Raw genomic sequence first — 240,347 nt, forward strand, 5'->3', positions numbered from 1 at the left:
CTCGCGTTTGCCTCAAGAAGTCGCAATCTCTGATTTCAACGGCCACGCCCTGGGTCACACCCATTTCCCTCTATTGCCCAAATACCATCATCTACCAGCCTTAGATTTATTTCATTGGATGCAAAGTTGTAAAATAAAAATTCCTGGCTAGATCACTCGAAATACAGCGCGGTGTACACAGAGCGTGTGGCGGGAGGAACTTGCAATTGGTATATTAAATTTGTGTAAAGAATGACTGCGGGAAAACCATAAGGTGATCCATGTCATTGATCTTCGTTAATATAGTGGAAATCATTGTCAAGTAGAATATGGAGTTTCTACTGTCATAGTATTTAGATATATTGAGATAGAAAACCTCAAAAGTTAATTTTTTGTCCGTCCTCGATGTTAAATCTGCTAATGTTACACCGCACCGTAATTGCCACATGTAAAGGTAGACTGTAAGGTAAAAAAAAATAGCTGCACTTTAGATTTAAACCTAAGGAGCTGTGGTTGAATCTGCCCCCGTACACATCTCCGACACCTCCTGTAACGAGTCTTTATGAATTGGTTTAATTTCACGATGAAAAATGAAACATTTTGTAAAATTATTGATTTATTTGCCCATCAAATTTCACAGAAATGTGTCAACATGCGTATGTGAAGGGGGTAGTAGGGGCCGCATATTGAGAAGAGAACTGTTTAGGGTTATTCATTTGGATTCATTTTACGGAATAAAGAAAACGTGGGAAAACTGTGATTTTTTCCATAGAGCTAGTATTGTTTTTTAAATACAGCTGTTTTTCTCAGCTGCAAAGTCCCTTTTCATGTCGATAGAGGGCGCTATTGAAGTTCACCGTAAACTTGCTGCTTTGCCACGCGGTAAATCCACATCATCATCAGTTAAATCGGCCCTAAACGTACGGCTAGCTAGCTAGGCCTATAGGCTGAGCACTCGATCTGATCGGTACCCCAAACGGAAGGTAAACATTTAGCAGGTCTCATCGATTTTGACACGGATTCTGACAGTTTCTGGACTTGTTTTGAGATAAGACTGATGTGGTCTAGTGTGTACTCGAGTAGAATGCCCAGAGGAGGCGACGACATGGCAGATTCGGGATCATTTGACGACGAAGAATTAGGGACTGATTTGGCAGATGGCTGGTACGAGAACGGTACGTGTGTGTATGGTGCTACTGTTTTGTTATTTTATGCACGTTCGGAACGCCTGCTGTGTGGATCTGAAGATGACTCAGTAATGTCATAACTTCCCCGTGATCATTCAGTTAAATTAAAAGACTGTCAACTACTGTATATTTAGGCTCCAGTAACCCAGATTTTGAGAAGAGTGCATTCAGAATATCGTACAGGCTGGGAGGGTTGTTGTGAAGCCGGTCTAAAAGATCAATTGGAATGGGTGTGTCATGGGTGGAAATCTGTCAGGATGATTGGCATGGTCACGGGTGGGGGTGGGGCTGATCATTTTTACTTGGTACTTGTTTTGAGAATTCAGGAGTAAGGTCGTTTAACTTTCAGGGGTTGTACTGGCTGTATATGCATCTCAGTACATTTATGTACATTTATGTTCAACAAGGAAATAATTCTATGTTGTATCATCAGTGAGTTCATGACCATCACAGTTTATAAGAATAAAGTATCAAAACACTAATTTTAATTTACCCTACCATGCCTACTTTGAAACCTGTTCCCTATATACACTTAATCCCCATTCCTCACAAAACCATGCGTAAATTTGACAGACACTTCCATGCCTTTTAAATCTGTTCATGTTTGGGATATGAATATCATGATGATCTGACAGGGAATCTGTCCTACATGTAAAATTATCTTGAGACCTTTGTAAATTTTGTCATTTAATTGTTTGCTTTGTTCTGGCAATTTTGTATTTTGTTTTATTAGTTTTAGGGAAAAACATTAATGTCTTTTCAAGCAAAATGGAAAATTTTGTCTTACGTGAAGAACAAATGTGGAAAATAATCCCCTTTGGGGTGACCTACATGTACAATCAACTTTTGCAGGAAGATGTTTCTAAATAAGGCCTTTAAAAGAGATTGGACTCTTAAAATGAGAAATGGAAGCCAGCAAAACATGTAAAGTATATCACTTTGAAAAGAATGTTGAATCCATCCTCCGTTATTTTATCAAATATCATCCGAATTAAAGTCAGCCATTGCAGAAATGCTGAAAAGACATGAATCTTGGACTGAGAAAATTGTCAAATTTTGTTAGGAAATACACTGTACTTAGAAAATTGTTCTTGAATCCAATGGACTTGGCACAAAGCTGCTGCAGTGGAGTCAGGATACCACATTGTTTCTTTCAGTTTTTATTGTACAATACACAATGTAGCATAACGTTTGTCTTTCTTTTTTTGGCTTCCATCCCTCAAGATCTCCACCTTGCAGCTGAACTGGGCAAGACATTACTCGAAAGGAATAAGGAGCTGGACGAGAATCTCTTGGCAGCGCAGCAAGAGAATGAAGAGCAGGCCATGCAGATTGTGGTAAGTGTGATCAGCTTGTCAAAGGAGGTACATGTACCGTACATGGATGTGTACAATCAAACAGCGCGGTAGTCCAGTCCATCACAGGTCCTGTCACATGTCCAGACCAATCATTCAGTAGCCGGTCGGCAGAGGAATGCTTTTGTTACAGGTCATTTGCATAACGTGGACTTGGTTTAACCCCAACCCCCAGGCCCTTCTGCTAGGGACCCTCCTCAATCCTCCAGAATCCTCCAATGTGGGGGGTGAAAAATTTGGATTCTCCCTCAATCCTCCAAAATCCTCCAAAACCACCAGAAGGATTTTGGAGGATTGAGGACGATTAGGGTCAAGACTGAATACGTGGTGATGGATTTGCAAGGACTTGCAGTGAATTGTGATGGACTCAGCTGTGCCATTGCAGTAAAACAAAGATGTGATGAGAGATACTGCTCTGCTATTTTTGAGGGGATGGTGGAAGCTTAAAAGCATGGTGTTGACTTACATGTGGGTAAATGTACGTGTACTTCTTTCCTATTATGTATTAGTCAATGAAAATGTGAAAAATTTCTCGCATAAAATCACCCAACTCATCCAACATCCAAACTGCACTTTCATTTTGATCCCTGAAAAATTAGGACAGTACTGATTTTCAAATTTTGTTGGTTTGGTTTGGAAACTCACAACCAGGAAACAAGAATCGATTTAAAAAGAAAATGAAAATCACCGTATAGTTGCCTGATGCTAAAAAGGAAGTGGCAAGCGAAAACGATAGAGGGAAATGTGTACGAGATGAAGGAAAGAAAAGTTAACCTTTTGCATGATCTGTGTAACATTTCCTATTTGGATAAACTCTGACTTTGTTAAAAGGTCATGTAATTTATTTCTAAATGTTTGGAGACTTAGTACATGTACCTGTTGATGTAAATTTCCTCGAGGTTCATACGTCTGCTGCCCGTTCAAAGTTTGCCCTACCATGGTACCTCCCACCTCTCTAGTTAGCTCTTGACACCAGGGATTTCTCATTCAACTTGTCTTCTCTTCCATTTATCTCAGAGAAGCCTTTGTTCGTGCTTTTATTTTGTCAGTGAAACTGGTGAAGTCACTCATATGACAATGTAAATTGTCTATGAAGTTGTCCTCACATTAGGGCGTCTATCCAGGGTGTCGTACATGTATGGCATCGACTTCCTCTTTGTCTTGTAACTTTTACCCGGTCATGGGTTTGGGCAGGTACTTTGTCAATCATATCCCATCTCTTGACATTATTTTTCCCATGTCATGATGTTCAGGGGAAGGAATACTAATGATTGCAGCTTTCTGTACTCTAAATTCGTGAAGTAGCCATGTCAATTTTGTGAAACATCCTCAAAAAACTTTCCTCAAAAAATTAATTTTTCCAGCTTTCCTGAGATAATTGGTAGAGGTTTTACGGGTCTGTTGTAATGCCAATCTTTCCACATCATCCTGTAGGGCACTCTCCTCACCGACCCCTTGTGACCTGACATACATCAGCCATTGACATTTGGCAAATTGCTCAGTGCTGTACAGAGTACTTACTCAGTAGGCAAGCCCTCTTTATAGAGTACCGAAGTGAATACGTCACGCACACAATTAGTGTGTGAGAGGCATAAGCCCGAGAATCAGCGCGTGAACCAACACGCGCGCGTACTCCATTCGTTTGCACTGCACTTTCTGGTTCACAGTGACGTCACGCTTCGGTACTCTATACAAGTTATTGGCCAAAAAAATGTTAGGAAACTCACGGTCAGCAAACAGAAATAGATTAGAATGAAAATAACCGTACATATACTGACCATCATGCCATCTGACAAAGAAGTCACATTTATTTTATGTGAAAATGAGCCTCACTCAAATTTATACATACAAGTACATGTATGACCCACGATTGCATACCAAACACTTGCCTACTTTTAATGGAGGCTGCTCTGAGGGAGAGATTCTGTTTTCACTTTACATTGACCTTAATGAAGAATTTGAATAGAATTACATACATGTATAATGTACATGTAGTATCTTTGGTCGTTGCTACTTCACACAGAGCTTTTCTCACCATTTTGTTCACGGAGGTGTTCAGGGCATTTGTGCGTAGGGAGAAGACTGCTGCTATTGACTTCATACTGCGATATCATTTGCTCTGGATGGACTTAGGCAGCCTCATAGTCTTTGCACCAAGGCAACAGTGACATATCCAGGTCATCTGAGAGGGGGAAAATTGGGATTTTTTTTGTTCTAAAGCAACCGTCCATTTTTTTTCTAATCTACAAAAGAATCATCGAACACCCCCCCCCAAACAAAAGATGATACTAGAAGTACCATGTCTAAAGTGCTGGGGCTTTGATTTAGAAGAATAAAAATGGCAACATGCCTCTTTTGGGATAACTTGCCCCCCTGCTGGATATGCCACGGCAAGGCAGTCGGGACTGCTGATGGTGTTTAAATACTGCAAATTATAAATTATTGTTCATTACCATCTTCCCTGTCTGTAGTATTTGGAGAAGCAGCTTCAAATCTTACGAGATGTGACTGAGTCTAAGGCCCACATCTACGAGCAGCTGGACCTCAGCGCCCAGGAGACAGAGAAGACGAACCAGAGATTGCAGCATGACCTACGCACCACTCAGCAGAGAATCCTCAAGTAAGGCCCCCATGTGGTTAGGTTGTCTCCGAACTGGGCATTTTTAGGATGTGGCTGTAAGTGTCTTCCATTGATTTGCTGAAGTGCCTCTCTAAAGCCGTAGCCAGTAAAGTCTGGTTCCAGAAAGACCTTTCTCTTTTCTAACCATTCTGAGCTGTAACAAATGAGGATGTGCAGTGTTAACCGTGATTGTATTCTCTATGTAAGGTGGAGACGTTTAAGTGGAAAATATTGTTGAGTTTTACTGTGTCCAATGCTTCCACTTCTTTCAAAAAAGTTAAACCCACTGATGGATAGATTATTTTGAGGATTGTGTCGGGTCCGCAACTACATGTAAATGACCTCACTGTCGCTGCCCTGTAAAAAAAAAAAATGCAGAAATAAATAGAGAATTTACACGGGCAAGGAACAATTCAAATTTATTGTCTTAATAAACAAAGAATCTTTTTTCATAAATATTGACACCTTGGTGTTTTCCATCTGCTTGGATATTGCCTGTCATCAGGAAACGTGGTAAGGTGCCAATTGGCCAGTCTTCATCCCCAAAAGATATACGTGGTCCCCCGTCCCTCCTAAAAAAAATATAGAAGAAAGAGGTAAGTGGACTTGTGCTTTGCGCTGATATGAAACTGGTAGCTTTCTATGGTAGCCCATTATCTGTTGTATCAAAACAGTTCATGTTATTATAAACCTTTGATATCAATTTTCATCTCTTATCTTTCGAGGTCAGATCATTCAAATAGAGCTGTAGAAGTTTTCCTTCTGCGCTGTTTTTACTTAATTGTCGGTCAAAAGCACAGCATTTTCGGATGTAAATTGTAATACAGTCAGCCTCACAGTGAGCTTTATTTCTGATTGGTTGTCACTTTCCACAATGAATGTAATAAGTAAAACAAAAGATATTTTTATTTCTTAAACCTCTGTTGATTTTGTCATTGGTTTATTTCAGGCTGTTTTGATCAAGTAGTGCCTTGGCCATCGTGCGGTTTTCTCACAGTTTTATCATTCTGTTTGAATTTTCAGTGTTTGAAAATCACTTTTGGGTTGATTGAGTTAGTGTAAATACCAGTGAATTGCAAGGTAACACATCTTTTTTGTTCAACAAATCTGAAATCAACTCATTAGGGGAGCTTTCTAATTTACGTGTAAATTGTGGAAACATTTGCCAGTGTTCTTAAGTGACTTCCTATTGGATGTACCAAAAAAGAGATCCCAGATGTTACTTGATATGCATATGAAACACACCCTAGGTTAAGCTATGTGCTTAGAAGTTTAGCCAGAAGTTTAACTTGTCTTTTTCCTTCATTGAAGTAAGGAGCCTTGGTGTCTTCAGCAGAAAGTGTTTAATTCAGTAAATTAGTGTAGAAATGACACATTTTTGCCCCTTGTGAAACTTCTTGGGGATGTGAAGGTTAACTTGTTCAAGTCTTGTGGAAAGTCCCCCCACTCCCCTGGAAAAAACCGAAACCCAAATCATTGCTAGTACCTGTACCTGGTTTGTTGACAAAAAGACAGTTGTATAGATTGGATTGACCTTTGCTCTTTACAACAAGGATCAGCCTGTAATCATGTTGACATGACATAACCTATTGTAGTGTGTGTTTAATTATACTTGACTTCTTGTTGGATAGATTCAATGCATATTTCACACGTTGGTAAACACACTTGTTGCACTCCAACTTAACCTCACTGATGTTTAATTAAAGAAACACTTCCAGTTGGGATCAGATTCCGTCCTCTTTTTTCATTTTACTTTCTAGGGAATCGAGAAATGCCTTAGACAATCATCGTAATCCCTTTTCCTTGGGTGTATTTTCATGTTGTCCAAATTCAAAATATAAACATAACTTTGAAAAAGTTGGATAAAGTACATTTTAAAATTTTAACATCAAGAGTCAAGAGTGAGTCAAAAGATCTGAATTTTGTTAAGTACAAAATACATGTCTATGATATATGTACACGTATTTAGAAAGAACTTAAAAAAGGCTGACATTATTTTAAGTTTCGTTTAAAAGACAGATCAGTAAAAACATGTTTTAGTAAATTTCCCGTAGGACGTGATGAAGCCACCTGCAAACCTCACATCCAACAGGCTGTTGTTTTCATTTTGATTGAACCTTCTTCATTCTCCCCATTTACAGAATGAATGAAATCATTGACTCCTTGGAAGCCAAGACACAGGACCAGCAGACACAAATCCAACAACTCAAGGCAGCAGAGCGAGAGAGACTCCGAGAAGGTCGAAGACAGAAGAAGATCCTGGATGCCCTGGGTGCCAACACGGGCGTATATCCACTCCGCCGTGCCCGTAGTCACGACTTTGGCACAGCCAGTGCGGAGATGCTCCATGACGAAGAGCTCATGAATATGCATCAGACAGTCAAGAGCCTGCAGGAGAAGCTGACACTTAGGGAGGGGCAGATTAATGACGCTGAAGCTGAGCTGACGGTGCTGGTGAAAGAGAACCGACTGCTGGAGGAGAAGGTTAAGGAGCTGGAGATCAGGGGTCAGATGGAGAACATCAAGAAGGACTACAAGTCGCTGAGTGGTGCTGACGGGGCTGTGTGCAAGTACTGCGACAGCCTGATCAATGCAGACTTTGAAGCACTAGCCACGGGCGACAAGGCTGGGAAAGTAGGGGGTGTGGTTGGGACACCGGAGGAACTGGGGGCCATATCAGAGGAGGAGGGGCTTATGAGTGCTGAGAGGCTGAACCAGCTCATGGGTCACCCTAAGACAGAGGGTGTGTCCCTGCTGGGAGAAATTAATGCCCAGTACAATACCCTGATGGACAAGTACAGTGCCCTGCTCCTCAGGAGCCGCTGTGGCTCCTTAAGGGACGAGAGCATCCGTCCTCGGGCTCTCAGCCTCCGTAAGAGAGCCGAGACGGGGGTCCAGACACTCGACAAGGCTGGTACCCCGACAAAGGGTGCCCAAGCTAGCCCAGTGGACTCCATGTTTGAGAATGGACCACCAGAATATAAGAAACTCTTCAAAGAAATATTTGAGATTTTACACAGACCTCAATTCTCAGAATCCATGAACAGTGGTGGACCAAGCTAAAAAATACAAGAAAATACAAGAAAAAGAGATGAAAAATTGCAATATGTGTATTAACTCAAGATGCATGCTACACAGGGTCCTAAACTAATGCATGTACAGTTACCTACTAGCAAAATTATTTCAAATTTTATTGCTTTGAATTTATTTGTTTTTATAATGTCTACAATATGCTGTACATAACTATTGCTTTAATCAACAAAACAAAGAATGTAAAACTCATAAATTAAGAACTTCTTGGTTTAAGAAGAAGTGCATATGCAGTGATACGTAGAATATAAGGAGAATTTTTTTTAATCGGTAAGTATTTACATAGTGTTTTATTGTTCTCAGCTTCACTCTGATTAACGTTCACTTTGCCAGTATTTTTCAGCATTACTTCCAAGGTTCACCTTCTACCTCTGATCCTTCAGCTTTTCAAATCTTAGTGTCTTTGGAAATGTGGGCTCTTTGCCTCGAAACCTCCTTTTGACCAAAGCGCCAAGTTTGCTGTCAGCTGTGAGTACTTGATTTTCACATTACTGGTTTGCACACTTTCACTTTGGATATTTGTCACAAAAAAAAGGATGCATGCACGGCTTTACATTGACACCAGCAAAGATGAAAAGTAAGCAAACCGGTTAAAATGTGTGCTGAGAGGCAAAGAGCAAGTACCTGTGTGCTGCATGGAAACTTCCAATCATGGTCAAATGTCTCGCTCTGGACATGCGGTCTTATTGCCCGTAAGGAATTATGAATCTGCACGCTGTAGACTTTTCTCGCGATGGAGGACAATCAAGAACTACTCACAGAAATACACATGCTTACATTCCATTTGCAGGAACTTATGGAGTGCTTGTCAGGAACGAACATTCTGAGACCAATTTTGGTTTATGTGCAGAAAATATTGCAAAGGGAATTTATGCATGAATTGGAGAGCAGCAGAGTACCAGTTGGGAGGGATGTACATGTATGGTACAAAACAGTTTGGCTGGTAACCAACACACTGCTTCAAATTCAGCACGTTTCTGTTGTTCGCAGCATAAACACTCAATATGATGTATTTTACACTGATGAACAGGTTTCCTCAAGGTAAAGAACTTTTTTATGAAATATATGTATTTAGTTAAAAAAAGCAAAATTCTGAGGAGTTAGGCTTTTCAAGACGTAAAAATTGTAGTGTTTTCACTGTTATTGCCTTTTTTACATGTGACATCCCACCAGCAAACCAAAACTACCTTCAGGAGTTAGTCTTCCTTTGTAGGATTGCTTAATCCATCTGACTAAAGTTGTGGGAGGTGATGAATTTGTACCCACAAGAAGACGTTGTGGCAAAATATTCCATTCTCACTGTCGGAATGAGTACCTTTAAGCTGTTAGTGATGCTGTCTGACTCGTAAAACAGAAGCTTTCTCTTTGAGAGTTGTCTTCATCTGGGCATTTTTATTCAGTGAATACATAACAAGCCTGACTGAAACTTTGACAGGAAAACGTTCATAACCACATGGCCCCAAGACACTTTGTAATGGTAGATGTTATACTCTGTATTGCCATTATTTTGTATTTTTGTGGAAAGTTTACTAAATATGCACATACTGTACATGAACTCCAGTTTCAAGAAAAAGTTTGGAAATATTGTGAATGTGACAGTCTGTGGTCAGATTGTCATTACCTATGGGCAGATGGGGAAGTGTAGCTTAGTGGTCAGGGTGTGTTACTACCAATCATAGGGTCAGAGTTCAAATCCTTCCATGGGGCATATGTTGTGACCTGGAGCATGCCCATTTATTCTCACGGATTCTACCTCTTTCCTCCCGAGGAGTATAAATGGGTTCCTGTAAGGGCAGAGAAGGTCATTTGTGGTTGATGACAACCTGGTAGTGCCGTGGTTGTATACGTTCCTAGGAGTTGAGCTTGTACATGAAGGGTTTTCTGGGCCCAGTGAACAGGGATTATATGGTGTAAAGTTGTATTTAGAGTCCAGTAATTCCTCGTTTTATTTTAACGCCGTGTCTTCTAAGATTAACCCTAACAGTCCTCAGTCCTCCAACAGGTGAAGGATTGAGGAGTGTTAGGGTTAATGTTCCATCAGGAAGGCTGTCTATTGCAGTCAATGGGTTCCAACCCATTGCGTTTTGATCCATACATGTACACGGATGATCTGTGAAGATGTTGCCGTGGTAACATGAATTTCCACCTGCAGATGATGTTTAGCACTTGTTGACATTTCAATTTCAATGTCAATGAAAGATAAGCATGTTATTGATCATGCTTTTAGCACAAAAAAAGATTTAGAGCAATTACCGGTCATAACAAGAAAAGATGGATTGGATTGTAGGAACAAGACGCTGTGACACATAGTCCTGCTGCCCCAGGGAAACGGAATAACACTCATTACAAATTACTCAGACCAGCTATCTCAAATGACTGCAATGGCAAATTTGCTTTGGAGTAACAAGAGTATTAAAAGAAAATGAAGAGACAAGGTAAATGGAGCAAGGTCAGTGTTCCAGATCAGGATGTTTTTGTATGCATGGAAACTGTTCTTCTTCTGTCACTGTGCAAATGTAATTAACGAAAGTTTCATTTGTGTCTGCATCCTGTCCCATTTAGCATGTTGTTCAATTATTTATCTGTATTGTTTTTGAGGACAGGCAGATGAATGAAGGATCTGTACGTGCTGTCTTTGCATTTGTGTGTAGCAGTACAAATGTAATCCTGAGTGTTGATGTAAAGGTTGGCCTCCGAACCTTTTTACAGGTTATCATCGGGGCAAATTCTCATCATTCAAGGGTACTTGGAGGCATAGGGCATGTCGATAGGGTTGATCTAGCAGAATGACTTGGATTTCCTTGCATTCATTTTTTTTCCTATTCGGAAAAGGGAATTTAATCATAGGGAAAGTAGCCTAGAGACAGAAATCTTTGGAAGCAGAACCTTACAAACGATTTATTCTTGACAGTTCTGTTCTCACGTCTAATTAGAAATGCTGTCAAGGACAATTCAGAAGTATTCACATTTTGGTCATTCCATGTATGGATGCAGAAATAAGCGGTGCCCACAAAAGACTGAAAAGTTGGTATTTCTTAAAAGCCCTGTCGACATAGTTGAGTCTTTGCAAGCCAATTGTGCTACACTGTTTAGTGAGGAAATTCAGGACTACAGAGGTACATGCAGCGATGTGAATGCTTCCAAAGTGTACTGTGGAATGTCCGATAATGGGAAAAAAGCTAATATTCTCATCAGTATGCATGTATCATTCAAACAAGTTGAGGTCTGTCTCATCGTCACTGTGCTAAAGATGACTGGAACATTCTCTCAACAGCATGAAAATTGAGCGATGGTGTTTCAGTTCTACACACACACACACACGCTTAGCGTTTACTCTTATAAGCTGTTTGCCATTTGAGCCCCCAAACCAATGCCAATAACAGTAACGATGTTTACTCTGAGGCACGGTTGGAGAAATCGTCACTTGGTTACCGTTACTTTGAGCTTAACACATCCCCGTGCTCATCTAGGTATGCAATATCTCTGCCGTCTAGCAACAGAGAAATGCATCTGATTGGATTCTTGTTTATCTTTCCAAGCACGCACAGTTCATATCAGTTTCTACCAGTGGAGTCTGTTGTGTTGGCTTTCATTAGCAACTCATCACTCGATGCTCATATTCTTTTTTTCCATTTTAACAAGATATCCTGACATTTTATCTCTGTACTTTAAACAAGTTACAGGGCCAGACGTTTTCATCCCAGCAGAATCTTTTCTCAAAGCCGTTGAAAAATGTCTGTTTGAGAACATTCTGCTAGAATTGAAACAGGCCCTGTAAGTTCTAAGAATTGTATATTTCAGGTCATTGCTTCATTATTTTCTATTTGTGTTGTTTTTATCGTTTGTTAGCGAGAAGTAAATCTTCGCTGCTAATGCTCAAAAAGCAATGTTGCTCACTCTGCTTTGCCATTACTTTGTCAAATGTTTCACACTTTGAAGTAGCTTGTTATAATTCATTTTATTGTATTGCCTGTTAATTATTCTACTTTACAAACCAATCTGTAAACATCTACTTGACGACTGAGTCTTTGGATATGTACAGGTATGTTTATTGTTTGAGTCAGCAACAAGTTAAAATAGAAAACTCAAAAATATATTTTTGGAAAAAAAAACATCAGGGATAAAAATAAGAGTGAGTAGTTATTGGTTTGAGATTTAGCATTTGTTGAATATGAAGAAAAATCTGTGGAAAATCGTGGGAAATTAAGTCACTCTACCCTTGAGTGCAGAAGAATTAAAAAAAAAGTTCTAGTCCTTGTGTGACATACATGAAGTATGTGCATTATACACTGGAAAAACAACATAACACACACAAGGGGAGGCCTTGGGGTAATCTGTAGACATGACATCATATTCTATATTTATATGTTATGGTTTGTGGTAGGGAGGAACAGTAGTCTTGGTGCAAGATGCTGCTGTGTTATGGACTGCAATGCACCGCCGTTCAGACAGCGCCATCATACACTGACTGGCTATCACACATGAACTGCTATCACAGTAGATAGCCATTCATGAGTGATACAGGTTAATGTGTATAACAGGGACATCTTTCATTCCAAACGTAAGCTTCTTGAACCAAGACCAGGAAGGACAGAGAATGGATACAATGAGGGAAAAAACCTGCCCCCACCACTTTTCAGCTTCTGGTGGTTTCCAACCCTGCTTGGAAGTAATTTCGACTATATTTGAATAAATGTGTAATACTTTGTGGTTCTTACCATGAATCTGAATTATGTCTGAAATCATAGTATTATTAACTTTAAATGTGGTGCTCTTTACTGTAATTTGTTAGTGTGTCCAGGACTTGTTTAGTGTGCTGTGACTATCTTTAATAGTGCAAATGTCTGCGAGAAACATTCATGATTAAGAATGTAAAGTTGGCCACTGAGGCTTTGGGCCAATGAAACAAAGGTTCTTGTTTCTTGTCACGCTTCAGCTGTGAAATCTTAGCAGTGATAGCAAACGATGAATTCATTTTAATTTGTTCAGTCTAAGTTGCTTGCCTGAGATGGAGGGTTATTATGTGTAGTGGCCACCTTTGCTCTCAAACTTTTGTGTACTTAAATGTTTTTGCTTGCATTATAATTGTGTGCTTAGTTTGTCACAATGTATTGTATGTGGTCAGCTCATTGTCAGGGTTTAGTTTTCTTGCGTCATTAGAGTCATGTTACTCAAATCAAGTGACAATTGTGTACTCTGCACAGGAAATATGTTGTGCATTAGCCTGTCCAAAGTGGCGCAGCCGTGTATGTACATGAGTCAAGATTCATGACTTGCTTTTTGAAATAAACAAACGAAATTGCCAGAAAGGATAATCGTCAGGTTTCCAACATGCAAATTCTAGTGCTGGAATGTTAGAAAATCCAGGGAGGATTTTAGCATTCTAACAAATGTTTAAACATCATAGGAACCCTTTTCAGCCTTTCAACTTCATCTCACCAAGTTCGGTCGTTGTATTACATGTACATGCAATTTCTATGCGAGTAATTTCCTAAACTGTCAAATGTGTGTACAAATTTCATCATTGCATCGCATGGCCTTAACATTACCAGATGTATGCAAAGTTCTGTGGTATTAATTAATGTACAATACTAAAGCATTCAGCGAAATCCAACATCTGTCATTCAGCATTTGTTTTTCAGACTTTAAAATGATACAGTTGGGAAATTGTAGTGCAACTTAACACCTTGCCATCAGTTCCCTGTCTTCTTTTATCAGTTGTTTTGGTTTCAAAGTAAATGTCATGATTTTTGAGCAGCAAGGTGTGCTTTCCAGAGTGAAAATCTGTTTAAGCGTTTATAATGCAAGTGCATGTACATTCATGTGATCTTCAATGTCTGTATTGTATAAATCAAGACTTCTCCCTGCGCTGTTCGTATATAGACAGCAGTAACTTTCTGTCAAGTAGGGGCGAATCCAGTTTTTCTAGGAGGGGGTCAGGCCAGTGATTTTTTTTAATGTCTTGTTTTGCGGACAAGCAACAACGAAACATTACATGACATATATTGTTTACAATGGTATTGGTGCGCTTACTTTAGTTATAATTTATTGGTTTCTTCACTTTTTCAAATTGTTGTCTCAGAGCAGGGTTTTTTGGACAACCCCTCCCCTGGATCTGTACCTGCTGAGATGTAAGGAAAGTGGAACCAGGTATGTGTCAGCAGTTTACTGGAAGACTGAATCAATTCAAATCAGTGTTGGCTTGTTGTCTGGGGCCTAATTCTTCACTTCCTGCTTTCTCCAATGTGATTTCCTGGAACTGTTCTACGGTTACAGTCACTGGATTTGTGCAGTTCAAGGGAACGTTTCGGTTGGTTTTTAACAAATGAGGTACTTCAGAACAACTTTTATAAAAATGGAGATTTCTTTTTTTTTATACCATGGATCTATGCCCTTACATTGATGTGTAATCACAACACTGTATATTCAGAGTGTTTTCTAAGAGCTTGCCACAAAATTCATAAGCTTACTTGAGAGGGACTTAAATCTGTGACCTACACGCTAGTGCAGACGTCTTCACTGCTCGAATGGTTACTGGCATTAATCCCCAGAAGTAAGTGTACTGTGTTCAACATGACACCCCTGAGGCTGAATTAAATAGTTGGATAATTCATCGTAAGAGATGTGTATTTCTTTGGATTTCAAAAGAATATTTCAATCCAGGGCTATGTAGGTGTATATTAATCATATACTACAGTCAAGCCAACTTTGATGTTCATTAATCATGCATTCCGTCACGAACATGTTTAAAAATGTAAATGAAAAAGACTGCACAACTGAAAATTACAGAGACCTACATGATTTTTCATTGTCGGTGTGTAAGAAACAGCAAGTTTACACAATACTCTTTAATAAAAGGAAGCAGCTGTCAATTTTCAAATGAAAATCGTTTTAAAATCTATATAAATATATACCGTAAAAATTAATTACCCGTGGATAGGTGACAGTTCATAAAATGTTGCAAGAAACTGAAAAATTATGTTACATTTGAAGACACATGCACATGCATTTGCTGAATTAAACCTTGAAAGAGTAAACACCTTGACCATTGGACACGGTTTCACTTTCTCACAGAAAATAGACTTAAGCTGCAACCGTTTGCTTAATAATTAAGACAACAAATAATGGAGGCATCTTTAAGCTGTAATTTTAACAACTCCTTGATTTGTGGTAATGGGAAATCTTAAAATAACTTAGAGAGAACTTAAATTGCTAAAAGTTGTAAATATTAGGGATGTAGTGAAGTAGGTTTTGACAAGTTTGAAAGAAAAATCTATTGCATGTAACATACATGGCCTGTTGTCAATCCCACTTAAAATTTCCTCCAAATTGAAATCTCGAAAGCTTAATAGTTCATACGACACCTGTGATCATTTACAAAATCAGACTACTCCTTGGAAAAACTTCCATAAACTGACACCACTAAGTTTCCCCTGCAGTGGTTTATCAGCCATTAGAAAAGTGATATTATGATACAAAAATTCAAAGTTAGCGGGGAAAACATTGCAGTTTATGAAAATATTATTTACTTTGAAAACAATTTTTCAGACCTATCTCACAGGATTTGTGTGCAGGATGTCAAGCGATGTCTGTGTATGAACCCTTTTGCTAGTTATCAAACCACAATACAACCTGGACTACATCTCAATAAGTGGGATCTATAAAAAGGCCATGAACAAAGTGAACAAAAGATGAAAAATGTGTGGTACTAAAGTGGTTAATAATGTATTATTTGCCAGATAATGCCACAAAACCACCCTTTTGTTCTCTTTAAGCAGGCTGCTTGGCTGTCGTCCATCATAAATAAACATTGTACAATGGCTTAAAAATTTTACAGCTAGCAAAACCTAGATCAAGAATGAATATCAACACCGTCAAATAGAGTCCAACCTGATTTTCGCAACAGTTTCAAGCTTGCTGACTGGCAATGTTGGAGAAAAAAATTCTTCGGCAGAGGAACAAAAAATTGCTATGTGCTTTCACAATATCTGCTGCGTAGTGAATCTAGCTCAAGCTCAAAGAGAAGCACATTACTCGGCTAATGTCACATTTTAAGTTTTCAACTACAGACGGTTAAAACAGTAAAAAACATTACTGCCATCTAGTCAAGGATTACTTAAAACAATCTGGGGTGAAAGGTCATTAAAAGTGATACATGTATATATGCTACATATAAATAAAAAATTGTAAATAGGATCTACATAGGCTCTATTGTACATACTACAGTGTTCAGAAACAAGGAATGTACTGTGTATGGTTTTGGAATTTTGATCCTTAAAAATCCAAGCACTTTCACCTTAAAGCTTGTTTATTAGAACAGTTCACCTGACAAAAAAGTCATCAACTAAAACTCTCCTTTTAAGTACTGCACAGAAGGACTGGCATAAAGAAATCAAAATCTGCACGTTTCTACAAACTAGGTTAGTGTGTAGGGTTGATGATAAACACAAAATTAACCCTAACCCTCCTCAATCCTTCACCTGTTGGAGGATTGAGGAGTGTTAGGGTTAAGGTAGTATCCACTACTGAGAGTACCACAAAGAATCCCCGTCATTAATACCGAAGGAAGGATAAAAAGCCCAAACCTCAAGACGACAAGACAAGGAGCAACCTCACAGAGAGGCTTCTTTGCATGTCTTTAAACGAGCAATTCTGTTCAGGATTCAACTCGAAACAATCGTATTTTCGTGGGCATTTGAAACTTCCCAAGGGTAAAAGGCCCGTGTAATGCCTCCAAAGGGCATGTGCATGTCCTACAAACAGCAACTCAATCTACATCAATACTACAATAATTTATTCAGCGCGTCTGGCAGCATCGCCCAAATTATTCTGTCGAAGGGCTTCGACATTTGAATGTGTCAAAATTGGATGTGAGCTCAAATAAAGTTTCAATTTTTTGAAGGTGATATTTTCTTAAGTAACTGCCTGCTAATTTTCAAATTTAGTCATATTTCCTCCCCCCCCTAAAAAATTTCAGATGTTTTGTCACAAATTCTTACATAATTCTAAAATAAAAAAAAGAAACTGTGGTTAAAACTGTGGTTTCCATGGAAATAAAACTCATTCCTCTACAGGCAGGAACCTGGTCAATGCAGCTGCAAGTCTGTTTGACCTTTGACATGACCTAGACTGCTGGGCCTTTGGTGTCCACTTAAGCATCAGTGCATGTATAGCATAGAGTTGGCAACCAAGGTAAGGTCTAGGGACAGACCCTCCCGGTGCCCGGCTAATTGTAGGATATGTGTAGTTCCTCAATGCCCACCTTACCATTCTTGGTGCAGATTCGGTACCTTGCCAGGTCTTTGCGGGTCACGATGCCAATGACCTATGACCCGGAAAACAGTGAAAATCCAAACAGAGGTGAAATGATTGCCTCTCGGGCCACTGCTTCGGACAAGCCAAGGGAAGAATTGAAATTTCTGTCTTTTTAAACTCCAACTATTTGAGGCAGTGAAACATACTGCTCCAAGAAACCTTGAGAGTAAATGCTTCCATGAATTTTACACAGCAAAAATCTAGAACAAAAAAGCATGACTGACTTTACTAACCTTATTGGAATCATCAATTACCACTAAATGGCGAAGACCCAAAGCTCTGAACAGGCGGAAAATTCTGGGAAGGGAAGCCTCCTGTGAAAACAAAAACCACAAATGAATAAAATAAAAGGGCTTGAGTACAAGAAAGGTTTCCCAACTTACGCCTTTTCAAAAAGAATTAATTTTACGGAACAGGTTAACAGGTGCTTTTGAATTGTACAAAAAAACGTGAAGGGCCTTTATTGATCTGCCCAAGATGGTCACTGGATTGGACCTTAATACTGGGCCACGTACAAAAGACAAACAATGAAAATAAACAGCCACATGCACAGCATTCCATCATGGAAGCACTGTGAACAGTGAACCAGTGCTCATGATAGAGGAAGGCAAATGTCAAGTCTGGGAATGTGAGAATGATTCACAAAGTATTTTCTGCCTGCAAAACAATGTTGAAGTGAATATGCATACCCTGGTTGAGATATGGCTCAAAGCTATCGAGCAACTCCAACGTCCAGGCTGACAAGACACATGAAATGATTCCTGCAACTGTAGCAAACAACCCTAGTAGGCTGGTCCAAAATAATTCAGCAGGCCACTCCACTCCTCAACTAGCTTGCACAACAACAGAGTTTGACAGACTATGGTCAATCACTGCTCTTGATTCACCTTACTCCCTTACACTGAAGGAGTTTAAGTTCCCCCTCTTCCCCCTATGCCAAGACCACTAAGATTACCTTAGATACTGTGTACGGCGAGGGATTCATGAACTGCCTCAGGTCAATCATGCAGTCCTTCTCCAGCTCCGATATCTCCAGATCGTTGACGTCCGGGTAGCGTGGGTAATTGTCCCTGAAGTCCTCAATGCTCACTGGGACATGGGGGTCGTACAGGTTGGGCCAGACGCTGAATGCCTGAATACGAAGCACAGACGGGAGTTGGGTGCATAAAAAAAAAAACCATTTGATATGCAAATGGCCCCTTTAAGTCTGTCCATTTGGAATCTTTGCTGTCGTTTGCAAGGAGTACTGGCGTATCTGGCTGACTGGTCCAACATTATCTGCATGTCTATAGGGCCACAGTTAAAAGAACAAGCAGAGACCAAGTTGCTTTGGAAGTACCAGGTGGGTCTAACAATGTTGAAATGTATGGATACCTGCAGCCGATTTAATGAAACTGCGCAATGGTGTCATGTCACTTACGCCACATTTTATTGCGTACATTGCACAACAAGTTAAGAGTGATTTCACGAAACATCCGCCATGTGTAAGTCCGCTACTTGCGCAACAAATTATGGCGTCATGTCAGGTGGCATAAAATGTGTCGAATAAAGCAAAAATGAATGATTTGACAAGCTCATCATTTTCAAAGTCTAAACACTGCTGAACATAAGGCTTATATGAGAAACGTACAACTTTTTTTAGAAGGTTATGAAAAACTTAAAGGCGAAAACTTTTTCAAATTGGCAGCAGTGGTAATTCAATGACTGTTTGAGGACTGGTTTTATATTGGAAACAGCTGTCGTGAATGCTGTTTTGTCCTCGTTCAAGAAATTTAATATTATCTATTTTGTGCCGGTGGAAGTTATCAATGTTGATGATGCTGGGGCGGAATAATTATCATTTTTATTCTGTTTTCAAAATTCTTAAAAAATTCCTCTTTAAATTCCTTCTTTGAAAAATCTTCATTTACTGGACACTTACACCCACACGAAAGACTGTCTGGTTTTACTCTAATGTGACAGACAACATCTATTGACGCTGAAGTGTTTCAGCCAGGCCTACAGCCTTGTAAAAAGAGCCCAGATCTTGCAGTGTTACGTAATTTTCTTTTGTTTACGAAACTGGCACAGTGTGCTGCTGACCTCTTTTCAATAGGGGCCAGATTAGCGTGTAGTGGTACTGTGTGGCTCATCGCTGTGGTGGTGGAGCGCTTTTGTCTCCGATGGTAATCCGCTCGCGCTAAATCCCCCAAACCGTTGTATACTGTTTCAAAATAAGACTGGATTATCTCAACTATTGAGAGTGAAAAAATGTTGGTAATGCCCAGCAGCCTGGTCTTTTGTTACGAGTACAGTCTTTTGTTACAAGGCCCAGTTCCCTTTGTCCGATTTTGGAGACCCCGGCCACGCGTATAAAGAATACGTGTCCAGTACCGGAAACCCTGGCGGCAAGTGGTTAAAAAGACGTGGAGCAGCTAAGCAATTTTTTGTGAAATCGAACATAAGTATATTGCCCAGCTATGGCACAAATCTGTTACAGCACAGTTCATGAAAGCAGGTGATAGTCACACAAGTTAATTCCAATCCAAAATGGCTGTCATTAGAAAAGAGCTCGCAGTACGATTCATGTAACAATTGAAGTGGGACTACTCTGTTAGCAATGGGACCCCCAAAAAAGGCACAACATGTCACCAAGAAGAAACTTACTTTACATTTGAGCAGGATGATGAGCTGTGACCTCAGTATTGTTCCCCTGAAGATGCCAAAGGTTAGGCCATTCTACAAAGAAGAAAAAAGATGGCGAATACCAACAAATCCTCCGACTTTTCAGTGTAGTTTTACCCACAACCCTGGTCCAAGGTTCAAGGTAAATGTGTTGAGTCTCTCCACTTCCTAGTAAAGCATTTTTCTGCCAGCACAGCATTGTTATGATTCAATGAATGTGGAAATATAGTCTAAAATGTGACCAGTCATTTCAAAGCCAACCTGCAGAATCATAAGCAATCAACTGGAGAATTATACCACAGGTGTACATCAATGCACAATGCATGTTTCACAACTTTCACTGTCCGTCACTACCAAAGCTTCCAGCAGATACACGTTTTACGTGGATGACTTAAGACGTGTGAAAATTAAATGGGGGAGAAAAATTATCAAAATGGCCTACTTCAGCCCAACTTCTGAATGGTGGGTCACATAAACAGATTTAACAGCTGCACTTTTCCTAAACTTAAATCTAATGACAGAGGTATTCAACTGAATTACATTCCGGAGAAAAAAGAGGGGGGTTTCAACTTACTGGAACATATGGGTCGACCACAGGAAAACCATTGTGGTTCATTCTGGGGTCTTTAAGGACATCAATGATACGCCCAACTCGTTCTACGACATTGAAGGTCACTACTGGGTGAGCCATTACCTCCCTGTGGAAAATCAACAGCCTCTGAAAGTTGTAACAACTAGTACATGTAACATTTCTAGTATACTACTTGTAACATTTCTAGTATAAATACTGCCGATCCTAGTTAGGTGAGCTATTCATGAGTAATTGCTACTCATATCTCAGTCATTTTGAGTTAGCAACTCAGCCAAGTCTGAGGACAAACTCACATGGCTCGGATGGTGGTGCTGAGAGGGGGCGGGTCCCAGTTAAGCAGCGGCACGCTCTGCAGCTCGATGTGAATGTCGTAGAGGCCATGGTTGAAGATGTCGCCCACCCACTTGGCCAGGACCATGATGAGCATGAGGGGTAGGCCCAGGGTGATATTGCTGGTTGCCTCCATCAGGATCACTGTCAGGCTGATGGTCATCCGCACGACACCGCCTGTGGGGGGAACAGGGTCAAAAACAGCAGCAGTTCTCAAGAGAAGCTGGGCTGATGAAGTGAGTTTTCCCCTTGTCTTGTGACTGGCCTGAACAGAGTACCAATCCCACACAGGATTGGGGGATTTCATTTTTCAACCCCGGAACAATTTTGTGGAATTACCTTTCTGTTCTTTTCTCAATTCTTTGTCTAGTTTACTTTTCTCCCCACCAGTAGACTTGAAATCAAGTCGTTAGTCAATCATGTTTGTCGTCCATACACAGTGTCATTTTACAATTAGTGAGGAGCCTGTTCACTGTTGCCTGCAATCCATCCAGCATGCCACACCGATTCTGCCCTTGCTCATGGACTGTTCAGTACCAGGTTTTGGCGCACATTGGCCCTTGACCCCTGTGCCCGCCTAACAACTTGATCAACCTGATTCTGGATAGATATTCATGTATGCAACAACTGAACTGCATGATTCATTTATTTCCAAGAAGAGCGCCAATAGAAGCTCATGCTACAGAACAGACTCATCCATTTATTTATAGGGATGTCTGATTAGTGCCAGTTTTTTTCATATCATACATTAATATCCCCTTTAACCCCTTCCGGCCGGGATTCTGTTGACCATGACTGCTGGGCTGCGGTATGCCCAGTATGCAAAGCTCTGTCCAGCAGCAGGCCCCCATTGAAACTGCAGCTGCATGATGAATAGAATGTATGTGTGGTATGCACTAATCCTCACACAAAGCCGTGGCTGTCAACGGTTGTCGAACAGAAGGGGTTAATACACTGCTTAGAGACAAAGTATACATAACTATTCAAGAACAAATCTATTAACTTCAGGTATCTTTTTCTGGTAAGAGAATCAATGCTTTTATGGCAAATCATCTTTTTAGGATAATGCAAACACCCTCTTCAATGAATGAGATTGTGGTTGTTATTAATAAGTGTTCAACTGACCAATCAAACTGTCCCTGAATAAATATTCATGTTATCAGGATTCTTAGCCAATCAGAGCGCTCCGTCTAATTTTGGTAGCAAGCCCAATATGTTGTGCACAACAGGGCTTGCAAATTGTTCAAGTGGGTATTTGGGCACCGTCAGACATGCATACTTGGGAGTGAGGTTGCACTGACTGTTCCCGCCTGTTATTAAATTGCTCGCCGAACCGCACCGCCTACGCATCGCAGGGAAGGTGGATTACACCCAGCCAATTATCCACTTGATTTCAAATCGACCCCACCACCAACAGCATTTCATCATCTTTTTCCAAAAGGTTTAGACAGACTTAAGAATTGTAAACTCTCTTTAAGAAAAAGACTGCTTCATATTCTAAGAAAATGTACTTCCATGTAACGAGGCTCAGGTTGTCGTAGCCTACAAGTACGACACACTGGAAACATAAGTTCAAAATTCATTACTATGCAACAGGCAGCAAATTCAATCAAAATTAATACCCTCATCAGCTGACAAAACTTAGTTGCTTATATTTGCCAAAATGAAAAACCCAAAAGAAGTTCTTCTTTGTTTGGCCTACCAAGTTGAGCTGCTGCTCCGAAAAATGCATATATGCCAGGTGAAGACAGCACCTGAGGGAAAAAAAACCAAATACAATGAAAAAAACGTAACGAACTGAAAGAGACAGCTCAGTTATTGGGGATTTTAACCATCTGCGGACAGTGTTATTTGGGCTGAAAGTTTTGGCTTTCAAAAAGGTGAGATACAGCAGCCAACTGTTAACAAATCACTTTGACAATATCTGTGCAATCTTTCTTATATGAACTTCATATTTTGCAATATTCTGGGCACTGCCACTGAGTGATATTTGCTGAGATAACAGCCGTGTACAGTGGCTAAGTAATACACAAACCTTCACGGACATCTTGGACTTGGTGTGTCTGTGCTAAACAAACTGGGGTTAATCTATGTACACCTCCCTGGCATTGATTCAGGGCATCAGTGGGGGTTAAACCAATCAGATGTTCTTGCGTATGTGGACAGTCAGCACTGGGTTAACAGAATTTCAGAATTGGTTCTCACAGCATGAGGGAAGATGTAGGGCATGGCTGTGCCGACGAGCCTGCCCCAAGCGGCTCCGGTCAGTAGCGAGGGAATGAAGAGACCGCTGGGAACGCTCACGCCGTAGGTCCAACACGCCAAGAGAAAGTAGCAAATGCAGAACACAGAGAGTGTAGCTACGTTGTAAGATCCTGCATGCCGTGAATAGTAGATTGACAACAAATCTGATGGTATAGCTTGCGACTTGAGAACAATAGTATGGCTGATAAAAAGCAGGAAATCCACAATGCAATTAATACCCCATGGGCTATTTTTGCCGGGCATTAGGAGAGCAAGTCTGATCGTCACGTAAATCAATCTGGATAAGCTGCTAGCTATTAGAAGTGACATCGCTGTACTCCTTACATTGCCATGCTCCCACTCCACACAAAAACGTTCATTTTTTTTTTTTTTTATAAAAGTGGTTGAAACTGAACCAGCGCACAGTTCCACTCATTTCCATGGCTTGGAAAGGTCAATGACCTGAGTCATTAAATGGAGACTGCTTGGCAAACGAGACCACTTTTGCCTTCCTCAACAGTTATTACATTTCTTGAATGTTCAGGTTTACATGAGAGTTGTTGTACGTGATAGCAGTGAGTTTATCTAAGGACATTCCAAGTGCATTTTGGTTAGTGTGGTACGTCATCATACATCAACAATAAAGAAGTGGTGATTGTGAGAATCATGAACAATGCAAATCAATAGGAACCCTAAACATTTTTTAGCCACATAATGTCCATTTTCATCAGGACGCCAGACTGAGAGGTAAACGAAAACAAAGAGCTCAGACTGCTCTTCCTTTTTGCAAAATAGAACAGAATTACTGGGCAAAAATGGCCGACGGACTCATTCTGTGGGACCCGGTTGCACACATGCTGAATTATGTACATTATCTTTAGCCCTGCAGCAGTTGGAGCATCACAAACAAGCGAGGGCGCTGCTTACCTTGAATGTCGTGAAAAAGACTCTTGACTGATTCCTCTGGCGTGTTGAAGAACAAGGAGGCAGAGGCGCTGTACTCTCCATCATTGCAAAACATCTACAATCGGAAATGTGTCATAAAACTGTGAATTACTTTTCAAAAGGAAAGATTGGTTCATTTACTACGGAAGTGACACAAATAGTAATCTCTCCCCTACTGTGAAAATCAACTGCGGTCAATTTTCCAAGTCTTGGATTCATCTCTGACTTTTGGTTTCTGACCTCTTGCTATTGCTCTAGAATCTCATTCAAACATTCACTGACAGAATCACACAATAACACTTTAAACGTTGGTCTCAAGACAATTTCAGGTCTCAAGACAATTTCAGGGATCAAGACAATTCCCGGGAGACAAAGTTTAGAAAACTGAACTCAGCAAGCCGAAACGGCAAAACCTGATATGAGATTAAACTTTAGAAAGGTAATCCATACACGTGTGAGAAAGTTAAAACATGAACTACAGTAAACAACTAGCATCAATCTCTACAGATACCCATCTTCAGAAAGGCTCTACAGCACCTGTAACGAGTTCTTCATGTCCCTGGTAATGGGCCGGCAGTCATCACTCAAGTAAATACACAGAAAGGATAACGTGACCGTCACTGCGGCAACAACCATGGCTTCTATCACACATGAGTATCGAGAGTAAACATATCTGTACAAAAACAACGAAAAGCGGTGAGAAAAACAGAGCTCAGACGGGTCAATATCTTGACAACTGATACATTTAATGGACCCTATTTTTAGGACATTTGGCAAATATTTGGGAGTGTCATCATTACACACGACCAAAGGACTGAAATGAGGAAAGATATCTCTACATAGACTGGAATAACACACTAGTCAACACAAGTTGTAAAGTAACCTTCTCTGAACACATGTAGAGAACTTTCGATGACTACATCGTTGAAATATCTGAATAACATACTAATCAAAGTAGCAGTGCACAGGTAATGACAGTTTTAACATTTGGCATGAATGTACGCATCCATTTCAACTGGAAAAAACGTCACTGTATTATTCTGTCACAATAAACTTTCCTTGCCTCAAAATGTTCAAAGTACATGCAATACTTTGTCCTAGGTGGATTGTATTAAAACTGTGCCACTGGGCTATTCTTTCCCAAATTCTACAACATCAAGTTGGTATTCTCAAAGTCTATCGTTAGAATAGTCTGCTAGTATTTCCTATGCATCAAGTGAAACATTACTAAGATGTGATTCTTGACTGCAGTTCTACATGTACATCCCAGCCCTATCGGCATGTGATATCATTGCTGTACTTGCTGTTCAAGGGCAGCCAACAAAGATACTTACTTCAGCCTGAAGACTGACAGTCTGTAGTTGATCGAATTAAATAATGCACCAGTCAACCCGCCGATAACTCCCATCAGTAGAAACACAAGTATTTCATAGCTGTTGTACATGATACCCTAGAGGAATGAAGAACAAATTCAATCAAATTTTAAAGAGGCAAAAGGACTGGCATATTTGTTGGGGGGGTTAAGTTTCATACATTTCAAAGGCCAACAGTGATTTACAGTGGGGATTTTCTGACCTTTTGTTTGGTATTCTATCGGCCTTAAGCAGAAGCACCACCTCATTGGTTAAAAAGAGCCGTGTTGGTCGAGAGGCTTCAGTTTGTTGGTCGGGATGTAACCGGGACGGGTGCATTATCTAGTCGTTTGTGAACCAGCAAAGTTCAGTTTTGACCAAAGGCACTTCCATTGCTAAAAAAATTGTGCCCTCACTTGGTCCAGCTTGAGGCCAATAGCATGTTTGGAATACATACATATATATCTGGCAAAATGGACTAAATAAAACAAATGGAAATAAAATCCTTACCTACTAAAATCACAGTCATCTAAAAGCTCCAATTTCAAACCAAATTACTCGCAAATTAATGTGGACAAAATACAGACACAGGATAAGATTTTCTCTTTTGAGTGCCAGTGACATTAATTCACACACTACATATCTTAAAACTCCTTTTCTCTTTTAACCATACCTCAAATGGGCCAAAATTAATGAGGCCTGGATTGGACAGATTCCAGGGTTCTCGATGCCAAAAACTCAGGAGTACGTTGAGGGTGAATGTCGACATCATGGAGGCAAAGAACTACAGGGCAGAAATCAGTGTAATCGTTCAAGGATCAATTTCACGAGGATATGTGCATCATCGCATTTCACAGTACTAAAATTCTGTATTCAGCTTAAAATTGAGGCAGGGTGACGGATATGTTAAACAAGGAAGCTGAACCTTATTGAGCCTATCAAAATTAATTCTGTCTGATAAACTGGAGGGTGAAAACTAGTCTACGAGGAAGAATCCACTGGGGAGGATCCGAAATGGATAGTGAGGAAACACTCAGCTTGTCAAACCTGACAGGTAATGGGAATTGAACAAGTTTGAGATCCTTGGAGGATAAACAGCTGAAAAAATTCTGGGAGAACGTGAAAGACTAAGCTTGCTTACACTCCATCATGGACAATCCAGAGGTGGGATAATTGGTTAAATGTGTAATACAATCCGAGAGCAAATGAGCTCCTTTAGAGCTGTTGTCAAATGTCATAACAAATTCTCTGTTCCCTGTCAGGTGATGTACAGCTACTGGTAACAAACAATGACACCAAGGTCCAGAGTTTTTCCTGCTGGCTGGCGTCGTTAACTTGACAATGTAAATGTATGATGCACGTTTGACGTGTTTTACGACCACATCTGAATCATTCTTTATTAACATGCTTTTGCTTTTACTATTGAATGACAGTAGTACGGCCAAGTTGCAAGACCTATCGGTACAGCCCAAAATGATTTTTTTTCTGGCTTCCATTATAAAACTCCAACAGTAGCAACTTTAGGAAACTACTACCAAGCTGTAGGTGGAGCCCTAATCACACAAGGCTTTTTCATGTAATTCTAGAGAACAGAGCATTTTTTTCCTCGTCTATTTCTACATATATTGAAATTACCATCTCCTTTTTTTCAAAATAAGAACCCTGATCAGGCTATCCATGCTAACCAGGAAACAGACTCTAGCCACAAACTGTTTCCAACCAGTTGCGGACTCAAGTAGCCAAGTTGGTAGATACACCAACCAATTTTAATCTCATACAATTACATGCTTGTGGATGGTTGTCGGATTCATTTTTATTGGCAGGATTTTGACACCATACTAAAGAGAGCTGGTATCTTACAATTCTCCATGTCAGCGACTGGTTCCAGAAGCTTGCACCCTCTTCCAAGGCAAACAAAACTCCGCCCACAGGAGCACCAAACGCTGCTGCCACGCCCGCCGCGGCCCCACCCGAAACAAAATCTCTCTTTTCATGGTCTGAGCGGAAATACCTAAATACCTGTTGTTAAAAAAATGCAACTTGGTTATTATGAAGGGAAGTTTGCCCAAGCTCTGTTCACCATTCAAATAATCCAATAACGGTTCTTCATTTTGCAAGTGTACTGGAACTTCTACTGTGAAACCCTCACCTTGAAATCCCTCTTGAATGTCGTTGACCTGCCTTGAGACACACCCGCTGCTATGACTGATCCCGAGTGTATCATAGGGCCTTCCTGCATTGAGACAACAACCCAAAACAGCTTGTAACGTCTACAACCCAGAGCCTTCACTCATAGCTCAGCTTCATTTTGGGTCAGCTTCATTTCTGACTTTCAAACCTTCTATGATCCATCATAAGTGAGATGTACAAGTCTCCATGGCGCCTATGAAAGACTCTTACAACGTGTGAATCAATAAGAACCCTCATGGTTTTCAAAAACATTGCGTCCATTTTCATCAGGAAAACAAAGAACTCAGTTTTATCTTTCTCAAATGGCCTCGAGACTCAATTTTCGGGGACCCAAATCCGTTGGCATTTCACAAAGCATGATCATATTAAAAAAAACATTAATGTTGGCTTCATGTGACATAGTTTTTATCCCCACAGACAAACATGTAGTTTTACTTGGTAGTTGGATGTTATTATTCCTAACATTTTGAGAGGAAACTAGTTCCGGATCCATAATCAGAGAGTCATCCAGTGCACAGATTTCTTTGAGCACAGTTTTCTCGGCGGAAGACATGTTACTGTACCTATTATGAGATGCTTGATATCCTTCAACTAATTTGCACCCAGCAGACAAATCTGTTCAGCTCTCCAGGAGACCAACATCTCCAAAGCTCAACGTGCAAAAGGATGTATTACCTTTCCAACAGACAGTCCCCCAGATACGGCGAATATCACGCCAAACATTTTACAGACCAGCGTTCGTATGCGGACAACGTGCGGAACCTTGACGCCGTTCAGATAGCACTTGATCTGTGGTATGCCGCTCCCAGCAGCAACAGGCTGTGGAAAACCAATAACGCCATTTTCTAACAAACGAGTCAGTGAATTTTAATTCGTATTTATACATTTCATTAACCTTGAGCCAACTGATAGACTTAAATTCATTTTGGGATCCACCCGAATACTTTCAAGGTGTACAGTGCTGGTTACAGAAGATTACAAATGCAAAATAATTTGAACTTTCATCAATTTTTTTTAAGGAATAGCCAAATAGCCACTCCCATGTGTATCTCCATGGGGAGATGCAGTTGCGATAAACACCCTTACTCAGGGACATAAGTATGGCTACCTTGTGGCACTGCAACAGCATTGTAAAAAACACAATAGCAGTTAAGACTTTTTTTTAAATGCCCCCTCCCCCAACTCTCCTTGGCCCCACCTCTCCAAAGGCAACTAAGACAGCTGCGATAGACACGAAGAAGACATCAATGGCCAGCCATATGATGAATGGCACCAAGATATCTGTGCCGTGGATGTGTGTCACCAGATCTGTAATCAAGTCACTAAGAGTCAAGGAAATTGACAATCATTCACAAAATGAAACAGGAAATGAAAGATTGAAATTGTTCAAAACTGAAAAACAAGATTGTTTTGTTCTACTTTGTTCCAAATATTTGATATCATTATATGAAATGATCAATAAACACTTTGCAAGGATGATCATGTTTAGGTAATTAATCCTAACCTTCTAGATGCTGTTTACATCACACTGAATCTTGCCACATTTGAAAAAGTTGGGGTTAATCTCGCTTTGTGAGTTAATGTCAAACAAATCTGACAATTAACATCAAAAAAGTTCTCATGCTGAATCATCTATAATATAAATTTTGTGACAAATGGTCACAAAGTTTCAGAGAATAATAAACTGAGTACAGCTTCAGAGAACAATAAACAGAAAATTCTTCAAAACTCATTCTTGAGCCTGGATGTACAAACTGCATTGGCTCAGTTCCAAGGATACAACTAGAGAGAACACCATACTTCCAACCAGCCAGGAGACTGATGAGGATGTCAATAGTGGCAGCTACCATTGCAGTCAGGGTACCAATCAAGAACATGACAAACCAACGAGCCAGTCCTTTCCTAGCAATACTAAATCTCTATACACAGAGAAATAAAATGAAAGTACAAGACACATGTAATCTGTTCCACACACAAGTAGTTTAGGGTGCAGGAATTACCAATGCAACTTCTCTTACAATAAACTTTTTGTCCAGCGGACACGTACATATACATATACAAGGGCACGTATACATGACAGCCATTTTGTGTCCAAATCTGTGGACCCCACTATGGCTGTGCCGAATAAGCGAATATTTGATCGATTAATGAATATTCGAATATTATTTTTCGAATTTGAGTAGTTGAATGCAAAACCCATGAAAAGGAAGGGAGAATTTTCTTTTGTTTAAAATGAGAAAAATTGCACTATGGATGCTTGTTCCAGGCAGAATCAAATGAAAAGTAACAGAAACCTTAAAGCGATTCAAAATGTACATTATTCATTAAAAAGATTGAAAGGAATATACACTTTCAACAGGATAAGAAGTATTATACGTCTTAAATCTTGCTAAATTGTGGCTGGAAATACTCATTGACTTGAGAAGCTATTACAATGATTATAATGTACAACTGTGTGTGTTATTGCAACTGATTTTGTATATGGTTTGTTCCTCAACAATCTGCCAGTCGGTAAAGAATGAATATTCGGATATTCCATCGAATCGAAAGTCGACTATTCGAATAGTGAATTGTTCGAACTGACTCAGCCCTAGACCCCACTCTTAAAACTAAAACTAAATGTTGAAGTGTTGGTGATGTGGACACTGGAGATGAACCAAACATGGCATGCCACTGCACAAGCATCACGTTCATAAATAACGAATTTTGCCAGGAGTGTATTGGTTAGTCTCCTAAACCAGTCTGTATGGAGATAGTATATGCATTTTTTGTTTCTTTTTTCACACATGCTGATTCCTTCCACATTAAATCAAACCAGGACCATCCAAGTCTGCTAAGAACCCTTTCCTGTTTGGGTTAAAGATTCAAGGTTGGTGAACTGAACTCCTATTCATACACAGGTAGGTGCTTAATGTCCCTGTGATGTTAGATGAACACAGAGCATGCAATAAAGTACAAGCTGGTCAGATTTTAGCAGATCTGAGAAGGTTCCAAGCAAAAAAACCTTGCCTTGTAGGCACTGAAGGTTAAAGGACGTTCACGCAAAATCTGAATAAAGCACAGCCGTCCTTTATGAACAAATCGAAAGGAATTTATATACCCGAACAACTTTCAATAGAAAGTCGGTTTTGAAGTTCAGGAAGCACTTGTGTCTCACAGCATTCAAATGATTACACAACATGTTATGTGACAATTTCCGTACCTATATAAGGATTTGTTTCTGATCCGTATCACTTTCACTTTAGTAGTTTGGTCCGTGTCGGCAGCATGAACAAATAAATGCTCTAACGACTACGGTATTTCACAATCTTTTACAATATCTTGGTGAGAGCATGGTACCAGGATTCTCCAGACGCCAGTCTGAAAGATCAATACACAATGCCAATGCACTCTTAGTGCTGTTTTATCAATGGATGCAAACACATCAGTGGCATACCAACAATGACGAAGATTTGATTTTTATTTTAGTCCCTGAATGAGGTGCTATCAACTTTCAAAATCTGTTTTCCGGGGAGGCTGCTTGATTTGAATTTCAGTGGGCAAAGCCTGACAGGAAGGACTGAAGTCCAAATCATGCCTGGTGATCCAAAAGAAGACGGTTTTACATTTCCTTGGAGAGACGTGACCACCGGGAACCAGAGCACAAAAGGAATGCACTTATTAGAGACTTGACTAGAAGTACCACCTACTGACACAAAACACATTAAAGGGTGCCAGTCCCGTTAACAGTGTTTCCCATATTGTTATAAATTTCTACACCCAAAGCCATTTATACTTGTTAAGCTAAGCTTAAACGAAACAGTAGCGCACTTTATGTTCTTACAAAGTTGTCATTTTCTTTTGCAGTCAACAATGGATGGAACACGTTGGGTAGAGCAAAATTTACTCACCAGTTTTTACATTAAAATGGATCACTCTCTGGTCGCAATCGAGTTACAACCTCCATAACGATATACACAAAGTACGATGTGGAGTGCTCAAGGCATTGCAAAAATGTAAAACCATCTGAGAAACTGTGCCAATTACATGTAGATGGTAACTTACTGGCCCATTTTACAAGTAGGTTTTTTTGTACTAATTTGATCACAGTGAATGGACCCCGACTCAAATCACTGCTTGAATGCAAAATATTTCATGTTTTTAAATTTTTTTTTTCTGTTTTCGGGCACCAGTTGAAACAGCTTGCTTCATTCTGGTTTGCTTTAATGTTCATCTGCAATTGCTAAACTAAAAGGCATACATGTACGTGCACTTCCCTCATGCCAGAATTTGTAAACATCCAAGTTCCTACTGTTTTCAATTGGATATTGCATATCCAGGTATTGATCACACTATTACAATCAGCACAAATGCACAGGGAAAAAGTCAGCTTTCTTTTGTGCCAAGGAGCCAGTGATGGATTCTTGCTTTGAGAGTAACAGACCTCCATCTTTCTTGTCTACCATTCAAAGCAATATAACCAAACTGAGGCTGGAAGGGACAATAGTCTGTTCCCTTTTATCAGTATGTGAAGTTTACTGTTGCTGATTGGTCTACTGGAACAAGACAAGCATGGCTCAATCAGGATCCAGGTCAATAATACAAGATTTGTGAGGGATCACAGGTACCTTGGTTCCACGCAGTTTCTCCTCCTTCAGGTGCAGCCAGTTTTCAGCCTCGTCATAATCAAGGCTCTGTGCAATACAAGAGAGAAAGAACTATTAGAGATTTCCTCAAAAAGGAACTTGCAAGTCCTAATGCCCAAGTTCTTAAAGAGGCCAATGCCTGCAGCTCTGTCATGTCAAGCTTTTTCAGTTATTTCTGTATAACCACTGGCCGATGAAATCAAGGTTAATATGATAAATGTTAAGTGCAGCCAGGGGGAGGGAGGGTTTTCTGCATCAGCTCAGACTAAGTGGGTAACTAAATGTGTCTAGCTTGCTTAGTTTACAAGGACGTTCCGGCTGACTTATCTATAAAAACTTATTCCAGTTTCATCAATTGTACTGAAATAGTCATAAAATTCTTGAAATGAACAAGAATTCCAAAAGGAATTCCGTATCAGATCGCTACAATTTCCTGTGTCCCGAATATCAAGAAGTAAACCCTGCTTTTAAAACCTACTCCCAAAGGTGCCGAACCCCTTTCCTCATTGAAATGGATGCCCTAATTTTGACATGGTGATTATGATACATGAAAATTTTAATGGTCTGACTCAGAAAGCTTCCCAAGGTCCAAGTGGGTCCCCCCAAGTCATTTCTTGGGCTATCCAAACTTTTTGTGATCTGAAAATCCCCCGTTTAATCAGTTTCTTTTTCAGTGTTTCCTTTGATGAAAACTTAAACGTACAACAGAAAATATTTTGAAAGCAATATTTGCAATTCCAACTACCTCTATTCCTTATGTTTGGTGTATAATTGTTATCACCCACACTAAGTTAACTTAAAAAAAACCCAAGTTTGAATAGCCAACATTTTCGGTTGGGGTGTAGTTTTCTTACTTATTCAACTCTTTCGATCCACAACACAAAGCAAAGTCAAGGGTAAACCCCCGAGAGACCTACTTGCAACAAATCCCTCACGTTCTCTCAACTACCGACAAAAGATTATACAGGACGTAACAGTCCATTAAAACTGCACACAGCATCCGCCCACTTGACCAAACCCAAAGCCACTTCAAACTGGATTGCCATCTCCCAAGTTCACTTATCAATAACGTCTAAATCTACATAAACTGACTTCAATTTCAACTGTCCACATCTGACTGCAGAAAAGCAAACATACCTCGTACTTGGCGGATAACAGCTTTGTTGTTCCTATTTCTTCTGGGGCACTTGCATCCTGTTAAATATGGAAAAGGCCCAAGGGGTTTAAGGAACAGATCTAACTTACGCTCAACAAACAAGATACATGTACTTGGATTGGTCATTTGGTACATGGTACGTGCCAATACAGGTGTCATCATATGCGCATTGGCCACGTTTAATGCAGAGCACTATAATCCATCTAGTCCTACTCTCCCTGACGGATTGTACTTGGTGTTTTCAGTGTTTAGTTTGCCAGGAATGCTCAGGAAGGCCAGAGCTCTAAAAGAGGTACATGTACATGTAACAGGAATACACAATACACGTATGGTACTTAGCCTTCCACTTCTACTTTGCTTGGCCAAATTAAAAACACTGGCCAAACTACTGTAGGGTATCAGCAGAAATGTAAATGCAAGATACATAAATATTCATCTCCAAGCTACCGGTGCGTTGAATGTTTGATCCTGATTGGTCGATCCACGGAAACAGACCACGCAATATATACCCATATACCCCATTACTCTTTGTTTTACACTGTTTATTTACATGTAATTTACAAGTAGCTTCCAGGGCATACATGTGCATACATATACAGTACATGTACTTGTAATAGCATCCCTGTACATCTGTATGTGAAGCAATTCCGAGTGAAACAGTACAGGCTGACTTAAAAATGGCGAATATGCATGTCAAGTTTGAAGATGAATTCGTTGTCTCACTCAGAGATTTATTTTGTTTTGGAACAAGCAAGACGAGCTCTTTTGTTAGATGCATTGTCACTCAGTTTGGTATCACAATGAAAATGGACACTATGATGGTGAAAAGTGTTGTTCAAGTGTACAATTGTGCATTGATTTAAACTAGGCCTTTAACTATGAAGTGGCCCTTGTGACGTCTGTCGCATTTTCACAAAGTGGGTCTCATTCATTATACATGTCTATGTATGTATATTAAGAATCATGTTTCAGCAACTGTTGAACTTGATGCTGAAGTTCAAATTTCAGAGACAATGACTGTGGCTACAAATCAAATCTTAACAACATGTTTTTAATCAATTTTCAACAAACGCTCTTAAACGTCTTCACAGTTTTGTCATTTGAAATCTCTCTCAATTCAATTTAGTGACTCATACACATGCCGGTACATTTGTTGTAAATTAAGTTAATTCAAGTCTTTGACTTTTTTCTCTGGTTCAGATGGTTAAAATCATCATTCTCTATATCTTACCATTAGTAATTACAAAATAAATCAATGTTACAATACAAGGAAATGACAACAAAATACTGCAAAATGTGGGCCAACGGGAAGGGTAAAATGGATGTACATGTACCCCAGATGGGGTAGACAAGACAAGGATGTATGCACCATTGTTGGGCCTTCACTGACTGATCAACTGGTAAAAATAAGATTCTTGAGGGAAAATGAGAACAAGACTGAAAGTCTAGAAATCTCATTTTGAACTTTGTGTGTCTTGATATTATCTTATATGCGTACGTGGAACATTGCAATTGTGGATGTCAAAACGTGTTCCATACTTGTCTTGGCCCATTAGAGAGTTTGCAGTGTGTGTGCTTGAAGTGTGGTTATGCATTAAACACAAGCAATCATGGTCGGGGTGGGGGTTGAAAATTGATTTTTTTCTTATTGGTTGCTGGAGATAGCTCTCGTTCTAGGGAACTGCAATTTCTATGATGATTGTATCCTTGTGGGAAAATGAAATTGGAATTGTTGTGATCTACACATAATCAATTCATCACCAATTCTTATTTATTTGTCTTTAACATGATGGATTTGCACAGATAAAATGTGACAAATTCAGCAGTTCTGCAAACTCACATGCTTGAAACGGAAATAAAATCCAACATGCATGAAAGGTCTAAAAGATACACAATTGCCAAGTAAACAAACATTGGTTAATGAGGTCAACCCAAGGAGGGCAGAGGCTATTTCCAAAGCCAGTGATGTTTACAGCTTGACAGCAAGCGCATGCCACACGCATAATGTGGGGCCCATTCAGAGTTTCATATCATGCCTCTATATAATTGTGCATTTCGTCTGCTTGCCGTACGTAAACTATCATTTGGTATTAAACGCAAACGCAGTCTGGCACCTCAACTATGTATCGCACCTGCTCGCTCACTCGTGCTTCCACATTTTTTATCCCAAAAATTTAGCTGTAAAAAAATACAGACTAACCACTTACCCAACGTATATTTTTTCAATGTAACAGGAAGAACACTATTATTTTGTTTGACCTAATTTCAAACTTTTGTTTGGCACAAAAACTTGTCACCAGTGAGGTCATGGTGCATGAAATATGGCCGAGAACTAAATGTATATCAACTGGTACCACGTACAATGAATGCATACATGTATGCTATGGTGATCAGGGACCTCATGTAAAATTTTCTAAGCAAAAAACTGCTACGTTGACTTAGTATCAATTTCACAAAAGCCACTCAGCAGAATGTCAATGCATTTATCTGCTTAGCGAAATATTCTGGTTCCGATTATGTGTTCCCAGAGGCTTTCTGAAGTATTCAAACAATAAACTTAAATAGAGGCCTCATACTTGGTACTGGATAGAACAGTTTATGGACATAAATCTGGTTTCTGAACACTGCTAAATATTACCTCTGATCAAAGATTTCTAGAAATGATCACAATAAAAGGCCCAGCGCACAACCAAACCACTTTGACAAACAACACTGAAAATGCACACATTTCTGTTTAGTGAGGGCACTTCGGCATCATATTGGCATGGTGCCAAACTTGCCTAATTTTCCACTGTGGCCCAATGAGCTTGCCGACATACATGTACAAGGAACAAGTATGGTCTGCCAACGACAAAACTCAACTCAACCACCACAGTTGCTCCAGTTTAAAGCAAAAGAAATGATTCACTTTAACCAACTTTCTGCACAAGTCTGAGTGCTGGTGCCAGTATCTCCCCCTACATCCCCTTTAAAGTGTTTGTACCAGCACGTTCATATACATGTACATGTACATGCATAAACTGTCTACAGGATGTATGCAAAGCCGTCAACTAGTGTATTTACGCAGCTGAGAACACCACAAGGCAATCCCACTGGTCGTGAAAATCACGTGAACTCATTCAGAATGGAAACATTATTTTTTTGAAAGGTGTTACTGGTGTGAGGTACGTGTAAAATATTCATTGTGGTTCTGTTTTGCTTTCACATTGGGATCTGAAACAACACTGACTATTTGGCCAAAATTAAAGCGATGCCTGATGCAATTTAGACCGAGATGGGAATATTTGCAGAGAGCCAAGCTGAGCAATGTCAAACACTGTTGCTATGGCAATGCCGTGGTTACAAAACACCTCTTGGAGGGAGACCGGGCTGCCAGATTCCTCGGCAATTTGGCAGTAGTTTATATCCTTTCGCATGAAATCCTTTCAGACAAGGAAACCCAATTCAGACTGTTACCAAGTGATTTTGCTTGCCCTCCCAGTCTCACAACATTCTGATTAAAACTTCTGACGTGAATCACACTCCAGATGCTTCGGATTTTGAGTCACCGCCCACCTTTCTAAGATGCTGCCCGCATTATGTTTTAAGTGAAGGGTTATTTTGCTTTGATGGGAACATGATGGATGGACATATATGTGTAGCAAAGTTCCACATTAGACGTTTTGAGTCACCCGTCACCTTCTTTCTAAGATGCTGCCTGAGTCTTGATTAAACTGAAGTGAAGGTTTATGTACATGTACATAAACCTGTACCTTTGACCTACATGTAAATGTTCAGAATATAAGGGTGCGAACTTCTGTATAATTTGAAAAATAGGGCCAAGTCAATTTGAATAATTTACTATTCAAATATTTGACCTTCAATTCAATTGAATATCCTAATATTCGGTCTTTACCGACTGGCAGTTTGTTGAGGAACAAACCATATACAAAATCAGTTGCAATAACACACACAGTTGTACATTATAATCATTGTAATAGCTTCTCATGTCTACGAGTATCTCCAGCCACGATTTAGCAAAATTTACGAATAGCAAAAATTACGAAAAGACGAATAATACTTCTTTTCCTGTTGAAAGTGTATATTGCTGCTAAATTTTCTAATGAATGATGCACCTTTTGATTCGTTGCAAGGTTTCTGTCACTTCTCATTTGATTCTGCTTGGAACAAGCCTCCATAGTGCAATTTTTCTCATTTAAATCAAAAGAAAATGCTCCCTCCCTTTTAATGAATTTTGCATTGAAATATTCAAATTAATGTACATGTACCCCCTGCCAGTTTGTTTGGCTACCAACTACAACAACTGTAGTCCTTTGCTGCAATTGACCGATGTCATCACGTATCCATAAATCATATCACATGGTCGACATCGACATTGTACGTGTATGATAGAATTTGGACTCTGCAGCTGTGACGCATACATGCATTACAAAGCAGTTTCTTTTATAAACTTTGATAAACATGGGGAGCTGGAAACTGATAAAAAATAGCCACATGTACCGGAACATGTACCTGCATTTTGTTTGCACTCTGGTTTTTACGAAGGGAAAATGAAAGAACTTTCCCATCTATAGGCTTCAAAGAAACTTAGGCATTGTCAGTTACAACCAAAGGTCAAAATCATAACTGCATTCTTGGATGCCTCTGCTTACTCTAAGGTCTGTGCTTTGCAGGTGCCTCCTTTTCAGAAGTAAGAAATATCTGTTCAACTTCTTAATTGGTTACAGACCTGTCAACTTTGTGCTTAGACCATTTCACAAATGGTTTACATCAGCTTCAAGAAATTATTGTCTGTCATATTTTGCACCTATTATCATGTTTATGGAAAAATATTGCTGGTGCTGTTTTTTGTTCTTTTTTGCTTACCATATTTATTTCATTCGCCTTAAACTTTCTGATCTTTTCTAATGTACTGCTATACTTTGCTACCTGTTACAAGTCAACACCATCTAAGCACATGAGGATCCCTAACCCTTGGGTGATACAGATGAATGTCTGCAGCAGGTGGAGATGAAGTGGTCAAAATTGATATTAAGGATGTCGGTGGATGCTTTCATATTGTGTATAAAATATACAACACAATTCTCCATATAATAGCAGTGCAGGCTTTATTTGCCTTGCAAGCAGTATCTTTAACCCTCCGGTTGGCTTTTTCAATTGGGTTATGCAACCACAATGGAAGTGAACCCTTTGCTTTTATCCATCTACATGTACCTGTACATGTACATGCACCACAGGCCATAGCTTGATACTGCCCTGGATTGAAACTCCAGGCATCAGGAAATTCAAGATTAGGGCTTCGAGTGAAATGCATACCTTTTTCTGTACAATCAACAGATTTCTCAGACCTTATTTCTGGGTCTGAGTCTTCTTCTCGGTAGATTTAATAGCCGCCCCGACTATCAAAATGTTGCCTAACAATGAGTGTGAAATGTACCCAGTAAACCAACTCTGTTTTTGAGTTTTACTGGTTTTTTGCCCCCTCTACATGGTGCATGAAGCCTACATGGACATTTTGTGCACATGTAGCCTACATGTATGTGTTCAGTATGACAGGATCCACTGTATCTTACCGTAGTGTATATATCTTTCCATGACATTGTTCGTCGGAGCCGAAGCGTGGATGCTGGAGACTGGCTATGTTCCATGCCTCTTGATTCCTCCTCTGCAGATCCCTGCACTGAATGCTCAATCTGTTTTTTTTTTTAAAGAAAACATGAGAGTAAGAGACAACAATTTCTCCAAGGGAAGAGACTCGGACTGACTTGACTTGCGGTCATGAGTTCGCGCAGGGTTGAGTTCAACCCAGGCTGTAGTGCAAAAACACCTTACCCCGGTACATCCTTCATCTCAGCAAGGGTACACAAATGCCACAGAAACACGGAGCCAAGGGGATATGGGAGACAAATTGCTGGGCTCAGCTCCACTCTCTCATGCACAGGAAACACACACCCATTCCCCAAAGTCTGGCATCATGTGTACTGTGTGTTCTGCACTACTTGTGATGGTACACATACGTGTAAGTAAACTTTCGGACGCGAAAGGTCTTGGAACGCCACAAATCACACATTTCACAATCGGTTAAACTAAAAGGATAACACAGAAGTCTATTGTATGCAGATAAACTGGATAACGGGTTCATATCGAAACTGTGCCTTACAATAATTACAACTCCTCACATCCAACCATTAACGCACGGACCTTCTGTTACCATTAACTTCATGTTTTCAACGAATTGTTTGTTTCGTAATGACTACAGTAACGTCAGCCATGACAGGACTTCCAAATTCCATAGTTACCGGTACACTGCCAATCTACTGGTATACATCACTTAACACTAACCCCTCAACCCTAATTTTATTAATTGTGCTGCCACCCTTCTGAATCTAATGATATCAAACAGCTAGGTACGATAAGTGTGAAGCCTCCTGAATCTAACAGAGTCCAACAGCTTGAACAAAAGGCCTTTTGTCCACTGATCACATCAACAAAATCTAACAAAAAGTGCCCACTGTTGGATATTGTTAGGTTGGGTTCAGCACAGTTTAGGGATAATGTTTTGGGTTCCATAAGGCCATCATGGTGTTGTAGTAGCTTGTTCGAAATGCAAGCCGCCAAGCGAGTTCATTATTCATGAACCCACCATTTTCATCTTTATTTCTGTCCTTTATTTTTCAATCATATCCTACCATATGTTTCTTCATGTTGATGCTTTGCTTTTCTTTCACACATGGCAGATTTCATACCCTTGAAAATTTTTAAAAGGAAAGAAAGTCTGAAATGTATACATACTGTACAGACTGATTAGTCTGGTTCCTATTTCCATTGCTTCAACAGAAGTAGACACCAACGACACGTAAAGTGTCAAGAAGTCTATAGCCATGGCATATATTTTGTTTATTTCATGAAGTGCATGTTAATGGCATCTGGTCACACATTACTTAATGTTAACCCCTTCACGTCGGGAGGCGGCTAGACACAAATAGCTTTTCAGCTATTATTCTCCGCCCACGCCCGAGCGAACACGGTGAAAGAAGGCAGACCCTGGCTCTTGTACATGTTTATATGGTAATTGGTCTTTGTGCGTAGCCAAGAAATGAAAAGACCGAATTGCCATCATAATCACCAGCTTCACAATAGTCTTCACTTTGAAAAGAGGCAACGGGAATGTGGAAGGGTGAGTAGAGCCGCATGCCACCGAACAATCAGCCTTTCAAATTCAAAATACCAATCCCTATAATTCTGACTACTCTCGTTAAGATTATATATAGAGACGTCAGGGAAATCCGTGGTCAGGGAACAACACTAATCACATGACGGTTCGACCATTTTGCAATAAATAAATCCCAAAATTACATGGAAAACAGACACTTTATTCGTCCCACAACTTCACAATCGTATCTTCGCAAAATATTATCACTCCCTGAAGTACATAGGCTATATGTATTTCTCAACATTTTAAACGTGCACACACAGCTAGCTTGACAACGCAGTATGTGTCCCACACTCTGACATCCCCCCCTCCGCTTCCAAACATTAATGGTCGAGCGATATGTGTTTAAGCCTACTTAGAAAACACTCTTCCTACCTTCAGTTATAGGAACGGAGTCACCAAATGCACAATCCCCTAAAACAGGCCTAGTTACGATCCCTGTGATAGTCTTAACATGTTGGATCAGGTGCTACATCATTTAACTGTAACACATTGGGACGTAAACAAGTGCACCATTGTCCGCACCTACCCCGATTTCGTGGTGAGTCCGCGGGAGATATCTTTGGTCACCGAGCAGAGGGACCCGTTCGTCCTTCGGCCGGTTCACACCCGTTCGTCGCGGTCTCTCAGATGCCATTTCTGACCCGTCCAAGTTCTAAGGGAAATTTTTACATATCGGATCTTCAATAACATAGAAAAGGAAGTCTGGTCGCTAAAAAGCCCGGCACAAACTTCCAGCTGTCAAGCACTTGACATGTGATGCTGACATAGCTCACTTTCTAAAAGTAGAACGAAATAAGCGGCGACCGTAGCTAAACTGTGCGTACTAGACGGTGTGTTGTAAGGAAGCCTATACGTTCCAAATATGACACAAAAATTCATCGCTGATCAAAGATGTATGATTTCCCTAGAGGATTAGAAGCAGGGGACAACTTGCCTCATTAATACAAGTCGATTTGTTTATATTGAAAACGCCAATTTGTTACAAGCGATACTTGCACCTTCCATTAAAAAAAATCCTGACTCAAGATTGACTCCTGATTTTTGTAAGATAATCATAACTAATTATTCAAAAGAAAAGCAGATTAAAAAAAATCAGAAGCGACCCAAAAAATTAACTTAACATAACCAAAAGTTGTCTTTGGATTGACTCTGACTAGCCTACTTACGAAATTCCTCAGCTGAAGTCGCATGTCCATTTTCCCACGCAAGACAGCATTGACCGGGCCCAACGACGTGGCGAGCTGAGTGACTTTGATGCACTAAAAACACTGCTGATTTCAGAACCAGAATTTAATGAAATGTAATCTAGAAGCAACTGGATTCCTAGATTATGGGCTGTCCTCTATCTTTACAGATCCCATTCATTTAGGCCAAATAAAGACAGTTCCCTCATTATCTTTTGTACTGTTTGTGGGAATAATGAGGATTGTGCAAGAGTACAGCGTATAAAGCCTATCAAGCACTCCGTATAGATAGGAGGGAAAAGGTCACCGCCTTTCCCCATATAAATGGAGATGACAAATAGGGGAGAAAGGGCAAAGACGTGGAAAAGAAATGAAAAGAGTTGGTGAAAATCGTCAAGTTCCACGAAAATGCTCTGGACTACCAACCCCAATATTTTTATCAGTCGCTCAGTCTCACTGTTGAGCACTTTTGTAATCTCCCAAACTGCATTAGGGATCCATTCCAGCCCCTCCCCTTTCGCTCGTGCTTTTTTTGTTCTTCTGTTTACAACAACAACTGTTTACAACTATTGCTTGCGTTCGGCGATGTTTGAGTTTGTGTTCGACAGGATTTGCGAGCACCCCCCAGTACACTGTAAATCCCAAGCACGTTTGACGCGTTTATAAACTAAACACATTTGAACATTTGAACACGGGGTGCGTTTAGACGTGAACGTGTTTTTTACATTATGGAGTGCTTATCGTAATCTGTTTTATAGCGGCTTAAAACGTAAATTCCATTATTTTCCGCCTTGCCAATTAGTTGTCAGTGGTTAATTTAAGCTGATTTACCGTATAATGTATGGATGCAGAGTGGATTATTACTCAATTACCGGTATCCACCAAAAATAAACAACGTGTTTAGACAACACGTTAAGTATTAATGTTGTATCGCTTAGCGTTCAAGACACGACTTCGTACATTGTAGGTGCATGCACACTTCCATCTCTCTCAGCATCCCCACACGTCTGCTGGCAGTTGTCACTTGCAAATGTAGAGAACTTTTTTCGTTTCTTACACACGTCCGTGCATATAACGCGCATAGATATTTCAGGATCTCGGGTGGGTGATAATTTTCTGAAAAAAAATAAGGTCTGTCAAGAGTACTTCAATCATTTTGGTTTCCGTCGGTGTTCGCTGTAGCAGTTGGCTTGCCACTCTTCACGCCACTGAGTATGACTTTAGTGAACACGTGTATGCCATCGTTACCTAATAATGAGCAGTTAATCAAACACTGCACCCATTATAAACGTGTCATTTAGCAAGTCTTCAACCAGAAAAGTGAACTTTCGAAACTTTCGATATTTGTAGTTTATTTGATGGATCTTCTGGTACGAAATTCTTTAAGTACAGAAGTTTTGTGTGATGCAGTCTTTGTTTGCTTCCATCTTCTCTCTCACCTTTCTAGAGCAGGGACTCTTGGGGTGAGGGATTTATGGACAGTGGTCTATTCACACCGGAAAATTGCGTGTTTTCACAGAGTGAAGCATATCCCACGTGACCATTTTACGCCCGAAAGAATTCACAGATTTTAGAAATATCAAATTGAGACATGAGCGTGTCTTCTTATCAAGAGATATTATAAACCAATAAAGCGACGCCATACAGGATGTGATTAAATTATGGAAGCATTTACTGCTGCAGCCAAAGTGCCTACGGGGTCCATTAAAGATGGCATGCGTCACCAACTCTTCCTATGCTTGATTCGAAAAGACTAAAAGAGTGCGGCAACTGATTGATGGAGTTCTTCTTGTTCAGTATCCTCGCGAATTTTACGGAGTTGCTATCGCCCATCCTACAAGAACGCAAAGAATAAAATCCTTTTTCCTCACGCAAACCGGCTTGAAAGCATGCGCAGGAACACCATGTTAGGCCATGCCTGTGAATTGTTCTCCCGGGGTCATCTGTGATTTTCCGAGCTACATTTGAACATCTAATCACAGATTATTTTTACACGTATATGTTCATTAATAAGCCGTGTCAGAAAACCACTTGGATGGTGCGGCTTGAAATTACGCACAGCTCTGGGAAGTGGCTGCAACCACCGCCACAGACTCACATGTAATTTTAGGCGACAGTGAAGTAATTCGGACACGGCTAACTTGAACAGCTGGTAATCGAAAAAAGTTTCCATGCGCAGACCACGTGTGGGACACCACATAAATTTGCTTAGCAGGATTTTATGACGAGCAGAGCTTGACATTTGGTCCCACTTAAAAACACAACTTGCCCTTGTTTGAAATACGGCCCCGAAAATCAATGAAAAGTAGAACATACACACGGATCCGGTATGGCTTGTTATGTTGCTTTCTGGGGTAGCTCAATGTCGGGATCACATAGTTGTTATGAACTGCACGACGTTCTAGTTTCATTGTTGTATTAAAAGCTGTGTATTAGAGACCTACCTTATTTTGTGAAATTGTTGAAATTGTCACACCACACAATCGCTGCAAAAAGTCACCACTTTCAAACACTAATGTGGGAAAATCTCACCAAATTATAAACAAAATGGACGAGCATTATACGAGTATATATACTTCCTGCTGTGAAAATAAAGTTCACAGTTCATATCACACGCATACATGCACACACAAAAGTACAATTCACTGACTCGTACAGACGAAATAGACCATGTAACGGGTACTGGTTTTCTGTAATAACACAATGCTGACATGTAGCTCCGAGTTGGCAAGAGATTAAACATTAATTCAACGACAAGCACACATGGAAGACAAAGTATAAAGTCCTCCAAGGTGGTATCAGTCGACGTTTAATATACCAAAGCTGGATTTACATTACTTAACAGTGAAACAGAAAAATACAATTTTAAAATTTCTTTCAGACTAGACTGGGGGTATGTTTATACCCGATCGCAAACTAAAGGCTTAACATACTGAAATGTAAATCATCGACACAGTGTCTCACATAACCTAAATACTGAATGCAGCATGCAATTATATTAACGGTAGTCAGTTAAAAAAGACTTTTTTTCCTTTTGGATGTTATTCTAGCAACCATTTGCCTTTGTAATAATTGACTTTATTTGTAAAGCAGAAGAGCCAGACTTTTTTCTTTAATCTGTGACAATCCGGCCTTCTTTACTTTGTTCCAGAAAATCCCAGCATTAACTATCAAGACAATTTGCAAAGAAAACAAAATTGATCCAAAAATATATTTAAAAAATTAGAAACATAAAACATTACGTGGTCATTTAAAAAATGTTTGTGCAATGTAAGTCTATCGTGTAGTGATTGATGGTTCATACATTTCCGAGACAATAGTTTATGATCATGTTCCTCCTGACAATTTATTTAAACACAGAACAGCGTCTCTGCCATATATTTGATCAAAGTGGCCAGTTACCTCGCTTTTGAAAATATTTTGCCGACAGACCTAAGTCATGAAAAGAGTGTACACCCTTAATTTAGATCATCACAGCATGCATGTTTTATAATTATATGCTACATCGTCTAACACTTCACCGTAAACTTACTGTGAAGATACATGTGAAGTAGTTTGGAGCATTGATTTCCCTTTAGTTCTGGAGACAAGGTAATGGACTGTATACCTAGCCATGTTAGGGCTCCAGACCTCAGTTAAGCACACACATAGGCATCGCTCGGTCATTTTAAATGGACGGGGTGCCATCATGAAATTTATCGTCACTTAAAATTGATTGTAACAGTAGTCTGGTTCCCCGACCTGACACGTGACCTCCACCCTTCCTTTCCCCTTCCTCCTACAATCTTGCCCACAACACCATGATTATGCCAACAGAACCGATCAGTGGAGGAGTGACTCCCTACACACGCTCTAGCGACGACCGTGAGCGCACAAAAAACTTGACTTCACCGTACAAAACTTGAGCTCATCGGAGTGCACCCACGTAAATAGGCAAAAAAGCCGTCTGCCGAGCTCATTAATAGAAGTTATACACTCAAAATATTTTAATTAGGAAGTTGTAAGAGCCATGAAATTGGGGAATTGAAGAAATATTGCATGGAACCTCTGGCACGGACTTAGAGCTTCTAATTCTGAGCAATTTGGGTGCAATCACGTGCGAAAGTGGCACTATTTGGCCGTTTTGCAGAGGGATGGGTTTTCAAAATGGCTTCTTTTCTGGGTAGGGACATTTTCTTCATTTTAGGGGTGGTCTGCTTTGGGTGAGAATTTTTCAAAGCTTCATCGTCAACCACCCAAAATGGAAAGGAAAATGAAAGGGGACACGTTGAACAGTTTTTCTGTGCAGCCTGAACACCTGTGAGAGTTGTGAGTATTTTTAAAATAATTTTGAAGTATGGGGATTTATCACTGCTGTCCAAGGGAATTTATTTGTTGTGGTGCAGCCACCGGGCGTCTTTGGATCTCAAACTGCCTTAGGACTGCCGACCAATCAGATGACAGAGATTCATCAGGGGTCGTATACCACGGAATGGCACGTGTCTGCTCAATGTGTCTGTGACTTCACCCAGTAGTACGCAGTTCAGTTTCTGCTCACCTCAGGTGGATCTGTTCCGTCTCCCCCAGAGACGACAGCACAGAATACGGTAGAAGACTCTCCTAAATAGCGGGTTGCAGATGGCATAGCAGAAGGGATTAGCCGCGCTACTCAGATGCGCCAGAAAAGCCAGGAACTGCGGGTTCAAGAAAATATGAAATAGGACAAATTGAATAGCCGTGTATTCATTGTGGCGGACCAAATGAAGATCTAAAAGACCTTTAGGCTGTTAGGGCAAAGAGGTAAACAAATTAGCAGACTCACATTTTTTGTGAAGAGTTATGGAGAAAAATGATTGAGCCGGAAACAAAATGTTTGGATCAGGTTTGTGCTTTGTCAAGTTTAATTTGAATAACTGATTACTTAATTTATACATTGCAAGTGTGATTACTATTCTTCCATTGTAATATCGTTCGCGAAGGTCAATAGCATATGCAGGTTTTGTGCCCAAGAGGGGCTACAGAAATGTACAAGAGATATGTTATTCTTACCCCTACGTCTATTTCTGGTGTGTATGCTGGATCTACAGCCACTATCATAGCGTATATAGACCACGGCACTCCAGACACCAGCATCACTGCCCAGATGTACGTCAGGGTTCGGGTCGCCCTCAAACTCATCAGACTAGCCTTACGGCTAATGTTCTTCACTGGGTGTGGCTTCGAGGTCAAAGAGGATTGAAGTTGGAGAGATGCAACACCATTTGGCTGCACCGGTTCTGTCTGAGATCCACAACTGCCGCCCTCTCCTTCCATGAAAGCCAGATTCACCTTCCCGACGGACACACCAGAGGACCTCTTAAAGTCGGTACTAGGTGGTGTCGATGATGGTTCGGCCCCTGGATTTCCTGGCACAGGGGCAGTCTCAGACGGCGAGTAAACACGAGATGTTTTCCCAACTTTCCTGTTCGGATACCGTCTAAGGCCGGTCGGATGTTTGGTACTCATGGTTTCCTTCGCCGGTTGCGTCTTCTGCCCCCGACTGCGACGGATGATAGCGCAGTAAACGAGAGCGTAGAAGACAGTTGTAGAGATGATGGGCACCCAGGACAGAGAAAGAAGAGTGAGGATTAGCAGTGCTGGGTGGAAGCCGTAGGAAGCATGGCAAGCTGGTGGACGGACCCGCTGGGTCAATCCGACGTACGGTAACACCACCACCAGAGGTGTCCATATCAAGACCGGGATGACGTACCCGACCGACATCATCAGACAGGCGTGTCTCAGGGTCTTCTCTTTCACGTGCTGGACGGGGTAATACAAGGCCCGATACCTGTCGATACTGATGATCAGAGTCATCAAGAAGGTAGTATGGAGGAAGACGTGTTTGATATACGTCACCACTGTACACAGGGCCTCGCTAAACGGCCAGTATTCAACCAGCCAGACGACACTAGTCACTGCAGGGACAACCCCTCCACTGACCAGATCAGCTATTGCCAGACCAACGAGGTAGTAGTTGTTGTAAGTGCGCAGTTTCCTTGTCGTCGCAACAGCATAACACACCAGTAGGTTGCCGAAAAAGGACACGAAGAGGAGAGTGGCGCAGAAGATACATTTCAGAATGAATAGGTAGACAGGAGAAGGGGGAAACTGACGTGGCATCGACTCGTGTGAATCCACAGTGGGGCTCATAAACTCGGTTGAGTTGATCCACCCCTCATTGGAGATCATCCACTCGCTAGCACTGATCAACTCACTAGCAGTAAATCCCTCGCTAGAATTGGTCCACAGTTGAGGTCCTGCCTGTTCCGTGGTGGCAGTGGTCCACCTATTAGAATGGTGGATCCACTCGCTGGAGTTGATCCACTCGCTAATGGTAGTCCATTGATGAGACTCAGAGCTGTCGGCAGTCGAGCTAATAAGCATGTTGGAGTTTGTAGACTGGCTGAAAGTGATCCACCCATCAGCTTGGGATTCCTCCATGGTATAGTATTGACCACTTACTGAAGTGAAGGTGATGCACTCCCTGTGATCGATCCACTGTCTTACGTTGGTTCGTTCTGTCGGTTTGCTTCGCTTTGCGTGCTAAATCAAAAACAAGTTGGATATAATCAAAATTAATTGTAAAGGGATTTAGTGTATGAGAATCAATTCCTTGAGTCAATCCTCTTGTAGTTCATCAATTGCTACCTGCTCAATGTAGGCATCTGTTCTGATTTACTAATGCGCTTAGTAAGCATGTGACGAAGTGACACTTTGGTCGCTGAAAGGAAGTGTTTTCCACTGAAGTGTATTCCCTGAATTCAGAACTTTCCCCATTCAATACCGACCAAACAGCTGCAACTGCGGACAATGATCCCAGAGTGGAAATAGTACACCACGACACCTGACAACCAGTCAACGAGAAAGAATACGACCAATTGCTGAGGGAGAGATTTTCTACCGAGATAGGAGAACTGATCAGGGCGCACGGATACCAGAGAGCTGGTCTGCCTTCCGCCTGAGGATCGCCTGTGATCGACGGAAGGATGAATTCAATCCTACGGACACAAAGAGATAACGACGGCAGTCTCCCCGGACGAAATAAAGTACCTCCGAGGCACGATGAGCAAACAACATGCAAGACTAAACCCTCCAAGCCTGTCTTGTTTCTCTAGTTTCCCCAGAGACACAAAATGCAAACAATGATTTGCCGGTCGTTACAGTCAATAATGTTTGGATTCTAAATTTGCGCGTGTGCGTCAGGTGCCGTAAAGCTTTTTCATATTGGATGAGATGAGATGTGCTTGCACACGCACACCACCCGTTGTGATAAAATTGGTCGAATATCTACTACTTGAACTTGTAAGACGTGATTTTCCCCTCTGATGGAAACATCTACCAGCATAATTAAGCACACTTCTTTGTTTTAGTAGTGCGATCCGTAACAAATACATAGATCAATTAAAAATTCAATAGCGGGATAAAGTCACTGAAAACTGAAGCCAACAGGCTGCGTCAGTAACATTTAATCATAAAAACTTGCGACTTTCGTAACCAGATAAACGCTGTCAGATCAACTTTGATTCAGTCTTCAAACGACGTGCTCACCAGTACCACACTTGACTACTCTACTTGCCCTTGTGTAGGAAATGAAGTCTATTGATTCGCTCTTTGCGCGCTGCAACCATAGGCATGTAAGAGCCTCGATCTGGCAGCTTGTGCAATTGCGTCAGAATCGAGTCAACGCAGCTTTTAAAAATATCCGATTTGTAAGTGTGACGTCACTTCAGTTTAAACCACGCCCACTGCACACGTGCATTGCACATAGAGTTAACAGAAACGTGAAAGGGCTGCATAGCACCGTGATCAGAATATCGACGAGAATATAAGATTAAATCAGTTCTCTGAAATATATGATTACCGAGCTTTCGGTGACTGAGTACGTTCTTCAGGGCAACTGAATCTGCTTGCCCCGAAGAAGGCACCCAGTCACCGAAAGCTCGGCAATTTCAGAGTACTAATTCGATATTACACTCTTGTCGACATTCCGATCACGGCGCTGCGCAGCCTTTCCATATTTCTCCAGTTCGTAAGTGACTTCGTCACAAATTTGGACGCGCCACGATTCGCAGGCTCCCAGTGGATGGACGATCGCAGAAGTTGCGCGTCAGAGAAATATGGAAAGGCTGCGTAGAACCGTGATCAGAATATCGACAAGAATATAAGATTAAATCAGTGCTCTGAAATATCGAGCATAGGGCAAGCAGATTCAGTTGCCCTGAAGACGGTACTCAGTTACCGAAAGCTCGGCAATCATATATTTCAGAGCACTGATTTAATCTTATATTCTTGTCGACATAGAGCTAAGGCCGTGTCCGAAACGGGCTTCCAGAGCTACGGCTAGGTCTATTGTCTGCGCGTCTCCACACATTTCCAATGGAGCGAAGACCTAGACCTAGCAATAGACAAGAGATTCGGATGCATTCCTTACATGCATTGATCGCCGTTTACATGGAACTGGAAGTTAACGCGCAACTTCAGCGATTGCCCAATGAAAGTCTGCAAATCGTGGCGCGTCCGCCTTTGTGACGAAGTCACTTACGAATCGGATAAGAACTAACGAAGCACGCGCAAAATTACTGCGCAACATCACGTGAATCACTTAGCCAGCGATATTTAGTGTGGAATGCTGCCTGGTCGAGGCTCTGCATGTGGCGACAACGTGCACACAGCGTGTAAAGAGCAAATGATTCGGGAACTTGCTACGCGTGTTAGGTGTGGATGCAACTGAAAACAGCTTAGCTTAATTGATTTTAGCCAGTGGGAAAACATGGGTCTTGCAATGGTCTTATCTTCTGTCTCGCCAGCTAAAGTTAAAATAAAATAAAATAAAATATTATTTTTTTTCAACTGAGATTTCTTCATAGGTTCGTAGGAAAGAAACTAATCGGTATATTTAATAGACGGTACTTTTCTCCCCCATTATCATTTTGAACGAGCCCGAAAGTGAATGGAATTTGCCCCCCCCCCCAAAAAAAAGCTGGATATGCCTCTGTACGTACCCGCATCACCGAGCTTAACTATGGATAGAATCACAAGAAAAGAATTATAGGCCTACGTTCTGTGGAGCGGCACATCTTCAAAGTCATCTTGAAACACAAATGCGCACAATCAAATTGAAAACCATTCACAAAAAACAATGTAAGGAAACAGCTAAAAGCATTGAAATGTTGGTACGTTTTGATGGAATGACTTGATCGCCACCGACACTTTGGCAGTATCGATCTTTACGAAGCATGGGCATTTTGGTCTGACCGAATCTTTTTTGCAATCTGTTCTGCCAGCGCAGCGCACCCGTCTTTTTTTGGTTCGTAGATGGGTGAGCCACTTTCCGGAGGCTTTTTTGTGGCAAACGAATTTCGCTTGTCATGATAACGCTCGTTGTACACCCCAGAAAAGCGGCAGGAACCTTATCGACCGAGTCGGTAATAACACGGAACGAGTGGTAATGGCTCGGAGGGGCAGACCGTCTCACATCCACATCTCATGAAACGAGAAGAGGGGAGGCACTTCTCACAAGTTGTTAGCTACGGTCTGCCTTGAAGCACAGACGGGCCACTGGCCGCTGGCTAATATGACTCCAAAATTATCGTTGCACACAGATAAGGTCAATTTATGAGGTCCCCTCATTCTTGAATGAAACGAGTGGGAGCATAATGCTCTATTACAGACCAACATAGCAAAGAATTCACAAGTCCAAGACCTTAATTAAAACCTTAATAACTATGCATTCCAGAGCGCCCTCAACAAGAATCAGTGATATCCCGGATGATGAAAACTCAACTAAAAACTGTCTCCTTAAGCAGTATTGCCAGGTAGCTTGTCAAAACGCTGGTTGTGATTGTCCGAATGTGTGTCAGAAATCTCCTTGGTTAACTCTAGACGATGACCCAATTAATGTTGAGAATACAAAACGACTGAATTATGACTGAAGTTGCAGCCTTTTCAACAACTCTTCATGCCAAGCGAGTGGGAGTTTTTAAAGAAACTTTCATTGTTTATAACACTGAAAATTTGAACTGAATAGTTAGTGTTTGATTTTGTGGTCAGAGCAACATATTTGGAACAGTTTGCAGGGTTGGCAAATATGACGAGAGAAAAAAATACGAGAAACGGTATTAAACTTTTTATTCAAAATTTTGCCAACTGGAAATTTTGAATCGCTGTAGTTAAGCTGCACGAGTGCCGTTGAATTGCTTTCGTTGCAGTTTCACCCCAAAGCAGGATCGACTGAGCTAAGTAATGCCTTCGAAAATAGCAATGATGCAATGGGTGAAGCTAAGTAATGCCTTCGAAAATAGCAATGATGCAATGGGTGAAGCGCCAGCGCTAAACTTGCAAAGCGTTTATCGTTTGAAGGGAGATTTATTTGCTATAGCTTGTCTTATCAACATCAGAGTAGTCCTGAGTTCGTCAGGCCTTTCATTCTAATCCAGTAAATGTGTTGATAAAATGAGCATGTTCCCATTCTGAAAGTTATTTGTTCTCATCGCTGCTTTATACCAAAAGTGCATAAAATCATAAAGATAATGGGTCATTCCCGGGGGACGCAGGTGGTCGTAGCGGTTAAAACAAACAATGTACCAGAACACACCGATATTCCCCTTCAGAGAATGCTATTTATACTTCACAGTGAGAAAAAATTATTCCAGATAATGCTCACTACTTAACGAACGAACTCTGCTTGCTCGCTGCAATAAGCCATTTGTAAGTTAAATTTGAATAAAATCTGGTGCACTGAGTTCTTTAAATTCACGTGAACATGACAACTTGAATTCTCCATACTAAAACCGCTGACGCTATACCTCGTGATTTGAGGCAAGCTTTTGTTTAGTTACATAAGAGTCACCTTGCAACAATACACTTTTCCCAATGGATAAGAACGGCACAAAGGAATCAGTCCATTCCAGAGATGGTGGTCGCAATGCAAAAGCTTGCCCCGAATCAAGAGGTATAGTAACAGTGTCTTTAGTCTGGGGAATTCAAATTGTTACGTTCCTGTGCAATCAGATAACACAGTGTACCGGATTTTATTCAAATTTAACTCGCAAGTGGCTTATTAACTAGAACATAAATCATAAAAGGAAAGAGGGCCTGACGTTTTAATCCTAGTCTAGTTCCCTGATCTGAAGACTCCCGAAGACTCTCTGAGTAAAACTTTGCACTAAATGCCTTTGGTCTGGTGTTTGTAGTCTCCAATACAATAAAGTAATCAAAAATTAACAAACAGTTAAAATATTAGAAAGAAAATATCTACATAAACCACTCGTTACCGGTATATCAAATTCATGTGATTCCCACGAAGGAGGTCGCAGGAGAACATGCACAAATAGACTATAGATTACAAAACTATAAATCACCTCCTGCCAATTTTAGTTGACGGCAGTGTAAGAAACCCACGTTACTATAGGCATACAGATTTGACAGTGAGGGAAATTCCTGACAACAATATTTTAAGGGTTTTATGAAAATAAGTGGTTAGTTTTGCTTGTGGCGCTTTCTGTCGTAGATGCCCGGTGAATCAATCCGATATGTTCTCTGTCTTTAGTACTGACAACAAATGGTGACAATTTCATGGCTTTTCAGTCACTTTGTTATGAGTTACAGCCGAATTTGTAGGCCAAAGGGGGCAAAGCTAACATCTGTCCCCTTCATATTATTCCATTAAACGCTGCTCCACGCTGCTCTACGCTGCTCTACTCAGCTCAATAGCGACATTATTTTAGAACTGCAATGCCTGTCGTGGATTCACGTATTCTAGAGATGCCCAGGACCCACAATGTAGCACGCCATGCTATTTGCTGTATGCTTAATTGTCGATGAAAATGGCTTTCCTTGTTTTCTAAACCAGCACAATTTGATGCAACCGCGCGATGTTAATATTGGCCGAGACAGCGTGGGCAGTCACTACACTCGTCCTTGTTTCATAAAGACAGATCAAGACAATACGACTGCTTGAGGGTGTCCGTCGTTGTTGAAGAACCAAAAAATAAAGCCTTGTAAACTTGCGAAAACAGGTATGGACAATATCCTCAAGCACTAGAGCTCAATTTAAATTCAGACTTGCAATTTTATTGGCAACGTTAAAGAAAACTAATCAGTTGGGTACATGCATGGTTTGTTCAGGAACCAAAGACACGTATGGTCAGTGCCTTGAATTGAAGTAGGCCTATATTGCTTTCATGCAGCCGTATTCGTATGGACATAAGGCTGCCCCTAAAGAGAGGAGCAAACATTTTGTTTGTTGGATTCGTGACCATCCATCACTTTCAAAGACGTTTCAGTGGATTGGTTGTCCTGAGCATGATCAGTCCCAAACGGACACGCGCGAGGAACTTCCCTCATCCAAAAAAGTATAACGCGCACTTGAAATGCGATCCCTAACGCCTAACGTATCAAAGTATTTGGGAGGATAACCCTTACTGTTAAAATCAAGAGAAGTCTTATGGTTAGTCGATACGTATATTTCCTCTTTTATGACTATCCACTCCATGTTAATCCCTTCCCTTCAAAAATTAACAAGCAAATAAACCAAATCCATGTCTGAAAAGTGTAGGCTCCGCAACTAAAGCTATTGATCTCCTTTATGCTCGTGAGTTTTTCTGGTTTATGCATTCACGAACTCCTTCATGGACATATACATGTATTAATATTTTTGTTTCACTGTAATAAGCTTGAAATCCCATCTTTCTTTATACAATTAATAAGATCATTTATAATCTGAATTTATAATCTGACTGCATGGATAAAGGATGATTTATATGCGGAACGTAGTGGTTTAACTTAACGGAGTGTAACCGCAAGTTTCATTTAGGTCCCTACATTTGGGAACTGGCACATATTGCTCTGTCGTTATATATAGAAACATCAAACTGTTTTATTTGATATTGACACAAAACAGAGTAGCTTGATGTTCGAGCATTAAAGGTCTTGGTACCAGGCAAGACTACGATTGATGTCGAATCTAATTGCAGTCGAGCTTACGGAAGGTCCACACAGCGGATGTTAACTTCTGGCGGTGACATCGCCACCAGACGTCCATGTGGACATTGTCAACATACAGATACATGTATTCAATTAGGGCAAAAGTTTCAACAACAGGGAACATTACTTGTGGGCAAAAAAGCGATTCTATCTTGGTCCTGGATGTAATTTTCCTCCACGACTTACATGTCGATAAATTGATCAGTATGCACAAATGCTTTCAAAACACACCAGGGCTGTGTCTATGACAACCTTATGGGAAATTGAGCGAACTAGTAAACACAAGAAGAGAAAAAAATGCATAACTAAAATTTGAAAGCATCACGGCGTTTCCTATTCGTCTAATTTGATAATTTATTAAACGTCTAATTAAACACAAATGTTTCAACCCGTCATTTATGTGGAATTGCATTTAGTGTGACGTCATTTTGAACCAGAGTGTAGTGCAAATGAATGGAGCTGGTTCTCGCGCCTTTGACACACATGATAATGAGCCAGTTCAGTCAGGGTATTTCAAAAACCTGAGTTCGGTATTTCAAAAAGCCAAGGTCTATCAGGAACAAAGCGCGCGTGTGGGTCAGGGAGTGGCTGCACCAATAGGACAGACAGTTGCGTCCACGCATGTTTCCTAATAGCCACGCATGCGCTGCTGGAATAACGAACTGGCTCATTGCGCGGGTACTCGTCTTACACGGGTACGCGATTGCAGACTCCTAACCTCGTTCCCATGGGTACAATGTTGCCGCACCATGTTGGTTCCCACACCATGCCTTATGCGATCTAATCCCTGGAAGTGTATAGAGTACCGAAGCGTGACGTCACTGTGCAGTGTGAACCTGAAAGTGTAGTGCAAACGAATGGAGTACGCACGCGTGTTGGTTTACGCGTTGGTTCTCGCGCTAATGCCTTTTACATAATAATTGTGCGGGTGACGTATGCACTTAGGTACTCTATAGTATAAGGCCGTTTTCAAATACTCAACTTTGGCTCTGTCTCAGGTTTCAACTGTGTTTTACTACCTAACTTTAAAGCTGTAAGCGCACTAATTAGTCTAAAAGTGTTTATAAGCGACGCAGATTTACGCGTGTGCGACGTGCAAGAGAATACGTGGGCGCGAGCGCAGCTTTTGAGATAAGCACGCGACTGACTTTACGTTCAGAGAAATATGAACTGAATTCTGCTTCTCTGACGAAGGTACTCAGTTTCCGACAGCTCGGCAATTACACATTTCCAGAGCACTGGTTATATTATTGACTTTACGTTCATGTATATTCATTCTGAATAGCCAGTCAGCATCATTTTCGAATTCTACACAACCAGGGGCTAGTGAAGGAATGCGCACGTCTTTTAAGGCGGGGTTGAGTAACATGGAACCGTGTAACCGGAAATCAACGCGCAACTTCAGTGTTCGACCAATGGGAGCCTGCAATCGGTGGTGCGTCCACGTGTATGACGAAGTCACTTACGAACCGGATAGGGTGGCAAAAATGAATAGGTGGGGTGCCAGTTTGCGCAAGAACATCGCAACTGTCTCTCTGATTAAATAACCCACAGTACAAAAACATAGCCGGCAGGATTGGCAATGGGAGACTTTCAAGAAGTTTGGTCGCAGAAAACATACTGGTCCCCCGTCCAGTCCCACTATTGTTTGTCAACGAGAATATAATATCAAATTAGTGCTCTGAAATATGTGATTGCCACATATTTCAGAGCACGGTACTACGCAGCCCTTCCACATTTCTCTGATCCACTATTGTCTGTGTCAGGTTTGAGCTAATGCGCGCATGCTCAAAACGACCAAACAATGCCTGGCTGGTCACGTAGAACCGGTATGTTTGCCGCCACACAGTGTCTCAAAAGTCTCATATTCCGCCGTTTGTGCAGTACCCCAGACATCTCTCACCAAAGGTCGACCAGAAAACTTAATTGACTATGCAATTAACAGCTATTTCTAAGATAATAGCCGCAGGCAACAACAGGAAGCACTAATTCGAATTAATACTTGACAGACCGATTTCGCAAAAAGACATACACATCAGGCAACTGCATCAGCACAATTTCATTAACAGAACGGTGCATCAGAATTTTGGCGGTCTTTCAAGGGAAATACGCCACGCAGAGGAACGTCTACCCTTTTTGTGCGTGATGTCTACTGCAAACGGAAACTCAGAACTCAGAAAAATAGCAACAGGTAATTTGTTTTGCCGTATCGGGGAGAACCAACACTCACCAAGCCAATCAATCGCCAAATGAACAACAGTAAACCTGACCAGCTGCCGCACTTATGACACGATCCCTAACCGACAGCGTACAGGCCGAATGGGAGGAACACACGTATAACAGTTATTGACATTGCGTGTCATCAGCGTCTCGATCGGGGCTGTACCTACATCACCGTTGTTATCTCGGTATTGCAGCATTGCCACTCGTGCATTCAGGTACCTCTTAATTTGGAGACACATTTTGTTTGCGCAAAAACAAGTAACTAGTACTGAATTTACACACAGGCCTGATTACAAACTGTCTGTCCGATGGAGACCACTGTAGATGAGACACTGATTACGACTGGCACGGAGACTAGTGTCGTCCAACATGAGATCGAAACATTTGGATGGCAAAATGGCAGTGTTTTGTTGTTGAGTAGCACTGTCTCTTCCACCGACGGATTTCCTTATACTGAACATAACAACGACAATTATGACCATCACACTAATTCCAGTATGCGAGCGAATTTGTCGACCGATTACCCTACGATTCTACCTGAACCACACGAAATCCCGCCATATCTCGTTCTCAAAATTGTCCTCTGTACAGTCTTTCTCCTGGCAACATTCTTCGGCAATGCCTTAGTTCTCTACGCCTTTTTCACTACGAAGAAGCTGCGGACGTACACCAACTATTACATCGTGGGTTTGGCGTTGTCCGACTTGGTCAGTGGTGGCATCCTTCCTTTACTGGAGAATATTCTTTGGTTTCTCGGTTATTGGCCATTCAGCGAGGGTATGTGTGCTGCTGTCATGTACTTAGTTCACGTTTTCCTTGAAATTACGTTCTTGATGACCTTGGTTATCTGCTTCGACAGATTCCGCGCTCTGTACATGCCACTTAAACACTTAAAGGAGAAAACGCTAAGGCACGCGTGTTTCATGATATCCTTGGCCTACGTCATACCACTGTTTATTTGGACGCCTTTGATCATTATTTTTCCGTATACTGGACTCACAGTGCGGATAAGACCACCAATATGCCAAGGATCCTATGGTGATCATCCTCCCTTGCTGATAATAGCGATTCTGGCCTTGTCTTGGATCCCAATGGCGATCACCATACTCCTGTACGCCCTTGTCTACAGCGCTGTCATCCGCAAAGGTATCAACAGGAAACGTGGTATCGGTGAAGAGGTAAGCTCAGACTTCAGATCCGAGCAGCCAGCATCTCAGAGAGCGTGCAACAGTGGAGACGGGAAGCTTGGTGAAAAGAGTTATCGTCTAAATAAGGAACTCGCCTCGAAAGCTGAAACAACTGAGCAACCAACAGATTCTGAACAGCCACCACCTAGAGATGAGGTATTCAGCATATCCGTTGGAATGTCTGCAGGGCTCAACAACCCCGCTTACGAGCACACCGAGGAAGTTGACTATCACCACAGTGACAACACTACCGCAAGCAAGCCTGATGTGACCACAGCAGCGACAGCGGCCACGACATCGGGCAACTTGGGGAAACGGCCCGGCTTGTTGATGCGTTCGAGGCTCTCTAAACGGGAACGTCACTTGGCCAATCTTCGGGCGACTCGCACTTTAACGTACATCCTGATAACTACAGTGGTTACGGCAGCGCCTTGGTCCGTGTTTGCGTTTTGGGGAGCCGTTTCTCCGCAAACATTTCCGATTACGAAGAATCCGCTCAGGGTAGGTGTTCTTCCTCACATTGTACTTTTGGTTTGGTTCGGTTTCAGATTTGGTAGGATTAGATTTACTACCACATCAAGTGACACGAATCCGCTCTTCCACTAGCGGTACTGATTATTAATTATTTCATGCACCACAAGCGTGTAATCCATGGGCGTGAGTGTGGCCTTATGATCCCCTGAACCGGTATTTTTAATCCTTGACGCCCAACAGGAAGAAGTGCCATCAAAAGAACTTATGAATACACTCTCTCTCGATGCTTCTTACCAAAACCCCCGTTTTATTGTACACACCTAGCCATAACCTGACCAAACTCTGCTGGATTTCAACCAGACTTCACATACTGAATGTTTGTAATTACCTCTTCTTCCGATCTGGAAATCCCCAAACTATTTGAGAGTGGCAGTTATTCTGAAGTTTGGATTTTCCCCGATGCAACAAAGAAGCCAAACAAGATCACAATAAGAAGCAACTAAACATGTTTGATTTAATGAGAATGTTACACTTGGCATGTACAGATTATAGTAACAAAGAAAATGCTGATTTGAACTAGTTCATAATGATAAAGATAAAGAATCAAGAAAAAGATCTTGTATGAACAAGATGATTTTACGGGCGAGAGCTTGGCAGGCACTACGGTGAAGAATGCTAGACTCCACAGGTGGCGGAAAAACAGTTCAGTCCTTGTGAGCTGCGACGGGGCCAAAGACTACGTCGAATAAGTTCGACCGGGCTCGAGACGAAACGGCGAGGGTGTGATAAACGTCACAAATACGGGACTTGATATCCCACAAACTGGAACTGGATTCAGTTAACAAACTGTCTCTTCTGGAACAAGATTCTGCTTTGCACTTCACTTGGTCTGGATGAACTTTTCTATTAAATGTCTAGCATACGCTAGATAACTGGAAATGTCCTCAGCTTACAAGAAATTTCCCGGACGTATAACAAGAATATTCTGGAGTAGACTGAGGTCATTCACTGTGGCCTGGGGCCCAACGCTGGTCAAAAACATAATCGTGCGCAGTACCGTTACATAATTTGTCACATGTTAACTGTCTGTACACCCATACATGTTCATAACACTCTTTCAGGGGCGTAGGCTGGTTTGCCTCCCCCCGGGGGTGCGATTTTCAAGAAAGTGGAACTCCAACTTCAAGTATTTAAACGGGGAAGGTAAGTGCGCACGTGAAAAGCAGATTGTCCCAGATGCATGTACATATATTTGCTATGTTACGTTCGGTCATCGCGTATCAAAAACCCACGTACTCTCACCTTTATAAAATAACGTACTACTGAATGGTTGAAAAAAATGAAAACATGAACACCTGAAGCGAAACTCTCGGGGGGGGGTGCGTCCGCAGCGCAGCTCCCTCCCAGCCTACGCCCTTGTCTTTCATCCCTATGTTACCAGCTCTGAGTTGCCGTTGAAATCAGCAGTAGAGGACAACAGCGCCAAAAAAATTTCAAATATAATTGAACTGGAGTCTACCGATTTGAAATACAGTGACTTTTCGCCAAAATATGATTACCGACTTTGTGCCCAATTTCCGGACACCATCTTCTTGCTTTTATAATGGAGTTGCATTTCAACAGTGGTGGCATTTCGTGACAGTTCTATGTGAAAAGGGTCAAGGTGTATAGCAAAGTAGCACTTTTATATATGTTCAGTACACCCCGTTGTGCGTTGTTCGTCGTCCGTCGTGCGTCGCCCATCAAATGGGTTGCATAGGACCTGCAGAAGCTGGGGTTTAACAAATGACAATGTGATGATTCCATTCACTCCTTAGGATCTTTTCCAATAAGGCTAGTAAAAATCCCACCTGCAGTACTAGTCCCATAATTAATGCCAATAATGCTAGACTACCCCTGCCCCTTGACAAGAAAATATCGCCTTTCTGAGAATTCAACCGAGTGTTTTTTGGGGAAACACATTTTCAGCCAAAATGTTCTGGCCAACTTATCCACAGTCTAATTCTAATTGCATACTGTAAAAACGTGTCGACTTGTTTTCATCCAATTCTAGAAAGAAATCTGCCAACCGATACAGATATTCCATTTTGTCCTCTCAATTTCACCTTGAAATACAGAAATACTAGACAGTGCTGTGGATAAATGTGCTTAAATGTATTGTCAGGGGGCAATTAACACTTGGTTTAAGTTTCAGAAATTGTGACGTGTTGGTTTTTGTGGGTGTGTATGCCATGGTGGATAGACCAATGAGAACAGGTTGTCCAGCATATCAGCATTATTTATTGGGCAAGTAACCTTACTGTTTAAAAGACGTCTGTGAGCATACCTGCAACTAATTTGGAGTATACAGCAGATTCCATCATAGGTATACCCGCCCTCAAAATAATGTTGAATCAGTTCGTCTCTTATGAAAACTATTAAGGAATCAAACATTGTAAATAATTTATTATTTACATTCCGTTCTGTGGGATATCGTGCAGGGACAGACAGAAATATTACATAGGCTATAGACCTAAAGTCAGGCCGTTAATGAGTAAAGTTACGTCTAGAGTAACTAAGTTATCGAGAAAAACAATCTACCCTAACAAAAGTCTATTTTGTTAATTTATTTATGTAACAAAAAATGGTATTATTTCATATACACGTTACTTAACCGATGTCAGGATATTATTTCTTCTTTAAAGTGGGGTTCGGCGCAACTGCAAAAACGAATACATGTACATCTTCTAGTTCTATTGCTAAAATGAGAGTCAGGCATGGTGGATCGATCAAACAAGGACATGTACATGTGGAACGATCAAGGGTCAAAGTTAAAAATACCACTGCGCAATCTTGACAAAAAAACACGGGCGACGCACGACAGACGACGCACGACAGGCAACGGCAGATATGGAAGTCCGTATGTAGCGCCCAAGGCAATTTGAGTTCAGCTCGATTCCCGTAATGTTTGTCTGAACCGAGTGTAAACCTTTTCTACATTCGGAGTGTATTTGGACCGTGCAGAGGCACCCCAAGAGTGTTCATTTTGCTGGTTGCGATGTAGCTGCAACGCTTGCGTTTCATAGTCGTTCGTTATAACCGGCGATGCGCAGTTACCAAAGGAACCCCCGTTTCGAGGAAACGTGCGCCCTCTTTGGTCCAGCGCGGAGCCCACAAGTGGGACTGGATGACAAAGAAGCAATGCATTTTATGCACAATCCTGCGGAAGACGTGTCCGCAAAACACACTTATAAGTTTCTACCATAGGCTAATATATACTCAAAATCAATTCATCTTCTTTTCTCATAGTGGTGAAGATTGAAGATTTGGAGTAATTTTATCCACAAAAATTTAATTTGAAAGTTTACAAGAAAAGATGATTTGGGCAGTCCCTGTAGTGTAGTGAAATCAGTTTCTGGTTTGATCTATGATCGTGGATATCAATGGGCTAGTATTGGCTCTTCAAGATTTGAAGTTCATTAATTTTATCCCTCTTTAACTATTCAAGGTCATTAGCCTAAAGTAACTGGTTACCTTTTAGGAAAACATTTAAGGGTAATTTTCTTGCTTCCAAAAGATTTCGATTTGCAGTGAAAACATATTGCATGCTATAAATCTATACAAGACCTGATTAGCAGGCACTAAATTACGTTTAGAAGAAAAATATGACTGGATCAGTTCCCCCATTATGGGTTCATGAATAAATTGCATGGTGTGCTTGTTTCCGATTCCAGGATGCAGTGAGAATGTCGAAAAGGTTTATATTACGCGTGGGAGTAGTAGTATGCTAGCTTTAGCATTTTGGTAGATCAAAATGGTTCTGTGGCGATTGGATAAGAACATGAATGCATTAGAAAGGACAGTTAAAAAAGTTGGATGTGTCTGAATTGATAAAACGATACCCAGATTTCAGAATTCCTAGCTAATGTCTTTAAAGGAAGAGGACATGCTGGTGGTTTTGTTTGTTTTGCTTTCATTTGTTTTGGTTTTGGTTTAATTTGTTGACAATGCCACCACAAGCCGTCATTGGTCGTTGTCAATCTGTCCTATTTTGACTGGGGTATCTTTTCTGGCCCTGGGGACTTGTGTAAGAGGATCTTCATTTGCCAAACACTCTGTTATGCCAAAGCAAACGTAACCACGTCGTGTGCGTAGGTAGTACAGATCAAGTGGATTAATGTAAGCGAATAATATGTTAGGGCTTCGCGTAGGATGACCTCCTGAGGAATACAGCGAACCAGCAATTACACGAGGAAAATGCCATCCCCAAATGCATGGGTGTAAAATATGGCTTGAAAGGATGCCTGCGTTACCATGTTAAAAAATGAAAGTCACAAACACTGTGGTTTGAGAATAGAGGACAGAAAAAGATTTCTCCTGTGTCTATTCTGCATTTCATCCTGAAACACCGGACTCCGCAGAGGAAATCAACAAGGAATTTTGTGACAAAGAGAAACAACATTCCCTATAAGGCCTACACCGATTGCCTTTAATGCCTATGTGTAACAATCCCTTATCTGATTGAAATGAGAGTTATTAAGGTGGGCAGTTTTTTATTCTTCAAAATTGGAGTACGACCACTCGGCAAATCAGTCGCTGTATAGTTTGTTCCGAGATACAAGCGGCAGTTACATAGGTCGACATTGAATATGTGTGTCTCAAGACATACCTGTCTGGCAAACGTTCTAAGGGGCCAACTGTCTTAACGTCATGGACACTGTGTGTCACCTTCTTGATTGAAGGAGTTTTATCACCGCTGCCACTCGTGTGTTTTGTGACTGTCTTAGATGAGGGAAACGTCTGTCTGCGAAAAGCCAACTTTGTAGTTTCTTATCTCAATTCCTTTTGGTTATATGAACTATTTTATCCAATGGAGGCCACTGTAGTTGAAGGGCTCAACACAACTGTCAATGAGGCTAGTGTCGTCCAACAAGAGATCACAACATCCGAATGGCAAAACGACAGCGTTACGTTGCTGAACAGCACTGTTTCATTTACTATCAGACCTCTTCAAGCTTATCTTTAGTACAATGAAAGTTATGATGACTATGCCGCCAATTCCAGTATGCGAGCAAACTTGTCGACTGAATACCCTACGATTCTGCCTGAACCACACCAAATCCCGCCAAATCTTGTTCTCAAAGTTGTGCTTTGTACAGTCTTTCTTTGGCAACAGAAATTAAGGATATTTTCGAATTTTGATGAATGTCAGGAAATTTGCAAAGAGAATCAATCAATACGCACAATCAAAATCTGCGTTTACTGGCGACGGTATATACTCGAGAATGCAGGAAATTGGTCCGGCAAATTTAGGGCAGTCTCGAGAAACTTACGAAATGGGTGGAATTTCTCCCTCGTTATCTACGTACCTGTGGCGGCTACAGGGCCTAAGGAATTTTGAAAAAATGTTGGTATCTTTGGGCCTTGGCACCAGACTCACACCTACCATACTGCCGTATTTCAAACCCAGGAAATGGTTGCCCCCGTTAAGTAGCTTCGAAGCATGAATGGCTAATGGCTGGAGACCTTTTGGTGAAGTCGTTAGACATGTACAGCATATCATTATTTAAATATGTTGTACCCAATGCCGTAAGTGGAATTTCTGTGAAACCGACGAACAACAAACGACTGAGATGGACGTTATCAGGATTTTTTCCATATAGGAATGGGGCAGAAGTTTTCACAAAGGATGGGCGGGGCAAAATTTTCCTCAATAGCAAACCGATATTCCTTAATGTTGGAAGGGGCCATTCTGAGGCATTTTAAAGCAAAGTCCATTCCACTCCTCTTTTGTCTTTCCTTGGTTTATTGTTTATTATTTAAGTTTTCGGTTTTTTCGGGTTTGGGTTGACGAGGCATACTCTAGCACCCCTGACGCCCAGGCTTTCTAAACGACTTGCCGCGAAGTCCAGAGCGCTTGATTCCTATATACATGTATTGTGAAGTCTGATAAGCGTTCCATTTCTGTGTATACACCGTCAGAATAAAGGCCTAGGCGACGTCATGACTTCCTGTGCACCTATGTGTGGAAGCGTTAAAAGTACACAACTAACATCTCTCATTTTCTGCTGAGGTTTTAGACTTAACAAAGTATTATTGAAATGTGGATTTTACTTTGACGACTCTCGCACGCCCCAAGGACATATTTTCCCCTTTATTCATGTAATGACAGGCCATCTATATATATAAGGAGGTCCACTTTAATCATCAGTTTAAGAATGCCAAGGAAACGGAAGTCGGGAAGATAAGAGAGTCAACAAGTAATTGTCTCAATTTTACAGAGTTTTATTTCACATTAACTTTTGGGGTTCAAAATGTCCAGGTTTGATTACAATTAAATATGATTCAAATCCTTTAAAACCACGTTCCTATATTCCTGTATTATTCTTAAGCTTATAATTATATTGCTATTCTCTTATATTCCCCCGATTCGTTTATTCCCCCATTCCCCGAATGCCAGGTCAGTGTGCTGACTTGGCCCTCATGGTGGCACTTAATAATGAATAGCGTGTGGGGTAAAGATCGAAACCCAAGTGTAAAACATCATGAGTCGCCATACAAACTGTTGAAGCACAACACGTGCGCATCACGTAAAACATTCACAATCGAGATGGTAAATATTTACTCCAAAAATCACACATTAAGCGATTTGCTATGACTCCAATATTCATCAAGTCGGGTGAGACACTAGGACCTCAGAGATTGAGAAGATAAAGAGAACACAAATCAGCTATTACGAAGTCAAAAGTTACATTTCTTGGCGACATGTCGATTACAAGATACTCAATCTGCGGTGCCCACGCTGGAAAGGAAGAGTACACACCCCAACTGCACTAGGGGGCTGGGCGGCGTACCAAATAAACTACGGTGACCCCTAAACCACGCTTCTCTACATTCATAAATACCATAAGCAGTATAGCTTTTCCTATTGGTTGACAGCCCATCGTTCTGCCGGTCTTAAACGGTTGACAAAGCACGAGCTGGCTGATCTTCAATACTTTTCCAGTGTCACATAAAATTTCTTTGCTTATGAAATCTGGTCCAATTGTCATACTGGCTGGACGGTCGGAATCTTCACTCAAGTTTGTTTACATTTTATTTGCGTAGGTCCTACCACTAAGTCCACATTTTGGAGTCCCAAATTCACTCTACTAACTCACTTCGTTCTGTGTTACCCACACAGTGCGCGCCAAACTAGCCGATCTCCAGTTAAGGAGTTTCTTTATGATCCTTTGCGAGAAGCATACCCATAACATGGCCAGAGGGGGCCAGAGGGGGCCAGAGGGGTTTGGGGGGAAAATAGAAGTGAAAATTGTAGAGCAATCATGTTGAGAATCTGAAACTAGCGTAAGCTGTTTCAACGTTTTGTTTCAAAAGGTATATGGGACAAATACTTGCTTAGCCAGTCTTAAACGTTTGTTTGAGACTGGATCAGGACAATGGACGCATTATGGCATGAGCCGAAGATGAGATTTATTCACTTATTAAAATGTTTTTGCATACTATGGATCCAGGTGTGAAGTTGATGAGCAGGTACTTAAAACCTTTTAGAAGAAAAATAAACTATGACTGGTTCACTTCCCTCATAGCATAATAGCTTTAAGCATAAATGCAGGGTTTGCTTGCCATCCAATCCCATGATGCAGTGAGAATATGAAATGGTTTACTCTACGCGTGAGGGTAACTATTTAGCTTTCTAACAAATCAACATGGCTGTACGGTGGTTCCACATGAAAACAGTGAACTTACATTAGAAAAGGACAAATCACAAAAGATCGGATGTGAGTTGGTGAGGCGATACCTGCACGGCGGATTTCATAATTCACTAAGCTATAGCGTCTTTCAAGGGTAGCTGCAATCAATTTGTTTCATAACAAACCTTCAAAATGAACCCTTGTGTCTTAGTAAAGCTTTTTTCAACTTTTGTTTCACTGTTTTAAAGAGCATTTTACAGCCTTTTTTGTTTAGATGCGTAGTACTTCCATATACATTCGCAAAACTGTGATGTCATAACAGGAAGAAAGCTTCTATATTGCATTGGTTTGTACACAAAAAGGTCCCGCATTTTGTAAATTTTACTCGACTAAATTTTCTCTTCTTTGCTGATTCATTTTTGTAAATGAGCAGAGCAATAATCAAGCTTCATCTCTTTATCAGAAATGTTTTCAGTAAGTAAATTCTGGGTCCACAATTTGAACAGGTAAACCTATGTACTAAATTATGCCTTCCCTGAATGACATCACATCAACGGCGCCTCAGTGGTCCTGGAAAGCATGGATAATTTTTAAGTATTTAAAGAAGTGCACATTGCAATGCATTTAAGCAAATAGAAATGTAACAGAGTTTTCATACGTTGAAGGAGGGTACAAATATGAAGAAAAACGTGTCTAAGAGATATTCCTTGCAACAACACTTTAAGCGAAGAGAACTCGGTGTACCGCTATTTGCTATAGTTTTCGTTTGATGACAACGCCAGCAGACACCCATACGGTCGTTGTTACAACGCCTGTATTTTTACTCAGGTTATCACTGCTGACTCCAGGAACATGTGTAAGAGGATCTTCGTTTGCAAAATGTAATTTGGGTCCAAGACAGATGTGACCACATTGTAAGTGTAGGTGGTTGCATTCTGAATAGCTTTATGCGTGCACAATAAGAGCTTCGCGTAGGATAACCTCTTGGGGAATACAGAGCATCGGCAATTAAACAAGAGGGAAAAAAAGTATCTCAAAATTTATACGGCTTGAAAGCATCTCTGGATTACCCGTGCAAAAATGGTAAAAGTCACACAACACTGCGGTTTGAGAAGATTGGACAACTAAAGTTCCCTCCCATGTCACGTGTTGGTTTCAACTGACCAATTGGATGGCAAAATTTGACTGGGATTGGCGCAAATAGGCGAAGTTACAGTCGTCTACTATTTCGACTATTCTTTTAAAAAGCCGCGCATACGAAATGCTGGCTTGAAGATAGTTGTGGAGTACACGAGCCAAAACAAAGTCAGCGGACTCGGTGATCCGGCTGTATGGACGTTTGTCCCCTTCAGCCACTGATCAGACCAGCTTGTTCACCACGCAACTGAGAGGTAATACTATCTGCAGGTAATAGGTCTAGCAAACTAACAACAGAGGCACGAGTTCCAACGCTAAATACGTCCGGACATTTCGCAGTACGGCACACACTCCCTGCATGCGACCGGCATCAGCAGTCAACTGAGCTTCGCACTAATATTTTGGTGGAGCTGATAGGGAAGTGTTGCATGAGGAAAACATTTATAATATTGTTCCTGTTCTGCACTTCAATCCGAAAAACCGGACTCCGCAGAGGAAATAAACAAGGAATTTGTGCCGAAGAGAAACAACATTTCCTGTACACCGATCGCCTTTAATGCCTATGTGTAACAATTCTTTATCTGATTGAAATGAGAGTTATGTGAAGGTGAGCAGTTTCTATTCTACAAAATTGAAGCACGACTGCTCGGTGATTCAGTCGCTGTATAGTTTGTTCCCAGATACGTGTGGCAGTCATAGCAGGAAGGTCGACAGTATGAATATATGTGTCTCAAGACCAGAGCAAACGTCCTAGGGTGCCGACTGTCTTAACGTCATGGACACTGTGCGTCACCTTTTTGATTGAGGGAGCTTTGTTACTGCTGTTATCTTTGTATTACAGCACTGCCACTAGTGTGTTTTGTGACTGCCTTAGATCAGGGACACGCCTGTCTGAGCAAAACCAATTTTGTAGTTTCTTATCTCAATGCTTTTTGTTATATGAACTATTTATCCAATGGAGGCCACTGCAGTCGAAGGGCTCATCACAACTGGCACGGAAGCAAGTGTCGTCCAACAAGAGATCATAACATCCGAATGGCAAAACGACAGTGTTACGTTGCTGAACAGCACTGTCTCCTTCACTATCGGACCTCTTCACGCTTATCTTTACAACAATGAAAGTTATGACTATGCCGCTAATTCCAGTATGCGAGCAAACTTGTCGACTGAATACCCTACAATTCTGCCTGAACCACACCAAATCCCGCCAAATCTTGTTCCCAAAGTTGTGCTCTGCACGGTCTTTCTCCTGGCAACTCTTTTCGGCAATGCCTTAGTTCTCTACGCCTACTTCACTATGAAGAAGCTGCGGACGTACACAAACTATTACATCGTGGGTTTGGCGTTGTCCGACTTGGTCAGTGGTGGCATCCTTCCTTTGCTGGAGAATATTCTTTGGTTTCTCGGTTATTGGCCATTCAGCGAGGGTATGTGTGCTGCTGTCATGTACTTAGTTCACGTTTTCCTTGAAATTACGTTCTTGATGACTTTGGTTATCTGCTTCGACAGATTCCGCGCTCTGTACATGCCACTTAAACACTTAAAGGAGAAAACGCTAAGGCACGCGTGTTTCATGATATCCTTGGCCTACGTCATACCACTGTTTATTTGGACACCTTTGATCATTATTTTTCCGTATACTGGACTCACGTTGCGGATACGACCACCAATATGCCAAGGATCTTATGGTTTTCATCCTCCCTTGCTTATAATAGCGATGCTGGTCTTGTCTTGGATCCCAATGATGATCACCATACTCCTGTACGCCTTTGTCTACAGCGCTGTCATCCGCAAAGGTATCAACAAGAAACGTGGTATCGGTGAAGAGGTAAGCTCAGACTTCAGATCCGAGCAGCCAGCATCTCAGAGAGCGTGCAACAGTGGAGACGGGAAGCTTCGTGAAAAGAGTTATCGTCTGAATAAGGAACTCGCCTCGAAAACTGAAACAACTGAGCAACCAACAGATTCTGAACAGCCACCACCTAGAGATGAGGTATTCAGCATATCCGCTGGAATGTCTGCAGGGCTCAACAACCCCGCTTACGAGCACACCGAGGAAGTTGACTATCACCACAGTGACAACACTACTGCAAGCAAGCCTGATGTGACCACAGCAGCGACAGCGGCTACGACAGTGGGCAATTTGAGGAAACGGCGCGGCTTGTCGATGCGTTCGAGGCGCTCAAAACGGGAACGTCACTTGGCCAATCTTCGGGCGACTCGCACCTTAACGTGCATCCTGATAACTACAGTGGTTACGGCAGGCCCTTGGTCCGTGTTTGCGCTTTGGGGAGCAGTATACCCATACACATATCCGCTTACAGACAATCAGATGAGGGTAAGTGTTTACTTTGCATTCTGCATTATGTTTCTGGTTTGGTAAGGTGTGGTTTGGTGTTTTGTTCGTTTGTTTTGTGTTTTTGTTCGATTTTGTTTTTGGGGTTTTATTGTCTGTTTTACAATTTGGCTTACAGGCGCAATCAGCTTACGTTTCATATCATCACTAATCTGCCATCCACTGACAATGTACCCTTTGTCGTGCGTTGATGGAATGTTTGCTTAAACGCCCCGTAACACGCCTGCTTCGGCTCGCCTCTCTCACTTTGACCATCACGCTATTCAGAAAATTATAACTTCAGTTTTTAACTTTAATTCTCAAGCGTTATTGCACGTACATATGTATTGCACTACATCCCTCTCCAAAAATGTATTAATCTCCTTGACAATACCCAAGAAAAAACAACTTGTGTAATTTACCTGTCAGTTGAAACCGTTTGAGCATCCTATTTGTTTATTGATGGAAATTAAAGAAGTTTATAACATAACACAGTAGAACCCTGTTAAGTTCAGTATCCCCATTCTGTGGGCCGTTCTGATCGTGTCATTGTGGTGGCGTAAACAGCATTTTGATTACTTTGGTAAATCCCATTATTATGAGCGGGGCTGCATACCTGTGGCTAAATAGTAGTTAACTTTACAGCCCCTGACCAACAGAAGAGTCTTGTGTCCTGTCCTTGTGTAAGGAGGTCCCACGTGACGAAACTATGGATACAATTTTGTGATTTTGTAATCATCCATTTTAAGATATTCCACATTTGCTTTAATTTCTGCCGACTATCTCTGTTTACAAAATGTATACATAGTGCTCTCTTTTACTGCTGCAGTGCCGTCTCTGTTGGTGTTAATCGAAACACTCACTCGGGGTGATACACAACAAAGGAACTCCAATTTATTTTAATTTTGTACATGTAGTTCGCGATGATATGAAATTGTAAGTACGGCAAATTATCTGAGGTTTAATATTATTAAAATTATTCATCAATTTTCCAATTTTGCTTTCCGAAATCCCTCTAATCGTAAATCCCAACCCTGTTCACTGAGTTGAATTGTTTACCGGATGCGTTGGTATGCGTTATATGTATCTCTCTGAGACCGCGTGGGATAGTGCCTGCCCCATTTTCACAGGTGGTAACTGCTTCCATTTGGGGGGGGGGGTTGTGGGTTACATTTATTTATTTCACCACTTAATTGAGTATTTGTAAATCTGTCTTTCCCTTATTCTATCCCTTGTAATTATAGACTAGTTTGATAGTAGATTGGAGGAGATAAGGAATTTTTAAAAGGTGATGTGTGGAAGTTGATGTAGGGAGTACTTCGATGAAGGACTCTAGGATTTTGTGGCATACAAACATACATGTGGTGTGACTGCGTGCAGTCTGCCTGCACTGGCGAAGGGCAGGTGAGGATAAATTGTGCAGTGCACTAGTCTTCTGGTATTCTTGGCAGTGGCAATTAATCCAAATGGAAATCGATTATTGTTAAATGAGGGTTGTCAACTGATTTTTCTTTTTGTTAAACTGGGGTGTCTCTGTAGGTTATGGACTGTATATGTGCGCATTTAGGGACAATTGAGTGGATGTGGTGAATGATAGTGCGTGTAAGTTTTGGTCAGCCAGCGGCCTGGGTTGGCCTGGATAGTTGTGATTCTTCCTTGCTGCCCAATATAGACATTGTGCCTACATAAACACGTGACGAATTTCAGGTTGTACTGGACTCTGTTTATTAAGTGTATCTAGAGTCTATCAGAAAATTGTGGAGATTCTGAAATCTGGAACTAATGAGTGCCTGCACCATTTTCACAGGCTGGGTCCCGGACCCCAGCAGCAGAAACACCGTGCTGGCATTCAGTGCAGTAACAAACCCACCACCCCTTGCTCTCTGACCCCCTAAACCTAAACCTGCTTGGCCCCTCTTCCCAGCGCCCTGGAGTGTAGAGTCTTTCCACCAGGCACCGTAAAGCCAGCTCCCAGCTGAAACCCCGCTGATCACCCTTACACTTGTATTCGGTTGTTTTTCGCCGTATTCGAAATTATCTCTGCAAAGCAGATCGAATTTAAATGAAGTCTTCAGCTTTGAAAGACAACAAAAGATAACATTCTAAGCTTCCATTTGAAATAATAATATAATAATAATAATAAAGCATTTATAAGGCGCACTATATCTGCAAAGCATTCAGAGGCGCCGGTCTAGGTGGAAAAATGAAAAACTCAATTGTGCATTCATAGTGAAAAAGCTTGTGAGAAGAAGAATGTTTTGAGATGATGCTGAAATTGCTTGATGTTATGCTCTTGTCTTAGATGATCCGGGAGTGAGTTCCATAAGCGTGGTGCAATTGTAGAAAAAGCCCTGTCTCCGGCACTGGCCAGCCGAGTCCGGGGAACAACTAGGGTATTACTTGTTGACCTCAGACCCGGCCTGACAGAGCGGAGTTGCAGCATGTTTGCAAAATTAAATAGGGCACAACCAATCTCCGAGAGTTATTTTCAGAGACAATAAGTGTTACTTTGGGGTTGCCGGGGGGGCGCACCCTGTGAGCAGACGGTTAGAAAAGTTAATTTGCAAACTTTTGGCGTCTGGGTTTCCATCAGTCGCGGTAAAGCATTTACTTATAAATGATTGCGTATCATCGGCAACTGCTCAGCGATACAGTCTGCGTCTTTTTAAGTCGAAAAGGAATCTAGGCTTGACTACTCCGTGCCAGCCTGCGAATCATTTTGCGTTCTTACTTTTCTTCATGCTTTCTTTTTTTTTCTCTACATCCAGTTCCTGGCGTGGCTGGCTCACCTGAGTAGCACAGTGAATCCGATCTGCTACGCCGTCTGCAACCCGCTTTTCAAGGAGGCTTTCCTGCGGATACTCCGTTGCCAAAAACGCTCACTGTCTCGAAGTTCAACGATGAGGTCACAGAATTCAAAGAATGGCAGATAAGATAACATAACTGGCGTAACCAAAAAGAGGGGTTGGGAACCGGGGCACGTATGTTCGCTCCCACGCTTTCGTGCACCACTTAGTTGAGAGTTAGCCCATGCGCACTCGATCAATTTACTGTGGGTTTATAGAGGCAGGCGACGTGGGACACCGTTTCAACTCTTCTTTCTGCGGATGGAGACCATAACAATTTTTAACAAAATACAAACAAATAAAGTTCACGGAGATAACCTGATAACTAAAATTGATTTGACAACGTATTGTACCATCGTATTATGTGAACCCAGTTGACCAAATTTTGAAACAATTCTGAAAAAGTGATTTAAAAAAAAATAAACACGATCAGATTTGTAAGAAAATACAACCATGATCTTTCCCATTTTAAAATCGCCTCTCCGATATATCCAAGCAACACTTTTATACGCCGTGTGACTTAAGACCTGATAAAAGTAGTATTTTCATGTTATTGCGAATTGAATATTTTCCACGAGAATCATTTGTCCGTAGTAGTGCATGTATACGTGCGTTGATGGAGTAGATGTACATGTATACGTGCACATGACATGCAGACATAAATCATGGCCGACCATCAATCAGTTCAAACTGATCAAACTAACGAAAGACAATTCGCAATAGCGTAAACATAACATGGTGTCCTTTTTCGAACACTATTTCAATTACCAAGATAATGAGGTATGTGTGAAAAACTGCAGAACAATTCAAAATGTCGATTTCCAAATAAATTTTTTTGCGTTCAGAAATGTCACTTATGAAATAACTAGAATACAAAATGAAATCTGAAGCCTGATTATATCTCTCGGGTATAAATTCAGCGAACTTTTACACAGTGCAGAAGATCTCTGCAGATGGACTCTGGTGTAGTCGTTGCTGGCTAGCGTCGCCATTTTATCAAGAAACAGAAAGTTACTACGACGACTTTGCCGAATTTTAGCGCATGCGCAAAGTGACAGGGGTGAACATAAGGGGGGGGGGAGAATAACGCGGGTATATGCTGAAGGGCTGTCTGCCCTTTAACCTCCCGCTCAAAAGTAAAAGAAAAAGTTGTGAATGCTTTGAGACAGCGAAATCTAGCTATTGGCCCCTCCAGAGAATGAGGGCGCAATGTCCACCCCCTCACAAATCGAGCTCCAGATATACCACTGAATATTATGAGAAATAAGCGACATTTTCAGTTGGAACAATTTTCTTATACCTAACAATCCTAACAATGAGTCTGTATCTTAAAACCCAATCGGTGGTCATACGTTTTGAGAAGAAAAGGGTGATCTGACTCGTCAGAATTTATATTAACCGAGAGTAATTATTTGGAACGGTACCAGTATTCAAAAGTTCATGACACAATGGTAAATATATAGTGAAGATTCTCGATCTCTTTTGGAGGGCCATCTAAGTCACGAGTTAAACTACATTTGCTATGGGGATTAAGTCTGGTAGCCTTGGTTCAAGCCAAGAGTGTTCATCAGTCAGGAGGTCAAGGGATATCGATGTTTCACTATGGCATAATGTTTTGACGGTTGAGACCGGTTAACCTAGCGCAAAAGCGAATGAAAACGCGATTTCATGGGGGCCAATCAAAGTAATATTTGGGCTGGTAATTCGTGAAAGTTGAACATATTTCAACTTGAGCGAAATTTCGCGGCAAATTTTTCATGACATCAATTTCACTCCATTTTCGCATTCGCCTAAACTATGAATCGGTCTTAACACAAGGTGGTAGATATTTTTATACACGAATACTCTAATTAGATGAGCACTGGTTTGATAAATGCACATCTTGATTTTTGAAACCGAAATGCACTTAACACTCACTGTCGAGCATAACACAAATCCCTTATTATGCACCAAAGCACCCGCAATAGGCTTACGCGTGTTATAGAAAAAACTTGTTCTCACAGAAAACAGCTGTTATATAACACATTACGTACGCGATGTCTAGTCTATACCTGTCATGTGGATCAATTATAGCTCTTCATTACTTCGCGTTCTTTACCATTTTTCCCACCTACCGACACGGTATCCCCCCTCGGTTTGGCAAAGCCAAAATATTTAACAAACTCGCCATTAAATTTTGAAGAACGATTCACCCACTGAGCATAAGACGACATATAAAAGTTTTAAAGAAAAATCAAGGAGGTAGAATCGGCGAAATTAATCAAACATGCACCAGACAGAAAATATTGACACACCTGCTGTAAAAAACAAACAAAAAAACCCACTGTATTAATATATTCTATTCACAGTGAGCGTGATCGAATGAAAAGCCACATTTTGCGTGAGGATAGTCGAGTTATTCACACCCAATAAAGGGTTCATAATTAGACATTGGATCGTTTAAGGAATTGAGTCTCTGCTTATTTAGCATATGGGTTTATCAGACCTATCTAGTTTCAGCGACAATTTTGGCTGTATAATTATAAGTCAATAGAGCGTTTACTTGCTGTACGAAGTAAAGCGTGGTAGGTGCATCCGTGGTTGTATACAGTCCTATTCTTTTTAGCGTGGCTGTTATGATGTGCGTAATTATCAAAACCGATGCACTGTATTCTAACTAGGAAGCGCATTTCAGCAAAACTAGACTGCAAACAGTGTCGACGCGCTTGTAATACCGAACTGCGCATGGTTTCACAGTGTGTCAGACTATGTTATTATCACTGTTTGCTTAACTCACACGTTGCATTTAGAGTATGATATGTTATTCTAAATTATGATCCCAGGGATTTCGTAAACGCCTCTGACCGCGATCGAAACCATTTTTCATTGTAAACACCGAGGTGTAAATCAAACACCGTCGTCATCCACATATCCTACCGCAACATCATTGATATATCGACAAAGATAAAAACCAAACTGTTGTCCCATGTGGATACCGAGTGAGATTAACGTCACAGTTTTTGCCACAGTGTCAATATTTGAAGCAAAGTACCCCCATCTCAAGCTTGAAACAGTACAGTTGGATGCTTCTACACTCGTATTTCAAAACGTCAATGTACATGTGTCATGATAATGATTCAGTCCCTTTGAGTGACATTATGTTGTAACACTGTGCGCCTTATAAATGCTCTACACTTACCATATTGAAGAAGAAGATACAAGGTTAGAGACCTGAATCAGGCGAACCCGGAAACGAAGACGAAGCCAAAGTTTGAATAAATCCTGACGGACATGGGCTCACTAGTGTCTGTGTTCAGAGCAATAAAGTATTCTCCGTGTGGATTTACCACCCATATTAGGTTGCGCGTTGAAACATTATCGACATTGAAATTAAGCCAATGGAGGGTATAGCGAGTGTAGTGCTTGGGTAAAGTTATTAAGGTTCGAGTGGATTTTAAATTCACCAGCTAGGGCCTTGAAAGGAAGAGAACATAATAGTGTATGTTTAATCGAATAGTGGCATCAATTTGTGCTAGAAATGGGGAGGGGGGATTGGGGATGGGGTTTTGGGTGTCTGTGAACGGAGGGGGGGGGGAGATGACCTGACTGGCCATGGACATTTGGAAAGAAGGGTGGGGGGCTAACACCATACGACATTGTATAGGGGTTGATGTTCATGATATGTGTTACATTCACAATCTTACATCAGAATGGTATATTTAGGGCTTTTTTATTGTTTTCCCTTTTGGAGTGACATTGAAGGGATTTGAAGAATATATACACCCCCCCCCGATTTATGCCCATTTGATCGAAGCCCTTTGCACGCTATTTATCTTTGTATCGATTGGAGCTTTGGTGTAGATAGGCGCCAATAGAAATGCAATGGGCTAATAACCTGATTAATTTGTTTCGCTTTGTCAATTTTAAATTAGGGAAACCTTGACGATAGACAACCTATTGGCAATTAGAGTTAATATCAGAAAAGTTCCCCAAGTATTTTCTCTGGTTTTTGATATTAATTTGCTGTTTATTGCATTTTTTAAATATTTTTGTTGGCTTACTGGCTGACATGACTAGCTAGCTAGCTGGCTGGTTGAATGATTGGTCATATGATTATTGATTAGAAGTTCGGTTGGAAGGCTGAATTTGTCGGGTAGATTACTTTCATAGCTAAGGTTTTCCAGTAAATTGCATAAAATCATGCCACCAAGTGTAATTCACTGTACGTATTAATAGTCAGCACTAGGAAACAGTGCTATTATTATACACATGCATTGAGTCTTACCACCTGTGATCGATAGAATGATTTCTCCAGCAGTGAACGGCTGGTCGCACAGTACATACTGAATATTCACACCTGGTTTATACGCAATTTTTTTTTTTTTCACTTTTTCCCCATGTGCATGCGCTGTTTTTGTCCTTATCGAATGGACTATACAACCCAATTGAAGCTTTAATAACGGCACGTACGTTCTCGCTACCTTTTTGTGGGGCGTGTCATATATTGATCAATTTATTGTTCTCGTTATTTGCGCTGGATAATAATTCGCATTCTCAAGGCCTCTGCGGACCAGCATATTGATGGTCATGTTGAGTTTTGGTTTCTGTGTTGTTAATACTTCGTTGGAACGAGCTCAATAATTTAACCCGATAGCGCTCAGAGACCTCGTCTCGACGAAAAAAATACTAGTAATACATTTTGTTTTTGTTTTTTTAATCGTTGCACAGCGACGTCTATAGGTACAAACAAATTCATCGATTTCAACTTCCTCCATGCCAAGGAGAAAAAGCTCTTCAAAAAGGCACAGCCAGAAGTCTATCTTTGGAGACTGTTGAGCAGAAAACAAGATGGAATGTTTAACCCATTTAAAAGTGGGATAAAATCGAACAGCTTTATGAATAAACACTTGCACAAATTAAGCGTGAAAAGTCACAACGATACAGTTACTTCCATGTTGAGAGGTATTTGCACGGTCGTTTTGTTTACACTCCCTGCATTCATTGCCTATCCGTCTTGAGCAGAAGCACCCTCTCATCGATTGTAAAGAGCCATATTGGTAGGGAATGTTCACTTTGTTGAAAGCAACGCAACCGTAACACGTGCATTTCATAGTCGTTCGTGAACCACCGAAGTGCAGTTCCCACCTAAGGAGCATCCGTTGCTAGGAACTTTGTGCCCTCTTTTGGTCGGGGCTCATTCTCCACGATTTTCCTAGATGATCATTCTCATTTCAGAGTCACATAAGCATTAGAATATTAATAAACCTTTCCGTAACTTAAGCTATCATTTACTACTCGCGTGAAAATTGCAGAAGCGGTGAGATATTCAGAATATGTCAACATGGGTCACTGTGCAAGGTACAAACAGTGTTTACGTATTAATATGCATCCACCTCGAGCAGGGGCACCTTCTCATCAGTTGGAAAGAGCCACGTTGCTGGGGAGAGTTCATTTTGTTGGTAGCGACGCCACCTTCACGCGTGTATTTCATAGTCGTCTGTGAACCAGCGAAGGAGCCTCTGCTAGGAAACTGTGCCCTCTCTTGGTCCCACTCGTTTCAGATACTGCAGCTTAGTTTGATCTTTTCGAGGAGAAATTTTTCCAGTTATTACCTGTTTTAGCTCTTCGTATGGATTCGCAACATTGCCAAAAATTTGTAAGAGGTCAGACCGTCCGCGTGAATGCCAATCATCTAGGCCAACGTATAGGCTAACGCGTGCATTGCGGAAGTTCAGAAACAGTAAATAAGCCGACTTCAAGGAGAACAGTGATAAATATCCAATAAAAAAAGAAAAATACATATACACGTTTCTCGGGTGTTCAAGACACGTCAAGTTAAAGCTTATTTTCTCGTCTTTCTGTTTCTGTTTAAGTTTTGCAGGATTAACCATTGACATTACAAGATATTTCCATTAACGATGATCACCCTCCCCCTAAAATATTCGTCAAGCCCACTGCCATTTTGAAAACTGATGCCAGTCTGCACTCCATTGCAAAAGAGATCCACTTGGATAGCTTCTTTTTGCCCACATTTCTCAGATAGTCCTTTTGATAATTTGCATCCTCATGTTATTTAACCATACAGTGCAAGAACACAATGTTCTTTTAACGGGGAAATCCGTGGGCAATTTTGGGCCTATTTTAGCATACAACCTTAACTTGACGTGTGCGTGAAATTTGTCAAGTCGCGCATAAAGACAAACCGAAGCTTCCCGAAACGGGATGGTACATACTATCGTGGCAGCCGGTGGTGTATATCGAATCACTTATCAGCGTGCAGACTTTTCTTGAACACGCGCAGCTATCGTCTTTACCCAAGGCAATTACAACACCGAATATTGCATAAGAACCCATGTTTCTGAGGCATGCCAGTGTAATCTCGCTTTGAACTGAAGCCTTCAAAAGGCCCATTGATGATTATCCATACCCAATTGTCATTGAAATGGTCTTTATTGTTTACGAACGTATACCCAGCATCCAGAGATGCCGATTTTTTAGTAATTAATTGCCAATTAATATCACACAGTTTTTGGAATCTCGTTTTATTTTGCAGATTCGGTGGAGATATGTTCAAGTGGTGAAACCTATAGCTCTTGTAGCCCTAGACCTGTGCTCTTGATATAGTGCCAAACACCGACCATAATTATGGAAGATTCGGAGAATCATATTTTTTTCCTGTTTTGTTTTTCTTGTTAGGATTGTTTAATTTGAATCAGTACCACTTAGATAGAATGTATGTTATTATTTTTGATTGTTCAATTTTAAAAACCGTTCGTTTCATATTTATCACGTTCCAAAATAAAAAAAATAAAAGTTCACAATGCACAAGACCGCCTTGAGTGTACGCTGTTGAATTTGTACATAATGAAAATATACACTGCAGAAAGTATGGTATTTAGTCAACACCCTTGGGGTTATCAGACCACAGCAGTCCTCTGGTAGGACCCAGGGAGTTAAATTAACACCTATTTAACAACACAGTGTTTGCAATGTACATCTTAAAATTTGAAACATATTCAAAAATTAATTATTTTTTCTTGCCTTGAAAATTCTTGATGTGTCAGCAATCGTTTGTACATGTATTTTCAGACATGTTTTCTCGTTCTTGTTTCAATAATCAGCATCATCCGGTGAGTCCTATGTGGGAAAAGCAGTCGCTATAGGATCGTCATGTGTTACGAAAATAAAATAATCAGCATAGTGTTAACATCATTTTCATTCATACAAAGTGGGCAATGTGGCTTTATTGTCGGAATCACACGACCTTTAAACATTCATTCCCTCAAACAAGGGGTCTAACCACTCCGCAAAGGTTTCTTGAATTTCACACCTGCAAATAAAAATCAACAGTGCGTTCAGACGGTGTTTCTCTGGGTTACTGTAGATTATCCGAAAGAGTACCAACTATGTTTGTGAGGTACATACTTTGTATCCTTAATGAGCATTAGTTTTCTTGTTTTCCTCCCAAAAACTGTAAATTTCCCCCCCAATTTAGTATCACTCCTCAAAAGCCATATGAGGTTACAAAAGAAATGTCCAAATTTTTGCCCCCCCCCGAAAAAAAAATCGCACTCTGGAAATTGTATTCTGGATCCATCCTTGTTAATGGGAATGGGGTTAATCAATAATTGGAATCATTCCCTCGTGGACTTTGGCCCTTTACTCGCTGGTTTTTCTGGCTAAACAAGACGTAAGGAAAAAGGTTGGGAACCAGAGCGAGTCAGAACAGCAAGCCAGTGAGATACATCGTGAGGTCAATGCGTCTGTATTCCAATGACGATCTCTCAGCCGCATCATAAGAGCAAACCTTACGTCTCATTTAACATCTTGATCATCACGGGGCGAGATCTCACTTTCGAAGTTCCAGCGTTTGAGACAAGGTGACGGATCTGAACTCAAGAGGCCCTTGATTTAAACGATGTAATTGGATGAGAAATCCCAGCTTCTATACGAGAGGCATTCTTGTATGAAACCAAGAGTGTCATTTGTCCTTGCTGTAATTCAAGCTTTGAAGGGTAAAATTAATCTGTGATAATACGGGCGTTTCACAATGGTGCGCCTCCAAGAGTTTGCAACGCGTTAGCCAATCACAATGCGCGAAATCTGTCGACCCAATGCGCGTTTGGAAAGGGTCGACAGATTTCGCACGTTGTGATTAGCCAACGCGGTGCAAACTCTTGGAGGCGCACTATTGTGAATCGCCTGTATTCATCAAGGAACGCATATTGTACAGTTATGAATGACGATATTAAAGGAGAAGAAGATCTAAACAAAATGCAATGGTTAGTACAGGCAATTCAAACTAAACTTCTAAAGACGACGACGATTACTTTAACAGGCAGTCTCAGGTAGATGACATCCCCCAGCTATACGCTCGGAATAAGAGGTGCTCACCCCGTGTTGAATTGTCTCGGGAAGCCGACATCTCGTGCCAAAAGATGTCCTCATTTTCAAAGACCACATTTGCCAAGACTAGGAGGTGTACCCATAGAAAGGTCCGTAAAATGCTCTCATTGTATCACCCTTGCCTGTTGGCACTAGCAAACGTACTGGGGGAAAAACCACAACACGCCTGCCTTGTAAATCCTGCCCATTAATTCCCTCTGCAGCTTTACTGTCTTATTTGCTATAGAAAGAATCGGGCAGTACTTTTGTTCAAATGTCACAAGTCGCTTCAGGACGTAGCATAACAAGTTCTTCCACCATGTTTGCCGTCTTACAGATCGGTCAACAAAAGAAGCGTCAGACTTGTTATTTCTAGCGCCTTGGGGAGACCCAGAGTCTTTGAATGACGTCAGTGCCTGGTTAATTCGCAGACTGGACGGCAGGAGAAATTTCGAAAGCAAAATGCCAGCATCAAAAGTCATTGTTATCAGAACTTTATTTTGTCCAATCAACATCGATCTAATAAAACAACTTTGGAAAAGATTGTGTGGTGGTTGACGACTTTTGCATGATTGATCTTTTTTCATAAGGTTATTACACTTAATTTTTTTCATCTTTTACTGCTTTACTCTTTGAACTTCGTGGGAGTTTTACCTAGACTTCTCCACTGGCTGAGAGAAGCCACTCCTCAGACTAATGTCTCCCATAATTATATTGCAGATGATGCGTTCCAGGGTAAGATGAGCATCTACAAACGAGACTTGTTTCAAAGTGGAACAGGATCATTTAACTATAATCAACATTTTCAGGTAACGGGGACGGAAGTACAGGTCTCTTGTAAAGAAAAGTTGATGTTCAGAGGCCATAAGTTCCCATACCAGGAGGGGGAGGCATGGACGTGTCACGATCCACCTGAAATTGTGAAGAGTTTTCTATGCGAAACGAAATTCAAGAATGCCAAATCTAACCTTTTTTCAAACCATTTACCCGTTAGATTTGACGAACGAAAATCTTAATTGCGTTCCCTCCCAAATTTTGATGACTGTGAGTCAAAGATCTAGGTAAACACAGCGTGTAGTTGCAGACGAGCACGTCATTGTTCGTGTACAAAGCAAAAACGCAGGTATTCTGATTCTGTGCCATTATTCCGTACTTTTTCACTTCGCTTCTGCCACTGTCGCAGTTGGAGGGATGATCCGATTCACCTTCCCAATATCGATTGTTATAGGCAATGCATGCTCCGTGAAGAGTTCATTTTTTCCTTTCTTACCCAGACTTATTCTCATATCGCGTAGCCTCGGTCAAGTATGAAATCTGTTGTATTTGTCTTTTGAAATGATCAAAGATGTGTTTCTCCTCAAGGACAAGGCGATCTTGGCTTGATGTATGACTGAGCCAATTGTTCGAGTATACAGTTTAGATGATGACTTTGCTTAGCCGCTGTACATAAGGTTGTTTATTATCTCTTAGTGGACCCAAGTCAAAGCGAACGATTGTTAATGCAGGATGGTCGGGTGTACGGGATTGCCTAAACAAGATGTCTGTCGAGCCGTAACTTGCTCAACGGGTCAGATATATCTTTTAACCCCCGCTCTTCGGTAAGCTTTTTATAATCAACTCACATTGGGAGGTTACTGCTTTTGCGAAGAAAATTCCATTACGTAATGGCTGAATAAATCCCCCTCATGTGATTGGTGGATCCTTAATTGATAAGGCTCGTTCCCTGCCATTTCAATTATATTTATACTTACACCAGCAGGTATTGTCTACTAAAAGAAGGTGTTACCTCATGTCTAGTATGTCCCTTTGTAGAAACAGTGCGCACCGTCTGTTATTTCTTTAGAAATTCATCAAACTTAAAAATGGGGATCCATTTGATAAAATGTTAGTTTGTTAGTTTAGAAAATTGTTGGAAACAATTCCTTCCATTTTTGTCACGTGAACATGGTGGCTACTCGACCTGTAAGGCTCTCTACAAATAGTCGGCATCTGTGGGTTTGGGAACATGACGTGTCATGAATTATATTCATCCAGATGCACGGCTTGGCCGAATCCACATAGATGGAAAATTCCATTCCACAGGTAAATGGCTCGATCGACGTCCACCCATGCATATCAAGCGAGATGATGTTCTTCAGGCTATTTTTTGCTCAAAACAGCAATGCATCAAGGGCCGTTTTCGGAATTTATCACGCCTTTGTATCAAACAAATATTGACTGTTTCACATTCGACCAATCATAAACATTGATATCCATGAGCAAGGGCGGTGTGCATCGTTCAGAAAACGACATGAACATTTAACATTTAAACATTAAAATTGTCGAAAACCAACTTGTGGAGAACTAAGCAAATCAACATTTATTTTGCTACATACCTAACGATAAGTATAAATAATTAAAATTACATTTTAATTTCGTTAATGTTCGTTAATGGTCTGTTATGAGTTTAATCACAAGTCAAAAAGGTGTCAACATCTGTATGGAATTCCTATATAGTACATAGTCATTCTCACCATTTTCATTCTCACCATTTGTGTACAAATAAAACAAATGACATATTTTTTTAGGGTATCACTCAACTATCAACTGCGTAAATCATAAATAAAAAATAAATTCTCAGCACAATGAAAAAAACCTCAATTTATTTACCGGTACTCCTCTAGTATAATATGTCGGTAAAACTAATAAATACGGTCAGACACTGGTTGGCGAAGACTGAGAGAAAGACTGGTTGGAAAATTGCCTGGAGTGTCCTCCGAATGCAAAACAGCAAGCTCCCGTGTTCATCCTCTCACGTTCTGTCCACTGTGGAATGCCGCATTGCTCAAGAGATGGTTGGGTCTGGTGTATTTCCTTCAACCGAACATGCACGTCAGTACGCGGTGCCCCTTTGGGTGAGGCCGGTCGTGGAATGGGTCTAGCTGCAAGTAGCCCATCACTAGTTTTGTATTAGAGTACAATTTTGCTTTCCCGATCTCGCTTTTTTATTCCAAAAGCATCTATGGGCCGACCATAAAATTATTGTGTGCACAATAAGTAGCGCCTCCGCGCGCACTACCTATCAAGTTGTTTGAGTTCTGTACCTACACGTGCATGTATGTTCTCTGCCTGTATGAAAAGCCGCCTCAGTGCCTAATGGAAGTGTAAAGAAATTCTTCAAAAAGTGCAGATTTGAAAACAGGTACTTGATAGGCGAGTTTGTTGGACCTTAGCCACCAAGTATAACTTCGGATGCTTGAACATAGTAGAGTCTCCAAACTCCATGTGAAGGTCGCCTGATAATTTTGTGCTCCAATAAACGCACACACCTGTTTTCGTTGCATACTCATTACGGTCGACATGTCCAGCAATCAGACTTTCACAATAAAGATTTCATTTAGGCCAGGGGTTTTGCATTGACGCACATGTTTACAGGCAAACGACGAAATCAATAATACGCCATGCATTTTGATATGGAGCTCTGATCCTCAAAAGACCTCGAAACCAATATTGTATAGAGAACCGGATAATACCCAAGGAAAAAATTGCTTGAAAGAATCGGTCACAGATTATCCGCTGTTGGAAATTTTCTCCTGTATTTTTGATGTTGAAAATCTGAAAGAAACGGGTCAATTATGTTGAAAGTCGTTGACTTGAGGTTAAACACGGTGGACACTGAAAAAGTCGACGTGAGCATTGGGCACACTGCAAATGCCATCCTTAAGCTGTTCTGACTTTAATCAATGGAGGGAAAGGCCTATATGCTGCAGAAAAGAAAAATTAAAATTAAAAATCCTCTATTGTATTAAGTATAAGTATTATGTTTTCATTCGTTTTGTTGCTCTCGGAAGATTTTGTAGTAGGTGAACAGTGATTATTGGATGATTAAACAGCACAGGGAAAATCAAGTGCAAATGAAAAATGCTATCTTCAAACACTTCATGACTCGAGATTTCGAGCAAGTGTCAGCTGAGACAGCTTGCCAACTTGCATTGGGTTTTCTACATTGGAACCTGGAAGTCACGTGACTTTGTCGTAGCGGTATCTCACGTGGATGAATAACTAAATATAGCACTCGAAAAATATTTGCCCTGTGGTGTAATCAGGGTGTATTACGGCAGACTGATTTGAATGTTATTGGATTTATTTTCAAAGGTCATCCGTCTGATAAGAAGCCATTACAACACTTTATTGACAATGATGAATATGTTGAGCGAAGGCAGCAAATCGACGTTTGTTCTTGGCCGTGCTCCGGTAAGTTAGTATCAAGTAACGAATGTATTTGATTGCTTGCAGCGGTAAGAAGAGGTGACAACCAAACAGTTCCATTTCATGAAGCGAGGAGAAAATGATTGTGTCTGGCTACCGTGCAGTGTTAGACTGGTTTCCATCTCTACATTATTTGCCCCTTACACGCGGGGATTTAGATAAATTAAATGGGGGAGGGTGGGTACCAGTCGAGTAAAATGAGGTTCTTTTCCAGGACATGCGATCCATCAATCAAATGACGGGGGTTTATGCAGGTTTGCAGAAATTAAATTATCTATACATGGAATTAACTGAACAGAACCGTTGACATAATACATTGTATATTTTAAAAAAGTTATTTTAACTTACATTGTCATTAATGAACATGGAAATAAGAACTTTTTATTCACTGCTGTCGATATATAATAACCGGAATTAATAGTGAAACAGTTTATAAACAGTTTCATGAAAATGTACCTTTGTAAGTGGACTACAGAGGGTTGGGGATTTTTAAATCGAGATGCCGGTGGGAGGCTGTGGCAAATCCAAATGAAGCTGGGGGAACATTCTATATCGAAACGAGCACTCAAAACTCCTACTGCACGCTTGCCTCTTGTCCCAGTTCATATTTCATCACTTGAAAACCACAAAACAGTCTTTATCTCTACAAATCCAGTTCTTCCATATATCCACCATTGTGAAAGACACCTCATGAAAGGAGTTTTGTTTGTTACTTCTTTAACGTTGAGCAAATTAAATCTAATTTTGCTTGCCGTGTCCCAAGTGAAAAGTGTCTATCAAAAACTTTCCACAACGAAAGTCCAACTTGCAAATGGTACCGGTATTTTCTTCAGTCATTGATGAAGACCTAATTTGACTATTTTTTCAGTTAGACTGAACTTTTCCTGCTGTTGACAGTATACATGGATGACGATTCAACATAGTGAATGACAGAAATGAATTTTAAATGTGGCTCTTCACTGCAAGATTTCATTAACCCTTAAGTGAATTATGTGTGTGAACAAAAAGCGGGAATACGTATCACAATTTATGAAAGGGATTTCAACAACAGCAGCAGCTTAAATCGAATTGCCTCTGGGAATATACGACTTTCATTAGAAGGGGGGGTCACCAAAACCTATCCCTGTCTCTGAATGCAAACATGGACAACTTTTTAAAATGCGCTTGACATCATTTACAAGTATCAAGCTTTTCAATGAAAGGCTTTACTGATGAGTCGGTACTGCAGGCAATCATTCTTACAGTTCAGTGATTTTTTGGTAGAGTATTATCAATGAACCTCTAAATTTGAAGCATGAAATACGGTAACATGAAGCTGTGAATTTACAAGAAAAGACCCACAACAACAAAAAAGAAAGAAAAGAGCACGTTAAATTCTGATAACTTTAAGTAGCTTTCAAATGACACTGACTGCTGCTTACAAATGCAGAAATATTGGGATACTTAAAAAAACGAAACATGTACCTAAAACACTTTAGAAATTGCAATACATGAACAGTAAGAAAAACTAAATGCCGACAATATCGAGTATTTTATGAATTTCATTTCAAAGCCTTTTGTTATACACACTATCATCTGGGGTGTAATGAATGTCTCTACCTTTTTGGTAGCGAGTTACGCGCACTGATTCCAATTCTAGCATTATATCCAAATCCAATTCTATTAATACTTTACTCCCGTTGAAGCAAGAAAAATGGACTGCGTCAATATTTTACGAACGTCGTTCCCCTGTGCAATAAGGGAAAACGTCGCCCTTGGCAAATTTTGCCTCAAACAGGACCGACACGAAATCTTGCGATTTGAAACCGGATCTCGCTGTAAGGGCGCGTGAACACAGTTGTGGCATATCCAGTGGGAAACAGTATGTTGACGTGTTTTTTGAGAATTGAATTTTTCGACACTTGAGAATCGCCTTTTAATCTTTTTTTTTCTTTCTTTCCTTTTTGGGGGGTCGGGTAGAGGAGTGTTGGATTCTTTAAAAGCTTAAAACAGTGTGAAAATCTATATTTGAAAAAAACCCCAACTCAAACCTGGAGACCGCCACTAGAACCAGTGTGGTGTTGAAAGGGTCTTCGAATATGGCCTATCGGTGAACACGAATCCCGGACGCAGCACCATTATGTTTCCGTTGGAATCTTGTCGTAACCATCAAATCAATACAAAGAAGCTTCGAAAATCACCCAGCATTTCACTCTCTGTTAAAACATCAACGTAATTCAAAATATCTCAAACAAGTTGACTTTCAGACCGTAGTCAATCTCTCCACCGTATAAGAATTGACCTCGCGAGCAACCGAACCCGAATTCGATAATAGATATTAACAGACTGAGCAACAAATTTAATAGCCGTGAAGTCGCAACCGCGGTAGCGTGACAACGTCATGACTATTTCCCTTCATTACGTCGGCACCGAGGGGAAAGGGAGGATGGATCCATTTTAGTTTCTAATGATGGTAGGAGAGAGTTGAGAGATAAAGTTTGTTTGGTTTTGTTTTTGCTGGTTTGTTTTTGGTCCAGATGATTCGACGATTCCCTTGGAAAATCTTCACAGTAATCTTGTTTTAATTTCGTCTACAACCTCAGTGAGGATGTCACAATATCCCGCACGGACTTGCGCAGAAATGCCTGAACGATGTCATTGGCGTGTGAATGTGACAAGCACACGATTGACGGCGGTGCATACTCTAGACACGGCAGCTTTTGCTAAAGAATGAAAAAGGACGAAAAGGACCGGAGATTCCATAAAGAAACTTTAAACAAGAAGGAACAGCTCGGGGAAAACATTGTTATTTTGTAAATGTTTCAACTTATAAGTTCGCGTGCTCCCACTAATGTAAGGCTGATTCCCAGTGGCTTGTGAATTTCCCGACTTGTATCGATTTTTCTTGCGCTTATTTGATTTTCACGCAAAACACTTCAAAAGGACTGTATCCAATTACCAAAGTTGTCGACATCATGATACAAATCATAAACAAAATGATTTTCCCAGTGGATTCGCGGCAGGGATCAACAGTGTTACTTACTTTGATCTAAGTGAATTCAAAGTGCAAAATGTTGTCAGGTTGGACACTGGTGGGGCAAACAGAACGGACGCCAGAGGTCAAGGTGAACCTTAAAAAATAGAGGCCCACTTTGTCTTCAGTTCAGCGAGAAACAAATCGGTGAACACATCAGTGAATCACGGGATAGATACTTGTGTGCCCTCTGTTCAATCTACGGGATATTCCTCGTCAAGACAAGAGTCTTTGGTCTATACTTCGACGAGGATCATAATAGTCATAATTGTTGCAGATACTTTCAAGGACAACCGAATTAAACCACTCATCATCTGCCCATACCTGTGACCCCCCCTCTCTTTTCATCGCACCTCCTGTTTTAGCTTCGTGATCCAACCGTTCAGTGGACTTTTCCCATGAAATGCAATAAGACCGGCGCATGCGCATTACTACCTCTGGTTGGCAAAGTTGCTTAAATCTAAGACGTAACAAAACAAATCTCCATGCGAGCACACACACGCCGTTTCTGTACTAGTTCAGTTTGACATGAGTGCCAAAGAGCTATAATTATATTTAAAAAGAGCGCTAACTTCTCATTCTCTCTGCGAGAAGAAATCTTGACGCTGTCCTGGGTGCAGACATTTTGAATCCATGTGCGTGCTTGGAGCACATTTGAAATCAGATAGAATGAATATCGAATTATTTATTCTGAAAGAAACGCGAAGTACAACTCACGAAAACGTCAGCGCGTCTTTTGAATAAGACGCATGTACAGAGCAATGGCACATGTTAAGTTACATCCATAGCAGGAATTATTTAAAACGAAAGTGTATCGTATCATGTCTTTCGATGGTCGAACGTTCGATGAATAAGTTAAGCTAAATTTAAAAAGTTGTTCCCTTAATTCAGTCACTAGTGTTAAGTGAGTTGACGGCTCAGGCTGGAGCAGCAGCTATCATGCGCATCAGGTAGCCTACCGATACAAACTGATTAAAAACGCCACGACAAAATTTATGTGCAGCGCGTACGCGCACGCGTTTGTGTTATTTTGGTGCAGAGCAAAATGAAATGCTAATTACTGGTTGTGCGTTCAGGCTGTTTGCGCATCGGCTTTGTTGACATATCATTTTAGGTTGCACTACACGAGGTACGCGTCCATAGAAAACATTGCAAAATCGGACCAAAATAGAGACCCCCTGTTGACTCTCGTGAAGAGGTTGGAAATTCCAGATTATGGCCAGAAGATCACTTTTCGTTTCAATTTTGTGGGAGTAAATTTTTCATTTGCCTTTCCCCGAAGATACCCACAAAATAGCAGTAAAACTATGCGCTCAGCTCTGAATGTAGCCGCCCGCCTCTATCTAAAATAGGCCCGCAATTTGGGGCTTTTTGTGAAAGAAAAACCCCAACTGGAAACTATCAGTCCCAAATTCGGGATTTATAGAAAGATTTCTATGATCCCTCATGATTATGGCATATCTTATCGTAAAAAACCTGTGGGATCACAAAATATTTATGAGCTCGCGCGCCAAAATACAACCATTTGGGTGGATGCGGATATGCAAATAGCCGTATAAAAGACGTACAAACTTTCGAGTTTTCCAGGGGAGTTTTCCATGGGTTTGTGCACAAACGTTAAACATGGCTGCGCCCAGCAGGCATCACTTTGGACATGAGTCAGCACTGTAGTTTTTAATCTATAAAGCTCTATTGTGCAAAAGGTAAAGGTGAGGAATTGTTACTTTCCATCTTCAGGTTATAGTGTTGACAGCAGCACTTGCCAACCTGTGGTAGTAGCACGCATGCGCCTGTCAAATTTGCATATTTCATAGTAAAGGTTAAAGACTGTATAGCGCCGCGCAGCGGTGCAAGATGGAGAACTTCACCGTGAACACGCGTAAAACCTTATTATCGCATGTGCGCCATTTGGGTGTGAATAAGCTATGTTAACACAATAGGCGCAGCGACAGGCACGCACACCTGATATGCCTGCTCCTATGCATTAACGTTCGCACTCGAATGGCGCCCATGGTGATAACACCTTCCCAGCCGAGTTTTCCATATTGCACCGCTAGGCGGCGTTATACAATCTTTGGTCGAGTTCGGGCGCCGTGTTCTTGACACGGTTTTTTTGTTCTCGCGCTCGAACGGCGGGAACACGACTCAAGAACACTGTTCTCGGAGCAGGAACACACACCACTTCCTCGTCAGGGTTTTACAGGAACACACGGAAAAACTCGTGAGATTTTGATTTTTGAACAGCTGCAAAAAATAGAAAGATGGTTTACAAAGTCGGAGACGATAGGAAGTTTTGCAAAATAAACATTAATTATTTTTCACAACACAGAAGTGAATGTTCCTGTTTGAATAGAAAAGAATTTAGCCCAGTTGTCCAAGCATCAATCCTCGAATAGTTTACTATGATATGGACGCCGCCATGTTGCTTGTCACTAACTACCAGCGATGACCAATTGTACGTTCCCGGCGTTCGAGCAGCCGACCCAAGAACGACAAATCAAGCTGTTCGTGAACAAACCGCCTGAACTCGGCCTTTGGTATTGGTCCGGTGCCGCGGCGTTAGGGTGACTTTCAGACGCTTGGTGGCAGCAAATAAACCAGTCCGTGTCCTGCGAATCTAACTGAGCAAATGTGCACATGCTCTAAACGATGCAAACAGTCCGCCCTGAGCTGAAGTTCATTCTCCACGGCGAAAGAAAGACAGACAGGTATGAAGATTTCCAACCAGGTAATTGCACTTATTCGGCGTGCACGCAAAGCCCACACATCCAGGAACAAATTCGCTGCGCGTACTCACTGCGTCAAACATACATAAACTCTCGCACCTAGGTAAGTTCGTACCACAGACATATAAACCCATAGACAAGCAGCTCCTATACAAAAAAACGGCGGGATACTGTAGCCGAGACACCACCCGACTAAATCCAAATGCGTGGACAAATCAAACCCCTCGGTATCCGCCCCGAGCTGAAGTGCACCCCCAATCGGCGAAAAGAAAGACAAGTGGTTGAAAGCGGGTTCTTGCACGCGTTCTGCGTGTACGCAAATACCATACGTGCAGGAGTAATTTAGTAACACGTACTCAGCGTGCTCCATGTCAAAGGTGCATATACTTGTGCACCTCGTGGCGCGCGCGCCTATGCGTTGAGTACCAAAAAACACGCCCTCTTTTGTTCCGCTCGTAGCGGATAGGGAATTTACGCGCGGTTGAAGAATTCCAGCCGTAAAAATTTTATGAAGCCATTTTCTAATTGTGAAAAAATACTTTGTTTACTTAAGCTGGCCCATGTACATTCAAAACAATGTGGTTGCAACAGTCGAAAAGAAGAGACAACAGTACTAAAGTATAAAAAAGGGAACGTTATTTTTAGGTCATATGTAAACAAATACTGCGATTAAAGCGCGTCACGTGCAATACGCACTGAAAACGCTGCCACCCATCGTTTCGGCCACTTCTTGCCACGATTTTTAAAATCACGGTTACACGCGCAAGACTGGTGGTCTATGTGTTTACATGTCTCTGGTTCGTACCAATGACTGTTAATTTCATTTAAACACACGCCCTCTTAAGTTCCCGCTCGGAGCGGATAGTGAACTAGTAAGTCATTGGACCGATACATTTGCCCCCAAGGGTGTACAAAACCCATAGACACCGTCACTGCAGGCAACAATTGTTTTGTTATACCATGGTCATATATTCACTGGAAAGATCTTATGCAAGATAAATTAAAATACTTCGACAAGCTGAAACACGTGAGCAGTAAATTAGATATTAAATTTCAAGGAAAATGATTGATAGTGATGTCCGTTATTCACCCCTTGGGGGGTGGAGAAACCTGGGATTCATAAAGCACGGGAGGTTTTGTCGACCGGTTGAATTTTAAAAAACTATTTTCATCAAATACTGTTGAAAAGCACCAACAAGATTGAAGAGCAGACGACATGGGACAGTGGCATGAGCGTTTTATATAAACGGCAATTGCGATTCGGATTGCAGAAACAGTGATCACAGCATACTCGTGTACAACGAGCAAATAGCTGGGAGCACAGGCAGAAGTCTAATTACCCAGAGGGGCTCCGTCATGGTCAGAGTGAAGAAAGTAGCACATGCGAACATAGTACCTTAACGTCCCCCACAAAGAGCACATCTCCTACAATAATTCATGCGTTCTCGTACGGCCACCGCGGCTATCCTCCCTCGCACCCAAGATGACACAATTACAACGCAGTAGACACAACACGTCGACCGGGAAAGGTCACCGTTAACCGTCATTTTTTGCGGACCGGCAACATCGCCAGTGCGCGCGACGCGTGAATGGTACATGTGTGCTTGTAGCACATCACGTCCGGACGCAGATGTTGGTGGTCTTGGTTCTAAGACTTTCGCATTCGCTATATTTACTTGGGTTTGTTTCTTTGCTTGTCACCCAGTGCCCTGTTTGGGCGCTGGGAAAGGCCGATGATGGCTTTGCATTGTGATTGGCTAAATTGTGTATGACCTGTGACTGCGAGGTTATCACTTTCTGTTAGCGAGGCATTATTTACATTTTTTGGTTTGCCAATGGCACACGTAAGCTCCTCCCTCTACTTAGTTTGCTTATTGTTCAGGGCCGAACACTGAACGCCAGCCAGCTTTTGTGATGGAAACGAAATGTCTGAAATAATTCGTTTGTTATTCAGTCATCTAATGCAGCAGTAACCTTTTTCTAGCTGTGAAATTCGTTGATTTCCTTTGTTCCTGTGAAACAAATCATGATATTCTTGCATCCGGAGTTAATCCAAGAATTTGAAACCCATAAAGGTGAAGCAAGCACTGAACTAAAAGGCCATCCAGATGCTTATTATCATGCTAAATTTTTCAAAAGCCCGATTCAAGAACTTAGATTTGGTTCACGCTGTCATTTTATCCTGTCACAGCAAGTCATTACCTAACCGAAAGTCCAGTTGATATTCGAATAGTCTAGATTTCAGTAACGTTAAATGGTGTCGATAAAAATCTCTTTAAGATACATCAAGGATTGGTATTGGCTTCTGTGGACACTAAATAACGAAGTTGCGTAATATGACTTAATATCACTTTTTTAAAGTAGCACTTTGGCTTTATCGTATGTGATTGTTAATGTCCTGTGCAATTACACATGAAGTCCGGGTGCAAACTAAACAGGCAGTCGTACAGAGTACCATTAATAAACCATACAAAGGAGTCTGTGTAATGTACAAGTCAGGCGAAAATTCGTACAGAGTGGGAAAACGGCAAAAAGGGAAACTTTTTTTCTCCAAACGAGTTTTCTACAATAAGCAACCTTAGTGGATTTTTTACAGCGTAAGATCTGAACATACCGGTGCCATTTCAGCTCATAAAATTAAGCGGATGTTTAGTTATGCCCACGGATGTCCCGGATAAAGTTTTCGGAAGAAAACCCTATGAATCGGGACACTCGGGGCCCATAATGCCACGGAGGAGTATTCGTCGGGCCCTGTTTACCGGGTCCACAGGCCGGCTAGCTAGCTGTTGTGACCTCGGGTATTTGATTACACGCTGACTGAAGTCGGGTGATTGTGAAAACCAATTCAGTTGGCAACTGTTATGACCGAGATGGCGTTATTACAATTACAGCCACCGTTGTTTTTCGTCTCGCTAATCATGGATGGGCTCGATGTTTTTGTGGAAAATACCGCGACAGTATTTTACTGTTTTCTCAAGAAGTAGGAACTGTATGGAGCTTAAACTTCCACAGGTGACTTGAATTGTATCTTTCTTGATAATTTTGCCTACCAATCAGCACTCCCTTGACAAAAAAAAAGTTCGGATAAATGGGCTGAATTCTTTCCTTTTTAAAAAGGAACAGTCATTTCATTGATTTCATTCAGGAACATTGATTAATGTTACTTTTGTCTCTGGCTTTGAAAACCATCGTTCTACTTTTTGCCATGTTTGCAGCTGTTCAAAAATCGGTATCTCACGAGTTTTTCCGTGAGTTCCTGTAAAACCCTGACGAGGAGGTGGTGTGTGATCCTGTTCCGAGAACAGTGTTCTTGAGTCGTGTTCCCGCCGTTCGAGCGTGAGACAAGAAACCCCGTGTCAAGAACAGGCCGCCCGAACTCGACCATAAACGCAGGTAGGTCTGTGCGCCGCGCGCTCAGGCTGGGGGGATTTGCACAGCGCCCGCAATGTGTGACATTGTACGTGGGTGGGGGATGCCGTTTTGTGCTAGTAGTTTTAAGGTCATCAGAGATAGAATCCGAAGTTAAACAAAACAGAGTACAAATGATTTATTCTGACAAGATGGAGGAAACGTGAAGGGACAAGGGATATTTTTCCGTGAAGCGACTTCTGACGACCCAAACTGTGACTCTTTGAGGCAAATTGTTGGTTCTGAACAAAAAGACAAGGAGAGGAAACACAACTTGCAGATCCGGCAAATACTGCCTGCAGCCGGCTGCGGCAAAAACAGAGCCATGTTCCGTAGGCCCGATGGCCTTCGAGCTGGACCAAGAGAAAGCACTATTTTCTTAGCAATGGAGGGCGGCTCGTTTGGGCAGAGTCGAACTTCGCTGGTTCACAGACGATTATGAAATGCACGCGTCAAGGTCGCATCGCTACCAGCAAATTAAACACTTCCGACCAACGTGGCTCTTTTCATCCGATGAGGGGGTGCTTCTACTCGAGGCAGAAAGGCACAAGTATTCCATAAGCCCTACTTAGTCATAGGCACTTGCATGCACCAATTCCGTAGTACAGGGACTTCGTGTTTCTAGCTATGCACTATAGCTTGTTTAAAGTTTTTCGAAAAATCAACAATTTAAAGATAGAAGAAAACCGTTGTAAATTGCGAAGGACACTGCATGTTTCTACAGAAAGTTAGCAGAGGAAGTAAGGACACTCGTGGTACTTACCGAAGGAAAGTGACCGTAGAGTGCGAGTAAGAAAGATACCCGACGATCTCGATCAATTATTCAGATGCTCTTCGAAGATTTCATGTAACTTTAACCCGCGGGTAATCATATCCTGTTACACGCAACACTGCATGCATAACCAGCGGCAATTCGCAAGGATGGTAATTATTACTTTGGTGTTTTATGGGGGAAAACTAAATTTAGTGAAGGAAAAACCGTCTCGTTGCTTACTTTTTGCTTCATGAAATGTATCCCCGCAGGCACGCCTTATTATAACTGTCATTGAAAAGCCTGATAGCCACCTGCAAGGGTAACTGAACCCGAATAATAGGCCTACTAGATCATGTTACCGCGTGGAAGCAGATTCAACACTGAATTCGACGGAAACTGCACGAAAACGATCGAATAACTAATATTGACCAAAGACTGGATTTGAATTATTATGTGAGAAAAAACATACCAGAAAGAATTAATTCCTGAGGTGACGAATTGAATATTCTATGCCACTAGACGAACCCGAATGGAGCTGAACATTCATTCTGTCACCTGATTATTCTTTCCATTCATTATCACCTCCTTTACCCTTTTGCTAATAGGGGAGGGGTTCTCAGGATTATTCCAAAAAGATTCTGTCGTAAATTAGATTTTTTTCAGCAAGGAGTGAATGAGATTTTATCAGCATTAACAGGGCCACTTCCCACTCTTTTATCACTGGTTAATTTCATACAACTTCGTGGACGAACGGTCTGTTTGCTGATTTGAGTACTTTTTTGCGACCAGCATGGAGAGATTTTTTGGGTAATGTCGCTTCTAATGCACTGGTAGAGATACCAGCGTTTGTGCAGACCGGACCTTCCAAGAAGTTAGTGTGAAATTTGCTTTATTTTCAGGGTACAATCCTTAACTAGGATGTCACCACTGGTCTCAAGCAAGATCACGAAGGTGGGTAACGCTTGTCAACATATGACTCGCCCGCGGGCCCATTAGGCTAGTGTTTCCCCAGAGAGCAGGAGTTTTAAAACTCCGTATCCGGAGCTTGGCAACGCAAAAGTTCGTTTGTGTACATTTGCAGTTTTGTTTCTAATTCACTAAATGATTTAAAGTATACCGGTGATAATATGCCGTCCCACCTGTTTTTTCTCCTGTGTTGGGGGAAACTTTCCCTATCATATCATCCTGGAACACCTTCATTTATCGTGCATATACGTACTCATTTGTTACCATGTACGTACACGATAGATATCATGTACGTACTCGGTAGTTATCATGTACGTACGCGATAGGGGCGAGAATTTTCTTTATTATCGCGGCGGTAATACGCTTCCGCATGATTCTCTCCAATGCGTGCTCGAAAATATCATATCAAGCATCCTGAAACAGCTACCCTTCACATTTTGTCTCTCCTCAAGTCACGCACTTGTTCTAAACTGGTGACGGAAGTGAGGATACAGTACTGAAGTTTTCTTCGTTTGGTAAAGATTGTAAAAAAGAGGAGGCGTTTAAACTGTCTGCACTGTTTAAATACAGAGTAAAATTTAAGACACAAATTTCGTATTTAATGAAAGATATTGTTGCAATTAAAATTCCTATTCTTGGTTTTGCTAAAATAGTGAAGTTGCTTTGCTGTGGTAAACATTTGTGCGCCCCAAAATTGTTTTATGCGAGAAAACAGAGGGCGCCGTTCGCTGGGCTGTTTTGCAGAATCCAACCCCTAGCCATATGCACAGCACGCTCGCTTGGGTAAGTGCGTTTAGCGTTCCCGTTTCACAGTTGAACGCTGCTTTCTTCATCAAATTTAACAACCAGTGGGAACTGAAACAGCCACGGTATTGATTCAGAATGCGACAACGAGGGTTTACTAACATTACTATCCGCCCCCAATTCTACTGCCAATCAATGGACTCTTTAAAGGAGCGTTTTCCAAATCATGATTTCGTCTGCGTTCCAGCAACAAAGCTCTTCGCGCAAGAGGGGCAAGATTCGGAAAAAGTCGAACAATGTTTCTCTGTGAAGTCACTGTTGAAGTTTTCTCAAATTCAAACGACGCCAAGCTTTTCTTTCCGGAATTTGGGCAGAATTTACCTGAGGCGGAACGGGGGGGCATGGGGGAGGCATTGCCCCCCCCACCTTTGAGAAGGTAGTTATTTTGCTCCATTTTATAGGCCTACCAGCTGTTGCAGGTGCATTGCAACTTCATAATTGTATTCTTTTCAGTCTAATGGCCGGGGCTCCCCCCTACTTTTACAAACCGTTCCGTCGCTGTTGGCGGAATTAAGTTTGGCCAGCTATTGTACCATTTGGTTGCATGTGAGTACTGTTTTTTCTAAGTTTAAAGTTATTTGTGCGTTTTGTAGTGAATAGACATGAAGCCAAAATATTTCTGCCCGGTTATTGGCCCCTTTGCAAAGGCAACCAAACAACACGGTCTACGTGGAACGTAATGATATTGTGCATAATTGTACGAGACAAGTGAATACAGTCCTTCACACTCTTAGCTAGACGATGCTTTTTATATTATCTTTTTTGTCTCCCTGCAAAACAATAGTAATCGAAAAGGATTCCCCCTCCTACTTTTCAGTAAAAGAGTTACTTCTCAGTATGTTTCAGTACATAATATTGACATAATCACTCTTGGCATCAACTTGTAAAGGTAAAAAGGGAATTCGTTTATTGGGTTTATGGTAAGACAAGAAATCAGTTCGAAGTCTGGTCGTTATTTATCGTGTCTTCCCGTGTGCATGATATTATAGCGTCTGTAGTCCAATTCAAGGACACCGCCAGAAGAACTGGAATCCGGGTTCAGTCTATGCTCGAACGCAACAGCCCTACTGGTGGATGTAGTTGCCGAGCTTTCGGTAACTGAGTACCTTCTTCAGGACAAGAAAGTACTCAGTTACCAAAAGCTCGGCAATTACATGTTTCAGAGCACTTATTTATATTATATTCTTGTCAATATTCTGATCATGTTGCTACGCAGCCCTTCCATATTTCTCTGATCTACCGGTGGATGTGTCGCGAGGAATAGTATGGTGTACTATTTACGACAAACATTTCTCTCTCTCTCTCTTGCCTCCCTCCAGGCGACGCAACCAGACGACGCGACGGCACGGACGCTCCCTCGCGTCGTGCCGTCGGGTCACACCGTTGCCTTCTTGCCATTACGTTTGTACACACACGATGCGTCGCGTCGTGCTGTCTTAGATCCTTTCCATGTTGCACTTTTTTCCGCCTAAACGTCGCCCCTTCCGTTGCCCGTCCCGTCGTGCCGTCGTGCGTCGCACGTCGTGTGGTAGTACACCATAATTTGTTAAATTGCCCGACATTTCAGTGCATGATCCACGAGGCGCCACGACTAGTCCCCTCTCAAGACTGGCAATAGCATCATTGTCCCATGATGCGAAAGTATATGATAAAAGTATACACCACGCAACCCCAGAAACAAATAAATTAATTCAAAAACACACAAAAACACGCGGCCTGAAACAAAACTTGAAAATAACCCAGGCAGTGGACTAGCTAGAAAATGGAACAACCTACCGGTACTCATTTTATTTGCTTATGTTTAATGGGGCACATCTCTGAATCACCAAAATCAAATAAGATTTTTAAAAGAGAGAAAGAAGGAGTATCATATCGTGATAAAAGCCTCGTTTAAGCCACGTCAACTGCCAGTTGACACTTTATTTTTTTGACAATGGTTTTATTTGCATGCACCATTTTTTGGGGTGCGGGTATACACTCTATAGCTATTGAGAAGGTGCTGTGAGTATGGAGGATATATGTTAAACGAAATTAAAGGAAATGTTCAATGATCAACCCACATCCCATAGATCAGTCGAAATACCGTACAAACTTACTGGTACAATATAATGAGAATGTAAACTTACTTTACAACTCTAAAAACGGCATTCCTAGTGATAGACGTACATCTAAAGCACAACAGGAGGGCGGAGAGTTACCGTACAGTATAGACAGCATTAGGAACTACACAATAAATATTAACTGCTACAAGCAGTGTTTTCAGAGACTTTATCTAAACCGGTCTACCATCAGCCACTTTGCTGATTCAAAAAGGAAAGGTGATTCGAAAACAAAGCACCTGATCGCATATCATCTCGTCACTTCAAGGCAGCACCGAAAGAGGGCCAACCTTGCCTCACACTCGTCCCCTTTTGAAGTACCTCGTTCGCACCAGCAAAGACAGGTTGCACAGAATCGTTCAGGGGCGTCATGCCGTACAAAGCGTACTGATGATCTCCAACGACCTGCAGCCACTCGTTTCCATCGATACTGTCTGTACAAATGGAGACCAACGCCTGCAACGGGGTTCATTTTTAGTGTGCACTAGTGTTCATTCAGCGAATTCGTAACCGGATTACTTGACGTTCACAGGAAAACGTAAAAATGACGGGACATGGTAGGCAAGAAATTTATGTCATAGCTACACCTCCCTATGGACTTGAATATCTATAATTATACATGTGGTGAGCCAACAAATAGGAACAGGTATGGCTGTTTCATTCTGATGATTAACTTTATTTAACAACAGTCGAAATGAACGTGGCAATTAATCGATTAAAATAATCCGTTGTTCGTACTCTGGTGTGATTTTTTGTTTAGGGGTTGACAATAAAATGACAAGTGCGTTAAAAGTGTTGAAGAGAAGTATGAAGACACTTCACTAAGGGATTGATTAACGCTATAACGATCGCAACGTAGAATATAGCAAGTTTTCCGTAACTTTATAGCACTACTGTGCAAGTCTTGAATTTGGTGCTGTTAATGGAGCAGTCGATGCTGCGGACGGAATCCTCAGTTTTACTCTTATTTCTTCCAGTGACAGCATCGGCAGAGGATGCGGAGAAATGATTGCTTGAATACAGGGTTGCAGATGGCATAGCAGAAGGGATTGGTGGCGCTGCTCAGATGAACTACGTACCCAACAAACTGTAAAAAAGCAGTAAAGTCAAAATTGGTATCAATTAGGAGGTGGCCGTTTTTTATCCCCCTCCCAGAATCCACTCTATTAATTAAGCATTCCAAAGTGAGAAGGAGCCCGATCATTTTGCTAAAGTTTTGGGTGTAGCCTCTCTCCTTCCTCTAAAAATTCCATTTGGGCACTAAAAGTGGCATGCCTTTAATTAGATCCGGAAGTACCAATCGTTGCCGCACTGCATCATCTTCGTTCAGACACACAGAAATTGTATTGGCTTTTCTCTCTCTTTACGGAGACTGCCTATTTTTATTCAACACAACTAATCCGTGAGTTAATGATTTGTTTATGGTTCAGTATTTGGTATAGGTTCAGTGGGTTACATTTATTTGAAACCACAATACGTATAAATACTACAAATAAAAGTTCTCGAGATTAAGCTCGGCACAATAGTTTTCAATTGCCCGTTACATTTAAGTTCAGTGCGTGTGGGGCACAAATAAAAATAAATTATGTACGTTTTTATCATTTAAATAGCAAATTACGTCACAAAACTGCGTATGGAATCTAACAAATTCTTCTTGAAATGAAATGAGATCTTATTTCTTCATTTGTTCTTCGGTTAACATCAAACCTGATGACTTCTCAAGACACCCCTAATGTTCATTGAATACTGTCATGGGCATCGAGGGAGGGGAAGACGGCAGAGCGCTCTGACTACCGTTCAGCATTGTATTTGAGAATAGTGCAGACTACATCCATGGGCGTAAAACTTCGAGGGATGGGGGTATATACCCCCCCACACACACGCACACACGTTTTGGGGGGATGGCTATTGGATCACCCCATACACTTTTTTGTGGTGAGCAAAAAAGAGCGGATTGTGAAGAATTTTCAGACTTCCAGCGACTAATGAATTTTATCACTGGAAAAGGAACACACTTTAAAAGGTCATATGCCATTCTGAATACATATAACAGATGTACATCAATATCATGAATATCGACCACTATATAGAGTCATATGGTTCCCCCCTCCCACCGCTTTTCAAATTTTCATGGCTGGGTAAGTCATCCTCCACCATTCCCCATCCTCAACCCCCAATATCCGGGACGAATTTACGCCACTGACTACACCAGACACTTTGGTTTCTAAGTGTAAATTGTTCCACTGCAAGAAAACAATCTTGGGATTTTCTACACTACATGGGGAGATGAAAACCCGAAAGCCGACGATGAGACTGCGTGTGCAACACTGGAAACCCGTCGCTCACTCTTGTACTACTTGAATCAGCAACTTGAGGCTGGTCGTCTACTCGCTGTGTCTGTGACAGCCTTCGTCCATTATTACGATACGCTGATAGCCTCAGAGATAGATGAGGGTGTCTCAAGTCAACGTGATGCAAAACTCGTTTGAGATGCATAGTGTTTGAACCTGATAACTGCATACTGAACCTGACGATTCTACAGGGAGGGAGGGAGGGTATGTACAAGGGCATACCGTTTACCATGCTTGGCGTCGCCGAGATTTTTTTCGGGGGGAGGCAAATCACTCATTAATCACTCATCAATAGCAAACTGACAGACAATTACCGGTGGAAGGGGTCTATTCCGAAGTATTTTCAAGCAAATTGATGATTTTAATCCCTTTTCCTCCCTGTTTTTGTTTCTTTTACCTTTTCTTTCTCCCCTTTTGTTATCATTTGGCCCCAGGCAAAAGTATCCCCTTGCTCCCACCGACAACGCACATGTCATCTACGCAGCATGATGAACTTGACGTCTGGAACACTTCTTGTTCAGGAAATTGCTGACCTCGCACCAATCACAAAAGATGGTACACTCATGCACCGACGAATGAGCTACTTCGGTGCTTGGCCAGAGAACTATTGAGGGCTGACATCCAACTTGTCCCAAGTTTGCGCGATAAATAACCTCAATTTATCTGCACTTCCATAAGCGACCAATGAAAATATTACTGGAATGAAGACTTTGTCTTGAATCGATTGATGAAAATGAGTCCTAATTTGGGTTTGCTATATAATGATATTACACTTAAAGTCAAATAGAATCATGGTACATGTTCAAATTTTGCCCTCTAAACGCTACGAAATAACTTTACTAACTAACTGTTAGATACAACTTGACACATTCTGCAGCAAGTACGTGTATTGAACTAAAACGGAAGCGAAAGGTCATGTGACGCAACAGGAAACAAGTATTTGCAACGATCCGCAAGACTAGCCAGGAAACCTTAGTTTTATGAAACAAAACGTTCGGCATACTATATTTGATTGCAACATACACTTTTACGAATTTTGTCATTTTCATTATTGGCTTTTGCAAATTTGATTGACTTTTCTTGTTAACATTCTCCAGTTTCAATAAACGTTCCTGTTCACTGGTAAACTGGTAACCTGTTAGAAATAAAAATGTGTCATTACTTACCCAGTTTACAAACGGATATCTTGGGATTCTTGTAGAAATTGTCAGAATGGAATAAAAGAACCAAGGGGTGCCCGAGATGACCATGACCGCGACGATGTACGCCAAGGTACGGGTGGCTCGTCGGCTGCTTGTTAGACGCTTCTGGTGATAAGAGCTGTACGGCTCTCCTCGGGCTTGGCAATCAGTTGTAGTCGCTTGCTTCACATCTGGAATGATCTCGCTGTTGACTCGGTTGATATGTCTTCCTGTCACATCATCCCTGCTGGCCTCAGACTCCGTGACGTTCTCCTCCTCGGCCTTTATCTCTTCTTTCACTGAACACCGACGGTCGGCGTTGACTACATCTCGCAACTTGACGGGCAACTCTGGAATGGTCCCCAGATCGCAGGTTTTCACTAAACTGGCTGTGTTAATTTGTTTCGCTCTGTTTCTAGGTCCTCTTTCCTTGTTGCGTTTACGAATGACTTTGAAGTAAATGAAGGCATACAAGATCGACGTTCCAATGATTGGAATCCAGGAGATAAAAAGGGAGGATCCGAGGAGAAAGAATTTGTTGCTCGCGTATGGTATGCGACATTCGTACGGTGGGACTGGAGCAAACACACCGTACTCGGGAAGAACGAGTATCACGACAGCCCACAGCAACACCGGAACCAGGAACCCGGGCAGAATCATCTTCAAAGCGTGCTTTTTGTTCTTTTCCTGAAGGTGCTTCAGCGGCATAATCGTGGCCCTGTATCTGTCCACGCAAATGATGAAAGTCAAGAGGAACGTGGCGTGGACAAACACGGTGTTCACGTAGATGAAAGCCCGGCAGACGACACTGCCGAACGGCCAGTAACCTACCAGGAAGGTTGCGTTTAGCAGTGCCGGGGTGACGCCGCCGCTGACTAGGTCGGCCACCGCCAGACCCACCAGGTAGTAATTGGTGTAGGTTTGGAGTTTTCTGGTAGTGGCGAATGAAACCAGTACGAGTATGTTGCCAGTAAGTGTGATCAGCAACACCAGTCCGCAGAAGAAGGTCTTCAGGACGAAAATGTAGAGCGGTGAAGGGGGAAAGGCTGGGAGTTCGAAGGGTGGTACCACTGTGAAGTTTCCTGTGTCCGCAGTGAAGTTTGGTGTGTCGCTGGTGCTAAAATCTTCAGTCGCAGCAGATATGCCATTTGTTACAAAATTATCTTCTTCTGTCGGCTCGGGTGAAAATGTCATCGTTACAAGTTCTGTCATGACAGCGTACGTGTACGTATTTTTAATTTTGTCAGATTCAATTTCTGTTGCAGTCTCCATTATAATGAAGCACTTTTTCACACGACCAAAACTTTGTCGCTGTGTTTCAAGCCGGAACTGTACGATCCACGCTCTGCTAGTCGTTGTGACGAACTGAAAATACACCTAAATCTCCCTGGTTTGTATTTGTTGCTGTAAGTTTTTCCAATAACATGCACAACTACTACGCATGTACAAAGGAAAAAAATCCATAATACATGAAGCACATGATTGGTTCGTTTTCACCAGTACCCATGGCGCACAGCTTTTCTCCTCGATATGAATCTGTATGGTTACAAAACTGATTTACAGGGCCACGAACAGGATGACGGAAACTTCGAACAGTTTGCTTTTATCTGTAACAAGCGTGGGTTGGTATACGCCACTGGGGATTGATCATTGATCAACCACGCAGGAAATCGTCGTCAGTTGTCTTCTTGTTTTGTGGCGTTGATTTTTTCTTTCTTTGTTGATGGTTTAGCAAAGCGGTCAGGTAATATATCCAGTCTCTTCTTAATTAAGCCTCGACCAGCGAGTTTGTGAGTTTTTACACGATGTATTAGCTGCCGGGAGGGTGCATCTTCACAGACCCGGCTATATATACGCTGTCTTTCTGGCAAATGACCACTGCACGCAAGGTTGATCTGCTAAGCCAAACGTCTTTTGTGGCCGTTTACTTGGCACGTACCTCAACCCATGTGTGGTCAATAATTACCGCCTCTCGAGGCTGTTTAGTGTAAAATAGGACAGATAACAACCTCATGGTCCCACCCTCCAACATGCAAAGGACCTGTATTTTCATCCAACTATTGGAAAGGAGAGTAGAGTTGTTACCAAGTCTATAAAACAATCATACTCGTAAATGGGCCTACGTATATTTTTTGGGTGTCTGTTTCTCCACTGAATATACCATTAATGCAGGCATTTTAAGTAGCCAGTGACATTATTGTTTGAACCGTTGCTCAGAACAGAAGAAATTTGAGAAACACTACATAATTTATTTTGAAATTTGATTGTTGTGCATTTTTATAATTCCTTTTTGATACTAGCCTTGGTCTAGCCTTGTTAATCACAAATGTAAATTTGTCACAGTGCCGATTTCAGTACCCTTAACACCGGTCTAGTTTGTTCACTCATCTGTGTCAATAACATCACAAGCTGTATACCATTGCAAAGAGAGCATTCTGCCCTTTCTAGAGATACATTTCTCTTTCCCATATATAAAGTAGTTTTGCTATTACAGTAATTTTTATCTTGGAGTACTTTTTATGTGGACACCGGTATGATCGCCGGCTGTGTGCTGAAAATAGAACTAATTAAAGTTTGTAACCTGCGGTCCCCCTCTTCCCCGCTTTGGAAACTGTTCGACTAAAAGTATCATGGAAGATTTTTGATGAAAATGATGGGCGTCACTGAATCCGACGAAGGACAGACAATGGAATAGGGTCTCAGGTGATCGGAAATTAGTATTAGACCACTCAGATTACGGTCTCCCGCCTCGGCTCAGACGAGCTAGGTGGGTGCGTTGTTTCCTTGAGGAGACGATGACGAGAGATCAATGTTCAGATGAGCAAATCCCAAATAAAATAAATTGAATCCCAGGCATATGCCAAGTTTTTTTGGGGGGGTTCTGATTTCTTGCAGGATTTCCTAATTAGTGATTTATTGAAATGACGCATGCGTAGTCGAACCTCGTTGAGCTCATTTACATTCTTCGCGCATGCGCAGCGAAACGTATACGGGAGCCGGCCGTGATGTTGCCCTAGAGTCGAACTTCGAAGCTTTAAAATGTTCCATTTTTAAGGGGATACGAGTCAAAGTAGAATTATTTCCCTGCCCTACTTTATTCTATTGTGCAACCGTGTTATCTTTTGACCACACTACTGAAAATTTCACAGGGTGAGTGAGTGCAGAAAATTAGGCTCGGTGTTTGGCCTGGATTCTTTGATGGTTAGGCCATTATGGCATAGGCTAGCTTAAAGTTGTAGGCTAACGTTAGGCCTATGCTAACTGTGTTCTATTTAGCCTAGGCTGGCCCAGGTTAGACGCCAGTCTTCATTACAATAGGCTTGTTCAGCGCAACCTTTGAAAGTGCTCAAATTTTAATCTTGTGCAATTTCCATTGAGCAAGTTTTATAATGTTGCACAATTTTCATCGAGCAAGTTTTATAATGTTGCGCATAGGCCTATGCTGTTTTAAATCTGTGCAGATAAAAAGGTTGAGCACAGTCTTTTTGTGCCTCGAACTGTGCGATTCTTAAAGGGAGTACATGTTATGGTTGGAGCTCAACCAGGCCAGGCCGCAGCTGCTTGGGGATTCCTATTCCCTTCGATGTCTCCAGGGTGCTTTCCACCAAATCGTTGGATTTCTTCATGCGAGCTCGGATAACAGGGTTTTTACGATAAGATATGCCATTTCAGGAGGGCCGAATCATAGAGACATTTTTATAAATCACGAACTTGGGTCAGGTTCCAATTCGAGGTATTTCTTTCATTAAAAGCCCCAACCTCTGGGTCTATTTTGAATAGAGGCAGGCCTGCATAAGCTTTTGCAACATAATTTGTGTGCATGTTAACCAGACCTAAGCTACAAACCTTTCATAGGCCTACCTAGTGTGGACCTGTGTACAGCCCGTGAACAAAAGAGGTCCACATGATACAGGTTGTGTGAACCCTATGTGGACTTAGCAGGGTCCACACAAGGTTACCCCCTTCATGGAGAACTGGTGTAGAGGCAATTTGGGGTCAGGGTTATCTATAGCAAAAGGAAAAGTCAAGGAAATGTCATCAAAACTCTAGACTGAAGTATTGTCGAATGTTCACAATTCTGAGTTGAGACAGGGTAGATAATGCCTGCTTCCAGATCAGATTCCAGACGTTTGATGGTTCCTTACCCTACAGCATTTTGAAAAATCCCCACAATTATTACGGGTTCTTTTCAAAATGCCTTAATGTAAGGAACCGTCAAATGTCAGGAATCTGTAAAGCCTATGGAGTATAGTGCCTTATAGTTCTGAAAGTATGTAACGCCAACATAATGCATGTTTGGGGCAGTCTAAGCAATACTTTCACTCAATTCAGTGAAGCACACTGGCAGCATCTGACAACCCCTTTACTTCATGTCTGCTGTTATTTGATATAATATATTTTTCCAGCCAAAGGTGTTCAAGTGCACCCTTCAAACAATGATGCAGCTTTTCCAGTTAAGTTTATTAGTTGTGTTTCTCTCTGGGCTGAAGTATTTAGGTGAGTAAATCTAAATTCACATTCTTCATGATATCTTTTAACTGACACATCACCTCCCCCCACCCAGAAAGAAACTTGTTATTGTACATCTTTGAAAATGGGAATAATAATTCTCAGGAAACAATAAAGAGGGCCTTGACCTCTACTACTGTACTATGAAATTAAATACCATGCAACCTCTATTTCTTTTCAACCACAAGGTGAATTTAGAATTCAAAAGCGTACACGAGGAGAAAGCAAAGGAAACATAAGGAAAGTTTTATTGGGAGGGGGATGGAAAGTTCATGGAACAGGATTGTACTTATGATAAAGAAACTAACTTGTATTTTTTGGGTTGTACTCCATTGGTATATTCTGTGCCGACACATTTATAGATCTGCTGTGTTTAATTTCATCTCAGGTTTCAAATAGAATTGGCAAAATTGGGTGTGCCAGGTATATATAATTTGGTTTTATGTGAACCTAAGGTTCTCGTTGGGCTAAAAAATGTAAAGGAATCATAAACATAAGTAAAGACGGTGATCTTCAAAATTGATTAAACAACTGCTTAATGAAATTATTCAGAAATTAGAGCACTTGAGCGCGATGATCAATGGCGGAGTCCTGCTGCAACCCGAGGTCACGAGTGGCACGAGGCATTTGATCCAAAAGGTAACTTAAACCAGCGACAGATCCATCGGGAGGGAGAGGCAACGTGTTGGCCAATCACAGTGCAGGAAATCTGTCAACCCTTTCCAAAGGCGCAAAGGATTGACAGATTTTGCGTATTGTGATTGGTCAACGCATTGCAAACTTTTGAAGGGGCACTCTTGTGAAACGCCTGTATTCTAACACATCTATGGGGATGAGGATTCCTTTACGGATGAAAAAGTGGACTTTTTGGGGATAAATATTGTCCATATTTGACGTTTGTAGTTAAGTCACCCGATAGTGTTAAACAGCCAGTTAATCGCTATATTTTAGGCTTTGTTCAAAGCTTAGCTCAAATAAAGACTTTGTGTATTTGATTATAATCAGCCTTCCACTATGTATTTGTTTTTTTGGTGTCTTTATGCAGAGCATGATACTGATGTCCTTGATGATAGTAGGTATGTATGATGCCTTCAAAGCTTTATAATTTGGAGGAAAAAGGAGCTGCTGATCGGCTGTATTTTGGGTAAATTGTTCTCACTACCTAATGGATTCATATAAGTATGGTACCATTTTCAAAAAACTCAATCACGTTTAGGATGTAAAATAGCGCAACAGAAACTGCTCGTCAATTTCAGTGGATCAACGCAACAAATCGAGGTAGAGCTTAGATAATACAGAACGCCCTGTTGTATTCTTTGCTTCAGATTGCACGAGGTGGCCAAGGCCTATGGCGATTTCTTTGTGCCAGATGGATCGGGAAGGACTGACTTGAATATGTCAGCTGTAATGTACCAGGCAGAGAAGCAGCAACGTGAAGCCATGGCTGGGGGAGGTCTTGGGAGGCCTGCATTCATCAAGCAACCTATTCTTCCCAATACCGTCTTGAAAAGGATTAGTGTAAGTCTCTTTCTCAGGCACGTAAAAAAGTGTCCTTTTTGGGTATATTTGAACCTAGAAAGCGAAGTCATTCATTTTTACAAAAAAGAGAAAATGCATTTGCAATGAAAGGATTTGCTAAGAATTTTCTGGAAATAACTGTTTGGAAAAGCGTTGGGACAAATTTTGTTCAGTTCAACAAACCTTATTAAACCTCTTTTGCAAAAATATGTTGCCCAATTGAATTTTGAAGGAGGGAGGAGATATTTGATATTAAATATTTTCATATATACAGGCCCAATACCTTCGATTCACATTAGTGTGTCCCCAAAAGTTTGCACTGCGTTGACCAATCACAGTGCGCGAAATCTGTCGACCCTTTCCAACGCACATTGGTTCAACAGATATTTGTACACTGTGATTGGTCAACGCGTTGCAAATTCTTGGAGGCGCACTATTGTGAGTTGCCCATATTCCAAAAAATCATAACTCATTTCAGCAATCAGCACATGCTATTATTATTGCAGTCTCTGATTTGATTCTGAAAAAATCTAAGTGATGTTATTTGTTAATTACATCTCAGCCAGATATCATTCGCAACATGACGGCCTCAGAGGTGTTCCAACTTCAGAAAGTCACAGAAATGTCCTATGAATCTTTGGCACACCTTCTAAGCAACCTACAGCCCCAGGAATTTGACAAGCTGATTGCCTTGGCAAGAAATGCCACAAATTTTGAGGTGAGCAATCTAAGAAACAATTTGAGGCAGGAGGTATCAATATAATTATCATTCTGGGATTTGTTAATGCTGCATCCTCTGTCTTCATCCGTCTTTTGGATCACAAATCACGGAAGGCTGTGTTGTTGCAGCACAGAATCAGTCTGAACAACCTCAAAGCAGGTGAATCCTTGGGGTTAGCTGGTGGCCTTGTCCTTGTTGTCACCTTTTGCACCTCATCGGGGGTGAAACTTTCTTTGTGGAAGTGACTGTAAATGTGAATTCATTGTCCATGTAAACTGAGTGTGTTCAAGTAGTAACAATTCCACAATTGAGTTGAGGCGGGTCTTAATAGTGAGCACTGCTTTTAAAAACATCCAAATCAAAGTTGTTGACATTTTCATGATGCAACCAGTCATTTCAAGAAGTCGTTATCTTAGAACGATCAACTGTCTTTGCACTGCTTACTCTCCTCCAACCAATCTTCACCTCCTTGAGAGGCATCCTTGAACTGGCCCTAAGTTAGATTAACTGACAGCTTCCAACCTTCAGATTGATCAATATTTGCTAGAATGACCACACTCCTGCATGCTACTTCCAAGGAGTGCCAACTGGATAGTTATAGTAATTCAGTTACCTGTCATTCACAGGCTGTACAAATCTGATGATCTCCCCAACAGGATTGGCCTTTCACATAGTAATGGTTATTGATGTTCAGTCTAGCATTCAATAGGTTGTTCAGCCCTTTTTATTTCTTTTTCCTTTTTGTTTTGGTATTTTTTTCTCTTTCTTCCTCTCAGTTACAGACTCAAGGATACATGTATGTTCCCAGTTCAGTTTCCTTTCTCAAACTTGTCACTTGTCATTGCTAGTTGAGTTTGCGGTATGGTAGATTAAGTTTGGCAGTGAATTTCTTTTAATCACGTCTGCATTTGTTACAGTGTACCTTATAACTTTTACATTGATCTTGGTATTTACATGTATATTGGTTCTGTCTTAGAGTAACTTCCCATATAAACTTTTAAAGGTCCACAGCTGCTCAACAATCCAATCGGTGGTTATGGTTGGGTTGAATGTTGGATATTCACATTTAATGTGGAGGGAGAAGTTCGTTTCAATTTTTCCCCCTAAACTGTGATTTGGTTTGGATGTAAAAAGCTCTTGAAGAAGTGTTTTCCCAATGAAGTGTGATGCCAAACACCCAGCCTTGATAAGAGATATCTGGGAAAAATTTGGAAAAATATCTGATCTCCCAAAAGAAAAACTTTCTGTAAAACAGGATTGTCAGTTTTCTGGTATAAATTAAGAGTTTGGAGTTGATGGACTCTTGTAAATTGATCAACCAGTTGATCACTTTATTCAATGTGCAGTGAAATTCTGTTATCAGGGTTGCTTTCGTCAATTTTCACTTTAAGCCCGAATCTCTAATTTTCCTGTCCCGTAAATACACACAACAGTTGATATTTTTTCCAAGATCCTTATATGCTTCCCATCAGACCAAGATTCCAGACCCTACCATTGCCAAGGCAGTCATTGATTCCTGCCACAGGCAGTGGGGACCAGTCAGTGAGTGGACTACCAAGCAGGTGTCCAAAATAGGACCGATGTTGACCAGCCTGAACATTGAGCAGGTCAAACAACTAAATGAAGAGGTTCTCATTGAAGTGTGAGTTTTCATGCTTTAATAAAAATTGTAATGAAGTGATTCATTTTACGTGTATTTATTTCATTTTATTTTACCAGGGTAGCCCTGTCAGTTATCAATGAACTGTTCTCCCTGGGTGCCCTGGGTTACATGTCTAAATAAAAACTAAAAAAGATGTAAAAAGTAGAATCTTGAACTTAGTGATTAGAAATTATGCATCAGTTGCAGTACCATCAAACAAACAAGGAATTAATAACACCCAATCCACCTTAATTAAAAGTTACAAATATTGATGAAAATCTTATTCCCTTGTTTACAGTATCAAGTTTTCATCCATTAATAACCACTGATTTCAAAGTAAGATCCAGATGAAATTAAAGTTGGTATCAAAATCCACAACACTCCCTAGAAGTTGTTAGGCCCTTCAGACCCCTTCATCTACTTGTTTGCCCAAATAACAAGCCGTAAAAGCTGTTTTCCTCTTTTTGGGGCCATTTCTAATTTTTTACTGGGGGGCTAGGTTGAGAAAAAAAGTCGCAAACATAACAGAGCCACTTGTTCCAAAGGCAAGTCAACTTGTGAGTCAGATTTCCCCATAGTCAAATCACAAGTCCCAGGTCATTAATTTTATGGTTCTATCTGAAATCATGATTAATAGGGTACTTATACACTTTCTATGACCACCTTTATTGACAATACAAGTTTTGATGCTCTTTAAAACAAGTCTTTGGTTGTCTGCCTCATAAACCAAAAGAAAAAAAAACTGCTAATATAATGATAAAGCATCAAAACAGTAAAATCCGACAGTTTGCTTTTGCAGTCAGGATTTTCTGCAGAAACATTTTTTTTGCATATTTTAATGAAAGCTGGTATTGTCAGCAAGTTAACTTTGAAATCAAGCCAGTCAGTTTGTTTGTTTGATTTAAAACAAAATGTGCAAAAGAGTTTTTGTCAGGTGGTGTAAAATGATGAAAACGTGCGAAGCTTCAATGTGCCCAAATGTGTTTTTGGAGGACGATTTCGCTTTTTATATATAATCGGTTTTAATTTTGTCAGTGATGTTGTTTTCAATCTCCAGCATCAGAACATTTGCCAGAGTAGGCTTTCGAGGCCCAGCTACCAGGACTTTGGTGCTGAAAGCTAAGAGATCCTGGGGTGCCATCAGAACATGGAACCCAGATCAGTTTGCCACGCTCGGACCCCTCCTGATATATCTCACTCCCAGGGATCTCAAACATATTCAGCCTGCACAGAACGTGAGCTCAGGTGTTTTCTTGGCCACAGATTCTCACCGGTCAGATTCATTGTGTGTGATATCCAGTTCACAATGGTCAAGCTTTCCGTTCAATCCTGTATTTACAGAAACCTGGTTATTCTAGGCAGGAAGAGACAAAATTTTGCATTAAGCATTGTCCAAGTGGAAACCGTCTATGTATGCATTCAATTTTGTGTTCATTTTTATATAATTGATTTCAAATAAATATAAGAATCATTGTTTTACTTTTAAGAACCCTTTTTTCTTTTTGGGGCGGGAGGGTAGGATGAACCTACTGAATTACTCAGCAAAATAAGCCTATTTTGCTGTCACTGTGCTATGCCCCCACTCCTAGAAAAAAAAGTTATATATGCTAGTCCAGTGACTGAAATAGCATTATGATGAAATTGACTAGCAAAAAATAGTTGGGCCAAATTCAGTACCGTTACGAAAATTTCGAACGGCTTTGATTTTGGCCCCTTGCAATCTGCATAAATCACAGTAAAGGACGATGTTTTCCGACTGATTCTTTTGTTTCAGCCATGTCACATCTCTCTGCCATTTTTCAACGGTACATTTGTACGGTACTTTTGGCATTTTTGTTGCACATTGATCACCACAAAATGACACAAGTTAACACGTGCTTACGTACATGCGAAGCAGGTATCGCACTTGGGGTGTATGTACCTACGTGTAGTTCATGGCGCCACTTATCATGCATTGGATGTATATGTGTGTGCACTCATACCGTACTGTACCGAACTACATGTGCTATATAATCCCACCAAATCGCAGTGTCATTTTCTCCAGGATCCTCGAGCCTCGTGCTGCACGAAACGAGGACAAGAAACGGGGGGCGAGTTTGTTTTGTCAAACATTTCATTTTTGATTTGAAGCCACATCTGTGGTGGGGGGCGGGCTGTATGGCCGTTGTTATGCATGATTTTAAAAGAATTTTCCATTCGTAAATATTACACATCGTTTTCATGTTTGTCTCGCTTTTTGCACAAAATGTATCGCTTTTTGCCATGTGAATCCAGCTATTTCCATCACTGCAGTCATTTTACCGGGGTTACCATTGAAAAAAATAGTTGGCACCCTTCCACAGTGCCCTGCCTTTCTCCCAACCAAACTTCAGGTTCTGAGGGTCCAAAAATTATACTTAGCTATAGATTAAAAATGTGCGTGTTTCATTTCAGGTCACAAGCCTCCTTCCGTTGCTTGGGTCTCTCGAGTTGGAGAGAGGACAAGCCAGAGCTATCATCAGTATTGCTGCTAGCTCACCAGACTGGCGCTGGACACTGGAACAGGTGCAGAGGTACATTTCCAATTTGTGTTGCCAGTTCAGCAGGCTTTTTCCCTTCACTGTAACTACCTGCTTGCACTTACAAAGTCTTTGCCCTGATGGGTTTAATGAGGGTGACTTTGAAACGCTGGAAACCCCAAGGGAAATATCCCACTTCTCCTCCAATTCCAAACATGCAGTTTGAGGATTGGTGATTAGAAACATGAAATTTGATGTCCTTTTATGATTATGCGAGCGGAAGAATAGGTGGTGTGGTAATATGAAAATGGACTGCAGAGCCAATCACGATAACTCAGCTGTGACACTGTTAGTGAGCTAGAGACTCTATGATTTCAGAATTACCCAATTCAAATAAGCATTGTTATGATGGCATTTACGCTGGATTTATGCAAGATTACAGCAAAAGTGTATAATCAAGACCCCTCTTTCTCCTTTGCTGTTTTTTTTTTCTAGTCTGGGAAAGATGAGACAATATCTGGACCCCATGGAGCTGAAGGCTGCCCCTGCCTCAGCTTTTGCTTCTCCAGAGTTGCTGGAGGAAATGTTGCCGTCTAACAGACGTGGTCATCATCGGGTATGTGACACAACTCTCACAGTAACTGTAATTCCATCTCTGTCAATTTCCCTGTTCCACAAGTATCTGTTCTAGGCCAGCAATGGTTTTTGTCTCCATCTGTTGAGGGAAATCATCTTGTGCCATAAATTTCAATATCATATGTGTCCTGACAATACACAGCTCTTATATCTCACCTTCGAACCTTCACAACAGGACAGAGACTTGCACCTGTGCAGTTCACAAATGGGTGTATGATAATTTCTTGAATGAAATAATAAAACTGAATTCGTGATGAAAGGCTCCCCATAAAGTTACTGTTTCTTTCATTAGAATAGGCGATTCTTAGATCGCTCCAGCTGGCCAAACCCATAATCTAGATGTTATTTTTGATTCACCTCTGTCTCAGAAAAGTCACATTGCTAATCTTGTTCGTTGAGCCTCATTTGACATTTAATCACAGCATCAGCAAAATCAGGAAATACCTCAATCCCAACTCAGCTCAGTGAAGCAAAACTGAACATGGGGTTTTCCCTTTTGTATAGTCTAACATAGAAACAGCTCACAGGGCTTCGACCATTTCAGAATACTGCTGCATGTGTTGTTGCATTAACAAGGAAATCCGCTCATATCACCCGGATTTTGAAAAATCTGTACTGTTTGCTCATTTCTTACAGGACAATCTATAAAATTGATGTTGGTCTATAAAGTACCTAGTTGCAAAGCTCTGTCATATATCATGGATTTGCTTTCCACCTGTGAACCCTTTCGCACTTTTCAATCCTGTAACAATATTTACTTTATGAGCCAAAATCACACTGTACTTGGGGAGACAGATCATTCTCTGAGTGTGGCAGAACCTTGTCCGTGGTATCAATTTAGCTGTTGACATCAAAACTTTAGAAACCATCCACATCTTCAAAACATCTCTCAAAACTCACCTCATGTCTAAAGTCTTCAATGAACCACTCCAGTTGTTTACAGTTTTGTTGTATTTGTCTGCTTTTATTCTGTCCAGTTTCTTCTAATTTCATATAAATTCCGTTTTCTTTTGCCTGTTTGTGCATAGCGCCTTGAGCACCTTTGTGGTGGATATCTTTTGGTTGTGTACTGCCTGTGGGCAAGCATACACACTGTAATTATGTGACTAGTGTTAATTCATATTTAAAAGATCAGAAACTCATGCTCATTTGTGACCAGATCCCACTCAATGACCCTTAAGGCTCTCTTTTTTCACTTGGGTTTATATGTAGTAGGAGCAAATTAAGCTCTCTGTTTTTTTTTTAGATTGTCGCTCAATCCTGATGTAAAGGGACACTGTGTGGGTGAATGATATCAATGTGTTTCTGTCAGATAACACTGCAAGATTCTTATAAAGGCTGTACATTAACTGCAAAATGGCTGTGGTGACTTGCGACTCGTTTTTTAGCACTTTTTTTTTTAGGCTTAAACACAGCTTCTTTCTCACACTGGAATCAGGGTTTGATATTGTGAATAGCTAATACGGCCGTTTCACAATAGGGCGCCTCCAAGAGTTTGCAATGCGTTGGCCAATCACAACGCTCAAAATTTGTCGACCCTGTCTAAACGCGCATTGGGTCGACAACTTTCGCGCATTGTGATTTGCCAACGCGTTGCAAACTCTTGGTGGCGCACTTTTGTGAAACAGCCGTATTGTATTTGGTGCTTAATCTAACAATCAGAGGTTCTTTATTGTATAACATTACAATTAGGAACTTAGTTCAAATAGAGACCTTTGAACGAACGTCGATGCAAGTTTAGAATTTCGAATACCAGTGCATGGTCTGGTCATTGTGAGTCATGAAAACAAGTTCATTCGAAGTGTGGCTTTCAGCTGTGAACTATATGGATATTGTGAATTTTAAGGAGTTTGCTTGGTATGTTTGCCACATACTGCATGAAACTTTATCCTACTGAAATGCCAAGCTGGAGTGTTATGTAACCCCGTCTGAGAAGTGTTCTCAGTTCTAGCAATTTGGGAGAGAAGAATTCTCCATGAATAGGATATTAGCATTAGATGGGCTCTTTTGTTGTACATCCTCTAATACTGGTTTCCATGACAACGCAAAGCAAAGAAATGTTATCATTGGGAGATGTCACGATGGAGGCATCTACCAGGTTGATTGCATTGAAAATCAAATCAAGTGTACTTTTGTCGTCCCCTCTGATACTGGTTCCCAAGGCAACGCAAAACAAAGAAATGCTGTTAGCATTTGTTGTGATTGAGGCATGGCCAGCTGCATTGAAAACGTTTGTCATTTGATGGGTAAGCATACTAAAAATGAAACGTTGGAGATGTCTTTTGAAGAACATCACCTGCAGTTTTAGCCTTGTCTAACAGACTTGCGGGATGGTTTATCATATTCATCTGCGAATTGAGACCCAATTCAGCAGTATAACATCTCCTTCAAAAAGAGATGAAGCTGTGTAAGAAGTGAAATGATTCAAAGTGGAGCTTTTATTATCTTTGCATAGATAAAAAAGAACTCCCCGGTGCTTGGCAACAAAGCAATACACTGTCTAAAAGGTCTGGAAGGATATTTATGGAAGAAACGACATATTGTTCTCTTGATATGACGCATATACTGCTTATCGATGTTGATATTGATAATCAGTTACAAGGTTGTGCATTTTGTACTGCAGTGGTGTGGCGTGGTCATCTTCTTTTTAAGGCTTAATTTCTCCCAGGACAGTATAAATCTGAGGTTGTTTTTCAGTTCCCAGCAGAAAGCAGGGGACTACTTATCTAAGGATCCTTCTCTGGGATTTCCCCTCCATCTTTTGAATCTCAGTAAAGCTCCTGCTTAGTTGTCTTTCAGAGTCAACACCAAAGCCTCAGGGGGACTATTTCGTAGCTTTTGTGCATAGATAAGGGCAGCTTTAAAATGTCTACACTATGTGCCCTAGCTTCTTTATTTTTGTTGCTAACGGGTATGCAAGCATTTTGTAGTGAAGGGGCCCAGACTGTCACTGTGTTATATATGTAGTTCCATGGGCAGGGGAGGATTGAGGAGGACTTTGTCAGAGGATTAATTTCCAGACAGGGCAAAGCATTCATCAGAAGGGGGTCAATTGTTTTTTGTTAAAGCAGATTAGTTATTTTCATCCCTTTCATCTCTTGTTATTACTTCTTTCACTTTTTCCCCTCTTTTTTTAACTTTCCAATTTTTTTTTCTTCAGGGAAGGCTAGTTTCCCGTCCCCCCTCACGAAACTCATGTGTAATTCTTGTCTCATAAATCCTTTTCTCACTAGGCGAAATCTCGGGGGGTAACCCCGGGGCAACAAGGGGGTGAAAATAAGCCTCGATTCCCACTTGAAATTCTTACCCCCTTGCGCCACCCCCCCGAGATCGCTTATCCCCGGGGCGAGTTCAACCCTACTCGGGACCAGGGTTGAAACTGTTATCCCCAGGGTTGGTTGCTTGCCCCGGGGCTAAAAGGGTAGTGAGAAATGAGCAGGGGTGAGTTTGTCCCGGGGCGAGAATGCCAAGGGAGCGCGTGATTGTGCTATTTGGAATCTACGACGCAATTCACTCCTCCTTTTTCTAGCAAGGAAATTTCACTGACGACAAATCATCATCATCCGCAAAACTGAGTGTTGACGCTGAATCACTCGTCACACATCGTTTTCTCGTCTTTCAGCTTCTGACAACTAAGAAAAGAAACAGAAAAACACATATCGCTTCGAGCGTGACATCGGTATCATAGCCAGTGGGTGCCATGTTTGTTATTGACAATGCATTGTGAAATCTCTGGGTAATGCGAAAAACAAGCATGCGTACCGCGTGATAAAAACTCACCCTGTCTCAAGTGAGAAAGGACCACTCCAATCCCCAGGGCGGAGTTGCCCCGGGGTGAGATAAAAGGGGGTTGAGAAGAACGAGTGAGAAACGACCCGGGGGGGTGAACTCAGGGGTGAAAAATTGGGGGTGACCCCGGGGAAGCCCCGGGAATGTTCGCCCCGGGGATGGCTGTTGAAATGAGAAAAGGACTTTAGTTGTGGGGACAACACACTTGATGAAACTTAGACATTGTTGGGACTGAAAATGTTATTTGGACAAATGTTGGTTCCCACTACTCAGTCTCGACTTTTTTAAAAGAAATTGTCCATTTGATGCTGTATTCACCTGAGCACACATACTTGTGACTGGGTTGTTTGGACTGCACATATTATGTTGAAATGTACATGTAGCTGTTATGGGGACTAAAAACATTACGGGAAATTTTGTTCCCATTACCAGACTTTCCCAGTAAAAGAAATTGTCCCCTTGGGATGTGAGGATCAGAGTACCCACTCATGCACCTGCAGGTGGTTTGCCAGTATCAGCTACAGTAATGTGCAGAACCTTGGGACTGAGTGCAGATGCAGGGTACAGAATTAATTCTGCCATTCAAGTGTTGTCCTGTAGACTCTCTCTTCGTAGGTGATGAGGAGGGTACTTGTGCATGGTAACCAGTCACTTTGGCACCTTTGCCAAGTTGGCACCTGTGCAAAAGCCAACTCGCCACATTGGCAATTTCAATTGTCAGTTCCAAACGGGAAGAGCTTAAATTTGGAAAATAATTCAAGTTGGACAGGATAAGGAAAGGGTGATTTTTCTTTTCTTTGTTTAACATAAAAATCTGACTTTTGTGACATGCCTTGTCCACACAGCCCATAGGTAGATGCACTAGTGTCGTCATTCGGGGGGAATATTATTTTTTTGGGGGGGGGAACAATGCATGCACCAAGCAGTAACAAACTGACAATTTATCAACAGTTCTGAGGTATTTCAAGCAAAGTTGTGACTTTTGTTTTCATGGGTAAGTGTACCTTCTAACCTTTCCTCATAATACCCAAAGGTACACCTGTCTGTAACCAATTACTGAGAATTATAGCTCTAGGAGGAGGTTTGTTTGCAGTGTAGGTGAAATAACTAACAAAATGCCAAAGTGCTCATTCAACTTGGTAACTTCTCGGTTTAATTTATATAGTCACTGTTGTAGTTCTCCATCCAGTGGATATTGCACACCTAGTTGTATTTACTTGGGTCTTTCTATCTACAGCAAACTAAGGAGATTGCAAGAGTCTTGAAGGAGAGCAAAGGTGATGTTAGTGCCTGGGGAACGGAGGACTTCCGGTCAATGGGCAGAGCAGCCAGTGGGCTCGGAGTCAGTGACCTGGAGCAACTTGGTAAATAATCTCTGAAAACTCTCGACCTGATCTTGAAAATTAAACCCCTGTTTATGTTGATTATTGCAAGCAGAAGAATTGGAAATTTAGAGGATTTCAAAACAGGTAATTTAAACACAGATGAGGACGAGTATCAACCAGTGGCATAATAGCAATGGCCCCACCATCCAGCAAGAGGTCATTAACACCCATGTGCCCCCTTCTTCCATTTGAAATTTTAAAATTGCCCAACCTGTGCACAAACCAAAGTTCATAGCCTTTGAGTACCACTTGGAAAACAATTAATCTGTGCACCCTTGGGTGTCCCTCTGGAGACTCCACCCCCCCCCAGTTATGCTTCTGAGGCCGACTGCTTAAAGTTTAACAGGGTATTTGACACTTGTGTAATTTTGCAATCACGTTTTTGTATTACGGAGTCAAGTAAGTGGTGATCCCTTTTCATTTGCACTGTGTAGACCCCAGTGTTGTACAGGGAGCCATTGAAGACATTGCTGATGCGGACTATTCTCCCAGGCAAAGGAAGGTGCTACTGCGGAAGTATCAGAGAGCAAGGGGTGTCCAGAATACTGTGAGTTTCCCCTGAATGAAAAATCCACGAGGCAAAGACCAGGACTCAGTCCAGAATGACAAGAGCTTTCCCAAATGAGTTACTTTTTTTGGTCTATGAATAAAGACGTGCCTGAATTCAAAATGTTAATTGCCTGGTCTTTGATATTAGATTGTCAGGCTGCATCCGAATCTGTTGTCTAGAGCTAGGTCTTTGCTTATTGGAAATGCGTGGAGACGCGTAGATAATTGACCTAGCCGTAGCTCTTGAAGCCTGTTTCGGACGCAACCTCAGATTTGGTTACAGAAGAAACAAACAGAGCTCGTTCCAGGTTTTTAAAGCAAAGCTTTGTTTTGATTAGGAATTTTCTGGCAACTTTTTGTTATTGTTACATTTTAAACTTAAATATCTGCCAAACTTTTTAAAAATGAAACAGTGGTCTCTGAAAGAATGTATCAGTCAATATTATTGTAGATCATAATTTTTCTGGGTAGGAGGAGAGGGGTGGCATTAAATTTGGCCAGAAAATGGATATGTGTGGTACATATTTGCAATTCAACTCCGTGGATTAAAGGAAAAAAAAAATCAGTGAATTGAATTTCTATCCACAAGTAAATGATTCCCTCAGGAAAACGAGACCATAAAGTCTAGAAGATTCCCGTTCCCTGTCAAAGGCTCAAGAAGTCCCACTAGGATCTGAGTTTTTATGCCATCGTTATCATGTCCATCAGCATATAAATGGAGTGCTTTTGCTGTAATAGTTTTGTCCTCTTTTTTTGAGATTTATACAATCAGACATATGAAGCTCAATTCTCATGGTTTTTGAGCATCGTACATATGAAGCATGTGTATGGTTGATTCAAACCCCTGGAGGATTTTTTTAAGGGATGTAAAGATCGAGATCCATTTGTTGCAGACCGGTCTGGCTCCTGTTTCCAACAAGGAACTCCAATTGAAATGTACATGGATTTATTGGAGAATTGAGCTTCCTACATGTTGATGCATATATGCGTCCTTTTTTCGTAATGTAATTTTCTAGCCCTAGAAGTCCTAATCAGATATGAGGTTTGTAATCACATCATTATCATATAAATCATGGGGTTGGCTTAGCCATTTTTTTTTTGTCGTGGATGCAATTTTCTTACCAATTTCAGAAGATTAGACTATTAATCCTGCTGCCTGTACGTGGCACGTTTTGTGAGGAAGATTGTCCGTAATAGTCTTGAGAGGTGGTTTGTAAGTGTCTTATGGCCAGCAGACTTAGAAAAACTAGCTTGTGTGGGATATTGTATGACTGATATATCTTCATTAAGTAAAATTAATAGTCTTTGCTGTATAGGCATGTGCAGGGCAAAATGAAGTACTGTAGGTGAACTTTGAGGCTAGAGCATGAGAACCAAACTGGATGCAGTGAGTTGGTATGTGTGGATCGGAGTGCAATCAAAGCCGTGAAAGTTGCACAGCACAATAAAGTGACACTACAGAAGTCAGAATTAACACATGCCCAAGAAACAGAAAGCATTGGCTCTTAAAATGAAACAGAATTTTGGAACAATTTTAGGACCTTTTTCAGAGAGGTTCTGTCAGATACAAGATTTTTTTTTTTAACCCATTTGTTGAAAACTGTCAAAATATTTACAGCTTTACATAGAAATATATATTTGCCCCCATACCCCACCAACTTTTTTTGGGCAAAGGCCATGAGTGCGGCTGAGGTGAGACAGATGAAGGGATTGGCTGCTGACCTATCTACCTCCGACCTCGCACACATGGACCCTGAAGACATCAGAGAGTCTGTTGATGTCTTTGCGAAAAACGCCAAGAGAATGAAGAAGACTCAGAAGAGAGAAATCATCAAGCAGGTACATGATGTCTTCAGCTGAATCCCTCCCCCTTCCACAACATCTCACTAATCAACCTCCAGGAAAGCATTTGGTGGACACTCTTCATAGGATCTTTGTTCAATTTTGTTTCTCCTGAAAATTGCCAACTTTCATCAGTTTGTGTAAGACAGGGTTCCCACGGCCTGGAAAAGTCATGGAAGTTTCTTTCCTTTTCCAGGCCAGGAAAAGTCATGAAATTTTGTAAAAATGACTAAAACCATGGCAAAGTCATGGAAATTTTCAAACTTTATGTGGGATTTCTTTTATCAGAAATGAGTGCATAAAATAGGTGATTTTATTTGCAATTTTAGAAGTCCAAATAGTCCAAGAAATTGTATTATTGGTTCATGGATTTTCATAATTTGGTCATGGAAAAGTCATGGAATTTAATTGTCCTTTTGGGTGCAGGAACCCTGATAAAGTGCTTGTCAAAATCAGCTGAGGGAGCAAATATTTTGGAACTTACAAAAGTGTGTGCAGCAGCAGTGGATTAGAAAAAACTTCATTTGGCGAGTCTTTCCTAGAGGACATATATTAACATAAAGGATTCCTATGCCCATTACACCAAGGTCACTGAAACATATCCGGGCACACTCTGTGCATTGTGTTACGTGGCATTTGTTTGCCCCATGCTTGAGTGTTTCCCATTGAGTTTGTTCAACATAACCAGATCCTCGAACTAGTCTTCCTCACAAACATCGTCCTGGGAGTGTCAAAAAAGTAACAAGATAAACTGGAAATGTTGCACCAACCTTGAACAAATGACCATCGAGGATCAGCATTTGAAAAGTCTTACTGCTAAAGACCGGGGTCATATACTTGATATCTTGTCAATTTTAAAAAGTCGGTATTTCCAGCCCAAAAAGGGAGCTGGGAGATCTGGGACAAGTTTGTTGCTGTTGGCAACTTTCTAAGAGCAGTGTCCATATGTAGTGGTGATGTCCTCATCTATACCGGTAGTTGAAGGAGGCCCCCGGTGGTATTAAGGATGCCATCAGAGACATGGGGGACATGGTTAAGGAGCTACCGCTGAAGGATCTAGACAACCTGTGCACGGCCAACTTCACCACCATGGCAGACCAGAACTCCACTTCAGTTGCTGCGGCCGGACTGATGAACTGGACTGATGGACAGGTAAGAGGACGTCCTCAAACGTGTGAAGACTCGAGAAGCTGGCTGAAAATGCATTGCCAACAAATACCTTGGGTCATAATTGACAAGGGTCTATATTTTATTCATGGTTACATGTTTTAAACTGCAAAACCAGAAGAGAAAGTGTGGAAAGATGTAAAACATTGCACATTTTAAGCAATCTTAACCTTTCACAGCATTCTTGAAAAGGAGCTTAGTGTTACATTAGCTCACAGAAAGCCCCCCTGTTTTGCCTCGGTGCTAAAAGGTACCAATTGATTTGAGCAGTAAACTTGCAGCGAAGAAAATAAGACATGGATGGAAAAGTGGAAACAAACCGTACCTGTTGCAAAAATAGAACTATGCAAAATAAACATTTCTTGTTTTTTTTCCTCTGAAGAGTATGAAGTTATTCCGCTGTTTCAAGGATGAGGTTCTTGGTAGCGGTGAAGCTGAGGGAGCAGATTTGCCTGCTTTACCCACTCCAACCACCATCAGGTAGATTGATTAGATACCAGTGAGATTATAGCAAATATTGCCTTGGAGTTTTTGAAAAAAAATTCAAGATTACAAAATTGAAACACTCAGTTGTAGAAGATATTGTGAGGGAATGAAAGCGTGATGGATCAGTTTTGAACCAGTGTGTTTGAAATTTGATAGGGATCAGGTGATGATAGGGTCAATTTAGCCAGAATGCGAATCATCGGAACCCAAGTCCCTGATCTGATAATTTACGCATCCATCATCTACCAACAATGGATGCTTATCTTGTTTTTACCACTCCACTACATTCTAAAGATGAATAAAGTTGGCAGCAGAACTACCTGTACATTACCATTATTTTGGGTTTGGGACATCAAAATTGTACAGTTGGAATTTCTCGTGTTTGGACTACCTTGCTGATTACATTTGACAAGCTTTAGCTGTTGTTGCTTGGGGTCTACTCCTGGTTGTTGTAAGGGCTGATGAGTGTCGCCCTACTCCAAAACAAATGCAATACATACATCTTTATACACACCAGGAGTGTCAAATGTACATTCTAGGAAGTGGAAGGTGTTTTAGGGGGTGGGGATAATTCCTGCAGTTTGGGGGGAGGACACTACACCTAGACTTAAATTATTCACACCATGCCTGTCATACCCAGCAAAACACATGTTCTGCATCTTTCTAACTTATGACAAATTTGGAACAGTTATATGCTATTAAATAACTGTTTATTTAAAAAAATGATCTAAATCATTTTGTGGTATGCTCTTGTCAAATAAATTAGACTTTTCTGATCAATGTAACAACCACTTTGGAAGCAGGAGTTTGTAGGGCCTTATTCCAGGGTCACGTATGATTAGTTTAAAGACTTCTCGGTGATATATTTCATCATCTAGCTGTTAAAAATCACCCATGTTTTGTTGGCTGGACCAATCAGAATGCCCAAACTGTCTCAGCTGTTTGTGAACTGTGTAATTACTCTTTTTAAACAAACTGAATTTAAGAAACTAAATAGAGTACTTAACATCTGGATGTAATTTCAGGTATCTTGGCAGCATAGCAAGAGGAATGACATGCAGTGACATTAATGGCTTTGTTGCCGATGACATCCTACCGACAGTGGGGTCAATGATGGAACAGGAAGGCTGGTCACCACGACAGGTAGAGAAATGGATGGGCAGCGTTATCAAAGAAGGGCATTGGACAAAGAGGAAGTACCCTAGAGGAGGTACCACCGAGGGGGTATCATGTGGGCGGGGGGAAGATACCACATCTTAGGGTAACGTAGAGGATGTACCATAGAGGGGGTGCCATATGAGGGGAAGATACTACATCATTGGGTAACGTAGAGGAGGTACCATAGAGGGGGTGCCATATGAGGGGAAGATACTACATCATTGGGTAACGTAGAGGAGGTACCATAGAGTGGGTGCCATATGAGGGGAAGATGTTACATCATTGGGTAACGTGGAGGATGTACCATAGAAGGGGTGCCATATGAGGGGAAGATATTACATCATTGGATAACGTAGAGGATGTACCATAGAGGGGGTGCCATATGAGGGGAAGATATTACATCATTGGGTAACGTAGAGGATGTACCATAGAGTGGGTGCCATATGAGTGGGAAGATATTACATCATTGGGTAACGTAGAGGAGGTACCATAGAGGGGGTGCCATATGAGTGGGAAGATATTACATCATTGGGTAACGTAGAGGAGGTACCATAGAAGGGGTGCCATATGAATGGGAAGATATTACATCATTGGGTAACGTAGAGGATGTACCATAGAGGGGGTGCCATATGAGGGGAAGATATTACATCATTGGGTAACGTAGAGGAGGTACCATAGAGGGGGTGCCATATGAGGGGAAGATATTACATCATTGGGTAACGTAGAGGAGGTACCATAGAGGGGGTGCCATATGAGGGGAAGATATTACATCATTGGGTAACATAGAGGAGGTACCATAGAGGGGGTGCCATATGAGGGGAAGATATTACATCATTGGGTAACGTAGAGGAGGTACCATAGAGGGGGTGCCATATGAGGGGAAGATATTACATCATTGGGTAACGTAGAGGAGGTACCATAGAGGGGGTGCCATATGAGGGGAAGATATTACATCATTGGGTAACGTAGAGGAGGTACCATAGAGGGGGTGCCATATGAGGGGAAGATATTACATCATTGGGTAACGTAGAGGAGGTACCATAGAGGGGGTGCCATATGAGGGGAAGATATTACATCATTGGGTAACGTAGAGGAGGTACCATAGAGGGGGTGCCATATGAGGGGAAGATATTACATCATTGGGTAACGTAGAGGAGGTACCATAGAGGGGGTGCCATATGAGGGGAAGATATTACATCATTGGGTAACGTAGAGGAGGTACCATAGAGGGGGTGCCATATGAGGGGAAGATATTACATTGGGTAACGTAGAGGATGTACCATAGAGGGGATACTGCAAGGGTATCATATAGAGTGGATACCATAAAGGGTGTACGATATACCACAGAAGGGTAACATTGAGAGGCCACTGGTACCATATACCACATTTAGCCTATGAAATGAATGTTTTATATTATTTTCTGCTTGGTGCACTGCAAGCTATCAGTTTGGCAAAAATTTATTTGAAGGTTCGTTCCTGCGACATCTTGGGTATCAGGTTATAGTGACAATCCAGCCCTCTGTCAACAATTAACAGGTACTTATGCATTCTGTGCACAGAGTTCATGTTCTTTTTTTAGGGGGGGGTTGGGAGTGGGGGAAGTTTCTGAAATCCAAATTATCGAGAAAATATTGCTGGTTGCAAATTGATGGGGCTCATCAATGGTATTGGCCCTGACTGAAATTTCACTGGAACATAAAGCAACTCCTCCCTACTTGGTGAAATTCTCAACTATCTGAAAAAGGAAACCTTGACCATTATCAAGGTAGTCTCCAAAGAAGGATTTAATCCTGAATCCGTAATCCTAACATGTATCTTCTGATTGAAGCCTTGATGTTGGATCTGTCGTTTGCAAATCCCTTGAGGAATGTGAAAGCTGAATTACCATTTCTGCCTGCTGGGGTAATAATGCCCCTCTCAGAACGTGTGTTTGGTGAGAGATTTGTGTTATCGCAACTCTCAGGGACAGAATTCTCAGGCTAATCCTTTCTTAACCCTTTGGAACCTTGCCGTAGCTTGACTGCACCCACCGCAAGGTAAGAAGCTCATTATCTGCGGCCCACAGTGACTACACTGCCGATTTCACTGAGACTGAGATCGCTTCTCTGACTGGACAGCTCCTCAAGGAATTCAGGTATGAAAGGCCATGAGGGGGGAAAAGGGTCTAGTCAACTCTCCGAGATTGCCAGCAGTGGAATGAGAGAGTGTTTTTGTTTGTTTTTCCATCACCCATGCCACGTTACTTGTTTGACACAGCACCCTGCAAAATGTCAGCAGCTTCTGCTGCAAACTTTTGATTTCTTGAGATAAACCATTATTTTAGTTTGTATTTTTTTCTCTAAATGCAGTCTAAGACAAGGTTCTGTGAGGGGTGTGTCAGGTAGATGCAACCCTGAAAATGTACATCAGCAGGACATAAATTGTACTCTTTCATCCACTGAACCTTTGCGTCTCACAGTGTCGTGGAACTTGACACCATCCCCTCCAGTCACTGCGAGATGCTGTATTCAGAGATTAGCGAGGAGGACCTGATGGGGCTGAAGAGAGAGAAACGGAAAGTGTTGACATCAAGGGCCCTCCAGTGTCTGGTGAGTGGCGTAAGCCTGATGGTGTTCAGTAGCCAAGCTAAAGATTCTAAGGTAGAGCTTCATTGGGCACGTACATCATCAGAAATAGTAAACAACAGACAGAGATGGTGGCAGGTAGTTCGTTGCAAGTCCAAGTCATGTCACACGTCATTTGGTCCAAATGCAAGGCAACTCACAAAGTCTCTGTCTGAGTACCTGTCAAGTTGTTCATTTTTTTTTTATCCCAGTCAAGCATCAGCAGGGTAGACCAGACTCAAAGATGGAAGTCGGAGCCATGAACCAAATGATATCTAATACTTTTTAATGCATGCAAGGTGGAAATTGATACAACTAATTACAAAGTTTATGGGGTTGCTCGAGTAGCGTCTGACTTGCATTGTTAACAAGTCGCTTTTTTGGAAGTTAATTAAGTCAAGTCACAAGTCATTTTTTGCGAGTCAACATCAAGTCACAAGTCAGAGCTGGTAGTTACAAGTCGGTTCAAAAGTCCAGGTCAAGTCCAAGTTGCTTGAATCGAGTCGAGAACTCTGGTGAGCAAATCACATAAAAAAAACCAAGTAGCACTGGGAACACCATCAATGAGCCAATTGCAAGGTCTTTCAGACACAAAGCGCCTGCATGAGTCAGCGTATGTCAGTGCCGATAGGACACACTATTGCAGGCATAGGCTACTGTTCCTGAATATTTTCAGACATGCTTTGATTAGGGTGTTGGAATGATGGAAAACCAGATTGCCGAAATTTATGTTTTTGGTTTGGATTGTGATACGTAACTTAGAGGGTGCTTCCCCCCCTCCTTGAGGTAGAATTTGAATCCTTTTCAAATGTTAGTCGGAAAAGGAGGATGGTCCACATTATGTTACCTTATTTGTATTCTCATCAGAGGAAAACATAAAAGGGCAACCTTTTTTATATTTACTCTTGACAATTGGTGCAAAACAGTAAATCTGATTCCTTGTTCCAGTTTTTTGTTCTCCACCAATCAACCTGAGGTGCTTCAAAACTTGTAAAGTATCAGAATTTATGTACGGATGAATTTCAAATTCTCCTGCCATGGAAACCCCCCCCCGATACAGGGTGTGGATGGAGAGTTGGATACCTTGGAGCAGGATACCATGGATGTCATTGGTAACCTGGCCTGTGATCTGGATGCCGATGCACTGCGGCGCCTCTCGTCCTCCACCTTCACCGATAACCTGTACAGCCTGCAGAAATGCTGCCTTGATGTGGACCAGCTGGTGGTCGTTGGGGAAAGGCTGGTTCAGGAATTGGGGTATGTGTCCAGGCATTCCTGCGCTTGGTCTCTTCCTACTATTAAAGGGAAACTGCTCCCAATGCACCGTGTTTTGTGAATATGCAATCGTATGGAAACACTTCAACATGACCAAATTAAAGCACAAATAGTCAGCAAAGTTGGACCGTTCACCTTTGTCAATTACCACTGCTTTGAGTCATGAGAGTAGGCCTGTACAAGTGTGCGTGCTGCAGGTGTATCAAGCATCCAACAGTGTCTGATACATTTGGCCCATTTTATCCTGAAGAATGGCGAGGGATACCATAAAAGGCCATAAAATTGTTGACCGTGTATAAAATATTACAACGAATAATTTTTACGGTCTTCCAAAACAACATTTTACACAGAAAATCTTTCTAGTTTTGAGTATCTTTTTGTTGTCAACATTGGTGAATTGTCACAAACTATCCCTTCAACACCTGATCACTGGTCTGTGACTTGATTCTTTTGTATTGTTGACATGCATTTTGTTTGACTAAATGGAAACTAAGCTTCAAACCAAACCGTCACGAATGGCACTGACAATGTTCATCAGAAAAAGGAAGAGAATGAAATGTTTCAGCCAGCAATAATTACACCAGTAAGATTCGGAACTACATAAAATGGCAGCAGTGAAACAGCAACAAAAGCTGACACAAAAGTTTCTGCTATAAAACAGGTCCAATACTTCTTTGCATTATCCGTAGTCTTTTTGGGATGGAAATTATGAAAAAAGGACTAAACGTTCATTCTTCAGTTTTCAATTCTGCTCAGATCTCCCAACCAGTGGCTGTCAGACACCATATCAGATATTGGGCCCCTCCTGGTCTCACTGTCGGAACTGGAAATACAGAGCTTGGAGGAAGTGAGTCCCATAAACCGCCCGGCAGTTTGTGGCAATTTCTTACCTTTTATTGACTGAGAAATTTGGTAGTCATTGCTACCTTGCTGTCTGATCTCATGCCAGCTTTTTTTGGATGCCTGTCTAATTGTCTCATCGCCTAGAATGAGAATCTCCCCTGAAATGAAATCTAAGGGTTAATTTTTATTCATGTTTGATTATTTGATGAAGTGACTGTTTTACTTAATGGGCGTTAATTAGGTCTTAATATTATTAATTTTTATTGCAAAATTATGTATTGGATAAATTCCTCACAAATTTTTGGAAGTTATTTCATCGCATTTTACAATTAATAATGACCCCTAAGGTGCATACAAAATCTTATTGAAATAGGAGGATTTGGGACTGTTAGGGTTAACAGGTTGATAGATTTCAATTTTCTCTGTTTTCTCTAAATTCATCCTTCACAGGATCAGTTTTCCTTGGTAGCCGAGGATGTGATGGTTCGCTTTGCTGAGTACAAAGACAAGTGGCGTAGGCATTGCGACATTGACCTTCAACCTCAAGACATATCTAGTCGGGAAGAGGGTTTTGTCAGCGTGGCTATCAAGGCTAAAGATGCACTCGTTGCTGCGAGTCAGGCAGACGGATCAAGGAGAAAGAGACGAGGTGAGGCAGATGATCAGAAGACAATTAACAAAACTCCCAAGGGCATGCACTAGCAACACTCTGGCCATTAATATTCTAGAAATACTCGCAACATTGGCATCTCTTCACTAATTATTCACATGCATTTCGTTTTGTGACAGAGTCGACATATTCTCCAACCTGTGATGAAATTGAGTCGCTTGGGGATGGCAACATTGCGTGGACTGTGGATGAACTAGGCGCTATGTCAGCTGACACCTTTGACAGTTGTGGATATGCACTGGGTGAGGTGACGGGTTTCACAGATGCTCAGCTAGCAGCCCTTCTAAACAAAGCTAAAGAGGTACGAACTTATCTTTCAAGATTTTGTTGGCTTAGGAGGAACTTAACTCTTGTAGCCAACGTATTTGATAATCATGGCACAGTGGTATATAAGCAATAACAGGTACAGTTGGGTCAGAAATGGAGTCATGTTTTGTCAGTAAATAAACCAAATTCTATCAGTCAAAACTTTTGCCAACAGGGGATGACATTTGGAAGAGCAGCTATATTCACTGATAATTCACTCAACTTCTTGAATTTCCGTCAGTTGAGCATCCTACCTAAAGGTAGATCGTTAGGATGCTTGGGTATACTTAAAAAATGGTTTGAACATTTGAACACTATAAGTAAACCTTCTGTGTAACTAACGCAAATGGAAGGCAATCTTGAACCCACAGTGATGACACTCTTAAATTAAGTTCCATGAGGCAGTGATAAGCTGGATCAGTCTTGTCCTATTGTTAGTTACTGGCTGATTGGTCCATTTAACAGGTGTTTGCCCAGACCACAGTGTTGGATCTTAGTATATTCCCAACAGCAATGTCCTTGGTTATCAGTGAAGCCAGTTTCACACACAAGCCTAAAAACTCGGATCCTTGGTTACAGGCGCTAGTAGTTTGACATCTGGGTCGTATGCGATCACGAAGTGACCTTTCACACACAACGCGGTACACCAAAACACCAACGTCCCCCGTTTCGGGAGTTTACGTAATTTGCAGTCAAGGGTCGTGATTGTTTATTCGCTGTTTCACTGGTATACTGCGCGCAATAACTGTCCGCAGTACGTTCGTATGTAGGTTACCACTGAGATTCCTGCGCGCACGATATTTACGTGTACACTGTACGTGTACATGCACTTACAGCCGGCAGCAGCCATGATCACCAATGCTGCCTTCACAAACATTCTTCAGCAAATTCTCCGCCGAGTTTCCACCATCCTGCATTAGCGCAACACCCGTTTTCTACGGTTCCTTTTCATCTGGTCAAAGCTACTTATCTTTGATTTTGAGGGACTTTTAATTCTCATTAAATCTTTATTATTGCAAATGCGCATGTGGAGTACTCCTGCCAAAACCAGGGTCCGTGGTTACGAACACCACGCACGTTTTACACACACGATCTCTGCGATTTTGACAAAGGTGCGAAAGTTTGGAGGAGGTCTGGACCTCGGAGATCAAAAGCCAAGGACCTTGGCAATTTTTCGCAAGGGTCACTTTTTCACACGTCACAGATTTGCGATTTCATGACATGGATGCGATTTTATCGCACAGGACCTCGGCGATTTTGTCTAGTGTTAAACGGTCTTTAGTAACTGACCAGATGGCGTCTGCATTAGCCAAGCCCTCAGCATTTGGGTAATCTACACAAAAGTGATGGGGGATCCTATATTTCCTCCACCCCAACTGAAAGGAATGGTACCAAATGCAAAGTGGGAAGTCTCTAAAAAAAATTAAGAAATAAAACCCTCAAGAACGTCACTGCCGGTCCAGTTTGACAAAATGTATTGTATTTGTAAAGTAAGTATTTTGCCTCTGTGAAGTAGTAAAAAAAAAGAGAACGAAAATGGATACTTTTAATTTGAAAAGGTCTGAGTACTGATGTACACTCAGTCATCCTCACATGTCTTAGTCCTGTAGCAGTACCAGCCTCTAGATGACACTGTATCAATCAAAAACGCTGGCTTATAACATCCACTGAGGCCTGGCATATTGGAATTCTATTTCCCAGGCCTGGGGACAGGCAGCCGACATGACACCAGATCAGATCTCCCAGCTTGGCCACATTGCATCCAAGTTCACTCCAGCCGAGATTAGCCAGCTCAACCTGACTGAGACAGACACAGTGTACGCCATCGCCCAGTACCACATCTACACTACTGATCAGGTATAGCAATACATCAACTTGTTAAGGCCCCAAATCAATCATGTGTATTTATTCTCATCGTGTACAATAAAATGACACAAAGAGCAGTGTATATTCTTCCATTTTAATTGCAATGTGTATTACATTGTATGTTTTGAGTATTCTGTATTTTATTTTTAGGCAATATGTATTACATCTGTGGCTTTAATGATGTAACCTTTGGGCACGTGGATTTTCATCTCAAACCCAATATTTATTCTAACTGTAACAGAACAGTAAAATACTGAAGACTTTTGTTTTACAATGGAACATTTCTTTTGTCAGAGATCTACGATGTTTTAGAGTGACAGATCTAGAGATCAATTTTATGGACTTATGTGCATAATCCCTTCCTGGGTCAAACTTTACTACTCAGCAAACAGTGATGAGATTGCTCAAAAAACAAAACACCTTGCAAAGATCACTGTTGTGCCTAACTTTTGGACATGTTTAATTTCACTGGTACTATATAAAACTTAAGTTTCCTTTTTTTGCTTGTCTGTACATTTCGGTAATGGGAAGGTTAGATTAGCTGAATCTGTTATGGCCTGGATTTTCTTAACATTGTCACCTTTGGTAACTTTGGGACTCACCCTGAATTCTGTGATTAGCAACATGTGACTTCTGTTATCTTCATAATTTGTTTAGCTGGGAGCTGGTGTGGCTAGATTCCTAGAGTTGAGTGGTGTGTCGGTGGCCAGCTTAGATTCCCTAGACCTCACAGCCCTGGGTAACTTCCTCTGTGGCCTGACTGTGGTGGAGATGGCCAGTATTCCAAGTAGCGCATATCAGTGAGTCAGTAACAGTCTGATCAGTCCTGCGTACGGCAAGATTCTTTACCATTTACTTTTCCTGATGCATTTATTCTGGATCCATCTCACTCTAAGGGATTTCCTGTGGCAGTTTCACAGATTTGTAACCTGATCTAATAATCATTGCGTCAGCAGGAGTTGGTGACTGGATAGTGTCAAACTTTTCTTGAGTCTTCAATGGAGGACAAGTTTACATGCATCATATATTTACAGTTCCCATTGGTTTTGTATGTACACAAACATCTAGTAATTTCCCAGATGTAGACCAAGTGTTGTACATGACTTGGTAGGCTATATACATAGCCTGTTGTAAATGAAGGTACATGACTGAGTCTTGATCTGAGTGTCAATAAATCAGAAAGTCCTAACAATCAAATTCATTGGTGAAGGCACCTTATCACTAGAACTGATCCTTCGTGTTTTCTGCATCAAGGGAAGCAGCTAGTACCATTGGTGATCTGAGGAGTTGTGATGCAGGCCAGTGGGCTTCCCTCAAGGCCAAGGCCGTAGAAGAGTACGGGGCCATTGATACCTGGATGCCTGAAGTCTTTGCTGAAGTTGGCTCACTTGTAGGTAAGTCTTCAAACCGTAAAAGTTGACTCTTCTCATTTCCAGATAAGCCAAACCAGTAGCACTTGATAGTTAAGTACTTGGATCAGGGCCTATCCTCGCAATCTGAGTCTCGAGACCCATCCTCAAGGGCTACTTGCAGACATTGTAGTTGGTTTCAGTTCTTTCAAATGCTGTTGTCAGTATTGTGTCTTAAATCACATCTGTGGTTGCCTCTATAGAAATGGAGACAACTGAAACTTGCTGACAAAATGGGCTCCATCCTAGTCTCTTTATCTATATATGGGCAATTCCAGAAATGAGGGGTCCAAAAGTGTGACACTTTTGTGTCCCTGTTGCATCCGACCTTTGTTAGTTGACACGGAGATATCACCGGAATTGATTTCAAACTATTACTATTTGTTTGGCAGGTAATTTGCATTAATTCATCACTTTTGGAAATTGGAAAATGTGTTCTGAACTTACAAAATCATACGTCAGATGTAACTGGGACACACACAAAAATGGACCCCTAATTTTTGGAATTACCCACATTGAAATCGTGAAATCGTTCACTTAAAAGGTGAAGTGCATCATTACAAGCTCATTATTTACATACTGCCTGATCTTTGAGCAGTGTTTGATTTCATGTCTGTGTCTTCCTTTCAGCCGGTTTCACAGCAGAGGAGTTGAGCAGTCTGTCAGATGTCAGCATTGCCGGTATCAAACCTCACGCTGTATCTCTCATAGGTCCACAGACGCTGGCTGTAAGTACATGCTACCATACCTGCCAGCCTGTCGTACCCCTACCTGAGGTCAAGCATCACCACATAATAGATTAGAATTTTAACTGAACCGAGGGCTCATTTAAATACATTTTAATCTATTGTGGGGTAATGCCTGACCTCATTGTGCGTGCGTCAATCACAAGTCAGTCATACAGGTACAGGTACACGTACATTGTACATGGCCACATATAAGCACAGATCATCAATCACAACTCCATTGTAATGTCTGTTGTTTTGGAATGCTATTTACATGTTGTTTGGTTGGCATGACAATCACACAGAAGTTTAGCTGGTAACCTTTGTTTTTGAGTAAGGTTTTTTGCACTTCAGCAAATTTTGTAAGCAGCTCTGTGAAATTGGGCCATGCATCAACGGCATTTGCTTATTCTTAATGTTTTTACATTTTACCTCTGAGCATGGAGGTAGAAACAGATTATCTCCATGCTCTGATGAGTCAGTGCTTTTACTGTTGGTGCATCACAACTGATGATCTCTCTCTTACTGTATAAATGTTTGTACGTCTGTGTTTTGCCAAGGAGCCTAAGATACATGTACCCAGTTTTGGGACTAAATATACTCTGCAACTTGACCTAAACTTACTGATTGGGAATGCTATGGCAGATTTTAATAAAAAACAATCAGTTGCAAATTTAAAACCTTTTGACAAATTAATCTGACTATTTACTCCGACTTAAAGTACTCTGACATGTACTCATAATTAAAAGTGCTCGTACTCGAAAATCAGTTCTTGTCCTTGGCTGGTAAGTACTCAGACTTTCAGGTACTTGGAAACTTAAGTTCTCGGCAGTACTCTGTGCTCGGAAAAAGTACTCGACTACAAAACTTGTTGGTAACCAACCAAGTAGCATTTTCAAGGCTAAAAAAAAAATGGACCAAGCAACAAAAGATAAGCAAATATATGTGACTCTTTTCAGGCTGGTTGGAGTAGTTCCCAGCTTAGCAAGCTGGACCAGCTTCAAGCCGAGGCAGTAACAGAGGAACAACTAGCCGCCCTGTCTGAGGAGCAACGCTCTGCCCTGCTGGATGCAGAGTACGGAGACGATGTAAGCCTGGCTGAGATGGATGAGGTCACCGAGGAAGTGAACACTGAGGAGAACGATGGTAACTACAGCTATCTTTATTGAGTTGACTGTGCAGTGTGAGTACTGTATTTATTCCCAGAGGTGATTTGTAAGTACGAGGAATAGTGTGTATTCTGTGGCCGCATTGCAAGTGGCAAAAATCCCCAAAAGGTTTACGAAAACAACATCAACCTGTGGGTGATGATATCGGAACTGCTCATTGAAAGGATTTGCAAGGGTAACCCCTTACAGCTTGAGATTTGACTAAAAATCCATTTTGATGGTCTGGTTTGGGAATGTCCTTGATTACGGCCACAAGCTTCAGTGAGAGTCAACTATTCTTGGAAAAGAGAAAAAGACCAAGAATTGAAACTGTGTTGTAATTTGTCTTACCAGGTACGCAAGGTAAAAGTGCAGGGTACCAATCAACTGGCCTGGTGCCAACTATTATTGCTATGTGCAATGTGATCTCCACGGCAATGCAGTAGAGGATCAACAAAGGTGAGTCTGCTGTCATCATGAACATAAAAATGTTGCCTTAACAGTTCCAAACAAGTTGGCAGTTTCTCCTGTCCTCTCAAATTTAGTTGGCCGTTTTTCAGAAAATTAGACGTGTTCCAAGTTTGTCATTTCAAGTGCTTGTTTTGGCGAAACAGTGGTTGTGTTCAAAATAGCAGACACCCTCAAAATAAACAACTCCATTTTTCTTATATTTTCTAATAATGGTCAATCATCTGCAATGCCGAGTCCTGGTTATCTGAATATCATCAGAAACAGGTCCACTAGTAATAGCAAAGTTGAAATTACTCTCACATTTACAGCTCTTAAAACTGGGAAAAAGTGAATTTGGATTTCAAACATATTCTATATCCAACAAGAAATGAGACCGAGGGGTTCCCCCAACATGTCCAATCGCTGTACACATTCTAGACTATTGTTACCTAACATCTACCCCCCCTACATGTCTGAAAAGAATCCCTCAGATTCCAGTGAGACAGTGGCCAATACAAAGTGGGGGGGGGGTTCTCTCCATCTCATATCTTGCTTCATATGACATATTTCGTTTCTCTCTTGACATGTAGAAAGAGCATCACATGGTTTTTTTTGCCAGTTTTACAATTTGACTGTTCAATGACTGCCTCATTGTGCGAAATTCTATGCCATTAATAACTATAGTTCTTGTCTATGCACACTGTTGGAATCCCTGGAATTCATTCTTTAGAAATTAATATAGAGGTACGTTTATCTAATTTTTTTTCTTAATTTAATGCAATTTCTATAATTGCATTTTTTAAGGGTGAGGTGTTATGAAACAAACACTGACTGCTTTATGTCACTTTAGCCTCCTTCAGTGATGTGTTAAGCATTCTGTATTTGCCCTTGACTTTACAATGCCCAGATAAACATCAATAATGGTACATACAATGGTTTAGAAACTTTCTCTGAACATACAAGTTAAATTTGTAAGATTTGTGCATTCTGAATAATTCATTTCACATTCAATAATCATATGAATTTTACAGTTGTTTTGCCTATTTTTAAATGGGTATGTGTTCAAATATTCTGCTGAAGTATTGCCTTCTTGCCCGTTTTTTTAATGATAATCTCCTAGTTTTAATTGCACACCTGTTAAAGTGTTGATTATACGTTGATTTTGTGTAATTTATAGATGCAATAACTAGATCTGAATGTTCACTAACAAATTGCTAATAATATATGCAAGTTTTTGGATGTTTATATTCTTTGAAATATTTTAAACTTTTGAAATATCCATGTAACATTACCAACATAAAGGTAAATAAATACAAATAATCTATTCCTTCTCAAACTTATAAAAATATTTTGAATTTCAAACTTGTCATTAACTTGGCATAATAAATAAATTAACGTAAACTGTGAATTATATTTCAATGACCCTGTGATGATATTGTAAAAGTGAAAAGCAAGGGAACTAAAATAAAACTTATAAAATGAAACTGTTCATTTGATGTACACCATTACTGAAGAACTCTTGCAAGGGTTTATTCGATCCTGACTTCCATGAAGAAATGATTTTGGTCATCAGTGTCCTTCATTTACCTCCAACACTGTTGATTCACTTTTTCCTAGAGAGGACAAACAAGTGATTGAATCAAGAGAAAATAAGTGTTAATTTGATTGAACCGTCTACCCAGAAGGCATGTCACATGCTCAATAGTTGAAAATTCACTTTGTTTGCCTGAATGCTCAGTCTCACAATCTCTTGTTGATCGCATTATTTTTGGCCAAAAATTTTGACTTTCAAATAAAGGCAAGATACAGAGATTTTTCACATGACATCACCTGTTGAGCAGGGGCAGTTCTGGAAGTGTTCTAAGTCTCCAGCAGCGCATGTGTTTTTGAATCTTTGTCTTTCAATCTGCCACTTTATGGACGCAAGAATGCCGACAGACTTCGAAGGCGTGCACATTTCTGCCCACGTGTATTTGACCATCAAAGATCGTGACGGTCATGAACAGGTCGTGCGCAGCAGCTGAGTTCAACCACGGACCATTTACCCAGGGATGTGCAACCGTGAGCGGCTCCAGTGCAAACACATGTGCAACCTTGGTTCCATGCGTGTTACGGATTGTTATTACCCCCGCAGGCACTCTTGACTTTCTCGAAAAAATCGCGACCACATGACACGCGTTGCAGCATGCAGCATGTAGGGTGCAGCCGTGATTATGCTGAGACGACGCGCCAACGCGGTGCTTAAGTCTATTCGTTTTGACGAAAAAATTTTCATTTATCGATTTCAAGGAAAAATGAAGTTTTAATGAGGCAAAATTCCCCAATTTTGTGGTACACTTTTCTCAGAATGTATAGGATGAAATATCTTGAGCAGCACATTTTTAGAAAGGGTGTACCCTGACTTAAAATATTACAAGAAAACAAAGTGGTAGACAGGAATATATGTTTTATTATTAGAGAAAGTGTTACATAATTTAATTTTTGCTTTGATATTTTGCTGGCCGTAACACGCTCTGAACCAGCTCTGAGCTTAAGTTGCACATCCCTGGGTAAATGGTCCGTGGTTCAACAGACACACACTGCCTCAACGGAATTCTCAGTCTTTCATGCATGTGTGTGCTAAACAAATGGGGGATTAGCACATCAGCCCGAGGCAAGTCAAAGGCATGCATGACATCTCAACCCATCAGTCTTGCCTGGTCGTACAGCGAGCTAGAGTCTGTCTAAATGTCTTCAGGCACATCGTGGTTGATATGCAAAGCTGAAAGTGTCCTCCCACTTCCCCCCACCCCAACCCCCCAAAAAAACTTGCCTCTGATAATGGCTCTCAGGAAAGCCGACGACTCCTGTGCAATGACAGCATGGTAGGCAGGTCTTGCCACTGCCATGTGAAGGTCACCCCACTGCACAAAAGGATGCACAAATACCACTCCGTTGATAGGCAGAGCCTTGTAGAACTCAAACTCACTGGCTCCTGACCACTTGTAGATATCAATGGATCCTACACTACTCACTGCAGCAAGGTAGTAAATTTCTGTCCAAAAAAAAAGCTGATTGTGTGGGTGATCATTTACTACTTTACAGTCGATGTAAACTAATAAATTTCTTATACACATCCTAGAAATGTTTGGTCTCCCATATCAGAAATGAAATATTATATGATAACATTTTTCATGTGATCTAGCTGTGAATTCCCAGCAAAGGTTGCTGCATGCCATGGCCAGGAGAGGAAAGCAAAGGCACATTCACTTTAATGTCAGACCAACCTGTTGCAATGTGGACAAAACCTGCGACTTTCTCACATGAAAGTAAGCATGACTAAGTGAAGATACCCTGTGACTGACTGACCACGAGTGCCCTCACCTGAATTCAGTTGGGTTTTTTTAAATGCTGAGGGAGAAGTTAACTAAAGAACTGATAAAACAATGTGCCTGTCCATACGCAACAAGTCTCAAAGGTATCAGGTTTCTGGGAACCACTGGCAAATCAAGGGGAACCAAATGGGGACCATGCCTCCCTCCCCAAAACCAGAGCAAAATAGTTTTGTTTGTGAAAAATAGGAAAAAGTGGAATTTTGTTTTCCCTTGCAAAACCATGTTCAAGTCCAAAACTTGGCTTCACTTCTAAGAAAAGCAATGTAAGGTCACATAAAGAGATGTTGAAATCCCCCCCCCCCAAAAAAATACTATAAGACCCCTCCCTAAGTTTGGTTCTTGATCTACCCTCCCTTTGTACTCACTGTCAATTATAAATGCATCCATCTGTATGACGCCAACAGCATCAATGTCCTGTTTCAGTGTCCAGCCTAGCTGTATGGAGTACTCATAGACTGATATGGGCTGGTTGAGATCGACAGTGCCTTGTCGGATTGTCTCCTTCTCATTGGCAAAAAGCATGAGAGGTACGTCCTTGACAATGAGACCCAAGACATCTGAAGCCTCGTAAGTCAGGATGGAGGCTTCCAAGACAAACTATGGACAAAATAGATAATAACCGTAGCAGGTTGAATCCAACAAATAGCCTACCCCATATCCATTCACAAGATAGAATTAACCTCATCAATTCACTGACCTAAAGTCAACAAAAGCAAATATTTCGAGTAGGCAGACTTTCTCCCCTTGCCAAACAAAAATGGAGGGATTTCCTTCTTAGAGGCTTGAAAAAAAGGGAAAGATAAGAGGCATCTTGATTGCATGAAGAGAATACTGAAAGAATGGAAAATGGTTCTAGCAATGCCAACTCAGGTCTCCTTTGGGGACCTCAGCCCTACATGGTTGTGTCTACTATATCTCATGTTTTGGATTTTTTTTTTATTATTCTTTTGGTCGACTACATTTAACAGGATTTCTTAACATTTTTGGATAACAAACCTAGCCCAACAATCAATTATGAAGAGTAAATGTCAAGACTTGAACATTTTTTTGATCATTTTCCAGTCTTAAAACAGAAATCAATCCTTGCTCAAATAGGTGAATTTCACTTAAGCAAGGATAAGCGAGGCTGTTTGCCTGTCTGGTCCTACCTGATGAGTGGTGTCATTCCACAGCATGATGAGGGAGTATGTTGTGCCTGGGCCGCATGTGATGCCTAGCCAGTTGTTGCCATTGTGCTTCAAGTGTGTGACTGCGGTGGAGCCGGTCGTAGCAATATCTTGCAAGTAGGTGAAGTTGTCGCTGGTTGGGTCATACTCAAAGATGGTCGACGGTACGTTCTTGTCACCTGAAATGGAGAGAAAGATCAGAATGCACATTTGGCTTTGTTGCTATACTCATAAAAGCCAATCACAATGTTGCTTCGTTTTCCAGTTACAAAGGAGGTCGATGAAAACAGCACTCAAAACACATCCTGGGGCAAAGTTGGCAATTGACAGAAGTCCTTTCTTCACGTAGCATTAAATTTTGGTTTCTGCAAGATTTGTTTAATTTGGGTAACATACTCTTGCAAATGTTGCCGACATCACCAGTCTTTTGTCCACCTACAACCAATGGGGAAATCACCCATGAATGTTGCCAATGCTTGTACAAATGGAACAAGTCTCTTTCTGCTGAAGAATAAAGCATCGGGTTGTCCAATCAATATGCTTCTAGAAAGCTTATATTGGCTGTTACAAGTTATGGACTAAATGCTATTCAGGTCCCCTCCCTCCGTTACTAGCTCCACCCCATTCCTACCTGTGTCTGGATCATATTGGTTAGCCACTGCCAGGAACACACTATTGCCGATCACAAACATGGCCGTGTCCACTCCATGCTGGGCCGGCAAGTACTCCTCATACGTAGTGTTGCTCATCTTCAATATCTGCACTTGGTCGTTGGTCCCTGCGATGCTCGTACAGGCTGCACTCTGGGAGGTCACAGAAAGAGTGTCAAGCTAGGTTTGGCCCTGGAAACCAAAACCTTGCCCCTGGGACCCCCATGGTAACCCCAGAGCTTCTGATGCTCTTTATGAAATTTTGTCAGTGCAAATAAAAGGCAGTGCACATGAAGTATACCACTCCACGGGCTTACAGCAACGCAAGCAATTAGATTGCAGTTGCAATGATTCAAGCAGAGATAGAAAGATAACCCTATAATTTGTGCTTCTCTAGTTTGGCAATTGGCCATTTAAATCAAGCTGTTATATCCCACAGGATTTGACATTACTGGGGTTGAATTGGTTTGCACATGCCATACGTGTTCAGCAAGTAATATTAAAGTGGTTCTCCTAGCTAGGATGTGAGTCTCACTCAAAATGTTACACATGGAGATAATGCTGCTGTCTGTCGATTGACAACTGGTAGCCGGTCAGCAGGAAAGCATATTTCAATCCATCATTCTTGTTTGTCAATACATGTATGATCAATATGATTTTGAGAGAATTGTTTATCTCCCTTTTCTGAGGACACATAATACAACAAATACAACAAAATTGGTAAATAGTCCGGTAATTTCCTGATTACCTGCCGACTCAATGCTAGTACAATGAAAACATCCTCTTCATAAGCAAACAGCTCCACGCTGGAGGCTGCGCTGAGTGGCTCATCGTAAAACTCATAGCATTCCATCCTGTCATCAGCACAGAGATACAACGTGGTCCCAATGCAGGCATCTATATCTGCCTCACTGGACTCCGCAAAGGCAATGAGTAGAACACCCTCTATGTGTACGCTGTCATAGCGATGAGTGGCCAGGGAGTTGTTCAGCTGGTATTCTTCCTCCCAGTGACTGAGCTTTACTGCCTGGGCTGGGTACCGGTGAAGCAGACAATTGTAAATTTAAACAATTGTAAATTGTTTCAACACAAGTAATTCCCATGTCTCCAATGCCCCATGTTCACAGCATGTTCTAATTATTAAAGGTTACCACAATGATAACAGGGTCCCAGACTTAACAAAAACGCATTGAACAAAAGAAGGTCTAGATTTTGTGACCAATATGAATGGGAAAAGCATATACATGTATGCTTGATATCTTCATGGTTAAAAATTTATATAAAGAGTTCCAACGAGTTCATAGTTGATGCAAAAGTGTACATGAATTCAAATTTGCAACCATAAACATTTCTTGATGTCACTTTTTACATTTGCACGAATTGGCCAGCAGTATTGACAAATATGACAAGACACCATCCTTGCAGGTCATCACACTCACGGACATGTCTTAACTTGAGTGCACCTGCCCACTTTGGCAAGTCACGATGCCCTATTGGTCAGAGAGGAATGTAATGCACATGTTACCACCTGCGAGTCAACAGTTGGCGCCCATATGACTTTTTGTTGGATTTGTTTCACAGTGATCTGGATCCCAATTAGTGATCCTTGTGCTGGTTTGCATCATCAATTAGGCAAGTACCTGTAAACCAATGACTGATCACTGATCGTGATACAGATCCGTTAGAAACTAACTTGAATGTGGCCTTTATCTATATATCCTAACCTTTCACAGCTGTCTGTAGTGAGGCTATAGGGGCACACATGCTCCTAAGGGTGTAGTTCAGCTGGGCTATCTGCCAGTACAATAACCCTGCTATGTTCTGATGGTGTGGATACAACTGACCAACATCGATGCGGTCAACAAGCCCAAGGACAGATGCATTGGTCAGTATGACCTCACTGGCGAAAACCTGGAGTATGCAGAAACAGAGCAAAAATTACACCACCTTTAAATCGTAGTGACTGATCTTGTTACAAACTACTATAGGGATTAAGGCTGTTAGGTTTAAAAGAAGTTTGATATGAAAGGGCTAAAGAGGAAAGAAATGGAAAGAAAACAATGGAAAGAAAATGAAATGGGGCCACTTAAGCCTTTTGTATGGACTCGTTTACACTTTCACTACAGCACGGATATAAACCACAAAAGCTCTATGCCAACAACTGTGGTGTGCAAGATCTTTAGCAGTGAAAAATCAAAATGGGCCAGCCACTGCAGAACATTTTCCTGGAGTGCAATTCAAAAATATCAACCGGAACACGATCTTCCTGTTGCAGGCCAACTCTCACTCCCTTATTAGTTACACATTCCTTGTGTACATGGGTGAAGTGAGTGCATGGATCCAAGTAAAAAACAGGTGCTCTTCTCTTGCCACGTGTTGCTGAGCAACACAGTGCCATCACTAGGTCATGCACAGAGGCAATACAGAGTTATTCTCCACTATACCCGTCAAGTTGGAGTGCACTCTCAACGATAGACAGACTGGCTGGTGCCGTGGGCAGTTTTTCAAGCGAGCTCATGCATGGACCCGAGGCATGTGCGAAGACCGTCCATTCCAATAGAAATTGGTTGTGCGTACTAAGTGCACCCTGAGCCAAACGTGCATGACCTGCGTGCGCGAGTTAACACCAAAGAACCTTTGCTGTTATCTAACAGCACACCCCTCTCTTGTTCCCACTTGAAGTGGGCAGTTACACCAAAATAAGTCAAATTATTATATCCCTAACAAATATGTGAACACACACGAATGATTTTCATAATAAAATGGAGTGTAATGTGGCAGTTGTAAGTTTACAGATTTTTACAGTGATAAAAATTTAATCAGCAATACCTTCCCAATGCTGACCGGTAAACTTTACAACATGACACGGAAAATATCAAATAACAATTTCTTCTTCCTTTGTAAAATCACCTTGTTTCCTGTGATATTGAATTCGCCAACCAGATGAACAATTTCCTTCTCAAATTCGGTCAGATTGACACCGTTGACCAGACCGACAAGCAAACTGCCCTGAACAACAACATCATTATCAAATGTCTTGGATCCTGTGATGACGTGATTCCCCGATGTGGTTACCAGTTCAGAATCTACATCAATGCCATTGACTGTCCCTGCTACGGAGATGTTCCCTGAAAAGAACAAAAGAAAACAATTAAACTGGTTTCCTACTCATCTGCAAAGTATTCTTAGAAATTTTTTAAAAAATCTATCGGGGGGGGAACTTCCCCCCTCCCCCTCCCCAAATACGCTTCTGGTGAAAGGGCCCTAAGAAACATCCTTCGTTTAACTGTATGTGAAAATTTGTTTAACTCTACCATCTGGTGTTAGCACGTACACTGTGAGGTATTTAACCACTCCCTGACGGGCGACCCGTTTTTGAGAACATAGGCTTTATATGCAGAGCCGGGGGAGCCCAGAACTGGGATAAAAGAGTTGGGCCTTATAACAAAAGACCGAGCTCAGCAAAAAAGACTGAGCTGCTGGGCATTACCGACATTTTTCTCTCAATAGTGGAGCTAATCCAGCCTTGTTTTGAAATAGTATACCATGGTTTGCGGCATTTAGAGCGAGCGGATTACCACCGGGAACAAAAGCGCTCCACCACCGCGGCGACGAGCCACACAGCACCGCTGCACGCTAATCTGGCCCCTATTGAAAAGAGGTCAGCAGTGCACTGTGCCGGTTTCGGGAACAAAAGAATATTACGTAACACCGCACAATCTGGGTTCTTTTTCCAAGGCTGCAGGCCTGGTTAAAATATTCAGGAATCAATGAATTTTACCTGTCAGCTTTGGAGTAGTGCCCAAGGAGTCCTTCATTTTGGTGTAAATGGCCAGGTTATTGATGAATTTTTGAAGAATTTCGAAAACGGAAAATCTTGAAAACGAGCCGGCATCTTGTCTTGCTCAAGAAAAATCCACCCGGCAGCAAGTGGTTAATGGTACTGTACTAATAAATCTGTGAAAAGCCCTGTAACAATCATTTTAGGCCAGTGGTTCACCATGAGGGGTCATTAAAAACCCCTTTCTGGATTTATAGCTAATAAGCCCTTGATAAATTATCCATGAAACAACCCTTAGAGATTAATATCATGCACAGTGGTACTTTAATCAGAATTTAAGGGATAAGATGTTCATGGTGTCAACAGCTCAATATTCTGTTTCTCACCATAAACAGTTAGGTTGTTGTAAAAATGCCATTTCCCCTGGACAATCTGGTACGTGTCAAGAAGAAACACTACATTGGCAAGCTGAGCCACGTCCACTGTATCAATTACGTCTGTCGTGGTGATGTTGCCATGGACGAGGAAACCATTGGTGAATGTGTTATCCCCTGTCAGTTGCTGGTCGGTATGGTTCAGCACAGCTTGCATTGAGAGGTCAATGCCATCAACCAAAGCTACAAATGAAATGAGGGATGGCACTAATAACGATCATGGCTGTCTGAATCAAACGTTAATTCCGATTCCAGGTTTGGCATCTGCTATTTCTTTGTTTTAAACCTTCGTGCATAAGGGTCAATATCAAACAGTTATCTTTCCCCAATGATTTGTGAGATGGCTGTTGACCACTTTTTCTTCTATAAAACAAGTCTTTCTTATGTTGTTCAAAGTCAAGTATGGAATAAAGTTTTCGCATAATGATGACATATCACAGCCTTCTCAAATCATGATTATCTATGCATATACATTGTTTCATCCACAAAAAACACCGGTGGTGCCAATTGAGGGTAGAAATAAAATGGTTTTACAGAAGTAAAATTAAAGACTTTGTGCACTGACACACTTAGCATTCATAGCAAAGACAATAGCAACCTAGGAAGCAAAGTTGGAAAACAAAATATGATTTTGTGTATTCCTCAAAATTTACTCCCAAAAGAAAGGGTGCCAAAACACTTTCAACACTTTTCAATAGCATTAAACAATCTTAAAGGCTATTACAGGCTGTGACTTGGGTATTCAATTAGGATAAGCTGGGTACATGCATAACTTCTCAATCAAAAAATTGGGTGCCACTGGGATTTTACGAGTCACTCCAATTAATGCCACTCTCACCATCAACAATCAAGTGATCTTGAAATACAACATCCTCGGTGAAGGCCACCGTCCCTGCTACCTCTTGATCGGTAGACATTAGCACAGTGTAGTTAAGGAGATACGTCAAATTCGTCATCCCTGCTTTGACTTCTGATACCATGTTGGTCTCCACCACCAGATGTTGGGCAGTCAGGTTATTGATGAAGTCTTTGGCACCCAATATTGTCTTCAAGGAAAAGAATTGACAAGAGCAAGATTTACCAAAATTATTTCTAAAGAATATTTGATGAGACTATGAAGATCTAAAAATGGATCTTCATGGTTTCTTTTTACCATCAACCTTTTTTGATATATATTTTGGTGAAAAAAGGAATTATGACTTAAATGATAAATCTAAAGTGAGTTTAATGTGCATCGCAGGGGGAGAAGAGCCACTTTCCCTGGGAAATATAGAAAACTTTTCAAAAGGGAAAAAAGAAATTAGAAAAGAAAAGAGAAAAAAGGAAATGAGAGAAGGAAAGAAAGGAAAAGAAAAAGAAAAAAAAGACAAAATGAAAATCAGTTTCCATAAACATGTCTTCAAATTGACCCCCTCCTGTTGATGGCTTGTCAGTCTGCTAATGTTGAGTGCTTTGCTTGGCCTCAGAAAGAGCTATGCCCCCTTCTTGGTGACAATCCTGGTGGAATTTCCTCATCTTGTACCTGATTTGGCCCAGACAACACAGCGTCTGTGTAGATGAATGTCATATTAACACCGTTGATCAGCCCCAGGCCATCTATGTTGCCGTCAATGGTCACTGGAGCCTTGAAGACTGTAGGGAGGTCAATGGTCTCATTTTGATCACTGCTGACAAGAATGTCAGACAGGTCTGCCAAAAAGAACAGGTTTATACAAAGATATTTTCAACATATTCCAGAAACCTCTATGTTTTTTTTTAAACGAAGGAGATTGAGGGGATTTTTTTTTTTTGAAATTTTCCACAATTCTCCAAGTCTGCAAGGTCCTACGGCTGGAGAGCATTTTTAGCATAGGAATATCTACCTTTCAACAAACTTTGTTTTAGGGATAATCTTGTTACAAGTACGTCCGTAAGTTTGAGAGAAAAAAATTATTTAAGATTTCTTGTTTGAAAATTTCAGATCTAGAACAAGTGGAAAGCTTTCTAAAGCCTTCTAACCCCAGTTTCCATTTCCAACCCTATTTCTGAAAAAAAATCTTTCCAGCGACATTTGCAGTGGGTTCAAACGAAAATTTCTAAAAGGAAACTTATATAAAATGGAACACTTTTTAGAAATGAGTCCTACCTGATATATCTACTCCGTTGACCTCCATGTCTTCCAGTATTGCGATATCACCAATGACATGCATACCACCTTCCAGAGTCCACAGGCCTGTTATAGTCTGCCCAGGGCCATGGAGCCATACTACAGAGTTGTTAAACTGTACATGAAACAATGTAACAGAATTTCTAAAAGTGATTCACTTCAAGATTTGGTTTGGTGGCCCAAGAAAACAGTGATATACTGTAAAGTGCCCACTCTATTTATCAAAGTTGCCTTGACACTGAACAGAGACAGCCAGAGCCAACCACCAGGTTACTGCTTCTGAAATTACTGAATTTAGGAGGACGATGGAGTGGCTGGGAACAGTCCATTACACACCACCCTTGGTAGGAATACAAGATGCATAAGTCAATTAGCAGTGTCAGCCAGTTGTGTCGGTCACAAAAGAAAGGTCATTGCTAAGCAACAGAGCGCCCTGTCTTGATTATGGACAGAGCTAGTAGTGCAACTCTAGTCACATGTTAAGCATACATCAGAAAGATCCTTAACAATGATGGGGACACTTTAAAGGTTATCAACTTATAAGCCATGCCGTGGATATGACTTGTGACTGGTTTCTATCTGACTTGAAGTCAGCACACAGAATTGCCCCAGCGAATTGACCCCCGGTGCATACCTCTATCAGGTCAATTTCATTCAAAGTTTTCCCAATGTCCATGTTCCCATCAATCTCCAGGAAGGTGCTGAACCACAGAGTTCCCTGGATGGAATCACCGCCAATGTTGATCAAGACCAGATCAGTGGAGGGTCTGATGCCCTCCACAAAGACATCAGGAGACAAGTGAAGGTTGTCTGAGACAAATGGATTCAAGGAAGTTAACACTGTGAGAAAGTGAAATCTGTTGGTTGGTAAATATACAAGGTTGATGAGGAGACAAAATAGAAATGTTGTGTATTGCAACTTTATAAGTTCCATACAATTGGACCTTTGGACTGTTGGGTTCAAATCGAGGTAGCACTTGCAACTCTTAATTGATAACTTTGGCTGTGCTCACATTCTCATCACTTGGAGGTGCAGGAAATGCTTCATGCGTATTACTCTCAGATCACATGACACAAACAGTGAACCTTGTCCTCTCTGCCATCTTGAGTATACTGCGAGCCTGATTGAGAGTATATGCTCACACTCCTACTGTTTGTGGTCAGGAGTATATAATCATCTTAACAAGCTTGAACGAAGCCTCACTGTTTTGACCAAATATCCCGTCTGAAAGTGACTTATTTTTTGCGCGACTTAGCTCCACATAAAAGATATTTTCCCCTTAATGGACCCATGTACCAGTACAGAGGTTTCTTTTTTCTAAATACACATACTTTGTTGTCTCTGAGCACCTGAATATCACTCACCAACAGAGATACTGGTTGTGAATGTCTTCAGCCCAGACAGCGATTGAGGGATGGTTCGAGATAAGTAAGTCTGGTTTACAGCTTCTAGGTTGATGCCGTTGATGAGATCAGCTACTGTGATATCCCCTGTAATGGAGACATTTCTGAACAAGAAAATTAATAACTAGTAAAAATTTAATAACTACGGATACAATAGCAGAGCAGGAAAGTTAAATCTACCAGCATGTTGCTGTTCAATTGCAATCTAATGTTTTCATAGGCCAATGGGATATTTCCAGGAATTGCTAAATGTCTGAGGTTAAGGGTCAGTGGGCACAACAGCCTCTTTGTAAATATGTCAATAGACCGTGTACAGAAAAAAATCCTCTACCATCCAGTCACTCTATCAGAGACAAAAAAAAATTACTTCATCAGGCCAGAGCTGAAAAAAGCAAACGTATGATTTTTTATTTTTCAAATTTGTTATACTATGCCGTTTTAGGATTTTCATTTTTTTTTTCACTGTTTTTAACACATGAGATACGCTACCAAGGTTCATGCTTTGTAACCCTGATGAATAATAACGAAAATCAGGTTGTACGTTAAATTAGATGATACTAAGAGAGACTTTTTGGGAGGAAAATACCTTGAAAATATCTTTGGTCCAGTTATAGGACCGCTTGTATCCTTGAGAACCACAGACTGGATGAAAGGGTTGAAATGAATCCCACTGACATTCTCAACAGTAAGGTTCTGAGAGAAGTCAACGGAAGATGTGAACTCCCATGTTCCTAGAAAGAAAAAAAAAAGAAAAAAACAAAATCACAAAAAAAGATTCACTTAATCTTCTTTGCCCATCCACTTAAAACCTTTGAAAGTTTCATGTTTTTTCATGACTTGGCATTATCCTCCAACTTTTCTGGGTTGTTTTGTGAGGGGAAAACTTATAGTTGTCCAGAACAGCAGGATCAGTAGATCGGCAAAGTAGAATGGTGCTACTATACAAAATACAAAAAGAGTCTGATTAAGAAAAAAGGGGCCCATGAAATGGCTGCTCAGTTTAGCATGGGATTTTACAGCCTGTGTACTGTACTGTAATGTTGAAGGAAATGTCAGTTAGACCAGTCCACACACATTAACTGATCTGAGAAAAAGTTCCATACCTTGTAGTAAAGACCAAGAAACAGTAACACTTCTGTTATACTGTGTCTCTTGTTATGCAATATCAGTGGAAAGCTGAATTTATTTCTCATTACTTAAAGTTGATAATAAGAACATGATATAAGCCTACAACCTCCAAACCAGCATACTGGCAATTGTCTCAATTTTGTTGTTATTGACTGACCGAGCATTCCACATACCATTGATAGTCTGGCTTCCTGACAGGGTTACAACATTCCCTGCAAAGTACCGGACATCAACCCCATCCACAGTGCCTGCCACGTGTAGCTGATTATTCACTACAAAAGGAAGGAATTAGCAGGACAACTTTTAAAAGGTTACAGTTACAAAGAAGGAAAAAAGACCTAACAGGATCTGTTCTGGGCCAAATGTTGTCAGTTTCACTTTTCTGAAAAGGGAAGCTGAAGAAAATTCCAGGATTTAGATTTCAGGAAGGTCATTCATGAACAATGTTCATACTTTATGAAAATTTTTTAGAGTATTCAGGATATTGTAAGAAATTAATTGTTATAATGAGTTTTTAAGAAAAGGTGTTGGTGATAGTGGTCTACAAGAAATTGCAAAATATCACTTCCAGAGGAAACAGTTATGTTCCAATAAACATCATTCCGAGTGATAAACATTTGGTACATCCGTTGGGTGATAGCTTTTTGTTAAAAGGAACTGACCTTGCAGCTGGTCAAAGGTCACAAGTGAAGTAATGGACACCCTCTGCCCTGTGGTCATAACTGCACCTAAATAAAGGTCATCAAGACTGATGTAGTTGACTTCTCCTGACACATTCAGACTAGAGGTGGTGACATCCACTGAGCCCATGACTTTTTCAAATTTAATATCACCTGCCATCAGAGAGAAGATAGAAGATGAACAGTTGAAAGTAAAAAAATCCACCCGACTTGATAACCATCCCCCCACTTGTTTCATCTGGGCACCTGGTTCACTTGTAAAACAACACATTCCAGCATAAATTGGTCTCATGAGCTCAGTGCCTCCTTTGCCACAATTGAGTGCACAAACTTAGTTATCTGTGTAGTTATCACCAAAGGACATTCAATGTTATGTAAAAGCATCTCATGTTCATGCATGGCATAGATTGAACAAGTTAAAGGCTTTTGCAAAATATTCTGACGCCATTTCAAAAAGTTGCAGCAAATAGACCAATCACTTAGTCGCCCTGCCCATGCTGGTCTGACCAATCAAAGCCATGATTTATGACCAACATACATACATGAAATGTCCAGCACGAGTGTATGTACATCATGTGAACATAGCTGAAACATGCAGAGTATGGCACTAGACAGAAGCACATGGTAATTGTCCTTGTGCACAGATGGCTCTTTTCCTAAACAACCAAAGTCTACGTAGATCACCCCAGCCTCTAGCGTCACGTAGCCTACATCCCCACAGAATATCTGTGACATACCGCTGATATTCTGGTTGCCGCTCAGAGTGACAACATCCTTGGAGATGTCCAAGCCATTCACCAGACCATCGATGTTCAAGTCCCCTTTCATGGCCACGTCATCTTTAATCAGTACGTCGCCACCAATGGTCTGCGTGGCTACAAGCTTGATGACCTGTGCCATTAGTGCAAGGTGTTTTCCAGAGTAAGACCATACTTGTATGGGTTACAAATACACAGGGACAAAACACGTTAAACAAGAGTTTTTCAACTAGGTGATTGGGAGATGATTGAAACGCTTTACTTGGTGCAGTTTGGCCGACAATCTCTAGTTTTCTGCTTAAACATTGTTTCACTCTGCTGATTAATCATCAAGTTTTTCACTCCAAATATAATGATCTTGATCTTTTATTTTAGTTCCTACAGAATTTGACATGTGGATGCTGTGACATTGTACTGACCGTTTTGTTGAGGTCAGGCAAGTCCACACCACTGATGTTGATGCCTGGACCCAGCAAAAGATCTCCGCTGATATTTGCAAAATCCTTAAAGATTTTATAGCCTGTTATTTAAAAAACAGATTGAAGAAAAACAGACAGGCTGAGAACATTTCTATATAAAAAGACAATAGCGATAGACGGGGAGAAATCTATATGCAGACTATGACATCAAAAGCAAATTAATAACTTAGGCACCATTTCAAAATTCTTATCAGGTAGGTGTCAGACAGAATGGTTCGACCGATACATTTATTATTGGTTGGCTATCAGGTGAAGTGCTCTCAACCAATAAATGCCTTTACACTGCATTACTCCCAAGGCTATTTGATTTCAGTGGAGAAACACCCTCTCCATTATTCACTCAACACAAGTTACTGTTATTATTTCTTTAATAGTGGTTGGATGACCCTGTCCTACAGTCAACCGATAGGAATTTTGAAATGATGCCTTGACAAATGCCTGCAAACCTCAGATTTAAGAATACCTGTGTTGGTAATTTTATGTGATTTTACTCAATTTAATGGCCAGATATATTCAGCACTATGTGAACATGTTTGGGTACATTGACAGCATTGAAATAAATGTTTCATCATCAATTATTAATATCAGTTCACACTTATATCTGGTAAAGATACATATTTACACAAATATATAGATGATGCAAGTTCAAACTCCTGCGAGCAGACAGCAGTACAAACATACTGTGCTGCACTGTTCCTATAAGTGGTAGGGTCACTGAAGTCAAATGGACCTTACCTTCAATGTTGGACACGTCATTTAATCGGACAAGGTCTTGAGATAGCTGGTACCCATCAATGGTGTCATTAACCAGCTGCAGGTCTCCTTTGATGACCAGTTGACCTTTGACCACTAATGGAAGGTCAACAACCTGAGGCTTGGTCAGTGACAAGATCTGCTGCTGCAGTTTGGTTAGGTTCACACCGTTGATGAACTGGTCGACAGTAATATTGCCAAGCACTGAGGATGAACAGGAATACATGTAAGTGGGCTCCAAACAAAAATTGGCACACTAGCTGTGAATTAACACACAGAATAAAAAAGAATTGTCCAAATTAGATCAACGTCATCCAAACCAATCCAGAAGTATTCTAGCTCAATTTAAAATAATTAACATGGGGCCCTTTGCATCAGATGGCAACATGCGATGGTGGTGCATATAAAGAGCAGAGTCAGCCCCTCACATCACGTACATACTGTGGCATGAAACTATACTGGGGCCCTTGCCCTCCGGGTCTTGCAAAATGCCAGAAAGGGGACACAAACTCCAAGCGAGCGAAATTCTTACTTATTTCAGAAACAACCTGAAGTCGACTTAACTTACAACACTAACAGATCAAAAACTCTGACAACTGCTTTCCAGCATGGGAAACACTAGAGGAAACGGATGAAAAATGTACATATCACCCTGCCCAAGAATTTAGCCAAACCTTTCCCCATGTGCCTATAACAACAGTAAACGAAACAGGTCCTGGCAGTCCACCCAAGGCCTTCCAGTGACGGCCCTCTGCTGGTACCAACTACATGCCAGCAAAACAAGGCTCTCTACAAACTGTCCATTAGAGTACAATATGATCACCTGCAGCGGTTACGTGATCACGGTTTACTATTTATGCTGCCTCAGGAAGGTCAAAGCTAATTTTACGACAAGCATGAGCCCACAAAGAATGTTTATACTGTGACTTCATTTTGATTTCTTTTTTTTTTGCAGCCTCTTGGCATTTTGACAATAATCAAGTTCCACGTCATGCTCTTGGTGTTCTCTCACCATCTACGTGCTCTGTAAAATTCTTGACCCCCGATATGGTCTGCAGTGAACTGGAGGAGATGTTGACTGTCTGGAGTGGCAACTCACTGACGTCTACTCCAGCCAGCTTGACCGTCTCCTTGATCTCGATATCTCCTATCACTGAGATGTCTTCATTAAAACTGACAGACCCTGAGGGTAAGACCAGGATTTTGTCAGTGTTTCAAAACATATGCACAAATTTGTGATACAATCTTGGGATGTACTTCTAACGTTTATTTGTTTTTTCTAGATCTGTTTAATTTCTGTAGAACATCTGGACCAAGTGTTCCATTGACCAGGAAAGTAAAGTTTTTGTCTCCTGCTTTTCTGATCCCACAACGTATTTCAGGGACCTCCTTTTGTGCTGCAAAAGTTTTTCAGAAAGTGTTAAAAACATTTAATCTTTTTTATCCGTGGTAAAAATCCTGTCGAAAATGAACGATTCCTTAAAGGGGGAGATTATGCCGAGTTAGAGATTTGAGAGCTACAATACATAACCCATATACCATTACCTGTGATATTCTGAGGGCCAGCTATTGTGACAATGTCATCAGGTATCTTAAGTGAGTTGACAAAACCATTAGCTGTGATGCTCCCAATGACAGACACATTTTTGGCAAACCGGACTGGTGTGTTGATGGTCTGACCAGGGGTGCGAAGAAGGACAAACTCAGATGGTGGGACACCGTTAATCTCACCATAGGCATTCACATGGCTCGATGCAGTGAAGTCACCATCAAATGACTTGTTACCTGAAGCGTAATTAACACAAAACTTATGGCAGATCTAAAGGCTTGTGAAATAAAGGCAATTCCCATCTAAATATACTCATGACCTAAAGCTTCTTTTTTGGCATGTGGCCAAGCAGTAATAGGATTTGTGACTGACACACATAGGGTCTGAGGTTCGAATTCAGCTTCTGGCTACATGGTGTGACCTTGGGCAAGTCACTTTACTCCCCCTTGCCTCCCTCCATCCAGGAGTACAAATGGTTACCTATAAAAACAGCAGCATTGAACTAAATACTCCCCAGAGAGTGAAGGTGGTCTTCAACTCTTGAACACCACTGCTGCCTAACTCACTCCTCCCTTCTTGCAAGAAATTCACTTAATGAAGACTCTAATTCTGAGGTTGGTGTTAGGATCCACTTGTTGCACTGTTTAATTTGCAAGCATCTGGTAATTAACTTACTCATGGACTGACTTACCATAAATGGTTTGTCTAGTGTGCTTCAGCACAGCACTGCTGTCCAGTTCAGTTACGTTGACCCCGTCTACAAGGTCTGTCCTCAGCTGCCCGTCAATTTTCACCTGACCTTGAAAGGTTACGACCCCCGACACGGTTCCTCCATTGGTCAGAGACACAGCGCCAGACCTAAATGATGACAAGTCAACCTGTGCAAATGCGAGTTTAAAATTAATACTTGTAAGAATGAAAAAAATGGAAGATGACAATGATAAAAGATGAAACTACAAAAGATAAAAATGATACAAACAATGTTTATTTCAAGAAAAAGGTACATCTTCAACTTGCAAACTCTAAGATTTCACGAAAGGGTTCAAGTTGGAGGGTTCAGGAATGTTAGATCCAAATTAAATGTGACTAAAAATTTATGTGCACAGAAAAGACACTATAACTTCTGGAATTCAATATGAAAAAATTTAGTGAAAATGCACCTCAGTAATTTTGGAAAAAATGAGTGAAAAACTTTTCTGCCCATTTTCTAGGTAAATAAAATAGTAAAATGCAAATTAATGTAAAATACTTCACTCAACTCAAGTTATCTTCTCCTTAAGCAACTGATAAAACAGAAAGATCGTTTTACAAAAAATAATGTGATTAGCATTTGAGACTACTCAGCAACGGCAGCATGAACTTACTGAATCCACTGTCATTCCAGATGCAACAATCGCATTTTGGACCAAGTCCAAATTGTAAGCTACAGTCTTTGTTCCAGTGATCTCGTGGTTCTGATGTGTCGTGACGACATCTGTGGACAGGTTCAGTCCATTAACCTTGCCGTCCACAATCACATTGTTGGTGAACATGGTGGCGTTGGTAAATATAAGGTAGCCTTGAGCAGTTTCTGTGCCTCCAATGGTCATTACGTCATCTACAAAAAGTTCCGTCCAGTTCAGGTTTTAGCATGAAACGGGACAGTAAAATATTGGGACAGTTAAACACCATACACAAAGCTTGGGGGAAAATGGTATATGCCTATGAGCAGAGCTGAGAGCAAAGTCAGTGGGACAAACATACAAACGCCTCAAAACCTGAAACTACTCTCAATCCAGCTGAATTTCCTAATGGGAGGACCATCAATTTACAATGTTAACTGTTGGCTCTTGTTTTAAGTTTATAACTTCTCAGCTGCCTTTCCTACAGGGAATCTCCCAAACATTGTCCAAGCCCTAGGCGAATCAGAAAGTAGTGTCTGGTATTAAGTGTCGTCAGAGAAGAACAACCTTAACGTCTTACTTTTAGACTACTGCAATATGCCGATATGGAAGATTAAAAACAGATAATTTAAAAGAGAGACTTACATTCAATGCATGAAAATATTCATCAACTTAAATGAAATAAGCATTCTGAAATTCTTTTTAACCTGGGATATTAATGCCATTTATGTCTCCTTCAACATGCAGGTGAGAGTTCAACAGTGACACATTCTTGGAGAATGTCACATTGCCAACAATGGTCTGGTCTTCAGTAAGCTTGACCACGGTGTTGTTCAAGTTGGGAATGTCGATGCCATTGATGCGGTCACCGGTAGTGGTCGTGCTGACAACTGTTGTGTTGTCTGAGAGGACAGTTTGTGTGAAGAGAAGCAAAGCTGTTTGAAGGAAACAAAAAAATCAAACAATGTAAAACATCAGTGCTGTTGAGAAGAATTTTACCCTTCACAGAGGCACAAATATTGGAGAAGTTATAGTCCCGTTTTTGAGGGATTGAACAGAGGGCTCAGGACCGGACCATGCCCTTTGACGCAAGTTGTACCAGGACTCCGGTTGAACAACCCCAGCTGTGAGGCTACTTTTACTCCAGCATGCCTCCCAACCAAAGTCCCCCATGCTTAACAGCTGACTTACAACTGATGTCCTCCTCTCCACTGATAGTGACAACGTCATCCTTCTGAGGCCGAAGAGTCTGCAGTTTGTTTTCAATGGACACCCCATCATCAATGATGGCCCGCTCCAAGTTGAAGGAATATTCATCAACAACAGTAAGATTAGTAATGTTCAGAGTCCGTTCAGTCGAAATATTCCCTTCAAATAACAAAATAAAACCTACTCTTTAACAAAGACAAATAATCTGCACCCACCGAACAGTGTTGTCTGGAAATGAAATGACAAAAATTTCAACCCCAAAATTAAAGCAATTAAGAATTCTTAAATTTCTCAAAGTGAAGTCTACAACTGTTTGCTTCATTATGATAACTTTTTGTTTTGACTTTTTGAAAACATTCAAGTTGAAAGAAGACCTATATTGCTGGTGCACAATACACTGTACTTGTTCAATCAACTGAAGGATTTTTAAAGACAAAAAACTGTGATAAGAGTCCAGCAATCTACACAAGACAAGCTTGGGATTTTAAACATTGCCCTCTTGGGAAGCCTGGGGGGTTGTCACCGTGATTATCATTTTGAAAGTCTGTCAAAACATTTTCAAAGTAGTACAGAGCAACAGTGAAAGCAGGCGTCAACTACGCTGGAAGTAAAAGATAGAAAAAAATAATTACAATTTGCAGAGATACATTAATGAAGGAAGGGATGGAGAGGGGGATAGGCCCCACTCTAGGCCCTCCTTCCCAGGCTCACAACAGAGAGAATAAAAAGCCTTTAAATTGCTTACTAATACGGAACTCAATCCATCCTTCAGAAAATGAGACACTCCTCCCTGAAAATTGGAATGCATTTATGCTACTGACCCTGTGTAGAGCTGTGGAAATTTTGATATGGTAATTTAAGATGGCGAGACACTTCAAATAGAGTAAAAAACCTTTAAAGTCCAGCTTGCTGAACACTTCCTGGTTTCCTGTCAGCTTGAGAGTGTTGTTGAGTTTGTCATCTAAATCATCAATGGCGGACGACAACGAATCAATCCGGGTTTCAAGGGAACGAAGGCAACGTGTGGTAGCATCAACTGGAGCAACTAGAAGTCAAGACAATAAGAGATGACACAAAAGCACAGAAATTGATTACAAGTCAGTTACTAGTCAGGTTTGGTTTCAGTACTACAGATTTGTCTTTCAATTGACAAACCACATTTATTGAGTTTTAATTTGTCAAATTCCAAGTTTCTAAAATAATCTTTGTTTGCCTTCTACCTTGTCATTATGTACAATATAATATTTTAGGTCTGTGTTTGGAGTTTCAGTTTGCAAAAAAAAAAAAGGTGATTTCATTTCCACAAGTTAGCAATATTTTGAGTTTCAGGAAATACAAAATAACCATAACTGTAATACAAACTATATTGAGGTTGCAGACTTGCTATGATTTTGAAAACATTGGTGGTTCCATTTGAATAATCGCTGGATTCTGCTTGGCTGTGGCCGATAACCAGAAATAATCCATCTGCTGCTTCAATCCCCTCAACAACTGCATCTCCTTCAATGCTGGGGTCATTGGTGTACTGCGCTTCAGCAGTGACCCACTCTGCTTCCATGTTGAATTCGTAAATGGTCACATTCTGATGGTCACACAAATATTTTGAAAATAAAAAGATTGAGCCAAACAACTTCAATACTGGTCAGGCAAAGATGACAATAATTACCAAGACAAAATGGTGATTGAATTAGTGCACATCATGCACTGACAGACAACTTTATAACTAAATAGAAACAATTTGAGAAAAATCCGAAGATGTTATAAGACTGAAAAAAAGTACTGAACAATTTCAATTAATTTTTGAAGACTGCATATTTCTTGGTAACAAAATTAAATTATTGAAAAAGTACGGCTTTTTGGTAGAAGGGATATCCTCTTGTACTGTTTGAAAAAGGATTTTAAAAGCAGTTCATCTGCTTTTAATTGGGCTAATTAATTGACAACAATTTGTTTGACCAAATTTAATTTCATCTGCCTTTCTGTTACCTGTCCACTAGACAGAATGAGGAGAATCTCTCCATTTGGTAGTTCCACCTGTTCCCATTGGGTAGCCCTTTGAGTTGGGATTCGCTGATATTCAATGAACTGTAAACCTGTTGAAACATATGGAAACCCTAATTGTAAGTTAAGTGATTTGACCAGTCATGAGTGACAGATGTGCCTACTGAGGATCTATATCCCAGTGCTGCTGCGACTGCAGGGCTACCAACTTTAAATGTTAGGGTCAGACAAGACGTAGCTTTACTTTTTAAATCAATTTTGCACACACTTCCTGCCACAAAAGATATGTGATACTACCACCACCGTGACTAAAGTCAATCAAACCATCCCTCTTTTACCAGAGATGAGCTCACAGACTATGAAATGATTTCATTCCATGGCCTTGAGAGGGCATAAAAGTGTTGGGCAAATACATTTACTTTTTGGCCGACAAATCCCCTAAGGTGTAACAGCAGGAGAATAACCTGAAATACACAAGTCCCATACTCGGTGCCTGACAGTTGGCAACCGTCCTGTTGACTGTCCACTGCAAAATTGTCCAACTTGTAAAACTGTCTCACATCTTGGTCAGTGAGGGCTTTGAATTAAGCCCAAAATGTGGATGATAGGTCAATGTCATTTCTGCATCCCCTCCTGAAATTACAATACTTCCCAACAGTGAACTGCATCCCTCTCAAATTGTTTTATACCCAACCTGGCTCCCAAACCTGCATTCAGATATTATCATGAACTCCCTTTTAAAAGACACATGCTGATAAAGAACAAAGGCCTTACCTGTCCACCAATATATGACTGAGTCTGTCTTGGTGTCTATCACCCCATCTGCCCTGACTTGTTGGTAGTTTGCCACAGCCAAGTAGTGGTTTCCATTCATCAAGAAAGCTTCAATATCCTTAGGCGCACTGGTGGCTAACGTTTGTACTTTGACGAGTTTATCTGTCACTGGCAACCAAATTTGAGGCCTCTTAAAATTGCTGTTGAATGCAACGTTCAAAGAACTGGTTCAAAGAGACACTCAATAGTTGTAATTTCCTTTCAAATTCACTAGTCTTACCAGTATCAAACTTGTAAACAACACTGCCGATGTCAAATTTTCCATCATTGTCAACATACTGGGCCACTACGATGTAGGGTTCCCACTCCATCTCCATAAATGCAATTGCTGTGGCACCGTATGTCCATACAGAAGTAATGAGATCAAAGTGGGCACCGCTGAAAACATACAACCTGCCAAAAATGATAAAATGCAAAAAGAGAATATCCTCAAAAAAATTCGTCTATAAGGCCAGTCCGGAGTGCTATGGTGGAAAAGTTCGGGCTTTCCTATTAATTCAAATCCTACGAGTGCATCTCCGGTCAATTTATTTTGCAAAAATAATTGAAAGTGCACTTATTAGCCTTTTCTCGTGGAAATGTGGAAATATCTATCCAAGTTGAAAGAACTATACCAAAACTTATAAGACAAAACCAGAGGAATTCAAGAGATTTTTATCTTTACCTTGTAAGTTAATATACACAGTTGGTAATGCATTTTGTTGTGGTATATGCACTGAATACAAACATGGATATATCTATCAGGTCAATATGCAATTACCACATGATAATGGTAAATTCAAAATATGACAACGAGGGATTGAGTGCTGAGCTAGATTGTGAATCAGACATCACTTACTGCAACTTTGCCTGGTATTTGGCATAGGCGTCCCCCCGAAAATTGGCCAAAACTAAATATGTGTCGCCTTCAAAATTGAAAAACTGGAAGTCGGCTGAACCACGTGTGAAAATCTTCTGCACAGAAACAACACCCTCGGTTGCCGTGTCAAAACGATAGATGTTGGAGATGCCATCATATGTTCCAGGATCTCGAAGCTGATTGGCTACCGCAATGTATATGTGACCACCAATGGGAAAGGTTTCAATGTCTGATACTCCATAGGTTGGAAAATCACCAGCTGAAATTAATTCAATAACAGTATGTTGAAAACTGTTGAGTGTACTTTTATTTCACAAAAGTACACCGAACAAAATTATTATTTCTGTTCAACAATGCCCATTGCATTTGTAGACTATTCTAAATATTCTTTTCGGAAATTAAGGGCTTAAATCTTCACATGAATAAGCAAGAAGTAACACTGTCCTCCTAAAATTGCTACAAATAACCACGACCCCCTCCAAAGTTCACATAACTACAACTGGCTGTGAAAGAGTCTAGTTAGGAACTTTTGTGGCTAAAAATAACTCAAATGTATTTCATCACCTTCTAAAAGGTTTCTTGAACACATATTCACCAACAACAAAGACTTTTCTAAAACAGACATGTCAAAATTATCAGACAAATCCCTTTAAATGACTTATCTCTAAGACTATTAAAATGTGGAAGTAGGTGTAATTTGATATAAAAAAAAGAGATTAGAGTGGCTTACTTATGGGATAAGTGGAGCCATCAAAGCGATGTATCTTGGCGCTGCTTTGGTAAGAACCATCCTGCGCTTGTTTCCTACCGACAATGACGTACGCTTGGAGACCAACGAAGAAGTGTTCAATAATGGTGACGTTGTCAGCAAGTAGTGGTGGTTGGCTCTCCAGCTCTCCTGTCAAGTCTGAGGCACGTGACCCCATTAAGGAACAATGTTATGAGTTCAGAAACATTCAAAAAGTAAGAAAGAGGAGATCAGGAATTTAATGAAAGTATTTAGTGCTCTGTGTTTTCAAACCAAGAAGAGTCATTGGTGGCTTGGTATTGCTAACAATCACTGTTGCATCATCACTAATCTGTATTTTTGAGTGCTGAATTTTTTGGTGCTAGACCTAACCAGGGAAATATACAAAGCATTGTTAGGCACAATCAGTCAATCAGCACAATTATAAAGTGCTATCGGTTAATTCTGTGGTCAAATTTTCAGACTAGCTTTCCCTGTTTACAAGAACGATCCAAACTCTGCATTAAAAAGAAATGATTGAGTAATGGTGAAAGGATCAACAGATGGCCTGCAAGATTGACCGATAGTGCTGCGATTGACCAAACACACGTGCCAACAAATTAAGATCATTGGTTTTATTCCTGTGCAAAATGTGTTGTGACAACCATTACATGCACTCTATCTAGGAGTTTCTTCTCTGATAAAACTGAAGTCAACACAGACAGGTATTTCACCTTTAGCTTTTTATAACAAAGGAATGCATACCAGTGCTTGCTGATCTTCGAATCCGTTGGTGCTGCCGTTGGAATGAATGATGAACATCAGCTCTGAAGCTCTCCACTTGCTCATCAAGATACTCCCTCAAATTGAACAATCCTCGGTAGACATCAGTGGGTGGGGTTGAATGGCAGAGGTCGAACGTTAAAAGGCAAATGAACAAGGTCAGACGCACCATGTATTCCCGGTAGAAGCCTGCCATCTGCGGAAAACAGAATTTTTGTTTCCTTCAGTCTTGGTTATCCCTGAACTGAGCTCTTTGTGTTAAGAGATGGTGTTGGGCTTTCTACAGACAACTACAGATCTCTTAAGTAGGTGTACAGGTCCATGAGCACTTGGAATGGGCTGCACAGTATGCCTGCCCACGCTAATAACTACTGTTACAAACCCTACATTAATCTAGTGGCAGAGTGAAAGTGAAAAGTCAGACACACTGTTACCAACCTTGTCAAGTGCAATTCTTGAACAAAAAGAAGTTAAACAAAAAAGTGGGAGAGATCTGTCTATGCGGACGCCACTGATTTTTCCCTGCATTGACCTACTAGTCATCCAACAGCAGTATAATATCTCAGAAAGTCAAATGTAGCAAGGAAAATATTGAAGCATTTACTATTAGAAAGCCCTTAGAATTTTTTAGACCTGTCTTACAGACTTAGTGCACAGGGTGTCAAGTTGTGTCTGTATATGGAATTCTTTCTTCAAAGTGGAAAAAATGATAATGGTGCTTTATTGTTTCCACTGTCTATTTTTTCAAAAACCTCTTTACAGTTTAAGGATAACCAGTACCAATTATTACGTTAATGACAGTGTTACGCCCCAACTATGGCCACAGCCCCAAGTCTACTTGGGCCAGTCCCAATAATTGGTGAAATGTTTACATTATTGCAACGCACTTGTATAGCCATCTTCTTCTGCATGTGTTCTAGAACTACGGCCCAAGTATAGTTGGGACCAAGGCTGTAGTTGGGCGTATTACACCAGCAGGACTAAATTTCAAATGTTACACAGAACCAACAAGGGTAGGTCAGATGTTCATAGTATCTACTCCACAGCATGCAAGTTTTCATCGGTTGCTATGTGATGCCAGTAAGAACTTTTATTCAGGTTTGAAAAAATTGAGAATTCTATTCATGTACGCCCACGCCCACATTTGTAATTAAAGGTAAGACTGAAAAAAAAACCAGAAACAAATCATAGATTACAAAAAAAGACTGTACCTTGAAATGGCCGACAGTATTCTATGTGAAAGTTTAGATTAACAGGCCGATCAGAAGTTGGTTACTGACATAGCTGATGTTGAAGGAAAGACAGCACCATGGACTAATGAAAAATGCACCAAGCAGCACCACTGTGTACACCCTAGGAGCTTAACACCATTAAGCCCTGATCCTATGATACGACGATTGGTCCTGGGCGACTGCTTGCTTGGCATTCCAGGTATTCAAGGAGGACTGAGGTAGATTTCTTGGAGTCTGAACTCCACATTTGTGGCTGGACAATGAAAAGACTGGTGAGAAATTTGAATATGAATGACACAGAATGGGAGAAGTATTTATTGTAAAAAGAAACTATGCATTAAGGAGGCACTGGCAAAATGCATTGTTTGGCCTCAGGAATTTCAGCTGCTCTTTATTCAATAAAATCAATTATTGGAACCATTACAAGAACACTGGACATTGTTCAGGAGCACAGGAAATGGGTAGGTGTAGTGGGAAAACTAGCAGACATGATTGGTGGCTATGTGACCCATGTATCACTCCTGGCATTCAACACCACTGGAAGTGGTGTAAACCAGTATTTCACACACATTTGTTCTTCATCCCATTTTAACCCCTTCTGATTGTTAAAACTTGGGGCATACATGATTATAAGAAGTAACCTTCAATGCAACGCTGAAAATTTCAACACAAAACTATTCATTTTGTAGAGAACAATCAAACAGACCCAAATAGCCATTTTTTTGGTGGAGGAACGATGATACACTTCAAAAACCCACTTGAAACTCTGGCAGTTCAAAGAAAAATTCTGAAATGAATAAAATTCCTTTCTGCATTAGTGGGGGGGTGTACAACATTCAAAAATATGACAACATACAGGTTTTAGAAAATAAACCGGTAACAGCAGACAGTGACAGACAATGGTTGATTTGTTGGACACCTTTTTTATTCAGAATTTCACTTTTTTTCTATGTCCTTGGAGTGAAAAACCGCTGCCCCTCTCAAACTTTACCTTGTTTATTGTTAAAGATGTCAACAATTTGTTAGGGTTCCGGTTAAACATAAAATCCACAAACAATGCATCAACATGTTGCTTGACCAGTCTGTATCAAATGCAATAAATTATGTCTATGCTAATCACTATGTTTGTTGGGATTAACAAAACATACTTATTTCACAAAATTACTGGACAAAAATCCTTTACTTTTATAAAAAAACAACAAAAAGACTGCCAAAATCGTTTATTTGGGGGAAAAGGAATATACATTTATTTATTCTAATAAATGAATTTAAATTTTGCTGAGGGCTCAATTACATGAAGTGAGGATATCCTACCTAAAAATGCAGCACTAGTGCCCAGCAAACAGAAACAAACTGATGTGTTCAAAAAACATTTCATCTTGTTTTTGTTGCAACTATTAATATGAAAACGGCATTTCTACTTGCTCTCCTCACATCATGAAATTGAGCCCTAAAAGATTCATCTCTGGGAAGCAAACAAGAACAGTAACAATTAAAAAATAATCAAACACAATCTTTCACTTTCACAGAGAAACTATGCAGTCAACTAGTACGCAAGCGAGAGAAACTGCACAGCAAATCTGTGAAATGGAAGCATTAAAATTCACAATGAAAGCATCCTCAATGATCGTGAAAATGTAATTCAGACAATCAAAATATGATGTGGCAAAGACCACACGGAAAAATCTGAGTGCTTACATAATTCATTACCACTCAAACTGCTACTGCATTCGCTTGCAATATCGGTTCTCAACTTTCGTTCACATAGTGATATTTTTTTCCCCACATTTTTTTCTGACTTATATAATACCCTTGTTCCAATGGATGATGCAATCGAATCCCAGTCTGGTTTTTGGCAGTGACCGTATTCAACATCGGATTTAACGACAACGGCGGAAATGTTTTACAAAGCCCGGAGAAAAACAACAATTGATGCAGAGCTTCCTAGAACACCACTATGAAGAACAGGAGCAAGCCAGTTTTTAAAAGACCTCTGAACAATCAGTAAGAAACCGGGGCAAAAAAAAAAAAACAAACAAACAAAATGATCCTTCATACCAAAATACCCAAATGAAATCTTTTGGAAGAGACGAGAAATCACGGAGGTTTGAATGCCATTCAGTCCCTGGTATTGTGTAATCACTGTTACCTAGGCAACTAAACACTGCGGAAATTTTCTTTCATAGGAAGCTGAGCAGAGGAGGTCTTGTTTCTCTCCTATGAAAGGCACTTGTAAGCTTTGTCGCTTGTGCAAAATTGTATCTTCAGTATTAAAATACAAAAAGTACTCTCTCTCTACAACAGCTTCTTAGGAAAATCAACTGAATAAAAATATTTTGTTTAAAGACCCAAACGGCTAAAAATATACATCCTACCACAGACTACTGCAAGTTTGCTACACATTATTTTCAATCCACATACGAAGGCTGCACAATACCAGGGAAGGACTGACGGCGGGAAATGATGTAGATCTGAAGAAGACGCCTGGATGATGCCAGAATGGCGAGGACGTCTGCGAGGAGACAAGAGTACAAGGACCTGTCTACAGCTCGTCCTTGGCTTGGTCTCCTTCCTCTTCCTCCTCCTCCTCTTCATCAAACTCTTCATCCTGGGGGAAAGCAGTGGGGGGGGGGGAAATATAAACCACAACTGCTACTTTATGCAGTACTGATTGCAAACACTTGAGGTCCATTAACGTTCATCGAGGGAAACGAAAACGGTGTTTGATTCATTTATTTTCATTTTATTTTACCAGGGTAGCCCCATCAGTTATCAAGGAACTATTCTCCCTGGGTGCCCTGGGTTACATCTCACGTCATCCTACAGATAACACATTTGTACTATCAACTTGTTTTTTTTTTTTTTTGTATTGACGTTAGTTTAGGCTTAGGGTTTGGTACACAGGAGTGCCAATTATCCTCAGCACAGCATTGTAGTAAATGCCCGAAGCATGGTCTTGCTTCAGGGTGTTAATTAGTATGCTGTAATTTACAGTAATAATATCCTTATTAACAACTTTACTTCAGACATACACCAATGTGTTTACGGTCTGTCCAAGGAAGTGTGAACATTTTAAGGCCATGACCCAACCTTCCACTGGTACAGATGAAACTAACAGGAACAGTCGTTGACAGAATTTGGCATCAGAGAGATTCATATTGTTGATTTGGTCTTTTTTGGTCTCCTTTTGACATTTTAAACCAGGTATTTGACTGATGCACTTAGGTTTTTTTTTAAGGGAATTCAGAATAAATGTTTTTCTTACATCCTCTGGGCCTGCACCATCAACTCCTCCCGACTCCAGGAACTTGGAGAGATCTTCCAGCGTTCTACCCCCATTGTAATCAACCACCTGCCAAAACAAAAAAATTCCAAATACTTCAAATGGTCCTAGTGTAACATTTCAATTTTGGGGGTTACAAACCCAGGTCTTTACAACAAGGGTCATGGAAACATGTCGGCGCAAACAGATCAAATAAATGGTGCATATGATAATGTCCAGGCATTATTAAAAGCATACTAAAATACTGTAAAAACTGACAACTGTGCGCTCTGGTACAGGTTCATGTACATGTGGCCTGGGATGCGCGGATTCATTTCTGTTTGCATTAATTTCTTTTTTCATTTTTTTGGGTCACTGAGACCAATATGTTCTTGAAAATCTACATCGATGCCGTGCCTTGATCTTTAATGAGGGTCTGAAATTTTCTATCATGAGGTTGACAGGTGTCCGAAGTGTCCCCTGTGATCTTTTTTACCGTAAAAAATGTACAGGACATCCCAATAACAATTGGGTTTCCAGAAGCCAAGGGTTGGATGACCCCGTTCAAAGAGACTTTACTCTGGATATTTATGGGAGGGGGGGAGGGGAAGGGATTCCCCATACCGCTCACCTCATTGGTCTCTTTCCTGAAAAATTTTAACGTGGGGAAGCCGCCAATTGAAACCCCTTCAACTTCATTGGCTGTGGAGTCCATCTTGGCGATAACGAGGTCCTCACGGTCAGCAAACTTTTTGCCCAGTTCATCGTAGATAGGGGCCAGCTTCTTGCAATGGCCACACCATGGTGCATCTGTACGGTAGGTAAGAGCAATGAAGTGTGTCTTGAGACGACACTGGATGATGCTGCGACACTGTACGATGTGAACCTTGACCTCATTCAATAGCACATTATGTATGCTGGCATCGACACATACAGCACACCGCCATTGACGGCATGCATCAAGAAGTATGCACAGTGTTACACTACTGACTGTGGCCTTGTTCAGCCAAGACAGCCTATAAGCAATATCCCAACAAAGTTTTTGTACTTGTTTATCTTTTCATAAAGTACTATTAAGTACTACTAAATAGTAATAAATTTTCTGGCAAATCTGTCAGGCTGTGTTTGCGTGTGCTGGTTTGTCTGTAGTTTGTTCCTTAGGGTGACTTACTAGGAACCTTCCTCATCTTGGGAATCTCAACCCCACATACTAAACAGTGTACATATGCAGATGGATTATTTGTGGCATAAAACATAGTCAGTTTATATTTTGTGTTCCAGTGCTACGATGAACTATAGAAATGACAACTTGTGAAGCTAGAGATGTGTAGCAGGTGTCATGATGTAGCTACTGATTTGTGTAGCAGGTGTCATGATGTAGCTACTGATTTGTGTAGCAGGTGTCATGATGTAGCTACTGATTTGTGTAGCAGGTGGCAAGGTGTACAGACTGTTTCAGCCAGGGCCTTGATTCACCATCAGGTGCACCCTGCGGCACAGAGCTCCACCCTCAACAGGAATCATTTCCATATATCAAGTCAACGTACTAATGCAGTGCTCACCCTAACAGATTCCAACAAAGCCTGGTTTGGGGTTTTTTTGCTGGTTGGGATTCTTAGGGTAAGCCTAACCCTCCTCAATCCTCCAAAATCCTTCGGACGGTTTGGAGGATTTTGGAGGATTGAGGATGAATGGCAAATGTGCAATGAGTGAAGGTCGTTGGTTAGACCTTGTGTTGTTCTTGCTCAGTCATGCATAAATTCAGCTTTTGAATCAACAGCACTGCTCAAGAATACCATTTGCACTGCCTCAACAATATGACAGGAATTGCCGGATGATTTTAAAGGATTGAGGCAGTAGGCACACCTCAAGTAACATTTTCAAGAAATTTTGGAAAATTTCGGAGGATTGAGGGAGAATCAAATTTTGTCAACCCCCAAATTGAAGGATTCTGGAGGGTTGAGGAGTGTCCCTAGCAAAAAGGACCTAGGGGGTTAGGGTTAATTCGTGTGTCACTGACAAATTTCAATCAGATAATACCACTGAGTAGCACACACTTACAGAACTCAACCAATACGTCCTTGGTCTTGTCGTAGACAACATCAGCAAAGTTTTTGCCGACGAGGACCTTGACTGGCTCCTTGTCCCAGTCCTCTGGGATTTCCTCCGATTTGAGGTGAGGCTGGATACAAAATAAAAAAAGGAAACCCGTCAAACAAATTGTCTGCTTATTACACTTACATACAACTGAACAGCTAAAAATGAAAATTCTTTCGTGAACCAAAGAAACATTGAACACTGGTCAACTGTCTCAAAATCTGTGACACGTCTCATGTCAAGCTGGAAAAAAATGTACAACAAAAAAATGAGCTTATATTTAGTACAAGATTGAGACTTTACAAATAGACTAAAAATGTTGAGAAGACTTGCAGAAAAAGTTCCACACACAGATATCACTTGACACCTTGTGCAAAAATCCTATGAAATTGTTCTGAAAATTCCAAGAATTTTCTAAGTAAATGCTTTGGTATTGTCCCTGCTAAATTGACAATTTAGGACATGTTATCACTTTCTGACGGCTGATAAAACACTGTCGGGAAAAAATGAGTGACGTCCATATATGGAACTCTTACACGACTCTGCAGCAGAACATAAGAAGTTTTTCCACTAATCATGTTCCAACAGCTACATCCTTGGGTATTCAGTATCTTCCCCACAGAGAACCCTAAGCAACCAAGAAATCCCTCAAGAAATGCCAGCTCACCTTAAGTTTGCCCTCCTTGTAGTCATCTACAAACTTCTTGATAGTTTCTACGGTCATGTCTGTTGATTCTGGCATGTACTTCTTCATGTCATCGGACAGGACAATAATCCTCATGGTGGGAAGGCTGTCTTTAGCGATGGCAAAGAATTCTGTGATGCGGGCATTTGTCTCCACATCGGTGTTGATCAGAACAAAAAGCATCTGTGGGGAAAACATACATCAGACATTGCTGGCATGAGTCATTTCTGTCGCAGTCATACTTGTTCACTGCATTATGCTTTGATTTTTATTGTATTCTCTCGAAGTGGAACACCTATAGTAAATAGAACGGTCCCGTTATGTACCAATTCAGCTTGACCAATAAATTTTTAGCTAAAGCAGAGTCTTAGCCAGTGTAAAAATCCCCAATCACCATAGGTTGCTCAGGACGCGATTAAGTGGTCCGTTCGTAGTTGCAACAGGCTTACCTAATTTCTACCCGGCCCCTGGGGATTGTTTAACTAAATTTACATTTTTTTTTGTATTTACAACCATCGTTTTCTTCACTTTGTTTATACTCATGAATTTTTTGGTAGACTTTAATCTTGGAAAGTGTGTGAGTGTGTGTGAGAACGAATTTTAATATTCAATTACCTGTGCAGACTTGTGTTCCACACAGAAAATACATGCACAAGAGTGACTGTGGGCATTAATGCATATTTGTGCTGTTAAACCAGAGGAGGCTTAAAGAAATGAATTTAACAATTATCCATAAATAAGTATTGCTCTCGCAAATCTGGTAAAAAAGTAAAGTTAATAAGTTGTAAGTAATCTATCACTGCAAATTTAAGGGTGCATCGACAAATTATTTATCTGACTTGAACTCCATTATACAAAGTGTACATAACCTGAAATTGGAAATGTACAGGCTGGAATTTTACAGACTGGTCTCGTGCCAATTTTTCAGTTATCTGAGATAGATCTTTAGAGAAGTGGTGACAATCCCGGGCTTTCAGAATGTGTCTTAGAGGGGACATCAAGAAAAGATCTGTTGAATGCTTTGGAGATCAAGCACCTTCACACTCTTTTGGAACAAATAAACGATGATTTTAGAAACCCCCGAGATGATAAAAAAAAGTCCTGGCAAAATGGAAAGACATTACCTCTCCTTTGTTCTCCTTGGCAACTTCACCAAAAGCTGAGTGGACTTCTGCAAATTTCTCATCCTCCTTGCCCATGAAGAGCAGGTTGTGTACCTTCACGTCCCCACCAAAGATTTTGGGCGCACTCTGTCCAGGCACAGCAGAAATATTAGCATTAAACCATGAGACACACACCAGCCAAGCTACACAACACGCTCAAAATATCCTGCTACCAAATTCTGATTAAACCTACTGGCTTGGGTATTCCGTAATAGGTTGGCAAAATGTCACAGACTGTCAAGAGAATCCAATTTGCAAGAGTATCTGCCTTGGGCAGAACCACTCTTTCCTCGGCTAAAAAAAGAGCCATGCTGGTGGGGCACCCGTCACATATGCATTTTTTAGTCGTTCGTGAACCAGCGAAGTTCAGTTCCGACCAAAGAAGCCTCCATTGTGAAGAAAACTGTACCCTCTTTCAGTCCAGCTCAGGGCTTTTTACCTCCTTGCAATGCAAATTAAAGTCACACTGAGGAAACAGTTGCGAGAGTAATAAATCATCAAAATTCCCTGATGTCTAATACCTACAGTTGATTTCATTGGTTCTTTTCCTGCACAGTGGAATAAAACCGTTTCATGTACTCTCAACAGACCATTTACTTAAAAAGATCATATCCCACATGACTGTGTACATCATCTGCAATGCGATGTGTAATTAACATGCATGTGTACCTTTGTATTATCTGAGATGGTCCAATTTGCCACTGTTTTCATTAAGTGACAGAAATCTATCTGGAGAGTGAAATCCAGGTTCTCAGAAAATCGCATTTAAAGTTGGTCTCTTTTGCAAATGATCATTTCCCCAAGACTTGACTTTCCCTTGACAACAAAAACTGGATTTTGCCCACAGTTTTGCCCATTCATGGTAACGTTATATCTATGGAGGACTACTATCTCTCTTCGTGAAAACAGTAAATGTGTATTAAGTTGCATTTTTCCCATGGAGATCATCGTGATTTGGCTGATTTGAGTAGATTTTATAAAAAATGATTACACCACTTTGTTGGCAGCAGTTAACCATGACGATTTTGCTAAAAAAAAAAAACCACAGAAATTTAAGAAAGATTACAATTTGGGGCACTTTTTTTCTCTCCGTGAAAACGGCGACGAATTGCCTGGTATTGGCACAAGACACTGCAGGAAAGATGCACTGTCAGGCAGACAGCCGTGTGTGTGGGGTACCATACAATACTCCAAAACATCGTATAAAAGCCTACAGACCACTACAATGGATTTTGGGGGATGAGGAGATTTGCATTCACAAAGAGGGGAGGAAACTTACCTCATCGGTGAATTCAATGACAAGGGGCAGACGGTTGTTCAACACGAATGTCTTGATATTTTCTGCAGTCATTTCACCCTCAAAGTTATCACGCTTGTTATCAAACTGAAAGGAAAAACATGTTTACAATCGAAGGTAGGTTGCACAACTAAATCTCAAATCACTGATGGAAACAATGGCACATTATAGAGGGGGCTACAGTGAACAGGCAGCACCAATGGATAGATGCTCAGGAGCAATAAACAGGAAAACTGAGTAGGTTGAAACAGCCGGTAGGTGACCACAACTGACAGGCAGCTAGAGCAGCAGCATGCCTCTCAAATGCAGAAAAATATTTACTCCACTTTTGATTACTTTTCTGGCAATTACTTGTTTTCAAGGGACCTGACATTAACACAGACGGTGTGGAATGTGCCTGAACAGAAAAAAAACCCAAAAAACTTATTTCTGAAAATGATGAATGTGACCTAAGAAAAGCCCTGATCTATTATGGCAGACAATAATGAAGTTTACACCCCACGCCTAGTCATCTTTCTCATCAACATAGGATTCTCTCTGCATTAATTCTGATGAGATAAAAGCATGCAACACACAAGTGAGGATCTTCAGGTCTACCTTCTTCATCAAGACGATGCTGTTATCACTCGTCTCGTACTTCTTGAAGACGTCCTCTGAAGACGAGATGCCAAAGATGACGTCATCCATCCCCGAGGCCACCTCCAGGAATGCCTTGGCCTTGTCCGACTCCTTGTCCTTGAAGAAGCCAAAGACCACCACCTCGTTGTCTGCTTCCAGTTTATCTGCCTCCTCCACTGTCTCAACGGCTTTGGCAGGGGGGCCGGTCTTCTTGTTGAGCCACGTGATGATCTCTTCTGAGGTTCGTCCGCCTACCCCCCGAGAAAAATCAAAATATGGCTTATCAAATTCTGGGAGCATCAACCTGTATTTTGGAAATTTACAGCAAAAAGCCTTTATGACCAAAACAAAGTCTCTGAGTCACTGAACAAAATATTTCAAAGTGTCTCTACTATTATCGTTCTTGGTACAACACACTTCAATATTATCAAAACTAGACCAAAGGATTATGATGAACCCTAATTGCACTGAAGAAGCACCTCAAGTACGTTAAGCATTAAAACCCTCCTACGCTGAAGTCACTCTTGGGGTCACTTGGTGAACACCTCAAAGCAGCACAGCTGTGTTGTGTTGTGTACTGCACCAACAGTCCCTCACAGGAATATCAGATTGCACTTTTGTGCTGCCCAACAAACTGTGCTTCACTGTTTCATGTGCATAATTGTGCAGTAAACCAAATGCAGTGAAGAGGTCTGCACAAAAGACCCCGTGTCATTTTGTGCTGGCAACCTACTGTGTACACACTGAACCTGTACATGTTTGTGTTCCATGTAGAAAATACATGCACGAGAGTGACTGTTGGGCACTCGTGCATATTTGTGCTGTAAAACCAAAGGAGGGTTAAGAATATTTGGGAGTCATTCCACACTTCACCACCTACAGTGCATCCTGCTTCAAAGAGAATCCCACGTGTTGTATACGTACATGAAAGAATTGCCTATTACGTGTTCATAAGTGTGAGTGGGACAATAACTTGACCTTTGGGCAAACCTGAGCCACACCTGCCACTTGTGAATTCACAGTGGATTGTGCGGCTCTTTATCATTTTGCTTACCCCTGAAATAACGCAACATGCAAAGTTTGATATGGGCCGTGGTATATACATATTAGACAGGCCGTTTTCCAATACTCATCTTCGTCTCCATCTCGAGCTTCGTGTAGGAAACAATCCTCGATTGTGGGCCTGAAGCGTTTAAATTAAATTGAAATACTGTAATGTGTTGCTCTTTTGCATCTTACTTGATGTTTTGTGGCACTATCAGACTTACTATTGCACTTACAATCTCAAAGTCAGGAAGTAAAAAAAACAGTTGAAGCCTGAGACAGAGCCCAAGTCGAGTATTGGAAAATGGCCAGTCTGGCACTCTAGTTTGCTCAAAGGCAAAATATTCAGACCCTACACCTGGCAGCAATCACGTTTCCATTGCATGTGGCAAAGAATGAAAGGAAATATCCGTAGCTGTAATTAAAAAACACTTTCAGAGTCCTGCATCTTACCGCTGTAGTCAATGACCTGGCCATTCTTGAAGAACTTGATGGTGGGATAGCCGCGCACTTGGTACGTTTTGGCTACTTCGGCCTGTTCCGTAGCATCCACCTTGGCCAACTTGATGTCAGGGTTGGATTCCTTGAGAGAGGTGGCTGCCTTGGCATATTCTGGTGCCAGTGCTTTGCAGTGGCCACACCAGGGGGCATCTGGAAGTATTACAAGGAATACAAAAAAAGTTACATAGGTGTTCTTGCTTGGAACTTTTAGAAACTGGATGCACCCCACTCTTCCATTATTTCTTGGAATGAATTTCCCTGTGGCATTTCAAGGTTTGCAACGTTCCTGAGAAACTCAATTCAAAAACATATTTGATGGAATATATCCAGTGACAAAATACAGAATCAATAAGGGACATCTCATTAAGCCAAGTTAAAAAACAGTGTGTTCCAGACCTGCAGTATAAACACTTCAAATGTTTGAAGGCAAGAAACTGCCTCAACATGGCCAGACACACACAATATTCAACACAAAACTCATAGACTTTCAGACTTTAATCAACTATGATTAGAACTTTTGGGTTTAGGTAACAAGTGAGGGGATATTTCACATAATACAGGTCATGTTGACAAGCCAACAGACTGGTGTGCAGACGTGCAAACTCCAACAACTGTGCAGTTTCACTTTACCACGCTGTATGTAAATTACAAGCACCTGAGCTACTTTCTGAATGCACTGCCCACTCACTGTATGAAATGTCTGCATCTATTGCCATTTATGATTTACAATTCAATCACTTCTGGGCCAGGAGAATAATTGTGGCAGGCTACATACATGTACTGGTAGCACTGAAACTAGTCAGAAATACAGGTCATACAGATATTTTCAGAAACACTTCCATGAAAACCTTTTTTTTATGAAAACACAATATCCACTCAAAAAACCCAACACACACACTAAGTTTTTCATGGAAGTATTTCTGGAAATACATGTATCTCTGTCATCAATGCTTAACCCTTGGAGGACTGAGGACTTTTCAGGTTGATAGAAAGAATATACATGTACATGTACTATTGCTCTATTCCACTTCTGCCCAGTAATGACAAACTCTTCCTGAGTAAACGCCAAATGGGAACAATATGTGTCTGTTTCTTGTCACAATAACTACTGTATCAGCCTACGCCGACAACTTTATTGGTTGTATTTCACAGCTACACATACAAAGCATACTTTTGCACGTGCTTACAATTGCTTCCTCAATTTTAATCACTTTTTGCTGAAATGATCGATAGGCTTGGTACAACTAATTAGCCACAGGCATTAAGTGCTATTGCAACAGAGCCGTTAAACAAATGCTGCTGTATGGAAATTATGAGATCCATCCCAATTCATCGGGAATATTTCACTGGAAAAAAAAAGCATTCAAGGCATTTTTTTCACCCGATTCCAAATATTTTCATTTCTCAGAGTAACACTGACATCATTCCAACACGCCACCGTGACTAATTTGCCTGGTTTGAAAAATTCATTACTTCTGCTCTCACGCTGAAAAGTCTAATTACTCATAAAACAAGGTAAGACTGATAACGCAATCACACAATGTCAGTCATGGTTCACAGGCCCTATGAGAAACAGGACATATGGACACAAGCACGGCCTTAGAGATGAAGATGTTATCAATATCAGATAACCAGCATACTGTGCCAGTGTATCGGCACACAATTCATTATGAATGAACAGCCTGGATATCCTACCCGCATAAAAGACACTTATTATCCCTAAAGCTGACGTGGCTTTACACCACAGAGCCGTCTGTGAATCGGGGGGGGGGGAGGGGAGGAGGGGACTACTGGACAGCATTATTTGTATTGTTTGCTGAACCCTTTTTTTTCTTTCATTCTGATACAAATTTCTGGGTTAATTTTGCTTGAATTAACAGACTTTTCATGGGGTAAGATAACATTCATAGTAATTGCCACGTGTACCACCTGTAGATCACACGGTGTATATTTCATAATATCATCCGCTCCTTGACCATATGGCACACTGTGAGAAAGGAGAAAATTCCTAAATGATAATTGGACAAAAAAACTGATAACATTTGTTTGAAAACTCCAAAATAAAAACTGCAATTCTGATGTACACTGTAATTTTTGTTTACTGTATACATGTGGTATACACTTCCTTCCATACAGCTCTCTATTCACAAGACACGACAGCTAAAGATTACACGTGGCTCAGAAGGAAATGCATTCTTCCTCTGTGTAGTGACTAATAAGGTCATTCCATATTGAGACCTGGGGCCAATTTCACAGAGCTGCTTAAGCACAACATTTTGCTTAAGCGCGAGAAAACCTTGCTTGATAAATCAGGTAACCAGCCAAAGCACCATGTGATGCATATTGTATCGTATTTAGCTGTCTTTTGGTTAGCAAGACAATCAGATACAGTTTGAGCTGGTAACCTTTGTTTTTTTTTTAAGGTAGGTTGTTCACACTCAAGCAAATTTTGTGCTTAAGCAGCTCTATGAAATTTGCCCGTTCTTTGAGCACTATACTCTGCTTTCTGTTCAAGTGTTCAAATGGTTTATAAAGAACTTTGGACCCCAACTGTCTTAATTAAGGTTCTCATAATTCCATATTTGGTTTGACTGATTTTGCGTGTTCACTATATGCATGTTCCTCAAAGCTACATGTACCTGTGCTTCACATAGAAACTGCTTCCAACGATGTTATAAGCACACGTACGAGCTTGAAACATTCTAAACTGATTAACTCCAGACTGTTCGATTACGGTAGATTTAGCAGATTACTGGCACATTACTCCAATGCACTGCAGTTTTAAATAACTCCTCTGTTTATGTTACATAACCAGAATACTCATACTTCAAGCCATTATAGTTGGAAGAATAAATCGACCATACCATGCACTACGATACGATGTATTACAAAAAATACGGCAGGTTGTGTTGCGCAAATTTTGTATTAAGCCTCCTTCAGCTTTATTTCAAAAATATTGCACAGAGTTTTCAAATTTCAGCGCAACATATGGTACATGTATCGTCTTTGCAAGTGGGCAAGTGGCATACTGTACAGACTTATGCCACGTGCTTCATGAACCGTTGATCACGGGAGTGATTAAAAGAAGCGCAGTTTAAAGCGTTTGACATTTGATTGGCACCACTTCAAAAAAAGGGTACATTCGCGTACAATGAACTAGTTCAGTATTCCAATGGCACATGCTCAGAACAAGACTATTTGAGTACAGCTACGCCTGCACGTGATAGTCTGTCCTATCAGCTTAGCCATACACTGACTCGCACGTGTACTTTGTTCCCGAAAGACCTTGGCTTTTTGAAATTACAAAGTGGTTTGTTCAGATTTTGCTTTCCACAAACTTTGCTGGTTACGGTAATAAGACGGTTAAGTTTACTCTCGTGCATTCTTCTTTTTTTTTACCAAACTTTGCTGAGGATGTTTTCCTCTAAAATGACTTTCAGAGAAACAATCTGTAGACAACAAGCTGCTCAGCAATTGATTTACCTGAAATTTTCAACATAAAGATGTTTGCTTCTTCACAAGGTTGTCTCCAGCTTCCAAATAAATTTCAAGAAAAATGCTGCTGGGATCCAACACTGTCAGGCCCTCCTAACTTGTAAAATGTGACAAATGGATCTGTTGGTACAGTATATACCCAACCACTTCCCAGCACTAGAATGTCTTGCACTGTCGTTTCCTTCCAAAACAATCAGGAATCATTATACATACTTGTATGCATAGTCGTCCATGTTTGAAACAATGCATACCAAGTTACTGACCCACAAACCAGAAAAATGCCATAAACCCTCTCTCTATTAGCTTTTCCCTACATGTACAAGCCTTACTGGATTCTACCAAATCCTCCACTATGCAAGAAACCAATGATACAACTGTTAACACTCTACCTCAACTCGGACAAAGCCACAAGCAAAAATGTACAACTGTACATGTAACATGTACCTGTATGTTATTACATGAAATTGAACTAAGCTTCACTACCCCCAATCCCAATTCTATCCCCAATTTTCCAAAATGCCCCAGTGGATTCTGGAGGATAATGCTTGCACAATTAACTTTTTAACAGAGTCCCTGAGCAGGGTTTCGGTTGGGATTTCAAGTAGCTGCCTGCCCTTTCTGGTGAAGGATGCATATTACCATATACCTGTCCACTCCCAACCAGTGACACTAGTTAAGACCCCTTAACCCTCCTTTTGCTGTCACTATCCAAACAGTCAAAAAGTCCTTCTACATGTACTTCTCCCTGTACAGCACATAGACATCATGTCACTTGACTGATTTTGACTGATAGGACTACTGTCACGAATGCATCTTTACACAGAAGGGTTAATAGTTAAGTCTATCACAAGATCAACATAAGATCTCCAGTCTGAATTCAAGTCACAAGTAAACTACAACAAATGTATTCATTTGTCAATGTTCGTCTTGTTACTTGTGACTGATCTTGTGACTAGTCTTAAGGTCTTGACTACAACATGAATCCAAATGAATCTTGAATATGGTATCCACTTTCAGTCTTTTGAGGTCCACATTTGCATCCAATGTTTTGGGAAGATACATGTATATGCTAAGATTTACTCACCAATAGAGTGTAATTTTTTGTTCCTTTTGTACAAAGAAAATTGCTTTATCCAAAGATGTTATTGCTTATCCCTAAGACAGGTGGACAGATTTTTTGCAAAGCTCAGGCCGAAAGACATAAATTTACATACTCATGCATGGTCGGCATGACGTCCCATTGGCCGGAGTGTTTTGCAGCATGATGGTAAGGCAAAGGGGAAATACCCTTTGGGCTCCGTGCAGAGAGTGCTTTGCACATGTAATGAAGTACTCATATAGGAAAGAATGTCGCATTAATGTTTGCATATTCCTCTCAATATAGATCTGTTATTGTAGAAAATCATCGGTCATGAATCTGGTAGGCGTACTGACAAAAAACTTCAAATTTGGTAAGGAAAAACTTAAACAATCAGGCCTATCTTGACTCCCAACAGATTTTATACACAACCACGAAAGTGCTCAGCATGCAACATTCTCCAACGCCCCCCTCAAATATCAAAATCTTGCATGGCCATTTCTGACATCGTTGGTCTGATATGGAACGTAAGGGTGGAGATGGCAAACATAATGCTAAGTTTGAATATACAAAAGCACAACTGGATGTAGTGAGACTCTGGAATTGTCGAGCAACGGAAATACCGTATGTTGCGTGTTCTCAGTTGATTATTAGTGAAATCTCATCACATACTTTTTACAACCATCGCGTGATGGGGATGGTTGCAGGGCCATTGTAATTTTATAGCATGTGCCAAGCGTCGGAGCGGCACCAGTGCCGCGGCAGCACAACTTATTATCCATATTTCGTTTTGCTTTTTTATTATGTTTTCTTGCGTGCATTCCATGCGCTACCAATGTCATGCCATATTAAAACATCCGAACCGACCAGTTTGGTTCAGTTCGAAAGTGCAATGTCCGACGATTTTGGTTTGGTTTGGCAGTTCGGCTGCTGTACTACTCTAATGTACGGAGTACAAGTTGTCCTGGGTACGAGTGGTCCTCCTAGGTATGAGTTGACGTGGGTACGAGATGACGTGGGTACGAGTTGACCTGGGCGGGAGTTTGGAGGTACGAGTTGACCAGGGAACAAGTTGTCCCAGGTACAAGTTGACCTGGTTCCCATCTATTATCTAGTCTAAGAATAAGTGCAGCCATGCATGTCAGTGATCATTCATGGTAGGCATAATCAATCATTTTGGGATCAATTGAATAATTTTCGCATTGAATCCAACAACTTGACCCAGTATACACGGTATATGATATCACGGTTTCACATGCTGAAGATGGCATTAATCTGTTAATTAATGGCGGCATTTGTACACATGGCAAATTGACAGTTATCCTAAGCAAAGCATAACATATAGGCCAAGCTATATCGCAGATATCGCATACAACATAACATGCAGGATTCCACTTACAAAATTCAACCAGCACATAAGCATTTTCGCCAACATAGTCAGCCAAAGTCCCGTCCGTCAGAACGACAACATCCCCATCCATCTCAACATCTACAGCAAGAACAGTGGCCGCCAAAACGGCGAAAATTACCGCAAAACCCTTCATTTTAGGCACGATTTAAAGACCAAGTAGACGACGACAGGCAGACACGGTGCTTAGCAAACGTGGCAAAGAGGACCTACATTATGTGGGCATGCGTAATATACGACCTGCCTCCATCCGTGTGGATACGTGATTGGTTAAAAGTGAACTATGACCCGGTCGTGTCCTTTATTGACTGGCTGATCGGCGTCTTCTAACACGTAAAAGCAACCACGCGGCAAAATAGACACATTTTAATTAATGGAACAATTTCTCACTCTCTAAAACATCTATTTAGAAAAAAGTGATAATTTGAGGAAATTTCCATTACGGGCTTGCAAACATCAACTTCACAATGAACAAAATATTAGTTTGTTTAATTCTTAAAAGACTTTCATGCTGCAATGTAAATCTCTTACAAACAGGATTCCCAATATTTTTTTAGCAACCTTAAACTGGCAGAAACTTTTTCATTTAGTTATGAAATTATGAATGCAATGTTTCTGATCTCCAGTAGCTCGAGTAAATTATAAAAATGCTATCATAAAACAAGAAATTATTTCTTTAGACATAAGGGCTCTGGAGGTTGACTGTTTTATTCCAAGTAAACCATGCATATGGGCAAAATGCAATAACCACTTACAATACGCTGCTATTAACTTTACACTAAATGGCAAAGTGATACAAAGTCTACCGTTCATCTTATGACTGTCGTTACAATAGTGTACAGGTGCATTTTTTAATCATACTTTCAAAGGAAGACATTTTTCTTAATAAAACACTTGCCATTAAAGACAAAGCTTCATGCTGTATACTTTTAGAACCATATTTCCTACATATGCAGATGTAGTATGGTCAAATAATGTTTAAAACCTAAACATTTCGCACAGATAAACATGTACCTACATAGCACCATGTTCTAGAGCTTTCTTGTAATGATTGTGGCAAGATTACTGCAGAAACAAAATAATTTTAAATGCTGCTTTTTTCAAAATAATTTTCTGGTTTATCAAATAGTTTTCATAATTCAGGCAAGAACACTTCTAATACTGTTTACTTTCAAAACATCTACTTCCAGCAACAGGCCGTTTTGTTTAGAAGATGGCGGAAAAAATATGGCTTTTCTTGTACAAAACGCTCACACAATCATTAACAATGACATCAGAAAAGGCAAAGTGTTGCTTGTAATCAGCCTAAAATAAAAGCATCCTTTTTGTAAAGTGGATTATTTTCTTCCAGATCACAATCTGAAAAATACCTGTGGCCAAGAAAAGTGAGACAATAATTTTCTTAAATCCTAACTCAGCCATTTTTGTGCAAACCATCATGCAAACTGAAATCTTATCGAACAAAGATTATCAGTTATTATCTGAAAACCAGTTAATTGTTTAGCAATGTGCAAAGCAAACAGAGCATGTGTTGATTCTTTTATCCTTTTTTGTTCTGTTACTGATAATGTCGTAAATGACAAGCATTAACTTCATGGAAAATATTTTGATAACAATTTTGAAATGGCACTTAAGGAGTGTAAAAGGATAGTCTTAATTCAAGCAGCCACCTTCACTTTTCACACAAGTCTTACATTTACTTTTTTTAAACTCTCAAAGCACAAACACCAGACAACTCAATCAAACCTTGACAGACCATAGCCCTCATCTTGAAAAGAGTCTACATTATATCCTTCTGGAAAGCCAAATTCAGCCATTTCAGACAAACTACATTATTTCATACACTGCTTCATTTTTACACCACAAAGCTGTAAGACACTGGAGGAAATATTCTGTGCTCTTCTCCTCTTCACATCGGCAGACTGACTGGCATTATTAAACTGTTTAATAAAACATGATTAGTTCACAATGGTAATATGTAGGTAAAATGGCGAAATAAAAAATTTATCATTGTTCCATCGCTACAACTTGAAAATAAGGAAATAGTCACCTTAATGAATTCCAGACAGAAATTAATTTGATTTCAGCACAAAATGTATAGTAGTTTGAGGGTAGTTTACAAAATGATAATTATGCTGTTGACTGGGAAGTTAGTTTCAATACAGCAAAATGCACTGAAATATATTACATTTGTATTTTTAAATTCTATATCAGTAATAGATTTGGTCAAATTTGTATCAAATTCAAATTCTCTAATCTTGATCTGCCACGTATACTCTGGAATCTAATATCATCCTCATTTCAATATTCTACCTTCAAAAAATCAAAAATTAAAAAAACTGCTTTACTGAAAGCAACACCAAACATCAAAACAATACGAAACTTACATAAATATTAACCTAACTCTTTTTTTAACCATATCATTTTTTTTCTACATTATCTTTTTTGCTGGTACCCTCTTTCAGAAGCCTGTATTATAAAAGGTAATGAAGTTGCATCTGCATATAATTATATGCATTTCTTGTGTGCACACATTCGTTTTTAATTTTTTAGTTAACTAAATTTCTACTATGTACCGACTGGCACAGCAAAGAAACTCTGCCTACTCAAACAGTGCACTGAGGGTAAAATCAATGCATGCGCCACTTTACCCATGTTAGCGTTGCATATCTAAAGTGGGCTCTCCTTTGTTTCTGTGCAGTGTGGAAGCTCGATAAAAAACCTAATTTTCTGGCACTGTGCATACTCCTTTAAGCTGGATTTCTGGGGATGGCTTCCTTTATTGTTTCTATTTCTAAACCTAAAATACCTCTAAACCTCTAATTTCAAGGGGTACCTTGTGTGGACGTAGGTAAGTCCTCTTCACTTCGTCACTTGTGTGGACATCTTTTGTTCCCAGGTCCACACAAGGCATGGCACCCTTACACGCCTCAACTGAACACAGATGATTTTCATAACTAATGCTGAGCATGTGTACATGACCAAGTCGTGTATGCATGGTCAGAATTTGCAAGAACAAGCCTATGCCTTTTCCACTAGACACGCCCAACCGTAGAGTGTTTGGACACACAACACACATATGCATTAAACAAACTACTTCCAACTGCTCATTTACAGAGAACCGAAGTGAATACGTCACGTGCACAATTAGTGTGTAAAAGGCATTGAGCTTGTGAACCAGCGCGTGAACCAACACGCGCGCGTTTTCCATCCGTTTGCGCTGCACTTTCTGGTTCACGGTGACGTCACACTTAGGTACTCTATACTGTTTGTGCTTATCAAAACATAAAAAAACCTTTCCTTTATGATAAGACAAAGTGGAGTAAATTGTTCACAACTAAATCCAGTCAGATCATCAACATTGCAAGTTAATGTTTTAAAATCAAAAGGAATATTCCGTATTTGGTTTTTTTTCCCAACTACTGCTATTATTTTGGGTGAAATAATTCCATCTAATGTAACTTCCAAGCCTTTCATCTACACAAAAGTTTTTCAAAATTAAACATCTTTGTAACTGCATAAATATATATATATAAATGTCTCCAAATGTGGAGCAGGCATTACTCAATCTAAGGTCATTTTTTTTCAAATTTTAAAAAGTGTTATAGGTCATTCTTCAGTAACAATATCAGTTTTGGCAACTTTAATCAAGGAAGATGTGAATGTACATGTAAGTAACTCTCTGGCATACTTTGTTGGTGAGACAAAGTACTGTAAAATGGCACAATAGATTAAAAACACCAAAAGGACAGGTAAATGCGTATATAAAGGGTTGGGTACATGTGCGATTTCGCCTTTTCTGAACTTGATACAAAAGGCAAGCAATTTTGGCTACAAATAGAAACAAACAAAAACCCTCAAAAATATGTTACAAATGTTCACCGATGTGGAACATCTAGATGTGTAAGTACACGTATGTTCACCTGAAATTGCAAACGGACTTAAATAAAAAAAGTAAGTACCTGTTTTTGTTCACAAAAACAACATCAAAATGTCGGCATTGAGAAATTATTCTAATACCACAGATGTAATGCCCATCATGATAAAATCATGCATGTGTCTTTAGGGAGCCAGACAAAGACATGTATTTGCCACAGTGCGAAACAGTTCTCTCTTTGATGCTACAGTAACATTGATAATTTTCCCTTTAATATTCAACATTTTTCTGCATCTTTTTATAGCTTTAATGTACACGTATATGCTGCATTCATTATCCATGTCTGTAATATTCTCACTGGCAAACGGCAAGCAGGGCAGTACCGTGTCGGAAGACGCTCTATGCATTTAAGCCTAAGGCTTCAGAACACAGCTGGTTTGGCCAGCAGAATCCAGTGCTCGCAGGCTGCTCAGTAGGCAAGTGTCTAGGTACAAATGATTGAGCCTGTGGCTACAGAATTTAGGCTATGCCCCAAATGGGTTTTCAGAGTTACGGCTATGTCTACTGTCAGTCCGTCTCCACATATTTTCAATGGAGGGAAGACCCAGACCTAGCTCTAGACACATTCAGAGGCAGTGTTAGTAGCTTCCTCTTAAGAAATACAGTAACCCCTGGTAATATGACATAAATGCATTAGGCTGCTACAAATAAGTACTTCATCCCTACAGATTGTGTTCCACCCAGGCTAAGATGTGCACTCGCCTGCAGCAGCAAAATGAATTGGTCCACAGCTGCAGGATGAATTAACCTCTGGCTGAAGAAATCACTAGATCCACAGGGTACCAGTTATGCCGATTGCTAGATTTGAATATGGATTCTTTGCATCACTGCCCCATTAACAGTGAACAGAGAGAAGTTGGAGATGTAGGCATATTCCACTGCTACCATGTGTCTGTGATCAGGTGTATGCCTCTGCCTACAAAGGTAGTACACACAGCAACATACATGTAGATGAAACTGGGTTTTGTATGCTCTTTTGTTGATGTACCCTAAACATAGTGTACTTTGATTTTCGCCTCTAGTGCCTAGCTAGGGAAATATTTTTACCTCAAATTTCATGATAAAAAAATTATCGAGTTCTCAACACTCCCGTTCATAAACCTTGAGTTTATGTACAGAGTTTTAAAAGATTATTTAAGCCTGATTTTTCCAATTACTTTTGACGTGCATAATGAACTCTTTAAAATGTGCCCAAAAATAAGAATTTTTTCTGCAAACTTTTTTTCACAATGTGAGTAAAGGTTGTCATGATTTATTAGCATTCATCAACTTTAAAGGAACTCTTTAGCGTTGATTTGTGATTGTCTGAGATTTGTCAAAGTGCATCACTCAGCTGAATTTGTGCCTAATTTCTGGAGGTGGGAATTTTGAATTCTGGACTAAATTTGATGGTGAAATTTTTTACAAATGTTTAACAGCAAGTATTATGAAGGTAATAGTACAGGAATTTTGCTTAATCGATTCAAAATTTTTCAACACAGAAGTTCAGCAACACTGCCAGAAAAAAGTTGAGGGAAACGTCAAGGAGTGCCACGTGAGGGGAGGGGACTCCACTAGACCCCCACACACATGGGAAACAGGTGCATGCATGCACCATGCCCTCCCCCAATTGGTCCATGAATTCCAGAAACAACAATCTAATAATCCTAAACAAAGATAGTAGAACAACACTACCCATGACTGTGATTCTGTAGCCACTCGTTAAACATACACACTGCTACAAAGCTTCTGGTTATAAAATGCACTTCTGCCTCCTGCTAGTGAGAACAACAGCTAGGCTTACTCCCAATCTTTCTTGAGGTCAAATGCCCACTCCCAGTTGAGGAATTCCGTCTCATCATCGTCCACGAACTTGCTGTGGACAGTGTAGTGGCCACGAGCCATCAGTCCCTTGGCAAACTCCTCCACGGGTGCTCTGTAGATTTGGGCTTCGCTTTTAGGGGCGTAGCTTCCCAGCATGTACTTTGTTTGATCACCTTCATTTAAAAAGAGGACAAAACCCCTTGTTAAATGCCCAAGTATCCTCTCTAAATCACTGAGTTGTAAGTCATGCTGACAGATTGTAAAGGAACATTGAAAAATTTGTTCATGATAAAATAAAAAGAATGAAAGATTTTTGAGAATCTTTGGCAGAACAGACTCAGTTCCATACACTGACCCTTCCCTGCACTATTCATTAACATGTTTTCTGTTTGTGCTGTAAAATATTCACCAAATTAATATTTGCTCAGTCATTTCACCCACTTGGAATATTTCATTTCACACAAATATGAATAAAAATTTCAAAAAAATTGATGTCTCCACGAATCAAAAGGAATTCAACTTCTACAAACATTCTGTGAAGTAACAAGTGTGTGCCTACGATGACTATGAACCACTCTCCAGCTGGCTTAATACTCTGGTAATGATGGGCGCTGGTTACCAGGGAAGCATACTGTAATAATCAAAGTTATTTTGTGCCAGCCACAGCAGCACTCATTGAATGTCTTACAAACCCTTGCCTCGGCTGAAGGGCCCCTGGCTGTGGCCACACAATGGAATGCCACATAAGATTAGCCATTCTCTTTCAGTGTATAACTGGAACTTCCTTCAGATCTCATCTGGAACTTCCTTTCTTGAACTGACTTGCTACTTTCCTTTAAAACGCTCTCATATTTTCAGCCCAGTGTGGATTTGGAACTGGGCGTAGGCTGTGTAAGGTTCTTTTTATTTTTTTAGACATTAGTACCAGTGAACCACTCCACACTGCTGTGGGCTTGGTTAATGAAATGTAAGAGTTGGATAATTTAGTTCCCCTCCAACTATATTTTGTTTTACTAAATAAACTAATGAAACTATAAATTACCGGCTTGTGGTTATATTCTTTGTGAGTCAGGTTTAGAGGCCATTACAATACATAAGTCTTACATTTGACGAGCCCCTTGTGGGATGTCTGCTCATATCTTAAGCCGGCCACAATATCATTCTCCACCTGCAGAAACATGAAATCAATCACAATACCATCAAGTTTCCAATTAAGTTCACTAAAAAATAGGGGTCCAAAAATGTGCCATTTTCGTGTCCCTGTTACATCTGACCTATTACTATTTGCTTGGCAGGTAATTTGCATAAATTCATCACTCTTGGAACTAATACAAAATCAGATGTAACAGGGATACAAAAAAAATTGGACCCCTAATGTCTGGAATTACCCTTACTCATCACTTGAGGCAGCTACAATATTCCTGTGATTTTCTGCCTCCCAGTTGAATTCCTACAATGACCTCACGTAACTGGGTATATTTTTACAAAACACTAATAATCCGAGGTTTCTGATCTGCCGTACAAACTGATATTTTATTCCTAATTGCATTCCAAAGTAAAGCAATGATTATGACAAATAAACAAATCACAGAATATCATGGAGGTTGAAACCTCCATCAGGAGAGTAGCAACAACAGTCTGAGCTTTTTCAGTGTGGTGAATCTGGGGTTGAGATGAGGTGGCGGCTGTTTTCAGCCAAATGGTCAAACAGTGTTGACATTGTAATGCCCACAGAAGTGAATCTTCAAAAGTCAAGGTTGGTGACTCAACAGCAGGGAATAGCTTGAGGAGTCTCCCAGTTAGGGAATGATTTTGAAACTCAAAATGGAGTCAGTCCTGCAAAATCAACATTGCCAAAAACAAGCCACTGAAGGAAGTTGGTAAGTGGGACACGGATAATTATAATAATATCACAACATTTATAATTTGCATGGAATATAACAGTATCTGTCATTGACATGCAATGATATACATGTGTACATGTATTATCATCAAGCCTGTTCGTCAGGCTTACAATACCTGAATATTCCTGAAACTATCCTATCAAAGCTGAAAGGTCTGATCAGGAATATGTACGAGACCAATTTGTGAGCCACCATTCAAACCCAGGCTGAAATAGGTATCTTAATATTCCCGAGGTAGTGGAATTTCCATAGCTCATGTTCATGGAATTTCCATAACTGTCACTCCCCGTAATTACTAAAGATTTCTACGTGCAAAGTCTAGACGTTGGATCCCTTTGAAGTGTTAACAAAAAGGTGGAGACAAATTGTCAAATATCATAATTACCTCCTTTAATTTGGTTTTGGGATGGTGGGTCGCATTTGTAACGTAATGTGTATAGAATCTTCCTTTGTAAATGAGTCATTCCATGAGGTTGGGGCACAATTTGTGACGGTGTCCTTGTTACATGGGTAACTTTTACCACCTGTCATGACTTGTAGAGTAGGTCATTTACTCTGTAAAAATAACACAAAACTTTGTTTTCAGCCTTGCAAGATGTATAACAATGTCAATTTGGAATCCACAGGCAGGGAAATAGCTGTTCTTTTTACGGAACCCATGTAGCAATTGACACCGTCACAAATAGTGCCCCAACTTCATGGAATGACCCAACGCAACAGAACCTGAAAGTGTGCGTAATGGAAGATGCCTACCTTAAATGTCAGCTTCGCATTGTAGGAAACACCTTCTTTTATCGTAAAGGTCTTTTCCTTCAACTTGGCAAGGTCACCTTAAAGAAAATCAGGAAATATTAAAAAACCACCACTTGCAAAAGCACATTTCTAGTGTTACTAGTGGATTCTTCAACTACGGAGCAAGACTGAACAGATCTCAGCACCAGCACATCTTCAATGCCTCATTGAACACACCTCTTCCTTGTTCTTTATCCTGGTTGGCTGACATACAGTCACGAGTGGTTCACTGATATACATGTTTGTACAGGCTAATGTACAAATTATACGTAACTGTGAATCTGACGAGGACTGAGACATCATGTGCGTATAAATGCCAGAGTATAGTACTCAAAAATTTTGACTGGTTACAGCATTCTCACATGACAAGAACAGTGGACAACAATGCAAACACTGAACCTGGGGAAACTAAAAGTGTTCTTTTAATTCTTGAATTGTTTTCGAGTGAAAAGGTTGAATTAAAACCCTCAGCTGTAAAACCCTGAAAAGTTTCCTTTTTTTATTTTAAATTTTGAACAAAGGTGTCTTGTAAATTACATATGGACTAGCATAATTCGGTCACTTGTGCACCAGTCAGCGCGCAGCCCCTCCGTTAATGAGCATTTTTGGCAATTCCATTTGCACACGAAAACCATCTCACGAGTACATGGGAGTTCGCGAGAAAAAGCGAGTAGCGAGCAGTAGTGTCCCTTCAACCCACCAGGAAATCTGTTGCTTCATTCGTGGGTCAAAATGGCTTGGTGAGTAGATAGTTCACGTTTTTCACTATCAATACAGTTATGTATCGGCGATGATCGACAATTTCTCAACGATTTATTTGGACGCAAACTTGCTTAGTGTTTTTCACGAAAATCGCAGGTCTCCTCTTTTTTAAGTGCACCTGACTGTTTTGCAATAACTGGATAAAATTGAGTCTTACAATTCTTCACGAAAAGGATTAAACATCCGTTTAATACTAACATTTTTGCTGCCGGGCAAATCAAAATGTTAAAGTTTTATGCACTACTCACTCAGCGATCCCGGCAGTGTTTTCATTTTTGTGAAACGAATGGTAAGACTGGTTCGACAGTAAACGACCAACATTCACTAGGTTTCCTTCGATGCAAAGTCTGTGTTCCCGATTTCGGTCACACACATTTACGCGTATCTCTGATGTCATTTGATTGGCCAGTATCAGAGAGAATATGTCAATCAACCAATCACAGATAGTCTTTCATGAAACACATACGGCAGTTTTCTCAGTTAATCTCACGAAGTCTAAACCTGTGATAGTGAAATATTTTGGGTGCACTTGACTGTTTTGCAATGACTTGAAAAGTAAAAACTTATTGTTTGGCTGGATATATGACATATCTATCTTTCTACCGTCAAGAAAATTCTGCCGGCCCAGATTTGGATCCACTAAAACCATTTTTTTTGGTACCCTCATTTTTACACACGAATGCCTACGTTTTACGGCTAATATCCTTCAAAAGAGACTGTGAATATTTATTTTTTTTACAAAGGATATGAGACTTATATCTTAACTGTTCATTTATGTAAAGATATTCCATTCTTAAAGGTAACACAAGGTGGTATACAATTTTGAAAAGTCCACTGCATACATGTAGCTCATTACATTTGCACGATTCAGACAGCCGTGCATACGTAGCAAATGAGAGGAGCAGCTTTTACGGATGCTGCGCGCTGACTGGCGCATCTAATCCATGCCCCTCCCCTCCTTGGGCCTGTGAGTGACCCGAGGAGGGTCCTATTTCCCAAGACCCTGGGGAAAGAGGGCCCTCTTCTTGTCTCTTACAGTCCCTCGGGCGTACATACATGTAGACTTGCATTATCTACATGTATGTACATGTATATTAGTTCCGCATATTAATATTTAATAGTACTAAATAGTACCACTAGGTCGTCCTACTAAATAGGTCATGTTTGGTCATATCTCCAGAGGCCCAAGGCTATGGGCCACAGGGCCCTCTCCTGGTCACTTTCAGTTCCTCAGGAGTGCACAAACATGCATTAGAAATCTCACTGCTAGTCCATATGTGTGTATCAGTATTTAGTTCTACTAAGTACTAGCAGTATTAATATACACGTAGGTCATATTTGGAGGTATCGGTGCATGTATCTCCAGAGGCTGCAGGCTAAGGGGCTCTTCTCCTGGTCACTAGCAGTCCCTCAGGCATGAGTGGATAGACATGCATTAGAGATCTCACTGCTAGTCCACACACGTACATGTATGTGCATAGTATTTAATATTTGGTCGTACATCCAAAGGCTGAGGCTAAGGGAAATAGGACCTTCTTCTGGTCACTCACAGGCCCAAGACTTCAGTTTTTGAGTTGCTGTTCACTGTTCTCATCATGTGAAGGCATTCTTCTGGTTAAACTAGTCCAACTTTTGAGTAAAGTGCTTGACTGGGTCGTATACAGGTGCACAATTTTGTGGCGTGTGGACAGCTCATGTTGATACCCATTTCATGCACTAGCCCACATGTACCGGTATATTACTGAACCCCTTATGACTGTGTTTCAACCAACCAGGAAAAAGAACCTGTAAGAGGTGTGATAAAATAAGTATTTTGGGGTCTTTTGATAATTCATGTGATTTTTTAAAAACACTTTGGGTACAATTTTTTTGTTTTTGTACTGATGGTCAGCTAAAGTTTGCAAGCAAACAGAAAGCCAAAAATTGTATGGTTATAACTGTGGCATTGAGAAAGAGTAGTCTACCTAATATTGTACATGGACATGTGAGTGGGTAAGAGTTTATTGTCTATGAGATTTGAAGCTTGTCTATTTGACATAAATCCTCCTCATGATGTGATCTTAAGGTCGATAGGCCAGAGGTATCAGGGACACCTTCCAGTATTTTGAATGTGTACTGTAGGATAGTCAGTCTCAGAGATGATTGAGGACTGAAATCCTCTTGGCATTTACCAATGGCCATGCATTCAAACCGGGGAACATTCCTCTTATACAGAAGGTCAACAAAGCATTTGGCAGTGACAACTTCATCATTATCCTGTAACTCCCTTCCGAAAATCACAATGAATAAAGTGATTGTTTTCAGTTGGGAAATCACAGGTTGCCAAAGTGAACACATTTAAATGTGTGTTACTGGTACCGCTTAAATCCAACACTATATCCTCGTGGTCCTCGACCTCCAGAGCCAACTTCTCCAGCGTCACTTTTGGACCCTCACCAGTTGCTAGGAGGAAAAAAAAAAGAGGTTGCTTGACTTCTGATGTTTTCTCAGTGCACAAGCAGTTAGGGGTATTACACAATCTTTAAATAATTCCCCAGTATGAAGCAGATATCAGTATATGTAAAATAGAGTAAAAAGTTCTGAGGGGCACCTGGGGTGCACACATATTTTCAAGGGGAATGGCACTGAACGTGCTGCAAGCACACCGACAACAAATGAAGTGTGGCTAGTACATAGGTTGTGCACGTGTGCGTTTGGAAATTTCAAATGGGGGTGGGGTGAGGGTGTGGTTCACCCAGACAAGGACACAGACTTCTGCTGAGGGGGCAGGAGTCCTTTGTGCCTCCCTCCTCCTCTGTAGTTAAGCAACTGTCGAGCAAGAATTGTTTAGTACACTGAAAAGGGGCTTATTACAAGCTCTGAGCACAAGTACTCCCTCTGCACTAAGGAAGAGAGAAAGAGGCTTGTACATGTACAATGCTGGAATGCAACGGGCTCCCTGCACAAAATACATGTACCCACTTTCAGTTTGGGCCAAGTTTTGGCATACATGGCAGATCGACTACTAACTGGTCCATTGCTTCTTGCTAATATGCAAAGGCAATGCCATCACACTCAATCTACATGCACTGTACCCTAGCTAACTCTTTTCCAAACTTGAATCTTCATTCACATTTTGACATTTAGCAGGGTACCAACCCAACAACTCCCTATGTGCAGTAGTTCATACCAAATGCCATTGATTATCTGCAAAGTGACCATGCCCCAGGACCTGATTTACTGGATACAGTAGTCCTACCATCCATGATTTGGGAGATGCCGGTTAAACTATAGTCCACTACAGGGTGCAGTCCATTAGTTTAAGCAAGAATTTCTGGCCAGCTCATTAGCATTAAAAGTGCCCCCACAGTATCTTTTGAAAAAGGAGATTGTATGGCTCCCAAAATGGTGAGATTGTGTAAATCCTTGCCAGAATCAACTCCCTGGGTCTTTGGGCTTTCATCTGAGAGCAGAATGGCTAAAAAATACTGTTGAAAAACGGTCCTAAGTGCCCGAGAAAGTTGAGGGTTGTCACTTGAAAAATGGCTGCAAGCAGACTTCAGAAAAATCACTTTTTGGGGGGTAATTTTGTTTTGAGGGAATACCTCAAAATGTAACCAGTTAACCCACAGAAAATTGAAAAGAAAGTGAAAGATTATGGACCATACAATAATTTAACGTGTGTTTCAGATGCCTCAGGGATGTTGGTAAGCCTGTTATTGGGCCCCAAACAATGCAGAGTTTACACTGTTCTCAATGGGACCTGAATTAGTGGACTACACCTTATAGTCTCTTGAGCTTTTATCCATAGCACTGTCATCCATCTGAAACCCATTGGATGAATGTGGTGTGATAACCCCACCGGATATCATCGCTGAGTAAAATACTGACCTCTCTCCTTCATGCATTCTACAGTACAAAGCTGTGATTACAGCACCTGTAACAGTCCCATAAACCATGCAAGCAACTTGGACTTTGAAAAAAAAGAAAAGGAAATTCCAATCTTTACACGATTTTGTACGGTTCAATTTTCAATGGAATGAGTGTGAAGTGAGAAATAAGGAAATCGGCTGATCCAAGGAAATGTTGCATGCCTGATAAACCCCTGGTAAGGCTTCTTTTGATGCCATAAATCCCTTTCGGAAAAAGCATGGTTCTCATAAAAACCAGTGGTTAGTGATCACCATTTTGATCAGCACGCTCTGAGAGTGCAAATCATTCCTACATAGTGTCACAGCCAGGCTTACCAGTTATACCTCCGCCATGCAAAACTTCAAATGCTATTCACCTTGTGCTTCAATACTGTCTCCCAGCAGTGACTTCTTGTACTTGGTGAGGCTTGGGTCATCCTTGTCCAGTTCCTGTATTTCTTTCAGCGACTTGGGAGCAGGAGTCTTGTAGGAAAGGCAAGCATCGGTTGTATCGCCACCAGAGAGAGCGGCCTTGTCTTCGGTTTCAGCCATTTTCCAAACTTCTCAGTTTTTACCTGTTTTGATTAAAAATAACATCTGTGAGAATAAGGAAACCAACCCTCCCCCCAAAAAACCCTGATGAAAAGTGAGACAAAACGTGCAGGGGAAACATTACGAGAGGGACTCACCCTCAGCTTTGCTTAACCCCTTGACAACGGGAATTTCTTCCCGAAAGCCCACTCCAAGAATTCCAGCCTCGCTTGGCCACGAAGGCCACCTGCCAAACCGCAAATTCTCGGTTTGTGGCCCTGCGTGCTCTGCACGCTTTGAATTATACGGTGAAAAGGCTGATTGTTCGGTGGCATGCGGCTCTACTCACCCTTCCACATTCCCGTTGCCTCTTTTCAAAGTGGGGACTATTGTGAAGCTGGTGATTATGATGCAAATTTGGTCTTTTCATTTCTGGGCTACACACAAAGGCCAATCACCATATACACAAGAGCCAGGGTCTGCTTTCTTTTACCGTGCTCGCTCGAGAGTGAGCCGAGAATAATAGCTGAAAAGCGGGCTGAGGATCTCGATTTTTATGGCGGCTCTCCCAGCGTGAAGGGGTTAAGGTGGGAAAAAACACTACAGAAAACGGAAAGCTTTACTGTCGCATTTAGAATTCATACACTCAGATTTTGGTCTTGGCCAAATCACATCTTGGGGATCACAAAAAGGACCTAACTACTGAGGTATATATGTACTGTGCCCCCATCCCAATAGAAAAAAATGTAAAAAAAAAGAAGGAAAAAGGTATTTTTTTGTCTCATAACCTGCAGGCCAAAGCTAATTTATACTGCTCCCACCTGTGCAAGAATGTTATTACTTCTCTGGAATCAGTGGGGGTTACACGCTGGGCCATAAGTCCACAGCCAATATACATGTACATGTACATACATACGTGTACATGCACCAATACATGCTGTATGTAATTTGCAGACTTTGACATGCACCGTACCTGTATGCCATGCATAATGCCATGTACATGTGCATGTACATGTATGTTTTGCAGAGAAGCATGAACCAGTCAAGTTTGTACAATGTAACATGTTCAGCAGAACTGAAACAAAGTGGAATCTATACAAAAACTTGAAGCCGAAATTTGGTGCAAATTAGTACATGTATGTGACTGTAACAAAAATATGTATCCTACGCCTTGGGTATCTCTCAAATACTGATAAAGTACATCTAGTTTATATACATAATAGAAAACATCAAAAGATGGGAATATCCAACACCTGAAAACTGTGCTTGTTATGCATAAATGTACCAACCGCAAGGCACACTCTCAAATTGTACCATCTGAATGGGACATTGAGCCTAGTGCTTAAGTAATGCAATTGGTACATTTCTAAATGAATCCATTAAAATCACACACAACAGAGCATGAGACTTTGCTGATCTGGGTATGGAGTAACACAATAATGGAGCATTTGCTTGGGAGCATTTGCCAACTAAGAATATACCAAGAACCTTATGAACTGGGGCCAGTTTCATGGAGCTGCTTAATTTAAGCCCAAAATTTGCTTTAGCAGGAAAAAACTTTGGTTACTAGCTCAAACTCTGATTGTCATGCTGACCAAAAAAAACAGATAAATGCAATGCCAAAAGAATATACACTGTACATAACATGGAGTTTTGGCTGGTTACCTGATTTATCAAGTAAGGTTTTTTTCGTGCTTAAGCAAATTTTGTGCTTAAGCAGCTCTAAGAAATTGGCCCCTGGTATACAAATTTCACTATTATTGGAGCACTTTTCACAATATAGGACTGCTAGACCACCACAAAACCTGACAAATGAACAAATAAATAATTTGTTTTCAAGACAAGCACTGAGCATATAGTGTTTATCAATATATACGTTGGGTAAGGGCAAAACCCATTTTATAAATGAATAATTTGTGCTGGATGGATATCCCATTGTGATTCCCACTTGTGATTTTATTTTCACATCAATACAAAGTTGTGATATACTGGTACATGTACAATGTACAAGTCAATGTGTGCATAAATGAAAGTAATAATTACCAAATTAGTGAAACATTACAGGAAACTGACACATATTACCTCAGCACAATTTACATTCGATTCACAGTGACATTATTTACTTCACCACGTACAGTACCGTACTTTTGGCCGCACTGTTAGCAGGAAGTACAGAAAAAGTCTCCCTACACATCTTGTGTAATTTAGACAGGCTGGCAGAGAGGAAATGCCAGCTTTTGATAAATTCTAGATAAAACTCATTACCAGATAAAACTCAATATCGACTCTTTCTACACGTAGAGATGTACATACCAAATATGCATTGGGTCCACAATACAAATCTAGCTGCACACAAAGAGCTCACATTAAGAAAAAGTAGTGAAACATACCAGTATACATGTGTGCATGTACATGTAGCTGTCTGCAAAATGATGCACTACATGTAGGTACACAGGTACATGTACAGTACTTGTGCATGCATGCAGTGGTGAACACAAACTTGTACAAATGTACACTACCACTGTACTTCCTTTCAACAAAGAAATATCCTTCCACATGTTCCATGCATCCAATAAACAGGATGATGACCACACTGAACGATTAAGGTCCCTCTGTCCTCCAAAACTGCTGCACTACTTCCTCCATATAATGATAATGGCTTCTGCAGCAGTTTGGCCCAGCCAGACAATTCAAGCATACTTCCTGTCTTTTTGTGGGTTTAATGTGGACGAGCTGTGTTTGTATCCTTGAACATGTTGAAATGGGAAATCCTTTTATATTTTCTTGCAAGGGGTGTCTGACCGTGGTTTGGAAGCCATTTTGGATACCTTACAGGGTTCAGACCACTAATTCAAGTGAGAATTTCTGGCCAGCTCATTAGCATTAAAAGTGCCCAAAGAGTATCTTTTGAAAAAGAAGATTGTTTGGCCTCCAAAATGGTGAGATTGTGTAAATCCTTGCAAGGATCAACTCCCTGGGTCTTTGAGCTTTCATATGAGAGCAGAATGGCTAAAACCTACGGTTGAAAAATGGTCCTAAGTGCCCGAGAAGTTGAGGGTTGCCACTTGAAAAATGGCTGTAATCAGACTTCGGAAAAATCACTTATTGGGGGGTGATTTTGTTTTGTGGGAATGATTAAAAATGTAATTGTTAACCCACAAAAAATTGAAAACAAATTGAAAGATTAGTGACCAGACATGAATTTCATTTAATCTCAGGGATGTTGGCGTGCATGTTATTGGGTCCTGAACAGTGCTGATTTCACACTGTTTTCAATGGGGCTTGAATTACATGTAGTGGACTGTACCCTACAACATACCATGCAAGTGTACAAGCACTGTCTTTCATTCCTGAAGCAAATTGAACACCTGTTTTTCTAAGAATTCAAAGGAAATTTAGAGACCAAATTTCAAAATGCTTATTTATGTTACGGTCCGTTCTTTTCTCTTTTGTATTGCCACTCAGTTCTCTTTTCCACAATTTGCATTTCTGCACATCAATTCTTAGGCTACACAAATGTACACTGTAAATTGTACATGTTTACTTTTTTTGTACAACCATGACAACAGCACACGTCATTGGAGCTCAACACTACATACAAACCTGTTGGCTACATGTCAGTGCAATATGAAATAAAGAAATTCCTTCAAATTTTATGGACTATGTCAACTACACGCACAGGTAGCTAAGATCAAGTTTTGGATTGAAATATGAGAAATGGCGATTCATTGTGCATGTAAGAAATACATGTGCGTGTAACTGACACATAAATATGGAAGGCTAAAAGGAACAATGACAGATCACTTTAAAAAATGGCTAAACTTTTTATATGAATGGATACACATGCAACATAAGCTTGCAGTTTAAAAGATGATTTCTGAGGATTTTAAGCACCCCTGTGTATGCACATAACATGTACAGGCACTCAACATCCTGGCAACAAGATTTACCATGAGTCAGCACTTGATTAGCTTAAATTTATTCAGACAAAGACTCTAGACGGGCCAGCAGATATTATTTGAAGTTACATGTATGGCCTAAATGAAGTCAACGTGCATCACAAATCAAAACATTTCAAAAAGTCTAGTTTTTAATAACATCCTTCTGTCTGACAACCCTCAACATGGCCAATTAATTATTTTGACAAAGACAGCTAAAGATTGTGTACAACACTTCAATTTCAATCTATTTCGATGCGTGAATTATAGGAATAAGACCGGTGAATTGATTCTGCTTAACTTCCTTCTGAAAAAAAAAAAATTATCTTCAATGTCCCCATACATGTACATATATATCTGTACAACATTGCACGTCTACTCAAGCACATGTACTATGTATGCAAAGAAGATTCCAAGAAAATATAAACTGCTCATAAGATTACTCTCTGAACCACTGGTGACAGATTCCACCCCCCCATGGGTTTGTAGTTGGTACTCAATCCCATGACTAACATCTAAATATTTATATCAGCTCTTGCTATTTCTGCCTCTAAAGACACCGAGCCATGAACTTGCGAACTCCAGGCTGAATCATCACATCAGGCTGAAATGCGATGTGTCATTTATGACAGAAGATGAAATGCCCATTGTTTGAACTGCATGCACAAATGGGAATGCAGTTTGAATTGAAGCAAAACTTTGTGGTGAGGGAAGAACGAAGGTGGCTTGGTGAGGCAGTGAGGAGAGAGGCATGGGACTGGGGATAAAGAGGGAGAAAAGAGAGATGGACACCTCTTTTTAGCTTCTGACAGCCCCAACCCTTCTAAAAATTTCTCCCTACCCAAACCGTTCTCCCAATCCCACACAGGTGCGTCATACTGTATTTTCATTTTCAATCATTCTTCAAATTGGTGTCGGAAAAAAAAGGGGGGTTATTAAAGTAAAAACTAAAATCTTTTTGTAATACATTTTCTGCAAACATGTTGCCCAGGACAAACATGTATTTAGGCCCAATTACATGTGTATTCTAAAAATAGCATTTAGGCAATTCTAGACATAAGGATTATAAGCAGTTTGGGGATGCGGATACCGCCATCTTGCTTGAATTCGTAATTGGGTAACATCTCGTGGGAGGGGGCAGGGAGGGGGAACTCATGTGACCTGGACTAAAAAACTGAACCATAACACAAAGGTACATGTAATGATGTATGAGGTCAGAGCTGTTCTAAAAATCTCTCTGTTTCCAGTGAAAAGAACATGATTTCGGTTAGAGAGTTTAAAAAAACTGATACACGGGATATTGAGCTGACTATGGGTATAAAAGTTATCCAGAAATACCTCATACATGTATGCCAGAGCTGCAACGAACTCAAAAAGTAAAAAATTGATTATGAAAATGAGCATTTGTATACGTGCACTGTGCAAGTGTGATTCCCTTGGACCTGACATGGAATTCATACATATGTACATGTACCTGTAACCATGTCACAGTTACATGTACGTTCTTTGGTCAATTTGTAACCAAACACTATTTCAAAAGCTAGTTTACAGCTTACACTTTACAGTGAGTGCACTGCGCTATCGCACTGTACAGAATGTTTTCAGGGGTACAGTGCAACAGTCAGACCCAATGGTCCATGTGACCCCCAGCATGCCGCGGCCAACTGCCATTTCAACCACTCAGGCCAGTCGTGGCTAGAATTACACACACATATGGGAGCGGCTGCAGCCAAATACCATATACTTGTGTATCAAATGCAGCTGTAGTCAACCATTTGGTTGCGGCTTGTCTTCAAAAGTACACATGTGAACCTCACGACTCTCAGATGCTGATCAGAAAGTATTTGCACTACTTTTGTTAACTCAGCAGGGTTTTGACCCTTCTTTTTAACGTGGTTCATGCTTCGCTTCGCCCTTAACCACTTCATCCCGTTTCCACTTTGCCCCACTGTTTATCATTCATTCTTTTCATTTAGTTTTAACAGAGACATATGCAACATCAAAACGTTGACGGTTTTGAGAATCCAGCCAAGTAACAGGTTCCAATTCAAGCAATTCACTAAGGCAAATATACAGGTATAAACTATAGAAAAAGGAAAAATATTGCACAGGTCGAGATGCGTAGGACAGCCTACGCGATGGAGGCTGCTTTGCAGTAACGGCAACCAATGTACATATATACAGCAGTAGAGTCTCCTAACGTGGCGCACTTCGATGCTCACTTGACTTTCCAAACACGGTGTTGCTAAACCTCTTTCTTGAAAAAAATACAACTCATTTTGTAAAAACTAGTACTATTGCCTTCATGATGCATGGTGTTGAACCTTTGTGAATGATTTCAGTGTCATGAAATATCATTCAAAATCCACAACTGTTGGCAAACGGAAATTGGGCTCGAATTCAGCTGCGTGTTCCCTAACGTGGCACACTTGAAAAAAGTCGTAGAAAATCCCTCTAACATTTACAAAATACTTTGAAGTTGATACATTCTTGTAAAGCATCATTACTACCACTCAAATACTCATCCATAAGTTTGTCCGAAAATTCTTTTCCTAGTTTTGGGCACAATTTAAAAGAGTTCATTTTACACATCTGAAAAACAATTGAAAAATCGGGCGAAAATAAAATTTCATCCAAACTTTGGAGCAGGTATATGTACATGCACGTAAAATAGAGATTCATAAATCAGAATGTTGAGGAGTTTGATGAAGTTGCACTTATTGTAAACTTTGCGCTAAAAGTGCTCTGTCAAGACACAAGAAGCGAAAAATGAACATGCTAGGGGCCCCATGGCCGGGTACATCAACAATACATGTTCTGTACATGTAAGTCTAATACAGAAGGAAAAATTCATCAAGGTTTCTCAACCTATAGAGTGAGGTTTTGCTGAAAACAGTTCTTGTTGTACTCGCATTAACGTTTCATCCAGGTTAAAGTTTCTTTAAGGTTGTAACCGTACCATGGGCACCCATGATTGGTCCGTTTGTTGCAGGCCTATTTGAGACCCATTTCTGCCGAGCGCCACGGCTAGCTTTCGTGAAAGGAGCGTGTCGTCATCGCTTCATTTCCATCTCATGAATAAGGCTTTTCCAGGATTTGTTGACGTAGCACCGTGGAAACGGTTCTCAGGAAGGTGCTTATACGCACTATTTATTCAGAAGTCACAGCGCCAATTTACATAACTTATATAACTTATTACCTAGATACCATGTGAGTATATTGAACTGTGTTCCCCATTTTTTCACCACCATTGGGGTTGCTCTTTAAGACACTAGAATTAAATTCTTGCGAGAAACCAAGCAAAGATCTTTCAGTTATATGTGATTCTGTCTTTGAGAGGTATGTCACACAAAGGTAATCCAAACACTAAACGTCCCGAACGAAATAGGAGAGGAGGGACTTCCACTGAAAACTTGGGGACACGTTAGTCTGTTTCATAAATCCAACCTTATTTCAACAAGGGGGGATTAATCAAGAGTACCCAAACCTGGGGACCCAGATTTTTTTTTCATATAGTCATGTCAATCAGTGACCAACATTGAAGTACATGTGAAAGGGCAGTTGAAAACTCTGATATATGTAACTGTTTCATTGACTTCCATTTACTCAAAGTCGACTCCGGAGCATGCCAACTTGGAACTGTCCCATGTTTGTGGTGAGGGGTTGCTGAATCATTAATTAACAATCTATTTCAAAGACAGATTTGCGCCGGGGATATCTAAATTAATTTCAGATTTTTGCCCTGTCCGACATGTATACTCAGTGTATACCCCCGAAGGCTTGTAAAAAACCACAAGCATACTCGGGTGGGACTCAAACCCACGACCTCCTGCTTACTAGTGCTGACGTCTTAACCATTCGACCACTAAGCTTGCCGGTGTCCGCTGGCTGGTTTGAATCAGATGTCGCAGCGGGTACCGCAAAGAATTACTTCAAAGATGGATTTGCGCAGGGGAGATGTAAATTAATTTTGTTCGTGGTACCCGCCGCTATATCTTATTCGAACCTGCGCTAGTAAGCAGGAGGTTGTAGATTTGAGTCCCACCTGAGTATGCTTGTGGTTCGGGGACGTACACTGAGCATACAGTGTTAATACACGTCAGGCAGGGCAAAAAATCCAAAATTAATTACCAATCTCTTCAGCGCTGGCTTGATTTCCTGTGTCAAATGACATGAACATGATGAACGATGTCCGTGTGTGGAACTTTTCCCCCTAGCCTAGACATATAAACCCATAAAGACTGGGCTATCTGCATGCCAAACTTTGGCCTACCATTGCACGGTAACACTTTATGTCTTCAACAACCAGGCTGATGTTATCTCATGTTGGTCTGAATTAGTCCCACTAGTGTGGCACGGACTATCACTCCCGAACCATCCTAGGATGTGCCCAGCAAAATGCCATCCATCCTAGGATGGATCGGGAGTGAGAGTAGGATGGATTGGGAGTGAGAGTCCCTGCCACACTAGTGGGGCTAAGTTTGAATGGGACTGTTACACCCCAACTACAGCATCAGTCCCAACTATAGTTGGGCTCGTCCCAACTATAGTTGGGCCCGTCCAAACTATTGTTGGGCCCATCCCAACTAGAGAGCTACATTTGGGCTGGCCCAACTACAGAAGAGAGGTCCTGTGTGCACGATGTGCCCAGCATGTGCCAAAGTCATATTGTTTACAAATGTCATGTCATTGGTCATAGGGCTAGATCATAGATGAACAGATGAAGTGCCACATTTTATATGAATTGTGTCACGTTTGAGACACATTGACTTGGATAATGTTGAGACATTCCCCACAAACATTGGTCAACAATAGTTGGGCCAGCCTAACTGCAGCACTACAGTTGGGACTGTTCCAACTATAGTTGGGACGTATGCTATAGTTGAGGCGTAACAGGACTTTACGAGAACGATCCATCCGAATCCACTAAAACACACTCAACACTTGACCCGCCCGATGTTAAAAGGGCCGATTCGAAGAGTCTCGGTGACTCAGATTATTAAACAAAATTTCCACGTGGCTGCCACTGTTCAAATTTATAGGAAGAAACAGATATCTGCATTTGGTTTGACATAAACTGGGACTTTTAGCCCTATCATTGTCTTACCTGAAAATCAAAAAGTCCCACGACATGCAAGAAGAAAACCAACGCCTCGTCCCCTCGTCCGGTTAATTCACTGAAAGTCAGTAACCCGGTAATGTTTCCCTACCTTTTGTGGTAAGGAAGTCTGGATTCCAAATGAGTCTAGTGGTCGTTTTATCCGACGACCGATATATGAATTCCTTCTACCGACATAACTAGATCAACTTGTACTAAATAATTCATGAGCAAGCCGAGATGAAGTAAACTTTAAAAGCAAGGATTGGAACTGATGCTCCTAAGCCTGGATTTGAATGCATCAGCTAAAACATAAATGCACATTGAAAATGCAAATAAAAGAACATCAGTGTGGAGGGAATATTCGCCAAACCACGGCCAAACAAACAACAGTGACTAATACCCAGGGACCAACTAAAAAGGTTGAACAAGTGTTTGAAAGAGCCGTCTCTCTGACCACCCCCCCCGTTCTTCTTGAGGAAAAATTAGTCTACAAAAATTGGAGTTTTTCCGCGGGGGTGTAATGGCATAACTGAGGTACACTTTTGCAGAGGTCCCGGGGGGGGGAGGCAATGGGTTTCACTGCACAGGCCTTGACTTAAGCAGGGCCTGTGCCCCCCCAATTAAGTTACAACACTGAGGAGAGGCAGACAGATCACCATTTTTTTGTTAAATTTGTCCACTCAATGACCGTTTTATGACTGCATTAAGAAAGACAGGGGGAAAAAAGGTGTACACATAAATAATTACAAAAATTTGAAACACTGTCTTCAAAAATCCACATAATTTTTAATCTCTCCTTCAGATAATTGACCATGATTAGCTACAAAATCAGAGAATAAAATAAGGCAGAACATTGCTCATCTCCACTCCTATATTACTGCATCTGAAGTTGACGTAACCAAAGAGGCACAAGAGCCATGAATCCATTCAATTACTTAAACTTCCAAAACTGAAAGGCACAGTAGTACGTGGGATAGAAAAAATAATAGCACGAGAATGCCAATTACTCTATCAAGCTATTTTGCACCATCTCCAGTTAGCATATGAGCTGGCTTCCCCGTGTCCCCCTCCCCCAGGCACTGTGCAACGGCTTTTGAACATCAAAAATGCTTCATTCAATTGAAAATTAATTTTGTTGGTGATAATTCCGTCTCCAGTGCAAATTACTTTGTTGTGCATGTTCAAGTCAGTCTGCATGCATTTCTCGGTAATAAGGACTGTTGTGATTTTTAATCCTGTTTCCACAACATTTTGGACCCTTGAAAAGGTTCCTCTTCCAACCAGAAATGCTCATCTCTGATGATGACTTGCATAAAAAACAACAGAGAAATCGCATTAAGGATGACTTACTTACACATGTTCCTGATATACAAATCTGCCGTATTACAACTGCTCGCTATAAAAGATAAACACAAAATGCATCAAAATGGAATGGTTCTTGATCACACCTAAAACACGTTTATGTTCAGCTAAAAGCATGAACTATATAATCAACAGTTGTGTACATCAATGCGAGCGTTTCTCTTCAGTTACTCCCCCCCTTCACAATAAACCCACTCTGACAAGACAGTATGGATACCACTTAACCCCCATTCTAAAGAGCTTCTCTTATTCAATGGATCTTCTGTGGGTGACACTTTTCATGCAGCATTATTTGGCTTTAAAAAAATGCACAATTAATGCCTAGCCAACTCCATGTACATGAACAGTTTTTGGGTTTCCCAACAGTTGTAATTCATAACATCTGTGCAGGTGTTTCAACAAATTGTTGAAATATAGCCATGGTGCCAATGCAACATCATCAATCATTTGAGTCCGTAGTCTGAACGTATGCAAGATAGGTGCATGCAAATCAAGTTTCTGCCCAAGATTCACGGACAATGTAAAAATACAACACCAATCTTTTACAACCAGTGTTCATATTCTCATCATATTCTCATAAATTTGACTGTATCATGACATGGACATTACATATCCCGCCCATGGCTACCTTGTGAGGTTCCTAAAGGGCATGATCAAAACACTCCCAATTTGACATCAACAAAGAACTCAGAAGGCAAAATGCTACAGAAAACACAGGCTACCATTTTTGTTATATCAGTACAAAAAATGAAATGATGCAATGTGCTTATAAGCTGAAACAACAGAAAACAGACTAAATAGTAAATATCTAGCAAAATAAGGCAACTATAAATCTCATGCAAAATAAACATCTAAAAAAGTAATTACAATGCATAGGTACATTTCCAAAAGGCCGACTACATTTCCTTGTCAGGATTTCCACGTAAGGAACTTCCGCACAGCACGTGGTCATTATCATCTGTAAAAAAAAACCTGTCACTTCTTTTTGATGGATGTGCTTTTTTTTTACAGGATTTGACAAAATCACACAAAAAAAAGGAGAACACAACCCAAAATCAACAGACCAGATTTTTTTCCCCAGAGCAGTACAAAATTCATGACTGGTAACATCAAAGAGCGTGATGACTACACGTAGGACAGTAACAAAAAAGCTGTTTGCGTGAAACGCCTACATCTATTTAAATTAAGTAGTTACATCAGTTAACTGGTAGTTTCCGAGTAAGCATGTTACAAGATGGGAATGGGATTGTAGTACTTTTGTGTACAAATTGAAAGAGGTATTTTGGCATAGAAAGAGCAAGATCAATATGAAAAGGACAACCCTTCCCCAAAGTCCAAAAGTCCAATAGAAGTACCTTTAAGACGTATCAAACTTACACGCATGATGGTTTGACAATTCTCTTTACACAACAGATTCATAATATGAGTAACTCTGCATATGACTTTCTTGCATCAATGATATCTCAGGCCTAATGTAATGGGCAGCTCGACTCGAAGCAGCAGGACACTGACTAGACCACAGCAACACTTCCACTAGACAAACAATTAAGTCTTACCAAAGGGGATTAAACAACCGACATGGTGATCGATGACCAACGTTGTGAGCAGGACCCAATGCCCCAAAATAGCTAGTAAGCAAAAGGTGCTGCTTTGCCGACTGATCTTGCACAGCGAATTCCAGCAACAGACCAGTAGCAATGGACATCAAGTGTGACTGTGTCACATTTGGGTGGATGATCAGCATGGCCTTGCCAAAAATGTGACCTGCTCCCAAAGTTAGCTGAAAGTTGGAATTTTCAAAAATTGAGACATTGGTAATTTTTAATTCAGCGGAAAAAGAGCTTTCCAGTGGTATGTACATGGACCACTCAGGGTAAAAGTATAAGCTGATGATGTGACATTATTCTGGCAGCTTTGTGTCTTTGTTTCCGACACTGTTTCAACATTTCAGACCAGGCCTGAATAATGCTATCATCAAAACTGCTGAGAAAATGACATTTTTAATATATGATCCCGCAAAATATTTAGAATCAAATAGGAGACGGGTTACTCTTCCCAAATATTACAAACCCAAATACTGACCTACACTTCAATATGACTTTGAACGCTCAAAATAGTAAAACTTTCATTTTGTCGTGATGGCTCACAAATGTTGTTGGTGTGGCCAATATTAGATGCACAGATGCTTTAAGAAGTTGCTTCTTGTCCACTCTTTAGCAGAAAACTACGGCCTGAAGTGATGCTGACACTGAACTTGAGGAATAAGGAATATGTGATCAACGATGGAGGGAGTAGTGTAATCTTTAAGACAAATCATAAACAACATTTCTGGAAGTAAAATTCAACATTCTAAACCCCTACTACTACAGGAAAGTTAAATGTTTTCCCTTTTCGCACCGACAAAGTAGCTTTAGAAACTCTGAAAAATATGTGCACTGCACTGCAGGTTATGGCTGGGACCAACATTTCCTTGAAATACTCAGCTGATCCTTCGCGCCTGTTCCACCCTGCAGTGCTTTGCTCATGCCTGGCCAAGATGACATTGTCCAGCCAAAGAAAGGCAGAGGAAGTGATTTTTCATTGTTTGGTAATAAACTGTCCAAAGTAAAATATGCTCAAACTGAAACCAATTTATGTCATTTCCTTGATGGAAAACCCAACACCTGTTAAGTTAATTACAAGAACCAGCTCAATCCGTTTACCTCTATGATTACCCCCCCAAAAAAACAAAAACATCATATACACGTACAATTGCGTCCCTCTCAAAAGACTACTGCCGAGCAGACGTGACCACCGTGTTATGCCCAATCTTTCTTGATGTCAAAACTCCACTCCCATTCCAGGTAGATATTCTTGTCATCATCAGTGAATTTACTCTTGACTGTGTAGTGGCCACGGGCCATCATGCCTGCGGGAGCTTCGTCCTCAGGCGTTCCATACTCATACACCTCTGTCTTGGGTCCGTAGCTGCCCACCATCAAATTGTCCTTGCCGACTGCAAACAATAGGAGGAATAAAAAGGCTGTTTCATTCAAATGTTGGGGGTTATGACTTTTTAAAACCTGACAGAAACAGATGTGCACCCAACACAGCTAAATACATGGCAGTTAAATTTTATTTTATTACATCTCTGCCTTGGGCTATTTGTTGGATTTTCCTCACCTGCAGTGTCTCAAATTTTGTCAAAATGTGTGTCTTCGCCTGAATTTGTAGGACATGGACAGACTCAGCGCACCATTTTAATTTTGATGGACATTTGTGCCTAGTTCAAAAACAAGATCTTAAAGGTGTAGAAGACATTTTTAGGTAGGGCATAAAAAGGAGCTCTCAACCAAATAGATTTGGAGTAGAATCTCACTGTCACCAGTAAATGTGCATTCATTTAATTTGTAGCCTTTGAACTGCGGCTACAAATTATCCAGCACTTGTGTCCGCCAAGTAAGAAATGAAAGCCTATGTTACAGCCTTCGTTACACCGAGGATATTGTGCTTCTTAGCTTTCTGTCAAGCAAAGGCTGCCCAGGGAATTTGTGGTGGACTGTTGTAAGAAGTGTGACAACTGCTCTCTGACCAGGTTTCACACATTACTCATTACAGGTATTTTACAGCACATAGCGCCCTACAAATACCAATCCGCCTCAAACAGAAGCACCCCCTCATCAGTTGAAAACAGCGGCATTGGTTGGGAGTGTTCACTTTGTTGGTAGTGCACGGCAGTCCCACTTACATAACCCGCACGCAATAAAAGTATCTGCAAGCATTTTTTATTTGATAACTCCAATTGTACGTGAGACGTTACAAGATATGGTGCTACACAGGAACTGAAAAATACGAGGATGTTTTGTCGAAGTGGTCGTCAAAATTAGACTGTTAATTAAATGTTTCCCTTAAAGAAATAAATACACACGGAAGGAATTCTTCCCACATTATTTGTTTTGTGGATTTTTCTGTAAAACGAAGTAATTCTGGAACGTCAGGGTAAACTGTCAAGTGTGTGAGGTTGATAAATAAGAAACCTAAACAGAAATTAGTTTCTTTGGTAGGCCACCATTCTAAGCTTAATTCTAGCCCTGGATATAGCCTCATATTTTCCATGCTACACTGTGATTTCAGACTGATGGATCGCTGGTTCACAGCTAATGACGTGCCAACATGAAGCGCGGGTACCAACTGGCCTAGCGTAAAGTGAGCGCTACACAAATGTCTGTGTACTCGCTAATACTAGGGGGTTTGCTGTGAGAAAACAACCATATATTGGTAGTTTATGCAAAATGAAATTTCATTCAAGATGAGTTTTTCATCAAGTTTTTCATCATCACGTGTCGCTTGAAAAAATCTGTAGAATTTGTACAGAAAGGCTTCATCCAAGACAGAAAAATCCTAAACAAAAACAACGCCCCTGCAGCAATATTCAAAAGGAGATTTTCACTGTGTTTCAAGCATGTCAAGTGAGTATGTGCCAAATGACACACCCGACCAGCATCCAGCCTTTGTCAAAGATACGCCAGGAAGATCCACCATTTTACAGGAGGTACTCGAGACATGCAAGATGTAAATAAACGTCTACTAAGCCAGAAAATCCAATCTGACCGGCCTCCACACGAGAGAACCGGTACATGCTTTGTGAGTGAGCTTGTGAGCAGGGGAGAGGGGTCCACACAAGAGACGACGATCTTTTCATTCTGCATATGTCTGCCGGGACAGGACACACGATGTCCGTTCTGTTGCAGCAATGCAAACATTTTTGCACACCTTGATGGAGAATGGAGTGAGCCAAGCCAGCAAGTGCCAGTTAGTTTGGACTTGATCCACAACAGGGGAGATGAGCAAGCCATGTGTTCAGACCCCTGTGAGCACAATTTCTGCACAGTCTGCACAGCGTACATTCAAGAGAGACACGTCAAATTTGATGTGTCCAATGTGCAAGGCCGACATAAAGTACAAACAAATCACAAAGAGTCCCCGAGTACTGACTATAAAACGTGACAACCTGCTGGTTGTTTGTAGCAAGTGCCAGAAAATTGGAAAACTGTAACATGCATGCGGTTAAGTTAATCCACCCACCCCAAGTTCACAATTGTCAAGGCAGCACAGATTCAATCAAATGAGTCAGAAACAGAAAAAAAATTGCTACAGCTGCAAAAGTGCTGAAAGACCTGGCGAACTACCACAAGTATAGAGACCCCATACCAAAAATTGTTAAAGATGTTGCTGACAAATGGACTTGGCTCAAGCTAAAACGTGACAATCATGTAACTACCATTACAACTGGTGGTCAGGTAAATTTTCATTTCATGATAAAGTTCAACTTTATTTCAAATTGCTCTCAATCATTTAACACATGCTAGTAAAATAACATTGAAGCTTCACAACTGCATATTTGATGATTTAAATAGAGAATTTATCAACCTCACAGGACCTAATTGCATTTACTAAAAGCAGTAAATCAATTCATTAGTTACAATACATTCTCATTACAAATGGAGATGCATCTGTTAAATATTTCATAGCTGGACGTGTATCAAACTGGCCAATGCAATTTACCATCTTAAAAACAGCCTACATATACGCAAGTGACAACAAAGAAATCAACGGTATCCCATGATGCTACTGAATCCACTGAAGCTGGCACGAAGACTCAGCTATTATCAGCAGAAATATCCCTCATTATGATGCAAGACTGCAAACTGGCTTGGACTCAGCTTAGAAAATTAAGAAGGTACAGTATGACTATGAAATAAAAGTCATAGGAAACCAGTACAAGTAAGTGATAATGGACATGTTTTGAAAATTACGTATTCAATCCTAAAGTTTTTTTGGGGGGGGGTTGGGGGAAAGCCTAAATTATCATTTACTGTTGCAGAGGAAACAATCTCAATAGGCCTTTTGTGAGTTAAATTTGAATAAAATCTGAGTTATCTGATTGCACATAAACATAATGATTTGAATTCCCCAGACTAAAGACACTGTTGCTATACCTCGTGATTCGGGGCAAGCTTTTGCATAGCGACCACTATCTCTGGAATGGACTGGTTCCTTTGTGCCCATCTTATTGAGAACAGTGTCTTGTTGCAAGGCATCTCTTATGTCACTAAGCAAAAGCTTGCCCCGAATCACGAGGTATAGCAACAGTGGTTTTAGTAAGGAGAATTTTAGTTGTTATGTTCACATGAATTTAAAGAACCCAGTGTACCAGATTTGGGTCAAAGTTAACTCGCAAAAGGTTTATTTGTCCAGTATTTTCATTATTTACAGGTACCTGAATGAATCAAAATGTCTGCCATCAGAAAGAGGACTGAACAGAAGCACCTTCTAAAGGACTACCTTCAAGGGGAAATGGCTGAACTCCTTTTCACCAGTGATAAGGCTGATGGAGTAAATGGTCTCTCTACAAGACCTGTTCCCTTTGCTTTTGTTGGGGACCTCACAGAGCAGAAAAAGATTTTGTCTTCCAATTAAAGCCAGCAAAGAGACACTGGTGTCTGCTTTCTAAAGGGAAAAACACAGTTGAATTTTTGACAGCCTGTGACTGTTCTAAAACAGATAGGTTAACATGATATATGTACATGTATGATAAAATGTGCATTAATCGGGGCTCTTCAATGTCTCTGCCAACAGAAATGGTACTCTGACGTGACATGAGGTAGTTATTCCTGAAGACAAAATATGGATAAAAGTTGGGGGAGATAAGGGTGACTCTTCCTTTAAAATGGCATTTCAAATTGTCAATGTGAGCACCCAAACTCCCTTCAAAACACTGTAATGTTCGCCAGCTTTGACGCGAACATCCCACGGGTCCTTCCTCCAACGTTCCAACAGATTGCAAAACTGGGATCTGCAAAGTGGAAGTAAGCTGGTATTAATTTCTATGCACAATGAAAGTTCAATATTATACACTGCACATACATACACATGGCTCTGTTTTCAATTTTAGAATAAGAGAAATACTGAGTAAAGTTGTCTTCTATCTTTAGTAAATTGCCCAACAATATCTAAATACCCCTTTGCAAATTTTTTTTTGTTTTGAATTTCCCTTTTTTTTTCATTTTTTAGACAACGGTCAATTCCCTTTTTTCCAATGCCAGCATAATTTTACTCACATGAAGTGCATGAAAAACACCATTGGTTTTGTTTTCATTGAACAGCCCCTTGTTATAAAAGCACTCACCGCTGTTCCCCTTAAAGTGGCTGAGAAAAGCCTGACGGATGACATCCCCTTGGCAGCACATGACAAAGTATGACGTGAAGCTGCTCAACTTAGACTACACCTCCAGGAGCTCTTCATGAAGTTTGCTGATGTTCACAAGGGAATAAACCACAGCTTTGCAGCAACTCAACAGCAGATAAACTGCGTTGGTATGCACACAAATTGAAGTTGTTTCACCAAAAAAAGCAGAAAGTCTCACCTCAAAAAATTTCCTGCTTACTCTATTTGGAAAAATTAAACATTCCTTATTGTTTTGCAATTAATCCTGTTTCCAGAGACGAGTATACCAAACTTCATGGCCACTTAAAGGCAGCTTCTCCCAGAATTACTCCAAAACCTCACTGGAAGATCACTCGGTCGAGCAATTAACCAAATTCAAAGTGGGGTTTGGGTTACTAAATGAAAGGGGAGAGGGGGCCTGATACAGAATTCAACCATACAGGGAGGGCTGTACAAGGAATGGGGGAGAACTTCAAAAGCTCATGGCCATTATGTGCCACCATCATGTCTCCACGTCTCCTGAAGTTCGGAAGGAACCTTCCAATACCTGAAAATGCAACAAGAAAGCAATAAACTGCACTGAACCATGCAACAAGTCAACCATCATGCTTTCTTCAAGGCATGCCTAACCTTGTCAAAGTTAACTTTACTTACATGTTGTCATTTGATTGATTTTACAGTGCGTTCAGTTTGTTAATTACCCTGCCTCAGTATCCGTGCAACATGTACATGTAATGCATCTACCCCGGTACAAGCACACTCATGTATACAAGTACCTTAGTTGCATATGCAGCAGTTTTTTTTCCCATGATGCATTACATGTATGTGTAAGATTAATATACACACTAAACTTTGAAAAAAAAATTGAACACTTGTTACTGCCAGACATCAACATAACAGTGTTTATATCGTTACGTGTAAGCAGGGCATGCAGGTTTACACCATTAGAGCACAACTCAGGAGTTTTAGAATGTCATAGCATGTAACATGAATTGTTAGGAACACTGAAACTTGGGACTACATATGCATAACCGGGGAAACTTCATCCTCGACATGACTTAACCTGTAAATACATGAATAACTTTCGACTTGACACTTGGTGTGTATTGGACATGATTGGCTTGTGATAAAAGTGAATGCTTAAAATTTATGAACATGAAAAATCATTAATCTGATCTGAAGCCAGCATCTTTGTCTGGTCCGTATCTTGATGAGATTCCCCTGCCAACATACAGTGTAGGTTAACCATGTATATGTAAATACATAACCGAAGGACTAAAATTTAACGTCTTACTTTTTAAGCCTGGCAGCAGTCATGAGAGTCTGTGAGTACAAAAGCAGGTGCTTAAACAAAAGCTCAGAGAATTTCATTGAAAATGTAGATTTGCCATATATAAGAATAAACTTGGATAACTGCGTAACAAGTAATAAAGCATTCTTTATTATTCCTTTTAAAAGTAAATCCAAGTTTAAAGGTGCAAAATTGGAGGGAGGAACAGGCATGTATATGATGAGTTCAGGTGAAATCTTCATACAACAGTCGTTTAACGCCCCTTGTCGTGTTTGTTAGTGCATGAGAATCTTTATTACCAGCCTACACAACGACTGTTACATGTTTCAATACCCGAATTGCATCGTGTTTATAGAGCACAAGAAAAATCAGACTTTCATGCAATTGAAAATATCTAATTTTTATATTTACCTTCAAAATCCTCCATTTGACCATCTAGAATCACGTCTGTAAGTGTCCCCAACGTGCCCAAATAGCCAACGCAATGCACTGCACGACCGACACGCCTTGCATGCGACGACGACTCGAAACAAATTTTTCTTTACATATCAAGTTGTTGACTCAGTTTTCACTAAACAATGAGGGCCTACATTTGGTGTTCACATCATATCAAAAATGATGTCGAATCTGTCAATATATCATTGATTCAACTCTCAAACCACTATATTTCTCTTCAATACGTGACTTTTTTTGCAGAAAAAATACGATACACATTTATCAACCGTACACCCGCGGTTGCAACATCCCATATTGTAAGTGCACAATGCAGGCACTTGTACACAAAGGATTATGGCAGTTCCTGGTACATGGCCTCATTGTGGCTTTTAAAACTTTATATAGTCATCTGTTCCATATTCATAAAGAAAATACGATCAAACTTTTGCATTTTTTAGTGGGGCATTAAAATTCCTGGACACAACAAGAGGACGCTATGCATAATGCATGAGAGGGAAGTGGGAAGTAGTTATTTTACGCGTGAAATGGCCATGAGCGATGTGACCATGATGCGTTCTAATTTCCCAGTCATTCGTAAACCCACCAATTCAGTTCTGACCAAAGGCGCCTCTGCTGCTAAGAAAATAGCACCCTTTCTTAGTCAAGCTCAAGGCCCATAAATGGTTGTTATTTTCACTCACCTCTGATTCCCTTTCTGTGAGTAGTCTGGAAATACCTCAGACCAGAAACAATCTCACGCTGGACCTTTAAAGGTAACAGAAACCAAAGGGCATGTACAGTAAGACATTGCTGTATTAAGGTACCACAGAGAATTCTGTTGTTCATACAAAGAGAACCAAATATGTAGGAGAGCGGAAAAGTCCTAGGAGTGATGAAATGTGTCCGTCATTCATCAGCTCTTGAAGGTGTTCAATTCAAGCCAGAAATAACTTTACACACAACTCGCTTCTTGCCGTGTAATTTCTTGCTACAATTTTTGTAAGCATACGGACACTAAATAAACTTGAGAGCAACAAAAACTCAAAGAGTATATTCATAAAACAATAGCTATATTACTCATTTCTTAATTTTTCAAAAATGTAAGGAAGCTAAATAAACTAGAAGGCCAGTACACAAAATCAAGATCATATTGATGAAAACATACTTTTCTATAACTTTTTAGAAAACATACATGTCTGGACATTAAATGAAAACGAAGCTGGCAAACAAAATAACAGTCAACATAAGCCATGTTGATGGAGTAACATCAGTACATGTGTTACGAATAAATTGTCGTAGACATAATTGATGTGCAAAAAAATAAACATGTCTAAACTCAGGCAAGCAAAGCTATTGGGCTATCATATTGTTGAAACAAAGGCTGTCAAGTATGAATGAAAAGGAGAAAACGATGAAGATAGGCATCATAATTGTTGAGCGATTCCAGTGTGACTCAGCCCACCAACTAGTTACGAATATGTCAGCTAATTCCAAATCATACAATTACATCATTCACATTATGTACACGTCTGTATTGTTGCCACACTCTTCTTTGTATGTGTGACGCAGTCCTTCAGGACACTGCATTGTTTGTGCTGAGCCATGCGTGAATTTAGGCTTAAATTAAGGACTAATCCAATTTGACGCGATAACTTCAGCAGGACGCATACCTCCCTTTGGCTAATCACGACACCCTATTGGTCGAAGAGGCATGTAATGCATGCGTACATGTACTACCTGTCCACGAGCATTGTGCCACCGCAGTAACGGCTTCTTATTTTGGTTATTGACTTACACTATACTGAAAAATCATTCATGCTGCTCGATAATATCATAAACACTGCCTCAACATTATTGACAGAAACTGCCAAAGGAAATTAATTAAGGAAGGAACACATTCAAGGGAGAAATGGAGGATTTGGAGCACTAAGGCAGGATCCAGTCTTTACATGGAGCCAGTCAGACGTGACAGCTTCATAGCAAGTGGTAACGACTCACCCTGAATTTTATAAAAATCCTGTAAGGGGTTCCTTCTTTGATCACAAATGGGCTGTCCTTCAACTTCGAAGTATCACCTTTGAACGAACCAAAAAGATACAAACGTATCAATAAATATGGCTAAACCTAGAAATATGAGTTATCACAGTTGAAAACAGACATGGGTCGCTAACAATTTAGGCCGTGTCCGAAACGCGCTTCCAGAGCTACGGCTGGGTCTATTGTCTGCGCGTCTCCACGCATTTCCAATGGAGCGAAGACCTAGACCTAGCTCTAGACAAGGGTTTGGGATGCAGCCGTAGCTTTTCAGCTATGGTGCATCTCCTTTTTTAACTAAAAAATGTGTATTTAAGAAAAAGTGCATCACAAGTATTTTGCTTTTGAATCCCTTTCAAGATAAGGACCGTCAAGGGGGAACGGAAGATTTTTCACACACAGGAAAATTGCCAATAGACCGATCTCTTAAGCCCCACCCCATTGTTTTCTGACTAATCATGGCTGTGCACGAAAGTCCAACATACGTGCACGTTTGAATGATGCATGCGGGTGGAACTTGTAGTGTGGCTTTGGAGAAGGGCACACATTAAGTGCCCAAGTGTGCAGTGGGCAGGGCTTACTGAATCGATTTACTGACTTCGTGCATTCTGAGCATAAAGGTAAAAACTTTAGGGTTGTTTTGGCTAAGCACTTTTCCCTCACCTTCCACCTCTGTAACCCGAGGTTCAAATTTCTTCTACTGTGGGTCAGCATATGGATTGGGTTTTCAGTTGATCAGTTTTACCTGATTCTGTGGGTTTCCTTGGGTTATTTGTCCGGGATTTCCTCCCCCCCTCTAAAATAGAACATTTCTTCATTTTCTTGTGCACTGTTATTTTACAATCACCCTTAAACTGATGCATCATTGTCTCATGAATATGAATATGAACATGAACTGAACTAGGATAATGTTCAAACCTCCATCTCACAACAGAGATGTCAACAATCAGGTTATTGCCACAAAAAAAGCACTGGGTTGCTGAGACAGTAGCTCCTCAATATAGCATTCTGGGCATGGCAGATTTTATACTAGCCTTTTTGAGATATGGTTGCCAAACAGGAGTACAATATCATGGCCTATTTCACAGCGCTGCTTAGCACATGATTTTATGCTTACAGAGGCTCCACGTATTTCATGGAGACCATAAAACAGTAAGCACAGCCAATGGCATACTAACCTTGGAGGAGAAATTTGCTTAAACTTAGTGACGTAACTATAGAAATATCTGTGCATGCGCAACCGTTAGCATAGCCATGCCAAGCACCGCCATGAAATAGTGCTTGGGGTTAGCAAATTTTTCTGCTTAAGTTAGCATGACTCTTCTGCTGACTGTTAACTACTCAGTGCCGGGGTTCCCGGTACCGGAGAGCTTGGCTTTGTACACCTAACCGGGGTGCCCGAAATCGGACAAAAGAGCTGGGCCTTGTAACAAAAAAACATAATCAGAGCAAATGAACGAGCTGCTGGGAAATGCCAATCAATTTTCATATGCTGTCAGCACAGAGTGCAAGTCCGTTTTGAAACAGTATACCATTGTTTGCGGCATTCAGTGCCCGCAGATTACCAGCGGGGACAAAAACACTCCAGCGATGAGTGATACAATACTGCTACGTGCTGATCTGGGCACAGTTGTAAAGAAACCACTGCCATTCAGCAATGCACTGGGCCAATTTCGAGAACAAAGGAAATTATGCAACCCTGCACAATGTGGGCTCTCTTTTACTGGGTAGCATGCCTGGCTGCGATACTCAGGCGTCAATGGAGGTTGCCTGTCAGATTAGAGTAGCCACCAGACAGTCATTTGTGTGGGAGTAGGCGTCCAGTAAATGAAGATACACATGTATGAATTTTTGAAGAATTTTGAAAATGGAAATCTTGAAAATTGCCAGCGAACTCGTCTTGCCTATGCAAATTCCACCCAGCAGGAAGTGGTTAAGCAGCTTTGTGAAATTGGACCATGATCTAAGTTAACCCTTGTAAGTCCTTTTTTTAAAGCTGTATTTCAATGTTTATGTTTTGAACAGTTCCTTACAACAGGTGCTCACACGTTCTACCCTACTGGCAAAGCCTCATGGTCAAGAGCTGCTGTGCATTGTTAGATTTCCATGTGGCTGTCAACACTGGTGACATGATAAATGTTCTGTGACAAGACTTGTGTTTTACGTGCACATGTACATCTCATTGTCATTTGGCCATTAATGCAAGGTGCCTCCAGTCAAAAAGATAATGGACGAGGTTAGGGTAAATTACAATTTAGAAGAAGTTGACTTACCAGTCAAATCAAGACAAATACGTTCATGGCCAACAGGAGCAAAGACAAGAGCCTTCACCAGTACATTTGGCCCGCCTTCATCTACGGAAACATGTAGAAAAGAATCTTCTTTAATAGAACATGTGAACATACTTCCGGGCCTGACACAGCAGCAAGTCCATTTAGAACCAGTGCCAACTGAACAGGGTGAAATTAGGCTCTGACACTGAATATTACTACGATCTCATTTGTCCTTGGAATGAATAAAAGTCTGCACATCTGTATCATCTGCCTGTCTGAGCACTTTCTCTAATTTCACCCTTCCCCATCCCTTGAATGTGACTTGATGAAGATGCATAGTGGTGAAGCCAAAGGGGGACAGGTGCTAGGGAGTCTCCCCCCTCCCTGGGAACTCTTGTCCACCTCCCACCCTCCCCCCACCACCACCTCAGCAACATTGGAATTACAAACTCCTTGGCACAGATAAGCATGGCTGGCCATCAGGGGTAATTCAGGAATGCTTTCAAGATGGACACGAAGGGGCATTTTTAAAAATGTCTTTGTGATTTGTACGCTATACATGTAAATACATGTATACATTATCCATACGATGGAGCTACATGTAGGCTTGTGGGAAGTGCCAAAAGGTGACTAATTACCCTTAGCTGATTAGGAAATACTTTATCACATTTTATCAGTAAAACTTGTCAGTTTCTTTTTCATTAAAATTTACTTTTTACTGCATCATGCTCCTTAAACTTACATTTCCTTGCTTTTTTTGCAAAAGCAATTTTAAAACACAGGTGAATTTAAAATGTGTGTTGCTTTACTTTGTTAATCTTAGTGATAATCCTGTACAACATCCACCTGGTTACTTCTCTCATGAATTTAAGTCATTTTGCATCAAGTTGGAAGAGTGAACATTAAATCAGTACAAGCTTATAGGAATAGACAAATGAAGCATTTAACACATTATTTGTATTTTAAATTTGCTATACAATAATAATTATTAGACAAAACACTTTTTTCTACACTCACTGAGTGACTGAAGCAAACATTTAAAAGGCCCCTCAATGTTTAGTACTAGACCAACAGCTTTACCGTTTTGAGCTCAGATGTGCCAGTGTACACATATTGACCTACCTTCAACTTTTTCCGCACCAGCCAGTAATGCTTTCTTGTATCTGACCAGGCTTTCATCATCAGCGTCCAGCTCTTGGATCTCCGCCACGGACTTCTTCTCCGGTGCCTTGTAGCCAGGAGTCAACTCCTCGCTGTCATCGACCTCTTCGACCCCAGCAGGTGCAGCTTCGGGTTCATCTGCCATTCTTACTGCACTCTGAGAGTGGGGGAGAACGCAAAAGAGAAAGGGTTGATCCAGTTATTACTAGGACAGAGACTTCCCTTTTGAAGTGGCACAATGGAAGTCAGCCTCTGAAGTAGACAATTCTGTTGAACTTGTAACAACGCATGTGGCCTACATGCAGCAGTTAGGATTTGTGATGAACCAGAAACATTTTACTGCCCATATTATGAGCGGTAGAATTAAATACAAGCCTAAAACTTGCATTTGGCAACAAAAACGTGAGGGGAGGGAAAAGAACAAAAGGTGGGGTGCAACTGCCCCTCCCCCGGTCGATACGCGTGAATGCTGACTCAACACCATGAAATCTCAGAGTCGGTATACAGGTAGGCAAGCTTGATGAAATTTGAGAGGAATTCTTTCATAAACTGCACATAAACTGTAGGGAGATAGTATTCCTGTCTGGACCCCGTCGTTTCCATATTACACAAATAAATGAATGTTTATGAGTGCAATGGTAAGAATAATTTCATGAGGTGACAAATGAAATGTTTGATTGAATGAGGTGAAGCTGAGCGGAACGGATCATTTCGTCTGTCACCTCATGACATAATTCTTACCAACGCACAAATGTGAAACATTCATTATTTCTTTCATATAATACCTGTATTCTGTTGAGAGAACAAACAGCTCCCTCTCTCATGTCAACACCTGTCAGTTTGCTAAACAGATTCATGTCTGAAGTGCCATCCACTTGTAGTTCAATATAATTAGACTGGTTTCCAGTTTATTTTCCTCTTTCTTACAGGGAATGAGATATACACTACCCTCCAAATGTTTGGGAACATGATGAGTAAACAGATAGTTTTGAGTACTGCATGATATTAATGAAATATTCGTGTTAGTTGTCGGAGGTTTTCAGCAGTGAAGTAGATTCTAATGATGTAACAGTTGTTTCTAGCTTAGTTTGATTATTTTATGGTAAGGGTATTCCCCAAAGTTGGTTGATTTTGCAGAATTCGGTGTTCCACACCTGGAAAGTGCAGTATTCACATTTCTTTATTGGGAGGTGACCTCGGGATAACAACAGGGATTGGGGCGTGGCCAGTGTTAGTAGCATAACTGAATGTTATTACAATGATATTGGGGCACAGTGCTGTTACATAATCAGAGGTTTAAAATGCCTAAAACATGGTCCTCTGCCCTTATATTGATCTGGACAATCTGAAGCTTACAGTAACGGCTAAATCCGGGGAGATTTCCTAAGAAACACACCAGTCCCTAGTGGTTTTACAATCTGAAGGCTATAGCATTCGCAAAATAGCAAGCAAACTGAGTATCTCTCTTCATGGACTCCACACCTGCCGTGCAAGGAAAGCTTGAGACTGGAAAAGATGCGGCAGGCCAAAGATTGCCTCTGAAGCAGAAGATTTATAAGCACATTAGAGTTTGCGGCCAGCGATACAGATATTTGACAATGTTTGACACGTCCAGAAATTACTTCAGAACTGAACAGCACATGTAAGCAAGCTGGAGAGACAGCTGTTTCTTCATCCACAGTGCGGCATCACCTCAAAGCTACAGGGTTGATGGGGTGAGTATCTAGGAAGAAGCCACTCCTCAAGAGAAAAACAAGGTGAAAAGGTATGCTTGGGCTAAACTGGACCACAGAGCAATGGAGGAAGGTACTGCAGTCAGACGAATTAAAATTTGAAGTATTTGGCTGTAAGAGACGGGTCTACGTTCGACAAAGACCTGGGGAAAGGTTGAAATCACAATGCAAAACCCACAGTCAAAGGGGGAGAAGTGTAATGGTGTTCAAAGCGCCGTCAATACATCGATATATCGATATTATCAATATGGGTTTGATATCGATATCGCCAATGTTAGTTATTTGGTAATATCAATATATCAAAAATATACGATTTCGGAAGAAATATCGAAAATAATTAAACTTCGAAAACATTGATAGTGAAAAATATATCGAAAATATCGCTACTGAGGAACGAACTTTATTAAAAAATACAAAAATGCATCATCACATTACTGTAATTTTCGATAAGCTATGGCTTACATGTACATTGGTTCTCTCTGAGTGAAAAATGTCCCCGTAGCTCTGGGTGGCTAAATTCAGTCACCTATCTCAGTCTTGCACTCAATAATTCACGTACACTTTGCCTTGAAAATATCACAGATTTATCCTCCAAAACAGGATTACTTGCTATTTAAACGTCTGTAGACTAGAACCATGTGCTGATGATATTGCTATGCACGGCATGGCAGCGTGTATCCCATCCCATGTAGGCAACGTACGCAATACGGATGCAAGAACATGTCGCCAAAGTGAATTGGATCACACCATTACGGTGTAGGAGTGTACCCTTAGAACAATTTACCAGCAATTCACCACGCCTGCTATACCTTGAAAATTAACATGAATAAAATTTGATATATCGATATGGGAAATCCGATATATCAGTATCAGCCAAAATACGATATCAACGGTGCCTAAATGGTGTGGGGTTGTACTGGGGCAGGCAAAGTTGGCAGTTTGTATCAAGTGGAAGGAATTCTCAACTGGCATGGATATCACAATATTCTCCAATATCAAGCCATTCCCTCAGGACAGCGTCTGATTGGTGCCAACCTTGTCATGCAACAAGACAATGACCTAAAGCATACATGGATGCCCACGCGGTGTAAAGTCATATTTGGAGAAGAAAGGGTCACAAGGAGTGTTGATTGTCATGGACTGGCCTGCCCAGTTACCAGATTTAAACCCTATAGAGTTGCTGTGGGAAGAACTGGACCATAAAGTAAGGGAGAAATGCCCAACGAGTCAAACACATCTGTGAGAGCTACATGTACTTCATCAGCGGGCATGGCAAGATATTTCACCGGATTATCTGGAAAAATTGACGGATGGCATGCCAAGAGTCTGCTGTGAGGTCCCAGTTGCAAAGGGAGGCTTTTTTGAGGAACAGCAGGTCTAGAGTAGTAACAAACATGCAGTAGTTGTTGAAAAAAAAGTATGGCACAAATCATCAAAATAATATTTACTTTTGTTAACAGGCCCAAAAGGGTTAATAATCATGGCATTTACAAAGTAACAGGTATTACCTGTACATGTAGATCATGAGAATGTATTTTACTGCCGAGATTGTGAAGCATTTCACCAGATTATCAATAAAACATGTGTAATGTACAACAAACTTGTTGACTCGTCATGTTCCCGAATTTTTGGAGGGTAGAAATGGGGGCAGCAAACTGTCAAGTGAAAAAAAGTTCTATTCAATGGGGTACGGTCGAATAGAATAAATAATTCAATGACATGATCAACTATCCACCAGTCAGATGGCAGGGGATTTAAGCCGCAAATGTATGAAAAGGCAAAATATTTAACATCACATGAAATATATTAATATTTTTAAAATATTTTCAAATATATGTAGCTTTCGAACTGACAAATATTTTTCCTCCTAGAACTTCAGAGCCTTGAATGTCGATTTAAAGTCACCAGATCAGTTTTCCACTGTTGTGCTTTGACGATAAAGAAAATGCTTGGAATGTCAAAGGTCAAAGATGTAATATTCTGCTGCAGTGGTACTATACCATCCATTTACTTCCTGGTTGTCAGTGGTAAAGAGAAGGGATACCCTTTGTGTTGCCTCTTCAATAAGTATACAATGTACTCTACCTGAATGGTATTGAGGAAACACACAAGCATTAAATTTGGGAATGATGTCTCTTGGGATTGTAGTTTCATGTACATAAACTGAAGGCCTTGATTTGCATTGAGAGACACCTGTGAATGGCAAAATTATCCCTGAAAGAGCTTTCTTGAGCTCATACACTAAACATGTATCAAACACATGACGGCGCCAACCTCAACATACGTGTGCACATCTTTTTCCATATTCAATGTGCATTTCATGAAAAAAGCTCTTCTGCATATTCAAAATATACAAGAAGTACAGGTGTATGGTGTGGTTATTGAGTGTGTCACGAGGAGGTGGTGTGTAAAAGCTCTGATTTTTCGGTAACATGGTTCAAAACCATTATTTTTCTGAAATTTTAGACAGAAGTGGCAGGTCAACTGGCCCCCTGGCAGACTCACCCATTTCCAACTGGCCCCCTTGTCAACTCACCTCCTGGCCAGCAAGAGGCAAGTCGGCGAGGGGGCGACTTGCCCCCTGGGTGAGCCCTTGCCGACTCATCCCTTGGCCAACTTGCCTCCTGACCAACTTGTCCCTCAGAGGGGATTTCACTGGTTTGGACTATTAACTACCCGAAGATTGTCATTTTGAAAGAGGAATATTGAGAATTAAAGGAAGGAACAGGCCTTTTTTTAAATGAGTTCAAGATTTTGGAAACATGGGGAAGATATTTCGATCATCGACAAAGTACAGGGTATCGGCCATCTGTTTTTGTCTTCAAGAGGTAGCCATACAATGGATTGGCTTAATTGAGGGCTTTTTCCTCTAATCCTCATGGTTATTTAATTCTAACGATGCTCGGTGCACACTGCCAGAGAGCTTGCCAAACTAAAATTACACAAGTTTACCTGGTCAGGCACAAACACACAGTTTCCTTCCACCATACAGCAAGGAAACAGGAAACATTAACATGTACAAGGAAGATGGGTCAAGTAATCAATGGCATTTTTGAGATGTAGAAAAGGGAATTTTCTGTTTGTTTTAGATGATGAATTGTGATGCTTAATTATTTAGAGCTTGAAATGTATAGAAATGGGCAGCCTTTTTGGCATTAATTATTTTGTGTGTGCAAATATTAAACATTTTCAGTGGGGACATTTTGACTTCCATTTCATGGCCAAGCTCCCATTTCCCCAAATAAAGTCCCTTTTCGGCCATTCAAACACTGGCCATTCGCACATTGCAAATTTTGAGTCATGCCTTTCTGTGAGCATGTCTGAAGTCCTGACCAACTTTCCCCATTCAACTCCGCATGTTGCTATACGATTTTCGGTTTTAATTCGTGGTCCAAATCACAGTTGACCACACATGCCACGTTGCATGTATGTACAACACTGATACAGCAGCTCAATAAATCAAAATTTTTGTCAGTTCACGCGTATCAAACAACTCATTGCGCTTGCATTGTTAAAACGCCATAACTAGCTGTTGCATGCAGTACATGCATTTATGGCAGCCCGTCAGTCAGTTGTGTCAGCTCAATCGATTGTCTATCAATGAGTAAGTCATCGAGCTTGTACAGAAACATTACTGTGGCAATATACAAATTGAAAGTCACGTCACGGTTACTGTGACTATAGCCGCTACGTTTTCAAAAAAGAACTTGGTCTCATGGTCTGACACCTCCGTTACACCATTTTCAAGAGCTAGAGGTAGCCACTATAAGTTGCACATGTTTTTAGTACATGTACTTTGACCAAAATTTGTTCATCTTGTAGATAAACATTTTTTATGGCTTCACTTTCACTAGTTGAAAGTTTGACTTAAATCCATATGAATATTTTGAAGAACACCGGATGTCATCAAAGTGACAGGACACCGTCACCTGCAAACGAGTCGGATTGGCTGTAGTGAAACTTACTGGGTACGTTACCATAATCTTCACATTTAACTTGCAGAAATCATTTCATGGGGTACTGGTAATTCCCTACCTCTGAACAATCTGCCAGATGGGGGTCTTTCAAATGAGAAATAATTTTTTGCATGTATGGTTTAGTGATGCAGTTTAAGAAAGAAAACAGAATCAGTTGCCATATTGACTTCCCACCACTTCCTCTTTCTCCTAGTTCTTAAATTTTTATTTCAAGTTAAAGTGAGGCGTGAATTTTTATTTTTTCAAATAAATCATAATTAGCATTAATTTGAGTAATTTATATAGGTATTATGAACAAAATTTCTCTTTCTAGATGTATTTCTGAAGAGTCACAAAAAACAGTGCCTCCCGGATCTGCAACCATCGCCAATAAGGAATATCTCAAAATATAAGGTGTTTATCAGGCTCTGTATTTTTTTACGAGGCGAAAGTCAATTGAAGTCCTCATTTAGTGTTCGTATTGGACGTCCAACACCGATCATGAGGGAACAGCAATCATTTATCCATTTCTGGACAATTTAATTCATTTTTGTTTTTAGTCTGTACGGTAAAACTTTAAGCTCTGCTGACATTTTTTCCGCATTCTCACTGGAAAAGCTTTTAATTCGCTCATAGCTACAAAAAGAATAACACAGAACTGATAATTGATCATCAACAGTAAATTAACGTCAGTGAATAATTTTGTTCAAGAGTTTCACGACGAGAAAGTTGGATGCGTAAATATTTGCATGCACAAATTTAGGGTACTCCACGATACCTCACGGGTCACAGGTCCTCTCACATGGCATGGGAAAGTTTGATTTAAAAAGTGGAGTTTGCGTTACCAGATCACCACTGCAAAAACTGGATTAAAAAACACAGAATTCCACGTGAACAAGCATCTGTGAGTCACACGGAGTAGGCCTAGTGAGAACTTAGAAACCAGCCAAACCTAATTAGGCCTACAGCCTACATTTGTTTCCTTACATGCTAGCTCTGCTGAGTGGAATGTCAGTATTCCTTTTTTAACGAACGCTCCATGGCTCCACCCAGTACAGTCATGGAGGAAGGACACAAAGTACGGTAGACATGCAGGCCACAATCACGACATTTGTTTTCATTCACGTTCTGGGGTCTGAACTGCCATGACTGTTACGTCTGTTTAGTTTGTACTCACCAGTTTGAGAAGTCGGATGTAGAAAACTGAAAAGTTATCTTGGTTAAAATACGAGGAAAATTGGGCACAAGACCACGCCTCTACTGCGTTCAGCTAACCTGGTTCAAGAACGTTTAGAACGGCAGCGAGCACTTTGACCACGTCCTGTTGTTTCCGTGTTTTCAACTGGCTGGTAATCTTTTGTAACAGATACTGACTGGTTGTATGAGCCGGATACCAGCTGTTTGTATTGATTAAACATTCTTTCAGTCGGCCATTACTTCATCGCCACATTTAGGGAAGGTTTAGTCTGGCCAGGTCAATTGTATTGAGAAAACAAGAACGCAAAGTGCCTTGTATCGAGTCTATTTTTACTCTTTGTATGCAATCTGCGGATTAAATTTTGAGGAACTGGGTTTTGTTTTCGCATTAGTTAATCTCTTAATAACATACGACACAAAAAAATAAGTTACGAAAAGCACTTGTAAAGCACGTTTTCCCCCTCATCCTGTATCAGGACCTTTTATTACTGATGTCTTCTTGTTAATGTCTCACCGATATTGAAAACAAAATGTAATAAAAGGTTGGAAACAGGTTTTAAAAACTTACACCACCGGCACTAAAAAACAAGAAAAGTTAAAAATATGTCACAAAAGGGGATATTTCTATTACTGTATCAAGTACCAAGGCCAATGTTATGACTGTTGAGCGGGAAATTGTAATTAGTCAGAGCAAATGGAAACCATCCCAAATCCATTATACCAAGTAGACAATTTAAGATGGTTACCATTCAATAAAAATGGAGCTAAGTAATCTGGTAATTTGGTCTTGTACCCAAAATTAATATCACAACTGAACATTTTATAATTTCATAGGCGTACTGAAAAGCTATTTTCCGTATAATTTTGCACTGAATTTTATCCACATAAAAGAAAAATTCAACGGTATAGGTTTAAGTTCATACAGTAGAATTCCCTTCCCTTAAAAGACACTGATGCCACTAGGAACTTAAGTTACGCAAAGTAGGTCCTCAACAATACAAAGAACTTGTTTCTGAAAATTGCCTTCCATTCTTGAATGTGACACAGAATGAAAAAAAACACAGATTTTTTTTTTACAGTGGTTGGAGACTAATCAAAGCTTCCATTTTTAAAGCCTGCAAAACTGTTGTTTCCAAGTAATAAAAAGACAAACTATTTACACACACCGACTTCCGATACAAACATGGCAACTGCATTAAGCGAGGGAAGTGAATCTCTAATGGTATTCTTTCAGCACAGATGATTAAACCATCCTTCTCCTGACTCCAATTAACCAAATTTTCATTCATTTTAAAACACAATCTCAAATTTAAAAAGTCATGGGGGGATGCAATGAAAGCGACTAGTGATCGTGACAATAAGAAAATGCTTGTGAATTTTTCATATCACAATCAATACACACTAAATAGATCATAGTTTGACAGAAACATATCAGTCAGGTGGACTACTACACCATCGAAGTTGGGTTTTAGTTTTGAATAAAATAGGTGAAGGTAGGATTTGGTAAACTTGGGTTGTCCGTGCTGTTTACTGGAATGACAAACAATTTATACTGAAATTGAAAATACAGAAGGAGTTTACAAATCATTGCAGGCAACAGATTTTAGGTTCTAATTTTGATTCAATCTTCACTGTAAACTAGTGTCTTAAAAATAAGCAAGTTGAAGATGATCACACAGGCAAAAACTGACTGGATGTTTACCGGAAACAATAAATGACTGTCTAAAATGTTTTACAGACCACAGGAACCTCATGTCCTTGCAATTTCCACTCCATTCAACTCATGCCTGACGTTGCCAATATCACAGAAATTCAAAAGTAGGAAAAAAAATACTAAACCAATATATTTGGTAAGCAAAACTGACAGCAACTACTATTCAAAACTACTATGAAACACATATAAAGACAACTGATGAAAAACTTTAAAATGCTTAGTAAATATCTTGGTTTGGCATTTTTCCTGCTTACTATTAAATGCGGTTGCCTGTTCAGACAAGCATGAGTTTCGTTACAGGTCATTAACAGTCGGCAGTGCAGCAGCCCTTGCAAGTGCCCATGATTTCACCAAATTCCACCTAATTACAAAATACGTCCATGTCATATTGCAGTACTGCTGCAGAGCTTGAGGTCACAGTAGAAAATCTCCCCTCAACGAAACTTCCAAAATTTCCTACTTCAAGGATGTACTTTAACTATCCATCTGGAAATAAAAAAGGGCAAAGGAAAGGCACAGGTTACAGTATACAATCATGAAACAGGCCTGCACTGTGTACATTGTAGGAACCAACTGCATTCTGCATGGAAAATGGGCTATGTGTGTAAACACAGTTTATCGGCAGAGAAATTGCGAGATGTATTTTGCTTCTGACTGGCTTTCTGTTTAACTTCTGCTTTAGCACAAAATTGTTCTCAGCAAATATTTCCTGAGACCTGGTGTATTTGGGCCAATTGGTCACACGGATTCACTGCACGTTCCATCCCTTCCGAAGCTGAAATTATGACGATCCATCCTCTTCATTGTTTATTTAACTCCAAACGCTCACCTCAGCATTGTAAGCATCTAACTGTGCATCCAACTCCTCCGCAGTGGGTGTCGGTCCCTTGCTGCCACCTCGGCCACGCCCTCGACCTCCGCGCCCCCTGAGGCCACCACGCCCTTGGTTACGCCCACCCCTGTTGTTGTACTGGTTGCGCCTGGATTGAAAATGACAAAAGTCATTGTCACTGCATTGCACTGTGAATGCAAGATGTAGTTCTCGGCTAGCCATTAAACTAACATCACTGAAACATTTTGTGCCTTACTGTCCAACATACCCTCCTGCCCCTCTGCCTCGCTGTATCCTTCCCTGGTTCCCTGCTCTCTGGGTAGGTTGTCTTAACTGTTGCTCGTACTCAAGTGGCGAAGTAACCAGCTGGATGTTCATGGGACTACCTGCAGGGGGTTGGCAAAAAGGAACAAGTTGAAGCGACACTTTGTTCTCATCGTCGGTTCTGGGCCAAACCACCTTCGGGCCTCAACTTCGACTATTCAGCCTTACCTCAATCTATAGAAATCTTTACCACCAAAATTTCCAAACCTGCCTAAACTAAACACAACTATGACCCGCTGTTTTACTTTAAACCTTGACAGTCGGCAATAATTCAATTTTTTAGATGTTTTTACATGACCTTGCACGCCTAATTTTTTGGAGCCAAAAATGTCAACTTTCAAAAAAAAAGCAAAAGACAGTGGCTGAGTTTTGATCTACAGTGACACAACACAAACACTGATTTGCCCGTTTCATCTGAACTGTATTTGTACAACATTTTAAACCTCATATTTTATAACATTCACCGACATGCTCAGAGAGCGATATTTACTACCGCAATAGCCTGTGCATGACAGCAAAGTTCAAGATGAACACAGTCTCCTTCCACAGACTTCTAGGGTTTTTGTGTGTTCAAAACAAATGGGGATTAGCATGTTTAAATGTCACCAGAAGTTGAGCCGAAGTACGCCTGACGTTTCGACCTGCCAGCCATGTCCGTGTGTACAGATAGCAGGATTGCTTTTACATGTCCTCTGGTGCAAAGTGGCTTAGTTGAAGTGGCAATGGGAAAGTATGCCCTACCTATAGTTCAATTTCAGAAATCACTCTTGAGATACCTAAATGGCTTGAAAGGGGCAACAGTTTCCCTTTTTTTCTTACCATCTAAGGGTACGTTATTATACTGTTTCATAGCTTTGATGGCATCTGCTTTCCTCTGAAAGACCACATCAGCTGTGCCCTGACTCCTGCCTGACTGGTCATAGTGGACAGCCGCGTGCAGTAAGACACCGAAGTCTCCAAACAGTTCCTGCATTTATAAGATGAAGACAAAACTACATAAAGTTAATTCCTTTTGGAACAACAGCATATGTGACTGGACCCCAGGAGGTAACTCTTTTCAGAAATGCTGCAGTTGGCATTAGAAAGAGAAAACTTCAAATCAAAAGCTTTTGATGTGTCGCTAGGTTTAGCACATGGTCTGGGCAAAAAATACATTGAGAGTTCCTACTGATTTAAAACTGTGCAACACTCCTTCAAAAGCCTTCAACCTTTGACTCTTTCTGTCAAGAAAAGGCCAACAAATAAGAAAAAAAAATTAGCGCAGAGGGAAGGATGTAACTGACGGTTGGGTGATGCAAGGCTTAATACAGCACGGAAGCCTCTGGTGAATTTCTGAATTAGGTTAACAAATTCTAAATTTAGCCAATGAACAACAGCAGGTTCACATCCTTGTGCAAGAAGTAGGTCTTTGTAATCACAATGAAAATTCCACTGTTGCAAATTCATCCTTAAATGACGGCAAACTGAATCAGAATCTTTAATCACTCTTGAACAAATTTCTGGGAAAATTTCCATTTGCACTGTCCAGATAAGATCAAACTTGTCAACTCTTCTTGTTCAAACATACTAATCTTACAAACCAAAGCAAATTTTTCATGTGTTTTCCCAAAACGTGGGAAGGTGAATATGATTTCAATAAGGATCTCAAATCAAGCCGTGTTCGCATTGGAATTTTGGGGGTAAAACTTAAGACTGTTGTCAATCTGACAAAATTCAATCCAATGTGGAAAGCCAGTAAACTACCCAAATTGTCAAATGCTGATCATCGGTTGTAAGTTCTACCTTCCTGCTGCAGAAGTTTCACAGGGCCAATGGGGTCGCGGACGAATTACAGTCAATTTTGCATTGCAGGAAACCCCCGTGCGGATGGCCCAGAGTAATGTAAAACTTAAATTTTGATCACATGAATTGAAATCCGTTCGCAAGTCCATAGGTCATGACCTCTGTTGTTTTTCCGCGAAAACATCCATCCGTACAGCTACACGGTGGTGCAGAGACACTATATCAATGTCGCGTCGCAGAGCTGCAGAGTATGCCAACAGCTCCGAGCCTTATACTCCGGCCGTTTATTGGTTAGTTATACAACTGTTCTCCTAATTCCGGTATGCACAATTTTTCCGTCAGATTGCATCTACAAAAAAATCCTCAAATTCCGGTGAATGTGGTCTGTACATGTAGTTCGCCTTGTGTATTCGAGAAAATTAGATTCAAAATCTATTCTTGGACTGACAGGATCAACAAAAGTGATGACGACTCTTTTCCTAGTTCTGGATCGGCATAACTTCTGAATCGCGACCACTTCTTCACGAATAAAAGTAATTATGCAAGAAATCCCTGTTTCATCCGGAACCATCATAACATGCTGATTTACAAATGAAGAATTTCTTAATTTTGAGAAAATTGTTTCATAAATAAGAATTTCAAAGAATTAAAAAAATGGAACTTTAGTCTACAGTCAAACACGATTAACACAAGAACGTTTGAGATGAGATTGTGCTCAAGACGAGCATATTTCTTCAGTACCATTCAAAATGTACACATTCCTTTGATAGAAAACTTACTTAAAATTCTTGTCGATTTTTTTGTTACCGTTATGAACTGCTTGTGTTTCACTCCGATAGTTTTTGGGTAAACAAAATGTACACATTTAGTTCTAACCTCGCTACTTAAAGTACGTTTAAAGTTAAAAGAATCACACACTTTCCTGAGACCACATCAGGTGTCAAATTATGAGGTCAATCGGAGGGTGCCCTCGTGAGATTCTGAAAGCACATACTGCTGAATGCTCATGGACTTTCCCCGGGTCTGAGTTATCCACGTGCAGATGCACGGATGAAAAATCACGATGGAATGTTAATAGGCAGTCATGGTAACTTTTTTACAATTCTTAGTCGAGTGCAAACGCGGCTTAATTCTGAGCATTTCATTACAAACAGCTTGTGGACATTTGGGAAGTAGTGCAAAGAAACTGACCTCAATAACACCATTAAATTACCTGGATGTCTGCGTCAGAGACTCCATAGTCTAGATTGGACACCATCAGCTTTCCTTGCTGATTCTGACCACCGACGGAACCACCTGTTCTATACTGCATCCTTCCTGTTCCAGTTCCACCTTCATACATGTCATGCTGCCACTGGTCAGGTACCTGTTTTGGCTAGTGTACAAATAACAAGATCATAGAGGTTGGGTAAAATAATGAATGATTTCTCTGTGTATAAGTACATCTGTTTTGAATTGAACATTCAAACCAGCAAAAAGCTATTCAAATACCCTTAACTATTGTTGTGAATGCATATGTGCACTGCACATGCGTTGGGCCAACGGCCAAGTGTAACTTGCTACGCTTGTCAGTTTGACTATTTTCAGAGGCGAGAGGGGATTTCTAAAATGTTGCAGCCTGTCACAGCTACAAAGTGCAACGCATGTCGCGCATCCTGATGGTATCAGCTAACAAGTCACACAGCAAGGACGGTTGTGCGATGAAAACGAGATGCCACTTCCCCTCCCCCCTTCTCCAATAATGGTCGAACCGACATGCGGAGCAAGCGGCACTCAACCCTTGGCCCAACGCACATGCAATGTGATAAACATGAGCAGTGCAATCTCACTGGGTGGAAACGAGACATAGATGAGTAAAAATCTCAGATTTTTCAAAAACACTTGGTCTCGGTCATTGTCTGAAATGACCATTACACTGTTTTCAAGAGCTGCATGTACAGGTACTCTACGGTTGCTCTCAAGGTGAAAATTCGATGAAAAAAAAATGAAATTGCCCTGGGAACATTTTGGAATGTAGACGCTCTGTAGTGCATTTTACAGTCTCCTGGTGCAACCATTGCCATTGGTCATACAATTACATTGGTCTTGCAATTTACATGTAGGCAATGCATATGATTAATGCAATGTTTTGCTTCACATTGCCTAAAATTCCTGAAGGTTAAAATTAACTAGTAATATGTAAACCAAAATTGTAAATATTAACGTTTGTAAAGTAAGTTGGCTCCCCCCCTCCCATTCCATGTTTTCACACAATTTCAACTCTTTGTTACAAAGAATGCACATCGCATGTCCAGGCTTTTGGATTTTCCGGGCGCCGATTGTGTCACCTGCTTGTGTGTTCCATCCACATCCATTCCCATGGATTTGTAACTTTGGATAAGTCTTGTCAAAGATCCTATCCAAGTCAGAGCCTCTTTGGACAGTTATGCAGTTATGAGTTTCTGTCAAAATGTTGTTTGAAAACTTGTACAAAACAATTCACAAAGAGCATGTAAAAGCTGTGCGATAATACATGACACAAGAATTTTATCCAGCATCAGTTGTCACGAAGGCCTCCATTGGTGAAAGGGAATATGAATTTGCTAACCTTATTTCAAGCGGCAAATTTACAGTGAAATGTGTGCTACTGAGAGTTATAGTGGAAATTGTTAGTCACTGCATGTACTTCCGCTCATGCAGGAATGGCTGTAACGAGTCCAACTGGCTCAAATATTGATATTTCAATGACATCCAATCACAACAACAATGACCAGAAGGTCTGCAAATTAGAACTGAGCAAAGGGTCATGCTAGTGTCAACGAGCGTCAACTAAATATTCAAGCATTTTTATACAAATATTTTATATTTACAATATTAGTAAGGCTCCTACATATCACATTCAATGTATCATAATATTGAAAATGATATTTGAGGGTGGAAATTTGAGAGACAAATTCGGGCATGCTCGTGCAGCCTGACCAGCCCCCATCTTGTTTTCGTGTGGAAAGCAGAGTAAAGAAAGATGCATGATGGCGGTCTCCATACATCGCAAAAAAATCTCATTTTACTGAGTGAATCTGGAAGCGAATTTGATGTTTCTTTTACACAGTGGCAGGTCTTCCAGTTTCTAAATTAAGATAAAACTACTTTTGAATCCTTAGAGGGTATTTTCAAGTTGTTGACACTTTGTTGACATGGTTGACGCTAAATAGCGTAACTGCTCAGCAACTGTCCTGGAACTCCCAAAAGTCCACAAGAGAGAATGTCTCCAAGTAAACACGGTAAAGTAGAATTGAATACAAACATGGCAACAGTATAACATTAAAGAATTTTACCCTGAATTTAAAGCAAAACCTTTATAATAAACAGTTTATACCCGTGAATACGGAGTGGGGCGGGCACCACCACCCCTGCCTTGCCGTCTGATGGCACCACCTCCGGACATGCCGCCTCTCCCCCGTCCACCGCCACGCGTTTGTCCACCGCCGCGACCACGTCCACCGCGACCTCTACCTCCCCCTCTCTTGTTGGTCCTGTTCAATTTAATGATGTCCTCTAGGCTCATATCTATTTTCTCCGTCATGTTGACTGTGAATGGACTCAGTTCGGCCCGAGGAAACTGGTAAAAATTTGACGTCTTTTGATGACGAAAACGTGCTAATCAAATGTGGACGTTTGGTCGAAATGGCGGTACCACGCGAAAGACAGACAGGTTCCCAAGCGATCATTTCCACACATCGTTTCTTTTACTGCTCTATTTAACACACTGCAGAAGGGAACCTGACTGTTAGCGTAAATCCATTGTGAACACTCAAGCCTGCCCTCTGTTGGGCTTAGACATAAAATCCTTTGTGTTGAAGAACCAGTGCATGTCTGCCATGCATCGCCAGTAGACCTGGAATGCATGCCATCATTAAATACATGCACAAAGATGTCACTGCAAACATGAGAAATAAGTTGTGATCCTCTTTGACTAATTTAATTCACCTTCAGATGAAACTTTCACAAATATTACTGCGGACTTGTCGTGATAGACACAATTCTTTTGACTGATACTAAATGTTTTTTTATAATGATATTATTATTCAACATCTCCCCGATTTGAAACTTAAGCACTTTATTAAGCAGTCGTTCTTGGCTCCAGTACACGTTTTACATTCTTCGTAGAGAATATTGTCACACTTTTCAAATAGCTTCCGACTTCTTCATGAGATTCTTGCATATGGTCCCGCGACATACGGTGCGTTTCCCTGCGAACAAGATTGGGCTATAACACAGAACAGAGTTCAATGTTTCGTCTGCTCGGGGAATTAGAGGAATTTTAACTGGGCTAAATGAGTTACGTGTTATTTTGCAGCAACTGAATGTACATGTACATTATTGCACTTCCAACAAAAAAGTCTGTATAAAAGCAGGCATGTATTTAATACCGTGTAGTGCTGACAAAAGATACTCCAAACCCTTCTAATGTAAATCCGCTTTGGACTATGATCCCACACAAAAAAAGCAATTGATTTCCAATAGTTTTTCTCTATAGTGCACATGGAAACGGACGGGAAGCGATGTACCGGCACTTAACAGCATGACAGACACATCGTCGTGGCGGTTCTCACATGACACATGTATTTCTGTTGGATAGAAAACGGTTTCGTTCCGAAAGAGTTTGTTTGGGATGGTACATGTACTTGCCTAAGACGGTTGCCATAGCAGTAAACCGCGCGGCACTGGAAACCACAACCTAACCTATCTGGTCAAATCGGATTTCACACTTGGCTCAAGGACACCTTGTGCTGGTACATGCTGCTTCAGATCTGTAGGTGTTTTGTCTCTGCTGTATGAAACGTCATTAAGCCTCTTATATCCCCAGTTATGCCAATGTAAAATCTGTGTTCAAGCTTGTTGCTGCGCTGAGAAGCGAGCTGATTCAGACAAGATGACGGAACGCCTGATTGATGCAGTGTTGTCATTGCGATACCAGCAAATTGAAGCATTGCTCCGCCGTGCCGTTCCCATCAATGCTAAGAATCGGCTCGGTCAAACTCCTGTCATGGTGGCGTGTTTCATCCCCGACGAGGACAAGAGCTACCGCATGTTCAAATTCCTCCTGAAGAAAGGCGCCGACATTTTGGAGACGGACAATAGCAGGACCAGCGTGTTTCAGCATGCGTGCCAACAGGGTCGGGGGCGCATCGCCCGCAAAATTGTCAAGGAGATGGGGGTGGCGGCCGCTGATCTGGCCGGGACAAATCTCATCGGTCACTCCCCGCTTTTTGATGCCGTGACCAGTGGCAACGTGGACCTGGTCCGGTTCATCGTCAAACTGATGAGAGATCGATCTATGGGGGTGGACATGCCAGACAAGTCGGGTACTACCCCTCTCATACAAGCCCACAAAATGGGCCTCGCCGACGTGGCCGCGGTGCTGGAGAAAGATGGTCACGCCAACCCAAGGATTTGCGACCGCGAGCGGCACATGAACGCCACGCAGTGGGCCGAGGAGGCTGCCCTAAGAAGACTCCGAGCCCAGGCATTGCTAAAGGAACGCACGAGAGAACACAAAATGATCTATAGTCGCTTTCCGGACCGACCTAAAGGTCACTCCTACCCCTCAGTGACCGCCAAAAAGAGTCCGTCTCTCCCGGATATCAGACCCCGGTGGCACAAGGGGACAATGAACACCAAATCAGACATCATTGGTGGTAAGGACTGGAACAGAGATGCAAAGAGGATAGCAGAGCGGAATTCCAATAGCTGGGTTGTTAGAAGATCGCTGGATCTTTCTGGCAATCCTTCTGCAACAAGATCGAATTCCTCGGTCATGAACCGGTCTGTGGACACCGCAATGGCAATGCTGGATCTTGCTTCCAGAACTAGTGAGGAGAGGTACTTTGCCAAAAGCTTCGTATCCAGCGAGTTCGACACCTCCAAGGCAAGTGAGTACGGCAATTTAAAATTTGCTTCGGTTGACTCCCTGCTGACAACGTACTCTAGTCAATTCAGCAGCAATTTCAGAAAACCAGCCAAACCCCCACCCGAGCCCATTCCAAAAATGCCGGTGTATGAGAAGAAATCGTCCACTCTTGCCTATATAATGGGGCGTGGCCCCAAGTCCAAGCGCCGGCGAAGCTCAAAGAGAGGATCCAGTCATCATCGTTACCACCATCCCCGTGACAAACAGCTCAGCAGTAAAAACTGTACGTTGAAAGTGACGAGTAGAAGAAGCAGCGCGAGCTCAACTGACTCTGGGGTAAAATCGAGTACTAGCAGGGGCAGTAGCGGGAGCATGAAGAGGTCCCCCACAACCTGGACACAACCACAAGATGAACTGCCCAACCAGGAATTATCAGATAGTGACGGGCCAAGTCCGGGCTCGACCTCAAGATCAACACGGAGCCGCAAGGTCCATAATGAGAGGGAGAAGGAATCTGATGCCGCGGGAGAAACGAGAGGAAAGTCCAAGACTTTACAACCACCCAAGCTCAGCCGGGTGCCAGAGGACGATCAGGTCGGGGAGCGGCAAGTCTTGCATAGACTTAATCCCCGAGATTCCTTGCCTGACATACGAGTCACTGTTCCGTCAGTTTAGCATGGAAATAACCCATACTAAAGATTTGATTGAATTCTGAAATATTATTTATTTGGATATTCCCAGATGAATCACACTCAAGATTTTGCACAAAAGTCTGAAACTAGGAAGAAAGGAAACCCAAAACGAATGCCAAAATGTTCATCATCTTCAGCATTCCTGTTGGGACTCAGATACATGTACACGTTTTGCTTACTGGAGGAGGAAAGTTTCGGAAGATTGGTTTAAAAATCTGATAGAAGGTAAAGAGGAGTTTGATTAAAGGATGCTACGGGACAGGATGCGTCAGTTCAATTAATAATTCTGAATAATCTTCGCATTCTTTCAAATCAAACTTTGTGTTTTTCAAAAGAATTTATTCGAGTGTTACATTGCCAGTGTGACGTTTCTACAGTGAGGAAAATCTACAATATCACGCATGACAGACACTTAATTGTGAAAAAAATCCTCAAAGAGGCAAAAAAATTTTGTTTTTCAACACTCTCCCTCGATGTTCGACATTTCAGCCATCTTGGTTTTGCAGTTTCCCGTGTCACTTGGCCTAACATCCCAGGGCAAAAGTGTTATCAACATACAAAATGCAACATGGAGCATTTGTGCCATTCTTGCCCAGTCATGATTCAAAATTTTCATTGGTAAATTTATTTCAAATGGAGTTATGGATTATTTTAAGTCACTGGTTTTGACCGTGCCAAATCAAACACGATTAAAGTGATGTTACATACACTAAATTTCGAAAGTTAGGGCTGCTACAGTATATAGGGCCTACACGAAGCGTGGGTGCATAAGGCTATCCCTCCGGTCCATGACGTTTTTGTTTTTGACAACTTGATTTTCCATGCTGAACAGGTCGTCCGATATACTCGACTGCTGGCAATATTTTTTTATTATAAGAGATCATTTCATCGCATTACAGTTTACATGTATTGTTTTCGATATAATACGCTTACGAGGTGCTGGTTAATAATGCATTGATATTAAAGATTCGTAGTATTCAGATGACACGGAGAGCAGGACGGTGATATGATATTATCGTCTTATCAATCAGTCAACTTATTCAAAAGGGCTACTTCGTAATCAATCACATACCTATTAATCATTGACTTCTGCGGGCTCGGAAAGAATGTCGATGAAATTAAACTTCACGACTTTGGAATGCCTTGTGGTTTTTAATTAACCAGAAAGTCAGGAGTTTCAAAACTGTGCGAGTCAAACTTTTCTTGAGAATACATGTAATTATTTGTTTCCGTGAACTCGCTGCGTTTCTTAGTGATTTGGCCATCACCCCACTGAATGTTTCATCGGGCCTTGGAGTGGCTACGACCAGACGCTACAGGCAAAAGACAAACTGCAAACAAAATTCCTCATCTTAACATCAACTGATGGCTAAAGAGGTATCTGGAATCCAGCAAAGAAATAAAACTGATTTAGTTACCCCCTTCGACATCCACCCCTGTTAGGGTATTGAAATTAAAATTTGGTCCAATGTACCAAACCTCAACAACCTGAAATAATAACATACTTGCTTCCCAAAGATTATACATAATATTCTTGAGAATTCCATATTTTATTCCTGAATTGAATTGAAAAACCAAACTTTCCAGACTGGAGGTTATTTATTTATTTAACATCAGGGCTCAGAGTATTAGACTTTCTTCCCAGCTATAATGAACCTTTGATATACCGAGTCGACATCGTCATCGGTGCCTCTGCAAATCGTTTTATCAAATAAAAAAACATATAAATTGCATTTTAACGACCGGCTCGAACGAGTGAAATATCTCACCATCTCTGAGATCAAGGCAGCTGTGTTTTTTTTTCGGTCTAACTCTCAGAATATCATGTGTGAAGCGGTGGGGGGGGCATAATCTATCGCTTCATTCAACACTGTTGGCATTTAAGAGAAAACTGAAGAACATAATTTCAACATCCATCATTCGTTTCGTGTTTCGCACGTTATACATCAACATCATCAGTCATTCTCCTATGATGTTTGTGCATGTTAGTACGTCCGACACCCAGCAACACTCGACGGTTCCCCGCCATCTTTTTGGCGCGCGGGAAGTACTATCGATTTTAACGCTGCATTTTTACAGCACTTCGGGGGAAAAACACATTCATTTGGCACCTAACTTTGATTGCCGAGACTCGTAATTTAACTGTTGCATTTTTTGTTGTTGCGAGACCATTCGCTGTTGTTAGGTAGCTTCGTGCCGATCGTGTTATGGTCAACTAAATATTTGAACAGTTTACCGTCTCGGTGGTAACAATTACCAGAGGTCAGAGAGAGATCAAACTACAAGGTAGTGTTCACAAATTTGTGAAATGTATTTGAGATAGGGCGACCATTTGGAATATGAAGTAATATTTGTCAACTTGTTAATGTTTTTCATCAAGTCAGTGGCAAACATTGTGGCAAATAAAACTACCTTTTTACTGCTTGTGTCCTCTTCCATAAAGCCAGAAAATGTGTACCTTAGGATGTACATGTATTTACAATTGTCAGTTGGCGCTCGGCTCATATATATTTTTACGACAATCCTGTCAAAACCAAGGTGTAAAATATTGAACATGTCTTTATCTTGATTAATTGTTTACTGTGAAAAGGATGGGGTCAAAGACTAGGGAAAACGTGATCAGGTGCAGCTGAATAAATTCATTTCGCCTGAACCATGAACCCATCTAAAATTTAATAAATATCCTGGCCTTTCTAATGTTCCCACGCTGTGACTCAATGCCGGTGTGGCTTGCGACAGTTGATGTGCCATGAAATGATAGGCTAATAACTTGAGAGCTGTTTTCATAGTTCTGTCGTGTTTTGTCTTGCACGGTACAAATCACCTCTATCAACGCGCAGTCCATCATACACGGCGTAGCAAAATGTTTCATTATTGTTGATCAACACCTTGAATGAAGCGATCTCACGTGAAATAGTTTGGTGCAGGAGGAATAGCGTTCCAGACAGCGACAGTTCGGAGGCATACATGTACTGAGTAACGGTAGCAGTCCGTTTCACCAGATAACTTTGTAATTTAGTTCATACGTGTTCTTTTACTAGAGGACGGATTACGTTAGATGGAGGTAATATACAATGGGTTTCCTTGTAGAGTTCTGCAAGCCGAGCTGTTTCTCTTTTGTCTTGGAGTGACTCCCATTGCATGCTGCAAGGTGTGTCTCCTGTTGGTGTCTGTGGTCACTGGTAACAAACCTTGCGGCTCGCCATTGGACGTTTTCAAGATTTTCTTGGTGGATTTTCTTGATATGGTTCCCATTCAAGTCTTGGTCGGACAAGTGCGAGTCTGCTTATTCCGTATGTCTAAGTCTTCGCCGAAGGCTTTAAATGGAAATCTGGTTCATTGATTGAGGTTGTTGGTCGAACGTCATGAACCTTGGATATTTCCAAAAAACCTTCAAGGCACCGACTTACATTTATTTAGCCTGCGCCATAAAGCTGACAAAACCCTTAACAAAATGCCCCACAAGACACGGTTATACATGTACATGCAGGGTGCAAGTGGCCACATAAAAACGCTAAAATTAGCTGTCAAGACTGAAAGTACCCAGTTTTGTACAGATCAGGGGTGCAAAAGTGCTTAAATTAACTGAAAATCTGTACAAAGTTGAAATCGGTCAGAAAGCTGAATTCTCCCTGCCACCCTTGCATGTGTCTACTTACATTTCACTTTTCATGATAAAAGATCTGTTAACGATCAATCTCTCTTTCATTTCTCCCTTTTCAGATACTAATTGACTGTAACCACAGTTCCTTAGGTTGACTTAATTATAAAATGTCGGTTCCACTGTAAGGTAACTGCC

The 240,347-nt window shown here is 40.8% G+C and overlaps 12 protein-coding genes and 1 long non-coding RNA gene across 20 annotated transcripts; 4 read left to right on the forward strand and 9 right to left on the reverse strand.

The window, feature by feature from the left end:
- Positions 1–875: 875 nt before the first annotated feature.
- On the forward strand, positions 876–13,992 carry LOC110980860 (cerebellar degeneration-related protein 2-like). Of its 2 annotated transcripts, XR_015425924.1 has the most exons (5): positions 876–1,154; positions 2,391–2,503; positions 4,993–5,141; positions 7,283–10,042; positions 10,086–13,992. XR_015425924.1 is itself a non-coding variant. In XM_022237886.2 (4 exons), the coding sequence occupies exons 1-4, from the start codon at positions 1,037–1,039 to the stop codon at positions 8,202–8,204; spliced, it is 1,302 nt and encodes a 433-aa protein (XP_022093578.1). In that variant the 5' UTR covers positions 876–1,036; the 3' UTR covers positions 8,205–13,992. The 2 variants fall into 2 exon arrangements, 1 of the variants encoding a protein (XP_022093578.1); XM_022237886.2 differs by having other exon boundaries at positions 7,283–13,992.
- Positions 13,993–15,029: 1,037 nt separating this feature from the next.
- On the reverse strand, positions 15,030–44,629 carry clcn7 (chloride voltage-gated channel 7). Of its 2 annotated transcripts, none has more exons than XM_022237883.2 (23): positions 44,489–44,629; positions 42,027–42,131; positions 41,387–41,512; positions 39,218–39,337; positions 33,626–33,682; positions 32,471–32,536; positions 29,644–29,782; positions 29,062–29,171; positions 28,539–28,682; positions 27,823–27,906; positions 27,534–27,692; positions 26,347–26,457; positions 25,656–25,771; positions 24,859–24,994; positions 24,304–24,397; positions 23,338–23,507; positions 22,835–22,886; positions 21,096–21,309; positions 20,785–20,908; positions 20,193–20,264; positions 18,502–18,678; positions 17,780–17,860; positions 15,030–17,556 (listed from the first exon to the last, which is right to left on the reverse strand). In XM_022237883.2, the coding sequence occupies exons 2-23, from the start codon at positions 42,054–42,056 to the stop codon at positions 17,458–17,460; spliced, it is 2,481 nt and encodes an 826-aa protein (XP_022093575.2). In that variant the 5' UTR covers positions 42,057–42,131; positions 44,489–44,629; the 3' UTR covers positions 15,030–17,457. The 2 variants fall into 2 exon arrangements, with proteins under 2 accessions (XP_022093575.2, XP_022093576.2); XM_022237884.2 differs by having other exon boundaries at positions 42,027–42,128; positions 44,489–44,627.
- Positions 44,630–44,741: 112 nt separating this feature from the next.
- On the reverse strand, positions 44,742–49,065 carry LOC110980874 (muscarinic acetylcholine receptor M2-like). The gene is made up of 2 exons (XM_022237912.2): positions 47,073–49,065; positions 44,742–46,717 (listed from the first exon to the last, which is right to left on the reverse strand). The coding sequence occupies exons 1-2, from the start codon at positions 48,501–48,503 to the stop codon at positions 46,583–46,585; spliced, it is 1,566 nt and encodes a 521-aa protein (XP_022093604.2). The 5' UTR covers positions 48,504–49,065; the 3' UTR covers positions 44,742–46,582.
- A 7,871-nt stretch (positions 49,066–56,936) lies between these two features.
- On the forward strand, positions 56,937–79,730 carry LOC110980830 (muscarinic acetylcholine receptor M2-like). 2 transcript variants are annotated; one of them, XM_022237835.2, is made up of 2 exons: positions 56,937–58,957; positions 72,844–79,730. In XM_022237835.2, exons 1-2 carry the CDS (start codon positions 57,578–57,580, stop codon positions 73,006–73,008), a joined length of 1,545 nt encoding a protein of 514 aa, XP_022093527.2. In that variant the 5' UTR covers positions 56,937–57,577; the 3' UTR covers positions 73,009–79,730. The 2 variants fall into 2 exon arrangements, with proteins under 2 accessions (XP_022093527.2, XP_022093528.2); XM_022237836.2 differs by lacking the exon at positions 56,937–58,957 and adding an exon at positions 63,583–70,078.
- A 19,287-nt stretch (positions 79,731–99,017) lies between these two features.
- Positions 99,018–104,172, reverse strand: LOC110980875 (muscarinic acetylcholine receptor M2-like). The gene is made up of 2 exons (XM_022237913.2): positions 102,821–104,172; positions 99,018–100,390 (listed from the first exon to the last, which is right to left on the reverse strand). The coding sequence occupies exons 1-2, from the start codon at positions 104,105–104,107 to the stop codon at positions 100,268–100,270; spliced, it is 1,410 nt and encodes a 469-aa protein (XP_022093605.2). The 5' UTR covers positions 104,108–104,172; the 3' UTR covers positions 99,018–100,267.
- Positions 104,173–105,809: 1,637 nt separating this feature from the next.
- On the forward strand, positions 105,810–137,514 carry LOC110980837 (otoancorin-like). The gene is made up of 28 exons (XM_022237846.2): positions 105,810–105,985; positions 107,242–107,332; positions 107,897–107,983; positions 108,390–108,420; positions 108,670–108,862; positions 109,425–109,580; positions 111,056–111,225; positions 112,283–112,460; positions 113,659–113,777; positions 114,219–114,339; positions 119,386–119,512; positions 119,968–120,080; positions 121,757–121,921; positions 122,903–123,076; positions 123,474–123,571; positions 124,603–124,720; positions 126,751–126,869; positions 127,194–127,323; positions 128,399–128,595; positions 129,370–129,460; positions 129,907–130,105; positions 130,246–130,427; positions 132,134–132,289; positions 132,956–133,098; positions 133,553–133,692; positions 134,338–134,435; positions 135,392–135,578; positions 135,935–137,514. Exons 2-28 carry the CDS (start codon positions 107,272–107,274, stop codon positions 136,024–136,026), a joined length of 3,645 nt encoding a protein of 1,214 aa, XP_022093538.2. The 5' UTR covers positions 105,810–105,985; positions 107,242–107,271; the 3' UTR covers positions 136,027–137,514.
- Positions 136,886–164,116, reverse strand: LOC110980838 (uncharacterized). Of its 2 annotated transcripts, none has more exons than XM_022237848.2 (35): positions 163,339–164,116; positions 162,110–162,323; positions 161,348–161,524; positions 160,597–160,876; positions 159,979–160,151; positions 159,699–159,860; positions 158,910–159,016; positions 158,286–158,505; positions 157,816–157,968; positions 156,906–157,082; positions 156,422–156,649; positions 155,697–155,929; positions 155,024–155,210; positions 154,329–154,568; positions 153,796–153,966; positions 152,766–152,987; positions 151,971–152,071; positions 151,531–151,684; positions 150,776–150,946; positions 150,287–150,385; positions 149,572–149,716; positions 148,947–149,089; positions 148,216–148,391; positions 147,561–147,696; positions 146,958–147,124; positions 146,274–146,481; positions 145,388–145,618; positions 144,131–144,348; positions 142,945–143,131; positions 141,969–142,252; positions 141,202–141,373; positions 140,553–140,749; positions 139,770–140,001; positions 138,843–139,064; positions 136,886–137,643 (listed from the first exon to the last, which is right to left on the reverse strand). In XM_022237848.2, the coding sequence occupies exons 2-35, from the start codon at positions 162,321–162,323 to the stop codon at positions 137,600–137,602; spliced, it is 6,231 nt and encodes a 2,076-aa protein (XP_022093540.2). In that variant the 5' UTR covers positions 163,339–164,116; the 3' UTR covers positions 136,886–137,599. The 2 variants fall into 2 exon arrangements, with proteins under 2 accessions (XP_022093540.2, XP_022093539.2); XM_022237847.2 differs by having other exon boundaries at positions 159,699–159,866.
- A 146-nt stretch (positions 164,117–164,262) lies between these two features.
- p4hb (prolyl 4-hydroxylase subunit beta) lies at positions 164,263–180,230 on the reverse strand. Its single transcript, XM_022237849.2, has 10 exons — positions 179,999–180,230; positions 173,979–174,176; positions 172,461–172,732; positions 171,846–171,950; positions 170,528–170,653; positions 169,386–169,586; positions 168,683–168,803; positions 167,253–167,431; positions 166,625–166,711; positions 164,263–165,967 (listed from the first exon to the last, which is right to left on the reverse strand). Exons 1-10 carry the CDS (start codon positions 180,141–180,143, stop codon positions 165,902–165,904), a joined length of 1,500 nt encoding a protein of 499 aa, XP_022093541.2. The 5' UTR covers positions 180,144–180,230; the 3' UTR covers positions 164,263–165,901.
- Positions 180,231–180,697: 467 nt separating this feature from the next.
- LOC110980890 (rho GDP-dissociation inhibitor 2-like) lies at positions 180,698–202,798 on the reverse strand. Of its 3 annotated transcripts, none has more exons than XM_022237944.2 (6): positions 202,672–202,798; positions 193,473–193,670; positions 191,564–191,647; positions 188,405–188,481; positions 186,852–186,915; positions 180,698–185,920 (listed from the first exon to the last, which is right to left on the reverse strand). In XM_022237944.2, the coding sequence occupies exons 2-6, from the start codon at positions 193,645–193,647 to the stop codon at positions 185,724–185,726; spliced, it is 597 nt and encodes a 198-aa protein (XP_022093636.1). In that variant the 5' UTR covers positions 193,648–193,670; positions 202,672–202,798; the 3' UTR covers positions 180,698–185,723. The 3 variants fall into 3 exon arrangements, with proteins under 3 accessions (XP_022093636.1, XP_086995411.1, XP_086995410.1); XM_087139285.1 differs by lacking the exon at positions 202,672–202,798 and adding an exon at positions 196,017–196,155; XM_087139284.1 differs by lacking the exon at positions 202,672–202,798 and adding an exon at positions 195,940–196,091.
- A 633-nt stretch (positions 202,799–203,431) lies between these two features.
- On the reverse strand, positions 203,432–225,463 carry LOC110980897 (rho GDP-dissociation inhibitor 1-like). 2 transcript variants are annotated; one of them, XM_022237955.2, is made up of 6 exons: positions 225,295–225,463; positions 218,390–218,585; positions 217,268–217,348; positions 214,959–215,035; positions 213,662–213,725; positions 203,432–207,022 (listed from the first exon to the last, which is right to left on the reverse strand). In XM_022237955.2, exons 2-6 carry the CDS (start codon positions 218,571–218,573, stop codon positions 206,826–206,828), a joined length of 603 nt encoding a protein of 200 aa, XP_022093647.1. In that variant the 5' UTR covers positions 218,574–218,585; positions 225,295–225,463; the 3' UTR covers positions 203,432–206,825. The 2 variants fall into 2 exon arrangements, with proteins under 2 accessions (XP_022093647.1, XP_022093648.1); XM_022237956.2 differs by lacking the exon at positions 225,295–225,463 and adding an exon at positions 225,105–225,244.
- LOC147798655 (uncharacterized) lies at positions 209,407–213,653 on the reverse strand. The gene is made up of 2 exons (XR_015425998.1): positions 211,196–213,653; positions 209,407–210,862 (listed from the first exon to the last, which is right to left on the reverse strand). It is a non-coding gene; the product is annotated as an uncharacterized LOC147798655 (long non-coding RNA).
- Positions 225,464–225,763: 300 nt separating the features above from the next.
- LOC110980896 (THO complex subunit 4-like) lies at positions 225,764–233,663 on the reverse strand. Its single transcript, XM_022237953.2, has 6 exons — positions 233,322–233,663; positions 231,180–231,341; positions 229,004–229,151; positions 228,129–228,246; positions 227,858–228,008; positions 225,764–227,514 (listed from the first exon to the last, which is right to left on the reverse strand). Exons 1-6 carry the CDS (start codon positions 233,526–233,528, stop codon positions 227,503–227,505), a joined length of 798 nt encoding a protein of 265 aa, XP_022093645.1. The 5' UTR covers positions 233,529–233,663; the 3' UTR covers positions 225,764–227,502.
- Positions 233,664–234,112: 449 nt separating this feature from the next.
- On the forward strand, positions 234,113–238,287 carry LOC110980895 (uncharacterized). The gene has a single exon (XM_022237952.2). It carries the CDS (start codon positions 234,879–234,881, stop codon positions 236,529–236,531), a length of 1,653 nt encoding a protein of 550 aa, XP_022093644.2. The 5' UTR covers positions 234,113–234,878; the 3' UTR covers positions 236,532–238,287.
- Positions 238,288–240,347: the final 2,060 nt, after the last annotated feature.

The sequence above is a fragment of the Acanthaster planci genome, linkage group LG07, assembly GCF_054643075.1.
Source record: "Acanthaster planci isolate LZ-2023a linkage group LG07, COTS_SCS, whole genome shotgun sequence".
Taxonomy (NCBI): domain Eukaryota; kingdom Metazoa; phylum Echinodermata; class Asteroidea; order Valvatida; family Acanthasteridae; genus Acanthaster; species Acanthaster planci.

Bases quoted from the DNA above. Each gene is read 5' to 3' on its own strand.
- LOC110980895 (XM_022237952.2), top strand. From the start codon at position 234,879: ATGACGGAACGCCTGATTGATGCAGTGTTGTCATTGCGATACCAGCAA.
- LOC110980860 (XM_022237886.2), top strand. From the start codon at position 1,037: ATGTGGTCTAGTGTGTACTCGAGTAGAATGCCCAGAGGAGGCGACGAC. The intron at 1,155-2,390 runs GTACGTGTGTGT...CCATCCCTCAAG, and splicing joins AGATGGCTGGTACGAGAACG to ATCTCCACCTTGCAGCTGAA. The intron at 2,504-4,992 runs GTAAGTGTGATC...CCCTGTCTGTAG, and splicing joins AGCAGGCCATGCAGATTGTG to TATTTGGAGAAGCAGCTTCA.
- LOC110980874 (XM_022237912.2), bottom strand. From the start codon at position 48,503: ATGGAGGAATCCCAAGCTGATGGGTGGATCACTTTCAGCCAGTCTACA. The intron at 46,718-47,072 runs GTAAGAATAACA...TTGAACCCGCAG, and splicing joins CACCAGAAATAGACGTAGGG to TTCCTGGCTTTTCTGGCGCA.
- LOC110980837 (XM_022237846.2), top strand. From the start codon at position 107,272: ATGATGCAGCTTTTCCAGTTAAGTTTATTAGTTGTGTTTCTCTCTGGG. The intron at 133,693-134,337 runs GTAAGTCTTCAA...TCTTCCTTTCAG, and splicing joins TGAAGTTGGCTCACTTGTAG to CCGGTTTCACAGCAGAGGAG. The intron at 135,579-135,934 runs GTAACTACAGCT...TTGTCTTACCAG, and splicing joins GAACACTGAGGAGAACGATG to GTACGCAAGGTAAAAGTGCA.
- LOC110980838 (XM_022237847.2), bottom strand. From the start codon at position 162,323: ATGGCAGGCTTCTACCGGGAATACATGGTGCGTCTGACCTTGTTCATT. The intron at 159,867-159,978 runs GTAAGACTAGTG...TTTGGTTGCCAG, and splicing joins TGTTTACAAGTTTGATACTG to TGACAGATAAACTCGTCAAA. The intron at 158,506-158,909 runs GTAACAGAAAGG...TGTGACCATCAG, and splicing joins TCATTCTGTCTAGTGGACAG to AATGTGACCATTTACGAATT.
- LOC110980896 (XM_022237953.2), bottom strand. From the start codon at position 233,528: ATGACGGAGAAAATAGATATGAGCCTAGAGGACATCATTAAATTGAAC. The intron at 231,342-233,321 runs GTATAAACTGTT...TTTGTACACTAG, and splicing joins GCCCCACTCCGTATTCACGG to CCAAAACAGGTACCTGACCA. The intron at 229,152-231,179 runs GTAATTTAATGG...TTATAAATGCAG, and splicing joins TCTCTGACGCAGACATCCAG to GAACTGTTTGGAGACTTCGG.
- p4hb (XM_022237849.2), bottom strand. From the start codon at position 180,143: ATGAAGGGTTTTGCGGTAATTTTCGCCGTTTTGGCGGCCACTGTTCTT. The intron at 171,951-172,460 runs GTAGACCTGAAG...TTTTCCTTTCAG, and splicing joins GCATCGTCTTGATGAAGAAG to TTTGATAACAAGCGTGATAA. The intron at 165,968-166,624 runs GTAAGAAAAACA...GCTTTCCCCCAG, and splicing joins ATGGTGCAGGCCCAGAGGAT to GATGAAGAGTTTGATGAAGA.
- LOC110980890 (XM_022237944.2), bottom strand. From the start codon at position 193,647: ATGGCTGAAACCGAAGACAAGGCCGCTCTCTCTGGTGGCGATACAACC. The intron at 188,482-191,563 runs GTACCAGTAACA...ATTTTCTTTAAG, and splicing joins TATAGTGTTGGATTTAAGCG to GTGACCTTGCCAAGTTGAAG. The intron at 185,921-186,851 runs GTAAGACTTATG...TTTTAAATGAAG, and splicing joins CCACAAGGGGCTCGTCAAAT to GTGATCAAACAAAGTACATG.
- clcn7 (XM_022237883.2), bottom strand. From the start codon at position 42,056: ATGGACATGCGACTTCAGCTGAGGAATTTC. The intron at 28,683-29,061 runs GTGGGGCCAAGG...GGTTTTCCACAG, and splicing joins TCTTAGTTGCCTTTGGAGAG to CCTGTTGCTGCTGGGAGCGG. The intron at 17,861-18,501 runs GTAATCTTAGTG...TTGTTTTCACAG, and splicing joins CGCCGTACACAGTATCTAAG to GAGGCTTCCCTTCCCAGAAT.
- LOC110980897 (XM_022237955.2), bottom strand. From the start codon at position 218,573: ATGGCAGATGAACCCGAAGCTGCACCTGCTGGGGTCGAAGAGGTCGAT. The intron at 213,726-214,958 runs GTGAGTCGTTAC...TTACCTTTAAAG, and splicing joins GGATTTTTATAAAATTCAGG to GTCCAGCGTGAGATTGTTTC. The intron at 207,023-213,661 runs GTGAGTGAAAAT...TATTGTTTGCAG, and splicing joins TCACAGAAAGGGAATCAGAG to TCGGCAAGGACAATTTGATG.
- LOC110980875 (XM_022237913.2), bottom strand. From the start codon at position 104,107: ATGGAGACTGCAACAGAAATTGAATCTGACAAAATTAAAAATACGTAC. The intron at 100,391-102,820 runs GTAAGTAATGAC...GCTTTTTTACAG, and splicing joins GATATCCGTTTGTAAACTGG to TTTGTTGGGTACGTAGTTCA.
- LOC110980830 (XM_022237836.2), top strand. From the start codon at position 68,696: ATGGAGGCCACTGCAGTCGAAGGGCTCATCACAACTGGCACGGAAGCA. The intron at 70,079-72,843 runs GTAAGTGTTTAC...CTCTACATCCAG, and splicing joins TTACAGACAATCAGATGAGG to TTCCTGGCGTGGCTGGCTCA.